The sequence below is a fragment of the Bombina bombina genome, chromosome 4 (genome assembly GCF_027579735.1).
Source record: "Bombina bombina isolate aBomBom1 chromosome 4, aBomBom1.pri, whole genome shotgun sequence".
Lineage (NCBI taxonomy): Eukaryota > Metazoa > Chordata > Amphibia > Anura > Bombinatoridae > Bombina > Bombina bombina.
Window position 1 is genome coordinate 796102162 of NC_069502.1, and position 263059 is coordinate 796365220.

Consider the following 263059-nt stretch of genomic DNA (forward strand, 5'->3'; position numbering starts at 1 on the left):
TATTTATTCATTAAAGTATATCTAAAGAATGAAGCAAATTAGGTAATAGAAGTAAATTGGAATGTTGTTTAAAATTCTATTCTCTACCTTAATCATGAAAGAAAATGTTTGGGTATAGTGTACCTTTAATACCTGACCTACTGCGCTTACCCTGTAAACCTGGATAATACCTCTGTAAGGGTAGTAGACATAACTGTAGCCATATCTTGCAGGGTAAAAGAATTAGACGCACTAGAAGTACTTGGCGTCGCTTGAGTGGGCGTTAAAGGTTGTGACACTTGGGGAGAATTAGATGGCATAACCTGATTTTCTTCAGACTGAGAATCATCCTTAGACATACTTTTATCACCTAAAATATGTTCTTTGCAGTGCAAGGCCCATTCAGTACAAGAGGGACACAATGTAAGTGGGGGTTCCACAATGGCTTCTAAACACATAGAGCATTGACTTTCCTCATGTCAGACATGTTGAACAGGCTAGTAATAACCACAAAAAGTCGTGAAAACACTTTATTTATTGAAAAAAAAACACCAATTTTGAAAAACGGTACTGCGCCTTTAAGAGTAAAAAAGCGCATACTTTTTTCAAATCTGCTTCAGAATGCTATTAAGCTTACAAATTTAGCATATATCCTTCTTATATTGTAGCCTAATATTGCACCACAAGTAAGGGACAAATTAACCTCTATAAGAATAAACTTTATACCTAAAACGTTATGAAAACAACTTAAAGAACCCCCTGCACCTCGCCACAGCTCTGCTGTGGCGCCTACCTGCCCTCAGGGGTCTCACAAAGGTCTCACTATGACTCTGGTAACCTATATCTTCAGTTTGGGCCCAACCGAAGTGGAAGTTTGCTGCCTTCTTGTGAAAATCAACTGCGCATCTAAGGCACAAAAATTAGGCCCCGCCCATCATATGCAATGTAATGTCAGCCTAAAAAAATGCAAGGAAGCGGTATAGAAACTAGCCATGTGGATTTAAGTATCTGAAATGTACAATAAAGCCATGTGAACCCCCAGCACAATGCCCAACACCAGTGATTATTAACCGTTTTAGCAAATAAAAATGTTATGCTGCCCCAGTGTCTAACCATGCTGCCATAATTTTCTTGCTGCATTTAGCCCATACTAATTCATACACAGGTCTCCAGTAATACCCCTTCTTATGTCTATAGGTTTACTGCTTACCCCTTCCCTCTTGGAAACTATGTCAGCCTGTTCTGAAATATCACAGTCTCTTCAGAAATAAATGACTGAACATACCTCAATGCTTGTAGCATGAAAACGTTCCCCACACTGAAGCTTCTCTAATACTCCTCAGCCATTCTGTGGGAACTACTCTGGATCTTAGTGACATCTGCTAAGATCATCAACCTCCAGGCAAAAATATTCTTCCATATGCTGCCTGAGGAAAAATAGTACTCACCAGTACCATTTAAAATAAAAAAGTCTATCATTTTAACACCTCTTTCACTTTACCTCTTCCTATTACTAGTATAGGCAAAGAGAATGACTGGGGCTGGAGAGAAGGGAGGAGCTATATAGACAGCTCTGCTGTGGTGCTCTTTGCCACTTTCTGTTAGCAGGAGGATAATATCCCACAAGGATGAATCCGTGGACTCGTCGTATCTAGTAGAAGAAATACTGTGCAGACATACAGTGGCATGCTAACAGAAACAAATAGCCCAATAGCAAATTTATCTGACATGAATTGTAAACATAAGAGGCATAAATAATAAATTACTGGTAATATTACTCCCTAATACCTCTAAACATTAGAACACATGAGCCAAATAATCAGGGAATACTATATCATAAAAGTATTATCCCCTAGTCTCCTGTCACAAGTGCCTGCATCCTGCTCTAAAATATCCTTCTAAAGAATATAAATGTCCCAGATAATGCTGCAGTTTAAATCATATAAGTGCAAGTCCCCAAATACCTAGAAGACAAAAGCACTTACCTGCAGTCTAGCTGTCCAGCAGGAGGACAGTATACAAAGGTGTGAGAGGACACATACTCCTCACAGAGACCAGTAGAGAAAAAGAAAGAACAGAGTAAACCTACTCTGGCTTTCTACAATAGGGCAGCAATATGTTAGGAAAACGCAGCAAGGCCCACCTTACAAGTTCCTAACTGCTTTAAAGCCACCACTACTCTACTGCAGAGATTGACCTGGACTACAGCTATACCCAAAAATATTGATTGTAGCGAAAGAAATCCAATTTTCTTCAGTCACCAATACTTCACCTCCTCCATTGACGAAGGCAAAGAGAATGAATGGGGATTATGGGTAGGGGAGTGAAATTTAACAGATTTGCTGTGGTGCTCCTTGCCTCCTCCTGCTGGCCAGGAGTGATATTCCCACTAGTAATTGATGTCGTTGTAGACTCTCCATATCTTAGGAAACAAAATTACAGATTATAATACTGAAAAACACATATCCTCCAGCTTGTTCAAAAACTTTATGAACTGAAAATTAACCTCCAGTTTCAGAGACTCTTTAGGGAGTGGAGATATACCAAAGCAACAAGAAAATCTAATTCAAATCTCCCCAAACTTGAGAACACCTTGAGGCACCTAAACAATTAAATAGGGATTGTTAAACATAAAGAGCCGAAATAGAAAACCACCTCTCTCGTTCCTTAATCAGGGACTGAGAATCTCAATCTTGAAGGTGAAGAGAAAAGAAACTTATGTAAGTAAAATCCTTGCCTGTGCACATAGGCAAGAATTATTGTTGCAACTGAAACACACACGCAGCTTGTGTGAAAAAAGGTCTGTTAATTACATTGGTTTAATAATGTATCTAGGAGAGAATGCCCTGCACCTTAAAGGGGCAGTATACACCAAATTTTATTTAACTGCATGTAATATACACTACTATAAAGAATAATATGCACAGATACTGATCTAAAAATCCAGTATAAAACAGTTAAAACTTGCTTAGAAGCTCCAAGTTTAGCACTGTTAAAAAGGTTAGCTGGAACACCGACTGAAAGTGGTTCTATAGCAAAAAAAAGAAGACCCTTCCCCTTCATAGGAAAAGACACTTTACACAAACATGAGCAAGCTGGAGTAGCTATACATCAGTATTCTAAAACTTTGGGGCTTGATTAGGAGTCTGAAAATCAGCGCAATGTTATTTAAAAATAAGGAAAACTATACATTTAAAAAAAAAAAAAAAAAATTATGCAAAGAAAAATCTAGTGTATAATGTCCCTTTATATTACAATAGGACAAAAGAAAAAGGTTTACTCTAGATCAGACCACAAACCAGGCGGTTACCATCAAATTTTATGTATTGCATTGTCACTGAGAAATATTCCTGATTTTTAACCATATAACAGTTTCTTTCTGAGACATAATCAGATTTAAAATACATCATAAGGCCCTACTTACCAGATCTGTTTTGAAAAATGGTATTAACTTCAAACCCAACAGTAATCAAGATCTCTCTTTTTTAAAAAGAGAACAAATGTGATCAACTTTAAACAAAAAAAGTGTAAATAACAGGTTCACCTTCAGATAAGGAATCCTCTTTCTCAGAGGAAAAACTTCACCATCTGAAGACACAATAGTATCCCTGAGTCCAGGACACAAAGTAGAATGTTAAATCTGAACTGACCTTATTTGAAGGCGGGAGAGCAGTCAAAGCCACAGATACTGCATGCTTGCTAAAGGTTGTCATCGTAGGAATAGGCTTTAAAACAACCTATAAATGAGAAAAGGTGTTCAGGAGACTCAGTATCTAGGGTATATTTAGAGATAAAATCACCTGCTGCTCCATTATAACATGCGGCAATTCAATGCGCACTATTTAACCAAGCTCTAGAGGAAATAATTTACCCTCACCTAAGTATTACTGCTGAGCTTAGGAAAAAAACATTACTCCCGAACGCGCGCTAAACAACAGTTAAATGGAAGTAAGGGCCAAAATCTTATATGTGCCGACAGCACATTAAAAGACTAAGGAACATGTGCTAACTCAACAAGCCTAAACCCAACTTGCCCAATATCAACAGGCAAAAAACAAAGCACGCCAAAACCAGCAGCACGCAAAGCAAGGGAAAGAGTGAAGGAAATATCACAGGTTCATATATAATTAAATATATAGAAACACTCAAACATTTAAAAGTGCCCATAAGTAGTTAAATGAGTGTCTATATAATAAAACATACTTACCCATAGACACTTGTCCACTATTAAAACAAGTAGTAGACAGCCAAACCAGTACTGAAACATATTAGCAGAGGTTATGGAATAGGAGTATAATATAGATCTATACAGGGAGGCAGAAGACATTTCCCTGCGATCTATTACAGAGAGCCTATAAAGGGTTTCCCATGAGGTGAAACCATTGTATCATAAACCATACATCCCTCTAACAAACACTATACTCTGATGGGAACTGGGCCTCAACATAGACTGAAAACCTCTTTCTATGAAGAACACATGCACATCTTCATTCTTCAACCACCTCCAGTAAAGGCAAAGTAAAAACTGAGGTATGTGTGAGGGGTTATATAGTTATTGGGGTTTGGGAATCTTTGCCTCCTCTTAGTGAAAGAGTAATTCCCATGAGTAATGGATCATGGGCTCTCACCAGCTGTATGAAGGAAAATATATATATATATATATATATATATATATATATATATATATATATATATTTGTTATATTTCGGAACAACACATTTTATGCTATCCTAAATGAGACAATGGCTTTTGGAAGGCTCTTGCACTTTTGAAATTAACATAGGGGTTTGCCCTATACAAAACATGACAATGCTTTTTCTCCCTTATGAATTTTCTGATGCGCAATAAGTTGTAACTTCTGAGCAAAACTTTTTCCACATTCAGAACATAGAAATCCTCTCCTGCATGAAATTTTTGACGCGTAACAAAATTTCCGTTGCTGGTAAAACATTTTCCATATTCAGAACATGAAAATGCTTTCTATCCGGTATGAGTTTTCTGATGTCTAATAAGAGTTGATTTCAAAGCAAAACATTTCCCACATTCAGAACATGAAAATGCTTTCTCACCTGTATGAATTTTCTGATGTGCAATAAGAGTTGATTTCTGAACAAAACATTTTCCACATTCAAAACATGAAAATGCTTTCTCTCCTGTATGAATTTTCTGATGTGTAGCAAGATTTGATTTCTCAGTAAAACACTTCCCACATTGAGAACATGAAAATTCTTTCTCTCCTGTATGCATTTTCTGATGTGTAATAATATATGATTTCCGAGTAAAACATTTTCCACATTCAGAACATGAAAATGCTTTCTCTCCTGTATGAGTTTTCTGATGTGCAATAAGAGTTGATTTCTGAACAAAACATTTTCCACATTCAAAACATGAAAATGCTTTCTCTCCTGTATGAATTTTCTGATGTGTAGCAAGATTTGATTTCTCAGTAAAACACTTCCCACATTGAGAACATGAAAATGCTTTCTCTCCTGTATGCATTTTCTGATGTGTAATAAGATATGATTTCCGAGTAAAACATTTTCCACATTCAGAACATGAAAATGCTTTCTCTCCTGTATGAATTTTCTGATGTCTTAAACGATTTGAATTCCGGGTAAACATTTTCCCACATTCAGAACATATATTTCCCATGTTGCGTTGTTGAATTTCAAGATGATTGAAACAAGTATCTGTATTTTCACCATGGCTAGGATTACTGCTGTTTGTAAATTCACCTGTTGATAAGAAATACAATGGTATTAATGTTAGTTATTAATGATATAATTATTATATTTTCAGGACATTTCAGCTGTTATGAATGAGTGTCTACCACAGGCGTAAGGGGCAGGCTATGACCCTACACCTTTCCCTAGCTTCATGCTAATGCTTAAAGAACCAGTAAATACAGTAGATTTGCATAATCAACAAATGTATGATAACAAAACAATATATGTCTTAGTATGAACTTCAAATGAGTAGTAGATTTTTGTTTGGACAAGGTTCAAAGTAATGTCTATTTCCACTCCTAAATCATGTGACAGCCATTAGCCAAGAAGAACAAGAAGCTAGATTGGCGGACTTCCGGGAAGAGGAGGAGCAAGCAAGACGCTTGTCGAGGAACTCCTCTCCATTGAGCCTCAACCACAGCTCACTACAGCGCAGCGATCCTTGACCGCAAGCCTATGCGGCCTGGATCATTTTGGGGTTTGTGCGCCATGGACGTTCGCAAAAATAGCAAGCTTCTGTGGCTGGAGCAGCTACGCATCCAAAGAATCTTGCAAGTATACAGTCCCTGTGGACAACATAACCACTGGACATAGCCGGTGAGACAACGTCAGTCAACATGCACGGAGGAGCACCGTAGAGCGATGGCTTTGCTGGTTTGCTTGCCCGAGACAACATCCGCCTGCTGAGGCATCCACGCAGCACACGGTGTATGGTACACATCCGAAAGTTAGGAGCCTGACCGCTTAAGGAGAGGAAAGTAGGTTTGATTGAGGGGCTCCCCACAGGTACTGCTTTTTATATCCTCTCCTTACAGCTGATAATATACAGATTTGTTTACTGTGGACGGTATGTGGACGGTATGTCTCCCCAGTTATTGTCTGCAAGTTTAATCTAAGGCAATTTAAGGCAACAGCAGGAGTTTGTATTTTATGCACTTAACACAGACGATTACAAACCACAGCATATTGGCATAATTGGTTAGATCGTCACTTGCCACAAAGTTTCTGTATTATTTTGGTTAATTTGCAGATATAACTCACTAGAAATGTGCCTATAAGTGCTGGAAACATCGGAATACTCCCATAACCCTCTGGGTTGGAGTACTACATAAAAGGCTATGTGATACCATTTTATTTTCTGCTGCTGTCTCAGTGAACTTTATCACCCTGTGCATGATATTCACACCTGGTTCCATTTTACCTTATTATCTCACTGTGGACATATTGCAAACACCTGGGCAGTACCCTTTTATGAACTTGGGCTTGATTTAAAGAACTTGCTCCCGTAACCTAAGGGTAGGAGCTTGACTTACTATATAAGAGCTTACTTACAGAAACAGGCGCAAGTGTTCTTCCTCTTTTTTTGTACAACTGTTGCTTCCATAACCTGTCTGGTAGAAGCTTAAGAACACGCTCCCATAACCTAAGGGTAGGAGCTAGAATTGTCATATAAATATATATTTAAGGAACAAGTCTAATTGCTATTAAAGAAAAGAGAAGATAAAAAAAGGAAAGGCCGTGTCAATCTCCTTATAGTCCTTGAAGCATTCTACGCAGGACACTATATATTACAAGGGGGCTAAAACAGTTTTTGTTATACGTGTTTTAATTACAGCAATGTATTATAAGCTTGTTTGTATCCCTCCAGTATCATATTTATCTATGTAAATAGGATTTATTGTCTATTTTTCGCTATTTCTAAATATGAATGTTCTGCATATGCCTGTTATAGTCATTATATATTATTAGAGAATAGTGGTTGATTATTAGTGCTTGTCGACACATTCATTCTATTACTGGTCAATTATACAAGTGAAATTAGAGGCTCTGTAATTAACTTTATAGACCCTTATAATATTCTAGACATAAGTGTTTAAATCTGGCTTTAATACACAATACTTATTATTTGGTATTTATTACTACAATTATATTAGCTCTAGTTCAAGAGTGTGACAAACTTCTTTGTTTAATATATTGGTATTGTTCATTGCTGGCTATAAATGGTTAGGTATTTGCCATATATATGATTACTTGAGGAACTAGTTCCTCATATTAAGGATAAAAAAGTCAATACAGATACTCGGTGTAATATTATATAAGATTCTGTGTAGATAGTTGTCTTTATACTACTAATAATATACTCTCTAACTGACCTAAGACTTAAGTTACAAGATGGAGCCTAGTTTTTCCCTTTAATTCTATACCTCTCATGGAGTCAGGCACTGCACTTCACTCTTTTTTTTTTTTTTTCACGCACTAGTGTTCACATTTCTGGTATTAGGTTTTGACGGTTCACTTGCATATGGAAAGGTTTATATCTGTGAGTAAAGGGAACTCTCCAGCCATGCCTCCAAGACATAAGGACAAAAAAAATGTTACTAAAAAACGGGATTCAATTTCAGATTCTACACAAGAACATACTGATACACCGACACCTCTGAAATTGTTACACAAATATCCAAGATGTTTTTCACTCAATTAGAGTCATTAAAACATGAGATTAAACAAGATTTAAATTGTCTATCAAACGAGGTTAGACAGTTTACAGCTAGATTAACTGAGATAGAAACAAGAACCTCAGACCTTGAAGATAGATTAATTGTACTAGAACAAACTATTACAATACAACAGAGTAAGATGGTTAATTTGCAAAAAAAGTTAGAAGATCGAGGATCGCGCACGTCGAAACAATATTAGAATTATTGGTCTTCCAGAGACTGTCGAATTTAATGATTTAGCTTATTTCATTACTGTGACGCTACCAAAACTATTAAATATGCAAATAAATTCACCAAATATTCAAATAGAGAGAATACATAGGACTGGGTCTAATCGTAGAAATCCTAATGGTTCATTACAACCCAGACCAATTATAGCTAAATTTCTTAAATATACAAATAAAATTGATATATTAAGGAATTATAGGAAGGCAAGTCCGTTATTCCTGGATCAAAATAAGATAATGATATTTCAGGATTTCTCATATGAAACCTCAGCCAAGAGACGCTTAATGGCACCCTTTTGTACAAAATTAATTAACGCAAATTATAATGTCCGATTAGTATATCCAGCTAAACTAATTCTATCAATAGATGGAGATTCTAAAACGTTTGACACCCCACAAGAGGCCAAAAAATTTTGTACAGACAATGGTATTGAATAAATACATATATTCTACAGGAAGTTAAATATGTTTTAAGGAGACTGGTATTGAATAAAATATGCATAGTAAAAAAAACATAATTTATGCTTACCTGATAAATTCCTTTCTTCTGTAGTGTAATCAGTCCACGGGTCATCATTACTTCTGGGATATTACTCCTCCCCAACAGGAAGTGCAAGAGGATTCACCCAGCAGAGCTGCATATAGCTCCTCCCCTCTACGTCACTCCCAGTCATTCGACCAAGGACCAACGAGAAAGGAAAAGCCAAGGGTGAAGTGGTGACTGGAGTATAAATTAAAAAATATTTACCTGCCTTAAAAACAGGGCGGGCCGTGGACTGATCACACTACAGAAGAAAGGAATTTATCAGGTAAGCATAAATTATGTTTTCTTCTGTTAAGTGTGATCAGTCCACGGGTCATCATTACTTCTGGGATACCAATACCAAAGCAAAAGTACACGGATGACGGGAGGGATAGGCAGGCTCTTTATACAGAAGGAACCACTGCCTGAAGAACCTTTCTCCCAAAAATAGCCTCCGATGAAGCAAAAGTGTCAAATTTGTAAAATTTGGAAAAAGTATGAAGCGAAGACCAAGTTGCAGCCTTGCAAATCTGTTCAACAGAGGCCTCATTCTTGAAGGCCCAAGTGGAAGCCACAGCTCTAGTAGAATGAGCTGTAATTCTTTCAGGAGGCTGCTGTCCAGCAGTCTCATAAGCTAAACGAATTATGCTACGAAGCCAAAAAGAAAGAGAGGTAGCGGAAGCTTTTTGACCTCTCCTCTGCCCAGAGTAAATGACAAACAGAGAAGACGTTTGTCGAAATTCCTTAGTTGCCTGTAAGTAAAATTTTAGAGCACGGACTACATCCAGGTTGTGCAGTAGACGTTCCTTCTTTGAAGAAGGATTTGGGCATAAAGAAGGAACAACAATCTCTTGATTGATATTCCTGTTAGTAACTACCTTAGGTAAGAACCCAGGTTTAGTACGCAGGACTACCTTATCCGAATGAAAAATCAAATAAGGAGAATCACAATGTAAGGCTGATGATTCAGAGACTCTTCGAGCCGAGGAAATAGCCATTAAAAATAGAACTTTCCGGGGGGGCGGAGCTTGACCGCTTAGAGAGATGGTCGTGTGATTGTGTAGCTCCTAGGCCCACACCTGTGATTCCCGATAAAAATAGCCATACACAAACTATTATAACGCTTCTGGCAGGGGGCATAACTTGCAAGAAGCTGCGGAGCGAAATATCGAGAGGAAAAAGAAAGCCGACACGGAACATTTGCACACCGGATCCCCTCCCGGTTCAGCCATACACGCGCGCTGCAGTATAGGAGTAGCGCCATATCAGCGACCTCCCTACACCCTTGACTCAGGGGCATATCAGAAGGACAGAGGAGCGTGCAACAGGAGCGGTAAGCCTGAAATAGCACAAGGCACTAAATATACAGCCATATAGAGACCGCAGGATCTTGGCAGCGCACACTTCTCACTGCTTTGCCTGACACTACCTCGTGGGCACACGCTGGGGGAGACAGACGCCATAACACATCGGTATACCTGTAATACAAGCATTGCACCCCACTTATAGAAGTGTTTGCCTAAAACATATAGCCAGAAAGACTTTTAATTTCAGCACAGTAAGCTCATACAAGGGGCAATAAGAAATACACACGCAGCTATATGAAACCAAAGTACCGCTCAAAGGCCCACACGTTTGTGCACTGTCTCTATACAGCCAAAAGAGAGCACAGCACCACATCAGACAGAGCTCCGGCAGGAGCAATTTACACAGGCTTCCTTTGGTGCCCAAATGAACATTTACAACATTTACTATATCACAAGTGGATGTCTTACAGAAGAGTAACACGCAAATAAAAATCGGAGAACAGAGGCCTTTTTATTGGAACTACAGTAGCAGAAACATTTGCAAGAAAGTGAGAGATCAGACAACCATTATATGAAGCATTTGACCACCCTATATTACTAAAGAGGGGGAACACCTCAGATACATACACGGGTCATGCCAGGGAAAAAATCGCATAAGACAGATAACCTACCTAACACTAGAACAATGCAAAACTACCTAAAGCAAAATGAGTCAAATCAGAACTCAGGAGAACTTCATCAACAAAGCGCCCACAAAGCTGAAATGCAGCATAAACCCAGCCAAACTATGAATACTGCTGACATTACTAGAGAAGACTTGAGATCTCTTTGCACTAAAGACGATGTGAAGGAAATGATGCATGAGGTCAAAAATTGGTATGGGGAACTAAAGAAAGACCTTACAAGGGTAGCACAAAGAGTCACAAACTTGGAAGAGAACCACAATACCACCTTCAATGACATCCAACATGTATCCCGCCTGGCATACGAACAAGAAGAAACAATCCACCACCTGCTTGAAAAAGTAGAGGACCTTGACAACCGGGGCAGAAGGAATAACCTCCGCATTAGAGGAATTCCAGAAAGCATACAACCAACAGCTCTGGAGGGATGCCTGCAAAGCCTTTTTAAGACCCTCAAAGGAAATGAAGGAGCCCCAGATATCAACATTGAAAGGGCGCACAGAGCTCTACGTGCTAAACCTCCACCAAAGGCCCCCCCAAGAGATGTCATCTTGAAACTTTTACACTTTAAAGACAAAGAAGAAATAATGAAATATGCCAGGCAGAAAAAAGACTTCACACATGCGGGATGCAGAATACAGATATTTGCAGACCTCAGCCCCACTACCTTACAGAAGAGGAGAGACCTTAGTCATATTACTACATCACTACGAGATCAAAACATCCAATACAGATGGGGATTTCCGGTGAGCATTATCGCCTCTAAAGGAGACACGACGGCTGTATACAGATCCAAGGAAGACTTATCAAATTTTTGTGAGGCTTTACAGATTGACATCAGAACTATGGAGTCACAAACCCGCAACACAGCGGTAGACCACTCGCCTATTAGGAGGAGTCATTCACTGTCAAGAGAAGGCCGCAGGGACATTGACACATCCACTACAGTCCCTACCAGCAGCGACCCAGGCATCAGGAAGGATACCAGATAATCCATAACTGCCCCCTGCTGGGTTATTAAACCCCTATATCTTTGAACTTGGCTACAGGTTGTAAGTTTTTACTTGTTTATATATGTTTATAATTCTGTGTGGGAACACAGTTGTGGGATATTACCCACCTTATTACTGTTAAAACTTTTTTGACTTGCTTTAAGAATTGTTGTGTTCTATCTATTTTATCAAAAATAATCTAACAATCTTCTTCTTTCAGACTAAACTCTGAATTGTATATCTACTAACTGCATGCAGTCCTGAATTGTGTGACATTTCCAACATCTTCAACACAATTGCTGGGGGTCCCAGCGCTTGGTAAGCATTTTTACACTCTACCTGCACACTCTCATTCGATAAGAATTGTACAAAATAACACGTGACACTGCTCACTCTCTATAGCAAACATATAGACAAATAAGCAACAGACTAAACATGGCAGACAACCCTGGCAATGGCGCTAGGCCTATTACATTAATCACTATTAACGCAAAAGGACTGAATAGCCCAGAGAAAAGATCAGTAGCTTTCAACCAACTCAATCATGCATTAGGGGATATAATCTTTATTCAGGAGACACATTTTCAAATAGGAAAGGAACCCACAACCCTCCACCATAGGTATAAATCAGCCTACTTGGCATCAGGCAGGGAGAAAAAGGGAGGAGTAGGAATTCTATTCAGAAACAATATCAACTTCCAGCCCAAACACACGATCAAAGACCCCAACGGCAGATACATAATTATCTCGGGCCTCCTTTACAACAACCCTGTGACATTTGCAAACATATATCTCCCAAATACTGGACAATCTATTATCTTTAAACAAATATCCCAGTTACTGCTTGAGCACACAAAAGGTACACTTTTTCTGGGAGGGGACTTCAATCTTCCACTAGATCCTACAATAGACACCTCCACCGGCATATCATGCACACCAAAACGAACTATTAAAGCGGTTAACACACAGATTCAACTCTTGAAAATGCACGACATATGGAGAACTATTAACCCAAGTACAAGAGACTACACCTTTTACTCCCACCCACACGGCTCATATTCTAGAATAGACTATATTCTCAGCGACCAAATGGGCTTATCCATGGTCGATAACTCTACGATACTACCTCTCACTTGGTCTGATCACGCCCCGGTGCAATGTAAAGTTCTTTGGCCATCTGCACCGGTAATACCCTTTATATGGAGACTAGATGAAACTATGCTGGAAAATCAGATAACTAGGTCTGACATTGACGCAGCCCTGGGACACTATTTTAGGGAAAACACAACAGACGACATCTCCCACACAACAGTATGGGAGGCCCACAAATGCGTAGTAAGAGGGGAGTTTATTAAAATTAAAGCTAAAGACAATAGAAATAACAGACAATTCTTAAACTCCACCCTAGCTCAGATCAGATATTGGGAACAAGAACATAAGCGACATCCTGACGCCTCTTCTACACTGTCATCCCTCACACAAGCTAGGAAAGATCTACATAGCCATCTCACCAAAATGTACCAGAGAAAGGCTGCCTTTTTGAAACAGAAATATTATGATCTTAACAATAAAGCAGGTTCATCACTGGCGAAAGCCATTAAAAGGAAACAGCTGAACACACATGTACACACCATAAAAGATAGAGGAGGAACAGTGCTCAAAGACAGCAAAAAGATAGCTGAGACCTTCAGACTATACTACGAATCACTATACAACTTAGATAACAACAGCAGCCAGGGGGACATAGACCACTATCTAGCTACCCTTCAACTTAATAAGCTGACAGAGGGGGATGTGGAATTTCTAGATGCACCAATCACCATGGAGGAAACCAAATTAGCCATAAAGAGTATGCCCAACGGAAAAAGCCCAGGCCCCGACGGACTGAGTATAAAATACTACAAGACATACCTACACCACATATTACAACCACTGACCTCCCTATTCAACTCAACCTTGAAAGAGGGAGGTTTTACAGAAAGTCTGCTGGAAGCACACATCACTGTCCTCCCTAAAGCAGGCAAATCCCCAGACAGCCCTGAAAATTTTAGGCCCATCTCACTACTGAATTCGGACGTCAAAATATACGCCAAAATCTTAGCTACTAGGATAAATAAAATCCTTCCCGCCCTGATCCATCCTGACCAAGTGGGCTTTGTACCCGGAAGAGAAGCCAGAGACAATACTTTAAAGATTCTACAACTCATGTCACACGCACAGGCCCAACAAATCCCATTAGCGCTAATTTCTACAGACGCGGAGAAGGCGTTTGACAGGGTGCGCTGGCAGTTTCTGGAAGCGACCCTGTCCAAGATGAATTTTAGCAAACACTTTATAGCCCTAATTTTCTCGCTCTATAGCAAACCAACTGCGCGAGTCAAAGTAAATGGCATCCTCTCCGATAAATTTAGTATCCAAAACGGTACGAGACAGGGCTGCCCACTCTCACCTGTACTATTTGCCATAACAATCGAGGCTTTGGCGCAAACTATTAGATCAAATAAGCAGATTAAGGGTATACACACTACCACACATGAACACAAACTGGCGCTATACGCCGACGATGTCATACTTACCCTTACTGACATAGGCTTATCAATACCCAAGGCGCTTGAAACATTCGCAGACTTTGGCAGGGTCTCCAACTTCCACCTTAATCTTAGCAAATCCGAGTTTTTAAACATCACGTACAAACCTGACGAGCTACCCAAGCTCCTTTTAAACTGCCCCCTGAAAAAACAACAGACAAAAATGAAGTACCTGGGGATCTACTTGTCCCCAGACCCACAGGTGATGTTTCAGGCTAATTACAAACAGCTGGAGCACAACCTGGTTGCTGACCTGTCCAGCTGGAGAAATAAATCTATCTCCTGGCTGGGACGCATCAATGTGGTGAAGATGAATATCTTGCCCAGGATACTCTATCTGCTTCAAACAACCCCTATACCCCTCCCAGCACACTATCTGGACAGGATACAAGGACTCATCGATCAGTACATTTGGAGGGAAATTAAACCAAGGGTAGCAAGATGCACATTATACTTACCCAGAGATAAGGGAGGGCTAGGGGTACCACACATAGCCACATACAAACAAGCAATAGTGTTACACAGACTACTGGACTGGTGCCAAAATGACCCAAACAAAAATTGGGTTCAATTAGACTGCGACATCATGAATACAAACAACGTAGGTTTGACAGCTTGGGTTAACAAGAAATATAGGCCAAAGATGGCGGCGGACTACCCTCTCCTGGTGGAGTTTTATCAGGCATGGGACAGGATTATTAACACTACAACACACGTATCCGGGATAACATCACCTCTCACCCCTATCTGCAATAATCCAGACCTGCCTTGGGACTTCAGGGAAACTAGATCGAACCAAATAGCGAGTCTAGACAAGAGAGTGTTCTCCGCACTAATAGAGAAGCACAAACTCAAGGAAATTGGGGACATTAAGGAGCAAATACCTGAACTACCTATGAATTGGTTCACACATGCTAAAATATCTCACTACCTGACTACACATCAGCATAGGCAACAACTCATAAGATCACACACCCCCTTTGAATCACTATGCTTGCAAAAAACAAAAACACGACACGCAATCTCGAAACTGTATAAAATCCTCCTCTTGGGAGAACCAGAAACACTACCCTCCTTTGTTAAGACGTGGGAAAAAGAGCTGAACACAGCCATAACATACCAAGAATGGCAGTCAGCCTTTCAAGCTACTAAAAAATCATCAATCTCGGCCAGAATTCAAGAGTCAAACTACAAGTTTCTCTCGAGATGGTACCTCACCCCAATTAGAATACAGCATATATATAGGTCATCTTCTGGGAAATGCTGGAGAAACTGTGGGGGAGAAGGTTCTTTGTTACACATCTGGTGGGAATGCCCCAGACTAGATACATACTGGGTGGAAGTCCTCTCTCACATTAAAAACGTATTAGGCTGTACCCTGCCTAATGACCCCAAAATCCTTCTGTATCTCTCGCTGCCAAGGATTGAGGGCAAAGATTACAGGGCATTAATGATGATCATGTTGAATAGTGCTAAAATATTAATCCCTAAGAACTGGAAAACACACACTGTCCCGACACTGTCAGACTGGAAAGCGCAGGTCACCTTGTTACTCCAACTCGAAAGGTACCACCACTTAGTGCAGAACACCACTGATATACACGAACTTATGCTGTCAGCCTGGGCAAATGGAGAAACACGCCCCACAGAATAAGACACTAGGCGACTATAGAGACGCATACACTCAAGCTTGCCGCTGGGACCCCCCTCTCTGCTCTTCTTTTCTTTCTTTTTCTCACCTTCTTCTTACATATAATTCTTATCAAGGAATAAGCAATGTACATACTCCTGGAACTTGTTGAACGCACTTTTGTACCCTAGACTATTGCTTGCATAGCATTTCAATACTGAGACAACGATATGGAACTAACTAAGCACCTCAGGAGATGATGATTGGATACTGGACACTACAGACATTTAATAGATACCTTTTGTGAAATCATCAGATCATATTGAAACACTTGCCATGATTGTTATGTTTATATTTTCAATAAAGCTTTTGAAACAAAAAAAAAAAAAAAAAAAAAAAAAAAAAAAAAAAAAAAAATAGAACTTTCCAAGATAACAACTTTATATCAATGGAATGAAGGGGTTCAAACGGAACGCCCTGTAAAACATTAAGAACAAGGTTTAAACTCCATGGTGGAGCAACAGTTTTAAACACAGGCTTAATCCTGGCCAAAGCCTGACAAAAAGCCTGGACGTCAGGAACTTCTGACAGACGTTTGTGTAACAGAATGGACAGAGCTGAGATCTGTCCCTTTAATGAACTAGCAGATAAACCCTTTTCTAAACCTTCTTGTAGAAAAGACAATATCCTAGGAATCCTAACCTTACTCCAAGAGTAACCTTTGGATTCACACCAATATAGGTATTTACGCCATATCTTATGGTAAATCTTTCTGGTAACAGGTTTCCTAGCCTGTATTAAGGTATCAATAACTGACTCAGAAAACCCACGTCTTGATAAAATCAAGCGTTCAATTTCCAAGCAGTCAGCTTCAGAGAAGTTAGATTTTGATGTTTGAAGGGACCCTGTATCAGAAGGTCCTGTTTCAGAGGTAGAGACCAAGGTGGACAGGATGACATGTCCACCAGGTCTGCATACCAAGTCCTGCGTGGCCACGCAGGTGCTATTAGAATCACTGATGCTCTCTCTTGTTTGATTCTGGCAATCAATCGAGGAAGCAACGGGAAGGGTGGAAACACGTAAGCCATCCTGAAATCCCAAGGTGCTGTCAGAGCATCTATCAGGACTGCTCCTGGATCCCTGGATCTGGACCCGTAACGAGGAAGCTTGGCGTTCTGTCGAGACGCCATGAGATCTATCTCTGGTTTGCCCCAACGTCGAAGTATTTGGGCAAAGACCTCCGGATGAAGTTCCCACTCCCCCGGATGAAAAGTCTGACGACTTAAGAAATCCGCCTCCCAGTTCTCCACTCCCGGGATGTGGATTGCTGACAGGTGGCAAGAGTGAGACTCTGCCCAGCGAATTATCTTTGATACTTCCATCATAGCTAGGGAGCTTCTTGTCCCTCCCTGATGGTTGATGTAAGCTACAGTCGTGATGTTGTCCGACTGAAACCTGATGAACCCCCGAGTTGTCAACTGGGGCCAAGCCAGGAGGGCATTGAGAACTGCTCTCAATTCCAGAATGTTTATTGGGAGGAGACTCTCCTCCTGACTCCATTGTCCCTGAGCCTTCAGAGAATTCCAGACGGCACCCCAACCTAGAAGGCTGGCGTCTGTTGTTACAATTGTCCAGTCTGGTCTGCTGAATGGCATCCCCCTGGACAGATGTGGCCGAGAAAGCCACCATAGAAGAGAATTTCTGGTCTCTTGATCCAGATACAGAGAAGGGGATAAGTCTGAGTAATCCCCATTCCACTGACTTAGCATGCACAGTTGCAGTGGTCTGAGGTGTAAGCGTGCAAAGGGTACTATGTCCATTGCCGCTACCATTAAGCCGATTACCTCCATGCATTGAGCCACTGACGGGTGTTGAATGGAATGAAGGGTGCGGCAAGCACTTTGAAGTCTTGTTAGCCTGTCCTCTGTCAGGTAAATCTTCATTTCTACAGAATCTATAAGAGTCCCCAGGAAGGGAACTCTTGTGAGTGGAACGAGTGAACTTTTCTTTTCGTTCACCTTCCATCCATGTGACCTTAGAAATGCCAGCACTAACTCTGTATGAGACTTGGCAGTTTGAAAGCTTGAAGCTTGTATCAGAATGTCGTCTAGGTATGGAGCTACCGAGATTCCCCGCGGTCTTAGTACCGCCAGAAGAGCACCCAGAACCTTTGTGAAGATTCTTGGAGCTGTAGCCAATCCGAATGGAAGAGCCACAAACTGGTAATGCCTGTCTAGGAAGGCAAACCTTAGGTACCGATAATGATCTTTGTGAATCGGTATGTGAAGGTAAGCATCTTTTAAATCTACAGTGGTCATGTACTGACCCTCTTGGATCATAGGTAAAATTGTCCGAATAGTCTCCATCTTGAACGATGGAACTCTTAGGAATTTGTTTAGGATCTTTAAGTCCAGGATTGGTCTGAAAGTTCCCTCTTTTTTGGGAACCACAAACAGATTTGAGTAAAACCCCTGTCCCTGTTCCGATCGTGGAACTGGATGGATTACTCCCATTAACAAGAGCTCTTGTACGCAGCGTAGAAACGCCTCTTTCTTTGTCTGGATTGTTGACAATCTTGACAGATGAAATCTCTCTCTTGGAGGAGAGTATTTGAAGTCCAGAAGGTATCCCTGAGATATTATCTCTAGCGCCCAGGGATCCTGAACATCTCTTGCCCAAGCCTGGGCGAAGAGAGAAAGTCTGCCCCCCACTAGATCCGATCCCGGATTGGGGGCCCTCAATTCATGCTGTTTTAGGGGCAGCAGCAGGTTTCCTAGTCTGCTTGCCCTTGTTCCAGGACTGGTTAGGTTTCCAGCCTTGTCTGTAGCGAGCAACAGCTCCTTCCTGTTTTGGTGCAGAGGAAGTTGATGCTGCTCCTGCTTTGAAATTACGAAAGGAACGAAAATTAGACTGTCTAGTCTTGGCTTTGGCTTTGTCCTGAGGCAGGGCATGGCCTTTACCTCCCGTAATGTCAGCGATAATCTCTTTCAACCCGGGCCCGAATAAGGTCTGCCCTTTGAAAGGTATATTAAGCAATTTAGACTTAGAAGTAACATCAGCTGACCAGGATTTTAGCCACAGCGCCCTGCGTGCCTGAATGGCGAATCCTGAATTCTTCGCCGTAAGTTTAGTAAGATGTACTACGGCCTCCGAAATGAATGAATTAGCTAGTTTAAGGACTCTAAGCCTGTCCGTAATGTCGTCCAGAGTAGCTGAACCAATGTTCTCTTCCAGAGACTCAATCCAGAATGCCGCTGCAGCCGTGATCGGCGCAATGCATGCAAGGGGTTGCAATATAAAACCTTGTTGAACAAACATTTTCTTAAGGTAACCCTCTAATTTTTTATCCATTGGATCTGAAAAAGCACAGCTATCCTCCACCGGGATAGTGGTACGCTTAGCTAAGGTAGAAACTGCTCCCTCCACCTTAGGGACCGTTTGCCATAAGTCCCTTGTGGTGGCGTCTATTGGAAACATTTTTCTAAATATCGGAGGGGGTGAGAACGGCACACCGGGTCTATCCCACTCCTTAGTAACAATTTCAGTAAGTCTCTTAGGTATAGGAAAAACCTCAGTACTCGTCGGTACCGCAAAATATTTATCCAACCTACACATTTTCTCTGGTATTGCAACTGTGTTACAATCATTCAGAGCCGCTAACACCTCCCCTAGTAATACACGGAGGTTTTCCAGTTTAAATTTAAAATTTGAAATATCTGAATCCAGTCTGTTTGGATCAGAACCGTCACCCACAGAATGAAGTTCTCCGTCCTCATGTTCTGCCACCTGTGACGCAGTGTCTGACATGGCCCTAATATTATCAGCGCACTCTGTTCTCACCCCAGAGTGATCACGCTTACCTCTTAGTTCTGGTAATTTAGCCAAAACCTCAGTCATAACAGTAGCCATATCCTGTAATGTGATTTGTAATGGCCGCCCAGATGTACTCGGCGCTACAATATCACGCACCTCCCTCTGAGCGGGAGATGTAGGTACTGACACGTGAGGCGAGTTAGTCGGCATAACTCTCCCCTCGTTGTTTGGTGAAATTTGTTCAATTTGTACAGATTGACTTTTATTTAAAGTAGCATCAATACAGTTAGTACATAAATTTCTATTGGGCTCCACTTTGGCATTGCAACAAATGACACAGGTATCATCCTCTGAATCAGACATGTTTAACACACTAGCAAATAAACTTGTAACTTGGAAATACAATTCAATTAGAATAATATTAAAACGTACTGTGCCTTTAAGAAGCACAGAAGATCTATGACAGTTGAAAATTAATAAATTGAAACAGTTATAGCCTCAATCCTTGTAAATAACACAACTTTAGCAAAGGTTTAATCCCATTAGCAAAGATAACAAATTCTGAAAGCAGGAAACAAATTACAGAATAAACGTTTTTTATCTCAGTCAAACTATAATTCTCACAGCTCTGCTGAGTGAAATTACCTCCCTCAAAATAAGTTTTGAAGACCCCTGAGCTCTGTAGAGATGAACCGGATCATGCAGGGAATACAATGAGTTGCTGACTGAAATATTTGATGCGTAGTAAAAGCGCCAAAAAACGGCCCCTCCCCCTCACACACAGCAGTGAGGGAGAACAGAAACTGTCAGAAAACAGATTAAGCAACTGCCAAGTGGAAAAATAGTGCCCAAACATTTATTCGATCAGTACCTCAGTAAATGAAAAAGATTTTACATTCCAGCAAAAACGTTAAACATAATCTCTAGTTATTAAACAGCTTTATGTATTTCTTACAGTGTAATTCTAGTGAAGTACCATTCCCCAGAATACTGAAGTGTAAAGTATACATACATGACATTATATCGGTATGGCAGGATTTTCTCATCAATTCCATTGTCAGAAAATAAAAACTGCTACATACCTCTATGCAGATTCATCTGCCCGCTGTCCCCTGATCTGAAGTTTACCTCTCCTCAGATGGCCGAGAAACAGCAATATGATCTTAACTACTCCGGCTAAAATCATAACAAAAACTCTGGTAGATTCTTCTTCAAACTCTGCCAGAGAGATAATAACACACTCCGGTGCTATTTTAAAATAACAAACTTTTGATTGAAGATATAAAACTAAGTATAATCACCATAGTCCTCTCACACATCCTATCTAGTCGTTGGGTGCAAGAGAATGACTGGGAGTGACGTAGAGGGGAGGAGCTATATGCAGCTCTGCTGGGTGAATCCTCTTGCACTTCCTGTTGGGGAGGAGTAATATCCCAGAAGTAATGATGACCCGTGGACTGATCACACTTAACAGAAGAAAGAAAACTTTTTTTTTCTGGTATTTCGCAGGAAGCTAAAAATTCACATAGAGATAATGGTAGAGAATAAAACATGTATACTACAGGGAACCAAATTTCTTTTTAAGATATTGACATTGAATTATAAATTCACAGTAAAATACTGTTAGATTGGATACGTAGGATTAGAATTTTTTTAATTTTAAAACTAGCTGTGGTAATTAAAATTTGGATGGCGATCCTATTTAAACTGTCTGAAAATGGAATTTCTGTTCATCAGTCAGGATCTATTAAGATAGATTGATTGCTTGGATTAAGATTATATACTTATGGAACAGAATATGACTATATATCTGTCAGAGAGGGGGGATGGTGGAGGAGAGGGGGAGATGGTGTTTTTTGTTTTTGTTTTTTTTTTCCTCTTCCTCTTTTTTTTCCTTCCTTATAAATGAGAAGTGACACACTTATATTTTGTCTTAGAATGTTGGGGGAATTACATCACCGATAAAACAGAAAAATATAATCAAGATGTTAGGGTCACATAAAGCAGACATTGCTTTAATACAGGAGACTCACTTAACAGAAAAAGAAGCCCTTAAATTAAAGATAAAATGGGTAGGCGAGATAATCTCCTCAGATTTTGATAACAGGAGGAATGGTGTAGCTATATTAATTAACAAACAATTGACTTATATTAAAAATAAAACTATTGACCCTTTAGGCAGATTCATGATTTTACATATTGAAATAGATAAAACTATCTTCACGATATGCAATGTATATGGCCCAAATGCGGTGGACACAGTGTTTTGGGACACATTGGCTGCTAAATTATTGGCCTTTAGAGATAATAACTTGATTGTCGCCGGAGACTTTAATCTTGTTTTTTCTGTGAATCTAGATGGAATGAAGAACAAATTTGGGATTAAAAGAGATAGAAAAGTTCGTATCTTACAAACATTTTGTAATAAGACAGGGATAAAGGATATCTGGAGATTACAAAATCCAGACACCAAAATGTTTACATGTCTTTCCAAAACCCATCAAACATGTTCCCGGATAGATATGTTCTTAATAGCTGATACGATGACAGGGAAACATGTTAAAACATCTATATATGATATAATTCTCTCTGACCACGCAATAATCTCATTGGAGCTAGGAATAAAATCATATAAAAAATTACCAACTAATGATATATTCTTTCCAAAATATTTAGCACAAAATAGCTCATTTCAGAATTGAATTAAGAATAGATGGCGAGAATATGCCAATTTTAACTCCATATATCGGAGTAAATATGAAATATTCTGGGAATGTGCTAAATCGGTACTCCGGGGAGAAATCAAGGCTTATCTCTGTAAAGCCAAACAAATAACTAAGCAGCAGAATGAACAATTTTCTAATGCAGTCAAAAATAGTTTCAATGCATATATGACACATCCTAATAAAAATTATTGGGATAAATATGTAAAATTGAAAGTGCAGAGAGACTTATTCCTGAAACAAAATATGGTAGAAGAGGAAGTCCGTCTCAAAGCGCTATATGGGGGTTTTAAAGGAAGGTCTGCACAAAATTCCTTGCCCATATAACAAAATTCAAAACTAACAATAATATTGCTGCGATTAAACAAGGTGTAGACAGATATACCACCAATAAGGAGATTCAAAAAATATTTTTAGAATTTTATAAAAAAAACTATATACAGCAGGCCCAATTGACCTGGAAGCAAAAAATAAATTTTGGGATAAAGTAACCCCACCTATATTGCCACAAGAGGCAGTGGAGAGTATCAATAGGCCAATTACAACAAAAGAAATAGAAGATGTGATTAAAAGCCTTAAGTCCAATAAAGCCCCTGGCCCTGATAGATTGCCCTCTGAATTTTATAAAATCCTGATAGAAGAAACTACATCTATTTTACTTGATTTATATAATGAGTATTTCCAACAATCCAAGGATTGCTCAATGGGATTTCCTGCATCCAACATTTCCCTTATTCTTAAAAGAGACAAAGATCCTGAAAACCCGACCTCATATCGTCCAATATCCCTACTTAACACCGACTATAAAATTTTAACCACTATTATTGCCAATCGATTGAAACCATATATATGAGATATTATACATGAAAATCAAACAGGGTTTATGCCTGGTAGAAATCCAGTTAAGAACATAAGGAAAACAATGTTGATAATGGAGTATATACGAGACCAATTAAAAAATAAGAAACAGGGTGAGATGTTGGGTGCAGCAATATTGTCCGTAAACGTTGAGAAAGCTTTCGATCTTATTAGTTGGGAGCATTTATTTACTGTACTGCATAGGTTTGGTTTAAAAGATAATATAGTGAATTTAATAAGAATATTGTATAAAAATCCAATTTCTGCAGTCAGCGTCAATGGTTCAATATCAGAAAGCTTTAACTTACGAGGTACCCATCAAGGCTGTCCTCTATCTCCGATACTCTTCAATCTATCGATAGAGCCTTTTGCAATTCTATTGAGAAATTCTTTACCTGGCATTCAAATAGCAGGGCAAAAGATGGTAATTTCATTATATGCAGATGATTTGCTAATTTATCTAAGTGATATTGACAGGACTTTACCACTACTATTAAAAGAAATAAGACAATTTGGGGATATGTCAGGATATTCTATAAATTTTGGCAAATCAGAATTTTTGTGGTTAAACAAACCTGTGGGCTGTAAATTAGATCATCTCTTTAAAGAAACACATCAGATTAAATACCTGGGAATTATAATGTCTAAAGACCCACATGAATGTTACAAGTTAAATTATCCCAAAATATTTACAGAATGTGAAAAGAAAATCGCAGATTGGGCCAATTTACCGATCTCCTTGATGTCCCGAATAATGCTTATTAAAACAATCTTATTCCCAAAGATTCTGTATTTACTCCAAAATATTCCCATGCTACTTACCAAAACTGATATATTGTTTTTCAAGAAAATATGTACTAGATTTATCTGGACTAGGAGACAACCTAGAATTGCATTAGATAAATTACAACGAGACGAGTTGGCCGCTGGTCTGGCTTTTCCAGATATTGCAACATATAATATCGCAACTTTAGTCAAATATGCATTAGACTGGATAACAACTCAAGAATATGTAACATTTAAGCAAATAGAAACGAAACTTATTGCTCCGTTCAATTTGGAAACTTTATTCCATATACAGTTAAATAAACTTCCAAAAAAAATTGTTAATATGATGACATTTAAAGATATAATTAAGGCATGGCAGTTAATGTGTCCCAAAATTTATGTTAATCCATACTGTACGGAACTGCTCTGTATCACTGGTAACCCTGAATTTAAACCGGGTTACACACAAGCAGTATTTCATAGTTGGAAAAGCAAAGGTTTAATAAAAATTAAACAATTAATGACACCGGATCTTATAATAGAATCATTTACAAATGTTGCTAAAAAATATGATCTATTCAAAAACGATCTCTATGCCTTTCTTCAGGTTAGACATTATGTTAATAGTTTACAAATAAAGCATAACTCTGACTGGTCCTTTGGAGCTCTTAATAATATATTAAATCTGTATATAGCAGGTAAAAAATCAATTTCAGTAAGCTATCATCTAATCAATTCCTTTCAAAACAAAGATCATTTGCTAGAGGTGAGAGACAGCTGGCGAAATGAGTTTCACGAATTAGAAGTAGAGGATCTAAAGCAATCTTTTAAACTTGGCAATAAACCCTGGGTTCCCACGAGCTGGAGATAATCTCATTTAAAATTAATTAGGAAAACCTACATAACTAATGCCAAACTGATTAAATGGTTTAGGATCAAACAGGGTTGCCCTAAATGTGGCTCAGAACAGGCTAATATCACACATTATTTATGGTCTTGTCCAAAAAATTTCCAATTATGGACTCAAATTAAATTTTGGTTGAAAAAGAAATTAGCCATAGATTTTGATATTCAAAAGTTTCATGTTTTTTTCTTAGTTAAATATACAGCAGAATCTAAGGAAAGTGAATTAATTAATACAATTATTTTTACTATTAGAAACCTGATTTTCACAGGTTGGAAATCAACTAAAGCTCCTAAACTTGTTACATGTAAAAATGCGCTAATAAAACAATGCATATCGGAACAATATATTTTACTGGATCTTTCGATCACACAGCTGGATAGATTTTTCAATAAATGGCAAAATTTAATTTTTTCACTGCCTGAAAATTTACAGATACAAATACTTTACCTATTTCGAAACACTGAATATGTTATAAATAATATAATAGCCGGCCAATTCCCACAAAGCTGGGCTGGAATCTAGATGTCACATCCCAGAAAGTAAAATGAAGACTTTTTTTTTTTTTTTTCTCCCCTCCTCCCTCCCACCCTCTCTTTCACAACATGATTTATATAATAGGATAATATGGGAACTTTTAGTCCTATAACTTTATTATTAACCTATGAATGGAATATATTATAATAGAGATTCCTTTTCTGAGTTTGTATAAACATGGTCGATGCAAGTTGATATGAGAAGACAGAACAATAAGATGATCTTACTATTTTTGTGTTTTCCCTTTTTTGTTATATAGATGTTCATCTGTATATTCTAATCATTGATGAATTGACTGTATTTATGGTGTTGGATTGTTTATAAACTGTATTTTGTTTAAAACTAATAAAAAAGACATTTAAAAAAAAAAAAAATTAGCCAATCACAAACGCATATACATATATTCTGTGAATCAGTAGGAGTTGGTGACTCAAAAGGTATAAATATAAAAAAAAAATAAAAGTAGATGGGAAAGCTATTTAAAATTGCATGATCTATCTGAATCATGAAAGTTTAATTTTAACTTGAGTGTCCTTTTTAAGGGCAGTTTACTACACATTAAAGAATATTTTTTATTCATTTTATAGCAAACATTAAAAATATTCCAAATATTGTACAGATGTAGCAAAACACACAAAAAAACCCACTATCCTAATATTAGCAACAGAAAAATAAACAAAACGCTATACAGCAATTAATTGATAAAAAAAAACAACTTTAATTTGCCACTACCTTAGTTTTAATAAATGTATTTAAAAATAATCTTTTTTTGTTTTGTTTATTTAAAATCTTAAATAGCTACTCCAACATAACAAAACAGTTTTCAAGTCTGTTTAAAGTAAAAGATTTCTTTTATCTATCGGAAACCTAAAAACAAAATTTATGCTTACCTGATCAATTATTTTCTTTCCTGGCATAGAGAGTCCATGATTCCATTCATTACTGTTGGGAAATTCACCAACTGGCCACCAGGAGGAGGCAAAGACACCCCAGCCAGAGTTTAAATATCATCCCACTACCCATACTCCCCCAGTCATTCAGCAAAGGGAATAATGGAAAGCTAGGTGAACACTAGGGTTATATAGGCACCTGAAAATAACTCAGGGCGGGTTGTGGACTCTTCATGCCAGGAAAGAAAAGAAGTTATCAGGTAAGCATAAATTTTGTTTTCTTTCCAATGGCATAGAGAGTCCAGGATTCCATTCATTACTGTTCATTACCCAAGCCAGATAGGACACAGAATGGACAGGGAGGGAGAAATGAAGACAGGTGGACCTAAACTGAAGGCACCACCACTTGAAAAACCTATCCCCCGTAGGAAACCTCAGCAGAAACCAGATTGAGGTTTCAAAGGGAAGGAACAAATTTAATCACAGGCCTGTATCCCGACCAGAGCTTGAACAAAAAAAAACTGAACGTCCGGAAGATTAGCTAACATCTTGTGTAGCAAAACGGAAAGGGCAGAAATCTGTCTCTTTAAGGAAAAGGCTAACCAACTTTTTTCCAAACCCTCTTAGAGAAACAACAGAATTCAAGGAACTCGCACCTTGTGCCAAGGAAAACCTTGAGATTCATACTAGGTGAGATAGGAGCGCCAGACCTTGATATATCTGACGAGTCACAGGCTTATGATCTGGATTAGAAAGTCAATGACCCTATCTGAGAACCACTTATAGACAGGACTAAGCATTCAGTCTCCACGCAGACAGCCTCAGATAATCTAGAATGAGGGTGGACCTTCTACTCAAGGTGTGTATTTTTCTGAGGTAACCTCCACGGAGAGAAGGATGACATCTTTAGCAGATCTAAAACCAAATCCTGTGAGGCCAAGCTGGAGAAATTAGATCACCAAGGCCCGCTTCTATTTGATGCGGGCTAGGGCCCTGGGGAGAAGGGTGACCGGAGAACAAAGGTATCAGATTGAACACCCAAAGAACTGCTAATTCGGCCACCAACAGTTCGTTTAGGACCCTGATCTGGACCCGTATTTAGGCAGATAGGCATTTGATGAGAGGCCATGAGGTCTATTTGAGGATTATCCCACCTGAAGGAAATATCAGAGAACACTTCCAGATGAAGGGCCCGCTACCCTGAAACATCTCTATGCTCAGGATCCCTCCCAAAAAAAGACAAAAGAGGGTCTCTGATTGCTAAAAGGAAACAATGATGTCTACCTGGGATATGATAAACCGGACAGACAGAAGAAGAGGCCCTGCCATCAGCATTGAAGATGACTCTCATTCCAGAATGTTGAAGGGAAGAGAAGATTCTTCCAGAAACCAGATTCCCTGAGCCTTCCGGGAACCCAAAACCAGAAGGGTGGAGTCCGTAAACACAATCTCCCAAAACAGTCTCAAAAGGCATGTACTGACAAAAAAAACCACTAGAGATACTCTCGTATGGTTGTCCCAGGCAATCTGTAGGAAAAGGTTTAGAATGCAGGCATCAATCCCACTACCTCTCGCACGCTAAGCAAGCACTCTACCATTTGAGCAAATTCCATGGTCGCTACCATGAGGTCCACCCTTCCATGCATAGTTCCACCGATTGGCCTGCAGAAGACTGGAGCACAAGGCTAGCCAAGAAGAGCTTTAATCTACTTAGATCTGCCAGGAAAATCTTCATGGATATCAAATGAACCAGGGAACACTTGCCTATGAAAATACTTCTGTAGTCTCGAAGAGACAAGAGAGTCCAACAACCCTTGAACAGCAAAAGACACAGGCCTAGATTTGGAGTTTGGCGGTAGCCGTGAAAACCAGCGTTAGAGGCTCCTAACGCTGGTTTTAGGCTACCTCCGGTATTTGGAGTTACTCAAAAAAGGGTCTAACGCTCACTTTTCAGCCACGACTTTTCCATACCGCAGATCCCCTTACGTAAATTGTGTATCCTATCTTTTCAATGGGATTTTTCTAACTCCGGTATTTAGAGTCGTGTCTGAAGTGAGCGTTAGAAATCGACAAACGACAAAACTCCAGCCGCAGAAAAATTCAGTAGTTAAGAGCTTTCTGGGCTAACGCCGGTTCATAAAGCTCTTAACTACTGTACTCTAAAGTACACTAACACCCATAAACTACCTATGTACCCCTAAACCGAGGCCCCCCCCCCACATCGCCGCCACTCGATTAAATTTTTTAACCCCTAATCTGCCGACCGCCACATACGTTATCCTTATGTACCCCTAATCTGCTGCCCCTAACACCGCCGACCCCTATATTATATTTATTAACCCCTACTCTGCCCCCCACAACGTCGCCGCCAGCTACCTACACTTATTAACCCCTAATCTGCCGTCCGCACGCCGCCGCCAGCTACATTATCCCTATGTACCCCTAATCTGCTGCCCCTAACACCGCCGACCCCTATATTATATTTATTAACCCCTAACCTGCCCTCCCTAACATCGCCAATCAGAATCAAGATCAATCCGATTGGCTGATCCAATCAGCCAATCAGATTGAGCTCGCATTCTATTGGCTGATCGGAACAGCCAATAGAATGCGAGCTCAATCTGATTGGCTGATTGGATCAGCCAATCAGATTGAACTTGATTCTGATTGGCTGATTCCATCAGCCAATCAGAATATTCCTACCTTAATTCCGATTGGCTGATAGAATCCTATCAGCCAATCGGAATTCGAGGGACGCCATCTTGGATGACGTCCCTTAAAGGAACCGTCATTCTTCAGTTGGACGTCGCCGGATGAAGATGGGTCCGCGGTGGAGGTCTTCAGGATGGAGCCGGTCCTCATCGGATGAAGATAGAAGATGCCGCTTGGAAGATGATGGTTGCCGGTCCGGATCTACTCTTCTTCCCGGATAGGATGAAGACTTTGGAGCCTCTTCTGGACCTCTTCAGCCGCCGGAAGATGGATCGCCAGCCCCCGCTTGGGTTGGATGAAGATTTTGGAGCCAGGACGGATCGGTGAACCTGGTATGGTGAAGACAAGGTAGGTTGATCTTCAGGGGCTTAGTGTTAGGATTATTTAAGGGGGGTTTGGGTTAAATTAGGGGTATGTGGGTGGTGGGTTGTAATGTTGGGGGGGGGGTATTGTATGTTTTTTTTTACAGGCAAAAGAGCTGAACTTCTTGGGGCATAATATGCAGGGGTCAGCGATAGCGGGGGCGGTAGATTAGGGGTTAATAAGTATAAGGTTAGGGGTGTTTAGACTCGGGGTACATGTTAGAGTGTTAGGTGCAGACGTAGGAAGTGTTTCCGCATAGCAAACAATGGGGCTGCGTTAGGAGCTGAACGCGTTTTTTTGCAGGTGTTAGGTTTTTTTTCAGCTCAAACAGCCCCATTGTTTCCTATGGGGGAATCGTGCACGAGCACGTTTTTGAGGCTGGCCGCGTCAGTAAGCAACTCTGGTATCGAGAATTTAAGCTGCGTTAAATATGCTCTACGCTCCTTTTTTGGAGCCTAACGCAGCCTTTATGTGGACTCTCAATACCAGAGTTATTTTTATGGTGCGGCCAGAAAAAAGCCGGCGTTAGCTACGCGGGTCCTTACAGACAAAACTCTAAATCTAGCCGACAAAGTTTAACGCTAGACTACATTGTCCGAGTTAGATCTTGACAAAGGAGACTTGAGACTAAGATATTGTCAAGATAAGCGATGCTGTGATTCCTCGCATTCCAGCTACCTTAGTAGCGTTTTTTTAACACATTTGAAGAAATCGTAGTAGCCAAGGCCAGACCCAATGGCAGGGTTACAAAAGGCAAAAGTATGTCTAAAAAGGACAAAATCTTATTTGGGAACGACCAAAGGCTTGAACAAAAGGACCCCTCTAATAAGAGTTAAACAGGATCTCATGATAGAGAATAACAAACCCACATTGATATGGGTTTACGGAACCAATTATTATAAAGCTGACAAAAACAGGGCCAAGGCCGAGAACTTTTCTAAACAATTATAATTACAGATTGGTAATAATAATACGCTTCAGATATGCACATATTCTAAATAAAACAGAAGAATTACAATATGTATAAAAAGACAGAGCCCTCTTAGACATAAATAATAGATAGAGCAAAACTGACAGGGTTTTTTAAACACCAAGGACACCAGATGTCAGCAAAGTACACATAAAGAACAGGAAATTACCACAAACTAAAAAACAGTGTAATAAAAGTTCATCGCTCTTAATAGATTAATGAACAATAAATTATAGCAGCAGCGAAAATGTAAACTACTGAATAAAGAATGATTATCCCCATCGAAGATAAATATGTACTATTGCCCAGCAATAAATACAACTCAAAAAATGGGTAACACTGATAGTGTTACTATATCAGCTTTATGAGAATAAGCACTATAAGTACAATAAATAGCTTTTATCACCGACAAGCAGAATTACTTGCTTAGAGTATTCTATAGATAACAGAAATCAATAAGCAGAGGAAGGACACAGTGTAAGGGACCATGCAAATTCTCATGCAAAAAAAACAAACCCTGATATAGGGTAGGTAAACCTCACCCACTGGGGCTGATCCAGATCAGATAAATGATTAAGCACACAACACTGCCAGAGGGATAATGATATAGTAATAAGTCCTCTATCCACACACTGCTTTTAAACCCGTTCTGTGTCACCACATGTCATAAAGATGACTAAAACACATAACTCCAGTGAATATCACTATAGGAATGGCGCTGTAGAGTAGGACATAAAAGAAAAACTAAATACTCTGCATGGCTTGGAGATTTAAAAATATAATGCTTCAAATCTATGGAGACTCATATATATATATATATATATATATATATATAAATATATAAATATATATAAATCTTCAAATAATAGGGAAGATAAAAAAAACACACACATATATATATATATATATATATAACATAATTTATGTAAGAACTTACCTGATAAATTCATTTCTTTCATATTAGCAAGAGTCCATGAGCTAGTGACGTATGGGATATACATTCCTACCAGGAGGGGCAAAGTTTCCCAAACCTCAAAATGCCTATAAATACACCCCTCACCACACCCACAATTCAGTTTAACGAATAGCCAAGAAGTGGGGTGATAAAAAAGTGCGAAAGCATATAAAATAAGGAATTGGAATAATTGTGCTTTATACAAAAATCATAACCACCCCAAAAAAAGGGCGGGCCTCATGGACTCTTGCTAATATGAAAGAAATGAATTTATCAGGTAAGTTCTTACATAAATTATGTTTTCTTTCATGTAATTAGCAAGACTCCATGAGCTAGTGATGTATGGGATAATGATTACCCAAGATGTGGATCTTTCCACGCAAGAGTCACTAGAGAGGGAGGGATAAAATAAAGACAGCCAATTCCTGCTGAAAATAATCCACACCCAAAATAAAGTTTAATGAAAAACATAAGCAGAAGATTCAAACTGAAACCGCTGCCTGAAGTACTTTTCTACCAAAAACTGCTTCAGAAGAAGAAAATACATCAAAATGGTAGAATTTAGTAAAAGTATGCAAAGAGGACCAAGTTGCTGCTTTGCAAATCTGATCAATCGAAGCTTCATTCCTAAACGCCCAGGAAGTAGAAACTGACCTAGTAGAATGAGCTGTAATCCTTTGAGGCGGAGTTTTACCCGACTCAACATAGGCAAGATGAATTAAAGATTTCAACCAAGATGCCAAAGAAATGGCAGAAGCTTTCTGGCCTTTTCTAGAACCGGAAAAGATAACAAATAAACTAGAAGTCTTTCGGAAAGACTTAGTAGCTTCAACATAATATTTCAAAGCTCTAACAACATCCAAAGAATGCAATGATTTCTCCTTAGAATTCTTAGGATTAGGACATAATGAAGGAACCACAATTTCACTACTAATGTTGTTAGAATTCACAACTTTAGGTAAAAATTCAAAAGAAGTTCGCAACACTGCCTTATCCTGATGAAAAATCAGAAAAGGAGACTCACAAGAAAGAGCAGATAATTCAGAAACTCTTCTGGCAGAAGAGATTGCCAAAAGGAACAAAACTTTCCAAGAAAGTAATTTAATGTCCAATGAATGCATAGGTTCAAACGGAGGAGCTTGAAGAGCCCCCAGAACCAAATTCAAACTCCAAGGAGGAGAAATTGACTTAATGACAGGTTTTATACGAACCAAAGCTTGTACAAAACAATGAATATCAGGAAGATTAGCAATCTTTCTGTGAAAAAGAACAGAAAGAGCAGAGATTTGTCCTTTCAAAGAACTTGCGGATAAACCTCTATCTAAACCATCCTGAAGAAACTGTAAAATTCTCGGAATTCTAAAAGAATGCCAAGAAAAATGATGAGAAAGACACCAAGAAATATAAGTCTTCCAGACTCTATAATATATCTCTCTGGATACAGATTTACGAGCCTGTAACATAGTATTAATCACAGAGTCAGAGAAACCTCTTTGACCAAGAATCAAGCGTTCAATCTCCATACCTTTAAATTTAAGGATTTGAGATCCTGATGGAAAAAAGGACCTTGCGACAGAAGGTCTGGTCGTAGCGGAAGAGTCCACGGATGGCAAGAGGCCATCCGGACAAGATCCGCATACCAAAACCTGTGAGGCCATGCCGGAGCTACCAGCAGAACAAACTAGCATTCCTTCAGAATCTTGGAGATTACTCTTGGAAGAAGAACTAGAGGCGGAAAGATATAAGCAGGATGATACTTCCAAGGAAGTGATAATGCATCCACTGCTTCCGCCTGAGGATCCCAGGATCTGGACAGATACCTGGGAAGTTTCTTGTTTAGATGAGACGCCATCAGATCTATTTCTGGAAGCTCCCACATTTGAACAATCTGAAGAAATACCTCTGGGTGAAGAGACCATTCGCCCGGATGCAACGTTTGGCGACTGAGATAATCCGCTTCCCAATTGTCTATACCTGGGATATGAACCGCAGATATTAGACAGGAGCTGGATTCCGCCCAAACCAGAATTCGAGATACTTCTTTCATAGCCAGAGGACTGTGAGTCCCTCCTTGATGATTGATGTATGCCACAGTAGTGACATTGTCTGTCTGAAAACAAATGAACGATTCTCTCTTCAGAAGAGGCCAAAACTGAAGAGCTCTGAAAATTGCACGGAGTTCCAAAATATTGATCGGTAATCTCACCTCCTGAGATTCCCAAACTCCTTGTGCTGTCAGAGATCCCCACACAGCTCCCCAACCTGTGAGACTTGCATCTGTTGAAATTTCAGTCCAGGTCGGAAGCACAAAAGAAGCCCCTTGAATCAAACGATGGTGATCTGTCCACCACATTAGAGAGTGTCGTACAATCGGTTTTAAAGATATTAATTGAGATATCTTTGTGTAATCCTTGCACCATTGATTCAGCATACAGAGCTGAAGAGGTCGCATGTGAAAACGAGCAAAGGGGATCGCGTCCGATGCAGCAGTCATAAGACCTAGAATTTCCATGCATAAGGCTACCGAAGGGAATGATTGTGACTGAAGGTTTCGACAAGCCGAAATCAATTTTAGACGTCTCTTGTCTGTTAAAGACAGAGTCATGGACACTGAATCTATCTGGAAACCCAGAAAGGTTACCCTTGTCTGAGGAATCAATGAACTTTTTGGTGAATTGATCCTCCAACCATGATCTTGAAGAAACAACACAAGTCGATTCGTATGAGATTCTGCTAAATGTAAAGACTGAGCAAGTACCAAGATATCGTCCAAATAAGGAAATACCACAATACCCTGTTCTCTGATTACAGACAGAAGGGCACCGAGAACCTTTGTAAAAATTCTTGGAGCTGTAGCTAGGCCAAACGGCAGAGCCACAAACTGGTAATGCTTGTCCAGAAAAGAGAATCTCAGGAACTGATAATGATCTGGATGAATCGGAATATGCAGATATGCATCCTGTAAATCTATTGTGGACATATAATGCCCTTGCTGAACAAAAGGCAGAATAGTCCTTACAGTTACCATTTTGAATGTTGGTATCCTTACATAACGATTCAATATTTTTAGATCCAGAACTGGTCTGAAGGAATTCTCCTTCTTTGGTACAATGAAGAGATTTGAATAAAACCCCATCCCCTGTTCCAGAACTGGAACTGGCATAATTACTCCAGTCAACTCTAGATCTGAAACACAATTCAGAAATGCTTGAGCTTTCACTGGATTTACTGGGACACGGGAAAGAAAAAATCTCTTTGCAGGAGGTCTCATCTTGAAACCAATTCTGTACCCTTCTGAAACAATGTTCTGAATCCAAAGATTGTGAACAGAATTGAACCAAATTTCTTTGAAAAAACGTAACCTGCCCCCTACCAGCTGAGCTGGAATGAGGGCCGCACCTTCATGTGGACTTAGAAGCAGGCTTTGCCTTTCTAGAAGGCTTGGATTTATTCCAGACTGGAGATGGTTTCCAAACTGAAACTGCTCCTGAGGATGAAGGATCAGGCTTTTGTTCTTTGTTGAAACGAAAGGAACGAAAACGATTATTAGCCCTGTTTTTACCCTTAGATTTTTTATCCTGTGGTAAAAAAGTTCCTTTCCCACCAGTAACAGTTGAGATAATAGAATCCAACTGAGAACCAAATAATTTGTTACCCTGGAAAGAAATGGAAAGTAGAGTTGATTTAGAAGCCATATCAGCATTCCAAGTTTTAAGCCATAAAGCTCTTCTAGCTAGAATAGCTAGAGACATAAACCTGACATCAACTCTGATAATATCAAAGATGGCATCACAGATAAAATTATTAGCATGCTGAAGAAGAATAATAATATTATGAGAATCATGATCTGTTACTTGTTGTGCTAAAGTCTCCAACCAAAAAGTTGAAGCTGCAGCAACATCAGCCAATGATATAGCAGGTCTAAAAAGAAGATTACCTGAACACAGATAAGCTTTTCTTAGAAAGGATTCAATTTTCCTATCTAAAGGATCTTTAAACGAAGTACCATCCGACGTAGGAATAGTAGTACGTTTAGCAAGGGTAGAAATAGCCCCATCGACTTTAGGGATTTTGTCCCAAAATTCTAATCTGTCAGACGGCACAGGATATAATTGCTTAAAACGTTTAGAAGGAGTAAATGAATTACCCAATTTATCCCATTCTCTGGAAATTACTTCAGAAATAGCATTAGGAACAGGAAAAACTTCTGGAATAACCACAGGAGATTTAAATACCTTATCTAAACGTTTAGAATTAGTATCAAGAGGACCAGAATCCTCTATTTCTAAAGCAATTAGTACTTCTTTAAGTAAAGAACGAATAAATTCCATTTTAAATAAATATGAAGATTTATCAGCATCAATCTCTGAGACAGAATCCTCTGAACCAGAAGAGTCATCAGAATCAGAATGATGATGTTCATTTAAAAATTCATCTGTAGAGAGAGAAGTTTTAAAAGATTTTTTATGTTTACTAGAAGGAGAAATAACAGACATAGCCTTCTTGATGGATTCAGAAACAAAATCTCTTATGTTATCAGGAACATTCTGCACCTTAGATGTTGAAGGAACTGCAACAGGCAATGGTACATTACTAAAGGAAATATTATCTGCTTTAACAAGTTTGTCATGACAATTAATACAAACAACAGCCGGAGGAATAGCTACCAAAAGTTTACAGCAGATACACTTAGCTTTGGTAGTTCCAGCACTAGACAGCGATTTTCCTGAAGTATCTTCTGACTCAGATGCAACGTGAGACATCTTGCAATATGCAAGAGAAAAAACAACATATAAAGGAAAATTGATCAAATTCCTTAAATGACAGTTTCAGGAATGGGAAAAAATGCCAATAAACAAGCTTCTAGTAACCAGAAGCAAAGAAAAAATGAGACTGAAATAATGTGGAGACAAAAGCGACGCCCATATTTTTAGCGCCAAATAAGACGCCCACATTATTTGGCGCCTAAATGCTTTTTGGCGCCAAAAATGACGCCACATCCGGAACGCCGACATTTTTGGCGCAAAAGGACGTCAAAAAAATGACGCAACTTCCGGCGACACGTATGACGCCGGAAACAGAAAAGATTTTTTGCGCCAAAAAAGTCCGCGCCAAGAATGACGCAATAAAATTAAGCATTTTCAGCCCCCGCGAGCCTAACAGCCCACAGGGAAAAAAAGTCAAATTTTTAAGGTAAGAAAAAATGATTGATATAAATGCATTATCCCAAATATGAAACTGACTGTCTGAAAATAAGGAATGTTGAACATCCTGAGTCAAGGCAAATAAATGTTTGAATACATATATTTAGAACTTTATAAATAAAGTGCCCAACCATAGCTTAGAGTGTCACAGAAAATAAGATTTACTTACCCCAGGACACTCATCTACATGTTTGTAGAAAGCCAAACCAGTACTGAAATGAAAATCAGCAGAGGTAATGGTATATAAATAAGAGTTTATCGTCGATCTGAAAAGGGAGGTAAGAGATGAATCTCTACGACCGATAACAGAGAACCTATGAAATAGACCCCGTAGAAGGAGATCACTGCATTCAAATAGGCAATACTCTCCTCACATCCCTCTGACATTCACTGCACGCTGAGAGGAAAACCGGGCTCCAACTTGCTGCGGAGCGCATATCAACGTAGAATCTAGCACAAACTTACTTCACCACCTCCATAGGAGGCAAAGTTTGCAAAACTGAATTGTGGGTGTGGTGAGGGGTGTATTTATAGGCATTTTGAGGTTTGGGAAACTTTGCCCCTCCTGGTAGGAATGTATATCCCATACGTCACTAGCTCATGGACTCTTGCTAATTACATGAAAGAAATATATATATATATATATATATATATATATATATATATACATATATATATATATATATATATATATATATATATATATATATATATATATATATATATATATATATATATATATATATATATATATATATATATATATAACATTTCTTATGACACTTAGTATAGGTCCCACAAAGGAAAAAACTGTATTATGAAAATCTCAGAGAAAGTTCAATATTTACCATATAAAATACTCTAGAGTAATTTTTTTAAGAATTAATGGACAAATATCATTAACCTCCACTAGATGACAGCTGACAACAGGGAATCCCTGAGTTTGTACCAATCAAAAATAATAACACATAAATGTGTACAAAAGCATATAGAAAGAAAATGTTAAAGCTTTCCATCCTACAGACCCAGACCTCATGAAAGGTCACAAACAGGGGGATAATCCTATAAATAAATACACTGCAAGTATATACAGGAGTGAATATATTCAGGGATAAATAAGGATTTTGCACACCACCCTGGAGCTGCTCTATAAATAAACACCTGCTCTGCTAGTGTGCTTGATGTCCGTGAGCCTTAAAAACACTTTATTGCAAAGTATAAACGTAGTGTGGAAGCCTCTGACTGTATGTTAGTTACATCTACACAGTGTTCTATGGGCTACGCAGGCTGCAAGAACCGGCTAAAATAAACTCTCAGGACCCAGAGCTAAATGCACTTGTCTATGAAAAAATTGGGAGCCGAAAAGAGTAGATCCCTTGAAGCTCACCCTTTATGTAGTGACATTTCAATACCACAAATGTATCAATTTTACAGACCACATAACATTATAGATATGAATTAAGGAAACAAGCTTTCTAAGTTCAGCTGTCCCAATCCGGGTTCTCCACTAGAGAGGTTGCAGCGCATTCACTGCAGAATGCCAGCAGCAGGAGACGCCATCACTGTGAAGAGTGCACCAAAAAAAACTGTCTCGCGGTGGGAAAGGGATAAACCCAATAACCATCGCAGGACAGTTAGACACCCGGCGTCCAAGGGATCCTGTCTGACTAGAACAGCACCTTGCTATCAAAGTTTAGGAATCGTACCTGAAGCCAAATGTAGAAATGCTCCCCGCTGTCTTAAGAGAACAGCACATCGACAGCTGATCTTAACAGGACTAGATGTTAACCCCTTAGGATAAGCAGAGCGCCTTTAATGACTGTAGAAATGTCCCTTACATAGGCAACCAGTCATGTGTATAGGAACAGTTTAAACACTGCTGTGTATACCTCATGTGTATAGCACAATAAGATGTAAGCCCTATGAATATCAAAATAGGGATGCGACAGTGCGGCCTAACAAAGTGAAAAAAAAAACTGCCCATACACATGAACAGGAGCTCCGGTGTAGAAGAGGAAGACACCGGAGGACCCTGATAAAAACCCCACATACAGCCAAATTAGGATGGGCTGTTCAAAGTAGAGAGATATCCTGAAAAAGGATATTATGTCCCCCGACCTTATTTGAGGGCTTAGAAGAGTCACACTGTGACTATATATATATATATATATATATATATATATATATATATATATATATATATATATATATATATATATATATATATATATATATATATATATATACACACATACACCCACACAGTATCTCACAAAAGTAAGTACACCCCTCACATTTTTGTAAATATTTTATTTTATCTTTTCATGTGACAACACTGAAGAAATGACACTTTGCTACAATGTAAAGTAGTGAATGTACAGCCTGTATAACAGTGTAAATTTGCTGTCCCTTCAAAATGACTCAACACACAGCAATTAATGTCTAAGCCGTTGGCAACAAAAGTGAGTACACCCCTAAGTGGAAATGTCCAAATTGGGCCCAGAGTGTCAATATTTTGTGTGGCCACCATTATTTTCCAGCACCGCCTTAACCCTCTTGGGCATGGAGTTCACCAGAGCTTCACAGGTTGCCACTGGAGTCCTCTTCCACTCCTCCATGACAACATCACAGAGCTGGTGGATGTTAAGAGACCTTGCGCTCCCCCAACTTCCATTTGAGGATGCCCCACAGATTCTCAATAGGATTTAGGTCTGGAGACATGCTTGGCTAGTCCATCACAAAGGCAGTGGTCATCTTGGAGGTGTGTTTGGGGTCATTATCATGTTGGAATACTGCTCTGCAGCGCAGTCTCCGAAGGGAGGGGATCATGCTCTGTTTCAGTATGTCACATTACATGTTGGCATTCATGGTTCCCTCAATTAACTGTAGCTCCCCAGTGCCGGCTGCACTCATGCAGGCCCAGACCATGACACTCTCACCACCATTCTTGACTGTAAGCAAGACACACTTGTCTTTGTACTCCTCACCTGGTTGCCGCCACACATGCTTGACACCATCTGAACCAAATAAGTGTCAAGGCATATGTGAACATTAATATATATATTATTATATATTTGGCTATCAGCACCAAATGATTGATTCATTTATAAGACATTAAATGCTTTGACTGACCAAAGTTCAATCCTCCCCCAGTTCTGTTGATTACACAGGATGGGTCACAAAGTCACTTAAAAAGAAATTGCTTTCAAAGTAATCTTAGAAGGGTCACTTCAAAGAAGGATAGATTGTCAGATAGATGACCCCATACAGTGAATAGAGACGTAAATGTCTAAAACTTTTCATTTAAAGCCTAATGAGATGCTTACAATTTCAAGGAAATGGAAATTAGCATGATGGAGCCTCAAAAGTACATGCCCATTTATGGGTTTCCTGACCAAGGTGTAGCCGCTCCGTCTGTGAGAATGTTTGAAAATACAAACATATTCAAGGAATTGTAGCTTTTAAAAACTACCTGTTAAATGATCCCCTGTGAGCTGTGTACACATCTTACACAACCATATGTCCAGGCTGTATTTGAATACATAAATTCTAGACAATGAAAGTGGCCAGGCAGAGACAAATAACATTCATATTTGCTGAGATTGATAAATATTGCAAATAGATATATGAATGCTTAACATTTCTAACAATTATCTCCTTGATTTCAGGCATCTAAGAAGTACACATATAATTGATATTTTAAATGATATCCTGTTTATTTTATCCTCTCAAAGAGAGATATAAAGATATGAAATATCAATCTGTGTGGAATAATAGTCCAATGTAGATATAATTGTGTGAGAACCACATATATCTATGTATGTGATGTTGAGCGGATGGCTGAAGAAGGAAATTTAATCCAGGATGAGGATATTATGGTTTTAAGTTATTTCAATAAGATATGGTTTTAAATGCATTTGATATATTATAAGTGGAATAAATTCATGTGTGGTCTTAAAATAATCAGAATAAATAATGTGACATAATACAGTACATTTGAACATGTAACTTATTAATGTAAAGAAATTATAACATTTTAAATTACACATTTTAAAGAAATGTTGTTAAATGTTAGAAATGATTAAATGAAACTGTCATGCTGTCCCCAATGGCCAAAATCCAGTAAAACAGTCAAAAGATTTGACTGATTAAAAGATACTTCCCAGATGAACCAATCCATGCTCAGCTCCGTAAGGGCCAATCACAAAGCAGATCCGGAGGGCCTATCCAATTAGCTAATGATTGTATAGAACAAAAAAGGGTGGAGTTATATCACATGATTTAACCCCAAGCAAAGAGAGAGAAAGGGGGCTAACTCTTGATAACTGTGGCTAACTCTTGCTAACTAGCTGGCTGTATGTGTGGTAAACGGTGACTGATGAAAATTTGGCTGCGTTACCTACAGTTACAAAGGGCATAATAGCTACCTTTCTTTTCCACATGCAAAAACTCATTTTTGGTATTCTGAGGCAAGTTGGATAAACAAATGTTTTTGGGAGATTGAACTACAAATTGGTTCAAACTGGTGATGTATGATTGTTCTAATTTTTAATATTTTAAACAAAGTTAATTGGTAAGACCATAGTCAAATTGTAGTTAATAGATTTAAAGGGGCACTCTGTATTTTAAACTGTGTTTCATAGTCCTGTATAGTGATAAGTTTGTCTTTTGTATGCTAAGTAATTTATCTTTGCAATATATATATATATATATATATATTTTAAAATTGGTTTTAATTATAAGTAACTAAGAATTTATTTCAGCTTAAATAAATGGACATTTAAAGTGACTGTTTACATTAAGAATATATGTACTTTTAGTGTCCTAATTAGAATTGTATTAGAATCAATTGTGGCTATATAGCTGATTGTACTGTTTGAATGTCAGTAGCTTATATCTTGGTCTCATTGTGATATTTTAAATGCAGCTCTGATTTGGGAGGTTATTGTGAATAAGGCTAGTTCTAAAGGTAAATTTTATGAGATTTGCATAGCATATTTTAATAGTTTTAAACGTGTATAGTATTGATTCATATTCTTGTTCCTACAAATATATTTTGATGTGTCTATAGATATTAACTAATAAAAAGAATTCAGGAATTTACATTAATTTTATGGTTTTTGGTATATGCATATTTTATTGGGGTTCAGTTTAAAGGATAATTATTAAATATATTGTGTTATAACCCGGCCATATACTGACATATTATTTGGAGGCATTGCACGAGATATTAATATTATTTGGAGGCACTTTGCTTTAGATATTATTAATATTTATCATATTTGTAGTAAATAGAAATTATTATTAAAAAAAAGAAAAAAATGTCATATTTCGAAATTAATATTTTTGAAAATATATTTTTTTTTTTTAAATTTAAATATTGATTTTCATATTTCAGGATTAATAATATTTTTGAAGGTATAATTTTTTTGAAAAATTTAAATATTAATTTTAATATTTCAAAATGGATATTTTGAAAATATAAATTTTTTTGAAATATTGAAATATTAATTTTCATATTTCAAGATTAATATTAATATTTTGAAATATAATTTTGTTTGAAAAAAATTGAAATATTAATTTTCATATTTCAAAATTGATATTAATATTTTTTGAAAACATATATATACATATTTTTTTTTTTCTCTTCTCTTATTGATAAAAATTGTATTAGCGTTTTAATTTAACTAAATACTAAGCCAATATGATGTCTGTAACCAGAAGTGAATCTTTAGAATCTGTACATAGCGCTGAAAATTGTTCCCTGACAATACCCCTTACTCGAGGTGAGGTTCTTAAGATGAACATTATAGGCCACATTAAAGAGAGGTTTAATATTGCGGGTGAATGAAATGATTACATGTATATGCTTGAAATTAAGGCTAAAAATATTGACATTGATGATGAAAGGAGGAATGAAAAAAGTGAATTATTCCAAGAATTATTAATAATTAATCAATGCAAGTTTCTCAAAAAGCGAGACAAACTAATACTAAAATCTTGGCCCCTTGTAATATACATTATTGACGAAATGTCGCTATATCTCATAGAGAAAGAATTGCAAATACAGAGGCTAGAAAATAGTATTCACTCCTCACGCAGATGCGAAGAGAATTTAAAAATAGCCGAAAATAAAATTGATGAGTTTGCCCAAGACATAGCCACCTTAGATAAGCATAACTTAGATTTACTAGCAAAGATACAAGAGTTAAATAAACAGCTCACACAAAGCCAGAAAGAATTAAGGGATTTAAAAAGGTCATATCGCCATAATGAAAACCCCTCTATTAACAGTGAGAATAATGCAGATAATTCGAACTCCCTTAGAGAATGCATCAGGGATGAAATGTAGAAATTTAGGGAAGAATGTAGACAATTGACCCCTGTTGGGTCAGAAATAGATTTCCCAAATAGGCAATCACCTCATGATGTAAATTTAGGGAGCTGCTGTAACTCAGCTGATGAGGGGGAGGGAAACTCTAATAGAGAGTCAGAGGGCAGAGCAAACTACCTAAATAGCCCACGTAGTACTAATGTATGTAGGGGGTCTCCCCATAATAAAAGGGAAAATTGGGAACACTCCAACCTCGAAAATTAAACTCCTAGGAAATCCCAAAATACGTATAATAAGGTATATGACGCCCATAAAATAATTACTTTCCTAAAGGATGCAGTACCTAAATTCTCCAACAAGGGAACAAACTCTGTAATTGATCACTTAGAGACCTTTGAAAATGCTTTAGCTATAATGAATGTTACAAGTGAGCAGTCAAAAATTGAATTTCTGCCCTGGGTATTTGAAGGTAAATATCACAAATTCTTTGCTTCACTAAAGGATATGAATATTCATTCCTGGAATGAAACAAAATGACAATGCAGAAAAGAATTCGGGCAACATCGCACTAAAACTGCAGCGAAAATAGCTGTATATGGTTTAAAATGTAGTGCAAATCAGAGCCCCATAGAATTCCTTTCTGTACTGAAATATGCGTACAGTATGGCTGAAGATAATCCCATATTTGAATGCTCAGAATTTGTGTATTTATTTTTTGAAGCACTGCCCGCACCCATCAAAATTAATTTAGCTAGAGATTTTGATGAGAACTGCTCATTGGAATGGCTGATCAAAGAGAGTACAAAGTTATACTCTATTCAGCAGTCTGGTGAACAGGGGGTTAAGAGGGAATCAAAGCCCAACCCCTAAATTGTGGCAAAAACTAGGGCGTCGCCTAGCCCCCTCAATTTGGAGTCTAAAAAGAAAACCTATGCAGAGGTGGCCAGAGGAAACAGGCCATCCCCACAAAGTTTTAATTCTGTCCCTCCCCCAACACGGGCTGAGGCGCAGAAAGACTATACCCAAAATGGGGGACATACTCAGGTAAATAATTATTCCCAAAGAGAAGAATACCCACAAGATAATAGGTCTCCCCGCAAAGTTAGATACAATAAGTGGCGAAAATACTCTCAGGGTAACCAGACACCACAAGTAAATAGTGCTCCCCAAAATACTAACACTGAACAAGTTGAACCCCAGGGGCAACCACGCCAAAGATAGGAACAGCGGCCCTGATTCTGAGGGAACCCAATGGCCCAGGAATCACTACTATGGTGCATCAAGAGATAGGCCCAGGGGTAGAGGTAACTTGTACGATCAAGTAGATCAGCTTTATAACCATGGTTGAGCGAACAATTCGCTAATTTGAGTCAACCTTTTACGGCTCAGCCACCGAACAATACTTTTTTAGGGGTACGGCCAGTGGTCAGCAGTGGGCCACAGGCACAGTCATAAATACTGCAGTATCACCTGAAAGGGAGGGGAGAGATATACAAAATAAAATGATAAATGTCAAAAAAGGTACTAATCATGTTCTCTCCCCACAGATCGGAAACGGACGATTTAGCTGTGATGACAAGCAACCTCAGCCTGGAAAATTTAACCAATCTCTTCCTTTGCACCTTTGCAGCATTCTCTTAACCTTATTTCCACAGATGCAGTACACAAAAACCCAGTCGACCCTATTATAGAGGACATGAGTGGTAAGAATGAAGTTTCTTCTGCATAAGGTAACACGGTGGATTCAGGTAACACGTGGCGAAGCCCACAGGTGTGTAATCATGCCAATTTTATGTGTGAAATGGTAGAAAATGTTGTGAGACATTATGTATTAGCTGAGCTGCAGGATTCAGTTTCCAACCCTATCATGGGATTAATTGATACTGGGTCTCAGGAAACTATTCTATCCCACGGGTACTACACACAGCTAAACGAGCTAATACCCCACAAACCTAAAATAAAATAATTTGATGGTTCACTAATAGGTGTTGGGGGCGACTCACTAAAAGTCTACGGTACAGCCTGGTTAACATTTAAACTGGGGAAAAGGGTCATAAGACACCCTGTCATTATAGTGGATCTGCCAACTGATCGTTTAATTATTGGTAGTGATCTCCTGAAGCGATTAAGCACCATAATTGATTGCATAAATAATGTAATTTGGTCACAAGTCAAAAGGCCTATTAATTATGAGAAATCTGGTATATCTTGCCCCTGACATAACTGTCACGTGGTGGAAGAGAAGCCAGATGCTGTGGAGATTCATTTCAGGAATAACTCTGTACCTGAAATCACTATCCTACAGATAGATGATCAGACTCCTTTAAGTGGCTCTGACGGTAATACTTTTAAAATTTTGCCTGGAAAGATAGCGAATATTTCCTTAGATGGCGATGTATTAACCATATCTCCCCACAAGGGGGATCATAGAATCCCTAAAGGGGAGGCCACGCTCAATACCTCGCAGGAATTGAGAAAGTTAAAGAGGATCTATTTATCCATATACAAGTGCATGACCTTGGTAAAACCAAGTATGCCAAATTGAACTTAAAACAGGAAGCTAGCTATATAAGCGAAGGCTTATTAGCACAGATAGCTGAACCTAAAGTGATTAAATATCTTTCTCCCCAAGACCACTGTGTCCACGGCCTGGATGACAGGTTTGAAAGCTATAACATCACAGCTAAGTGCTTATTATCTGTCTCTATAGGTAATAAGTCAGTGAAGCACCTGTTTTTAGTTTTAAATACTCCCCATAATCAAATATACATTGGCAATTATATCTTACATATATATGCCATACAAATAGATTTGATTAACTCTTGCCTCTGGAGCAGGTTAAAGGGGGACCCTGAAGTATTTCAGGATGAAAATGCAGCCCTGAAATCAAACCAGCAATTGCCATATGCTGTGAATATGCAGGTGGCTAGCGATGTTATAATTCCTGCAGGGGCTGATAAATTTCTTTTACCCTTACAGGTAAAAAGAGGTCAGAGATTAAAAACTTCTGAAACACTAATTTGCCTCTCCCATAGAATACAAAATCTGGGTATAACCATGGCCCATACTCCTTTCGTAAATATTGGAACTATTCCAATACATGTTATTGTACATAACATGACCGCACAGGATATAACTTTATCCAAGGGAACTACCATAGGATATGCGCTGGAATAAAGTTATTACACTTTTGGAATCCAGAATAATGTAATTGGGCTAATACCTGAAGGATACTTAACTGAAGAACAATTAATAGAACAATCCTTTGCCTCTATACCACAGAGTCTATTTACCATTCAATCTATTTATCCCTTCAGCTCAGAGGAAGGCATTTGTAAAATTGAAGAAGCCTTTCTAGTATTTGATCAGCCAATCAAACAGCAAGATTACCCCAATACCCAGAGTCATGGGGGCAATGTAAATTATAATCAAGGGGATCTCACCTCTAGGTTGGAAGAAGCCTATGAAATAGGACAGCCTGAAATCTTTCCAGAATTTCAGCAAATAGTCGAAGAGCAAATATGGCTGTTCCAGAGATGATGAACGCCAACTGCTGCGAGAACTCCTGATGGAGTACAAGGATATGTTTGCTAGGGATTCTTATAACTGTGGGACTACAGACTTGCACATTGCAAGAATACAAACAGATCCCTATGCGCCACCTGTCTTTGTTAAACAATACAGACTTCCTTTAGCCTCATATGATTCTCTTGCAGAAATCATAAGGAACTTGGAAGAAAGAGGTATTATCAGAAAGGTGCACAGCTATCCTATTCTAGGTGTTCTTAAGCCCAATGGACAATGGCATTTGTGTGCTGACTTAAGACAGCTAAACAACCGAGTGTACATGTCTGGCTGGCCTGTGCCATATATTGACCAGTGCCTAGCACAGATGCAGGGATCCAAAATAACAGAATTTATGCTTACCTGATAAATTACTTTCTCTTACAGGTGTATTCAGTCCACAGATTCATCCTTACTTGTGGGATAGTCTCAATCCCTACAGGAAGTGGCAAAGAGAGCACACAGCAAAGCTGTCCATATAGCTCCCCTCAGGCTCCGCCCCCCCCAGTCATTCGACCGACGGTTAGGAGAAAAAGGAGAACCATAGGGTGCAGTGGTGACTGTAGTTATTGTAAATTAAATTTGCACTGGACTTAAATATCAGGGCGGGCCGTGGACTGAATACACCTGTAAGAGAAAGTAATTTATCAGGTAAGCATAAATTCTGTTTTCTCTTACTTGGTGTATTCAGTCCACGGATTCATCCTTACTTGTGGGATACCAATACCAAAGCAATAGGACACGGATGAAGGGAGGGAACAAGTCAGGTAACCTAAATGGAAGGCACCACTGCTTGCAAAACCTTTCTCCCAAAAATAGCCTCTGAAGAAGCAAAAGTATCGAATTTGTAAAATTTGGCGAATGTATGCAGTGAAGACCAAGTCGCTGCCTTACAAATCTGTTCAACAGAAGCCTCATTCGTGAAAGCCCATGTGGAAGCCACAGCTCTGGTGGAATGAGCTGTAATTCGTTTGGGAGGCTGCTGTCCAGCAGTCTCATAAGCCAATCGGATGATGTTTTTCAGCCAAAAGGAAAGAGGTAGCAGTCGCTTTCTGACCTCTCCTCTTACCAGAATAGACGACAAACAAGGATGATGTTTGTCTGAAATCTTTAGTTGCTTTTAAATAGAATTTTAAAGCACGAACCACGTCACTATTGTGTAAAAGTCGTTCCTTCCTAGAAACTGGATTAGGACACAGAGAAGGAACAATAATTTCCTGGTTAATATTCTTATTAGAAACCACTTTTGGAAGAAAACCAGGTTTGGAACGCAAAATAACCTTATCTGCATGGAACAACAGATAGGGTGAATCACTCTGCAAAGCAGACAATTCAGAAACTCTTCGAGCAGAAGAAATGGCAACTAAAAACAAAACTTTCCAAGATAATAACTTAATATCTATGGAATGTAAAAGTTCAAACGGAACCCCTTGAAGAACTGAAAGAACTAAATTTAGGCTCCAAGGAGGAGCCACAGGCTTGTAAACAGGCTTGATTCTTCCATGCACTGAGCCACGGAAGGCCGAGGAATGGAATGAAGAACTCGGCAAGTATTCAACAGTTTTGACTTCCTGACCTCTGTCAGAAACATTTTCATTTCTACCGAGTCTATTAGTGTTCCCAGAAAGGGAACCCTTGTGAGCGGGGACAGAGAACTCTTTTCTTCGTTCACCTTCCACCCGTGAGACCTTAGAAAGGCCAGAACGATGTCCGTATGAGCCTTGGCTCTGTGAAAGGACGACGCCTGTATTAATATGTCGTCTAGGTAAGGTGCTACTGCAATGCCCCTCGGTCTTAGTACCGCCAGAAGGGACCCTAGCACCTTTATGAAAATTCTGGGAGCGGTGGCCAACCCGAAAGGGCCACAAACTGGTAATGTTTGTCCAGAAAGGCGAACCTTAGGAACTGATGGTGATCTTTGTGGATAGGAATATGTAGGTATGCATCATTTAGATCCACGGTAGTCATATATTGACCCTCCTGGATCATCGGCAAGATTGTCCGAATGGTTTCCATCTTGAAAGACGGAACTCTTAGGAATTTGTTTAAAATTTTTAGGTCCAGGATTGGCCTGAAAGTTCCCTCCTTTTTGGGAACTACGAACAGGTTTGAGTAAAAGCCCAGTCCTTGTTCTGCAATAGGAACTGGGTGTATCACTCCGATTTTTTGGAGATCTTCTACACAGCGTAAGAACGCCTGTTTCTTTATTTGGTCTGAAGACAAATGAGAAATGTGGAGCCTTCCCCTTGGGGGAGAATCCTTGAATTCTAGAAGGTACCCCATAGCAACTATTTCTAATGCCCAGGGATCTGGAACATCTCTTGCCCAAGCCTGAGCGAAGAGAGAAAGTCTGCCCCCTACTAGATCCGATCCCAGATCGGGGGCTACCCCTTCATGCTGTCTTGGTAGCAGGAGCAGGCTTCTTGGCCTGTTTACCCTTATTCCAGCACTGCAAGTGTTTCCAGGTTGCTTTGGGCTGGGAAGCGTTATCTTGCTTTGCGGCAGCAGAGGTTGTGGCAGGTCCGTTCCGGAAGTTGCGAAAGGAGCGAAAATTAGCCTTGTTTTTGGCCTTAAACGGCCTATCTTGTGGAAGGGCATGGCCCTTGCCCCCAGTGATATCTGAAATAATTTCTTTCAGCTCTGGGCCAAATAGGGTCTTCCCCTTGAAGGGAATATTTTACAGTTTCGTTTTGGACGACACATCGGCCGACCATGATTTGAGCCAAAGCGCTCTTCGCGCCATGATGGCAAAAACATAATTTATGTAAGAACCTGATAAATTCATTTCTTTCATATTAGCAAGAGTCCATGAGCTAGTGACGTATGGGATATACATTCCTACCAGGAGGGGCAAAGTTTCCCAAACCTCAAAATGCCTATAAATACACCCCTTACCACACCCACAAATCAGTTTAACGCATAGCCAAGAAGTGGGGTGATAAGACAAAAGTGCGAAAGCATAAAAAATAAGGAATTGGAATAATTGTGCTTTATACAAAAAATCATAACCACCACAAAAAAGGGTGGGCCTCATGGACTCTTGCTAATATGAAAGAAATTAATTTATCAGGTAAGTTCTTACATAAATTATGTTTTCTTTCATGTAATTAGCAAGAGTCCATGAGCTAGTGACGTATGGGATAATGACTACCAAGATGTGGATCTTCCACGCAAGAGTCACTAGAGAGGGAGGGATAAAATAAAGACAGCCAATTCCTCTAAAAAAAAATCCACACCCAAAATAAAGTTTAAATCTTATAATGAAAAAAACTGAAATTATAAGCAGAAGAATCAAACTGAAACAGCTGCCTGAAGTACTTTTCTACCAAAAACTGCTTCAGAAGAAGAAAACACATCAAAATGGTAGAATTTAGTAAAAGTATGCAAAGAAGACCAAGTTGCTGCTTTGCAAATCTGATCAACCGAAGCTTCATTCCTAAACGCCCAGGAAGTAGAAACTGACCTAGTAGAATGAGCTGTAATCCTTTGAGGCGGAGTTTTACCCGACTCAACATAAGCATGATGAATTAAAGATTTCAACCAAGATGCCAAAGAAATGTCAGAGGCCTTCTGACCTTTCCTAGAACCGGAAAAGATAACAAATAGACTAGAAGTCTTTCGGAAATTCTTAGTAGCTTCAACATAATATTTCAAAGCTCTAACTACATCCAAAGAATGCAATGATCTCTCCTTAGAATTCTTAGGATTAGGACACAATGAAGGAACCACAATTTCTCTACTAATGTTGTTAGAATTCACAACCTTAGGTAAAAATTTAAAAGAAGTTTGCAACACCGCCTTATCCTGATGAAATATCAGAAAAGGAGACTCACAAGAAAGAGCAGATAATTCAGAAACTCTTCTAGCAGAAGAGATGGCCAAAAGAAACAAAAAACTTTCCAAGAAAGTAATTTAATGTCCAATGAATGCATAGGTTCAAACGGAGGAGCTTGAAGAGCCCCCAGAACCAAATTCAAACTCCAAGGAGGAGAAATTGACTTAATAACAGGTTTTATACGAACCAAAGCTTGTACAAAACAATGAATATCAGGAAGATTAGCAATCTTTCTGTGAAAAAGAACAGAAAGAGCAGAGATTTGTCCTTTCAAGGAACTTGCAGACAAACCTTTATCCAAACCATCCTGAAGAAACTGTAAAATTCTCGGAATTCTAAAAGAATGCCAGGAAAAATGATGAGAAAGACACCAAGAAATATAAGTCTTCCAGACTCGATAATATATCTTCCTAGATACAGATTTACAAGCCTGTAACATAGTATTAATCACAGAGTCAGAGAAACCTCTTTGACTAAGAATCAAGCGTTCAATCTCCATACCTTTAAATTTAAGGATTTGAGATCCTGATGGTAAAAAGGACATTGCGACAGAAGGTCCGGTCTTAACGGAAGAGTCCACGGTTGGCAAGAGGCCACCCGGACAAGATCCGCATACCAAAACCTGTGAGGCCATGCTGGAGCCACCAGCAGAACAAACGAACTTTCCTTCAGAATCTTGGAGATTACTTTTGGAAGAAGAACTAGAGGCGGAAAGATATAGGCAGGATGATACTTCCAAGGAAGTGACAATGCATCCACTGCTTCCGCCTGAGGATCCCTGGATCTGGACAGATACCTGGGAAGTTTCTTGTTTAGATGAGAAGCCATCAGATCTATTTCTGGAAGCTCCCACATTTGAACAATCTGAAGAAATACCTCTGGGTGAAGAGACCATTCGCCCGGATGTAACGTTTGGCGACTGAGATAATCCGCTTCCCAATTGTCTATACCTGGGATATGAACCGCAGAAATTAGACAGGAGCTGGATTCCGCCCATACCAGTATTCGAGATACTTCTTTCATAGCCAGAGGACTGCGAGTCCCTCCTTGATGATTGATATATGCCACAGTTGTGACATTGTCTGTCTGAAAACAAATGAACGATTCTCTCTTTAGAAGAGGCCATGACTGAAGAGCTCTGAAAATTGCACGGAGTTCCAAAATATTTATTGGTAATCTCACCTCCTGAGATTCCCAAACCCCTTGTGCTGCCAGAAACCCCCAAAAAGCTCCCCAACCTGTCAGACTTGCATCTGTTGAAATTACAGTCCAGGTCGGAAGAACAAAAGAAGCCCCCTGAACTAAACGATGGTGATCTGTCCACCACGTCAGAGAGTGTCGTGCAATCGGTTTTAAAGATATTAATTGAGATATCTTTGTGTAATCCCTGCACCACTGATTCAGCATACAGAGCTGAAGAGGTCGCATGTGAAAACGAGCAAAGGGGATCGCGTCCGATGCAGCAGTCATAAGACCTAGAATTTCCATGCATAAGGCTACCGAAGGGAATGATTGAGACTAAAGGTTTCGACAAGCTGAAACCAATTTTAGACGTCTCTTGTCTGTCAGAGACAGAGTCATGGACACTGAATCTATCTGGAAACCTAAAAAGGTTACCCTTGTCTGAGGAATCAATGAACTTTTCGGTAAATTGATCCTCCAACCATGATCTCGAAGAAACAATACGAGTCGATTTGTATGAGATTCTGCTAAATGTGAAGACTGAGCATGTACCAAGATATCGTCCAAATAAGGAAATACCACAATACCCTGTTCTCTGATTACAGACAGAAGGGCACCGAGAACCTTTGTAAAAATCCTTGGAGCTGTTGCTAGGCCAAACGGCAGAGCCACAAATTGGTAATGCTTGTCTAGAAAAGAGAATCTCAGAAACGGATAGTGATCTGGATGAATCGGAATATGCAGATATGCATCCTGTAAATCTATTGTGGACATATAATGCCCTTGCTGAACAAAAGGCAGAATAGTCCTTATAGTTACCATTTTGAATGTTGGTATCCTTACATAACGATTCAATATTTTTAGATCCAGAACTGGTCTGAAGGAATTATCCTTCTTTGGTACAATGAAGAGATTTGAATAAAACCCCAGTCCCTGTTCCAGAACTGGAACTGGCATAATTACTCCAGCCAACTCTAGATCTGAAACACATTTCAGAAATGCTTGAGCCTTCGCTGGATTTACTGGGACACGGGAAAGAAAAAATCTCTTTGTAGGAGGCCTTATCTTGAAGCCAATTCTGTACCCGTCTGAAACAATCTTTTGAATCCAAAGATTGTGAATTGAATTGATCCAAATTTCTTTGAAAAACAGAATTTATGTTTACCTGATAAATTACTTTCTCCAACGGTGTGTCCGGTCCACGGCGTCATCCTTACTTGTGGGATATTCTCTTCCCCAACAGGAAATGGCAAAGAGCCCAGCAAAGCTGGTCACATGATCCCTCCTAGGCTCCGCCTACCCCAGTCATTCGACCGACGTTAAGGAGGAATATTTGCATAGGAGAAACCATATGATACCGTGGTGACTGTAGTTAAAGAAAATAAATTATCAGACCTGATTAAAAAACCAGGGCGGGCCGTGGACCGGACACACCGTTGGAGAAAGTAATTTATCAGGTAAACATAAATTCTGTTTTCTCCAACATAGGTGTGTCCGGTCCACGGCGTCATCCTTACTTGTGGGAACCAATACCAAAGCTTTAGGACACGGATGAAGGGAGGGAGCAAATCAGGTCACCTAAATGGAAGGCACCACGGCTTGCAAAACCTTTCTCCCAAAAATAGCCTCAGAAGAAGCAAAAGTATCAAACTTGTAAAATTTGGTAAAAGTGTGCAGTGAAGACCAAGTCGCTGCCCTACATATCTGATCAACAGAAGCCTCGTTCTTGAAGGCCCATGTGGAAGCCACAGCCCTAGTGGAATGAGCTGTGATTCTTTCAGGAGGCTGCCGTCCGGCAGTCACATAAGCCAATCTGATGATGCTTTTAATCCAAAAAGAGAGAGAGGTAGAAGTTGCTTTTTGACCTCTCCTTTTACCAGAATAAACAACAAACAAGGAAGATGTTTGTCTAAAATCCTTTGTAGCATCTAAATAGAATTTTAGAGCGCGGACAACATCCAAATTGTGCAACAAACGTTCCTTCTTCGAAACTGGTTTCGGACACAAAGAAGGTACGACTATCTCCTGGTTAATGTTTTTGTTAGAAACAACTTTTGGAAGAAAACCAGGTTTAGTACGTAAAACCACCTTATCTGCATGGAACACCAGATAAGGAGGAGAACACTGCAGAGCAGATAATTCTGAAACTCTTCTAGCAGAAGAAATTGCAACCAAAAACAAAACTTTCCAAGATAATAACTTAATATCAACGGAATGTAAGGGTTCAAACGGAACCCCCTGAAGAACTGAAAGAACTAAGTTGAGACTCCAAGGAGGAGTCAAAGGTTTGTAAACAGGCTTGATTCTAACCAGAGCCTGAACAAAGGCTTGAACATCTGGCACAGCTGCCAGCTTTTTGTGAAGTAACACAGACAAGGCAGAAATCTGTCCCTTCAAGGAACTTGCAGATAATCCTTTCTCCAATCCTTCTTGAAGAAAGGATAGAATCTTAGGAATCTTTACCTTGTCCCAAGGGAATCCTTTAGATTCACACCAACAGATATATTTTTTCCATATTTTGTGGTAAATTTTTCTAGTTACAGGCTTTCTGGCCTGAACAAGAGTATCAATAACAGAATCTGAGAACCCTCGTTTTGATAAGATCAAGCGTTCAATCTCCAAGCAGTCAGCTGGAGTGAGATCAGATTCGGATGTTCGAACGGACCTTGAACAAGAAGGTCTCGTCTCAAAGGTAGCTTCCATGGTGGAGCCGATGACATATTCACCAGATCTGCATACCAAGTCCTGCGTGGCCACGCAGGAGCTATCAAGATCACCGACGCCCTCTCTTGATTGATCCTGGCTACCAGCCTGGGGATGAGAGGAAACGGCGGGAATACATAAGCTAGTTTGAAGGTCCAAGGTGCTACTAGTGCATCTACTAGAGTCGCCTTGGGATCCCTGGATCTGGACCCGTAGCAAGGAACCTTGAAGTTCTGACGAGAGGCCATCAGATCCATGTCTGGAATGCCCCACAGTTGAGTAATTTGGGCAAAGATTTCCGGATGGAGTTCCCACTCCCCCGGATGTAATGTCTGACGACTCAGAAAATCCGCTTCCCAATTTTCCACTCCTGGGATGTGGATTGCAGATAGGTGGCAGGAGTGAGTCTCCGCCCATTGAATGATTTTGGTCACTTCTTCCATCGCCAGGGAACTCCTTGTTCCCCCCTGATGGTTGATGTACGCAACAGTCGTCATGTTGTCTGATTGAAACCGTATGAACTTGGCCTTTGCTAGCTGAGGCCAACCCTTGAGAGCATTGAATATCGCTCTCAGTTCCAGAATATTTATCGGTAGAAGAGATTCTTCCCGAGACCAAAGACCCTGAGCTTTCAGGGGTCCCCAGACCGCGCCCCAGCCCATCAGACTGGCGTCGGTCGTGACAATGACCCACTCTGGTCTGCGGAAGGTCATCCCTTGTGACAGGTTGTCCAGGGACAGCCACCAACGGAGTGAGTCTCTGGTCCTCTGATTTACTTGTATCTTCGGAGACAAGTCTGTATAGTCCCCATTCCACTGACTGAGCATGCACAGTTGTAATGGTCTTAGATGAATGCGCGCAAAAGGAACTATGTCCATTGCCGCTACCATCAAACCTATTACTTCCATGCACTGCGCTATGGAAGGAAGAGGAACGGAATGAAGTGTTTGACAAGAGTTTAGAAGTTTTGTTTTTCTGGCCTCTGTCAGAAAAATCCTCATTTCTAAGGAGTCTATTATTGTTCCCAAGAAGGGAACCCTTGTCGACGGAGATAGAGAACTCTTTTCCACGTTCACTTTCCATCCGTGAGATCTGAGAAAGGCCAGGACTATGTCCGTGTGAGCCTTTGCTTGAGGAAGGGACGACGCTTGAATCAGAATGTCGTCCAAGTAAGGAACTACTGCAATGCCCCTTGGTCTTAGTACAGCTAGAAGGGACCCTAGTACCTTTGTGAAAATCCTTGGAGCAGTGGCTAATCCGAAAGGAAGCGCCACGAACTGGTAATGCTTGTCCAGGAATGCGAACCTTAGGAACCGATGATGTTCCTTGTGGATAGGAATATGTAGATACGCATCCTTTAAATCCACCGTGGTCATGAATTGACCTTCCTGGATGGAAGGAAGAATTGTTCGAATGGTTTCCATTTTGAACGATGGAACCTTGAGAAACTTGTTTAAGATCTTGAGATCTAAGATTGGTCTGAACGTTCCCTCTTTTTTGGGAACTATGAACAGATTGGAGTAGAACCCCATCCCTTGTTCTCCTAATGGAACAGGATGAATCACTCCCATTTTTAACAGGTCTTCTACACAATGTAAGAATGCCTGTCTCTTTATATGGTCTGAAGACAATTGAGACCTGTGGAACCTCCCCCTTGGGGGAAGCCCCTTGAATTCCAGAAGATAACCTTGGGAGACTATTTCTAGTGCCCAAGGATCCAGAACATCTCTTGCCCAAGCCTGAGCAAATAGAGAGAGTCTGCCCCCCACCAGATCCGGTCCCGGATCGGGGGCCAACATTTCATGCTGTCTTGGTAGCAGTGGCAGGTTTCTTGGCCTGCTTTCCCTTGTTCCAGCCTTGCATTGGTCTCCAGGCTGGCTTGGCTTGAGAAGTATTACCCTCTTGCTTAGAGGACGTAGCACTTGGGGCTGGTCCGTTTCTACGAAAGGGACGAAAATTAGGTTTATTTTTGGCCTTGAAAGACCTATCCTGAGGAAGGGCGTGGCCCTTACCCCCAGTGATATCAGAGATAATCTCTTTCAAGTCAGGGCCAAACAGCGTTTTCCCCTTGAAAGGAATGTTAAGTAGTTTGTTCTTGGAAGACGCATCCGCTGACCAAGATTTCAACCAAAGCGCTCTGCGCGCCACAATAGCAAACCCAGAATTTTTCGCCGCTAACCTAGCCAATTGCAAAGTGGCGTCTAGGGTGAAAGAATTGGCCAATTTGAGAGCACGGATTCTGTCCATAATCTCCTCATAAGGAGGAGAATCACTATCGATCGCCTTTACTAGCTCATCGAACCAGAAACACGCGGCTGTAGTGACAGGGACAATGCATGAAATTGGTTGTAGAAGGTAACCTTGCTGAACAAACATCTTTTTAAGCAAACCTTCTAATTTTTTATCCATAGGATCTTTGAAAGCACAACTATCTTCTATGGGTATAGTGGTGCGTTTGTTTAAAGTAGAAACCGCTCCCTCGACCTTGGGGACTGTCTGCCATAAGTCCTTTCTGGGGTCGACCATAGGAAACAATTTTTTAAATATGGGGGGAGGGACGAAAGGTATACCGGGCCTTTCCCATTCTTTATTTACAATGTCCGCCACCCGCTTGGGTATAGGAAAAGCTTCTGGGAGCCCCGGGACCTCTAGGAACTTGTCCATTTTACATAGTTTCTCTGGGATGATCAAATTCTCACAATCATCCAGAGTGGATAATACCTCCTTAAGCAGAGCGCGGAGATGTTCCAACTTAAATTTAAATGTAATCACATCGGGTTCAGCTTGTTGAGAAATTTTCCCTGAATCTGAAATTTCTCCCTCAGACAAAACCTCCCTGGCCCCCTCAGACTGGTGTAGGGGCATTTCAGAACCATTATCATCAGCGTCCCCATGCTCTTCAGTATCTAAAACAGAGCAGTCGCGCTTGCGCTGATAAGTGGGCATTTTGGCTAAAATGTTTTTGATAGAATTATCCATTACAGCCGTTAATTGTTGCATAGTAAGGAGTATTGGCGCGCTAGATGTACTAGGGGCCTCCTGAGTGGGCAAGACTGGTGTAGACGAAGGAGGGAATGATGCAGTACCATGCTTACTCCCCTCACTTGAGGAATCATCTTGGGCATCATTTTCAGTGTCACATAAATCACATCTATTTAAATGAGAAGGAACCTTGGCTTCCCCACATTCAGAACACAGTCTATCTGGTAGTTCAGACATGTTAAACAGGCATAAACTTGATAACAAAGTACAAAAAACGTTTTAAAATAAAACCGTTACTGTCACTTTAAATTTTAAACTGAACACACTTTATTACTGCAATTGCGAAAAAGTATGAAGGAATTGTTCAAAATTCACCAAAATTTCACCACAGTGTCTTAAAGCCTTAAAAGTATTGCACACCAAATTTGGAAGCTTTAACCCTTAAAATAACGGAACCGGAGCCGTTTTTATCTTTAACCCCTTTACAGTCCCTGGTATCTGCTTTGCTGAGACCCAACCAAGCCCAAAGGGGAATACGATACCAAATGACGCCTTCAGAAAGTCTTTTCTATGTATCAGAGCTCCTCACACATGCGACTGCATGTCATGCTTCTCAAAAACAAGTGCGCAATACCGGCGCGAAAATGAGGCTCTGCCTATGATTAGGGAAAGCCCCTAGAGAATAAGGTGTCTAAAACAGTGCCTGCCAATATTATTTTACAAAAATACCCAGATTAAATGATTCCTCAAGGCTAAATATGTGTATTATGAATCGATTTAGCCCAGAAAATGTCTACAGTCTTAATAAGCCCTTGTGAAGCCCTTATTTACTGTCTGAATAAAAATGGCTTACCGGATCCCATAGGGAAAATGACAGCTTCCAGCATTACATCGTCTTGTTAGAATGTGTCATACCTCAAGCAGCAAAAGACTGCTCACTGTTCCCCCAACTGAAGTTAATTCCTCTCAACAGTCCTGTGTGGAACAGCCATGGATTTTAGTAACGGTTGCTAAAATCATTTTCCTCTTACAAACAGAAATCTTCATCTCTTTTCTGTTTCAGAGTAAATAGTACATACCAGCACTATTTTAAAATAACAAACTCTTGATTGAATAAAAAAACTACAGTTAAACACTAAAAAACTCTAAGCCATCTCCGTGGAGATGTTGCCTGTACAACGGCAAAGAGAATGACTGGGGTAGGCGGAGCCTAGGAGGGATCATGTGACCAGCTTTGCTGGGCTCTTTGCCATTTCCTGTTGGGGAAGAGAATATCCCACAAGTAAGGATGACGCCGTGGACCGGACACACCTATGTTGGAGAAAAACGTAATCTGCCCCCTACCAGCTGAGCTGGAATGAGGGCCGCACCTTCATGTGGACTTGGGAGCTGGCTTTGGTTTTCTAAAAGGCTTGGATTTATTCCAGACTGGAGATGGTTTCCAAACTGATACCGCTCCTGTGGATGAAGGATCAGGCTTTTGTTCCTTATTGTGACGAAAGGAACGAAAACGATTATTAGACCTAAATTTACCTTTAGATTTTTTATCCTGTGGGAAAAAAGTTCCTTTCCCTCCAGTAACAGTTGAAATAATAGAATCCAACTGAGAACCAAATAATTTATTACCCTGGAAAGAAAGGGAAAGCAAAGTTGACTTAGAAGACATATCAGCATTCCAAGTCTTAAGCCATAAAGCTCTTCTAGCTAAAATAGCTAGAGACATATACCTGACATCAACCCTAATGATATCAAAAATGGCATCACAAATAAAGTTATTAGCATGTTGAAGAAGATTAACAATGCTATGAGAATTATGATCTGTTACTTGTTGCGCTAAAGCTTCTAACCAAAAAGTTGAGGCTGCAGCAACATCCGCTAAAGATATAGCAGGTCTAAGAAGATTACCTGAACATAAGTAAGCTTTTCTTAGAAAGGATTCAATCTTCCTATCTAAAGGATCCTTAAAGGAAGTACTATCTGCCGTAGGAATAGTAGTACGTTTATCAAGAGTAGAGACAGCCCCATCAACCTTAGGGATTTTGTCCCAAAACTCTAATCTGTCAGATGGCACAGGATATAATTGCTTAAAACGTTTAGAAGGAGTAAATGAATTACCCAAATTATTCCATTTCCTGGAGATTACTTCAGAAATAGCATCAGGGACAGGAAAAACTTCTGGAATAACTACAGGAGATTTAAAAACCTTATTTAAACGTTTAGATTTAGTATCAAGAGGACCAGAATCCTCTATTTCTAATGCAATTAAGACTTCTTTAAATAAAGAACGAATAAATTCCATTTTAAATAAATATGAAGATTTATCAGCATCAACCTCTGAAACAGAATCCTCTGAACCAGAGGAATCATTATCAGAATCAGAATGATGATGTTCATTTAAAAATTCATCTTAAAAATGAGAAGTTTTAAAAGACCTTTTACGTTTACTAGAAGGAGGAATAACAGACATAGCCTTCTTAATGGATTTAGAAACAAAATCTCTGAGTATTAGATGTTGATGGAACAACAACAGGAAATGTAACATTACTAAAGGAAATATTATCTGCATTAACAAGTTTGTCATGACATTCATTGCAAACAACAGCTGGAGGAACAGATACCACAAGTTTACAGCAGATACACTTAACTTTGGTAGATCCAGCACCAGGCAGCGATTTTCCAGAAGTATCTTCTGACTCAAGGTCAATCTGGGACATCTTGCAAATATATAATAGAAAAAACAACATATAAAGCAAAATTGATCAAATTCCTTAAATGACAGTTTCAGGAATGGGAAAAATGCCAGTGAATAAGCTTCTAGCAACCAGAAGCAATAAACAATGAGACTTAAATAATGTGGAGACAATAGTGACGCCCATATTTTTTAGCGCCAAAAAAGACGCCCACATTATTTGGCGCCTAAATGCTTTTGGCGCCAAAAATGATGCCACATCCGGAACGCCGACACATTTGGAGCCAAAAAATTTCAAAAAATGACGCAACTTCCGGCGACACGTATGACGCCGGAAACAAGAAAACATTTTTTGCGCCAAAAAAGTCTGCGCCAAGAATGACGCAATAAAATGAAGCATTTTCAGCCCCCGCGAGCCTAACAGCCCACAGGGAAAAAAAGTCAAATTTTAAGGCAAGTAAAAAATTGATTTATTTATATGCATTATCCCAAATATGAAACTGACTGTCTGAAATAAGGAACGTTGAACATCCTGAGTCAAGGCAAATAAATGTTTGAACACATATATTTAGAACTTTATATAAAAGCGCCCAACCATAGCTTAGAGTGTCAAAGAAAATAAGACTTACTTACCCCAGGACACTCATCTACATGTAGTAGAAAGCCAAACCAGTACTGAAACGAGAATCAGTAGAGGTAATGGTATATATAAGAGTATATCGTCGATCTGCAAAGGGAGGTAAGAGATGAATCTCTACGAACGATAACAGAGAACCTATGAAATAGACCCCGTAGAAGGAGATCATTGAATTCAAATAGGCAATACTCTCCTCACATCCCTCTGACATTCACTGCACGCTGAGAGGAAAACCGGGCTCCAACCTGCTGCGGAGCGCATATCAACGTAGAATCTAGCACAAACTTACTTCACCACCTCCATAGGAGGCAAAGTTTGTAAAACCGATTTGTGGGTGTGGTGAGGGGTGCATTTATAGGCATTTTGAGGTTTGGGAAACTTTTTCCCTCCTGGTAGGAATGTATATCCCATACGTCACTAGCTCATGGACTCTTGCTAATTACATGAAAGAAAGGAAGAATTTTCCTTGAAATTTCGAAATTACTCTGTCGTCCCTTTTGTTTGTTTCTCTTATCCTGAGGGAGAAGATGACCCTTACCTCCCGTAATATCAGAGATCATTTCCGTCAAGCCAGGTTCAAACAAGGTCTTCCCCTTGTAAGGAATCACTAAAAGCTTAGACTTAGAGGATACATCCGCAGACCAAGGTTTTAACCATAAAGCTCTGCGAGCTAGAACAGAGAAACCTGAAATCTTTGCTCCCAGTTTGATAACTTGAAGGGAAGCATCCGTAATAAAGGAATTAGCCAATAGTAATTAAGATGATCCGTGGACTCGTCGTGTCATTAAAAAGAAAACATATAAGTAAGTAAATAATTAAACTTGACAAAATGCATCACAGGTTTTATAGAAGATTATTCTAGTGAATAATTGATTTTGAACAGATAATGTTCAATTGAAGCTCTGCAAGTATCAGTGGTATCACTAACAAAAACAAAGCCTTTCAAAAAATTATTATACTCTTTAGTCTTCTGTAGAAACATTTTTCTTTACAAATGTTAATTAGTAGCATGAATAAACTGGTGAGCCTTATGAAAATAATTTTGATACATTTAAAAATATACATAAATATATATTTTTTTGTTTTTAGTTTAAATATAAATATATACTATTATTAAAAATGCTTTGAAGTTTTGAGGTTTAAAAATGATGCCAGTATTATAGGAATATGTAATCAATATATTTAAAGCAATTATTTTAATTAAGTAAAAACAGAATTTATGCTTCCCTGATAAATTACTTTCTCCAACGGTGTGTCCGGTCCACGGCGTCATCCTTACTTGTGGGATATTCTCTTCCCCAACAGGAAATGGCAAAGAGCCCAGCAAAGCTGGTCACATGATCCCTCCTAGGCTCCGCCTACCCCAGTCATTCGACCGACGTAAAGGAGGAATATGCATAGGAGAAATCATATGATACCGTGGTGACTGTAGTTAGAGAAAATAATTCATCAGACCTGATTAAAAAAACCAGGGCGGGCCGTGGACCGGACACACCGTTGGAGAAAGTAATTTATCAGGTAAGCATAAATTCTGTTTTCTCCAACATAGGTGTGTCCGGTCCACGGCGTCATCCTTACTTGTGGGAACCAATACCAAAGCTTTAGGACACGGATGATGGGAGGGAGCAAATCAGGTCACCTAGATGGAAGGCACCACGGCTTGCAAAACCTTTCTCCCAAAAATAGCCTCCGAAGAAGCAAAAGTATCAAATTTGTAAAATTTAGTAAAAGTGTGCAGTGAAGACCAAGTCGCTGCCTTACATATCTGATCCACAGAAGCCTTGTTCTTGAAGGCCCATGTGGAAGCCACAGCCCTAGTGGAGTGAGCTGTGATTCTTTCAGGAGGCTGCCGTCCGGCAGTCTCATAAGCCAATCGGATGATGCTTTTAAGCCAAAAAGAGAGAGAGGTAGAAGTTGCTTTTTGACCTCTCCTTTTACCAGAATAAACAACAAACAAAGAAGATGTTTGTCTGAAATCCTTTGTAGCCTCTAAATAAAATTTTAGAGCACGAACTACATCCAGATTGTGCAACAAACGTTCCTTCTTTGAAACTGGTTTCGGACACAAAGAAGGCACAACTATCTCCTGGTTAATGTTTTTGTTAGAAACAACTTTCGGAAGAAAACCAGGTTTAGTACGCAAAACCACCTTGTCTGCATGGAACACCAGATAAGGAGGAGAACACTGCAGAGCAGATAACTCTGAAACTCTTCTAGCAGAAGAAATTGCAACCAAAAACAAAACTTTCCAAGATAGTAACTTAATATCTACGGAATGTAAGGGTTCAAACGGAACCCCTTGAAGAACTGAAAGAACTAAATTGAGACTCCAAGGAGGAGTCAAAGGTTTGTAGACAGGCTTAATTCTAACCAGAGCCCGAACAAAAGCTTGAACATCTGGCACAGCTGCCAGTTTTTTGTGAAGTAAAACAGATAAAGCAGAAATCTGTCCCTTCAAAGAACTTGCAGATAATCCTTTCTCCAAATCCTGCTGTAGAAAGGATAGAATCTTCGGAATTTTTATCTTGTTCCATGGGAATCCTTTAGATTCACACCAACAAATATACTTTTTCCATATTTTATGGTAAATTTTCCTAGTTACAGGCTTTCTAGCCTGAACAAGAGTATCAATGACAGAATCTGAAAACCCACGCTTTGATAAAATCAAGCGTTCAATCTCCAAGCAGTCAGTTGGAGTGAAGCCAGATTCGGATGTTCGAATGGACCTTGAACAAGAAGGTCCTGTCTCAAAGGTAGCTTCCATGGTGGAGCCGATGACATATTCACCAGGTCTGCATACCAAGTTCTGCGTGGCCACGCAGGAGCTATCAAGATCACTGAAGCCCTCTCCTGATTGATCCTGGCTACCAGCCTGGGAATGAGAGGGAACGGTGGGAATACATAAGCTAGGTTGAAGGTCCAAGGCGCTATCAGTGCATCTACTAGAGTCGCCCTGGGATCCCTGGATCTGGACCCGTAGCAAGGAACCTTGAAGTTCTGACGAGACGCCATCAGGTCCATGTCTGGAATGCCCCATAATTGAGTTATTTGGGCAAAGATTTCCGGATGGAGTTCCCACTCCCCCGGATGGAAAGTCTGACGACTCAGAAAATCCGCTTCCCAATTTTCCACTCCTGGGATGTGGATTGCAGACAAGTGGCAGGAGTGATTCTCCGCCCATTGAATTATTTTGGTTACTTCCTCCATCGCCAGGGAACTCCTTGTTCCCCCTTGATGGTTGATATATGCAACAGTCGTCATGTTGTCTGATTGAAACCTTATGAATTTGGCCTTTGCTAGTTGAGGCCAAGCTTTGAGAGCATTGAATATCGCTCGCAGTTCCAGAATGTTTATCGGGAGAAGAGATTCTTCCCGGGACCATAGCCCCTGAGCTTTCAGGGGTTCCCAGACCGCGCCCCAGCCCACCAGACTGGCGTCGGTCGTGACAATGACCCACTCTGGTCTGCGGAAGCTCATTCCCTGTGACAGGTTGTCCAGGTTCAGCCACCAACGGAGTGAATCTCTGGTTCTTTGATCTACTTGGATCGTCGGAGACAAGTCTGTATAATCCCCATTCCACTGTCTGAGCATGCACAGTTGTAATGGTCTTAGATGAATTCGTGCAAAAGGAACTATGTCCATTGCCGCAACCATCAAACCTATTACTTCCATGCACTGCGCTATGGAAGGAAGAAGAACAGAATGAAGTACTTGACAAGAGCTTAGAAGTTTTGATTTTCTGGCCTCTGTCAGAAAAATCTTCATTTCTAAGGAGTCTATTATTGTTCCCAAGAAGGGAACACTTGTTGACGGGGACAGAGAACTTTTTTCTATGTTCACTTTCCACCCGTGAGATCTGAGAAAGGCTAGGACAATGTCCGTATGAGCCTTTGCTTTTGACAGAGACGACGCTTGAATCAGTATGTCGTCCAAGTAAGGTACTACTGCAATGCCCCTTGGTCTTAGCACCGCTAGAAGGGACCCTAGTACCTTTGTGAAAATCCTTGGAGCAGTGGCTAATCCGAATGGAAGTGCCACAAACTGGTAATGCTTGTCCAGAAAGGCGAACCTTAGGAACCGATGATGTTCCTTGTGGATAGGAATATGTAGATACGCATCCTTTAAATCCACCGTGGTCATGAATTGACCTTCCTGGATGGTAGGAAGAATTGTTCGAATGGTTTCCATCTTGAACGATGGAACCCTGAGAAATTTGTTTAGAATCTAGAGATCTAAAATCGGTCTGAATGTTCCTTCTTTTTTGGGAACTATGAACAGATTGGAGTAAAACCCCATCCCTTGTTCTCCTAATGGAACAGGATTAATCACTCCCATTCTTAACAGGTCTTCTACACAATGTAAGAATGCCTGTCTTTTTATTTGGTCTGAAGACAATTGAGACCTGTGGAACCTCCCCCTTGGGGGTAGTTCCTTGAATTCCAGGAGATAACCTTGAGAAACTATTTCTAGCGCCCAAGGATCCTGAACATCTCTTGCCCAAGCCTGAGCAAAGAGAGAGAGTCTGCCCCCCACCAGATCCGGTCCCGGATCGGGGGCCAACACTTCATGCTGTTTTAGTAGCAGTGGCAGGTTTCTTGGCCTGCTTACCCTTGGTCCAGCCTTGCATCGGTCTCCAGGCTGGTTTGGTTTGAGAACTATTACCCTCTTGCTTAGAGGGTGTAGAATTTGAGGCTGGTCCGTTTCTGCGAAAGGGACGAAAATTTGGCTTATTTTTAGCCTTAAAAGACCTATCCTGAGGAAGGGCGTGGCCCTTTCCCCCAGTGATGTCTGAAATAATCTCTTTCAAGTCAGGGCCAAATAGCGTTTTACCTTTGAAAGGGATGTTAAGCAATTTGTTCTTGGAGGACACATCCGCTGACCAAGACTTTAGCCAAAGCGCTCTGCGCGCCACAATAGCAAAACCTGAATTTTTCGCCGCTAATCTAGCTAATTGCAAAGTGGCGTCTAAAATAAAAGAGTTAGCCAATTTAAGTGCTTGAACTCTGTCCATAACCTCCTCATACGAAGAGTCTTTATTGAGCGACTTTTCTAGTTCTTCGAACCAGAAACACGCTGCTGTAGTGACAGGAACAATGCATGAAATTGGTTGTAGAAGGTAACCTTGCTGAACAAACATCTTTTTAAGCAAACCCTCTATTTTTTTATCCATAGGATCTTTGAAAGCACAACTATCTTCTATAGGAATAGTAGTGCGTTTGTTTAGAGTAGAAACCGCCCCCTCGACCTTGGGGACTGTCTGCCATAAGTCCTTTCTGGGGTCGACCATAGGAAATAATTTTTTAAATATAGGGGGAGGAACAAAAGGTATGCCGGGCCTTTCCCATTCCTTATTTACAATGTCCGCCACCCGCTTGGGTATAGGAAAAGCATCGGGGGCACCAGGACCTCTAGGAACTTGTCCATCTTACATAATTTCTCTGGAATGACCAAATTGTCACAATCATCCAGAGTAGATAACACCTCCTTAAGCAGAGCGCGGAGATGTTCCAATTTAAATTTAAAAATAATAACATCAGGTTCAGCTTGTTGAGAAATTTTTCCTGAATCTGAAATTTCTCCCTCAGACAAAACCTCCCTCCTGGCCCCTTCAGATTGGCGTGAGGGTATGTCAGAACCATTATCATCAGCGTCCTCATGCTCTTCAGTATCTAAAACAGAGCAATCGCGCTTTCTCTGATAAGTAGGCATTTTGGACAAAATGTTTTTAATAGAATTATCCATTACAGCCGTTAATTGTTGCATAGTAAGAAGGATTGGCGCACTAGATGTACTAGGGGCCTCTTTTGTGGGCAAGACTGGTGTAGACACAGAAGGGGATGATGCAGTACCATGCTTACTCCCCTCGCTTGAGGAATCATTTTGGGCAACATCATTATCAGTGGCATCATTGTCCCTACTTTGTCTGGACACTATGTCACATTCATCACATATATTTAAATGGGGAGGAACCTTGGCTTCCAAACATACAGAACATCGTCTATCTGATGGTTCAGACATGTTAAACAGGCATAAACTTGATAACAAAGCACAAAAAACGTTTTAAAATAAAACCGTTACTGTCACTTTAAATTTTAAACTGAACACACTTTATTACTGAAAATGTGAAAAAGTATGAAGGAATTGTTCAAAATTCACCAAAATTTCACCACAGTGTCTTAAAGCCTTAAAAGTATTGCACACCAAATTTGAAAGCTTTAACTCTTAAAATAACGGAACCGGAGCCGTTTTTACATTTAACCCCTATACAGTCCCTGGTATCTGCTTTGCTGAGACCCAACCAAGCCCAGAGGGGAATACGATACCAAATGACGCCTTCAATAAGCTTTTTCAGTGGTTCTTAGCTCCTCACACATGCATCTGCATGCCTTGCTTTCCAAAAACAACTGCGCATTAGTGGCGCGAAAATGAGGCTCTGCCTATGACTAGAAAAGGCCCCCAGTGAAAAAGGTGTCCAATACAGTGCCTGCCGTTTTTTTAATACATCCCCAAGATTAAAAGAACTATTTATAGTTAACATCCATTAAATATACTTATAAAGTAATCGTTTTAGCCCAGAAAAATGTCTACCAGTCTTTAAAGCCCTTGTGAAGCCCTTTATTCTTATACTAAACTAAGAAAATGGCTTACCGGTTCCCATAGGGAAAATGACAGCTTCCAGCATTACCAAGTCTTGTTAGAAATGTGTCATACCTCAAGCAGCAAAAGTCTGCCCACTGTTTCCCCCAACTGAAGTTAATTCATCTCAACAGTCCTGTGTGGAAACAGCCATCGATTTTAGTAACGGTTGCTAAAATCATTTTCCTCTTACAAACAGAAATCTTCATCTCTTTTCTGTTTCAGAGTAAATAGTACATACCAGCACTATTTTAAAATAACAAACTCTTGATTGAAGAATAAAACTACATTTAAACACCAAAAAAACTCTTAGCCATCTCCGTGGAGATGTTGCCTGTGCAACGGCAAAGAGAATGACTGGGGTAGGCGGAGCCTAGGAGGGATCATGTGACCAGCTTTGCTGGGCTCTTTGCCATTTCCTGTTGGGGAAGAGAATATCCCACAAGTAAGGATGACGCCGTGGACCGGACACACCTATGTTGGAGAAATATATGCTATATAGTGCTATCTATTATTGCAATAATTAAAGAACATATATCATTTCCTATAATTCAACTTCATTATGATGTAAGTGAATATTAAAGGGCTAGTTTAACTTTAATCATACAATTAATTTAAATAAATAATCCAATACAGATGATTTTTTAAATAACCAAGCATTGAAAATTATTTAAACCATTGCAATAAAAACTGTTAAAATGTATCATAAATTTTCTATTTTATTAGTACAGCTAATAGCTTTCTGTACTAATATAATTGATACTTTACACACAGGATGAACAAACGATACTATCGAAAATACTTTTTTTATAACAGCGAGCTATATTATCTCTATAGTGATAATAAGTATTTCCAACATCAAATTTTCTTCTACCTCCCCCTCTCCAACCTAGGGATGCCCTCAAGGTTGTAAATGTAATAATTATCTACAGACAGACTGCCTGGAACACCAGTATATGAAAGCAACACTCTCTGCTCTGTTATTTTAACCCCATCTACTCTGCAGTTTTTTACAAAGCAGAGAGTGTTACTTTAATTTACCGGTGTTCCGTAAGTCTGTTTGTAGATAATTTATTATACCAACATTTACATAGAGATTGGCACAGATAGTTAGCCTGCTGCTATACAAAAGTATTTTCAATAGTATTGTTCGTTCATTCTGTATGGAAAGCATCAATAATGTTAGTAAAGAAAGCTATTAGCTGTAATAATAAAACATAAAAACGTTTTTACAAAATGTATAACTTTAATATGTTAAATAATAACATATTCCATTAAACAATATCGTTGTCACTACTTTTCTTCAGGCAATTTTTCAATTCTTGTGATCATTTTTAAATAATTTCAAAAAACTAAAATATATAACAGTTATTATGAATGAAACTTACCTTTAAATCAGTTGTTAAGGATGATGAGAAAAAAAAATACTTCGACAACGTACAAAAGTCAGAAGAATGTCACTTTTTGATTTCTCCAGTGACATGGCTTTGTGATGCTCTGATCTCCAAGGCAGAACAAAACAATTACATCAGCAGGAGGGAGGGTCTGAATCTGCTAGAAACATACCCCTTAGTAAAGCCACTCCTGCTGCCTGCTCGTACACAGTAATGCCCAGCATGGAACTACTTTAGCGTTACTGTGACGTAGCAGGTGTAGGCATGCACTGGTGGCCGTTTTTAACTAAACGGATATGTGCGTACGAGCACATTAATTGGAAGATATTTTTTGTTTTCAGGGGACTTGGGCTACATTAAAATATTTAGGTAAAGATATCTTCTAATGCAAACATTTTTATCAATAGATGTATATTGAAAAGTTTTTTATTATGTGACATTCTTTATGAATAGTTAGAGAAAAAGTACAACTTTTCTATCCCTTTAATACTTTCTGAGTGGGTCACATCCTGGATTTCTCTCAGTATGCTAGTGTGTATTACATTCACTCTAGCTATTTCTAGGTCTGGACTGATCTCAAACAGCTGACAGTCTGTATTGTGCTTGGAAAACGGTCACATGAAAAAAGTATCGGTAATTGGTATCAGCGAGTATTTTAAGAAAAGGATCGGTATATGTACTCTGTGGTATTGGTGCAACCCTAGTAACAAATGTAGCTAAATACTGTAATGTTTTAAAATGAGTCTGAAATAACTCTAGCAACACTTTTCTATGTTAATTCTTAGAAAATAGCAATTTCTTATTAGCAGCATGAAATATTAGCAAGGACAGCATAGGGGTGAGCACAAGCTTTTCAGTATTAAGCTCTCCAATCATTGCATTCACTCTTAACCCCTTCTATTGCCATTACTGCTTGAGAATCAGCTGCTTTATAGAAAATGTAAAAATCACGAGTTCCCATTCACTCCCCACAAGTCCATGTCTAGTGCAGGACTTGGGAGGAGGTTACCACTGACATCAATTGGGATAGGAACTAGCTTTATTTGTGCACAGTGCGGTATGAAATTGGCCTACTTTGGAAACAAACAGGGCGGCTGCAGTGTGGTGTCATTACACTACTAGCAGTGGTAACCTCCTCCTGAGTCCTTTGTGAAATAAAGCCATGGCTAGACAGGAGCCAGGAAAGAGTAAATGTATGCTAGGGCATGTATGAGCCATTCACAAATACACACAGCGCACTGACAGGAGAACTCACCTCTCATCATGCAGCTCCTCGATGCAACAACAAAGTTCATGTGAACAGCCCACAAATTTGCACCCCCTCTACCCACGCGGTATTCTGGGGCCTGTAGTTGACTTAATTGTGCCTGGAACTTAACCAGCTACATCGGGCTAAATTTAGGTGCAGGTAATGGCTAATAGTGGTCGGTGAGACAAGTGGGATGACACTTTGGGAGATCAAAATCTGGCTGCCAGGGGTTAAGTTCAAGGCACCCCTGGTGCCTAGATTTGTCAATCACTGCTGTAATCCATACTCAGAGCATGGATTTAAACAATGTTTGTAACATACATAGGTAATGAAGGAGATAATGAACTGATCACACAGTAGTTACTTGACCCGTAGGTTGCCTAGAATATCCAGGCACAGAGATCCAATCCCTGGTCACACTAACCCATAGCAGTGGAACATACAAAGGAATAAACTGACCTTAACCTCCGTGTAACTACCTGAGAAACATAACTGCTACAAGAGACAAAATATCACCATCACAGAATCTTCCCTTTACTTAATATGAGCTACTAACCTGTAGCCGTATTTATAGGAACTTCATCCCCCTCAGTCTTCACCTGATCACACTCATACGGTACTTCCCTGTGTTCAACCGCTGAGCCACCTGAAGGCGTCACATCCATATGACCTGTATAGCGAGAATACATGTATGTGTAAATAGTTTGTAGTATCCATGGGATGTATCAATATCTCACATATATAAATAAAATCATGTGGTCACCCAGAAACTATTCTGTGCACATAAGTTAATTTATCTGATTTTCACTTATTATGCACACTCATCTGTGAAACAGGCACTGCAGACACCACAAATATGTGCACACTTACTTGTGATTGATGTACTCTACATACAGACAGACTAATCTGTGATCCATGTAACACATGCGCAACATACATACACATTCCCCTGTAACCAGCTACTCAGACTGGACATATATGCACACTCACCTGTAGCCAGCGTCACTTGGACAAAACACCTGCCCTTAGACTTGACATATTTACTATATTTTTATTTTGACAATAAAGAATTTGTAAACTCTCTAGCATGCTGCTTGTGTATTGCACACTTGCCTGTAATCCAGGTATCTTAGCCACAACCTGCATGCACACTCATCTGTAACCCACGTCTCATTCATAACATACATGCACACTCACCTGTAACCCATGGGTCTCATTCATAACATTGCATGTACATTCACCTGTAACCCTCATCCTTTTGATACAACATACATGCACACTCACCAGTAAACTATGTCCCTCATGCACTCACCTGTAACCTTTATCTCTTACACAAAACAAATGTGCACACTTACCTGTAACCCTTTTCTCTCACGCACCACAAATGTGCACACTTACTGGTAACCCATGTCCCTCATGCACCACACACATATACACTCATCTGTAACTTGCATCCCTCAGACATGTCACATGTACACTAACCTGCGTTCCTCAGATACATCACACACGTGCACTCACCTGTACTGATATTGTCATAGATTTCCTGCTTCACAGCTTCCAGTTGACTCTTTACAAACAGATCAACTTTTTGTTCGGCAGTAAGTGTGACTTCAGTCTTAACATCACCTGCATAGATCATGTATAAATGGTCACATTTCAGTTTTTTAGAACTATACAAGGAAATTGTAAAATCTCACCCCTTAGAAATGTCACATATGTACACTCACCTGTGATTCTCAGATACATCACACAACTACACTCATCTGAGCCCCATAGACATGTACACTCACTTGTGTCCTACATCTCTTACACTGTGTCCCTCAGACATGTTGCACATACACTCACCTGCACACTGCGTCCCTCAGACATGTCGCACACGTACACTCACCTGCACACTGCGTCCCTCAGACATGTTGCACACGTACACTCACCTGCGCACTGCATCCCTCAGACATGTAACACACGTACACTCACCTGCGCACTGCATCCCTCAGACATGTAACACACGTACACTCACCTGCGCACAGCGTCCCTCAGACATGTAACACACGTACACTCACCTGCACACTGCGTCCCTCAGACATGTCGCACACGTACACTCACCTGCACACTGCGTCCCTCAGACATGTCGCACACGTACACTCACCTGCACACTGCGTCCCTCAGACATGTCGCACACGTACACTCACCTGCGCACTGCATCCCTCAGACATGTAACACACGTACACTCACCTGCGCACTGCATCCCTCAGACATGTAACACACGTACACTCACCTGCGCACTGCATCCCTCAGACATGTAACACACGTACACTCACCTGCGCACAGCGTCCCTCAGACATGTCGCACACGTACACTCACCTGCACACTGCGTCCCTCAGACATGTCGCACACGTACACTCACCTGCACACTGCGTCCCTCAGACATGTCGCACACGTACACTCACCTGCACACTGCCTCCCTCAGACATGTCGCACACGTACACTCACCTGCGCACTGCATCCCTCAGACATGTAACACACGTACACTCACCTGCGCACTGCATCCCTCAGACATGTAACACACGTACACTCACCTGCGCACAGCGTCCCTCAGACATGTAACACACGTACACTCACCTGCACACTGCGTCCCTCAGACATGTCGCACACGTACACTCACCTGCACACTGCGTCCCTCAGACATGTCGCACACGTACACTCACCTGCACACTGCGTCCCTCAGACATGTCGCACACGTACACTCACCTGCGCACTGCATCCCTCAGACATGTAACACACGTACACTCACCTGCGCACTGCATCCCTCAGACATGTAACACACGTACACTCACCTGCGCACTGCATCCCTCAGACATGTAACACACGTACACTCACCTGCGCACAGCGTCCCTCAGACATGTTGCACACATACACTCACCTGCGCTACTATTCAAATTATTCATGAGGGGCATTGCCACTTGAAATATGGGTTAGTTCTTCATCATTATTTTGTGGTTTAATAGTGCAATGTATAAACAATTAGGGCCAGAATAATAGTGGAGCGCAAAAACATAATTTATGCTTACCTGATAAATTCCTTTCTTCTGTTGTGTGATCAGTCCACGGGTCATCATTACTTCTGGGATATAACTCCTCCCCAACAGGAAATGCAAGAGGATTCACCCAGCAGAGCTGCATATAGCTCCTCCCCTCTACGTCAGTCCCAGTCATTCGACCAAGAATCAACGAGAAAGGAGTAACCAAGGGTGAAGTGGTGACTGGAGTATAATTTAAAAGATATTTACCTGCCTTAAAACAGGGCGGGCCGTGGACTGATCACACAACAGAAGAAAGGAATTTATCAGGTAAGCATAAATTATGTTTTCTTCTGTTATGTGTGATCAGTCCACGGGTCATCATTACTTCTGGGATACCAATACCAAAGCAAAAGTACACGGATGACGGGAGGGATAGGCAGGCTCATTATACAGAAGGAACCACTGCCTGAAGAACCTTTCTCCCAAAAATAGCCTCCGAAGAAGCAAAAGTGTCAAATTTGTAAAATTTGGAAAAAGTATGAAGCGAAGACCAAGTTGCAGCCTTGCAAATCTGTTCAACAGAGGCCTCATTCTTAAAGGCCCAAGTGGAAGCCACAGCTCTAGTGGAGTGAGCTGTAATTCTTTCAGGAGGCTGCTGTCCAGCAGTCTCATAGGCTAAACGTATTATGCTACGAAGCCAAAAAGAGAGAGAGGTAGCAGAAGCTTTTTGACCTCTCCTCTGTCCAGAATAAACGACAAACAGGGAAGAAGTTTGGCGAAAATCTTTAGTTGCCTGCAAGTAGAACTTGAGGGCACGAACTACATCCAGATTGTGTAGAAGACGTTCCTTCTTTGAAGAAGGATTTGGACACAAGGATGGAACAACAATCTCTTGATTGATATTCCTGTTAGTGACTACCTTAGGTAAGAACCCAGGTTTAGTACGCAGAACTACCTTGTCTGAGTGAAAAATCAGATAAGGAGAATCACAATGTAAGGCTGATAACTCAGAGACTCTTCGAGCCGAGGAAATAGCCATTAAAAACAGAACTTTCCAAGATAACAATTTTATATCAATGGAATGAAGGGGTTCAAACGGAACACCCTGTAAAACGTTAAGAACTAAGTTTAAACTCCATGGCGGAGCAACAGCTTTAAACACAGGCTTGATCCTAGCTAAAGCCTGACAAAAGGCCTGGACGTCTGGATTTTCTGACAGACGCCTGTGTAACAAGATGGACAGAGCTGAAATCTGTCCCTTTAATGAACTAGCTGATAAACCCTTTTCTAAACCTTCTTGTAGAAAGGACAATATCCTAGCGATCCTAACCTTACTCCAGGAGTAACCTTTGGATTCGCACCAGTATAGGTATTTACGCCATATTTTATGGTAAATCTTTCTGGTAACAGGCTTCCTAGCCTGTATCAGGGTATCAATAACCGACTCAGAAAAACCACGTTTTGATAAAATCAAGCGTTCAATTTCCAAGCAGTCAGCTTCAGAGAAGTTAGATTTTGATGTTTGAATGGACCCTGTATCAGAAGGTCCTGTCTTAGAGGTAGAGACCAAGGCGGACAGGATGACATGTCCACTAGATCTGCATACCAAGTCCTGCGTGGCCATGCAGGCGCTATTAGAATCACTGATGCTCTCTCCTGTTTGATTTTGGCAATCAATCGAGGAAGCAGCGGGAAGGGTGGAAACACATAAGCCATCCCGAAGTTCCAAGGTGCTGTCAAAGCATCTATCAGAACCGCTCCCGGATCCCTGGATCTGGACCCGTAGTGAGGAAGTTTGGCGTTCTGGCGAGACGCCATGAGATCTATCTCTGGTTTGCCCCAACGTCGAAGTATTTGGGCAAAGACCTCCGGATGAAGTTCCCACTCCCCCGGATGAAAAGTCTGGCGACTCAAAAAATCCGCCTCCCAGTTCTCCACTCCCGGGATGTGGATTGCTGACAGGTGGCAAGAGTGAGACTCTGCCCAGCGAATTATCTTTGATACTTCCATCATTGCTAGGGAGCTTCTTGTCCCTCCCTGATGGTTGATGTAAGCTACAGTCGTGATGTTGTCCGACTGAAACCTGATGAACCCCCGAGTTGTTAATTGGGGCCAAGCCAGAAGGGCATTGAGAACTGCTCTCAATTCCAGAATGTTTATTGGAAGGAGACTCTCCTCCTGATTCCATAGTCCCTGAGCCTTCAGAGAATTCCAGACAGCGCCCCAACCTAGTAGGCTGGCGTCTGTTGTTACAATTGTCCAGTCTGGCCTGCTGAATGGCATCCCCCTGGACAGGTGTGGCCGATAAAGCCACCATAGAAGAGAATTTCTGGTCTCTTGATTCAGATTCAGAGTAGGGGACAAATCTGAGTAATCCCCATTCCACTGACTTAGCATGCACAATTGCAGCGGTCTGAGGTGTAGGCGTGCAAAAGGTACTATGTCCATTGCCGCTACCATTAAGCCGATCACCTCCATGCATTGAGCTACTGACGGGTGTTGAATGGAATGAAGGACACGGCATGCATTTAGAAGCTTTGTTAACCTGTCTTCTGTTCATTTCTACAGAATCTATAAGAGTCCCCAAGAATGGAACTCTTGTGAGAGGAAAAAGAGAACTCTTCTTTTCGTTCACTTTCCATCCATGCGACCTTAGAAATGCCAGAACTAACTCTGTATGAGACTTGGCAGTTTGAAAGCTTGAAGCTTGTATTAGAATGTCGTCTAGATACGGAGCTACCGAAATCCCTCGCGGTCTTAGTACCGCCAGAAGGGCACCCAGAACCTTTGTGAAGATTCTTGGAGCCGTAGCCAATCCGAATGGAAGAGCTACAAACTGGTAGTGCCTGTCTAAGAAGGCAAACCTTAGGTACCGGTGATGATCTTTGTGAATCGGTATGTGAAGGTAAGCATCTTTTAAATCCACTGTGGTCATGTACTGACCCTTTTGGATCATGGGTAAGATTGTCCGAATAGTTTCCATTTTGAACGATGGAACTCTTAGGAATTTGTTTAGAATCTTTAAATCTAAGATTGGCCTGAAAGTTCCCTCTTTTTTGGGAACCACAAACAGGTTTGAGTAGAACCCTTGTCCTTGTTCCGACCGCGGAACCGGATGGATCACTCCCATTAATAACAGATCTTGTACACAGCGTAGAAACGCTTCTTTCTTTATCTGGTTTGTTGACAACCTTGACAGATGAAATCTCCCTCTTGGGGGAGATAATTTGAAGTCTAGAAGGTATCCCTGAGATATGATCTCTAGCGCCCAGGGATCCTGAACATCTCTTGCCCAGGCCTGGGCGAAGAGAGAAAGTCTGCCCCCCACTAGATCCGGTCCCGGATCGAGGGCTCTCGGTTCATGCTGTCTTTGGGGCAGCAGCAGGTTTCCTGGCCTGCTTGCCCTTGTTCCAGGACTGGTTAGGTTTCCAGCCTTGCCTGTAACGAGCAACAGCTCCCTCCTGTTTTGGTGCAGTGGAGGTTGATGCTGCTCCTGTTTTGAAATTCCGAAAGGGACGAAAATTAGACTGTCTAGCCTTAGCTTTGGCTTTGTCTTGAGGTAGGGCGTGGCCCTTACCTCCTGTAATGTCAGCGATAATTTCTTTCAAACCGGGCCCAAATAAAGACTGCCCCTTGAAAGGTATATTAAGTAATTTGGACTTAGAAGTAACATCAGCTGACCAGGATTTTAGCCACAGCGCCCTACGTGCCTGGATGGCGAATCCTGAGTTCTTAGCCGTAAGTTTGGTTAAATGTACTACGGCCTCCGAAATGAATGAATTAGCTAGTTTAAGGACTCTAAGCCTGTCCGTAATGTCGTCTATCGTAGATGAACTAAGGTTCTCTTCCAGAGACTCAATCCAAAATGCTGCCGCAGCCGTAATCGGCGCGATACATGCAAGGGGTTGCAATATAAAACCTTGTTGAACAAACATTTTCTTAAGGTAACCCTCTAATTTTTTATCCATTGGATCTGAAAAAGCACAGCTATCCTCCACCGGGATAGTGGTACGCTTAGCTAAAGTAGAAACTGCTCCCTCCACCTTAGGGACCGTTTGCCATAAGTCCCGAGTGGTGGCGTCTATTGGAAACATCTTTCTAAATATTGGAGGGGGTGAGAACGGCACACCGGGTCTATCCCACTCCTTAGTAACAATTTCAGTTAGTCTCTTAGGTATAGGAAAAACGTCAGTACTCGCCGGTACCGCAAAGTATTTATCCAACCTACACAATTTCTCTGGTATTGCAACGGTGTTACAATCATTGAGAGCTGCTAAAACCTCCCCTAGTAATACACGGAGGTTCTCCAATTTAAATTTAAAATTTGAAATATCTGAATCCAATCTGTTTGGATCAGAACCGTCACCCACAGAATGAAGCTCTCCGTCCTCATGCTCTGCAAGCTGTGACGCAGTATCAGACATGACCCTAGTATTGTCAGCGCACTCTGTTCTCACCCCAGAGTGATCACGCTTGCCTCTTAGTTCTGGTAATTTAGACAAAACTTCAGTCATAACAGTAGCCATATCTTGTAATGTTATCTGTAATGGTCGCCCAGATGTACTAGGCGCCATAATATCACGCACCTCCCGGGCGGGAGATGCAGGTACTGTCGCGTGAGGCGAGTTAGTCGGCATAACTCTCCCCTCGCTGTTTGGTGAAATTTGTTCAAATTGTACAGATTGACTTTTATTTAAAGTAGCATCAATACAGTTAGTACATAAATTTCTATTGGGCTCCACCTTGGCATTGGAACAAATGACACAGATATCTTCCTCTGAGTCAGACATGTTTAACACACTAGCAATAAACTTGCAACTTGGTTATAATCTTTTTTAGCAAAAACGTACTGTGCCTCAAAGAGGTACTAAACGATTAAATGACAGTTGAAATAATGAAACTGAAAAACAGTTATAGCATCAAACTTTAAAACAACACAACTTTTAGTAAAGGTTTGTTCCCATTAGTAAAATAACAATAATTAATTTTGACATAAAAAATTACAGAGCAACGTTTTTATTCACAGTCAATATAAAATTCTCACAGCTCTGCTGAGAGAATCTACCTCCCTCCAAAGAAGTTTGAAGACCCCTGAGATCTGTCAGAGATGAACCGGATCATGCAGGAAATATAAGAGTAGCTGACTGGAAATTTTTGATGCGTAGCAAAGAGCGCCAAAAACGGCCCCTCCCTCTCACACACAGCAGTGAAGAGAAACGAAACTGTCACAATTAAAAGCAAACAACTGCCAAGTGGAAAATAATGCCCAAATATTTATTCACTCAGTACCTCAGAAATGTAAACGATTCTACATTCCAGCAAAAACGTTTAACATGATAAATACTTATTAAAAGGATTAGTGACTTTTAACAGAGTAGTTCCGGTGAAATACCATCCCCAGAATACTGAAATGTATACATACATGTCATTATAACGGTATGGCAGGATTTTCTCATCAATTCCATTCAGAAAATAAAAACTGCTACATACCTCAATGCAGATTCATCTGCCCGCTGTCCCCTGATCTGAAGCTTTTACCTCCCTCAGATGGCCGAGAACAGCAATATGATCTTAACTACTCCGGTTAAAATCATAGTAAAAAACTCTGGTAGATTCTTCCTCAAACTCTGCCAGAGAAGTAATAACACGCTCCGGTGCTATTGTAAAATAACAAACTTTTGATTGAAGTCATAAAAACTAAGTATAATCACCATAGTCCTCTCACACATCCTATCTAGTCGTTGGGTGCAAGAGAATGACTGGGACTGACGTAGAGGGGAGGAGCTATATGCAGCTCTGCTGGGTGAATCCTCTTGCATTTCCTGTTGGGGAGGAGTTATATCCCAGAAGTAATGATGACCCGTGGACTGATCACACATAACAGAAGAAATACCGCTTTCGCTAAAACTATATTTACGCTCCACTTTATAATTCCAGCTCCTGCAAATGTGCACTGGTATTGCAAGTTGAGAGCTGGCATTGCGCTCAAGTGAGCAAGCTTACATAGGCTCCAGTGGGAGCCTCGTTCTAATGCCGGCAGGAACGGCATCAAAACCTCGCACAGCAATTAGTAAATATATGACTATATACATATATATTTATGTGTTAATGTGTATATACCAGGGGCGCATTATGGCCTAGGCATACAATAAAAATTACAATATTATTATTTTCCATATTAGATATCTGGATGGTGTTTAACTGTTATACCATGATGAGCTATTATTTAAAGCTTATAATATATAGTGCTACTGGGATTAATATCCAAATATTAGCCTTATTGTGTAACAAAACACCTACAGGTAAATTACGAGTTGTGTGTTCGACTTTTAACGCTGAAAAAATGGTAAATTCAGCGATATAGCTGTACCGCAAGCCTTTTAGCCTGTAACGTGTCAGTCCAACACACCAAAATTACGTATTTCTTGGGATTCCCATAGCGCAGTCTTGCGGTGAGGCTAAAAAGCTTGCGTTACACCCTAGAACGTCAAGATTCGTACTGCCATCTGAGAGCAGTAGTTATGAGTTTTATGCATCAAAACTGTTACAAAGTACACTTACATCCATAAACTATCTATCTATTAACCCCTAAACAGAGGCCCTCCCGCATCGCAAATACTATATTAAAGTTATTAACCCTAATCTGCAGCTCCTGACATCGCCGACACTAATAAAATGTATTAACCCCTATTAACCCCTGATTTGAATAGCCAATACAATTTCAGTAGCTCCAATCCCATTGGCTGATTTGAACAGCCAATAGGATTTCAGTAGCTCTCATCCTATAGGCTGATTTGAATTTCCAGACTCAAATCAGCCAATAGGAATGCAAGGGACGCCATTTTGAAAAGGCTCCCTTGCATTAAAGATTCAGTATACGGCGACGACCGTATGAAGAGGATGCTCTGCGCCGGTTGTCTTCAGGATGGAGCCGCTATGCGCCGCCGGGATGAAGATAGAAGATGCTGCCTGGATGAAGATGAACAATGCCGCCTGGATGAATGAAGATCTCGCCGCCTGGATGAAGACTTTGCTGCCTGGATGAGGATGGATGTCCGGACTTCAAACATTGTAAGAGGATCGTCTGGGTTTGTCTTAGGTTTTTTTAAACTTTTTTACGGGTGATTTTTGTTTTAGATTAGGGTTTTGGGCATTCTTTTTATAGGGCTATTAGATTAGGTGTAATTATTTTTTATTTTTCATAATTTCGTTTGTTATTTTTTGTAATTTAGTATTTTTTGTAATTTAGTATTTTTTTAAATTTAGTATTTTTTGTAATTAGATATTTATAATTTTTAGTAGTAGTAGTCTTAGATTTTTTTAAATGTGTATTTTAGTTTTCTTTAATTGGTAGTTAGTTTAATTGTTAGTTTAAACTTATTTTTTTTTTTCATTTTGACAGGTAAGTTTTAATTTATTTTAAGATAGGGAAATTGTAATTTTAATATAAAATTAGGGGGTGTTAGGTTTAGGGGTTACTAGTTTAATTTAGTATATTTCGCTGTGGAGGGCTTGCGGTTTAGGGGTTAATAGGTTTATTATAGTGGCGGCGATGTTGGGGCAGCAGATGAGGGGTTAAGAACTTTATGTAGGTGTCGGCGATGTTGTCGTCGGCATATTAGGGGTTAATAACATTATGTAGGTGTCGGCGATGTCGGGGGCGGCAGATTAGGGGTGAATAACATTATGTAGGTGTCGGCGATATAGGGGGCGTCAGATTAGGGGTTAATAACTTTATGTAGGTGTCAGCGATGTCGGGGGCGTCAGATTAGGGGTGTTAGAAGTGGTTTTTATGTTAGGGTGTTAGGTTTAAACGTAACTTTTTTCCCCCATAGACATCAATGGGGCTGAGTTACGGAGCTTTTCATTCAGCGATCGCAGGTGTTAGTTTTTTTCTAACACGCTCTCCTCATTAATGTCTATAGGGAAAGCATGCACGAGCACGTCAAAACAGCGCTTATATTTTGTGCGGTATGGGGCTTAAAGGGACATGAAACCCCAATTTTTTATTTCATAATTTAGAAAGTGTGCAATTTTAAACAACTTTCTAATTTACTTCTATTATCTAATTTGTTTCATTATCTTGATATTCTTTGCTGAAAAGCATATCTAGATAGGCTCAGTAGCTGCTAATTGGTGGGTGCACATAGATGCCTCGTATGATTGGCTCACTCATATGCATTGCTATTTCTTTAACAAAGGATATCTAAAAAATAAAACAAATTAGATAATAGAAGTAAATTTGAATGTCGTTTAAAATTGTATTCTCTAACTGAATCAAGAAAGAAAAATTTTGGGTTTAGTGTCCCTTTCACACAACCATATCGCACACACAAGGCAGCCGTTTGAAAACTTGTAATGGCAGCGCTATGGAGAGTGAAATAACGCAACTTTTATTGCGTTCATTAAATACCCTCTAAAGCGCATAACTTGTAATCTACCTGCTAGGTAGTAAAATATTCAATGTTGTATCTATGATTATGCTGCCTTATTATTAAGATAGGAGTTAAAACTGCAGTTGCAAAAAGTAGCAGTTTAATGTAACTCTACAATTATGTTACTATATAAAATAGGCCCTCTGCCCAGTATGTGATTTGCAGTATGGCCTCCCTCTGATTCTATTACAGAATATGATGTTATAATTGCTGAATTCTATTCACAATGTCACGTGACTCAATTGTTTTGTTATGGTTTTCTTAATATTTGCCACATTGCAGAGTAATTAAAGGGATACTAAACCCAAATGTTTTTATTAGTGATGCACCGAAATGAAAATTCTGGACCGAAACGAATCCGAAAATCCGGGATGCACTTGGCCGAAAACCGAAACTGATACCGAAAATGTATTTTTTCAAATTAATCATTTTTATTTTTTTGCATAATTAGAGCCAATAAAAAAGCCCACCCTTTTATTGAAAGTAACACACTAAAACTGGACAAAAATATCTTAACACAATAATATGCTACACAATAATTTTACCAAGAAAAAAAAAAAAACAGGCAAAAAATAATGCCATTTTTGGCCCATATGTTTCTGCAATGAAAATTTTGGTGCATCCCTACTTAAAACAATTTTAAATATTAATATACTGTATTATTCTTCATTTAGTTCTATGTAACAATCATATTTAACAGGTTTTTTTTTTACCAATTATCCAAATAAAGCTGGAAGCATTGGGTCCAGAGGGTATGAATCGCGACATTGACCTAGCAGCCTTTTTAGATGTGTAACTTGGTATTTTTTATATGGATTTATAGGAAGTATCTGGATTATATTTTAGGCTAAGTTATTAATATCAAATTTTATTTTTATTTTTTTTTTCCTTATTCTCTATATCTATATTTATATCTATTGTCCCCAAATATAGTGCTCCCAATGTATTAATGTCATCGGTCCCCAAACATACTGTTCCCAATGTATGGAATATTATTTGGAGATCACAATGTGTGTTTTTACTGCTATTTGCATTACATGCTTATGCAATATATTTTTTGCAATATCCCTCTTTGGAATTAATTCACTTTTTATCAAATGATAGATCCAGTGATGATGTATGGAATATATATATACTTTTTAGAATGTTAGGTTCTTTTATTATAACGTATGAATTATTTAAATATGGAATGTTTTTATGCTCATGTATTTTATTATGTGCATATAGGAAGTTTTTTAGCATAATTTTTTACTATATTATTATGTGTAACGTTACATTTATTGGTGAAGTTTAATTCGATTTATGAAGAAAACAATATGGATATTTAAGGTTCCCTAAATAACAAGGTATGTCAACCTATAATAGGGAAGAAGCAACAATGCGAACGATTTAAAAAGGGCTTTGATGAGCAATGTGGGCATTGCCTCTGACGAAGCGAGGAGGAGCCTCGCGAAACGCGTAAGGCCACGCCCACTTGATGATACGCTTGGACGTACTCTGACGCAATAGACAGCCTCTGCACTGGAGCCGGCATTTTTCAGAGCAGTGTGTGTCAAAACGGAACAGAGAGGGTCCTTAAGATTGATACAGAGACTCACCCACTGACTATTGAATACGTATTGGAGGAGAAAGGAGGAGATCAGTGAAGTGGAGTTGTGATTTACTTATATTCACCGCATGCACATACCTCATATGTTTGAGGGCACTTATGTGAGTGTTTGATCTGATGTTTTAAACCTGCTATGTGATGTTAACTAAATAAATCGTTTTTAATCTACACTTAGATCTTCCGTGTACTGTTTGGTGCATGGAGTTGCGCTCCTGTCTTTTCTTGTTTTTTACAGGGATTTGTCTATCCAAATAAAGTATAGTCCTAGAAAACTTATTATATGCAGAACAGTAAGTCAAGTAATAAACTTAAACAGCAGCTCTAGGCTAGCATCAAATATGAAACATGCTATACAATTATTTTACCGAAAATAACAGGCAAAAAAAAATGAAATAGCCAAAAATGCCATTTTCGGACAAAACTTTCTGCGGCATAAATTTCGGTGCATCCCTAGTTTTTATTTCATGGTTCAGATGGAGCACTCAATTTTAAGCAAATTTCTAATTTACTAATATTATCAATTTTTATTTCTTCTCTTGTTATCTTTATTGGAAAAGCAATAATGTAAGCTTACCAATTAGCAAGCACTATACAGGGTGCTGAACCAAAAAACATAATTTATGTAAGAACTTACCGGATAAATTAATTTATTTCATGGTGGCAAGAGTCCATGAGCTAGTGACGTATGGGATATACATTCCTACCAGGAGGAGGCAAAATTTCTCAAACCTCAAATGCCTATAAATCCACCTCCTACCTCACTCATACCTTATTTAACGTATAGCCAAGTTAGTGAGGTGTAAAAGAAGTAAAAGCATAAAAAAGAGGAACAGGATAAATAAAGTGCTATATATAAAAAAAAGTATAACCCAAAAAATTGGGTGGGTCTCATGGACTCTTGGCCCCATGAAAGAAATTAATTTATCAGGTAAGTTCTTAAATAAATTATGTTTTCATTCATATAGGTGGCAAGAGTCCAAGAGCTAGTGACGTATGGGATATAATACCCAAGATGTGGAAGTCTACGAGTCACTAGAGAGGGAGGGATAAAATAAAAACAACTATTTCCGCTAAAAAAAAAAATAAAAAAAAATTAAGTTATCTAAAAAATTCAAAAAAACTTTAATCATAGGCACTAGAATCAAACTGAGACAGCTACCTGAAGAACCTTTCTACCAAAGGCTGCTTCCAAAGAAGCAAACACATCAAAATGGTAAAATTTAGTAAATGTATGCAAAGAAGACCAAGTGGCTGCTTTGCAGATTTGATAAACTGAAGCTTCATTCTTGAAAGTCCAAGATGTGGCAATAGATCTTGTAGAATGAGCTGTAATTCTCTGAGGCAGAGATTGCCCCACCTCCAAATAAGCTTTGTGAATCAGAAGTTTCAATCAAGATGCCAAAAGAAATGGCAGAGGCTTTCTGACCTTTTCTGGAACAAGAAAAAATAACAGACTCTCAGGCCCATTTATCAAAGGGCTTGCGGACCTGATCCGACACTGCGGATCAGGTCCGCAATACCTCGCTAAATGCAGAGAGCAATACGCTCTCCGCATTTAACATTGCACCAGCAGCTCACAAGAGCTGCTGGTGCAACGCCGCCCCCTGCTGACTCGCAGCCAATCGGCCGCCAGCAGGGGGGTGTCAATCAACCCAATCGTATCCGATCGGGTTGATTTCCGGCGATTCCTGTCCGCCTGCTCTGAGCAGGTGGACAGGGTTATGGAGCAGCGGTCCGTACGGAGCTTGATAAATGGGCCTGTAAGTCTTTCTGAAATCTTTAGTAGCCTCAACATAATACTTCAAAGCTCTTACCTCATCCAAAGAATGTAAAGACCTTTCAAGAGTATTTTTAGAATTAGGACACAAGGAAGGAACAACAATTTCCCTATTGATGTTGTTAGAATTCACAACTTTAGGCAAAAATTTAAACGAAGTCCGCAAAACTGCTTTATCTTGATGGAAAATCAGATAATGAGACTCGCAAGAGAGAGCAAACAATTCAGAATCTCTTCTAGCAGAAGAGATAGCCAAGAGAAATAACACTTTCCAAGAAAGTAGTTTAATGTCCAAAGAATGGAGCTTGTGGGCGAGTCTTCAGACTCGTCAGAAACACAAGTCATGGAGCAGCGGTCTAAAGACCGCTGCTCCATAACCCTGTCCGCCTGCTCTGATGAGGCGGACAGGAATCGCCAAAATTTAACCCAATCGAGTACGATCGGGTTGATTGACACCTCCCTGCTGGCGGCCCATTGGCCGCGAGTCTGCAGGGGGTGACATTGCACCAGCAGCTCTTGTGAGCTGCTGTTGCAATGCTGAATACGGAGAGCGCATTACTCTCTGCATTCAGCGATGTCTGTCGGACCTGATCCGCAGTGTCGGATCAGGTCCGACAGACATTTGGTAAATCGGCCTCATAGGCTCAAAAGGAGGAGCCTGCAAAGTCTTTAGTACCAAATTTAGACTCCAAGGAGGACAGATACATTTAATAACAGGTTTGATACGAGTCAAAGCCTGTACGAAACAGTGAAACAGCTAACAGGAAAATTAGCAATCTTTCTGTGAAATAAAACAGAAAGAGCAGAGATTTGTCCTTTCAAAGTATTGGCAGACAAACGTTTATCCAAACCATCCTGAAGAAACTGTAGAATCCTAGGTATTCTAAAAAAATGCCAAAAATAATCATGAGTGGAACACCATGAAATAAAACCTTATGATATATTTTCATTGAAACAGGCTTATAAGTCTGTATCATAGTGTTAATCACAGTCAGAGAAACCTCTATGACTAAGTATTCATTTTCCATGCCTTCAAATTTAGAGATCCGGATGGAATAACGGGCCTTGAGACAGATGGTCTGGACTTAGAGGAAGTGACCAAGGTTTGCAACTGGACATTTGGACAAGGTCCGCATACCAGAACCTCTGAGGCCATGCTGGCGCTATCAGAAACACATGAGATTGTTCCATTATGATCTTTGAAATCACTCCCAAAAGGTGAAAAAAATGTAAGCAGGTTGGTAAAACCATGGATACCTGGAGAGGTATCTGGGAAGTTTCTTGTTTAGACGAGAGGCCATCAGATCTATGTCTGGAAGACCCCATATCTGCATAATCTGATAACACACATATGGATGGAGAAACCACTTCCCGGATGTAGAATCTGACGGATGAGATAATCTGCTTCCAAATGGTCTACACCTGGTATATGAATCTCAGTGATTAGACAAGAGTTGGATTCAACCCAAAAAAGTAAACCGATTAAAAAAATGCTGCATGAAAGCTCTCTAAATGTTTTGAGAACACTGAATAAGCTGGAGCGGAGCTTATAACAGCAATTTTGGCGGAAAATGTTTGGCGCCAATAAAATGGCACAAAATGATGACATGTCACCCTATGACAAAAATACCATCATCACATGCGCAACATGCAAAGCTGTAGTGGATTTGTAATACACCTATCACTCTAAAAAGCATGTATTTTGATTGTATATACCAAAAAACAAAATGTACCTAAATAAAGCCTAATGCAGTGGTTTTAAACTTCTTTTTGCCACGGCACATTTTTTTACATTACAAAATCCTGTGGCACACCACCAAAATCACACTGTAGCCTAATACAGTATATATATATATATATATATATATATATATATATATATATATATATATATAAAAATATACACACACACACACAATTTAGTCAATTTAATTCAATTAAGCTTTATTAGCATGACAGTCACTACAACTGTAGTGGAACTGTAAAACTGCGACTGTCGGAGTGTGTAGGCCACAATTGATCAAAAGACCTCCGCAGACACAGAAAAAAAATGGCAGCCGTTCCTGACACTTCGGCCCACTCTCCTCTATTCTTCAAACCGGACTCTGGTAAGGAAAACGTACCTCCTGGCTAGTTACCCTGTTTGGAAGCTTGAGAACAAGTGAATGTAGGCTCCTAGGCCTCAGAGTAGGCCGTGGTGATATGTGAGCCGTCGACCCCCGGCATTAACAGGCCTCCGCAACAGGGGGGGGGGGGGGGAGAAAAAAGGACTGCAGTTGTTTGCTTGACTTCCGGAGCGGAGCCCCGACCCTCCAGAGTGTCGTATATCTTTTTATTAGATCTCTCAGTAGTCCTCGTGGCTATCGTAGCAGATAGCAGATGCATTCAAATACATGTGCAGCCACCCAAATGTGCACTGGCTTGACGGGTCTTCTCTTGCTCAGATCTCCTTGACAGGAACTTTTGTAATGCACTTAAGGCGAGTGAAATCTCCGGAGCAGAGCTGCCTATATAGCTCCCCCCTTAGCTCCACCCTCCAGTCAATCGACCGAAGGCTAGGAAGAAAAAGGAGAAACTATAGGGTGCAGTGGTGACTGAAAGTTTAAAAATAAAATATATATATATATATATATATATATATATATATATATATATATGCCTGTCTTAATAAACAGGGCAAGCCGTCATCACAAAAGAAATAAATTTATCAGGTAAGCATAAATTATGTTTTCTCTTGTAAGCAAAAGTATCAAATTTGTAAAATTTGGAAAAAGTATGAAACGAAGAGCAAGTCGCCGCATTACAAATCTGTTTAACAGAAGCCTCATTTTTAAAAGCCATGTGGAAGCCACAGCTCTAGTAGAATGAGCAGTAATTCTTTCAGGAGACTGTTGGCCAGCAGTCTCATAAGCCAAAAAGATGATGCTTTTCAGCCAAAAGGAAAAAGAGAGGTAGCCGTAGCCTTCTGACCTCTCCGCTTATCAGAATAAACAACAAACAATGAAGATGTTTGACGGAAATCTTTAGTTGCTTGTAAGTAGAACTTTAAAGCACGAACCATATCCAGATTGTGCAACAGACGTTCCTTCTTTGAAGAAGGATTAGGACACAGTGAAGGAACAACAATCTCTTGATTGATATTCTTATAAGAAACAACCTTAGGAAGAAACCCAGGTTTGGTACGCAAAACCAACTTATCTGCATGAAAATAAGATAAGGGGAATCACACTGTAAAGCATATAGCTCAGAAACTCTTCGAGCCGAAGAGATAGCTACCAAAAACAAAACTTTCCAAGATAGAAGCTTAATATCTATGGAATGCATAGGTTCAAACGGAACCCCTTGAAGAACTTTAAGAACTAAATTTAGGCTCCATGGCGTAGCAACAGGTTTAAATACAGGCTTGATTCTGACCAAAGCCTGACTAAATGCTCGAACGTCTGGGACATCTGCCAGATGTTTGTGTAGAAGAATAGACAAAGCAGATATTTGTCCTTATAAAGGAACTAGCTGATAATCCCTTCTCCAAACCTTCTTGGAGAAAAGACAATATTCTAGGAATCCTAATCTTACTCCACGAGTAACCTTTGGATTCACACCAATAAAGATATTTGCGCCAAATCTTATGATAGATCTTTCTGGTGACAGGCTTTCTAGCCTGACCGACTCAGAGAAACCACGCTTTGATAGAATCAGGCGTTCAATCTCCAAGCAGTCAGACGCAGAGAAATTAAATTTGGATGCGTGAACAGACCATGGATTAGAAGGTCCTGCCTTATTGGCAGAGTCCATGGTAGAACCGAGGACATGTCCACTAGGTCTGCATACCGAGTCCTGTGTGGCCACACAGGTGCTATCAGAATCACCGAAGCTCTCTCCTGCTTTATTCTGGCAACCAGACGTAGAAGGAGATGAAATACATAGGCCAGATTGAAGGACCAAGGCACTGCTAGAGCATCTATCAGTACCGCCTTGGGATCCGGGGACCTGGACCCGTAACGAGAAAGTTTGGCATTCTGACGGGACGCCATCAGATCCAATTCTGGTGTGCCCCATAGCTGAATCAGCTGGTCAAATACCTCCGGATGGAGTTCCCAATCCCCCAGATGAAAAGTCTAACGACTTAGGAAATCCGCCTCCCAGTTCTCTACTCCTGGGATGTGGATTGCTGAGAGATGGCAAGAGTGATCCTCTGCCCATCGGATTATTTTGGTTACCTCCATCATCGCTAGAGAACTCCTTGTTCCTCCTTGATGATTGATATAAGCTACAGTCGTGATGTTGTCCGACTGAAACCTGATGAATTTGGCCGCAGCAAGCTGAGGCCACGCCTGAAGCGCATTGAATATTGTTCTCAGTTCTAGAATATTTATCGGGAGAAGAGATTCCTCCCGAGACCATAAGCCCTGTGCTTTCAGGGAGTTCCAGACTGCATCCCAGCCTAGCAGGCTGGTATCTGTCATTACAATGAGTCACTCTGGCCTGCGGAAACACATTCCCTGAGACAGGTGGTCCTGAGACAACCACCAGAGAAGAGAATCTCTGGTCTCCTGGTCCAGATGCAGTTGAGGAGACAAATCTGCATAATCCCCATTCCACTGTTTGAGCATGCATAGATGTAGTGGTCTGAGGTGTAGGCGGGCAAAAGGAACTATGTCCATTGCCGCTACCATGAGTCCGATTACCTCCATATACTGAGCCACTGATGGCCAAGGAATGGAATGAATAGCTCAGCAAGTGGGTAAGAGCTTTGATTTTCTGACCACCATCAGAAATATTTTCATTTCTACCGAGTCTATCAGAGTCCCTAGGAAGGAAACTCTTATAAGATGGAAGAGAGAACACTTTTTATGTTCACCAGCCACCCGTGAGATCTCAGAAAAGCCAACACAATGTCCTGGATCAGAGGTAGAATAGACCGAATAGTCTCCATCTTGAATGATGGAACTTTGAGGAACTTGTTTAGAATGTTGAGATCCAAGATTGATCTGAAAGTTTCCTCATTTTTGGAAACCACAAACAGGTTTGAGTAAAAACCTAGCCCCTGTTCCTCTTTTGGGACTGGGCGGATCACCCCCATGGTATGTAGGTCTTCTACACAGCGTAAGAACGCCTCTCTCTTTGTCTGTTTACAGACAATCGAGAAATGTGAAAAGTCCCCCTTGGAAGAGAGCCTTTGAATTCCAGAAAATATCCCTGGGACACAATTTCTAAAACCCAGGGATCGTGAACATCTCTTGCCCAAGCCTGAGCGAAAAGAGAGAGTCTGCCCCCTATTAGATCCGGTCCTGGATCGGGGACTACCCCTTCATGCTGTCTTAGAGACAGCTGCAGGCTTCTTGGCCTGTTTACCCTTGTTCCAAGCCTGGTTAGGTCTCCAGACTGACTTGGATTGGGCATAATTCCCCTCTTGCTTTGCAGCAGAGGAAGCTGAAGCGGGACCACTCTTGAAATTCCAAAAGGAACGAAAATTATTTTGTTTGGTCCTCATCTTATTTGATCTATCCTGAGGGAGGGCATGACCTTTCCCTCCAGTGATGTCTGAAATAATCTCTTTCAGTTCAGGCCCGAATAGGGTCTTTCCTTTGAAAGGGATATTCAAAAGTTTAGTTTTAGATGACACATCAGCAGACCAGGATTTAAGCCATAACGCCCTGCGTGCTAAAATGGCAAAACCTGAATTCTTTGCCACTAATTTAGCCAGTTGAAAAGCGGCATCTGTAATAAAAGAATTAGCCAATTTAAGGGCCTTAATTCTGTCCAAAATTTCTTCTAATGGAGTCTCCATCTGAAGAGCCTCTTCTACAGCCTCAAACCAGAAATCAGCTGCAGTTGTTACAGGAACAATGCACGCAATAGGTTGAAGAAGAAAACCTTGAAGAACAAAAAACAGAATTTATGTTTACCTGATAAATTACTTTCTCCAACGGTGTGTCCGGTCCACGGCGTCATCCTTACTTGTGGGATATTCTCTTCCCCAACAGGAAATGGCAAAGAGCCCAGCAAAGCTGGTCACATGATCCCTCCTAGGCTCCGCCTACCCCAGTCATTCGACCGACGTTAAGGAGGAATATTTGCATAGGAGAAACCATATGGTACCGTGGTGACTGTAGTTAAAGAAAATAAATTATCAGACCTGATTAAAAAAACCAGGGCGGGCCGTGGACCGGACACACCGTTGGAGAAAGTAATTTATCAGGTAAACATAAATTCTGTTTTCTCCAACATAGGTGTGTCCGGTCCACGGCGTCATCCTTACTTGTGGGAACCAATACCAAAGCTTTAGGACACGGATGAAGGGAGGGAGCAAATCAGGTCACCTAAATGGAAGGCACCACGGCTTGCAAAACCTTTCTCCCAAAAATAGCCTCAGAAGAAGCAAAAGTATCAAACTTGTAAAATTTGGTAAAAGTGTGCAGTGAAGACCAAGTCGCTGCCCTACATATCTGATCAACAGAAGCCTCGTTCTTGAAGGCCCATGTGGAAGCCACAGCCCTAGTGGAATGAGCTGTGATTCTTTCGGGAGGCTGCCGTCCGGCAGTCTCATAAGCCAATCTGATGATGCTTTTAATCCAAAAAGAGAGAGAGGTAGAAGTTGCTTTTTGCCCTCTCCTTTTACCGGAATAAACAACAAACAAGGAAGATGTTTGTCTAAAATCCTTTGTAGCATCTAAATAGAATTTTAGAGCGCGAACAACATCCAAATTGTGCAACAAACGTTCCTTCTTTGAAACTGGTTTCGGACACAGAGAAGGTACGATAATCTCCTGGTTAATGTTTTTATTAGAAACAACTTTTGGAAGAAAACCAGGTTTAGTACGTAAAACCACCTTATCTGCATGGAACACCAGATAAGGAGGAGAACACTGCAGAGCAGATAATTCTGAAACTCTTCTAGCAGAAGAAATTGCAACTAAAAACAAAACTTTCCAAGATAATATCTTAATATCAACGGAATGCAAGGGTTCAAACGGAACCCCCTGAAGAACTGAAAGAACTAAATTGAGACTCCAAGGAGGAGTCAAAGGTTTGTAAACAGGCTTAATTCTAACCAGAGCCTGAACAAAGGCTTGAACATCTGGCACAGCGGCCAGCTTTTTGTGAAGTAACACAGACAAGGCAGAAATCTGTCCCTTCAGGGAACTTGCAGATAGTCCTTTGTCCAATCCTTCTTGAAGGAAGGATAGAATCCTAGGAATCTTAACCTTGTCCCAAGGGAATCCTTTAGATTCACACCAACAGATATATTTTTTCCAAATTTTGTGGTAAATCTTTCTAGTTACAGGCTTTCTGGCCTGAACAAGAGTATCGATAACAGAATCTGAGAACCCTCGCTTCGATAAGATCAAGCGTTCAATCTCCAAGCAGTCAGCTGGAGTGAAACCAGATTCGGATGTTCGAACGGACCCTGAACAAGAAGGTCTCGTCTCAAAGGTAGCTTCCAAGGTGGAGCCGATGACATATTCACCAGATCTGCATACCAAGTCCTGCGTGGCCACGCAGGAGCTATCAAGATCACCGACGCCCTCTCCTGATTGATCCTGGCTACCAGCCTGGGGATGAGAGGAAACGGCGGGAACACATAAGCTAGTTTGAAGGTCCAAGGTGCTACTAGTGCATCCACTAGAGCCGCCTTGGGATCCCTGGATCTGGACCCGTAGCAAGGAACTTTGAAGTTCTGACGAGAGGCCATCAGATCCATGTCTGGAATGCCCCACAGCTGAGTGACTTGGGCAAAGATTTCCGGATGGAGTTCCCACTCCCCCGGATGCAATGTCTGACGACTCAGAAAATCCGCTTCCCAATTTTCCACTCCTGGGATGTGGATAGCAGACAGGTGGCAGGAGTGAGACTCCGCCCATAGAATGATTTTGGTCACTTCTTCCATCGCCAGGGAACTCCTTGTTCCCCCCTGATGGTTGATGTACGCAACAGTTGTCATGTTGTCTGATTGAAACCGTATGAACTTGGCCCTCGCTAGCTGAGGCCAAGCCTTGAGAGCATTGAATATCGCTCTCAGTTCCAGAATATTTATCGATAACAGAGATTCTTCCCGAGACCAAAGACCCTGAGCTTTCAGGGATCCCCAGACCGCGCCCCAGCCCATCAGACTGGCGTCGGTCGTGACAATGACCCACTCTGGTCTGCGGAATGTCATCCCTCGTGACAGGTTGTCCAGGGACAGCCACCAACGGAGTGAGTCTCTGGTCCTCTGATTTACTTGTATCTTCGGAGACAAGTCTGTATAGTCCCCATTCCACTGACTGAGCATGCACAGTTGTAATGGTCTTAGATGAATGCGCGCAAAAGGAACTATGTCCATTGCCGCTACCATCAACCCGATCACTTCCATGCACTGAGCTATGGAAGGAAGAGGAACGGAATGAAGTATCCGACAAGAGTCTAGAAGCTTCGTTTTTCTGGCCTCTGTCAGAAAAATCCTCATTTCTAAGGAGTCTATTATTGTTCCCAAGAAGGGAACCCTTGTTGACGGAGATAGAGAACTCTTTTCCACGTTCACTTTCCATCCGTGAGATCTGAGAAAGGCCAGGACAATGTCCGTGTGAGCCTTTGCTTGAGGAAGGGACGACGCTTGAATTAGAATGTCGTCCAAGTAAGGTACTACAGCAATGCCCCTTGGTCTTAGCACAGCTAGAAGGGACCCTAGTACCTTTGTGAAAATCCTTGGAGCAGTGGCTAATCCGAAAGGAAGCGCCACGAACTGGTAATGTTTGTCCAGGAATGCGAACCTCAGGAACCGATGATGTTCCTTGTGGATAGGAATATGTAGATACGCATCCTTTAAATCCACCGTGGTCATGAATTGACCTTCCTGGATGGAAGGAAGAATAGTTCGAATGGTTTCCATCTTGAACGATGGAACCTTGAGAAACTTGTTTAAGATCTTGAGATCTAAGATTGGTCTGAACGTTCCCTCTTTTTTGGGAACTATGAACAGATTGGAGTAGAACCCTATCCCTTGTTCTCTTAATGGAACAGGATGAATCACTCCCATTTTTAACAGGTCTTCTACACAATGTAAGAATGCCTGTCTTTTTATATGGTCTGAAGACAACTGAGACCTGTGGAACCTCCCCCTTGGGGGAAGTCCCTTGAATTCCAGAAGATAACCTTGGGAGACTATTTCTAGCGCCCAAGGATCCAGAACATCTCTTGCCCAAGCCTGAGCGAAGAGAGAGAGTCTGCCCCCCACCAGATCCGGTCCCGGATCGGGGGCCAACATTTCATGCTGTCTTGGTAGCAGTGGCAGGTTTCTTGGCCTGCTTACCCTTGTTCCAGCCTTGCATTGGTCTCCAAGCTGGCTTGGCTTGAGAAGTATTACCCTCTTGCTTAGAGGACGTAGCACTTTGGGCTGGTCCGTTTCTACGAAAGGGACGAAAATTAGGTTTATTTTTTGCCTTGAAAGGCCGATCCTGAGGAAGGGCGTGGCCCTTACCCCCAGTGATATCAGAGATAATCTCTTTCAAGTCAGGGCCAAACAGCGTTTTCCCCTTGAAAGGAATGTTAAGTAGCTTGTTCTTGGAAGACGCATCAGCCGACCAAGATTTCAACCAAAGCGCTCTGCGCGCCACAATAGCAAACCCAGAATTCTTAGCCGCTAACCTAGCCAATTGCAAAGTGGCGTCTAGGGTGAAAGAATTAGCCAATTTGAGAGCATTGATTCTGTCCATAATCTCCTCATAAGGAGGAGAATCACTATCGACCGCCTTTATCAGCTCATCGAACCAGAAACATGCGGCTGTAGCGACAGGGACAATGCATGAAATTGGTTGTAGAAGGTAACCCTGCTGAACAAACATCTTTTTAAGCAAACCTTCTAATTTTTTATCCATAGGATCTTTGAAAGCACAACTATCCTCTATGGGTATAGTGGTGCGTTTGTTTAAAGTGGAAACCGCTCCCTCGACCTTGGGGACTGTCTGCCATAAGTCCTTTCTGGGGTCGACCATAGGAAACAATTTTTTAAATATGGGGGGAGGGACGAAAGGAATACCGGGCCTTTCCCATTCTTTATTAACAATGTCCGCCACCCGCTTGGGTATAGGAAAAGCTTCTGGGAGCCCCGGCACCTCTAGGAACTTGTCCATTTTACATAGTTTCTCTGGGATGACCAACTTGTCACAATCATCCAGAGTGGATAATACCTCCTTAAGCAGAATGCGGAGATGTTCCAACTTAAATTTAAATGCAATCACATCAGGTTCAGCTTGTTGAGAAATGTTCCCTGAATCAGTAATTTCTCCCTCAGACAAAACCTCCCTGGCCCCATCAGACTGGGTTGGGGGCCCTTCAGAAATATTGTTATCAGCGTCGTCATGCTCTTCAGTATCTAAAACAGAGCAGTCGCGCTTACGCTGATAAGGGTTCATTTTGGCTAAAATGTTTTTGACAGAATTATCCATTACAGCCGTTAATTGTTGCATAGTAAGGAGTATTGGCGCGCTAGATGTACTAGGGGCCTCCTGAGTGGGCAAGACTCGTGTGGACGAAGGAGGGAATGATGCAGTACCATGCTTACTCCCCTCACTTGAGGAATCATCTTGGGCATCATTGTCATTATCACATAAATCACATTTATTTAAATGAATAGGAATTCTGGTTTCCCCACATTCAGAACACAGTCTATCTGGTAGTTCAGACATGTTAAACAGGCATAAACTTGATAACAAAGTACAAAAAACGTTTTAAAATAAAACCGTTACTGTCACTTTAAATTTTAAACTGAACACACTTTATTACTGCAATTGCGAAAAAACATGAAGGAATTGTTCAAAATTCACCAAATTTTCACCACAGTGTCTTAAAGCCTTAAAAGTATTGCACGCCAAATTTGGAAGCTTTAACCCTTAAAATAACGGAACCGGAGCCGTTTTGAACTTTAACCCCTTTACAGTCCCTGGTATCTGCTTTGCTGAGACCCAACCAAGCCCCAAGGGGAATACGATACCAAATGACGCCTTCAGAAAGTCTTTTCTAAGTATCAGAGCTCCTCTCACATGCGACTGCATGCAATGCCTCTCAAAAACAAGTGTGCAACACCGGCGCGAAAATGAGGCTCTGCCTATGCTTTGGGAAAGCCCCTAAAGAATAAGGTGTCTAAAACAGTGCCTGCCGATATTATTATATCAAAATACCCAGATAAAATGATTCCTCAAGGCTAAATATGTGTTAATAATGAATCGATTTAGCCCAGAAAAAGTCCACAGTCTTAATAAGCCCTTTTTGAAGCCCTTATTTACGATCGTAATAAACATGGCTTACCGGATCCCATAGGGAAAATCACAGCTTCCAGCATTACATCGTCTTGTTAGAATGTGTCATACCTCAAGCAGCAAAAGTCTGCACACTGTTCCCCCAACTGAAGTTAATTGCTCTCAACAGTCCTGTGTGGAACAGCCATGGATTTTAGTGACGGTTGCTAAAATCATTTTCCTCATACAAACAGAAATCTTCATCTCTTTTCTGTTTCTGAGTAAATAGTACATACCAGCACTATTTTAAAATAACAAACTCTTGATTGAATAATAAAAACTACAGTTAAACACTAAAAAACTCTAAGCCATCTCCGTGGAGATGTTGCCTGTACAACGGCAAAGAGAATGACTGGGGTAGGCGGAGCCTAGGAGGGATCATGTGACCAGCTTTGCTGGGCTCTTTGCCATTTCCTGTTGGGGAAGAGAATATCCCACAAGTAAGGATGACGCCGTGGACCGGACACACCTATGTTGGAGAAAAATTTTTAGCCACAGGATCTTTGAAAGCACTAATATTGCACAGGATCACAGTACCGGTAAAGAGTAAGGCAGGGAGAGAGAGCACCCATTAAAAAGTCAACTTTATTATACTTGCATAAAAATAGTACAAAGGCACAGCAGACTGTCAGAATCCACGGCTGACGTGTTTCCTGCCTCACGGGCAGTTCATCAGAGCACAGGATTGAGCGCTAAACACAGCTGTTAAATCTGGGATGTGTCCCATAAAAGAACCAATGAACAGGTACGATTAGAGACACACGCATTAACTCTATGGGCTCCATGTACTAAGCAGTCAGCGAGCTACCCGCAACAAATCTCGCGTCAAAATTCGCAAACTGATATGTACAAAGCCGTCAATTATGTTAAAACTCGCATCTTTAAAATTGCGAGCGCACTTATCCGCCAAACCTCGCTACCGCTCCATTTTTCACTGTAATTAGACACATTTGACCACCAACTCGCCAAAAACGAATGTACTAAAAAATCTATTTGTCCGCTCGCTACAATTTCCGCTCCCACCTCGTTATTTTTGCCTCGCCACCTTTTAGGTGGCGGGCAAGGTACAAAACAATAGGAAAGTCAATCTAGACGCCAGTCTAGACATATATAAAAGGCAGTAATATCAGCATTGTACTTACAGCATAACTGGCGTCTAATTTGTCTCTCATTTCCATGTACATAAATTGCGCCCAATTTGTCGACTGTAATTAAAGAGTAATCTATTTAAATTTGTATTGTATAGTTGTCAATCTTTATAATTATTTTTATATTAATATTTATATATTATCAGATCCAGATGAAGCCATATCCAAATTGTAAATAAATATTACAAAAATAACGCTCTGTTATCACTCTTCAAAAAATTTTGAACAATAATAAAGTTGTTTAGATAAGTTGAACTTTTATAGGAGCAAAATTCTATTCCTGCGACTACTATGATGTTCGTGACACCTTGCATGTCACGTGTTAATAATTGGCCAGACAATTCAACTGAAAGTTAAGTACATCAGCTTAGTCGCGGCGAGCGAGGCGTCAAATTTATCAACAATCCGCAACTGCTCGCGGCGGGCTAGACTTGTCTATTTATTGGGGGAATATTAGTACATAGCGACAGCGGACACCATTTCGCCCGTGGCGAGTAACGGCGAGTTTATCCGCGTCTACAATGACGGATGAATTGACTGCTTAGTACATGGAGCCCATGTTTACTTTACACCAGAAAATGTGTAGCAAATCAAAATAAAAATAGAAAGAGCTCACTTAATCTAAAAACAAAAGTAGTTTTCTTAAAAGTTAAGACATAACCGTTACTCAGGACCCTATCTCAAAATGTGGTGAATGAACAGTTACTTCGTTACACATAGCATATAGCCAGCATCGCTGCCCATGTCATCCGCAATATTTATACCTTTGTAAATATAAAAGTTGAATGCACACTAAATATATAATAGGATATTACAGATAACAAATAGCAGCGAAAAATACTGAGTATATTGCTATTAACTGTATAAGACACAACATACTATTAGCAAGAGTCCATGAGCTAGTGACGTATGGGATATACATTCCTACCAGGAGGGGCAAAGTTTCCCAAACCTTAAAATGCCTATAAATACACCCCTCACCACACCCACAATTCAGTTTAACGAATAGCCAAGAAGTGGGGTGATAAGAAAGGCGACAGCATCAAAAATAAGGAATTGGAATAATTGTGCTTTATACAAAAAATCATAACCACCACAAAAAGGGTGGGCCTCATGGACTCTTGCTTATATGAAAGAAATGTATTTATCAGGTAAGTTCTTACATAAATTATGTTTTCTTTCATGTAATTAGCAAGAGTCCATGAGCTAGTGACGTATGGGATAGTAGATACCCAAGATGTGGAACTTCCACGCAAGTCACTAGAGAGGGAGGGATAAAATAAAGACAGCCAATTCCACTGAAAAATTAATCCACTACCCAAATCAAAAAGTTTCAATTTTTATAATGAAAAAAACTGAAATTATAAGCAGAAGAATCAAACTGAAACAGCTGCCTGAAGTACCATTCTACCAAAACTGCTTCTAAAGAAGAGAAAACATCAAAATGGTAGAATTTAGTAAAAATTTGCAAAGAAGACCAAATCATTGCTTTGCAAATCTGATCAACAGAAGCTTCATTCTTAAAAGCCCAGGAAGTAGAAACTTACCTAGTAGAATGAGCCGTAATCCACTGAGGCGGGAATCAACCCGACTCCAAATAAGCATGATGAATCAAAAGTTTATCCAAGATGCCAAACAAATGGCAGAAGCCTTTTGACCTTCCTAAAACCAGAAAAGATAACAAATAGACTAGAAGTCTGTGTGAAATCTGAATAGCTTCAACATAGGATTTCAAAACTCTTACCATATCCAAAGAATGTAAGAATCTTACCAAAGAAGTCTTAGGAAAAGACAATAATTCCTCCCTACTGTTGATAGAAAACACAACTTTAGGTAAGAATTGAAATGAGGATAGCAAAAACCACCTTATCCTGATGAAAAAATCTGAAAAACATAATTTATGTAAGAACTTAACTGATAAATTAATTTCTTTCATACTGGCAAGAGTCCATGAGCTAGTGACATATGGGATATACAATCCTATCAGGAGAGGCAAAGTTTCCCAAACCTCAAAATGCCTATAAATACACCCCTCACCACACCCACAATTCAGTTTAACGAATAGCCAAGCAGTGGGATGATAAAGAAATGAGTAGAAAGCATCAACAAAGGAAATTTGGAAATAATTGTGCTTTATACAAAAAATCATAACCACCATAAAAAAGGGTGGGCCTCATGGACTCTTGCCAATATGAAAGAAATGAATTTATCAGGTAAGTTCTTACATAAATTATGTTTTCTTTCATGTAATTGGCAAGAGTCCATGAGCTAGTGACATATGGGATATCAATACCCAAGATGTGGAACTTCCACGCAAGTCACTAGAGAGGGAGGGATAAAATAAAGACAGCCAATTCCACTGAAAAATTAAGTCACAGAGTCACAGAGAGGGAGGGACTAAAACAGCCATATTCCGCTGAGAAAATAATCCACAACCCAAAAATAAGTTTATTTTCACTTTTGAAAGGAAAAAAACTTAAACAAAAAAGCAGAAGAATCAAACTGAAACAGCTGCCTGAAGAACTTTTCTACCAAAAACTGCTTCCGAAGAAGCAAATACATCAAAATGGTAGAATTTAGTAAATGTATGCAAAGAGGACCAAGTGGCTGCTTTGCAAATCTGATCGACTGAAGCTTCATTCTTAAAAGCCCATGAAGTAGAGACTGATCTAGTAGAATTACCTGTAATTCTCTGAGGCGGGGTTTGACCCGACTCCAAATAAGCTTGATGAATCAAAAGTTTCAACCAAGAAGCCAAGGAAACAGCAGAAGCTTTCTGACCTTTCCTAGGACCAGAAAATAAAACAAATAGACTAGAAGTCTTCCTGAAAATTTTAGTAGCTTCCACATAATATTTCAAAGCTCTTACCACATCCAAAAAATGGAAGGATCTCTCCAAAGAATTCTTAGGATTAGGACATAAAGAAGGGACAACAATTTCTCTACTAATGTTGTTAGAATTCACAACCTTAGGTAAAAATTGAAAAGAAGTCCGCAAAACTGCCTTATCCTGATGAAAAATCAGAAAAGGAGACTCACAAGAAAGAGCAGATATCTCAGAAACTCTTCTAGCAGAAGAGATAGCCAAAAGGAACAACACTTTCCAAGAAAGTAGTTTAATGTCCAAAGAATGCATGGGCTCAAATGGAGGAGCCTGTAACGCCTTCAAAACCAAATTAAGACTCCAAGGAGGAGAAATTGACTTAATGACAGGCTTAATACGAACTAAAGCCTGTACAAAACAGTGTATATCAGGAAGTATAGCAATTTTTCTGTGAAATAAAACAGAAAGAGCGGAGATTTGTCCTTTCAAGGAACTTGCAGACAAAACCTTATCCAGACCATCCTGAAGAAACTGCAAAATTCTAGGAATTCTAAAAGAATGCCAGGAGAATTTATGAGAAGAACACCATGAAATGTAAGCCTTCCAAACTCTATAATAAATCTTCCTAGAGACAGATTTACGAGCTTGTAACATAGTATTAATCACTGAATCAGAGAAACCTCTATGACTTAGAACTAAGCGTTCAATTTCAATACCTTCAAATTTAATGATTTGAGATCCTGATGGAAAAACGGACCTTGAGAAAGTAGGTCCGGCCGTAACGGAAGTGGCCAAGGCGGGCAACTGGACATCCGAACCAGATCCGCATACCAAAACCTGTGTGGCCATGCTGGAGCCACCAGCAACACAAAAGACTGTTCCATGATGATTTTGGAAATCACTCTTGGAAGAAGAACTAGAGGCGGGAAGATGTAAGCAGGTTGATAACACCATGGAAGTGTCAGCGCATCCACTGCTTCCGCCTGAACATCCCTGGACCTGGACAGGTATCTGGGAAGTTTCTTGTTTAGATGAGAGGCCATGAGATCTATCTCTGGAAGCCCCCACATCTGAAAAATCTGAGAAAACACATCTGGATGGAGAGACCACTCCCCTGGATGTAAAGTCTGGTGGCTGAGATAATCCGCCTCCCAATTGTCTACACCTGGGATATGCACCGCAGAGATTAGACAGGAGCTGGATTCCGCCCAAGCAAGTATCCGAGATACTTCTTTCATAGCTTGGGGACTGTGAGTCCCACCCTGATGATTGACATAAGCCACAGTTGTGATATTGTCTGTCTGAAAACAAATGAACGGTTCTCTCTTTAGTAGAGGCCAGAACTGAAGAGCCCAGAGAATTGCACAGAGTTCTAAAATATTTATTGGTAATCTCGCCTCTTGAGATTTCCAAACCCCTTGTGCTGTCAGAGACCCCCAAACAGCTCCCCAACCTGAAAGACTTGCATCTGTTGTGATCACAGTCCAGGTTGGGCGAACAAAAGAAGCCCCTTGAACCAAACGATGGTGATCTATCCACCATGGCAGAGAGTGTCGTACATTGGGATTCAAGGATATTAATTGTGATATCTTTGCATAATCCCTGCACCATTGATTCAGCATACAAAGCTGTAGAGGTCTCATGTGAAAACGAGCAAAGGGGATTGCGTCCGATGCTGCAGTCATGAGACCTAAAACTTCCATACACATAGCCACTGAAGGGAATGACTGAGACTGAAGGTGCCGGCAGGCTGCAACCAATTTTAAACGTCTCTTGTCTGTTAGAGACAGAGTCATGGACACTGAATCTATCTGGAAACCTAAAAAGGTGACCCTTGTCTGAGGAATAAAGAAACTTTTTGGTAAATTGATCCTCCAACCATGTTTCCGAAGAAACAACACTAGTTGATTCGTGTGAGATTCTGCAGTATGTAAAGACTGAGCTAGTACCAAGATATCGTCCAAATAAGGAAACACCGCAATACCCTGTTCTCTGATTACAGATAGTAGGGCACCCAGAACCTTCGAAAAGATTCTTGGAGCTGTTGCTAGGCCAAATGGAAGAGCAACAAATTGGTAATGCATGTCTAGAAAAGAGAATCTCAGAAACTGATAGTGTTCTGGATGAATCGGAATATGAAGGAATGCATCCTGCAAGTCTATTGTGGACATATAATGTCCTTGCTGAACAAAAGGCAGAATAGTCCTTATAGTCACCATCTTGAAAGTTGGTACTCTTACATAACGATTCAAAATTTTCAGATCCAGAACTGGTCTGAACAAATTTTCTTTCTTTGGTACAATGAATAGGTTTGAATAAAACCCCAAACCTTGTTCCTGAAGAGGAACTGGCCTGATTACCCCTGAAGACTCCAGGTCTGAAACACACTTCAGAAAAGCCTGAGCTTTTACTGGATTTACAGGAATGTGTGAGAGAAAACATAATTTATGTAAGAACTTACCTGATAAATTCATTTCTTTCATATTAGCAAGAGTCCATGAGCTAGTGACGTATGGGATATACATTCCTACTAGGAGGGGCAAAGTTTCCCAAACCTCAAAATGCCTATAAATACACCCCTCACCACACCCACAATTCAGTTTAACGAATAGCCAAGAAGTGGGGTGATAAAAAAGTGCGAAAGCATATAAAATAAGGAATTGGAATAATTGTGCTTTATACAAAAATCATAACCACCACAAAAAAAAGGGCGGGCCTCATGGACTCTTGCTAATATGAAAGAAATGAATTTATCAGGTAAGTTCTTACATAAATTATGTTTTCTTTCATGTAATTAGCAAGAGTCCATGAGCTAGTGACGTATGGGATAATGACTACCCAAGATGTGGATCTTTCCACGCATGAGTCACTAGAGAGGGAGGGATAAACTAAAGACAGCCAATTCCTGCTGAAAATAATCCACACCCAAAATAAAGTTTAAAGAAAAACATAAGCAGAAGATTCAAACTGAAACCGCTGCCTGAAGTACTTTTCTACCAAAAACTGCTTCAGAAGAAGAAAACACATCAAAATGGTAGAATTTAGTAAAAGTATGCAAAGAGGACCAAGTTGCTGCTTTGCAAATCTGATCAATCGAAGCTTCATTCCTAAACGCCCAGGAAGTAGAAACTGACCTAGTAGAATGAGCTGTAATCCTTTGAGGCGGAGTTTTACCCGACTCAACATAGGCAAGATGAATTAAAGATTTCAACCAAGATGACAAAGAAATGGCAGAAGCTTTCTGGCCTTTTCTAGAACCGGAAAAGAGAACAAATAAACTAGAAGTCTTTCGGAAAGACTTAGTAGCTTCAACATAATATTTCAAAGCTCTAACAACATCCAAAAAATGCAACGATTTCTCCTTAAAATTCTTAGGATTAGGACATAATGAAGGAACCACAATTTTTCTACTAATGTTGTTGGAATTCACAACTTTAGGTAAAAATTCAAAAGAAGTTCGCAACACCGCCTTATCCTGATGAAAAATCAGAAAAGGAGACTCACAAGAAAGAGCAGATAATTCAGAAACTCTTCTGGCAGAAGAGATTGCCAAAAGGAACAAAACTTTCCAAGAAAGTAATTTAATGTCCAATGAATGCATAGGTTCAAACGGAGGAGCTTGAAGAGCCCCCAGAACCAAATTCAAACTCCAAGGTGGAGAAATTGACTTAATGACAGGTTTTATACGAACCAAAGCTTGTACAAAACAATGAATATCAGGAAGATTAGCAATCTTTCTGTGAAAAAGAACAGAAAGAGCAGAGATTTGTCCTTTCAAAGAACTTGCGGATAAACCTTTATCTAAACCATCCTGAAGGAACTGTAAAATTCTCGGGATTCTAAAAGAATGCCAAGAAAAATGATGAGAAAGACACCAAGAAATACAAGTCCTCCAGACTCTATAATATATCTCTCTGGATACAGATTTACGAGCCTGTAACATAGTATTAATCACAGAGTCAGAGAAACCTCTTTGACCAAGAATCAAGCGTTCAATCTCCATACCTTTAAATTTAAGGATTTGAGATCCTGATGGAAAAAAGGACCTTGCGACAGAAGGTCTGGTCGTAGCGGAAGAGTCCACGGATGGCAAGAGGCCATCCGGACAAGATCCGCATACCAAAACATGTGAGGCCATGCCGGAGCTACCAGCAGAACAAACGAGCATTCCTTCAGAATCTTGGAGATTACTCTTGGAAGAAGAACTAGAGGCGGAAAGATATAAGCAGGATGATACTTCCAAGGAAGTGATAATGCATCCACTGCTTCCGCCTGAGGATCCCGGGATCTGGACAGATACCTGGGAAGTTTCTTGTTTAGATGAGACGCCATCAGATCTATTTCTGGAAGCTCCCACATTTGAACAATCTGAAGAAATACCTCTGGGTGAAGAGACCATTCGCCCGGATGCAACGTTTGGCGACTGAGATAATCCGCTTCCCAATTGTCTATACCTGGGATATGAACCGCAGAGATTAAACAGGAGCTGGATTCCGCCCAAACCAGAATTCGAGATACTTCTTTCATAGCCAGAGGACTGTGAGTCCCTCCTTGATGATTGATGTATGCCACAGTTGTGACATTGTCTGTCTGAAAGCAAATGAACGATTCTCTCTTCAGAAGAGGCCAAAACTGAAGAGCTCTGAAAATTGCACGGAGTTCCAAAATATTGATCGGTAATCTCACCTCCTGAGATTCCCAAACTCCTTGTGCCGTCAGAGATCCCCACACAGCTCCCCAACCTGTGAGACTTGCATCTGTTGAAATTACAGTCCAGGTCGGAAGCACAAAAGAAGCCCCCTGAATTAAACGATGGTGATCTGTCCACCACGTTAGAGAGTGTCGTACAATCGATTTTAAAGATATTAATTGAGATATCTTTGTGTAATCCTTGCACCATTGATTCAGCATACAGAGCTGAAGAGGTCGCATGTGAAAACGAGCAAAGGGGATCGCGTCCGATGCAGCAGTCATAAGACCTAGAATTTCCATGCATAAGGCTACCGAAGGGAATGATTGTGACTGAAGGTTTCGACAAGCTGAAATCAATTTTAGACGTCTCTTGTCTGTTAAAGACAGAGTCATGGACACTGAATCCATCTGGAAACCCAGAAAGGTTACCCTTGTCTGAGGAATCAATGAACTTTTTGGTGAATTGATCCTCCAACCATGATCTTGAAGAAACAACACAAGTCGATTCGTATGAGATTCTGCTAAATGTAAAGACTGAGCAAGTACCAAGATATCGTCCAAATAAGGAAATACCACAATACCCTGTTCTCTGATTACAGACAGAAGGGCACCGAGAACCTTTGTAAAAATTCTTGGAGCTGTAGCTAGGCCAAACGGCAGAGCCACAAACTGGTAATGCTTGTCCAGAAAAGAGAATCTCAGGAACTGATAATGATCTGGATGAATCGGAATATGCAGATATGCATCCTGTAAATCTATTGTGGACATATAATGCCCTTGCTGAACAAAAGGCAAGATAGTCCTTACAGTTACCATTTTGAACGTTGGTATCCTTACATAACGATTCAATATTTTTAGATCCAGAACTGGTCTGAAGGAATTCTCCTTCTTTGGTACAATGAAGAGATTTGAATAAAACCCCATCCCCTGTTCCAGAACTGGAACTGGCATAATTACTCCAGCCAACTCTAGATCTGAAACACAATTCAGAAATGCTTGAGCTTTCACTGGATTTACTGGGACACGGGAAAGAAAAAATCTCTTTGCAGGAGGTCTCATCTTGAAACCAATTCTGTACCCTTCTGAAACAATGTTCTGAATCCAAAGATTGTGAACAGATTTGATCCAAATTTCTTTGAAAAAACGTAACCTGCCCCCTACCAGCTGAGCTGGAATGAGGGCCGCACCTTCATGTGGACTTAGAAGCAGGCTTTGCCTTTCTAGAAGGCTTGGATTTATTCCAGACTGGAGATGGTTTCCAAACTGAAACTGCTCCTGAGGATGAAGGATCAGGCTTTTGTTCTTTGTTGAAACGAAAGGAACGAAAACGATTATTAGCCCTGTTTTTACCCTTAGATTTTTTATCCTGTGGTAAAAAAGTTCCTTTCCCACCAGTAACAGTTGAGATAATAGAATCCAACTGAGAACCAAATAATTTGTTACCCTGGAAAGAAATGGAAAGTAGAGTTGATTTAGAAGCCATATCAGCATTCCAAGTTTTAAGCCATAAAGCTCTTCTAGCTAAAATAGCTAGAGACATAAACCTGACATCAACTCTGATAATATCAAAAATGGCATCACAGATAAAATTATTAGCATGCTGAAGAAGAATAATAATATTATGAGAATCATGATCTGTTACTTGTTGCGCTAAAGTCTCCAACCAAAAAGTTGAAGCTGCAGCAACATCAGCCAATGATATAGCAGGTCTAAGAAGATTACCTGAACACAGATAAGCTTTTCTTAGAAAGGATTCAATTTTCCTATCTAAAGGATCCTTAAACGAAGTACCATCTGACGTAGGAATAGTAGTACGTTTAGCAAGGGTAGAAATAGCCCCATCAACTTTAGGGATTTTGTCCCAAAATTCTAATCTGTCAGACGGCACAGGATATAATTGCTTAAAACGTTTAGAAGGAGTAAATGAATTACCCAATTTATCCCATTCTCTGGAAATTACTTCAGAAATAGCATTAGGAACAGGAAAAACTTCTGGAATAACCACAGGAGATTTAAATACCTTATCTAAACGTTTACAATTAGTATCAAGAGGACCAGAATCCTCTATTTCTAAAGCAATTAGTACTTCTTTAAGTAAAGAACGAATAAATTCCATTTTAAATAAATATGAAGATTTATCAGCATCAATCTCTGAGACAGAATCCTCTGAACCAGAAGAGTCATCAGAATCAGAATGATGATGTTCATTTAAAAATTCATCTGTAGAGAGAGAAGTTTTAAAAGTTTTTTTATGTTTACTAGAAGGAGAAATAACAAACATAGCCTTCTTGATGGATTCAGAAACAAAATCTCTTATGTTATCAGGAACATTATGCACCTTAGATGTTGAAGGAACTGCAACAGGCAATGGTACATTACTAAAGGAAATATTATCTGCATTAACAAGTTTGTCATGACAATTAGTACAAACAACAGCCGGAGGAATAGCTACCAAAAGTTTACAGCAGATACACTTAGCTTTGGTAGTTCCAGCACTAGACAGCGATTTTCCTGAAGTATCTTCTGACTCAGATGCAACGCGAGACATCTTGCAATATGTAAGAGAAAAAACAACATATAAAGCAAAATTGATCAAATTCCTTAAATGACAGTTTCAGGAATGGGAAAAAATGCCAATAAACAAGCTTCTAGTAACCAGAAGCAAAGAAAAAATGAGACTGAAATAATGTGGAGACAAAAGCGACGCCCATATTTTTTTAGCGGCAAATAAGACGCTCACATTATTTGGCGCCTAAATGCTTTTTGGCGCCAAAAATGACGCCACACCCGGAACGCCGACATTTTTGGCGCAAAAGGACGTCAAAAAAAAAAAAATGACGTAACTTCCGGCGACACGTATGACGCCGGAAACAGAAAAGATTTTTTGCGCCAAAAAAGTCAGCGCCAAGAATCACGCAATAAAATGAAGCATTTTCAGCCCCCGCGAGCCTAACAGCCCACAGGGAAAAAGAGTCAAATTTTTTAAGGTAAGAAAAAATGATTGATTCAAATGCATTATCCCAAATATGAAACTGACTGTCTGAAAATAAGGAATGTTGAACATCCTGAGTCAAGGCAAATAAATGTTTGAATACATATATTTAGAACTTTATAAATAAAGTGCCCAACCATAGCTTAGAGTGTCACAGAAAAACATAATTTATGCTTACCTGATAAATTCCTTTCTCCTGTAGTGTAGTCAGTCCACGGGTCATCCATTACTTATGGGATATTAACTCCTCCCCAACAGGAAGTGCAAGAGGATCACCCAAGCAGAGCTGCTATATAGCTCCTCCCCTCTACGTCATACCCAGTCATTCGACCGAAACCAAACGAGAAAGGAGAAACTATAGGGTGCAGTGGTGACTGGAATTTAATTTAAATTTTAGACCTGCCATAAAAAACAGGGCGGGCCGTGGACTGACTACACTACAGGAGAAAGGAATTTATCAGGTAAGCATAAATTATGTTTTCTCCTGTTAAGTGTAGTCAGTCCACGGGTCATCCATTACTTATGGGATACCAATACCAAAGCTAGAAGTACACGGATGACGGGAGGGAAAGGCAGGATCTTTACACAGAAGGAACCACTGCCTGAAGAACCTTTCTCCGAAAAACAGCCTCAGAAGAAGCAAAAGTGTCAAATTTGTAAAATTTGGAAAAAGTATGAAGAGAAGACCAAGTTGCAGCCTTGCAAATCTGTTCAACAGAGGCCTCATTCTTAAAGGCCCACGTGGAAGCCACAGCTCTCGTAGAATGAGCTGTAATTCTTTCAGGAGGCTGCTGTCCAGCAGTCTCATAGGCTAAACGTATTATGCTACAAAGCCAAAAAGAGAGAGAGGTAGCAGATGCTTTTTGACCTCTCCTCTGACCAGAATTAACTACAAACAGGGAAGATGTTTGGCGAAAATCTTTAGTTGCCTGTAAATAAAATTTCAAGGCACGGACTACGTCTAGATTGTGCAGAAGTCGTTCCTTCTTTGAAGAAGGGTTAGGGCACAAAGATGGAACAACAATCTCTTGATTGATATTCTTGTTAGTGACTACCTTAGGTAAGAACCCAGGTTTAGTACGCAGAACTACCTTGTCTGAATGAAAAATCAGATAAGGAGAATCACAATGTAAAGCTGATAACTCAGAGACTCTACGAGCCGAGGAAATAGCCATTAGAAACAGAACTTTCCAAGATAACAGCTTGATATCAATGGAATGAAGGGGTTCAAACGGAACACCCTGTAAAACGTTAAGAACTAAGTTTAGGCTCCATGGTGGAGCAACAGTCTTAAACACAGGCTTAATCCTGGCCAAAGCCTGACAAAAAGCCTGAACGTCTGGAACTTCTGACAGACGTTTGTGTAAAAGGATGGACAGAGCTGAGATCTGTCCCTTTAAAGAACTTGCAGATAAACCCTTTTCTAAACCTTCTTGTAGAAAAGACAATATCCTAGGAATCCTAACCTTACTCCATGAGTAACACTTGGATTCGCACCAGTGTAAATATTTACGCCATATTTTATGGTAAATTTTCCTGGTAACAGGTTTCCTAGCCTGTATTAAGGTATCAATTACTGACTCCGAAAATCCACGCTTTGATAAAATCAAGCGTTCAATCTCCATGCAGTCAGCTTCAGAGAAATTAGATTTTGATGTTTGAAAGGACCCTGAATTAGAAGGTCCTGTCTCAGAGGCAGAGACCAAGGTGGACAGGATGACATGTCCACTAGATCTGCATACCAGGTCCTGCGTGGCCACGCAGGCGCTATTAGAATCACCGATGCTTTCTCCTGTTTGATCCTGGCAATCAATCGAGGAAGCATCGGGAAGGGTGGAAACACATAAGCCATCTTGAAGGTCCAAGGTGCTGTCAAAGCATCTATCAGGACCGCTCCCGGGTCCCTGGGCCTAGACCCGTAACAAGGAAGCTTGGCGTTCTGGCGAGACGCCATGAGATCCATATCTGGTTTGCCCCAACGTCGAAGTATTTGAGCAAAGACCTCCGGATGAAGTTCCCACTCCCCCGGATGAAATGTCTGGCGACTTAGGAAATCCGCCTCCCAGTTCTCCACGCCTGGGATGTGGATCGCTGACAGGTGGCAAGAGTGAGACTCTGCCCAGCGAATTATCTTTGAGACTTCCAACATCGCTAGGGAACTCCTTGTCCCTCCCTGGTGATTGATGTAAGCTACAGTCGTGATGTTGTCCGACTGAAACCTGATGAACCTCAGAGTTGCTAGCTGAGGCCAAGCCAGAAGAGCATTGAGAACTGCTCTTAATTCCAGAATGTTTATTGGAAGGAGACTCTCCTCCTGCGTCCATGATCCCAGAGCCTTCAGGGAATTCCAGACAGCGCCCCAACCTAGTAGGCTGGCGTCTGTTGTTACAATCGTCCAGTCTGGCCTGCTGAAGGGCATTCCCCTGGACAGATGTGGCCGAGAAAGCCACCATAGAAGATAATCTCTGGTCTCTTGATCTAGATTCAGCATAGGGGACAAATCTGAGTAATCCCCATTCCACTGACTTAGCATGCACAATTGTAGTGGTCTGAGATGCAGGCGTGCAAAAGGTACTATGTCCATTGCCGCTACCATTAAGCCGATTACCTCCATGCATTGAGCCACTGACGGGTGTTGAATGGAATGAAGGACACGGCAAGCATTTAGAAGTTTTGTTAACCTGTCTTCTGTCAGGTAAATTTTCATTTCTACAGAATCTATAAGAGTCCCCAAGAAGGGAACTCTTGTGAGTGGCAATAGAGAACTCTTTTCTACGTTCACCTTCCACCCATGCGACCTTAGAAATGCCAGAACCAACTCTGTATGAGACTTGGCAGTCTGGAAACTTGACGCTTGTATCAGAATGTCGTCTAGGTACGGAGCTACCGAAATTCCTCGCAGTCTTAGTACCGCCAGAAGAGAGCCCAGAACCTTTGTAAAGATTCTTGGAGCCGTGGCTAACCCGAAGGGAAGAGCTACAAATTGGTAATGCCTGTTTAGGAAGGCAAACCTTAGGTACCGATAATGATCCTTGTGAATCGGTATGTGAAGGTAGGCATCCTTTAAATCCACTGTGGTCATGTATTGACCCCTTTGGATCATAGGTAAGATTGTCCGAATAGTTTCCATTTTGAACGATGGAACTCTTAGGAATTTGTTTAGGATCTTTAAGTCCAAAATTGGTCTGAAGGTTCCCTCTTTTTTGGGAACCACAAACAGATTTGAGTAAAACCCTTGTCCGTGTTCTGACCGCGGAACTGGATGGATCACTCCCATTAATAAAAGGTCTTGTACACAGCGTAGAAACGCTTCTCTCTTTAACTGGTTTGCTGACAGCCTTGAAAGATGAAATCTCCCTTTTGGAGGAGAAGCTTTGAAGTCCAGAAGATATCCCTGAGATATGATCTCTAACGCCCAGGGATCCTGGACATCTCTTGCCCAAGCCTGGGCGAAGAGAGAAAGTCTGCCCCCCACTAGATCCGTTTCCGGATCGGGGGCCCTCACTTCATGCTGTCTTAGGGGCAGCAGCAGGTTTTCTGGCCTGCTTGCCCTTGTTCCAGGACTGGTTAGGTTTCCAGCCCTGTCTGTAGCGAGCAACAGTTCCTTCCTGCTTTGGAGCTGAGGAAGTTGATGCTGCTCCTGCCTTGAAGTTACGAAAGGCACGAAAATTAGACTGTCTAGCCCTTGGTTTGGCTCTGTCTTGAGGCAGGGCATGACCCTTACCTCCAGTAATGTCAGCGATAATTTCTTTCAAACCGGGCCCGAATAATGTCTGCCCTTTGAAAGGTATGTTAAGCAATTTAGATTTAGAAGTCACATCGGCTGACCAAGATTTAAGCCACAGCGCTCTGCGCGCTTGAATGGCGAATCCTGAATTCTTAGCCGTAAGTTTAATTAAGTGTACTACGGAATCGGAAATAAATGAATTAGCTAGCTTAAGGACTCTAAGCTTGTCTGTAATCTCATCCAATGTAACTGAGTTAATGGTCTCTTCCAGAGACTCAAACCAGAATGCCGCCGCAGCCGTGACAGGCGCAATGCATGCAAGGGGTTGTAATATAAAACCTTGTTGAACAAACATTTTCTTAAGGTAACCCTCTAACTTTTTATCCATTGGATCTGAAAAAGCACAGCTATCCTCCACCGGGATAGTGGTGCTTTTAGCCAGAGTAGAAACTGCTCCCTCCACCTTAGGGATCGTCTGCCATAAGTCCCGTGTGGTGGCGTCTATTGGAAACATTTTTCTAAATATAGGAGGGGGAGAAAAGGGGAGGCACCAGGTCTATCCCACTCCTTGTTAATAATTTCTGTAAGCCTTTTAGGAATAGGAAAAACGTCAGTACACGTCGGTACCGCAAAATATTTATCCAGCCTACACATTTTCTCTGGAATTGCAACCGTGTTACAATCATTCAGAGCCGCTAATACCTCCCCTAGCAATACACGGAGGTTCTCAAGCTTAAATTTAAAATTTGAAATGTCTGAGTCCAGTTTACTTGGATCAGATCCGTCACCCACAGAATGAAGCTCTCCGTCCTCATGTTCTGCAAATTGTGACGCAGTATCAGACATGGCTCTAATATTATCAGCGCCCTCTGTTATCACCCCAGAGTGGTCGCGTTTACCCCTAATTTCTGGCAATTTAGATAATACTTCAGTCATAACATTAGCCATGTCTTGCAAAGTGATTTGTATGGGCCGCCCTGATGTACTTGGCGCCACAATATCGCGCACCTCCTGAGCGGGAGACGAAGGTACTGACACGTGAGGAGAGTTAGTCGGCATAACTTCCCCCTCGTTGTCTGGTGAAATTTTCTTTACATGTACACTTTTATTTAAAGTAGCATCAATGCAATTAGTACACAAATTTCTATTGGGCTCCACATTGGCCTTTAAACATATTGCACAAAGAGTTTCCTCTGTGTCAGACATGTGTAACAGACAAGCAATGAAACTAGCAAGCTTGGAAAATACTTTTGAAATAAATTTACAAGCAATATAAAAAACGTTACTGTGCCTTTAAGAAGCACCAATAAACTGTCACAGTTGAAATTACAATGAACCAAATTTGTTATAGCAACCAAATTTTCACAGTAAATGCAATAAGTTAGCAAAGGATTGCACCCACCAGAAAATGGATGATTAACCCCTTAATACCCAAAAAAACGGATAACAGAATATAAACGTTTTATCACAGTCAAAAGCACAGTCTCACAGGTCTGCTGTGAGTGATTACCTCCCTCAAAACTAGTTTTGGAGACCCCTGGGCTCTGTAGAGACGTCCTGGATCATGGAGGAAGGAATAGGAAGACTGTGACTGAATTCTTACTGCGCAAGAAAGCGCCAAAATAGGCCCCTCCCACTCATATTATAACAGTGGGGAAGCTCAGTAAACTGAATTTATTCATAAATAAACGACAGCCATGTGGAAAAATAATGCCCAAATTTTTTTTTTCACCAAGTACCTCAGAAAAAAACGATTAACATGCCAGTAAAACGTTTTAAAATAAAATTATGAAATGATACTAATAAGCCTGCTGCTAGTCGCTTTCACTGCAGTGGGGGCTCAAATATAAGTTAAATGTATACAGTATTTTCTTAGTGAAGTTCCATTCCCCAGAAATACCTCAGTATAACATACATACATATCAGCCTGATACCAGTCGCTACTACTGCATTTAAGGCTGCACTTACATTATATGGGTATTAGCAGTATTTTCTCAGTCAATTCCATTCCTTAGAAAATAATATACTGCAACATACCTCCTTGCAGGTGAACCCTGCCCGCTGTCCCCTGTTCTGAAGTTACCTCACTCCTCAGAATGGCCGAGAACAGCAAATGGATCTTAGTTACGACCGCTAAGATCATACACAAACTCATTTAGATTCTTCTTCTAATGCTGCCTGAGAAAAAACAACACACTCCGGTGCTGTTTAAAATAACAAACTTTTGATTGAAGATATAAAAACTAATTTTAATAACCACAGTCCTCTCACACGTCCTATCTATTAGTTAGGTGCAAGAGAATGACTGGGTATGACGTAGAGGGGAGGAGCTATATAGCAGCTCTGCTTGGGTGATCCTCTTGCACTTCCTGTTAGGGAGGAGATATAATCCCATAAGTAATGGATGACCCGTGGACTGACTACACTTAACAGGAGAAATAGTTATTATATTATATATATTAACTATATTAACCCTAATTATATTAGGGTTCATATAGTTAATATCGTTATTATATTATATATATATTAAGTATAATAACCCTATCTAACTCTAACATCCTAACTAAACTCTTATTAAAATAAATCTTATATTAATATTATTAATTAAAATATTCCTATTTAAATCTAAATACTTACCTATAAAATAAACCCTAAGATAGCTACAATATAATTAATAATTACATTATAGCTATGTTAGGGTTTATATTTATTTTACAGGTAAATTGTTAAATATTTTAACTAGGTCTAATAGCTATTAAATAGTTATTACCTATTTAATAGCTACCTAGTTAAAATAATTACCCAATTACCTGTAAAATAAATCCTAACCTAAGTTACAAATACACCTACACTATCAATAAATTAAATAAACTACAAATATCTATCTAAAAATACAATTAAATAAACTAAACTAAATTACAAAAAATAAAAAAAAGATTACAAGATTTTTAAGCTAATTACACCTATTCTAAGCCCCCTAATAAAATAATAAAGCCCCCCAAAATAAAAAAAATTCCCTGCCCTATTCTAAATTAAAAAAAGTTCAAAGCTCTTTACCTTACCAGCCCTTAAAAGGGCCTTTTGTGGGGCATGCCCCAAAGAATTCAGCTCTTTTGCATTTAAAAACATATACAATACCCCCCCCCATTACAACCCACCACCCACATACCCCTATTCTAAACCCACCCAAACCCCCCTTAAAAAAGCCTAACACTACCCCCCTGAAGATCTCCCTACCTTGTCTTCACCACACCGGGCCGAACCCCTCATCCGATTCGGGGCGATGTCTTGCTCCAAGCGGCAAAGAAGAATTCTTCCTCCGGCGACGTCTTCCTCCAAGCGGCAAAGAAGAATTCTTCCTCCGGCGACGTCTTCCTCCAAGCGGCAGCAAAGTCTTCTTCCTTCCGGCAGGATCTTCCATGAAGCGGCATCTTCAATCTTCTTTCTTCGCTCCGCCACCGCGGAGCATCCATCCCGGCCGACGACTGAACGACGAATGAGGTACCTTTAAATGACGTCATCCAAGATGGCGTCCGCCGAATTCCGATTGGCTGATAGGATTCTATCAGCCAATCGGAATTAAGTTTGAAAAATCTGATTGGCTGATTGAATCAGCCAATCAGATTCAAGTTCAATCCGATTGGCTGAACCAATCAGCCAATCGGATTGAACTTGAATCTGATTGGCTGATTCAATCAGCCAATCAGATTTTTCAGATTTTTCTTACGGCTGCTTTTTGTGGCGAGGTGAAAATGGAGTAAGATTTCTCCATTTTCGCCACGTAAGTCCTTACGCTGCATATTGGATACCAAACTGCGCTGGTTTGGTATACCTGCCTATGGCCCAAAAAACTACGGGCGACGGCAGAAATATACGGGCGTAACTTCTAGGTTACGCCGTATATGTGATACCAAACCAGCGTAAATATTGGCGTCACCGGCTTTTGCGGGCGACGATTTTTATCGGATCGACCCCTTGGGGTTTATTTTACAGGTAAATATTTAGTTTTAAATAGAAATAATTTATTAAAGTATAGTGTAGTGTTAGGTGTAATTGTAACTTAGGTTAGTTTTTATTTTACAGGTTAATTTCTCTTTATTTTAACTAGGTAGCTATTAAATAGTTAATAACTATTTAATAGCTATTGTACCTAGTTAAAATAAATTGAAAGCTGCCTGTAAAATAAAAATAAATCCTAAGATAGCTACAATATAATTATTATTTATATTGTAGCTATATTCGGGTTTATTTTAAAGGTAAGTATTTAGTTTTAAATAGGATTAACTTAGTTAATAAGAGAAATATTATTTAGATTTATTTAATTAATATTTAAGTTAGGGGGGTGTTAGGGTTAGTGTTAGACTTAGGTTTAGGGGTTAATAATTTTATTACAGTGGCGGCGGTGTAGTGGGGGGCAGGATAGGGGTTAATAAATTTATTATAGGTGGCGACGGTGTAGGGGGGGCAGATTAGGGGTTAATAAGTTTAATATAGGTTGCGGCGGGGTCCGGGAGCGGCTGTTTAGGGGTTAAACTATTTAGTTGCGGCGAGGTCCGGGATCAGCAGGATAGGGGTTAATTACTTTATTATAGAGGGCGGCGGTATAGGGGGGGCAGGATAGAGGTTACTAGGCATAATGTAGGTGGCTGCGGTGTCTGGGAGCGGCGGTTTAGGGGTTAATACATTTATTATAGTTGCGGCGGGGTCTAGGAGCGGCAGTTTAGGAGTTAATAACTTTATTGAGATGCGGGGGGCTCCGGGAGCGCCAGTATAGGGGGTAGAACAGTGTAGTTAGTGTGGGTGCTTAGTGACAGGCTAGCAATAAAGTTGTCAAAAAGCCGAAGAGCAGCGAGATCAGATGAGTTATAACTCTCACAGTCCGCTGCTCATCGTCCCGTACTTGGTGCGCGGCTTTTTGACAGCTTTTTTTATAACTTAGGTGAAATTTTGCAGGTCCACGGCGGCGATGGTAGGCGAGCTTAGGCGGGCGTATTGAACCGGCGAAGGCAGGTAAAGTAGACGGCTTGATAACTACCCCCCTATGTGCTCAATGGCTGAGTATTTGTATAATCTGTTTTAAAATAGCTTCTCACTCACACATATAACAATGTTTAAAAATTACATCACATAAGCAACCACTTGTAAGCAGGCACTGCCGTGCAACAAATGATACGCTGATACTAGCCAAGTGGATATTACTGAAAGCTGTTTATTGCCGCAAAAAAAATGTAGAGCTCTCACCAGCCCAATCCCCTTTCCCTGACATGTTTCACCGGATTCCCTTGGCTTTATCAAAAGGTCCACAGCAGCTTTTTATGATGTCAGTAATAAAAAAAAGTCATGGGTATTAAACTGTAAAGATATAAATTTGAATCTCTTTTGGTAATCTGTAATTGTAAACATCACACGTACTCACCAGCACTCTGTGTACTTCAGACAAATGTGCATTCACATGCGCCCCTTAGACACAAAACAAATGTGCACTCACCTGTACTGATATTGCCGCCGATTTCCTTATTCATAGCTTCTAGTCCACTCTTTACATACAGATCATTTGTCTGTTCAGCATTTAGTGTAACATCAGTCTTATTATCACCTGCATAGATCATATAAATATGGTCACATTTCAGCTTTTTAGAACTACACAAGGAAATTGTAAAATCTGAATGCCACACATTTACACTCACCTGTATCCTGAATCCCTCAGATGAATCACACATATACACTCACCTGCACCCTGCTTTCCTCAAACACATCACACATTCACCAGTGCGCTGCATCCATCAGACACAACACACACGTACATTCACCTGTGTCCTGCATCCCTCTGGAACATCATACAAGTACACTCACATGTGCTCTGCTTCCCTCACACGTACTTTGCCCTGCATTCCTCTGACACATCACACATACACTCACATTTGTTTTGTATCCCTTCGATATGTCACACACACACTCACCTGCTCTCCTCAGACATGCCACACATGTACACTCACCTTACCCCCTCAGTCATATCACACATGTACACTCACTAGTGCCTTGTGTCCCTCAGACTGCTGTACACTAACTTGACCTCTTGTGACCCTCAGACATCTCACACATGTACACTCACCACCGCCATGCGCTCCTCAGACATGTCACACACGTACACTCACCTGTGTCTTGAGTCCCTCAGACAGGTAACACATACACCTGTGCCCCATGTCCCTCAGACATGTCACAAAAGTACACTCACCTGTACCCTGCTTCCCTCAAACATGTCACACGCATACACTCACCTGTGAACTACATCCCTCAGAGACGCCACACACATTCCCCTGTGCCCCCTGGGCACGTCACAAGTACATTCACCTCAGGCCTGTACCAGAGGTTTGAAAATCTGGAATTTTAGAAATTCTCTTATTAAACAAAACAGAAAGACAAAAACTGGCCCTACAGAGAACTGACCAACCCTAATTCAAACCGCTCCTGCCAGAACTCAATATCAATTACAGTGGTAGAATTTTCGAGTAAACCCAGCAAAAAAGATTTTCCAAACAGGTTCCTAGCCTAAACCAAGGCGTCAAAAACCTTGTCAGACAAACCCCTCTGAGACAGCACTAATCGGTAAATTGCGAGGCAGTGAAATTCAGAGTACTGATAAAAGAAATAACCTTTAGAAAGAAGATTCCCTTCTTAGAGGAAGCCTCCAAGGTGGGCACAAGAACATTTAAACTAGGTCTGCCAACCAAATCATGTCATGGTGGTGTAATCTGAATTGCTGAAGCTTGTTCCTACTTGATTCTGGCTATCGCTCTGACATATAGGGAGGAAAGATGTAAATCAGGTTGAATGACTAGGGAACCACTAGGTCTCTATTATGCCTGCCTGAGGGTCCCAAGATCAGGCCAATAATGGGGAAGTTTGTTATTTAAACGAGAATCCATGAGATCTATCTCTGGCAGACCCCAACGTCTCACAGTATGGCCAAAACTTCCTGATTTAGATACCACTCACATGGGTGAAGACACCAGCAACTTATAAAGTCTGCCTCCTAACTGTTCAAACTCAGAATGTGGATGACAGAAATCCTACACTGAAAATGTTTTGCTCAACTGATGATACGTGGACACTTCCCTCATTGCTAATGTCTCTCCCTGATGATTGATGTAAGCAATTGCTGTGACATTGACTGATTGGAATTGAAGAAAAGATTCCTGTCTGAGGGTGGGTCAAATCTGGTGATCCATGAAGATGGCTCAGAGTTTTACAATGTTTATAGGTAACCTCGCCTGCTGACAAGACCACACTCCCTTTGCTCTCCAACACCACCAGACTGCACCCAGCCTAAACATCAACCTGAAAGGATTGTCTATGAAAACCCTTGTTTTCTATACAAAGGATCCTTAAAGGGACACTCAAGTCAAAATTAAACTTTCATTATTCAGATAGAGCATGCAATTTTAAACAACTTTTCAATTTACTTCCATTAACAAAATGTGCACAGTCTTTTGAATCACCAGCTCCTATTGAGCATGTGCAAGAATTCACAGAATAAGTGTGTATGCATTTGTGATTGGCTGATAGCTGTCACATGGTACATGTATGCATTTGTCATTGGCTGATGGCTGTCACATGGTACTGGGGGAGTGGAAATAGACATAACTTAAAATTGTCAGAAAAAAAATCTACTCATTTGAAGTTCAGACTAAGTGCTATTGCATTGTATTGTTATCTTGTATTTGTTGATTATGCAAATCTACTGTGTTGACTGGTCCTTTAAAATGATGGTAAACTTTAGCTAATCAAGTGCCATATAAGTAATTTTTGCCATTAAAAAAGTATGTGTACTTAATCTATGCATGAAAAAAGGTTAAATCCATGCATATAGTAATGTTTCTATTACAATGTTATGCCGGCCCACTGGGATGAACTCTCTCTTATTTTATTATTTTCATGACAATTCAAATTAACATCCAATCAGTGTGTATGTCATATAACACTCTTGAAGTCCAGCCCTTTAAAAGCCCTCTTCATCCCGGTTCCTGGCTCAGGGGGCCATCTTAACGGTGGCGGACTTCTGAAGCCTTTTCTGCCACCTCCACAATCTTCTTCAACGTTGGGCCGTCTTCATCCCGTTTCTTGCTGCCGGGGGCCCATCTTCGTAGCAGCGGAAGCAGACCATGTCAACCTCTATCGCCGCCTCCACTCCGTAATCTTCTGTTCTTCAACTCTCTTCTCCGAGCTCTGGTCTTTATGCGGTTGCCGCTGCACACTGAAATTCCGGAAGCGCAAAACCCCAATATATAGGGGTACCACTTAATCCCTATTGGGTGATTTAAGAACGTTTCTAAATTTCATTTCTAATCATCCAATAGAAAAGGATAATTAGAATAAAAATTTTAAATCAGCGGCTAGGGATTCACTGATTTGAAATCAGTAAATCAGAATTAAGTGGTACCCCTATATATTGGAGTTCCGCACATCCAAAATTTCAGTGTGGGGCGGCAACCGCATGAAGACCAGGGCTCAAAGAGAGCCGACGAACAGAAGACACGGTGCAGAGGCGGCGGAAGAGGCTTCTGAAGTACGCCTCCTTAAAGATGGGCCCCCAGCGCCAGGAAAAGGAGCCGAATTACACAATGGTGAGTACCACTTTTGACATTAGTTAGGGCTTTTTTGGGATGCGTTTTTATTTTTAAGAAACAAAATTTATGCTTACCAGATAAATTCCTTTCCTTCCGGATAGGGAGAGTCCACGGCTTCATTCCTTACTGTTAGGAAATACAACACCTGGCCACCAGGAGGAGGCAAAGACACCCCAGCAAAGACTAAAATATCAGGATTACTGATGCGGGCCACCACTCGAGGAAGAACCGGTAATGGAGGAAAAACATAATTTATGCTTACCTGATAAATTTATTTCTCTTGTAGTGTATCCAGTCCACGGATCATCCATTACTTGTGGGATATTCTCCTTCCCAACAGGAAGTTGCAAGAGGATCACCCACAGCAGAGCTGCTATATAGCTCCTCCCCTCACTGCCATATCCAGTCATTCGACCGAAACAAGACGAGAAAGGAGAAACCATAGGGTGCAGTGGTGACTGTAGTTTAATTAAAATTTGAACCTGCCTTAAAATGACAGGGCGGGCCGTGGACTGGATACACTACAAGAGAAATAAATTTATCAGGTAAGCATAAATTATGTTTTCTCTTGTTAAGTGTATCCAGTCCACGAATCATCCATTACTTGTGGGATACCAATACCAAAGCTAAAGTACACGGATGATGGGAGGGACAAGGCAGGAACTTAAACGGAAGGAACCACTGCCTGTAGAACCTTTCTCCCAAAAACAGCCTCCGAAGAAGCAAAAGTGTCAAATTTTGAAAAAGTGTGAAGCGAAGACCAAGTCGCAGCCTTGCAAATCTGTTCAACAGAGGCCTCATTTTTAAAGGCCCAGGTGGAAGCCACAGCTCTAGTAGAATGAGCTGTAATCCTTTCAGTGGGCTGATGTCCAGCAGTCTCATAGGCTAAGCGTATTATGCTCCGAAGCCAAAAGGAGAGAGGTTGTCAAAGCTTTTTGACCTCTCCTCTGTCCAGAGTAAACGACAAACAGGGCAGATGTTTGACGAAAATCTTTAGTAGCCTGTAAGTAAAACTTCAAGGCACGGACTACGTCCAGATTATGCAGAAGACGTTCCTTCTTTGAAGAAGGATTAGGACACAATGATGGAACAACAATCTCTTGATTGATATTCCTGTTAGAAACCACCTTAGGTAAAAACCCAGGTTTGGTACGCAGAACTACCTAGTCTGAATGAAAAATCAGATAAGGAGAATCACAATGTAAGGCAGATAACTCAGACTCTTCGAGCCGAGGAAATAGCCCTCAAAAACAGAACTTTCCAAGATAAAAGTTTAATATCAATGGAATGAAGGGGTTCAAACGGAACTCCCTGAAGAACTTTAAGAACCAAGTTTAAGCTCCACGGGGGAGCAACAGTTTTAAACACAGGCTTAATCCTAACCAAAGCCTGACAAAATGCCTGGACGTCTGGAACTTCTTCCAGACGCTTGTGCAAAAGAATAGACAGAGCAGAGATCTGTCCTTTTAAAGAACTAGCTGATAAGCCTTTGTCCAAACCCTCTTGGAGAAAGGACAATATCCTAAGAATCCTAACCTTACTCCATGAGTAACTCTTGGATTCACACCAATAAAGATATTTACGCCATATCTTATGGTAGATTTTCCTGGTGACAGGCTTCCGAGCCTGTATTAAGGTATCAATGACTGACTCGGAGAAGCCACGCCCTGATAGAATCAAGCGTTCAATCTCCATGCACTCTCAGAGAAATTAGATTTGGATGATTGAAATGACCTTGTATTAGAAGGTCCTGCCTCAGAGGCAGAGTCCATGGTGGAAGAGATGACATGTCCACTAGGTCTGCATACCAGGTCCTGCGTGGCCACGCAGGCGCTATCAGAATCACCGATGCTCTCTCCTGTTTGATTTTGGCAATCAGTCGAGGGAGCAGAGGAAACGGTGGAAACACATAGGCCAGGTTGAAGAACCATGGAGCTGCTAGAGCATCTATCAGCATTGCTCCCGGGTCCCTGGACCTGGATCCGTAACAAGGAAGCTTGGCGTTCTGGCGAGACGCCATGAGATCCAGTTCTGGTTTGCCCCAACGATGGACCAGTTGAGAAAACACCTCCGGATGGAGTTACCACTCCCCCGGATGAAAAGTCTGACAACGTAGAAAATCCGCCTCCCAGTTCTCTACGCTTGGGATGTGGATCGCTGACAGGTGGCAAGAGTGAGACTCTGCCCAGCGAATTATCTTTGAGACTTCTAACATCGCTAGGGAACTCCTGGTTCCCCCTTGATGGTTGATGTAAGCCACAGTCGTGATGTTGTCCGACTGAAATCTGATGAACCTCAGTGTTGCTAACTGAGGCCAAGCTAGAAGAGCATTGAATATTGCTCTTAACTCCAGAATATTAATTGGGAGGAGTTTCTCCTCCTGAGTCCACGATCCCTGAGCCTTCAGTGAGTTCCAGACTGCGCCCCAACCTAGAAGGCTGGCATCTGTTGTTACAATCATCCAATCTGGCCTGCGAAAGGTCATACCCTTGGACAGATGGACCTGAGAAAGCCACCAGAGAAGAGAATCTCTGGTCTCTTGATCCAGATTTAGTAGAGGGGACAAATCTGAGTAATCCCCATTCCACTGACTTAGCATGCATAATTGCAGCGGTCTGAGATGCAGACGCGCAAATGGCACTATGTCCATTGCCGCTACCATTAAGCCGATTACTTCCATGCACTGAGCCACTGACGGGCGTGGAATGGAATGAAGGACACGGCAAGCATTTAGAAGTTTTGATAACCTGGACTCCGTCAGGTAAATTTTCATCTCTACAGAATCTATAAGAGTCCCTAGGAAGGAGACTCTTGTGAGTGGTGATAGAGAACTCTTTTCCACGTTCACTTTCCACCCATGCAACCTCAGAAATGCCAGAACTATCTCTGTATGAGACTTGGAAATTTGAAAGCTTGACGCCTGTATCAGGATGTCGTCTAGATACGGAGCCACCGCTATGCCTCGCGGTCTTAGAACCGCCAGAAGTGAGCCCAGAACCTTTGTAAAAATTCTCGGGGCAGTGGCCAACCCGAAGGGAAGAGCTACAAATTGATAATGCCTGTCTAGAAAGGCAAACCTTAGGAACCGATGATGATCTTTGTGAATCGGTATGTGAAGGTAGGCATCCTTTAAGTCCACTGTGGTCATGTACTGACCCTCTTGGATCATGGGTAGGATGGTCCGAATAGTTTCCATTTTGAATGATGGAACTCTGAGGAATTTGTTTAAGATCTTTAGATCCAAGATTGGTCTGAAGGTTCCCTCTTTCTTGGGAACCACAAACAGATTTGAATAAAATCCCTGTCCTTGTTCCGTCCGCGGAACTGGATGGATCACTCCCATTACTAGGAGGTCTTGCACACAGCTTAGGAATGCCTCTTTCTATATCTGGTTTGCTGATAACCTTGAAAGATGAAATCTCCCTTGTGGAGGAGAAGCTTTGAAGTCCAGAAGATATCCCTGAGATATGATCTCCAACGCCATGGGATCCTGAACATCTCTTGCCCACGCCTGGGCGAAGAGAGAAAGTCTGCCCCCCACTAGATCCGTTTCCGGATAGGGGGCCGTTCCTTCAAGCTGTCTTGGGGGCAGCAGCAAGCTTTCTGGCCTGCTTGCCCTTGTTCCAGGACTGGTTATGTTTCCAGGCCTGTCTGGAATGAGCAACAGTTCCCTCTTGTTTTGAAGCGGAGGAAGTTGATGCTGCTCCTGCCTTGAAATTTCGAAAGGCACGAAAATTAGACTGTTTGGCCTTTGATTTGACCCTGTCCTGAGGAATGGTATGACCCTTGCCTCCAGTAATGTCAGCAATAATTTCCTTCAAGCCAGGCCCGAATAAGGTCTGCCCCTTGAAAGGAATGTTGAGTAATTTAGACTTTGAAGTCACGTCAGCTGACCAGGATTTAAGCCATAGCGCCCTACGCGCCTGGATGGCGAATCCGGAATTCTTAGCCGTTAGTTTAGTCAAATGAACAATGGCATCAGAAACAAATGAGTTAGCTAGCTTAAGCGTTCTAAGCTTGTCAATAATTTCATTCAATGGAGCTGTCTGGATGGCCTCTTCCAGGGCCTCAAACCAGAATGCCGCCGCAGCAGTGACAGGCGCAATGCATGCAAGGGGCTGTAAAATAAAACCTTGTTGAATAAACATTTTCTTAAGGTAACCCTCCAATTTTTTAACCCTCCAATTTTTTATCCATTGGATCTGAAAAAGCACAACTGTCCTAAACCGGGATAGTGGTACGCTTTGCTAAAGTAGAAACTGCTCCCTCCACCTTAGGGACATTCAGAGCAGCTAATACCTCCCCAAGCAATACACGGAGGTTCTCAATCTTAAATTTAAAATTAGAAATCTCTGAATCAGGTTTCCCCGAGTCAGAGATGTCACCCACAGACTGAAGCTCTCCGTCCTCATGTTCTGCATACTGTGACGCAGTATCAGACATGGCTCTAACAGCATTTGCGCGCTCTGTATCTCTCCTAACCCCAGAGCTATCGCGCTTGCCTCTTAATTCAGGCAATCTAGATAATACCTCTGACAGGGTATTATTCATGATTGCAGCCCTGTCCTGCAAGGTAATCGCTATGGGCGTCCCTGATGTAATTGGCGCCATATTAGCGTGCATCCCCTGAGCGGGAGGCGAAGGGTCTGACACGTGGGGAGAGTTAGTTGGCATAACTTCCCCCTCGACAGAACCCTCTGGTGATAATTCTTTTATAGATAAAGACTGATCTTTACTGTTTAAGGTGAAATCAATACATTTAGTACACATTCTCCTATGGGGCTCCACCATGGCTTTCAAACATAATGAACAAGTAGGTTCCTCTGTGTCAGACATGTTTAAACAGACTAGCAATGAGACTAGCAAGCTTGGAAAACACTTTAAACAAGTTTACAAGCAATATAAAAAAACGTTACTGCGCCTTTAAGAAACACAAATTTTCCCAAATTTTGAAATAACAGTGAAAAAATGCAGTTACACTAACGAAATTTTTACAGTGTATGTAATAAGTTAGCAGAGCATTGCACCCACTTGCAAATGGATGATTAACCCCTTAATACCAAAAACGGAACAACATGACAAAAACGTTTTTTAAACAGTCACAACAACTGCCACAGCTCTACTGTGGCTTTTTACCTCCCTCAATACGACTTTTGAAGCCTTTTGAGCCCTTCAGAGAAGTCCTGGATCATGCAGGAAGAAGCTGGATGTCTGTGTCTGTAATTTTTGCTGTGCAAAAAAATGCCAAAATAGGCCCCTCCCACTCATATTACAACAGTGGGAAGCCTCAGGGAACTGTTTCTAGGCAAAATTCAAGCCAGCCATGTGGAAAAAACTAGGCCCCAATAAGTTTTATCACCAAACATATGTAAAATATAATTTATGCTTACCTGATAAATTCATTTCTCCTGTAGTGTAGTCAGTCCACGGGTCATCCATTACTTATGGGATTATATCTCCTCCCTAATAGGAAGTGCAAGAGGATCACCCAAGCAGAGCTGCTATATAGCTCCTCCCCTCTACGTCATACCCAGTCATTCGACCGAAACCAAACGAGAAAGGAGAAAACTATAGGGTGCAGTGGTGACTGGAGTTTTCTCCTGTTAAGTGTAGTCAGTCCACGGGTCATCCATTACTTATGGGATACCAATACCAAAGCTAAAAGTACACGGATGACGGGAGGGACAGGCAGGATCTTTACACGGAAGGAACCACTGCCTGTAGAACCTTTCTCCCAAAAACAGCCTCCGAAGAAGCAAAAGTGTCAAATTTGTAAAATTTTGAAAAAGTGTGAAGTGAAGACCAAGTTGCAGCCTTGCAAATCTGTTCAACAGAGGCCTCATTCTTAAAGGCCCAAGTGGAAGCCACAGCTCTAGTAGAATGAGCCGTAATCTTTTCAGGAGGCTGCTGTCCAGCAGTCTCATAGGCTAAACGTATTATGCTACGAAGCCAAAAAGAGAGAGAGGTAGCCGAAGCTTTTTGACCTCTCCTCTGTCCAGAATAATCGACAAACAGGGAAGAAGTTTGACGAAAATCTTTAGTTGCCTGCAAATAAAATTTCAGGGCACGGACGACGTCCAGATTGTGCAGAAGTCGTTCCGTCTTTGAAGAAGGGTTAGGGCACAATGATGGAACAACAATCTCTTGATTGATATTCTTGTTAGTGACTACCTTAGGTAAGAACCCAGGTTTAGTGCGCAGAACTACCTTGTCTGAATGAAAAATCAGATAAGGAGAATCACAATGTAAGGCCGATAACTCAGAGACTCTTCGAGCCGAGGAAAACAGAATTTATGTTTACCTGATAAATTTCTTTCTCCAACGGTGTGTCCGGTCCACGGCGTCATCCTTACTTGTGGGATATTCTCCTCCCCAACAGGAAATGGCAAAGAGCCCAGCAAAGCTGGTCACATGATCCCTCCTAGGCTCCGCCTACCCCAGTCATTCGACCGACGTTAAGGAGGAATAATAGCATAGGAGAAACCATATGGTACCGTGGTGACTGTAGTTAAAGAAAATAAATTATCAGACCTGATTAAAAGACCAGGGCGGGCCGTGGACCGGACACACCGTTGGAGAAAGAAATTTATCAGGTAAACATAAATTCTGTTTTCTCCAACATAGGTGTGTCCGGTCCACGGCGTCATCCTTACTTGTGGGAACCAATACCAAAGCTTTAGGACACGGATGAAGGGAGGGAGCAAATCAGGTCACCTAAATGGAAGGCACCACGGCTTGCAAAACCTTTCTCCCAAAAATAGCCTCAGAAGAAGCAAAAGTATCAAACTTGTAAAATTTGGTAAAAGTGTGCAGTGAAGACCAAGTCGCTGCCCTACATATCTGATCAACAGAAGCCTCGTTCTTGAAGGCCCATGTGGAAGCCACAGCCCTAGTGGAATGAGCTGTGATTCTTTCGGGAGGCTGCCGTCCGGCAGTCTCGTAAGCCAATCTGATGATGCTTTTAATCCAAAAAGAGAGAGAGGTAGAAGTTGCTTTTTGACCTCTCCTTTTACCTGAATAAACAACAAACAAGGAAGATGTTTGTCTAAAATCCTTTGTAGCATCTAAATAGAATTTTAGAGCGCGAACAACATCCAAATTGTGCAACAAGCGTTCCTTCTTTGAAACTGGTTTCGGACACAGAGAAGGTACGATAATCTCCTGGTTAATGTTTTTGTTAGAAACAACTTTTGGAAGAAAACCAGGTTTAGTACGTAAAACCACCTTATCTGCATGGAACACCAGATAAGGAGGAGAACACTGCAGAGCAGATAATTCTGAAACTCTTCTAGCAGAAGAAATTGCAACTAAAAACAAAACTTTCCAAGATAATAACTTAATATCAACGGAATGTAAGGGTTCAAACGGAACCCCCTGAAGAACTGAAAGAACTAAATTGAGACTCCAAGGAGGAGTCAAAGGTTTGTAAACAGGCTTGATTCTAACCAGAGCCTGAACAAAGGCTTGAACATCTGGCACAGCTGCCAGTTTTTTGTGAAGTAACACCGACAAGGCAGAAATCTGTCCCTTCAGGGAACTTGCCGATAATCCTTTTTCCAATCCTTCTTGAAGGAAGGATAGAATCCTAGGAATCTTAACCTTGTCCCAAGGGAATCCTTTAGATTCACACCAACAGATATATTTTTTCCAAATTTTGTGGTAAATCTTTCTAGTTACAGGCTTTCTGGCCTGAACAAGAGTATCGATAACAGAATCTGAGAAACCTCGCTTCGATAAAATCAAGCGTTCAATCTCCAAGCAGTCAGCTGGAGTGAAACCAGATTCGGATGTTCGAACGGACCCTGAACAAGAAGGTCTCGTCTCAAAGGTAGCTTCCAAGGTGGAGCCGATGACATATTCACCAGATCTGCATACCAAGTCCTGCGTGGCCACGCAGGAGCTATCAAGATCACCGACGCCCTCTCCTGATTGATCCTGGCTACCAGCCTGGGGATGAGAGGAAACGGCGGGAACACATAAGCTAGTTTGAAGGTCCAAGGTGCTACTAGTGCATCCACTAGAGCCGCCTTGGGATCCCTGGATCTGGACCCGTAGCAAGGAACTTTGAAGTTCTGACGAGAGGCCATCAGATCCATGTCTGGAATGCCCCATAGTTGAGTGACTTGGGCAAAGATTTCCGGATGGAGTTCCCACTCCCCCGGATGCAATGTCTGACGACTCAGAAAATCCGCTTCCCAATTTTCCACTCCCGGGATGTGGATAGCAGACAGGTGGCAGGAGTGAGACTCCGCCCATAGAATAATCTTGGTCACTTCTTCCATCGCTAGGGAACTCCTTGTTCCCCCCTGATGGTTGATGTACGCAACAGTCGTCATGTTGTCTGATTGAAACCGTATGAACTTGGTCCTCGCTAGCTGAGGCCAAGCCTTGAGAGCATTGAATATCGCTCTCAGTTCCAAAATATTTATCGGTAGAAGAGATTCTTCCCGAGACCAAAGACCCTGAGCTTTCAGGGATCCCCAGACCGCGCCCCAGCCCATCAGACTGGCGTCGGTCGTGACAATGACCCACTCTGGTCTGCGGAATGTCATCCCTCGTGACAGGTTGTCCAGGGACAGCCACCAACGGAGTGAGTCTCTGGTCCTCTGATTTACTTGTATCTTTGGAGACAAGTTTGTATAGTCCCCATTCCACTGACTGAGCATGCACAGTTGTAATGGTCTTAGATGAATGCGCGCAAAAGGAACTATGTCCATTGCCGCTACCATCAACCCGATCACTTCCATGCACTGAGCTACGGAAGGAAGAGGAACGGAATGAAGTATCCGACAAGAGTCCAGAAGTTTTGTCTTTCTGGCCTCTGTTAGAAAAATCCTCATTTCTGAGGAGTCTATAATTGTTCCCAAGAAGGGAACCCTTGTTGACGGGGATAGAGAACTCTTTTCCACGTTCACTTTCCAGCCGTGAGATCTGAGAAAGGCCAGGACGATGTCCGTGTGAGCCTTTGCTCGAGGGAGGGACGACGCTTGAATCAGAATGTCGTCCAGGTAAGGTACTACTGCAATGCCCCTTGGTCTTAGTACCGCTAGAAGGGACCCTAGTACCTTTGTGAAAATCCTTGGAGCAGTGGCTAATCCGAAAGGAAGCGCCACAAACTGGTAATGTTTGTCCAGGAATGCAAACCTTAGGAACCGATGATGTTCCTTGTGGATAGGAATATGTAGATACGCATCCTTTAAATCCACCGTGGTCATGAATTGACCTTCCTGGATGGAAGGAAGGATAGTTCGAATGGTTTCCATCTTGAACGATGGGACCTTGAGAAATTTGTTTAAGATCTTGAGATCTAAGATTGGTCTGAACGTTCCCTCTTTTTTGGGAACTATGAACAGATTGGAGTAGAACCCCATCCCTTGTTCTCTTAATGGAACAGGATGAATCACTCCCATTTTTAACAGGTCTTCTACACAATGTAAGAACGCCTGTCTTTTTATGTGGTCTGAAGACAACTGAGACCTGTGGAACCTCCCCCTTGGGGGAAGTCCCTTGAATTCTAGAAGATAACCCTGGGAGACTATTTCTAGCGCCCAAGGATCCAGAACATCTCTTGCCCAAGCCTGAGCGAAGAGAGAGAGTCTGCCCCCCACCAGATCCGGTCCCGGATCGGGGGCCAATATTTCATGCTGTCTTGGTAGCAGTGACAGGTTTCTTGGCCTGCTTTCCCTTGTTCCAGCCTTGCATTGGTCTCCAAGCTGGCTTGGCTTGAGAAGTATTACCCTCTTGCTTAGAGGACGTAGCACTTTGGGCTGGTCCGTTTTTACGAAAGGGACGAAAATTAGGTCTATTTTTTGCCTTGAAAGGCCTATCCTGAGGAAGGGCGTGGCCCTTACCCCCAGTGATATCAGAGATAATCTCTTTCAAGTCAGGGCCAAACAGCGTTTTCCCCTTGAAAGGAATGTTTAGTAACTTGTTCTTGGAAGACGCATCAGCCGACCAAGATTTCAACCAAAGCGCTCTGCGCGCCACAATAGCAAACCCAGAATTCTTAGCCGCTAACCTAGCCACTTGCAAAGTGGCGTCTAGAGTGAAAGAATTAGCCAATTTGAGAGCATTGATTCTGTCCATAATCTCCTCATAAGGAGGAGAATCACTATCGAGCACCTTTATCAGTTCATCAAACCAGAAATATGCAGCTGTAGTGACAGGGACAATGCATGAAATGGGTTGTAGAAGGTAACCCTGCTGAACAAACATCTTTTTAAGCAAACCTTCTAATTTTTTATCCATAGGATCTTTGAAAGCACAACTATCCTCTATGGGTATAGTGGTGCGTTTGTTTAAAGTAGAAACCGCTCCCTCGACCTTGGGGACTGACTGCCATAAGTCCTTTCTGGGGTCGACCATAGGAAACAATTTTTTAAATATGGGGGGAGGGACGAAAGGAATACCGGGCCTTTCCCATTCTTTATTAACAATGTCCGCCACCCGCTTGGGTATAGGAAAAGCTTCTGGGAGCCCCGGCACCTCTAGGAACTTGTCCATTTTACATAGTTTCTCTGGAATGACCAACTTTTCACAATCATCCAGAGTGGATAATACCTCCTTAAGCAAAATGCGGAGATGTTCCAACTTAAATTTAAATGTAATCACATCAGATTCAGCCTGATGAGAAATGTTCCCTGAATCAGTAATTTCTCCCTCAGACAAAACCTCCCTGGCCCCCTCAGATTGGATTAGGGGCCCTTCAGAGATATTAATATCAGCGTCGTCATGCTCTTCAGTAACTAAAACAGAGCAGCCACGCTTACGCTGACAAGGGTTCATTTTGGCTAAAATGTTTTTGACAGAATTATCCATTACAGCCGTTAATTGTTGCATAGTAAGGAGTATTGGCGCGCTAGATGTACTAGGGGCCTCCTGAGTGGGCAAGACTCGTGTAGACGAAGGAGGGAATGATGCAGTACCATGCTTACTCCCCTCACTTGAGGAATCATCTTGGGCATCATTGTCATTATCACATAAATCACATTTATTTAAATGAATAGGAATTCTGGCTTCCCCACATTCAGAACACAGTCTATCTGGTAGTTCAGACATGTTAAACAGGCATAAACTTGATAAGAAAGTACAAAAAACGTTTTAAAATAAAACCGTTACTGTCACTTTAAATTTTAAACTGAACACACTTTGTTACTGCAATTGCGAAAAAACATGAAGGAATTGTTCAAAAATCACCAAATTTTCACCACAGTGTCTTAAAGCCTTAAAAATATTGCACACCAAATTTGGAAGCTTTAACCCTTAAAATAACGGAACCGGAGCCGTTTTAAGCTTTAACCCCTTTACAGTCCCTGGTATCTGCTTTGCTGAGACCCAACCAAACCCAAAGGGGAATACGATACCAAATGACGCCTTCAGAAAGTCTTTTCTAAGTATCAGAGCTCCTCTCACATGCGACTGCATGCCATGCCTCTCAAAAACAAGTGCGCCACACCGGCGCGAAAATGAGACTCTGCTTATGCTTTGGGAAAGCCCCTAAGAAATAAGGTGTCTAATACAGTGCCTGCCGATATTATTATATCAAAATACCCAGATAAAATGATTCCTCAAGGCTAAATATGTGTTAATAATGAATCGATTTAGCCCAGAAAAGTCTACAGTCTAAATAAGCCCTTGTAAAGCCCTTATTTACGATCGTAATAAATATGGCTTACCGGATCCCATAGGGAAAATGACAGCTTCCAGCATTACATCGTCTTGTTAGAATGTGTCATACCTCAAGCAGCAAGAGACTGCACACTGTTCCCCCAACTGAAGTTAATTGCTCTCAACAGTCCTGTGTGGAACAGCCATGGATTTTAGTTACGGTTGCTAAAATCATTTTCCTCATACAAACAGAAATCTTCATCTCTTTTCTGTTTCTGAGTAAATAGTACATACCAGCACTATTTCAAAATAACAAACTCTTGATTGAATAATAAAAAACTACAGTTAAACACTAAAAAACTCTAAGCCATCTCCGTGGAGATGTTGCCTGTACAACGGCAAAGAGAATGACTGGGGTAGGCGGAGCCTAGGAGGGATCATGTGACCAGCTTTGCTGGGCTCTTTGCCATTTCCTGTTGGGGAGGAGAATATCCCACAAGTAAGGATGACGCCGTGGACCGGACACACCTATGTTGGAGAAATAGCCATTAAAAACAGAACTTTCCAAGATAACAGTTTGATATCAATGGAATGAAGGGGTTCAAACGGAACACCTTGCAGAACGTTAAGAACTAAGTTTAAGCTCCACGGCGGAGCAACAGTCTTAAACACAGGCTTAATCCTAGCCAAAGCCTGACAAAAAGCCTGAACGTCTGGAACTTCTGCCAGACGTTTGTGTAAAAGGATAGACAGAGCTGAAATCTGTCCCTTTAACAAACTAGCAGATAAACCCTTTTCTAAACCTTCTTGTAGAAAAGACAATATCCTAGGAATCCTAACCTTACTCCATGAGTAACTCTTGGATTCGCACCAATATAAGTATTTACGCCATATTTTATGGTAAATTTTCCTGGTAACAGGTTTCCTAGCCTGTATTAAGGTATCAATCACTGACTCCGAGAATCCCCGCTTTGATAGAATCAAGCGTTCAATCTCCATGCAGTCAGCCTCAGAGAAATTAGATTTGGATGTTTGAAAAGACCCTGAATCAGAAGGTCCTGTCTCAGAGGCAGAGACCATGGTGGACAGGATGACATGTCCACTAGATCTGCATACCAGGTCCTGCGTGGCCACGCAGGCACTATTAGAATCATCTATGCTCTCTCCTGTTTGATCCTGGCAATCAATCGAGGAAGCATCGGGAAGGGTGGAAACACATAAGCCATGTTGAAGACCCAAGGTGCTGTCAGAGCATCTATCAGTACCGCTCCCGGGTCCCTGGACCTGGATCCGTAACAAGGAAGCTTGGCGTTCTGGCGAGACGCCATGAGATCCAGATCTGGTTTGCCCCAATGATGAAGCAGTTGGGCAAACACCTCCGGATGAAGTTCCCACTCCCCCGGATGAAAGGTCTGGCGACTTAGAAAATCCACCTCCCAGTTCTCCACGCCTGGGATGTGGATCGCTGACAGGTGGCAAGAGTGAGACTCTGCCCAGCGAATTATCTTTGAGACTTCCATCATCGCTAGGGAACTCCGTGTTCCTCCTTGATGGTTGATGTAAGCCACAGTCGTGATGTTGTCCGACTGAAACCTGATGAACCTCAGAGTTGCTAACTGAGGCCAAGCCAGAAGAGCATTGAAAATTGCTCTTAATTCCAGAATGTTTATTGGAAGGAGTCTCTCCTCCTGAGTCCCTGATCCCTGAGCCTTCAGGGAATTCCAGACTGCGCCCCAACCTAGAAGGCTGGCGTCTGTTGTTACAATCGTCCAATCTGGCCTGCGGAAGGGCATCCCCTTGGACAGATGTGGCCGAGAAAGCCACCATAGAAGAGAATCTCTGGTCTCTTGATCCAGATTTAGCAGAGGGGACAAATCTGAGTAATCCCCATTCCACTGACTTAGCATGCACAATTGCAGCGGTCTGAGATGCAGGCGCGCAAAAGGTACTATGTCCATTGCCGCTACCATTAAGCCGATTACCTCCATGCACTGAGCCACTGACGGGTGTTGAATGGAATGAAGGACACGGCAAGCATTTAGAAGTTTTGATAACCTGTCCTCCGTCAGGTAAATTTTCATTTCTACAGAATCTATAAGAGTCCCTAAGAGAGCCCAGAACCTTTGTAAAGATTCTTGGAGCCGTAGCTAACCCGAAGGGAAGAGCTACAAACTGGTAATGCCTGTTTAGGAAGGCAAATCTTAGATACCGGTAATGATCCTTGTGAATCGGTATGTGAAGGTAGGCATCCTTTAGATCCACTGTGGTCATGTACTGACCCTCTTGGATCATGGGTAAGATGGTTCGAATAGTTTCCATTTTGAACGATGGAACTCTTAGGAATTTGTTTAGGATCTTTAAGTCCAAGATTGGTCTGAAGGTTCCCTCTTTTTTGGGAACCACAAACAGATTTGAATAGAACCCTTGTCCGTGTTCCGACCGCGGAACTGGGTGGATCACTCCCATTAGTAAGAGGTCTTGTACACAGCGTAGAAACGCCTCTTTCTTTATCTGCTTTGCTGATAACCTTGAAAGATGAAATCTCCCTTGTGGAGGAGAAGCTTTGAAGTCCAGAAGATATCCCTGAGATATGATCTCCAACGCCCAGGGATCCTGGACATCTCTTGCCCAAGCCTGGGCGAAGAGAGAAAGTCTGCCCCCCACTAGATCCGTTTCCGGATCGGGGGCCCTCACTTCATGCTGTCTTAGGGGCAGCAGCAGGTTTTCTGGCCTGCTTGCCCTTGTTCCAGGACTGGTTAGGTTTCCAGCCCTGTCTGTAGCGAGCAACAGTTCCTTCCTGTCTTGGAGCGGAGGAAGTTGATGCTGCTCCTGCCTTGAAGTTACGAAAGGCACGAAAATTAGACTGTTTAGCCCTTGGTTTGGCCCTGTCTTGAGGCAGGGCATGGCCCTTACCTCCAGTAATGTCAGCGATAATTTCTTTCAAACCGGGCCCGAATAATGTCTGCCCTTTGAAAGGAATATTAAGCAATTTAGATTTAGAAGTCACATCAGCTGACCAGGATTTAAGCCACAGCGCTCTACGCGCTTGAATGGCGAATCCGGAGTTCTTAGCCGTAAGTTTGGTTAAGTGTACTACGGCATCAGAAATAAATGAATTAGCTAGCTTAAGGGCTTTAAGCTTGTTTATAATCTCATCCAATGGAGCTGTGTCAAGGGTCTCTTCCAGAGACTCAAACCAGAATGCCGCCGCAGCAGTGACAGGCGCAATGCATGCAAGGGGTTGTAATATAAAACCTTGTTGAACAAACATTTTCTTAAGGTAACCCTCTAACTTTTTATCCATTGGATCTGAAAAAGCACAGCTATCCTCCACCGGGATAGTGGTGCGCTTAGCCAGAGTAGAAACTGCTCCCTCCACCTTAGGAACCGTCTGCCATAAGTCCCGTGTGGTGGCATCTATTGGAAACATTTTTCTAAATATAGCAGGGGGTGAAAAAGGCACACCGGGTCTATCCCACTCCTTGTTAACAATTTCTGTAAGCCTTTTAGGTATAGGAAAAACGTCAGTACACGCCGGTACCGCAAACTATTTATCCAGCCTACATACTTTCTCTGGAATTGCAACCGTGTTACAATCATTCAGAGCCGCTAAAACCTCCCCTAGTAATACACGGAGGTTCTCAAGCTTAAATTTAAAATTTGAAATGTCTGAATCCAGTTTACTTGGATCAGATCCATCACCCACAGAATGAAGCTCTCCGTCCTCATGTTCTGCAAATTGTGACGCAGTATCAGACATGGCTCTATTATTAGCAGCGCACTCTGTTCTTATTCCAGAGTGATCTTGTTTACCTCCAAATTCTGGCAGTTTAGATAGTACTTCAGTCATAACATTAGCCATGTCTTGCAAAGTGATTTGTATGGGCCGCCCTGATGTACTTGGCGCCACAATATCACGCACCTCCTGAGCGGGAGGCGAAGGTACTGACACGTGAGGAGAGTTAGTCGGCATAACTTCCCCCTCGTTGTCTGGTGATATATTTTTCACATATAAAGTTTGACTTTTATTCAAAGTAACATCTATACATTGAGTGCACAAATTTCTATTGGGCTCCACATTGGCCTTTAAACATATTGAACAAACAGCTTCATCTGTGTCAGACATGTTTAAACAGACTAGCAATAACACTAGCAAGCTTGGAAAAAAACTTTTAAATAAATTTACAAGCTATATAAACAACGCTACTGCGCCTTTAAGAAAACATAAAAATGTGACACAGTTGAATTAACGATGAACCAAATATGTTAAAACAACCAAATTTTAACAGAAAATGTATAAAGTTAGCAGAGAATTGCACCCACAAGCAAAAGGATGATTAACCCCTTAATACCCAAAACGGATAACAGTTGAAATAATAAACGTTTTTTATCACAGTCAAACACACTGTCACAGATCTGCTGTGACTGATTACCTCCCTCAAAACTAGTTTTGGAGACCCCTGGGCTCTGTAGAGACGTCCTGGATCATGGAGGAAGAAACAGGAAGACTGTGACTAAATTTTTACTGCGCAATAAAGCGCTAAAATAGGCCCCTCCCACTCATATTACAACAGTGGGGAAGCTCAGTAAACTGTTTTTATTCAGAAACAAACGACAGCCATGTGGTAAAAATCATGCCCATAAAGTTTTATCACCAAGTACCTCAGAAAAAACGATTAACATGCCAGTAAACGTTTTTTAAAAATGAAAATTATGAAGTGTTATTAATAAGCCTGCTGCTAGTCGCTTTCACTGCAGTGCAGGCTCAAATATTACTTTAATATAGACAGTATTTTCTTAGTGAATTCCATTCCCCAGAAATACCTCAGAGTATACATACATACATATCAGCCTGATACCAGTCGCTACTACTGCATTTAAGGCTGCACTTACATTACATCGGTATTAGCAGTATTTTCTCAGTCAATTCCATTCCTTAGAAAATAATATACTGCACATACCTCCTTGCAGGTGGGCCCTGCATGCTATCCCCTGTTCTGAAGTTACCTCACTCCTCAGAATGGCCGAGAACAGCAAGTGGATCTTAGTTACGACCGCTAAGATCATAGACAAACTCAGGTAGATTCTTCTTCTAATGCTGCCTGAGAAGAAACAACACCCTCCGGTGCCGTTTAAAATAACAAACTTTTGATTGAAGAATTAAAAAACTAAGTTTAACACACCACAGTCCTCTCACACGTCCTATCTATTAGTTAGATGCAAGAGAATGACTGGGTATGACGTAGAGGGGAGGAGCTATATAGCAGCTCTGCTTGGGTGATCCTCTTGCACTTCCTGTTAGGGAGGAGATATAATCCCATAAGTAATGGATGACCCGTGGACTGACTACACTTAACAGGAGAAAAAACGATTAAACATGCCAGCAAACGTTTTAAAATACACTTTTATAAGAGTATGTATCTCTATTAATAAGCCTGATACCAGTCGCTATCACTGCATTTAAGGCTTTACTTACATTACTTCGGTATCAGCAGCATTTTCTAGCAAATTCCATCCCTAGAAAAATATTAACTGCACATACCTTATTGCAGGAAAACCTGCACGCTATTCCCCCTCTGAAGTTACCTCACTCCTCAGAATATGTGAGAACAGCAAAGGATCTTAGTTACTTCTGCTAAGATCATAGAAAACGCAGGCAGATTCTTCTTCTAAATACTGCCTGAGAAAAACAGTACACTCCGGTACCATTTAAAAATAACAAACTTTTGATTGAAGAAATAAACTAAGTATAAAACACCACAGTCCTCTTACGACCTCCATCTTAGTTGAGAGTTGCAAGATAATGACTGGATATGGCAGTGAGGGGAGGAGCTATATAGCAGCTCTGCTGTGGGTGATCCTCTTGCAACTTCCTGTTGGGAAGGAGAATATCCCACAAGTAATGGATGATCCGTGGACTGGATACACTTAACAAGAGAAAAGATATATAAGTTTGAACCTCCAAGGAACTGCTAGTACATATATTAGATCCGCTTGGGGATCCCTCAACATCGACCCGTACCTGGGTAGCTTGGTATTAAGATGGGACGCAATGAGATCTATCTCCGGCGTCCCCCACTTGCTTCATATCTCTGCAAACATCTCAGTATGAAGAGATCATTCCCTTGGATGGAAGGATTGCCTGCTGAGAAAATCTGCCTCCCAGTTGTCCACACCCGGAATGTGGATCAGCAAACAGCTGTGGGCCTCTGCCCACTCCAGAATCTGAGATACTTCCTTCATTGCCAAGGAACTTCTCATTCCCCCTCTTGATTGTTGATGTAAGCCACAGAGGTTATATTGTCTGATTGGAATCTGATAAACTGGGACGAACCCAGAAGTGGCCAAGCCTTCAAGGCCTTAAAGATTGCCTGTAATTCCAAAATATTGATCGGGAGGAAGGACTTCTGAGTCCACAACAACTTTGCCTTCCTGGCACCCCAAACAGCTCCCCATCCAAATAGGCTTGCAATCTCCCAGGATGGTCTTAAGAAGCATGTCCCTCAGGACAGATGATCTGGATAAAGCCACCAAGAGAGCGATCCAATCTGGGATCGGGGGCTACCCCTTCATGCTGATCTGTTATTCTGCTTGGATTTATTCCAGGACTGAGCCGGCTTCCAATTACTCTTGGGATGCTCGGGCTTGGAGGAGGATTATTGTCGTTGGGATTTGTCAGAACGAAAGGAACAAAAATTAGAAGATTGTCGTCCCTTAGACTTGTTATCTTGCGGTAGGAAGGCACCCTTATCTCCGGTAACCGTAGAAATAATGGAGTACAGGCCTGGACCAAATAAAATCTCTCTTGAAGGGAAGAGAAAGGAGTATGGACTTAGAAGTCATATCCGCAGACCAAGACTTCAACCAGAGCACCCGGCGGGCTAGGACCGCAAAGCCAGAGGCCTTTGCATTTAGGCGAATAATTTGCATGTTCGCATCACAGATAAAAGAATTAGCAATTCTCAGAGCTTTAATTCTGTCTTGAATATCCTCAAGGGGAGACTCCACCTCAATAAATTCCGACAGAGTCGTACCAGTAGGTAGCCGCTCCAGAAACTGCGGCAACTGCAGCCACCGGTTGAAACAAAAATCCTGTATGTTGAAACATCTTTCTCAGAAAGGTTTCCATTTTCTTATTTATCTGCTCTCTGAACGAAGAACTATCCTCAAGAGGTATAGTAGTACGTTTATCAAGCATAGAGATAGCACCATTCACCTTAGGAATGGAGCACCACAAAATCCAGTTGAGAGTCCGGGATCAACTTTTTTTTTTTTTAAATAGGAAGAACCAATTCTTTCCCATTCGTTCTTAATAATGTTCGCCATCTTAACCGGCATAGGAAAAGTCAAAGGAACTTTTCTGTCTTTGTAAACTCTGTCTAATTTAGGTATCATATGTTCTTCAGGCAGCGCAGCTTCTGGAACCTCTAACGTAGACAGAACCTCCTTTAATAAGAGACACTCCGAACCAAAAGGTTCACCGTCGGAGGCTACAGAGGTTAACTCATCATCGGATAACTGGGACATAATAGCTAAATCCGATAAACTCCAGGTCAGGAGTGCTATGTTTAACCTTTCTCTTGCGTTTGTTAGAGCGAGGTAATGCACTGAGGGCTGCAGACACCGCCGTTTGTAACTGGGCGGCAAAGTCCGCAGGAAGAAGGCCCCCTCCGGACGGAGGATTAGATGTGCTACGGGGAACTGCATGTGTAGTGGATAATGTAGCAAGGGTAGTAATCTCACGGGACGCTGAGTCCTGAGAAGTAGACGGCTCAGAGGGACTAAGGGCCTTAGCAGGCTTGTCTCCCTTCTTAGACTTTATAACTGTGTTAAGGCATGTGGAAAATAATTGAGTGGGCGGGAAAACCATGGTCTCCTCATAATATAAACAGGTATGATTTAGTACAGAAGGAGTACCTTCTAACATGTCAGAGTCCTCCATAGCTAAGGTTATACCCACAGAAGACACAAATAAAAACGTTTTTTAATATAGAAAAATGCCCCTTTATACTCCCAATGGCTGGGGCACTCACCACCTCCTAGACCTAGACAGTTAACAGAAGAAATGCTCTCCTCAGGTTCAAGTCTCAGCTAGAATGGTGGAGATGAACATAGACCACCCCCGGTCACATGGAGTGCAAGACAGTACTTCCCCTGTTATTACAAGTACAGCAAGTAATAGGAGCTGTGCAACACTTTCAAAAGCAAAAGTGAAACCTGTTTGTTCGAGCCAAAAACACACAGTCTATAAGCCCAGGAAAAAAAAAATCACACAAAGCAGCATGTAAATAATGAATACACTGATTAATTAACACCAACTGTTCAATAAACCCTCTTCAGAGGATATTAAAGGACCAGTAAACACGGTAGATCTGCATAATCAACAAATGCAAGTTAACAAGACAATACAGTAGCTTTTACTCTGAATTTCAAATAAGTAGTAGGTTTTTTTTTTTAACAAATTTCAGTTATGTATATTTCTACTCCCTCTGTATCATGTGATAGCAATCAGCCAATCACAAATGCATACATGTATAGTCTGTGAATTCTTGCACATGCTCAATAGGAGCTGATGACTCAAAAAGTGTAAATATAAAAGACTGTGGACATTTTTTTTAAATGGTAGTAAATTGGAAAGTTGTATCTGAATCATGAAAAACAGAATTTATGTTTACCTGATAAATTTCTTTCTCCAACGGTGTGTCCGGTCCACGGCGTCATCCTTACTTGTGGGATATTCTCTTCCCCAACAGGAAATGGCAAAGAGCCCAGCAAAGCTGGTCACATGATCCCTCCTAGGCTCCGCCTACCCCAGTCATTCGACCGACGTTAAGGAGGAATATTTGCATAGGAGAAACCATATGTTACCGTGGTGACTGTAGTTAAAGAAAATAAATTATCAGACCTGATTAAAAAAAAACCAGGGCGGGCCGTGGACCGGACACACCGTTGGTGAAAGAAATTTATAAGGTAAACATAAATTCTGTTTTCTCCAACATAGGTGTGTCCGGTCCACGGCGTCATCCTTACTTGTGGGAACCAATACCAAAGCTTTAGGACACGGATGAAGGGAGGGAGCAAATCAGGTCACCTAAATGGAAGGCACCACGGCTTGCAAAACCTTTCTCCCAAAAATAGCCTCAGAAGAAGCAAAAGTATCAAATTTGTAAAATTTAGAAAAAGTGTGCAGTGAAGACCAAGTCGCTGCCTTACATATCTGATCAACAGAAGCCTCGTTCTTGAAGGCCCATGTGGAAGCCACAGCCCTAGTGGAGTGAGCTGTGATTCTTTCAGGAGGCTGCCGTCCGGCAGTCTCATAAGCCAATCGGATAATGCTTTTAATCCAGAAGGAGAGAGAGGTAGAAGTTGCTTTTTTACCTCTCCGTTTACCAGAATAAACAACAAACAAAGACAAAGTTTGTCTGAAATCCTTAGTAGCTGCTAAGTAAAATTTGAGAGCACGAACTACATCCAAGTTGTGCAACAAACGTTCCTTCTTTGAAACTGGATTAGGACACAAAGAAGGCACAACTATCTCCTGGTTAATGTTTTTGTTAGAAACAACCTTTGGAAGAAAACCAGGTTTAGTACGCAAAACCACCTTATCTGCATGGAACACCAGATAAGGAGAAGAACACTGCAGAGCAGATAATTCTGAAGCTCTTCTAGCAGAAGAAATTGCAACCAAAAACAAAACTTTCCAAGATAATAACTTAATATCAACGGAATGTAAGGGTTCAAACGGAACCCCCTAAAGAACTGAAAGAACTAGGTTGAGACTCCAAGGAGGAGTCAAAATTTTGTAAACAGGCTTGATTCTAACCAGAGCCTGAACAAAGGCTAGAACATCTGGCACAGCTGCCAGCTTTTTGTGAAGTAACACAGACAAGGCAGAAATCTGTTCCATCAAGGAACTTGCAGATAATCCTTTTTCCAATCCTTCTCGAAGGAAGGATAGACTCTTAGGAATCTTAACCTTGTCCCAAGGGAATCCTGCAGATTCACACCAACAGATATACCAAATTATGTGGTAATTTTTCTGGTTACAGGCTTTCAGGCCTGAACAAGAGTATTAATAACAGAAACTGAGAACCCTCGCTTTGATAAGATCAAGCGTTCAATCTCCAAGCAGTCAGCTGGAGTGGGTCGAACGGACCTAGAACAAGAAGGTCTCGTCTCAAAGGTAGCCTCCATGGTGGAGCCGATGACATATTCACCAGATCTGCATACCAAGTCCTGCGTGGCCACGCAGGAGCTATCAAAATCACCGACGCCCTCTCCTGATTGATCCTGGCTACCAGCCTGGGGATGAGAGGAAACGGCGGGAACACATAAGCTAGTTTGAAGGTCCAAGGTGCTACTAGTGCATCCACTAGAGCCGCCTTGGGATCCCTGGATCTGTACCCGTAGTAAGGAACTCTGAAGTTCTGACGAGAGGCCATCAGATCCATGTCTGGAATGCCCCACGGTTGAGTGACTTGGGCAAAGATTTCCGGATGGAGTTCCCACTCCCCCGGATGCAATGTCTGACGACTCAGAAAATCCGCTTCCCAATTTTCCACTCCTGGGATGTGGATAGCAGACAGGTGGCAGGAGTGAGACTCCGCCCATAGAATGATTTTGGTCACTTCTTCCATCGCTAGGGAACTCCTTGTTCCCCCCTGATGGTTGATGTATGAACTTGGCCCTCGCTAGCTGAGGCCAAGCTTTGAGAGCATTGAATATCGCTCTCAGTTCCAGAATAATTATCGGTAGAAGAGATTCTACCCGAGACCAAAGACCCAGAGCTTTCAGGGATCCCCAGACCGCGCCCCAGCCCATCAGACTGGCGTCGGTCGTGACAATGACCCACTCTGGTCTGCGGAAGGTCATCCCTTGTGACAGGTTGTCCAGGGACAGCCACCAACGGAATGAGTCTCTGGTCCTCTGATTTACTTGTATCTTCGGAGACAAGTCTGAATAGTCCCCATTCCACTGACTGAGCATGAACAGTTGTAATGGTCTTAGATGAATGCGCACAAAAGGAACTATGTCCATTGCCGCTACCATCAAACCTATCACTTCCATGCACTGCGCTATGGAAGGAAGAGGAACGGAGTGAAGTATCCAACAAGAGTCTAGAAGTTTTGTTTTTCTGGCTTCTGTCAGAAAAATCCTCATTTCTAAGGAGTCTATTATAGTTCCCAAGAAGGGAACCCTCGTTGACGGAGATAGAGAACTCTTTTCCACGTTCACTTTCCATCCGTGAGATCTGAGAAAGGCCAGGACAATGTCCGTGTGAGCCTTTACTTGAGGAAGGGACGACGCTCGAATCAGAATGTCGTCCAAGTAAGGTACTACAGCAATGCCCCTTGGTCTTAGCACCGCCAGAAGGGACCCTAGTACCTATGAGAAAATCCTAGGAGCAGTGGCTAATCCGAAAGAAAACGCCACGAACTGGAAATGCTTGTCCAGGAATTCAAACCTTAGGAACCGATGATGTTCCTTGTGGATAGGAATATGTAGATACGCATCCTTGAAATCCACCTTGGTCATGAATTGACCTTCCTGGATGGAAGGAAGGAGTGTTCGAATGGTTTCCATCTTGAACGATGGAACCTTGAGAAACTTGTTCAAGATCTTGAGATCTAAGATTGGTCTGAACGTTCCCTCTTTTTTGGGAACTATGAACAGATTGGAGTAGAACCCCATCCCCTGTTCTCCTAATGGAACAGGATGAATCACTCCCATCTTTAGCAGGTCTTCTACCCAATGCAAGAATGCCTGTCTTCTTATATGGTCTGAAGACAACTGAGACCTGTGGAACCTCCCCCTTGGAGGAAGCCCCTTGAACTCCAGAGAATAACCTTGGGAGACTATTTCTAGCGCCCAAGGATCCAGAACATCTCTTGCCCCAGCCTGAGCGAAGAGAGAGAGTCTGCCCCCCACCAGATCCGGTCCCGGATCGGGGGCCCGCATTTCGTGCTGTCTTGTAGCAGTGGCAGGTTTCCTGGCCTGCTTTCCTTTGTTCCAGCCTTGCATAGGTCTCCAGGCTGGATTGGCTTGAGAAGTATTACCTTCCTGCTTAGAGGACGTAGCCCTTGGGGCTGATCCGTTTCTGCGAAAGGGACGAAACTTAGGTTTATTTTTGGTCTTGAAAAGACCTATCCTGAGGAAGGGCGTGGCCCTTGCCCCCAGTGATATCAGAGATAATCTCTTTCAAGTCAGGGCTAAAGAGTGTTTTCCCCTTGAAAGGAATGTCAAGCAATTTGTTCTTGGAAGACGCATCCGCTGCCCAAGATTTTAACCAAAGCGCTCTGCGCCACAATAGCAAACCCAGAATTTTTTCGCCGCTAACCTAGCCAATTGCAAGGTGGCGTCTAGGGCGAAAGAATTAGCCAATTTAAGAGCACGAATTCTGTCCATAATCTCCTCATAAGAAGAAGAATTACTAATAATCGCCTTTCCTAGCTCATCAAACTAGAAACACGCGGCTGCAGTGACAGGGACAATGCATGCAATTGGTTGTAGAAGGGAACCTTGCTGAACAAACATCTTTAGCAGACCTTCTAATTTTTTATCCATAGGATCTTGGGAAGCACAACTATCTTCTATGGGTATAGTGGCGCGCTTGTGTAGAGTAGAAACCGCCCCCTCGACCTTGGGGACTGCTGCCATCAGTCCTTTCTGGGGTCGACTATAGGAAAACAATTTTATAAATATGGGGGGAGGTACTAAAGGTATACCGGGCCTGTCTCATTTTTTACTAACAATGTACGCCACCCGCTTGGATATAGGAAAAGCTTCGGGGGGCCCCGGGGCCTCTAAGAACTTTTCCATTTTACATAGTGGTTCTGGAATGACCAGATAATCACAATCATCCAAATTGGATAACACCTCCTTAAGCAGAGCGCGGAGATGTTCCAACTTAAATTTAAAAGTAATCACATCAGGTTCAGCTTGTTGAGAAATGTTTCCTGAATCTGAAATTTCTCCCTCAGACAAAACCTCCCTGGCCCCCTCAGACTGGTGTAGGGGCCCTTCAGAAACCATATCATCAGCGTTCTCATGCTCTACAGAATTTTCTAAAACAGAGCATTCGCGCTTTCACTGATAAGTGGGCATATTGGCTAAAATGTTTTTGATAGAATTATCCATTACAGCCGTTAAATGTTGCATAGTAAGGAGTATTGGCGCACTAGATGTACTAGGGGCCTCCTGTATGGGCAAGACTGGTGTAGACGAAGGAGGGGATGATGCAGTACCATGCTTACTCCCCTCACTTGAGGAATCATCTTGGGCATCATTTTTACTAAAAATTTTTTATGACATAAAATACATATAGTTAAATGAGAAGGAACCTTGGTTTCCCCACAGTCAGAACACAATCTATCTGGTAGTTCAGACATGTTAAACAGGCATAAACTTGATAACAAAGCACAAAAAACGTTTTAAAATAAAACCGTTACTGTCACTTTAAATTTTAAACTAAACACACTTTATTACTGCAATTGCGAAAAAGTATGAAGGAATTGTTCAAAATTCACCAAAATTTCACCACAGTGTCTTAAAGCCTTAAAAGTATTGCACACCAAATTTGGAAGCTTTAACCCTTAAAATAACGGAACCGGAGCCGTTTTTATATTTAACCCCTTTACAGTCCCTGGAATCTGCTTTGCTGAGACCCAACCAAGCCCAAAGGGGAATACGATACCAAATGATGCCTTCAGAAAGACTTTTCTATGTATCAGAGCTCCACACACATGCAGCTGCATGCCATGCTGTCCTCAAAAACAAGTGCGCCATACCGGCGCGAAAATGAGGCTCTGACTATGATTAGGGAAAGCCCCTAAAGAATAAGGTGTCAAAAACAGTGCCTGCCGATATAATCATATCAAAATACCCAGAATAAATGATTCCTCAAGGCTAAATATGTGTTAATAATGAATCGATTTAGCCCAGAAAAAGTCTACAGTCTTAATAAGCCCTTGTGAAGCCCTTATTTACTATCTTAATAAACATGGCTTACCGGATCCCATAGGGAAAATGACAGCTTCCAGCATTACATCGTCTTGTTAGAATGTGTCATACCTCAAGCAGTAAGAGACTGCACACTGTTCCCCCAACTGAAGTTAATTGCTCTCAACAGTCCTGTGTGGAACAGCCATGGATTTTAGTTACGGTGCTAAAATCATTTTCCTCATACAAACAGAAATCTTCATCTCTTTTCTGTTTCTGAGTAAATAGTACATACCAGCACTATTTTAAAATAACAAACTCTTGATTGAATAATAAAAACTACAGTTAAACACTAAAAAACTCTAAGCCATCTCCGTGGAGATGTTGCCTGTACAACGGCAAAGAGAATGACTGGGGTAGGCGGAGCCTAGGAGGGATCATGTGACCAGCTTTGCTGGGCTCTTTGCCATTTCCTGTTGGGGAAGAGAATATCCCACAAGTAAGGATGACGCCGTGGACCGGACACACCTATGTTGGAGAAATGTAATTTTGCCTGAGTGTCCCTTTATACCTTGATAGGATCCAGGATTAAAGTAGCCACATTGTGACCCTGTTATAGCGTTTTATGTGTAAAAATTGAAACAATCTTACCTCCAGGATCCATGCTGTGGAACAGAACACCGCCTCTCAAGTGTGACAGTCTTATAGCAGCGCTCCTGACATGGACTTGAGTGAGAGAAAGCAGGCAGTGAAACTCGTCAACACTGATTGCTTAGGAGCTGTTAGCAGTAGTCTGGATGGTTTCGCAGAAAAACTTTCCCTGCATCTCCAGACTCTAACTTTCATCAATACTCTCACTGAGAGGTTGACATAACTACTTAAAACTCCAGTCCTATCTTGAAGGGCAAATACCCTTTTTCAGGACTCTGCAAATCTTCTGACACTTCTCTGCCACCTCCTAATGTGATGAAAGGCAAAGAATGACTGGGGTAATGAAAAAGTGGTAGGGATATTTAAGCCTTTGGCTGGAGTGTCTTTGCCTCCTCCTGGTGGCCAGGTGTTGTATTTCCCAACAGTAAGGAATTAAGCCGTGGACTCTCCCTATCCGGAAGGAAAGGAATTTATCTGGTAAGCATAAATTAAGTTTCTTAAAAATAAAAAACGCACCCCAAAAAAGCCCTAACTAATGTCAAAAGTGGTACTCACTATTGGATAATTCGGCTCTTCTTCATCCCCAGTTCCTGGCGCTGGGGGCCCATCTTCAGGGAGGCGTACTTCGGCAGCCGCATCCGCACCGTATCTTCTGTTCTTTGAGCCCTAGTTTTCATGTAGATGGGGGGTTTGTAATTTTTTTTGCAAAAGAGCGGTTTACTTTAGAGCAATGCCCTACAAAGGCCCTTTTAAGGGATATTGTAATTTATGTTAGGTTAGTTTCCATTGGGGTATATGTCGGCATAGGGGTTAATAGTTTAGTACTTGAGGTGGTTATGTGGAGGCATAGGTGTCAATAGTTAGATACTTGGGGTTGGTATATGATGATATAGGGACTTAAAAGTTTAGTACTCATGGTGGGTATGTGCCGGATTAGATCTTATTAGTGTAGGGTTTGTTTGCGATCATGGGGTACTTTGGTTTAGGGGTATTAGGATTAGCAGTTAGGCACAACAGCTTTATTTAAGGGATCTCTTTACTTTTCATCTCCAATATGGTCGGCGATGCCGTTATGTCGGCAGTTTGGAATATTTTGACAAGCTTGCTCGGATGCCTTTAAATATTTCACACTTTTGATAAACAGACCAGACAAAAGAAGAAAAGAAGGGGGAGGGAGGAACAGAAGATACCAAGTAGGAGTATAAATCTTTAAATGTATATATATATATATATATATATATATATATATATATATATATATATATATAAATATATATATAAAAATTTATATATATATATATATATATATAAATGTATATATATATATATAAATGTATATATATAATATACAATAAGAAAGAAGGATTGAGAGAAAAATTATCTCAATCAAAGAGGGACACAGGCCGCACTTAGTTAACCAGAGTTTTATTACTATGTAATTCTGAACAACCGTAAATCAGAACGTCTACCCTCCACCCTATTCCTTTAAAGCGGAATACACACCAGTTAAAATACACAGGTATTTAGAACAGGCTGGCCAGCTATTCATTGAAATATATCTCAAAAACTTGCATGCACCATATACACAGTTTCCTATATAACCATAATATCAAATGATGCAAATGTAACTTGGTGTAACAAGATTTATGCTTGTGATTTCTTTTATGGTTAAACTTGTGAGTGATATACATGCGGTGTCTTTCTGAAGATTAACGCACAATGTACCTTGGCGGGACAGACCCGGCTGTCAGCTGCAAGACTTTAATGCCAATATAAAGGACTATTATTCAGTACCTGTTATAGCAATTTAGGCAATGCAAGAGTCTTTGTTGCTGCAATAGGGCTGCTTCACTTGCTTACCGCCATGTACCCTTCAGCGTTTCAGCGTTCCTCAGTAAGTTTCAAATGCTGCTGGCTCTGTTCTCTGCTGCTCACAGCTGTTCACCTGTCGTGCTTTGCTCAATCATGACGCGTTTCTCCTATCCCACATAGGGCTGAGTGTCGGGGCCTCATCAGATGTGTATCTAGGGGGGTGTGTCTCAGGCTTTATATTGCCATTGGTTATCAGTACCTCGCCCTCTCTTTCACGGTGCTATTTTAACTACACAGCTTCAAAGCAAAACCGTGTCATTCAATCGGTGTCAAACCGCACACAAAGGAACTGATCATTGATATTTACAATATATATACACAGAGATAGATTTGGCTGATGCATACTTAGGATTGGATTACAACATATTACGGATTATTACGATTTTATAGTGACGACTTTATGGATACACTTCCATTTCTAGATATATTGCTTTTTACCTACATTTACTTGTTTTAAATATAATTGAGTAGCTGTTATGTTCTTTTTAAGTTAAAGAAATTTGCAGTTAATGAACATTAAGGCCTGCATTATACTGTAGTAAAAAAGGTATATGGAGCTTCCTAAATGTCACTACCCTCTTTTAACCAAATACATGTTGATCGCAAGTTAACCCTTTGGCTTGTACATACTTTAGATAAGGAGTTTTTCACAAGAAATGTGCATACTCTATTTTCTCATTTAAACCAATTGGGCTTAAGGTATTTAACCTAAAAATCCATCTTGATTCATGCTGCAAAATGATTTTGTCTAAGTGACCACCCCTTCTATTCTGTTTTAACTGTTCAATGCCCATAATTTGCAACTTCGTGTGATCTGAATTATGGTAGAGTTTGAAGTGTCTTGCTACTGGGCTATCCATATCTTCATTCTTAATATCGTCTCTATGCTCTCGAATTCTACTTTTGAACTCTCTAGTAGTTTTCCCTACATAGAATCTGGGGCATGAACAGTTAAGCAGGTATATTACGTTTTTAGAGGTACATGATATCCTCTCTCTTACATAATACACCTTACCCCTAGTTGGGGTGCTGAATGTGGCAGATCTTTTAACAAATGGGCAGTATACACAGTGTCCACATGGTACACTGCCTGCTTTATGTTGTGACGCTGTTAACCAATTCTTGGTTTCCTCTTTTTTAAATTCGCTGTGTACTAGCATATCCTTTATGCTTGGGGCCCTTCTCGCCGTCAATAGTGGATACTCTGATATGCATCCCCTAAGTGACGCATCATCAGACAATATGTGCCAATGGTTATTGAGGATACCTTTTAGCTTCCTCCAGTGTGAATTATATTCCGTAATTAATCTTACTTCTGTGTCACTATTTGATTTCTTTTTGGAATATAGGAGGTCAGTTCTACAGGTTTTTCTTGCTCTCACCCATGCTTTTTCCACTATTTTTCGAGAGTAACCCCTTCGAGAGTAAATTGGCCTATAGGTACACCTCTTTTTTGATGCTCAGGGTGATGGCTATTCGCCTGCAGCAAACTATTTGTTGCTGTTTGTTTGCGATGAATATTAGTGTGCAGTATGTTGTCTTGTTTTGTTATTTTTAAATCAAGAAAAACTGCACTTTCTGTGCTGATGTTATATGTGAGGAATAGATTAAGATCATTTTTATTCAGGATATTGACAAATTCATGAACTGACTTTTCATCACCCTTCCAGAGAACAAGTATGTCGTCCACGAACCTCAACCAGAGTATGATATGTCTATCTACCCATTCTGAGAGTTCGCTGAAGACATACTTAGTTTCCCAAAAACCTAGGTGCAAACAAGCGTACGTTGGTGCGCATGTTGCACCCATGGCTGTTCCTCTCAGTTGCCTAAATAGTTTGCCATCAAAACAAGAGATATTGTTTTTCAAAACAAATTCTAGTAAGCTGAGTATCCATTCAGTGTTTTTCCTGTACTCCTCTCCCCTTAACTCCAAAAAATATCTGGATGCTCTTAAACCTGCTTGGTGGGGGATAGAGGAGTACAGGGACTCCACATCAAGAGTTACTAAGAGTAGATCTTGCTCTACTGTGATTTTATCCAATTTCTTCAGGACATCACTTGTGTCACTGATGTAGGAGGATAAGGACTCCAGAAAAGGTCTTAGGAAGAAGTCAACATTTCTGCTGATACCCTCGGTAGGTCCACCTATGCCCGAAATTATTGGGCGACCAGGTGGGCATTTGAAATTCTTATGCACTTTGGGTATACAATAGAAAGTTGGTAATACTGGGTAGGGGTTAATTAATGATTGATGCTCCTTTATATTAATTAAACCCTCACTTCTTGCTTGGTTAAGAAGGAAAATTAACTCATTACATGATTTGTCATAGTCTTGATGGGTAACCCTTTCATATTGCTTATTGTCAGACAATTGTCTGTTGACTTCTTGTATATAGGCATTCTGGTCCTGTATGACGATATTACCGCCCTTATCAGATGGTTTAAACACCAAATCTTTCTTTTTCATTAATTCTTGTAAAGATATTCTTTCATTTCTGCTCAAGTTGTCGTTAACAATGCCAGTGATCCCTATCTTACTTACATCTGCTTCTACACATTTTACAAAAGTTTGGATGCTAGGGGATAGGGATAGTTGAGGCATGAACTTTGATTATGGTTTAAATTTTGTTTTCATGGGATATTCATTCTGTATTTGTTCAGCATCTTGATCCTCTAGTAGGGAAACTAAGTCTTCTAATGCTGACATATCTGACTCAGAGATATTCGAACTTACAGTCCCTTTATGTTTCCACATCTTTTTAAGTAGAATTTTTCTTGCATATAAGTTAAGATCTTTAATAAACTTAAATTTGTCAATATCCTGAATAAAAAACATAATTTATGTAAGAACTTACCTGATAAATTCATTTCTTTCATATTAGCAAGAGTCCATGAGCTAGTGACGTATGGGATATACATTCCTACCAGTAGGGGCAAAATTTCCCAAACCTCAAAATGCCTATAAATACACCCCTCACCACACCCACAAATCAGTTTAACGAATAGCCAAGAAGTGGGGTGATAAGAAAAAAGTGCGAAAGCATAAAAAACAAGGAATTGGAATAATTGTGCTTTATACAAAAAAATCATAACCACCACAAAAAAGGGTGGGCCTCATGGACTCTTGCTAATATGAAAGAAATGAATTTATCAGGTAAGTTCTTACATAAATTATGTTTTCTTTCATGTAATTGGCAAGAGTCCATGAGCTATTGACGTATGGGATAATGACTACCCAAGATGTGGATCTTCCACGCAAGAGTCACTAGAGAGGGAGGGATAAAATAAAGACAGCCAATTCCGCTGAAAAATAATCCACACCCAAATAAAGTTTAAATCTTATAATGAAAAAAACTGAAATTATAAGCAGAAGAATCAAACTGAAACAGCTGCCTGAAGTATTTTTCTACCAAAAACTGCTTCAGAAGAAGAATACACACCAAAATGGTAGAATTTAGTAAAAGTATGCAAAGAAGACCAAGTTGCTGCTTTGCAAATCTGATCAATCGAAGCTTCATTCCTAAACGCCCAGGAAGTAGAAACTGACCTAGTAGAATGAGCTGTAATCCTTTGAGGCGGAGATTTACCCGACTCGACATAAGCATGATGAATTAAAGATTTCAACCAAGATGCCAAAGAAATGGCAGAGGCCTTCTGACCTTTCCTAGAACCGGAAAAGTTAACAAATAGACTAGAAGTCTTTCGGAAATTCTTAGTAGCTTCAACATAATATTTCAAAGCTCTAACTACACCCAAAGAATGCAATGATCTCTCCTTAGAATTCTTAGGATTAGGACATAATGAAGGAACCACAATTTCTCTACTAAAGTTGTTAGAATTCACAACCTTAGGTAAAAATTTAAGAGAAATTCGCAACACCACCTTATCCCGATGAAAAATCAGAAAAGGAGACTCACAAGAAAGAGCAGATAATTCAGAAACTCTTCTAACAGAAGAGATGGCCACAAGAAACAAAACTTTCCAAGAAAGTAATTTAATGTCCAGAGAAAGCATAGGTTCAAACAGAGGAGCTTGAAGAGCCCCCAGAACCAAATTCAAACTCCAAGGAGGAGAAATTGACTTAATAACAGGTTTTATACGAACCAAAGCTTGTACAAAACAATGAATATCAGGAAGAATAGCAATCCTTCCGTGAAAAAGAACAGAAAGAGCAGAGATTTGTCCTTTCAAGGAACTTGCAGACAAACCTTTATCCAAACCATCCTGAAGAAACTGTAAAATTCTCGGAATTCTAAAAGAATGTCAGGAAAAATGATGAGAAAGACACCAAGAAATGTAAGTCTTCCAGACTCGATAATATATCTTCCTAGATACAGATCTACGAGCCTGTAACATAGTATTAATCACAGAGTCAGAGAAACCTCTTTGACTAAGAATCAAGCGTTCAATCTCCATACCTTTAAATTTAAGGATTTGAGATCCTGATGGTAAAAAAGGACCTTGTGACAGAAGGTCTGGTCTTAACGGAAGAGTCCATGGCTGGCAAGAAGCCATGCGGACAAGATCCGCATACCAAAACCTGTGAGGCCATGCTGGAGCCACCAGCAGAAAAAACGAGCATTCCTTCAGAATCTTGGAGATTACTCTTGGAAGAAGAACTAGAGGCGGAAATATATAGGCAGGATGATACTTCCAAGGAAGTGACAATGCATCCACTGCTTCCGCCTGAGGATCCCTGGATCTGGACAGATACCTGGGAAGTTTCTTGTTTAGATGAGAAGCCATCAGATCTATTTCTGGAAGTCCCCACATTTGAACAATCTGAAGAAACACCTCTGGGTGAAGAGACCACTCGCCCGGATGTAACGTTTGGCGACTGAGATAATCCGCTTCCCAATTGTCTATACCTGGGATATGAACCGCAGAGATTAGACAGGAGCTGGATTCCGCCCATACCAGTATTCGAGATACTTCTTTCATAGCCAGAGGACTGTGAATCCCTCCTTGATGATTGACATATGCCACAGTTGTGACATTGTCCGTCTGGAAACAAATGAACGATTCTCTCTTTAGAAGAGGCCATGACTGAAGAGCGCTGAAAATTGCACGGAGTTCCAAAATATTGATTGGTAATCTCACCTCCTGAGATTTCCCAAACCCCTTGTGCTGTCAGAAACCCCCATACAGCTCCCCAACCTGTCAGACTTGCATCTGTTAAGATCACAGTCCAGGTTGGAAGAAAAAAAGAAGCCCCCTGAACTAAACGATGGTGGTCTGTACCACGTCAGAGGGTGTCGAACAATCGGATTTAAAGATATTAAATGAGATATCTTTGTATAATCCCGGCACCACTGGTTCAGCATACAGAGCTGAAGAGGTCGAATATGAAAATGAGCAAAGGGGAACACGTCCAATGCAGCAGTCATAAGAACCTAGAATTTCCATGCATAAGGCTACCGAAGGGAATGATTGAGACTGAAGGTTTCGATAAGCTGAAACCAATTTCAGACGTCTCTTGTCCAACAGAGACAGAGTCATGGACACTGAATCTATCCAGAAATCTAAAAAAGGTTTCTCTTGTCTGAGGAATCAACAAACTTTTTGGTTAATTGATCCTCCAACCATGTTCTTGAAGAAAACAACACTCATAAAAAGCTGGAAAGGATCTTTCCATTGAAAATGAGCAAAGGGAATTGAATCCAATGCTGTTAAAACTTCTATGCATATATAGCAACTGAAGGAAATAATAGAGACTAAAGGTACCGACAGACGGAACCCAATCCAAATTGTCCCTTGTCTGATAGAGACAAAGATAGGGACATAAACCATCTGGAAACCTAAAAAAAAAGGTGACCCTTGCGTGAGGAATGAAAAAAGATCCTCTAACGATGTCCTGAAGAGCAAGTGAAACATATGAGATTCCGCATCCTCAGGAAATAATCTGAATGAAAACAGAAAAATAAAGAATATGCATTTATTGTATCTAATGAAAACAAATAATGCTATCAATGACCATAAAAAGGCAGAATAGTTAAAAAATAAAAGAAAATTCTCAGCCTATTCCATTCCCTAGTATGGGGAATTGGAAAGAAAACCTCTGAAATCACAGAAGAAATAAAAAGGCAGAAATAGTGTCAGCTAGTCTTAAAGAACTAGTTACCTTAATATCCAAAATAATCAACACCTCTTCAACAAAGAACAAATGTACTTTAATAAAAAAATTATAAAAAAGTTGATTTGTTAGTGTCAATATCTGATGAAGAGAATTTCTGAAAGAGAAAAAATCATCATCAGAGAAGGATAAATCAGTATGTTGTTGGTCATTTGAAACTTCAATAATTAAAAAAGAAGTGAAAAAGACATAAAAATTGTATTAGAAGGCACGAAGTCAGACAAAGCCTTAATCAGAAAAAATATTTTTTATAAATCTTCTAAACATTTCTTGTACTTAAGAATGGAAATGTATAAAGCATAAATACTAATGGAATCTGCATGTAAAAGTATATCATAATAACTTATTACAAACCATAGCTAAAGATAAACATTTATAACATTAAAAATAAATGAACTTAGCTTTGGTAGAACTGAAACTCAGTTAAGCATTTTTCCAGAAGTGGCTTCTGACTCAGGGACAATCGGAGACATCTTGCAATATGTAATAGAAAAAACAACATATAAAGCAAAATTGATCAAATTCCTTAAATGACAGTTTCAGGAATGGGAAAAAAATGCCAGTGAACAAGCTTCTAGCAACCAGAAGCAATAAAAAATGAGACTAAAATAATGTGGAGACAATAGTGACGCCCATATTTTTTAGCGCCAAAAAAGACGCCCACATTATTTGGCGCCTAAATTGATGCCACATCCGGAACGCCGACACTTTTGGCGCAAAAAAAAACGTCAAAAAAATGACGCAACTTCCGGCGACACGTATGACGCCGGAAACAGAAAAAAAAAATTGCGCCAAAACAGTCCGCGCCAAGAATGACGCAATAAAATGCATTTTCAGCCCCCGCGAGCCTAATAGCCCACAGGGAAAAAGTCAAATTTTAAGGTAAGAAAAAAATTGATTAATTCATATGCATAATCCCAAATATGAAACTGACTGTCTGAAATAAGGAACTTTGAACATCCTGAGTCAAGGCAAATAAATGTTTGAACACATATATTTAGAACTTTATATAAAAGTGCCCAACCATAGCTTAGAGTGTCACAGAAAATAAGACTTACTTACCCCAGGACACTCGTCTACATGTAGTAGAAAGCCAAACCAGTACTGAAACGAGAATCAGTAGAGGTAATGGTATATATAAGAGTATATCGTCGATCTGAAAAGGGAGGTAAGAGATGAATCTCTACGACCGATAACAGAGAACCTATGAAATAGACCCCGTAGAAGGAGATCATTGAATTCAAATAGGCAATACTCTCCTCACATCCCTCTGACATTCACTGCACGCTGAGAGGAAAACCGGGCTCCAACCTGCTGCGGAGCGCATATCAACGTAGAATCTAGCACAAACTTACTTCACCACCTCCATAGGAGGCAAAGTTTGTAAAACTGATTTGTGGGTGTGGTGAGGGGTGTATTTATAGGCATTTTGAGGTTTGGGAAACTTTGCCCCTCCTGGTAGGAATGTATATCCCATACGTCACTAGCTCATGGACTCTTGCTAATTACATGAAAGAAATGATCTTAATCTATTCCTCACATATAACATCAGCACAGAAAGTGCAGTTTTTCTTGATTTAAAAAAAACAAAACAAGACAACATACTGCACACTAATATTCATCGCAAACAAACAGCAACAAATAGTTTGCTGCAGGCGAATAGCCATCACCCTGAGCATCAAAAAAGAGGTGTACCTATAGGCCAATTTTTGAGGCTCAAAAGATGTTGCTCTTCAATAAAAGTATTTGAAGAACAAGCCAAAATAATGGCAGACAGATTCCTAGCAAGGGGTTACTCTCGAAAAATAGTGGAAAAAGCATGGGTGAGAGCAAGAAAAACCTGTAGAACTGACCTCCTATATTCCAAAAAGAAATCAAATAGTGACACAGAAGTAAGATTAATTATGGAATATAATTCACACTGGAGGAAGCTAAAAGGTATCCTCAATAACCATTGGCACATATTGTCTGATGATGCGTCACTTAGGGGATGCATATCAGAGTATCCACTATTGACGGCGAGAAGGGCCCCAAGCATAAAGGATATGCTAGTACACAGCGAATTTAAAAAAGAGGAAACCAAGAATTGGTTAACAGCGTCACAACATAAAGCAGGCAGTGTACCATGTGGACACTGTGTATACTGCCCATTTGTTAAAAGATCTGCCACATTCAGCACCCCAACTAGGGGTAAGGTGTATTATGTAAGAGAGAGGATATCATGTACCTCTAAAAACGTAATATACCTGCTTAACTGTTCATGCCCCAGATTCTATGTAGGGAAAACTACTAGAGAGTTCAAAAGTAGAATTCGAGAGCATAGAGACGATATTAAGAATGAAGATATGGATAGCCCAGTAGCAAGACACTTCAAACTCTACCATAATTCAGATCACACGAAGTTGCAAATTATGGGCATTGAACAGTTAAAACAGAATAGAAGGGGTGGTCACTTAGACAAAATCATTTTGCAGCATGAATCAAGATGGATTTTTAGGTTAAATACCTTAAGCCCAATTGGTTTAAATGAGAAAATAGAGTATGCACATTTCTTGTGAAAAACTCCTTATCTAAAGTATGTACAAGCAAAAGGGTTAACTTGCGATCAACATGTATTTGGTTAAAAGAGGGTAGTGACATTTAGGAAGCTCCATATACCTTTTTTACTACAGTATAATGCAGGCCTTAATGTTCATTAACTGCAAATTTCTTTAACTTAAAAGAACATAACAGCTAGACAATTATATTTAAAACAAGTAAATGTAGGTAAAAAGCAATATATCTAGAAATGGAAGTGTATCCATAAAGTCGTCACTATAAAATCGTAATAATACGTAATATGTTGTAATCCAATCCTAAGTATGCATCAGCCAAATCTATCTCTGTGTATATATATTGTAAATATCAATGATCAGTTCCTTTGTGTGCGGTTTGACACCGATTGAATGACACGGTTTTGCTTTGAAGCTGTGTAGTTAAAATAGCACCGTGAAAGAGAGGGCGAGGTACTGATAACCAATGGCAATATAAAGCCTGAGACACACACCCCTAGATACACATCTGATGAGGTCCCGACACTCAGCCCTATGTGGGAGGGGAGAAACGCGTCATGATTGAGCAAAGCACGAGAGGTGAACAGCTGTGAGCAGCAGAGAACAGAGCCAGCAGCATTTGAAACTTACTGAGGAACGCTGAAACACTGAAGGGTACATGGCGGTAAGCAAGTGAAGCAGCCCTATTGCAGCAACAAAGACTCTTGCATTGCCTAAATTGCTATAACAGGTACTGAATAATAGTCCTTTATATTGGCTTTAAAGTCTTGCAGCTGACAGCCGGGTCTGTCCCGCCAAGGTACATTGTGCGTTAATCTTCAGAAAGACACCGCATGTATATCACTCACAAGTTTAACCATAAAAGAAATCACAAGCATAAATCTTGCAATCAAACTGTTATATTGTGCAAAAGGAAAGTAAAAGAAACTGTGTCCAGATCCAGAGAGCTTGGAAACTGAACAGTTACTTGTTAATAACAGCTGCAACATTGGGGCCCCGTAATAATTGATGGACTAGTTTTGATTACCAAGTTCCTTATTTACTTGTCTCCCAAGTTACATTTGCATCATTTGATATTATGGTTATATAGGAAACTGTGTATATGGTGCATGCAAGTTTTTGAGATATATTTCAATGAATAGCTGGCCAGCCTGTTCTAAATACCTGTGTATTTTAAACTGGTGTGTATTCCGCTTTAAAGGAATAGGGTGGAGGGTAGACGTTCTGATTTACGGTTGTTCAGAATTACATAGTAATAAAACTCTGGTTAACTAAGTGCGGCCTGTGTCCCTCTTTGATTGACTGATAATTTTTCGCTCAATCCTTCTTTCTTATTGTATTGTATATTATTTTGGGACTGCCAGCACAGTTTGTGAGTGTTGGAATTTGAGAGTTTAATTGTGCACTACCACACATCTTCATTTATTATACTATATATATATATATATATATATATATATATATATATATATATATATATATATATATATATATATATATATATATATATATATATATATTATGTAGCAAAAAAGCACTCACTGAACAGTTCCAACTGTGACAAAAAGTTTTAATTAAAAAATGTGACGTTTTGGGACAGCAACAGTCCCTTCCTCTGACAAATTAACAATGTGAAAATGCAGGCCTTAAATAGGCTCCAAACTACCCTCCCCTAGTGATTGACCAATCATGGCCAAAGATACATCACACACCTTACATAGTGACCAATAACTATCAATGATAAAAAACTACTAATGTATGTAGTGATTCAAGTGAATAGTAATAAAGCAATTTAAACTTGGACCCCCGTATTGTTAATAGAAAGGGGCAATCTCATTCCAACCAGACCTAAAAGTCAACAAAAAATTTGATAACTGTATAAACAAGAGCGTAGATAAACAGTAAGAATGGGGATCGTGATTCAACCAATCAGCTTCGCCCTGGCTCATGGAGATCGTAATTCCACCAACCAGCAGTGTTCTGACTCCTGGGGATCGTAATGTCACCAATCAGCGACGTTGTGGCACCCAGGGCTCAATACGTCATATTTATATGCTCACAAACTACGCCCACCTGTCACTAGGGACGCACACTGCCTCACAAAAAGTAAAATGTCACATTATTATAATCCCAAATAAAAACTCTCGCCCAGAGCGCTGCATATCTATGACCCAAATCACTATAAGGCCGCCCAAAGATCGCCAATGTTAAATATACATCAGTGGCCAAAACCGATCTGTGTTTGTATCAGATCAGCCATCTCAAGCGGCACCAAAAACGGACCATCAATGTCATATAGCCTCAGAGTCGTCAATCTGCACTAGAGAATTAACATAAATAAGTACGCCCTGTCAGTGCCGCACATGATTCTTCTGCTACAGCCTTCATAGTAAAGGTAAATAAAATGCCGAGAACTATCCAATCCTCAACTAGGACCGCCCTCATGTAGGCGTATCAAAACACTGCCAAGTGTGAACCGATTCTACGTGTTATACCAACACTGATAAGCGCACCCATCATCCTCATACTGTTAGCACTCAACTGTATATGGCTGTCGTCTCTCAAACAGCAGGCTCTCTACATAAACAGTATAAGTGCAAGTTGCACTATCGGACCGGCAATTGATTCCATCATGACACGATCCACCTCCAGTCTTCCAGAAACAAACAGACGTGCTAAATCAAATATTGAACCATACATGTCATTATTATCTATCTCATTGCGTGAACTAAATGTATGCAAGCTCGCCTATAGTACCCAAATCACAAAGCTAAATAAGAGAATAAAATAGAATAAAGCCGAGAAGTAGAGATCAAAATAGAGCAAAAAATAAAGCAAAAAATATGACAATTTAAAAACATCCATTATCAACACATAATGAATGACATCCCTAAGTGAGCAGTATATTGCTACCACCCCTGTGTGAAAATCAAAATATTGTCTAAACTAAATAAATGGAGTCTCAGCTCCTATAATGGATTCAAAAGACTAAATAGCCAAAAACATCAAAACAAATGTATCCATCATTACATTATTTGAATCCAGATATTTCTATCTGACAACAAAAACACATTATAGTGTTGAATGTCGGTATGGAATGAGACAAACCCCCCAGGTAAAAAGCAACACGGGGTGTCAAAAGAAGTGTATAAGTGAATAAATAAAGTTAAAATAAGGTAAAATTAAAAACAATAAGCCCATATAATGGACAAGGTAATTGCAACATGATGATCAGAGTGCCACCTATGAAACTCCCATAGAGGCAATATAGGACAGAGAATTAGACCTTATCAACAGTGGTAATGTGCTCATAATTCAATCATAATAGAAGTACCACATAGAGATATAAAGCATATATCAGAATAAAAGAAAAAGAAAGGAAAGAAGAAAAATAAAAAAAAGGGAATGTAGAAAAAGAAAAAAAAAAAAAAAGAGGAGGGTGAGAAACAGACCAAGAAAAAAGAGAAAAAGGAAAAAAGAAGAAACAAAGAAAGAAACAGGAGACGAAGAAAGAGAAAAGAAAGAAAAGAAGAATAGAGAAAATAGGGGAAGAAAGAGAAAAATAGAAGAATAAAAATAAAAAATAAAAAAATAAAAAATAATAAAAAAATAAATAAATAAAAAAAAGAAACATAGAAAAATAGAAAAAATAGAAAAAAATAGACAAAAAATATAGAAAAAAAACATAATTTATGTAAGAACTTACCTGATAAATTCATTTCTTTCATATTAGCAAGAGTCCATGAGCTAGTGACGTATGGGATATACATTCCTACCAGGAGGGGCAAAGTTTCCCAAACCTCAAAATGCCTATAAATACACCCCTCACCACACCCACAAATCAGTTTAACGAATAGCCAAGAAGTGGGGTGATAAGAAAAAAGTGCGAAAGCATAAAAAATAAGGAATTGGAATAATTGTGCTTTATACAAAAAAATCATAACCACCACAAAAAGGGTGGGCCTCATGGACTCTTGCTAATATGAAAGAAATGAATTTATCAGGTAAGTTCTTACATAAATTATGTTTTCTTTCATGTAATTAGCAAGAGTCCATGAGCTAGTGACGTATGGGATAATGACTGCCCAAGATGTGGATCTTTCCACGCAAGAGTCACTAGAGAGGGAGGGATAAAATAAAGACAGCCAATTCCGCTGAAAAATAATCCACACCCAAAATAAAGTTTAAATCTTATAATGAAAAAAACTGAAATTATAAGCAGAAGAATCAAACTGAAACAGCTGCCTGAAGTACTTTTCTACCAAAAACTGCTTCAGAAGAAGAAAACACATCAAAATGGTAGAATTTAGTAAAAGTATGCAAAGAAGACCAAGTTGCTGCTTTGCAAATCTGATCAACCGAAGCTTCATTCCTAAATGCCCAGGAAGTAGACACTGACCTAGTAGAATGAGCTGTAATCCTTTGAGGCAGAGTCTTACCCGACTCGACATAAGCATGATGAATTAACGATTTCAACCAAGATGAAAAGAAATGGCAGAGGCCTTCTGACCTTTCCTAGAACCGGAAAAGATAACAAATAGACTAGAAGTCTTTCGGAAATTCTTAGTAGCTTCAACATAATATTTCAAAGCTCTAACTACATCCAAAGAATGCAATGATCTCTCCTTAGAATTCTTAGGATTAGGACACAATGAAGGAACCACAATTTCTCTACTAATGTTGTTAGAATTCACAACCTTAGGTAAAAATTTAAAAGAGGTTCGCAACACCGCCTTATCCTGATGAAAAATCAGAAAAGGAGACTCACAAGAAAGAGCAGATAATTCAGAAACTCTTCTAGCAGAAGAGATGGCCAAAAGAAACAAAACTTTCCAAGAAAGTAATTTAATGTCCAATGAATGCATAGGTTCAAACGGAGGAGCTTGAAGAGCCCCCAGAACCAAATTCAAACTCCAAGGAGGAGAAATTGACTTAATGACAGGTTTTATACGAACCAAAGCTTGTACAAAACAATGAATATCAGGAAGATTAGCAATCTTTCTGTGAAAAAGAACAGAAAGAGCGGAGATTTGTCCTTTCAAGGAGCTTGCCGACAAACCTTTATCCAAACCATCCTGAAGAAACTGTAAAATTCTCGGAATTCTAAAAGAATGCCAGGAAAAATGATGAGAAAGACACCAAGAAATGTCAGTCTTCCAAACTCGATAATATATCTTTCTAGATACAAATTTACGAGCCTGTAACATAGTATTAATCACAGAGTCAGAGAAACCTCTTTGACTAAGAATCAAGCGTTCAATCTCCATACCTTTAAATTTAAGGATTTGAGATCCTGATGGAAAAAAGGACCTTGTGACAGAAGGTCTGGTCGTAATGGAAGAGTCCATGGTTGGCAAGAGGCCATCCGGACCAGATCCGCATACCAAAACCTGTGAGGCCATGCTGGAGCCACCAGCAGAACAAACAAGCATTCCTTCAGAATCTTGGAGATTACTCTTGGAAGAAGAACTAGAGGCGGAAAGATATAGGCAGGATGATACTTCCAAGGAAGTGACAATGCATCCACTGCTTCTGCTTGAAGATCCCTGGATCTGGACAGATACCTGGGAAGTTTCTTGTTTAGATGAGAAGCCATCAGATCTATTTCTGGAAGTCCCCACATTTGAACAATCTGAAGAAATACCTCTGGGTGAAGAGACCATTCGCCCGGATGTAACGTTTGACGACTGAGATAATCCGCTTCCCAATTGTCTATACCTGGGATATGAACCGCAGAAATTAGACAGGAGCTGGATTCCGCCCATACCTGTATTCGAGATACTTCTTTCATAGCCAGAGGACTGTGAGTCCCTCCTTGATGATTGATGTATGCCACAGTTGTGACATTGTCTGTCTGAAAACAAATGAACGATTCTCTCTTTAGAAGAGGCCATGACTGAAGAGCTCTGAAAATTGCACGGAGTTCCAAAATATTGATTGGTAATCTCACCTCCTGAGATTCCCAAACCCCTTGTGCTGTCAGAGACCCCCAAGCAGCACCCCAACCTGTCAGACTTGCATCTGTTGAAATTACAGTCCAGGTCGGAAGAACAAAAGAAGCCCCCTGAACTAAACGATGGAGATCTGTCCACCACGTCAGAGAATGTCGTACAATCGGTTTTAAGGATATCAATTGAGATATCTTTGTGTAATCCCTGCACCACTGGTTCAGCATACAGAGCTGAAGAGGTCGCATGTGAAAACGAGCAAAGGGGATCGCGTCCGATGCAGCAGTCATAAGACCTAGAATTTCCATGCATAAAGCTACCGAAGGGAATGATTGTGACTAAAGGTATCGACAAGCTGAGATCAATCTTAGACGTCTCTTGTCTGTCAGAGACAGAGTCATGGACACTGAATCTATCTGGAAACCTAAAAAGGTTACCCTTGTCTGAGGAATCAATGAACTTTTTGGTAAATTGATCCTCCAACCATGATCTTGAAGAAACAACACGAGTCGATTCGTATGAGATTCTGCTAAATGTGAAGACTGAACAAGTACCAAGATATAATCCAAATAAGGAAATACCACAATACCCTGTTCTCTGATTACAGACAGAAGGGCACCGAGAACCTTTGTAAAAATCCTTGGAGCTGTTGCTAGGCCAAAAGGCAGAGCCATAAACTGGTAATGCTTGTCTAGGAAAGAGGATCTCAGAAACTGACAGTGATCTGGATGAATCGGAATATGCAGATATGCATCCTGTAAATCTATTGTGGACATATAATGCCCTTGCTGAACAAAAGGCAGGATAGTCCTTATAGTTACCATTTTGAATGTTGGTATCCTTACATAACGATTCAATATTTTTAGATCCAGAACTGGTCTGAAGGAATTCTCCTTCTTTGGTACAATGAAGAGATTTGAATAAAACCCCAGCCCCTGTTCCAGAACTGGAACTGGCATGATTACTCCAGCCAACTCTAGATCTGAAACACATTTCAGAAATGCTCGAGGCTTCGCTGGATTTACTGGGACACGAGAACGAAAAAATCTCTTTGCAGGAGGCCTTATCTTGAAGCCAATTCTGTACCCTTCTGAAACAATGTTCTGAATCCAAAGATTGTGAATTGAATTGATCCAAATTTCTTTGAAAAAAAACGTAATCTGCCCCCTACCAGCTGAGCTGGAATGAGGGCCGCACCTTCATGTGGACTTGGGAGCTGGCTTTGGTTTGGTTTTTTGGATTTATTCCAGACTGGTGATGGTTTCCAAACTGATACCGCTCCTGTGGATGAAGGATCAGGCTTTTGTTCCTTATTGTGACGAAAGGAACGAAAACGACTATTAGACCTAAATTTACCTTTAGATTTTTTATCCTGTGGTAAAAAAGTTCCTTTCCCTCCAGTAACAGTTGAGATAATAGAATCCAACTGAGAAGCAAATAATTTATTACCCTGGAAAGAAAGGGAAAGCAATGTTGACTTGGAAGACATATCAGCATTCCAAGTTTTAAGCCATAAAGCTCTTCTAGCTAAAATAGCTAGAGACATATACCTGACATCAACTCTAATGATATCAAAGATGGCATCACAAATAAAGTTATTAGCATGTTGAAGAAGATTAACAATGCTATGAGAATTATGATCTGTTACTTGTTGCGCTAAAGCTTCTAACCAAAAGGTTGAAGCTGCAGCAACATCCGCTAAAGATATAGCAGGTCTAAGAATATTACCCGAACATAAGTAAGCTTTTCTTAGAAAGGATTCAATTTTCCTATCTAAAGGATCCTTAAAGGAAGTACTATCTGCCGTAGGAATAGTAGTAGGCTTAGCAAGAGTAGAGACAGCCCCATCAACCTTAGGGATTTTGTCCCAAAACTCTAATCTGTCAGATGGCACAGGATATAATTGCTTAAAACGTTTAGAAGGAGTAAAAGAATTACCCAAATTATTCCATTCCCTGGAGATTACTTCAGAAATAGCATCAGGGACAGGAAAAACTTCTGGAATAACTACAGGAGATTTAAAAACCTTATTTAAACGTTTAGATTTAGTATCAAGAGGACCAGAATCCTCTATTTCTAATGCAATTAATGCTTCTTTAAGTAAAGAACGAATAAATTCCATTTTGAATAAATATGAAGATTTATCAGCATCAACCTCTGAGACAGAATCCTCTCAACCAGAGGAACCATTATCAGAATCAGAATGATGATGTTCATTTAAAAATTCATCTGAAAAATGAGAAGTTTTAAAAGACCTTTTACGCTTACTAGAAGGAGGGATAACAGACATAGCCTTCTTAATGGATTTAGAAACAAAATCTCTTATATTAACAGGAACACTCTGAGTATTAGATGTTGACGGAACAGCAACAGGTAATGTAACATTACTAAAGGAAATATTATATGCATTAACAAGTTTGTCATGACATTCAATACAAACAACAGATGGAGGAACAGCTACCAAAAGTTTACAGCATATACACTTAGCTTTGGTAGATCCAGCACCAGGCAGTGATTTTCCAGTAGTATCTTCTGACTCAGTGTCAATCTGGGACATCTTGCAATATGTAATAGAAAAAACAACATATAAAGCAAAATTGATCAAATTCCTTAAATGACAGTTTCAGGAATGGGAAAAAATGCCAGTGAACAAGCTTCTAGCAACCAGAAGCAATAAATAATGAGACTTAAATAATGTGGAGACAATAGTGACGCCCATATTTTTTAGCGCCAAAAAAGACGCCCACATTATTTGGCGCCTAAATGCTTTAGCGCCAAAAAATGACGCCACATCCGGAACGCCGACACTTTTGGCGCAAAAAAACGTCAAAAATGACGCAACTTCCGGCGACACGTATGACGCCGGAAACAGAAAAAAAAAAATTGCGCCAAAAAAGTCCGCGCCAAGAATGACGCAATAAAATGAAGCATTTTCAGCCCCCGCGAGCCTAACAGCCCACAGGGAAAAAAGTCAAATTTTAAGGTAAGAAAAAAAATTGATTTATTCATATGCATTATCCCAAATATGAAACTGACTGTTTGAAATAAGGAACGTTGAACATCCTGAGTCAAGGCAAATAAATGTTTGAATACATATATTTAGAACTTTATATAAAAGTGCTTAACCATAGCTTAGAGTGTCACAGAAAATAAGACTTACTTACCCCAGGACACTCATCTACATGTAGTAGAAAGCCAAACCAGTACTGAAACGAGAATCAGTAGAGGTAATGGTATATATAAGAGTATATCGTCGATCTGAAAAGGGAGGTAAGAGATGAATCTCTACGACCGATAACAGAGAACCTATGAAATAGACCCCGTAGAAGGAGATCATTGAATTCAAATAGGCAATACTCTCCTCACATCCCTCTGACATTCACTGCACGCTGAGAGGAAAACCGGGTTCCAACCTGCTGCGGAGCGCATATCAACGTAGAATCTAGCACAAACTTACTTCACCACCTCCATAGGAGGCAAAGTTTGTAAAACGGATTTGTGGGTGTGGTGAGGGGTGTATTTATAGGCATTTTGAGGTTTGGGAAACTTTGCCCCTCCTGGTAGGAATGTATATCCCATACGTCACTAGCTCATGGACTCTTGCTAATTACATGAAAGAAAGTAGAAAAATAGAAGGGGAGGAGAGAGAGAGAGAAAGGAGTAATGGATCATGGACTCCCAATGGTGTAGAACATCAAACACCCCACTGGTGTATCATGGACCTCACAGTTCATAGATAACATTGCCATCCTGTGTGGGTATTGAGACCCCTGGGGCAGAGGGTACCCAGTTCATAGATCCATCTAGATTCTTTGCGTAGCAGCATGTTTCCTCTGTCTCCTCCCCTTCGTGGAATCGGTACGTGGTCGATCAGTCTAAACCTCAGGTCATTGACAGTGTGTCCTGCCTCCAAGAAATGTCTTGCCACAGGCTGGTCTGCCTTTCCATTTCTTATGGCTAAACGAATACTAGACCTATGGTTGGCCATCCTCGTTCTAGCATCGTCAGTCGTTTTGCCAATGTAAAATTTTCCGCAGGGGCAATTCAGGAGATAAATTACAAATTGAGTAGTGCAGGTTAGATAATACTTAATCTCATATGTTTTATTGCTTTCCGGATGACGAAAGTGAGAGCCAGTTATCATCCCACTGCAATAAAAACATATGAGATTAAGTATTATCTAACCTGCACTACTCAATTAGTAATTTATCTCCTGAATTGCCCCTGCGGAAAATTTTACATTGGCAAAACGACTGACGATGCTAGAACGAGGATGGCAAACCATAGGTCTAGTATTCGTTTAGCCATAAGAAATGGAAAGGCAGACCAGCCTGTGGCAAGACATTTCTTGGAGGCAGGGCACACTGTCAATGACCTGAGGTTTAGACTGATCGACCACGTACCGATTCCACGAAGGGGAGGAGACAGAGGAAACATGCTGCTACGCAAAGAATCTAGATGGATCTATGAACTGGGTACCCTCTGCCCCAGGGGTCTCAATACCCACACAGGATGGCAATGTTATCTATGAACTGTGAGGTCCATGAAACACCAGTGGGGTGTTTGATGTTCTACACCATTGGGAGTCCATGATCCATTACTCCTTTCTCTCTCTCTCTCCTCCCCTTCTATTTTTCTACTTTTTTTTCTATATTTTTTTTCTATTTTTTCTATTTTTCTATGTTTCTATTTTTTATTTATTTATTTTTTATTAATTTTTATTTTTTATTTTTTTTTATTTTTATTTTTATTCTTCTATTTTTCTATTTCTTCCCCTATTTTCTCTATTCTTCTTTTCTTTCTTTTCTCTTTCTTCGTCTCCTGTTTCTTTCTTTGTTCTTCTTTTTCTCTTTTTTCTTGGTCTGTTTCTCACCCTCCTCTTTTTTTTTTTCTTTTCTTTTTCTACATTCCCTTTTTTGATTTTTCTTCTTTCCTTTCTTTTTCTTTTATTCTGATATATGCTTTATATCTCTATGTGGTACTTCTATAACATTATGATTGAATTATGAGCACATTACCACTGTTGATAAGGTCTAATTCTCTGTCCTATATTGCCTCTATGGGAGATTCATAGGTGGCACTCTGATCATCATGTTGCAATTACCTTGTCCATTATATGGGCTTATTGTTTTTAATTTTACCTTATTTTAACTTTATTTATTCACTTATACACTTCTTTTGACACCCCCGTGTTGCTTTTTACCTGGGGGGTTTGTCTCATTCCATACCGACATTCAACACTATAATGTGTTTTTGTTGTCAGATAGAAATATCTGGATTCAAATTATGTAATGATGGATACATTTGTTTTGATGTTTTTGGCTATTTAGTCTTTTGAATCCATTATAGGAGCTGAGACTCCATTTATTTAGTTTAGACAATATTTTGATTTTCACACAGGGGTGGTAGCAATATACTGCTCACTTAGGGATGTCATTCATTATGTGTTGATAATGGATGTTTTTAAATTGTCATATTTTTTGCTTTATTTTTTGCTCTATTTTGAGCTCTACTTCTCGGCTTTATTCTATTTTATTCTCTTATTTAGCTTTGTGATTTGGGTACTATAGGCGAGCTTGCATACATTTAGTTCACGCAATGAGATAGATAATAATGACATGTATGGTTCAATATTTGATTTAGCACGTCTGTTTGTTTCTGGAAGACTGGAGGTGGATCGTGTCATGATGGAATCAATTGCCGGTCCGATAGTGCAACTTGCACTTATACTGTTTATGTAGAGAGCCTGCTGTTTGAGAGACGACAGCCATATACAGTTGAGTGCTAACAGTATGAGGATGATGGGTGCGCTTATCAGTGTTAGTATAACACGTAGAATCGGTTCACACTTGGCAGTGTTTTGATACGCCTACATGGGGGCGGTCCTAGTTGAGGATTGGATAGTTCTCGGCATTTTATTTACCTTTGCTATGAAGGCTGTAGCAGAAGAATCATGTGCGGCACTGACAGGGCGTACTTATTTATGTTAATTCTCTAGTGCAGATTGACGACTCTGAGGCAATATGACATTGATGGTCCGTTTTTGGTGCCGCTTGAGATGGCTGATCTGATACAAACACAGATCGGTTTTGGCCACTGATGTATATTTAACATTGGTGATCTTTGGGCGGCCTTATAGTGATTTGGGTCATAGATATGCAGCGCTCTGGGCGAGAGTTTTTATTTGGGATTATAATAATGTGACATTTTACTTTTTGTGAGGCAGTGTGCGTCCCTAGTGACAGTTGGGCGTAGTTTGTGAGCATATAAATATGACGTATTGAGCCCTGGGTGCCACAACGTCGCTGAATGGTGACATTACGATCCCCAGGAGTCAGAACACTGCTGGTTGGTGGAATTACGATCTCCATGAGCCAGGGCGAAGCTGATTGGTTGAATCACGATCCCCATTCTTACTGTTTATCTACGGTCTTGTTTATACAGTTATCAATTTTTTGTTGACTTTTAGGTCTGGTTGGAATGAGATTGCCCCTTTCTATTAACAATACGGGGGTCCAAGTTTAAATTGCTTTATTACTATTCACTTGAATCACTACATACATTAGTAGTTTTTTATCATTGATAGTTATTGGTCACTATGTAAGGTGTGTGATGTATCTTTGGCCATGATTGGTCAATCACTAGGGGAGGGTAGTTTGGAGCCTATTTAAGGCCTGCATTTTCACATTGTTAATTTGTCAGAGGAAGGGACTGTTGCTGTCCCAAAACGTCACATTTTTTAATTAAAACTTTTTGTCACAGTTGGAACTGTTCAGTGAGTGCTTTTTTGCTACATAATATTATTAACCTTATAGCACCCTGACAAGCTGCAAGAGTTGGTGAGAGTGCACTTACACCATTGTTTGGAATAATATATATATATAAATATATATATAGAGCAATAACAGTTATAGTGCACTCACTGTTCCAAGGATCATCTGCCGGGGTGCTGCGTGGAAAAATGTAGATTTACGTTCAACCCCAAGGAAGAAAACGCTTCACTCTCCGGTCTTTTCGTCAATATTTATTTATTATTCACAAGAGATGTATTACAGCATTCCAGACGTTTCGACACCTATTGGTGTCTTTTTCAATGGGTATTTGCCAAAATTATTTTGTCCCAAAAGGCTCCTAACAAACTATTCCTAACCGCTTACCTATAAACCCCCGTATGTGCTCACGTCACTTCCGGTGCCATGGAGGCCGCTCCCCCTTGCGCGTGTCACTGCTCCTTCTCTGCCGCGTGGCTAATTAACATAGCTCCACCTGCGTGTTGACATATATCAACACGTAGTACACCCAAATATGCGCATGTCAGGGGCCAGCAACTCCGATAGCATCGGACTGACGTGTATTATAAAAACTTATCTATCCCGTCTATTTAAAAAAGTGCTATGAAAGCACAAGATAAGACCCTTAATATTTCCTATTTACACAGTGAACCTCATAACCAATTTATTTTGTCAACTATATATCCATTAACTTCATCTCAAGCTTGTTTGTACTAACATAACGACTGTTCTATAGTTGATTATAGAAAATGGTATTGGAAGTGGAGTTACTTAGTTGGTGGAAAACTTATCATAATAACATTCATCCCTAATGGAATAAGGTAGAAAAAATGTTTTGGTCCTTAGACTTGCAGCTGTGTGTCCTGCCTGGAGAAAATGTCGAGCCACAGGTTGATCAGACTCACGTTTCTCAATCGCTTGCCTGATCGCATGGCGATGATTCGCCATCCTCTCACGAAAGGTGGTCGATGTTTTTCCCACATACATCAGGGAACACGGACACATCAGTACATAGATCACGTAGGTACTAAGGCATGACAGCCTATGCAGAATCTTATACTTCCTCCCAGCGTGTGGATGATGGAAGTGCATACCAGTCAGCATGCTATTACACGTAGTGCAGTCTGTACTAGCTGAAGGGTGGAGGGAACTGTTGGGCATATGTATCAAGCTCCGTATGGAGCTTGACGCCCCGTGTTTCTGGCGAGCCTGCAGGCTCGCCAGAAACAGCAGTTATGAAGCAGCGGTCACAAAGACTGCTGCTCCATAACCTGTCCGTCTGCTCTGAGCAGGCGGACAGACATCGCCGGAAATCAACCCGATCGAGTACGATCGGGTTGATGGACACCCCCCTGCTGGCGGCCCATTGGCCGCGAGTCTGCAGGGGGCGGCGTTGCACCAGCAGCTCATGTGAGCTGCTGGTGCAATGCTGAATACGGCGAGCGTATTGCTCGCCGTATTCAGCGAGGTCTAGCGGACCTGATTCGCAGTGTCGGATCAGGTCCGCCAGACCTTAATAACTATGGGCCATAGTCTGCAACTTAACAAATGGAGAAAAAGGAATGCCTGGCTTCTGCCATTCCTTAGAAATTAGTTCACAAACTCAATAAAAAATGGGGAAAAGAATTAGACTGTTTGAGAGTTACCTTAAAGAATGTATCAATCCGTTTAACTGTAGCAGGAAAATCCTCTACTTCTAAAGTATTTAAAAGGTCCACTAACAAAGCATGAATTTCCTTAAGCCTGATATTAAACACAAATTCTGACACAGCAGCAGCAGGCTCCTTAGACTCAGAAAGTCTGTCCTCAGAGAAGGAATCCTAGTCATAAACACCCATATCATGAATGGGTAACTTTTAGAGGTAAAGCCAAAGAGCGTTCAACGTCCAATACTAACATGCATATGCGCTTCACAGCTGGAGGCATAAAAGCTAACTTTTTTTTTTTTAATAGCAGAGTGAATATATTCCTTACATTTCTGAGAAAGATCAGAAGAAACCTCCGGGAAGCAACAATGATAAGAGGAAATTCCCACATGTGATGACTTGTGGATTCTCACCATCTGATAAAAGAAAACATAATTTATGCTTACACAATCAATGCATCTCTTTTATGAAGGTCAGAGCCCTCTGAATCATCACAAGTGGGATTATACTTCCTGCCCACCTCTACAATCCACAGCTTTATCCCACCTACCTTGAACCCCCCAGTGCCGCTGTATTATACATATAGACAAGTAAAGAAAGAAAATCTAGAAAAGCAGGAAACAACAAAGTGGGCAAATGAAGTACAAAAACAAGAGCTGCCACCAGCTGCACAGAACAAGTAGTACTGTTTAAAAGGAAAGATAATCCCATTGTTTCCCATTCCCCAGTTTTTGCATAACCAACAAGGTTATATTAATACATTACCTTGTATCTAAGCCTCTGCAGACTGCCCCCTTATTTCAGTTCTTTTGATAGACATGCATTTTAGCCAATCAGTGCTGATTCATAAATAACTCCCTGTGTGAGCACAATGTTATAAACAATCACCTGTAACCTGGGTGCATCAGACACAGCATGTGCACACTCACCTGAAACTTGGGTATCTCAAACACACCACACATGCAAACTCATCTGTAACTTGGGTGCCTCAGACACAACACCCGTGGACACTCATTTATAAATTTCTTGCATCAGACACAACACACATGGACACTCACCTGAGCTGATACTGTCATTGGTTTCCTGATTCTGGGCTCCAAACTGACGTGTCACACACAGATCTTCTGTTATCTCAAATTTAATTATATCAGCGTTATCTTCATCTGTACAAATAAAGCAGATTCAGTTTTTATATCACATCATCTATTTTTTGTGCCCTGTGTCCTACAGAAACACCACACACAAACTCACCTACATTGAACCCAAATGATTCAGATAGAGCATGCAATTTTATGCAACTTTCTAATTTACTCCTATTATCAATTTTTCTCTGTTCTCTTGGTATATTTATTTGAAAAAGCAGGAATGTAAGCTTACGAGCCAGCCCATTTTTTGGTTCAGCACGCTGGAAAGCACTTGCTGATTGATGGGTACATTTAGCATTTAATCAGCAAGCTGTACCCAGGTGCTGAACCAAAGATGTGCCAGCTCGTAAGCTAACATTCCTACCTGTTCAAAAAAAGATGCCAAGAGAACAAAGAAAATTGATAACCGGAGTAAATTAGAAAGTTGCTTAAAATTGCATGCTATATCTGAATCATGAAAGAAAAAAAAAATGGGTTCAGTATCCCTTTAATATTGTCAAATATTTCCTACTCTGACACATTTATTAGCCACTGATCTTCTGCTTGTATCATGTAACATGTAACATAAAATATTGGCATACTTACATTTTCCTGCATCCATGCTCTCTTTTTAAAATTAGATTAAAATAAAATTCCAACAGCCCCTATACCTGACATGGTGACAATACAGCACTAGTATTAAAACATCCCCTTTACCTGATATGGTGACAGTGCAGCACTAATATTCCAAAAGCCTCTATACCAGACATGGGGGCAATACAGCACAATTATTCTAACCGCCTATATATGACATGGGGACAATATATCACTAATATTCCAAAAGACCCTATACCTGACATAGGGAAACTACAGCACTAGAATTTCAACCTTCCCTATACCTGACATGGGGACAATACAGCACCAGTATTCTAAAAGTCCCTGTACCTGACATGGGAAAACATAGCACTAGTATTCCAAAAGCCTCTGTACCTGTCAAGGTTTTTCCCCTATTGTGTTTGCCATGTGCTGCTGGCAGCCATTTTACTCACCTCTCTTCCTGACTATGGTGCATTGTGGGGGGATGCTGCTCATTTCCTGCACTTCCTTTTATGGCTAGACTGGTGTGCATCATCCATGTGAGACAGGATGCAGTCTCAGAATTGTAATGTCATCAATTATTATTTAAAGGGCCTTTGTTCAGTATGCTTTGCCTTCGCGTTGTCTCAGACCTGTTTGTGAGAGTTCCTGTGTATTACCAGGCTGCCTGACGTCCTTCCTGGTTCCTGATCCCTGGCTTGTTCCTGACTCTGCTGTTTCCTTGTTCCCGATTCCGGCTCGTCTGACTATTCGCTTTGGCTCCTGACATCGGCTCGTCTGACTACCAGCTCTGGTTTTGACTCCTGGCTTGTTATTGACTTGTGGACTTTTTATTATTGTTTTGCTATTAATAAAGGTGTGATTATTTCTGCACTTCTCGTCTCTGTCTGATTCCTGGCACCCTGACATTACGCAAAGGTCATGAATCCTGATGCTGCTAAGTATCCACTTTTACTACCATCATTTCCAGGATGGATGTACAGGATCACCGCTTGGAATTTGTGGCCTCCTTTTAAAGGGTATTTGATGTTCCGGCTCGCTCCTCCTCTACTGCTAAACGACTCATGTCCATTCAGCAAGGTACAAGATCTGTTGCTCAGTATGCTTGCCGCAGAGGTAGGTTGGAACAATGAAGCCCTTGTTGCCGCCTTCTTTCATGGGCTCTCTGATGTGATTAAAGAAGAAGTTGCAGCCAGAGATTTACCAGAGGATCTCGAGGCATTGGTGTCTTTTTTGATCCTAATTGACATCAAACTCAGAGAGAGGCCATTTTTCAAGGAGCGCTTGCGGAAGCCTCCTGTTTCCGTTGTCTCCAACGTGTTCGTTCCCACCCATGCCTCCTCTCCTCCCATGCCTCCTGGTCCCGAGTCACCAGGTACTGCTGAGCCGATGCAGTTGGGATTCACGCGTCTCTCCGTGGTGGAGAGGGCCTTTAGGAAGAGGGAGGGGCTCTGCCTCTACTGTGGGTTACAGGGCCACCTTCTGAAGTCTTGTCCTACACGTATGGGGAAACGCTCACACTAAGGTCCTGTCGGGGGCAGACCTTGGGTGGTTTATCCTCGTCCCCGGAACCGCTTAAGGAGAAACTGTCGGGGGCAGACTTTGGGTGGTTTATCCTCGTCCCCGGAACTGCTTAAGGAGAAACCTTTGGTCACGGTAGTCCTTTCCTGAGTGGACTCCTCCATAGTAACTCAGGCTCTTGTCGACTCCGGTGCTGCGGGCTATTTCATTGACAGTGCTTTTGTATCAAAGCACTCCATCCTGTTTTGCCTCTGTCCGTTCCGCTTGCTATTGAGGTCATTGATGGCAGGCCCCTTCAGCTCGCACTCGTTGCTCACGAAACTGCTCCGTTGTCCATGACTAATGGGGCTCTCCATTTTGAAACCCTCCAGTTCCAGGTGATAAACTCTCCACATTTTCCAGTTGTTCTGGGTTATCCCTGGCTCCAAAAGCACAATCCCAGTCTCGACTGGCTCAGGTCCGAATTTTGTCGTGGTCCCCATAATGTATTTCCACCTGTCTTCGGAAACCAGTTAAAGTATTGTGCACTTCTTCAGTATCTCAATTGCCAGAGGAGTACCGAGAGTTACTAGACGTTTCTGACAAGGTGCGTGCCGGTACGTTGCCTCCTCACCAGTCTTACGATTGTGCCATAGGACCTGCAACCCGGAGCAATTCCTCCTCGGGGCCGGGTGTACCCTCTGTCTGTTGCAGAGAATTGTGATATGGAGGAGTATGTTGCCGATGCTCTGTCGCGGGGGATCATCCGCGAATCCTGCTCTCCTGCAGGGGCTGGCTTCTTCTTTCTGAAGAAAAAGGTGTGGCGAGTTAAGACCATGTATCGATTATAGGGGTCTTAATCGTCTTACCATTAAGAATACTTACTATATTCCGCTCATTACGGAACTCTTTGACCGCCTCAAGGGAGCTACGGTCTTTACTAAACTTGATTTGAGAGTAGCGTTCAATCTCGTTAGGCTCAAGGAGGGTCACGAATGGAAAACAGCATTTAACACCAGGAGCAGGCATTATGAGTATCTTGTAATGCCCTTTGGCCTATGTAATGCTCCTGCTGTTTTTTCAGGAATTTATTAATGATGTCCTACGAGATATGTTGCAACAGTGTGTTGTGGTGTACATAGACGACATCCTCATACACTCACCCACATTTGAGGCTCATCGTTCTGATGTTACACAGGTTCTTCAGAGACTACGTGAGAACGGCCTGTTTTGTAAACTCGAGAAATGCGAGTTCCATCAGACTCAAGTAACCTTCCTAGGTTATGTTATCTCCGTTGCAGGGTTATCCATGGATCCTGACAAGTTAACTGCAGTTCTGCAGTGGCCTCAGCCCAGTTGGTCTTCCGGTCTATTCAACATTTTTTTGGGGTCCGCCAATTACTATAGAAAGTTTATTCAAAACGTTTCTTCCTTGGTCAAACCTATCACAGACATGACCCATAAAGAGAATGATCCACTCCATTGGTCACCTACTGCCATTAAGGCCTTTGATAGTCTTAAGACTGCCTTTGCTGCCGCTCCAGTTCTGGCTCATCCTAACCCGGTCCCTGCCTTTCGTTCTTGAGGTTTGATGCGTCTGAGACTGGAGTTAGGTGCCCTCTTGTCTCAACGTCCTACGCCTGACGGTTCCTTGCATCCGTGTGGTTTCTTCTCTAAGAAATTGTCTCCAGCGGAGTGCAATTATGAAATTGGCAAAAGGGAATTACTGGCCATAATTTTGGCACTCAAGGAATGGAGGCACCTTCTCGAGGGTACTAGCGTGCCAGTGCACATTCTTACTGACCACAAGAATTTAACTTATCTATCTGAAGCAAAACGTTTGTCGCCCCGACAGGCCAGATGGGCACTATTTTTGTCTCGGTTTAATTATGTGGTCTCCTACCTGCCTGGTAGTAAGAATGTTAGGGTTGATGCCCTCTCTCGACAATTTTCGGCTCTGTCCAAGGAGGAGTCTGTACCTACTCCTGTTATACCTCCTGACCATATTTTGGCTACCATAAGTACTAATTTGACTTCTCCCTTGGGGGAGGAGATCCTGGCTGCACAAACCAATACACCTCCTGAGAAACCTAGTGGTAAGTGTTTTGTTCCGGAGAATCTTTAAACTAAACTTTTGCACACTTACCACTATCCTAAAGCCTCAGGTCACCCAGGCAAGAACCAAATGATTTGATCTGTCACTCGACAATTCTGGTGGCCAGGTCTTCATTCTGATGTTGCTGCGTATGTTTCCTCCTGCTCAGTTTGTGCACAGAATAAGACTCCTCAACGTCTTCCTGTGGGTCTTCTTCAACCTATTGCTAATGGTGAGCGTCCTTGGACACATCTTTCCATGGACTTCATTGTCGAGCTCCCTGTTTCCAATGGCAATACTGCTATCCTTATGGTGGTTGACCGTTTTTCTAAAATGTCACATTGCATTCCCTTGATGAAGCTGCCTACCGCTCAGGAACTTGCTTCAATTTTTGCCTGGGAGGTCTTCCGTTTACATGGGTTACCCAAGGAGATAGTGGTACCGGGGTAGCCAGTTTGTCTCCAGATTTTGGCGTTCCTTTTGTGCTCAAATGGGGATCCAGCTTTCCTTCTCCTCGGCATATCACCCTCAATCCAATGGGGCTGCGGAACGGTCTAATCAAGCTCTGGAACAGTTGCTATGTCTCAGATCACCCACAATAATTGGTCTGAACTGTTACCTTGGGCAGAGTTTTCTCGTAATAGTGCTATTAATGCTTCCTCCAAGTTATCCCATTCATGGCGAATTATGGGTTTCAACCATCCTTGTTGCCCGATTCATTCATGTCGCAGGGTATTCCGGCATCTCCTGATCGTAGGCGCCTGCCCGCACCTTCCTACCAGGTTGGTGAGAGAGTTTGGCTGTCGCCCGCAACTTGAACCTTCGTGTGCCTTCCAATAAATTGGCTCCCCGTTATGATGGTCCTTTTCAAATACTCCGACGGGTTAATCCTGTGGCCTACGCTCTTGACCTTCCTCCTGCTATGCGCATCTCCAATGTTTTTCATGTCTCCCTCTTGAAACCATGGGTTGTAATCGGTTTACCACTGTGTTGCCTCGTCCCCGTCCTATCTTTGTTGACAACCATGAGGAGTATGAGGTCAGCATCATTATTGACTCTCGTATGTCCAGGGGCCATGTACAGTATTTGGTTCACTGGAGGGGCTACGGTCCGGAGGAGCGTTCTTGGGTTCCCTCCTCTGATATTCATGCTCCAGCCCTCCTCCGTGCCTTCCATGCCCGTTTCCCCTATAAGCCTTTTGTACTCCTGCGGGGGAGGGGTCGTTGAGGGGAGGGTACTGTCAAGGTTTTTCCCCTGTTGTGTTTGCCATGTGCTGCTGGCAGCCATTTTACTCACCTCTCTTCCTGACTATGGTGCATTGTGGGGGATGCTGCTCAATTCCTGTACTTCCTTTTATGGCTAGACTGGTGTGCATCATCCATGTGAGACAGGATGCAGTCTCAGAATTGTGATGTCATCACTTATTATTTAAAGGGCCTCTGTTCAGTATGCTTTGCCTTTGCATTGTCTCACACCTGTTTGTGAGAGTTCCTGTGTATTACCTGGCTGCCTGACGTCCTTCCTGGTTCCTGATCCCTGGCTTGTTCCTGACTCTGCTGTTTTCCTTGTTCCTTATTCCGGCTTGTCTGACTATTCGCTTTGGCTCCTGACTCGGCTCGTCGGACTACCAGCTCTGGTTTTGACTCCTGGCTTGTTATTTGACTTGTGGACTTTTTATTATTTTTTGCTATTAATAAAGGTGTGATTATTTTTGCACTTCTCGTCTCAGTCTGATTCCTGGCACCCTGACAGTACCTGACATAGAGACAATACAACACTAGTATTCCAAAAGCCCATATAGACCTGACATAGAGACAATACAGCACTAGTATTCCAACAGCTCCAATACCTGGCATGGGGACAAAAAATGTTTGATTACATATCGAACACACTGATAACCCAAAATAACATGATGTGATATCATAAACACTCACCTGATATTTAATATTTAAATTGACAAGGAAGTAAAAATTAGAGAGACAGTAAAGTCAAAATTAAACATTCATTTACTTGTATTATTAATTTTGCTTTGTTGTTTTGGTATTCTTTGTTAAAGACCAAACCTAGGCTGGCAGTTATGATCTCGGAGCCTGGCACTATTTCTATGCCCATGGTGCTCCGTCTGGGAGGATATAAGGCTCCTTATTGCGGTGTACGCTCTGTGCATGTGCTTGACTGACAGATAAGTAGGCACATAGTGTGTACGTAACAATAAGATGCTTGATATGCCCTGAGACTGACACCCTATGTGTGTGCTCCTGCACAGATCTCTAAGAGATAAAAAAAAGTCTAAGCAGCCATTTAATAGTGAGTATATTGCAAACTTTCCTTTCAGTATATCTGGGGGGTAGAGAACTACAGGATAATTTGTTCTATAATATACCACTGTATGTAGTCCCCCTTCACAGCTCACTGAGCCCCACGTTATATGTTCTCCCTTTATACAGTGAGTATTTGTTCACTGTTCCCAATTAGTATAATTACAAAAGAACATTAAAGGGACATCAAATCTATATGCTAAATCACTTGAAAGTGATGCAGCATTACTACAAACATCTGACACATGAACATTTCTATGTATAGAGAATATTACACCTCAAAATGATTTCATCTCACAATACTAAGTGCTCTCTAATCCAGAGCAACTCTTATTACTGTTATTTGCAAATTTTATTAAAAAAAAACAGCCAATCAGGTTCATAAAAAATAGTGCTGAGTTCACAATTTGCTTTACTGTGATGTCATGGTATATAAACTTCCTTAAACCAAGGAGGAAATAACATGACTGTGCCTGCATATGTCAAATCCATGGTGGGCTGCTTTAAGGGACGTGAAACCCATTTTTTTCATGATTTAGATAGAGAATAACATTTTAAACAACTTTCCAATTTACTTATTTTATCTAGTCCTGCTGTCTCATAAGCCAGACGAATCATGCTCCTCAGCCAAAAGGATAGGGGAAAGTGGAAGAAGTCTTCTGCCCTTTGCGCTTCCCCGAATAGACAACAAACAATGTTGCAGTCTGTCTGAAATCCTTTGTAGCCTGAAGATAAAACTTCAAAGTTCGAACCACATCTAAGTTATGAAGAACCAATCCAAGTTATGAAGTAACCGTTCCTTTGAAAAAGAAGGGTTAGGACAGAGGGAAGGAACTACAATCTTCTGATTAATGTTGTGATCAGACATAACCTTAGGGAGAAACCCCCAACCCCAGTGGCGAAGGACAGCCTTTTCGGCTTGAAAAACCAAATAAGGAGGCTCACATTGCAAGGCTGCCAACTCAGAGACTCTGTGTGCCGAAGCAATAGCCAGTACAAAAAGAACCTTCCAAGACAGTCTCTTAATGTCAAGAGAATGCATAAGCTCAAACGGGGTCCTCTGCAAAACCCTAAGAACCAGATTCAAACTCCAAGGAGGAGCAGAATGTCTGAATACAGGCCTGATCCTGGATAGAGCCTCAACAAAAGACTGTATATCAGGAAGCTCAGCGAGCTTCTTGTGTAACAACACAGATAAGGCAGAAATCTGTCCCCTCAAGGAACTAGCCGCAAGTCCTTTCTCCAAACCACCTGGAGGAGGGAAAGTATCCTGAATACTCTGACCTTGTGCCAAGAATATCCATGAGTCTCACACCCGAGTAAGTAGGTCCTCCACACCTTATGATAGATGCAACGGGTGACCGGCTTCCTGGCTTAAATGAGAGTATCAATCACCCTCTCAGAAAAACTTCTCTTGGCTAAGACTAAGCATTCAATCTCCACACAGTCAGCCTCAGAGAATCTAGATTGTGATGCACAAAGGGGCCGTGTACTAGCAGATACCTGCGACAGGGCAACCTCCACTGAGGAGGCAATGACATCCCCACCAGATCCGCAAACCATATCTTCCTCGGCCACGACAGAGCAATTCAGAATAGTCGATGCTTGCACCTGCTTGATGCGGGCCCTACTCGAGGTAGAAGAGGTAACAGAGGAAATATGTAAATTATGTTGAATCCCCAAGGCACTGCCAAGGCATCTATCAGTTCTGCCCGGGGATCCCTGGACCACAACGCGTATCTGGGTAGCTTGAAGTCGAGTCTTGACACCATGAGATCCATCTCCAGAGTGCCCAATCTGTTGCAAATCTCCGTAAACACTTCAGGATGAAGAGACCATTCCACCGGATGAAACGATTGTCTGCTGAGAAAATCCTTTTCCCACTTGTCTACACCCGGGATGTGGATCGCTGACAGCGAGCAGTTGTGGGTCTCCGCCCAATCCAGAATCCGAGACACTTGCCTCATGGCTAGGGAGCTTCTCGTTCCCCCCTGGTTGTTGATGTAAGCCACTGAGGTAATGTCCACCTGGAATCTGATGAACTGGGACGAACCCAGAAGGGGCCAAGCCCTCAGAGCATTGAAGATCGCTCGAGGTTCCAGGATGTTGATCGGAAGAAGCTACTCCTGATTCCACCTGCTCTGTGCCTTCCTGGCACCCCAAACAGCTCCCCATCCTGAGAGGCTCGCGTCTGTAGTCACAATCTCCCAGGATGGTCTCAGAAAGGATGTCCCCTGGGACAGCTGATCTGGACGAATCCACCAAGAGAGGGATTCCTTCGACTGGTTTTCCAGAGAGATCTGTTGGGATAGATTCGAGTGATCGCCGTTCCATTGCCCTCAGCATGAACAACTGAAGAGGTCGGAGATGGAACCTGGTGAATGGAATGACATATATACTGGATACCATGAGCCAAATCACCTCCATACACCGGGCCACAGATGGCCTTGAGGAGGTTTGAAGGGCAAGACAGTCTCTGGTCTGTCAGGAATATCTTCATGGATATGGAGTCTATTATCGTGCCAAGGAACACTACTATGGTACTGGAAACCAGAAAACTCTTTCCTGAGTTTAACTTCCATCCATGAGATCAAAGAAGAAGTAGAAGAGCTCTCAAATGGTCCTCTGCTAGCCGGCAGGACGGAGCCCGGACCAGGATGTCATCCAGAAAGGGTGCTACTGCAATATCTCTGTATTTCGCCACCACGAGCAAAGCTCTCAGAACCTTTGTAAAGACTATTGGGGCAGAAGCCAGACTGAAGGGGAGAGCTACCAACTGGAAGAGCTGGTCCTGAAAAGCGAATCTTAGGAACTTGCAGTGATCCTTGTGTATAGGGACATGAAGGTAAGCGTCCTTCAAGTCTATTGTAGTCATGAACGGACCCTCTTGAACTAAGGGCAGATAGACCTTATCCTCTCCATCTTGAACAATGGGACCAACAGAAACTTGTTTAAGCACTTTAGGTCCAGAATCGGGCAAAACGTACCCTCCTTCTTTGGGACCACGAAAAGTTTTGAATAGTACCCTAGACCTCTTTCTGCTAAAGGTACCGGTACAATTACTCCTAGAGAGGAGAGATCCCTCACGCACTCTAGAAAGGCCTATCTCGTTTCTCTGGTTTTCACAATAGATTTAAAAAGAGGAATCTGCCCCTGGGAGGGTGAGTTTTGAAATCTATCTGGTAACCCTGGGCAACAACCTCCAGAACCCAAGGATCCTGCACGTCTCTCATCCAAGCCTCCACAAACAGAGATAGTCTGCCCCCTACAAGATCCAGGGACGGATCAGGGAACGCCCCCTTCATGTCGATTTTGTCTCGGCGGGCTTCTTGCTCTGCTTGGTCTTATTCCGAGACGGAGAATGTTTCCAAGATCCCTTGGATCTGCTCGGGCTTTGCAGCAGGCTGCTGTCATTGGAACTTGTCCGAACGAAAAGGGATGAAAATTAGGACCCTTAGGTTTATTCTTCTTATCCTGCAGTAGAAAGGCACCCTTGACCGTGGATATGATAGAGTCCAAGCCTGGACCAAAAACAGAATTTATGTTTACCTGATAAATTACTTTCTCCAACGGTGGTGTCCCGGTCCACGGCGTCATCCTTACTTGTGGGATATTCTCTTCCCCAACAGGAAATGGCAAAGAGCCCAGCAAAGCTGGTCACATGATCCCTCCTAGGCTCCGCCTACCCCAGTCATTCGACCGACGTTAAGGAGGAATATTTGCATAGGAGAAACCATATTGATACCGTGGTGACTGTAGTTAAAGAAAATAAATATCAGACCTGATTAAAAAACCAGGGCGGGCCGTGGACCGGACACACCGTTGGAGGAAAGTAAATTATCAGGTAAACATAAATTCTGTTTTCTCCAACATAGGTGTGTTCCGGTCCACGGCGTCATCCTTACTTGTGGGAACCATACCAAAGCTTAGGACACGGATGAAGGGAGGGAGCAAATCAGGTCACCTAAATGGAAGGCACCACGGCTTGCAAAACCTTTCTCCCAAAAATAGCCTCAGAAGAAGCAAAAGTATCAACTTGTAAAATTTGGTAAAAGTGTGCAGTGAAGACCAAGTCGCTGCCCTACATATCTGATCAACAGAAGCCTCGTTCTTGAAGGCCCATGTGGAAGCCACACCCTAGTGGAAGGAGCTTGTGATCCTTTTCAGGAGGCTGCCGTCCGGCAGTCTCGTAAGCCAATCTGATGATGCTTTTTAATCCAAAAAGAGAGAGAGGTAGAAGTTGCTTTTTGACCTCTCCTTTTACCAGAATAAACAACAAACAAGGAAGATGTTTGTCTAAAATCCTTTGTAGCATCTATAATAGATTTTAGAGCGCGAACAACATCCAAATTGTGCAACAAACGTTCCTTCTTCGAAACTGGTTTCGGCACAGAGAAGGCACGACTATCTCCTGGTTAATGTTTTTGTTAGAAACAACTTTTGGAAGAAAACCAGGTTTAGTACGTAAAACCACCTTATCTGCAATGGAACACCAGATAAGGAGGAGAACACTGCCGAGCAGATAATTCTGAAACTCTTCTAGCAGAAGAAATTGCAACCAAAAACAAAACTTTCCAAGATAATAACTTAATATCAACGGAATGTAAGGGTTCAAACGGAACCCCCTGAAGAACTGAAAGAACTAAGTTGAGACTCCAAGGAGGAGTCAAAGGTTTGTAAACAGGCTTGATTCTAACCAGAGCCTGAACAAAGGCTTGAACATCTGGCACAGCTGCCAGCTTTTTGTGAAGTAACACAGACAAGGCAGAAATCTGTCCCATCAAGGAACTTGCAGATAATCCTTTTTCCAATCCTTCTCGAAGGAAGGATAGAATCTTAGGAATCTTAACCTTGTCCCAAGGGAATCCTTTAGATTCACACCAACAGATATATTTTTTCCAAATTTTGTGGTAAATTTTTCTAGTTACAGGCTTTCTGGCCTGAACAAGAGTATCAATAACAGAAATCTGAAACTCTCGCTTTGATAAGATCAAGCGTTCAATCTCCAAGCAGTCAGCTGGAGTGGGACCAGATTCGGATGTTCGAACGGACCTTGAACAAGAAGGGTCCTCGTCCTCAAAGGTAGCTTCCATGGTGGAGCCGATGACATATTCACCAGATCTGCATACCCAAGTCCTGCGGTGGCCAAAGCAGAGCTATCAAGAACACCGACGACCCTCCTCCTGATTGATCCTGGCTACCAGCCTGGGATGAGAGGAAACGGCGGGAAATACATAAGCTAGTTTGAAGGTCCAAGGTTGCTACTAGTGCATCTACTAGAGTCGCCTTGGGATCCCTGGATCTGGACCCGTAGCAAGAACCTTGAAGTTCTGACGAGAGGCCATCAGATCCATGTCTGGAATGCCCCACAGTACCAAATCCGGGTCCCGGATCGGGGGCCCGCATCTCATGCTTGTCTTGGGAGCAGTGGCAGGTTTCTTGGCCTGCTTTCCTTTGTTCCAGCCTTGCATTGGTCTCCAGGCTGGATTGGCTTGAGAAGTATTACCCTCCTGCTTAGAGGACGTAGCACTTGGGGGCTGGTCCGTTCTGCGAAAGGGACGAAAATTAGGTTTATTTTTGGCCTTGAAAGACCTATCCTGAGGAAGGGCGTGGCCCTTGCCCCGAGTGATATCAGAGATAATCTCTTTCAAGTCAGGGCCAACAGTGTTTTCCCCTTGAAAGGAATGTCAAGCAACTTGTTCTTGGAAGACGCATCCGCTGACCAAGATTTTTAACCAAAGCGCTCTGCGCGCCACAATAGCAAAACCCAGAATTTTACGCCGCTAACCTAGCCAATTGCAAGGTGCGTCTAGGGTGAAAGAATTAGCCAATTTAAGAGCACGAATTCTGTCCATAATCTCCTCATAAGAAGAAGAATTACTAATAATCGCCTTTTCTAGCTCATCGAACCAGAAACACGCGGCTGTATTGACAAGGGACAATGCATGCAATTGGTTGTAGAAGGTAACCTTGCTGAACAAACATCTTTTTATCAAACTTCAAATTTTTATCCATAGATCTTGAAAGCACAAACTATCTTCTATGGGGTATAGTGGTGCGCTTGTTTAGAGTAGAAACCGCCGCCCCTCCGACCTTTTTTTTTTTTTTTTTTTTTTTTTTTTAAATATGGGGGGAGGTACGAAAGGTATACCGGGCCTGTCCCATTCTTTATGTAAACAATGTACGCCACCCGCTTGGGTATAGGAAAAAGCTTCGGGGGCCCCCGGGCCTCTAGGAACTTGTCCATTTTACATAGTGTTTCTGGAGATGACCAGATAATCACAATCATCCAAATTGTATAACACCTTCCTTAGCAGAGGCGCGGAGATGTTCCAACTATAAATTTAAAAGTAATCACATCAGGGTCAGCTTGTTGAGAAAATTTTTCCTGAATCTGAAATTTCTCCCTCAGACAAAACCTCCCTGGCCCCTCAGACTGGTGTAGGGCCCTTCAGAAACAATATCATCAGCGGTCCTCATGCTCTTCAGTATTTTCTAAAACAGAGCAGACAGTCGCGCTTTTCGCTGATAAGTGGGCATATTGGCTAAAACGTTTTTGATAGAATATCCTTTACAGCCTTAATTGTTGCATAGTAAGGAGTATTGGCGCGCTAGATGTACTAGGGGCCTCCTGTATGGGCAAGACTGGTGTAGACGAAGGAGGGGATGATCAGTACCATGCTTACCTCCCCTCACTGAGGAATCATCTTGGGCATCATTTTTTCTAAATCTTTTATGACATAAATCACATCTATTTAAATGAGAAGGAACCTTGGCTTCCCCACAGTCATGAACACAATCTATCTGGTAGTTGCAACATGTTAAACAGGCATAAACTTGATAACAAAGCACAAAAAACGGTTTTAAAATAAAATCGTTACTGTCACTTTAAAATTTTAAACTGAAACACACTTTATTACTGCAATTGCGAAAAAGTATGAAAGGAATTGTTCAAAATTCACCAAAATTTCACCACAGTGTCTTAAAGCCTTAAAAGTATTGCACACCAAATTGGAAGCTTTAACCCTTAAAATAACGGACGCTAGCTGAGGCCAAGCCTTGAGAGCATTGAATATCGCTCTCAGTTCCAGAATATTTATCGGTAGAAGAGATTTCTTCCCGAGACCAAAGACCCTGAGCTTTCAGGGATCCCCAGACCGCGCCCCAGCCCATCAGACTGGCGTCAGGTCGTGACAATGACCCACTCTGGTCTGCGGGAGGTCACCCCTTGTGACAGGTTGTCCGGGACAGCCAGCAACGGAAGTGAGTCTCTGGTCCTCTGATTTACTTGTATCTTCGGAGACAAGTCTGTATAGTCCCCCATTCCACTGACTGAGGCATACACAGTTGTAATGGTCTTAGATGAATGCGCGCAAAAGGAACTATGTCCATTGCCGCTACCATCAAACCTATCACTTCCATGCACTGCGCTATGGAAGAAGAGGAACGGAATGAAGTATCCGACAAGAGTTTAGAAGTTTTTTTTTCTGGTCTCTGTCAGAAAAATCCTCATTTCTAAGGAGTCTATTATTGTTCCCAAGAAGGGAACTCTTGTCGACGGAGATAGAGAACTCTTTTCCACGTTCACTTTCCATCCGTGAGATCTGAGAAAGGCCAGGACTATGTCCGTGTGAGCCTTTGCTTGAGGAAGGGACGACGCTTGAATCAGAATGTCGTCCAAGTAAGGTACTACAGCAATGCCCCTTGGTCTTAGCTTTCTATGTATCAGAGCTCCACACACATGCAGCTGCATGTCATGCTGTTCTCAAAAACAAGTGCGCCATACCGGCGCGAAAATGAGGCTCTGACTATGATTAGGGAAAGCCCCTATAGAATAAGGTGTCTAAAACAGTGCCTGCCGATATTATTTTACAAAAAATACCCAGATTAAATGATTCCTCAAGGCTAAATATGTGTAAATATGATCGATTTAGCCCAGAAAATGTCTACAGTCTTAATAAGCCCTTGTGAAGCCCTTATTTACTGTCTGAATAAAAATGGCTTACCGGATCCCATAGGGAAAATGACAGCTTCCAGCATTACATCGTCTTGTTAGAATGTGTCATACCTCAAGCAGCAAAAGACTGCTCACTGTTCCCCCAACTGAAGTTAATTCCTCTCAACAGTCCTGTGTGGAACAGCCATGGATTTTAGTAACGGTTGCTAAAATCATTTTCCTCATACAAACAGAAATCTTCATCTCTTTTCTGTTTCAGAGTAAATAGTACATACCAGCACTATTTTAAAATAACAAACTCTTGATTGAATAATAAAAACTACAGTTAAACACTAAAAAACTCTAAGCCATCTCCGTGGAGATGTTGCCTGTACAACGGCAAAGAGAATGACTGGGGTAGGCGGAGCCTAGGAGGGATCATGTGACCAGCTTTGCTGGGCTCTTTGCCATTTCCTGTTGGGGAAGAGAATATCCCACAAGTAAGGATGACGCCGTGGACCGGACACACCTATGTTGGAGAAAAGATCCTTTTCCTTTAAAGGAAGGTAAAGTAATCTAGATTTTGATGTCATGTCAGCATACCACGACTGCAACCACAGGGCCCTCCGGGCCAGAACAGAACAGCCTGATTTCTTGGCATTTAAGCGAATAATCTGCATATTTGCATCACAGATGAACAAATTAGCTACTCTCAGGGCCTTCATTCTTTCCTGTATCTCATCAAGGGGAGTCTCCACCACGATCAATTCTGACTGATAGTCACACCCATAGGTAGAAGTTCTTGCCACCGCAGCGACCGCAGCTGCCGGCTGAAATACGAACCCTGTGTGCTGAAACATTTTTCTTAACAGTGTCTCTAATTTCTTATCCATGGGTTCCTTAAACGATTAACTATCCTTGAGTGGGATAGTGGTGCGCTTAGCGAGCGTGAAGATAGCTCCATCCACCTTAGGGACAGATCCCCACAATTCTAGCTGAGAATCAGGAACCGGGAACAATTTCTTAAACGAAGAAGAAGGGGAGAAAGATGAGCCAAGTCTCTCCCATTCATTCATTATAATATTTGCCATCTTTACGGGAACCTAGAAAGTCTGGGACACCACCCTGTCCTCATAGACCTTATAAAAGCTTAGGAATAGAATGCTCCTCCGGCAAACTTCGGTTCCGGAACCTCTAGAGTTAGCTAACACCTTCCTTTAGTAAAAAGCGTAAGTGCTCCATCCTAAAATTAAAGTCTGGTTCCTCCGCAGTCGGAGGTTTGGAGGCCTCAGATTCCGACCCAGAGAAAGAGTCCCCTGAAGTATCTGAGTCCTCTGCATCGGCGGATAATCGTAGTCTCAGATACACCCAAAGGAGTAGATGACCCCTGGAAGGAAAGCAATGTTTAACCTTTCGCTTGCGCTTAACAGTGCGAGGGTAAAGCACTGAAGGCCACAGACACCGCCGTTTGCAACTGATCAACAAATCTGTCAGGCCACAGGGCTTCTCCCACAGGAGGATTAGTAGTGTACTGGTGAGCTGCATGTGTAATCGGAGATGATTGTAGGGAACGCACCTCAAGGACGGAGACACTCAGAGGGTGGACGGCTCAGTGGTACTAAACATCTTTGATCTTTTTAGATATCACTATTTTATCAAGGCATGTGGTACATAGTTGAGCAGGCGGATATACCGTAGCCTCCTCACAATAAATACAGGCATTAGATTTAGGTAGAGAGGGAGTACCCTCTAACGCATCAGAGTCCTTCATAACTTGCGCCTTTAATATGGGACTATAAGAAAAAAATAAATGGCACCTTTATACCCCAATGGCTGGAGCACTCAACCACCTCCTATGACCCAGGCCCACAGAGAAATCGCTTTTGTCTCCTGTAAACCGACGGTCAGGAAAAGGAAGAGAATGAGGCCACACCCGGGTCACATGGAGTGCCATGCAGGATCGCCCCTGCATGCTGAGAAAAAGCATGCAAAACTAAACAGGCTGCGCAGTAATCAAAATGAAGTAGAACCTGACTGTTCACACATTGCCAGAGCCACATCTCACACATGTTGCAGCAAAGAAATACAATAAAGCAAATCATGTATAATCCCCCCCCCTGTTCAATAATCACCTTCCGGAGATATTAACTTCCAGGCCAGCCTGGAGGCAACCGTAACAGGCTGCAACTAAACGATTATTTTCATAATCGATTAATCGGCCGATTGTTTTTTCGATTAATCGACTAATCGGATAAAAAGAGAAACAATAATAGTTTTCTATGTTTTAAATGAAATCCACATAATGAGTGTTACAAATATTATGCAGCAGAGCACAGTTTTATAATTAAACAAAACCAAACCACCAACTGTTTGAAAAGAAGTAGAACTAGAAAGAGTTAGACTATCCACTGTTAATAACATTCTGTTATTCACTCTTTCAGAAACTTTGCATTGAAATGCAAAAATCTCAACATGTCCACATGCTTCTGGCTAAGCTGGTTCTCTGTTTGCAGCTATATTTCCTGCAGCAGAGAAAAGGCTGTTGAGTGTAAAAGTAGGGTTTTGACAATTTCACCAAAGTGGGATATTTACTTGTGAGCTCTTCACCAATGCTAAGTGTTTTCTACCTTGGCAAGGGGCCTCTCAAAGTAACCCTTGACTTCATTCTAACATAAAAAATATTTTGAATGTCTATATGCAATGGTAAATAACCAGCTATAAGTTTATGGGAAATATCTAGTCGCTCTAAAAATAATGAATATAGACTTATAAAGGTTGAATCTGGTACATATCACAATTTATAAAAATATAAAAAAAACAAATAAAAAACAAAATCAAAAGGCGCTAAGGACTGTATATCACTAACAGGTGACAAAGCCTTACACATTTATTTATACAGTACATATAATCAGCAATAGCAAGCGATCTGCTAATAATTGTGCAAACAGATAATAGTGCACATCACTTTTAAATAACTCCCATCAATCTAGGGGGCAAGGTGTAAACAACAAGCTTGGCACTATATCATGAAAAGCATAGTTCCAAATCACCAGATTTAATATAAACAATCCAAATGACTATTATATCTGGGTTGCACAAAGCCAGGGGTAGTTGTAAACGTATACTGTCCCGAAAAAGTGAAAAGTATACGTCTGTAGACGTCCTTTAGGCTAAGGGACATAACCATAAACACAATACCATGTGCAGGAGCTTATTGTAGTGAAGCAGCTGGTTTTGTGCACAGACCAACTAATTGCAAACAAACTAATCGATTAATCGATTATGAGATTCGTTGACAACTATTTTAATAATCGATTATTATCGATTATGACGATTAGTTGTTGCAGCTCTAGACTTGAGTGATAGAAAGCAGGGCAGTGAAACTCGTCAACACTGATTGCTTAAGGAGTTGTTAATACGAGCCTGGATGGTTTCGCAGAAAGACTCTCTCTGCATCTCCAGACCCTAACATTCGTCAATGTTCTCACTGAGAGGCTGACAAGACTACTTAGTCCCATTCCAAAGAGTACTACCCTCCATAAGAGACTACTCTGAATCTTCCGACACTTCTCTGCCATCCTCCGGTGATGAAAGGCAAAGAATGACTGGGGGATGAAGGGACTGAGGGAGGTATTTAAGCCTTTGGCTGGGGTGCCTCCTCCTGGTGGCTAGGTTCTGTTTCCACAAGTAATGAATGAAGCCGTGGACTTCTTCGTATTAAGATGGGAAAATATCTTCCTTTTTTACATACAGATATTTATGTCAGCTTTTTACAGATTATGCTGCATCACTCAAATTTTGGTTACCATGTCTCTTTAACCCTTTCACTACCAGGACTTTCAGACAAAAACTTGCCCAAAATACCAGAGAATTTTTTGAATTTTTTGCTATCACTCCATTTTAAACAGAAATAGAGCCTTGGTTTTTTTTTATTTTTATTTACCTGTCAAAAACTATATAAATATTTTTTAAATTAGACAACCAAGGTATTGATCTATGACCATTTTGGTATTTTTAGGCCACCATTTTCACCTCCAAATGCGATCAAATAAAAAATTGGTACTTTTTTTCACAAACTTTGGGCTTCTCACAGAAATTATTTACTTACTGATTGTGCAATCATGGCACAAATAGTTTGTAAAAGTTTCTCTGGGATCCCTTTGTTCAGAAATAGCAGACATTATGGCTTTGCATTGGCTTTTTGGTAATTAGAAGGCAGCTAATTGCAGCTGCGTACCACACTTCTATTATCCCCCGGCAGTGAAGGGGTTAATTAGGCAGCTTAAAAAGGTTAATTTTAGCTTTGCTGTAGAGATAAGCCTCCCACCTGACACTTCCCACCCCCTGATCCCTCCCAAACAGCTCTCTTCCCTCCTCTACTGGAAACACCCATCTTAGGTACTGGCAGACAGTCTGCCAGTAGTGAAAATAAGCTTTTTATTTTTTTCAATACATTTTCTGCAGTGTAGGGTCCCCCCTTACCCCCAAACCTCCCTAAACCCCAACAACTCTATAAACCTCCCCCCCTCTATACTATTAGGCACCATCTTAGGTACTGCCAACTGTCTGCCAGTACCTATAAACCGCTCATTTAAAAAAAAAATAATAATAATAATAATATAATATATACAGTATATATATATAAATATTTTATTATTTGTTACTGGTTTCTGTAGCATAGTGTCTCCCCCCACCTACGATCTTTTAGTTAGGGGGTCCTCCACACCACAGATCCCTTTTCTGTAGGCATAACTGCCCCATCCCTCACTGGTCCCTTTATTTAATTTTTGCCGTAGCGTAGTGTCCCTCCACGTCCCCAGCTGGGCCTGCCACAATCGTTACAGAAGGTGATACACACAGTGCCACCGGTCTTTAATGATCAGCATCTGCCCTCATATGAAGCGGGAGCACCGTTCGCACTCCGGCTCCATATGAGGCAGATGCCAGGAGCTTCAGGAGATCCAGGCTCTTGGCTGTAACTTAACAGCCGAGAGTGCTGGAGCTTCCTGAATCTAGAACGTATATATATATATATATATATAAACCACACGTCTTGCTGTATGATATGGCAAAGTATTGCAAGATGTATATATACGTCCTTTTGGGTAAAGGGGTTAATAGTTTATAATTGCAATCCTGTCTGTCATGTGGTCCATCAGTTACATAATTAATAAAAACTAAAAAAGTAATTATCACAAAACAGAAAAATATAAAACAAAAAAATACAATATCACATAGACTATGTGTGAATATAATTCTGTGCACATAAATACAAAACTTAATTTTATGAGTCACACGCGATTCTATGTTCTTAATGAGGGTTAAGTATTTCTTTATAAGATTCACTCTGATATCCTCAAATAGAAGCCAGAAAACACCATAGTATGAAGCCAACAAACTCTCTTGCAGCTGAATGGATAGTTTATCACATGGTATAGAGGTTCAGCCCGCTGTAAGTAACAGCGCACCTGCAGTGAATTAACCGGGTCAAAGCAGAACTCTTCATTATATCAACGGTTTATAAGACAAACACAGTTTTAAAAACCTTAAAACACTGCAAGTCTAGAACAGTTACTCAGGGTAAGTGTATGAAACCCACATTTTTTATTCATGATACAGACAGAACTTACAATATTAAACTTCTGTTCAATTTACTATTATTAAACTTGCTTTGTTGTCTTTATATCCTTTGGTTTACAAAGCATACCTATGTAGGTGTTAAAAGCTAGGGAGCTAGCTTCTGATTTGGTGGCTGCCTCTTCATTGTTTACCAATGTATTCAGCTAGCTCCCATTAGTGCATTACGTTTTATTAAATAAAGGATACCAAGAGCATGAAGCAAAAAAGAAAAGTTATGCTTACCTGATAAATGTATTCTTTTTTTACACGATGAGGCCACGGATCATCTTAATTACTAATGGGGATATTCACCTCCTGGTCAGCAGGAGGAGGCAAAGAGCACCACAGCAGAGCTGTTAAATAGCTCCTCCCTTTCCCTCCCACTCCAGTCATTCGTACCGAAGTTTAGGGAAGAGAAAGGATAAGGCCAAGGTGCAGAGCAGTGTTCATTCGTCGACTAAAACTAGACTAAAATGATTATAAAACTAAAGAAATTCTAATGACTAAAATACGACTAAAAACTAAAAATGACATTTTAGTCAAAAGACTATGACTAAAACTAAATCAAAATTACATTTTAGTCAAAAGACTATGACTAAAACTAAATCAAAATTTGCTGACAAAAAACATTTTATGCAAGTTGTTATAATCAACTCCATATTCAATTACTGCTCTTTTGTAAAATTTACGAAACTTCATTTTATAAATTTTAAGATAAAGACATGTTATATACCACAACAGTTAATCTGTTAAATCTGTATTGCATGTTCAAACCTTAATACCATAAAAAGAAAACAGGTTAAGAAACCTTTACTTCCCAGGAGTTTATAATAAGTTTGGAAGTTCTAGAGCAGTGCTAATATTGTTGCCGAAACGTTTTTGAAATCTGTGAACAATCAATTGATTCTTCCTATAGAAATAAGCAAAACCACGAATATGGGTTTAAGTTATGCTGTGCCTGTGCTAGCTGCAGAAACTTTTTGTTGTGTTGTGATTTCTTGATATTTGTTTTAATTATTAACAGAGAACTGTTAACGTTTTTATATTGGGTAATATGGTTCAATACAGCCTATACAGTTTTTTTATATATATATTTTAAAGTTGCACTTCTGTTTGTTTATGAAACTTGGTTTTATTTAATTTTAAGTTTAATAAAGATGCTACATATCACAACGGCTAAATCTGTGTCTGTATTGCATGCTTAAACCTTAATACCATAAATATTAACAGGTGTTATGTTTACTCCTGGAGTATGTAATCAGTTTGCAAATGATAGAGAAATGCTTAAATAATGCATTACACTTTAACTAAACCCCTTAAATTTTAGTTGACTAAAATCTACTAGAGATTTAGTCGACTAAAATGTATTGGAGATTCAGTCGACTAAAACTAAAACAATTCAGATGACTAAAATATGACTAAACTAAAATGGCATTTTAGTCAAAAGACTAAAACTAAGACTAAATTGAAACTTACCGTCAAAATTAACACTGGTGCAGAGGTGTCTGAAGTTTACAATAACCCAAAACCTGTCTTACAAGAACAGGGCGGGTCGTGACTCATCGTGTCAAAAAAGAAATAAATACATTTATCAGGTAAGCTTTAATTTTCTTTTCTTTTTTATGACACAATGAGTCCACAGATCATTTTAATTACTAATGGGATTCAATACCCAAGCTAGAGTACACGGATGATACGGGAGGGACAAGACAGGGAACCTAAACTGAAGACACCACTGCTTGAAGAACCCTTTCTCCCAAAAACAGCCTCAGCCGAGGCAAAAGAGTCAAAGTTGTAAAACTTTGTAAAAGTGTGAAGAAAAGACCAAGTTGCAACCTTGCAAATCTGTTCTACAGAAGCTTCATTTTTGAATGCCCGTAAGGAAGCAACAGCTCTTGTGGAATAAGCCACAACTTTCTCAGGAGGCTGCTGTCCAGCAGTCTCATAAGCAAAACGTATGAATCTCTTCAGCCAAAAAGAAAGAGAAGTTGCCATAGCTCTCTGTCTCTTACCTTTTACTGAAAAAATCACAAACAAAGAAGAAGACTGACGAAAAGTCCTAGTTGACTGTAAGGAAAATTTTTAAAGCTTGGACTACGTCCAAAAAGAGCAGAAAACGGTCCTTTTGAGAAGAAGGATTAGGACACAAAGAAGGAACAACCATCTCCTGATTAATGTTCCAATCAGAAACAACCTTAGGAAGAAGTCCTAATTTAGTACGTAAAAACTACCTTATCTGAATGTTAAATAAGATAAGGAGACTCTTACAGCTATGCCGAAAGTTCTGACACTCTACGAGCGTAAGAAATAACAACAAGAAATAAAAACTTCAAGATAATAACTTAATATCTAAGGAATGCATAAGCTCAAACGGAGCCCCCTGATGAACCTTAGGAACTAAATTAAGACTCCATGGAGGAGTAACTGGTTTGAACACAGGCCTGATCCTAAGGCCTGACAAAAGAATTGTACATCTGGAACATCTGCCAGACGTTTGTGTATTATAAGGCCAAGATTTAACCCTTTAGGGAACTCGCCGACAAACCCTTCTCCAAACCTTCTTGGAGAAAGAACAAAATTCCAGGAATCCCAAACTCTACTCCAAGAGTAGCCCTTGGATTCATACTAATAAAAATAATTTTTCTAGTCACAGGATAACGAGTCTGGATCATGGTCTCTATGACCGATTCTGGAATATCCATTTGGACACGATTAAGCGTTCAATCTCCAAGCAGTCAGCTTCAGAGAAGCTAGATCTCGATGAAAGAAAGGCCCTTGAATTAAAAGGTCCATCCTCAACTGAAATCTCCAAGGTGGAAGAGATAACATGTCCACCAGATCTGCATACCAAATCCTGCGAGGTCCAGCCGGTGCAATGAAGATCACAGAGACCCTTTCCTGATTGACTCGAACAATAACACGAGGAAGGTCAAACGGAGGAAATAGGTATGCAAAACTGAAGGTCTAAGGTACCGCCAGGACGGTTATTAGTACCGCCTGAGGATCCCCTGACCGCAAACTGTACATCGTAACCCGACATTCTGACGAGATACCACGAGAAACAATTCCGGCTGACCCCATCTTAGAATCAGGCTGGGAAAACCTTCCTGATGGAGTGTCTAATCTCCCGGACGAGAAGTCTGCCTCCCAGTCCACCCCTGGAAGGAGGAACGTCGACAAACAGCAGGAATGGACTTCCGCCCACTGGACTATCTTGGAAACCTCTGACAGCACTAAGGAATTCCTTGTTCCTTCTTGATGGTTGAGGTTAACCACTGAAGTTATGTTCCAACTAAAACCGATAAACTGGACAGAGGCTAACTGGAGCCAGGCCAGAAGAGCATTGAAGATCGCTCTCAGATCCAAAATGTTTATATGAAGAGCAGACTCCGACAGATACCAAACTTCCTAAGCCCTTAGGGAACCCCAAACTGTTCCCCAACTTAGAGGTCTTGTGTCTGCTGTCACAATCCCCCCAGACGGTCTGCGAAAATAAGTCCCCTGGTGGAGATGATCCCGGGACAATCATCATTCAAGAGAATCCCTTGTCTCCTGCTCCAGTAAATATTCGAGGAGACAAATCGGCCTAATCTCCGTTCCATTATCTAAGCATTATTAATTGCAGTGGTCTGAGAAGGAACCGAGTAAATGGGATGAAGTCCAATGCTGCTACGATCAGTCCAGTTACCTCCATGGACTGAACCACTGAAGGCCGAGGAGTGGACTGAAAGACTAGATTTCCTGACTCCTGTTAGAAAAAACTACATAGATAGGGAATCTATTATGGTTCCCCAGAAGGATACCCTTGAATTAGAGACCAAGAAACTCTTTCCTTGTGATTGAAAGGATGGCGCCTGGACCAGGATGACGTCCAGAAAGGGCGCCAGTGTAATGCCCCATAACCGAAGCACCACCAACAGCGAACCCAGAAACTCTGAGAAAATTCTGGTAGCTGTGGAAAGACCAAACTGAAAGTGTCTGCCTAGAAAACAAACCTTAGGGACTTGTGATGATCCCTGTGAATGGGAACATGCAGATACGCGTCCTTTAAACCTTGTCATAAATTGACCCTCTTGGATCAAAGGAGAATGGAGTGAATAGCTTCCATCTCGAAGGACGGTACTGATTATACTCTTGAAATCTAAAATTGGTCTGAAGGGTCCCTCTATCTTGGGAACCACAAAACGATTAGAATAAATCTCAGACTCTGTTCCTGAATCTGAATAGGAATTATGACTCCCAGGTAGGAGAGGTCTCCTACCTAGTGAAAGGACCCCTTTCATCCATCTGGATCCAGATATTCTGGATTTCTTCAAGGGAAGTGTCTGTCCAAAGAGAACCAGACAACGAAGAACTACTATGCTGCCGCCAAAGGTAGCAATGCCAATCTGGGAAGCCATCTTGAGCAAACCCACTACCCAATAATCCATGGATCCTGAAAAGGAACAACTATCCTCTGTAGGGATAGAAGGTCTCCTGGCTAGTGTGGAAATTGTTCCTTCCACCTTGTGATGCCAAGACTCCTTGAGAGGTCCGCTAAGGGAACCTCTCTGTCAATATAGGAAATGTAGATAAAAGGGTATACCCGTTCTCTCTCATTTCTTAGCAACGCTCTCAAAAGCTCAATCTGAGTACCACATTAAATTAACAACGGCCGAGATGTTGTTCCAGAGTAGCTAAAACCTCCTTAAGTAATAGCCGGAGGTAAACTAGCTTAAACCTGAAGAAACTACTTCAGTATCAGCGGGAGGAATCATACCGTCAGAACCTGAGATTTTACCCTCAGATGCTACTGAAGTATCCCCTTCCTAAGACATCTGGGAGGGAACCTCTGAAATAGCAACTACTGTGGCAGAAAATTCGCTCACTGAATTTTTCGTTTTCCCCTTGCGCTCTCCCTGCAGCATGGCTAAGATTTTAGGACACTTGAGGAGAAGGCTGCGGAAAATATTGCACATTGTCAGAATGCTACTCGCAGCAACCGAGGCAATGTTGGCTCTGAAAAAGGATTTCTCTTAATACATGGGGAACAGAAAAATCCTTGAATGTTTCCACATTAGTATCAAGACATAACGTGTAAGTAGCATCCTATATTCGCTTTTTATCAAATAAAATTGAATACCATAACAAGATTACTGTGACTTTAAATGATATATTAAATAATATGGTGAATGTGCCTCTTGAACCATCTAGCATACCCATTTGAATATCAAAATGAGTGGTACTGGTGTCTTTAAATGATAAATGCACTGCTTTATTTAACGTATAATACAGAATCCACAGACTTCAGCTAATCCTAGAGGAGTCTGCCTGCCATCGGATGGGACACTAACAATTAGGTAGGCATCCGGATTACTATAAACACTCTTAAGTACTGCGTGCTTGCGAAGTCTCTCTGCTGTATGACCTAACGCAGCAGAGAAGGCTTCCTGACTACTAAAAATACTTTAAAGTGCTGCTTGCGAAGCCTCTCTTGCTGAATGACATAGCGCAGCAGAGAAGGCATCCTAATCACTGAAAACACTCTTTCATACAGCGTGAAAAAGCCTCTCTGCTGTATGCCATAACACAGCAGAGAAGGCATCTGGCGGTTCCGATTCAACTGTATTGTGGTTCAAAAGGCGTGCAAACAATGGAGCGTATCTTAGCTCCGCTCATCGTGGGGAGTATCAAGCTAAAGCTCCAAGGCGTCTAAATTTGTAACAAATGGAGCCGTCGGGAGAACTACCACCCATCATGGATATTTAAGAAAAACAAATAAAACCCCCCCAGTCGGCTCGTAAAGTAATATAAGCCGTTGGGAACGGTGAACTGTTGAGTAACACTTTCAAGTAAATCTCCCGGTCCGGCTGCTAATTTTAGGTAATATAAGCCGTAGGGAGCGAGAACATGCACCAATAACGTATAACACCTTCATGCTAAAGTAAGATAAACCTCCCTGTCGGCTAGTAATATAAGCCGTTGGGAGCAGGGACATGTAACAATCCTGCATAACACCTTCATGCTGAAGTAGTATAAACCTCCCTGTCAGCTGCTAATTTTAGTAATATAAGCCATTGGGGAGCAGGGACATGTAACATCATGTATAACACCTTCATGCTGAAGTAGAATAAACTTCCCTGTCTGCTGTTAATCTTAATAATATAAGCCTTTGGGAACAGGGACATGTAACATCATGTATAACACCTTCATGCTGAAGTAGGATAAACCTCCCTGTCAGCTGCTAATTTTAGTAATATAAGCCGTTGGGCGCAGGGACATATAATACCATGTATAACACATTCATGCTGAAGTAGAATAAACCTCCCTGTCGGCTGTTAATCTTAGTAATATAAGCCGTTGGGAGCAGGGACACGTAACAATCCTGCATAACACTTTCATACTGAAGTAGGATAAACCTCCCTATCGGCTAATGTATAGTAATATATGCCGTTGGAAGCCGGACCTTAGAAAATCTGCCCGGCAGTAAGGCAGCTCACCTGGCTTGCAAGGTCCTCCCCCCTCACATTGGCCTGTGGAAACAAAAAGTACTGCATATTTTCTCCGTCAGACTTTCACAAACAGTGCAGCATACAATCTATAGGAGGCGCAGTGAGAATTATGTCCCACACGTTCAGATTGCTTTAAAGCCACCAAAGCTCTACTGAAGAGACTGATTTGGACTATGGCTACACCCTAGGACAAAGCAGCACAATCTTGCACTACTTTAAAAATAATAAACTCTTGATTAAAGAATCGATACTAACACCTCACTTTACCACTTCCTATCACTAACATAGGCAAAGAGAATGACTGGAGTGGGAGGGAAGGGAGGAGCTATTTAACAGCTCTGCTGTGGTGCTCTTTGCCTCCTCCTGCTGACCAGGAGGTGAATATCCCATTAGAAATTAAGATGATCCGTGGACTCATCGTGTCATAAAAAAGAAATTGATCATGGAAGTAAACTGGAAAGTTGTTTAAAAATGTATATTATATCTGAATCAGAAAGAAAAATTTGGTTTCATGTCCCTTTAAGAACAAAAGAATCATGTAAGGACTCATAAAAACATAATTTATGCTTACCTGATAAATTTTTCTCTCTTGTAGTGTATCCAGTCCACGGATCATCCATTACTTGTGGGATACCAATACCAAAGCTAAAGTACACGGATGATGGGAGGGACAAGGCAGGAACTTTAAACTGAAGGAACCACTGCCTGTAGAACCTTTCTCCCAAAAACAGCCTCCGAAGAAGCAAAAGTATCAAATTTGTAAAATTTGTAAAAAGTATGAAGCGAAGACCAAGTTGCAGCCTTGCAAATCTGTTCAACAGAGGCCTCATTTTTAAAGGCCCAGGTGGAAGCCACAGCTCTAGAAGAATGAGCTGTAATCCTTTCAGGAGGCTGCTGTCCAGCAGTCTCATAGGCTAAACGGATTATACTCCGAAGCCAAAAAGAAAGAGAGGTTGCCGAGGCCTTTTGACCTCTCCTCTGTCCAGAGTAAACAACAAACAGGTTAGATGTTTGGCGAAAATCTTTAGTAGCCTGTAAGTAAAACTTCAAGGCACGGACTACATCTAGATTATGCAAAAGACGTTCCTTCTTTGAAGAAGGATTAGGACATAATGATGGAACAACAATCTCTTGATTGATATTCTTGTTAGAAACCACCTTGGGTAAAAACCCAGGTTTTGTACGCAGAACTACTTTATCTGAATGAAAGATCAGATAAGGAGAATCACAATGTAAGGCAGATAACTCCGAGACTCTTCGAGCCGAGGAAATAGCCATCAGAAAAAGAACTTTCCATGAAAGAAGTTTGATATCAATAGAATGAAGGGGTTCAAACGGAACCCCTTGAAGAACTTTAAGAACCAAGTTTAAGCTCGATGGAGGAGCAACAGGTTTAAACACAGGCTTAATTCTAACTAAAGCCTGACAAAATGCCTGAACGTCTGGAACTTCTGCCAGACGCTTGTGTAAAAGGACAGAGCAGAAATCTGTCCCTTTAAAGAACTAGCTGATAATCCTTTGTCCAAACCCTCTTGGAGGAAGGACAATATCCTAGGAATCCTAACCCTACTCCATGAGTAATTCTTGGATTCACACCAATGAAGATATTTACGCCATATCTTGTGGTAAATTTTCCTGGTGACAGGCTTTCATGCCTGTATTAAGGTATCAATTACTGACTCGGAGAAGCTATGCTTTGATAGGATCAAGCGTTCAATCTCCATGCAGTCAGTCTCAGAGAAAGTTGATTCGGATGATTGAAGGAACCTTGTATTAGAAGGTATTGTCTCAGAGGCAGAGTCCATGGTGGAAAGGATGACATGTCCACTAGGTCTGCATACCAGGTCCTGGCGTGGCCACGGCAGCACTATCAATATCACCGATGCTCTCTCCTGTTTGATTTTTGGCAATCAGACGAAGGAGCAGAGGAAATGGTGGAAACACATAAGCCAGGTTGAAGAACCAAGGCGCTGCTAGAGCATCTATCAGTGCCGCTTCTGGTCCCCTGGACCTGGATCCGGTAACAAGGAAGCTTGGCGTTCTGGCGAGACGCCATAAGATACAATTCTGGTTTGCCCCAACGGAGAACCAATTGAGCAAACACCTCCGGATGGAGTTCCACCTCCCCCGGAATGAAAAGTCTGACGACTTAGAAAATCCGCCTCACAGTTCTCTACACCTGGGATATGGATCGCTGACAAGTGGCAAGAGTGAGTCTCTGCCCAGTGAATTATCTTGGAGACTTCTGACTATCACTAGGGAACTCCTGGTTCCCCTTGATGGTTGATGTAATCCACAGTCGTGATGTTGTCCGACTAAAATCTGATGAACCTCAGTGTTGCTAACTGAGGCCAAGCTAGAAGAGCATTGAATATTGCTCTTAACTCAGAATATTTATTGGGAGGAGTTTCTCCTCCTGAGTCCATGAACCCTGAGCCTTCAGGGAGTTCCAGGACTGCGCCCCAACCTAGAAAGCTGGCATCGTGTTACAATTGTCCAATCTGGTCTGCGGAAAGGTCATACCCTTGGACAGATGGACCCGAGATAACCACCAGAGAAGAGAATCTCTGGTTTCCTGATCCGATTTAGTAGAGGGGACAAATCTGTGAAATTCCCCATTCCACTGACCTGAGGCATGTATAAAGGTGCAGCGGTCTGAGATGCAGGGCGCGCAAAATGGCACTATGGTCCATCGCGCTACCATTAAGCCGATTACTTCCATGCACTGAGCCACCGTGGGGCGCGGGGAATGGAGTTTTAGAACAACGCAAGCATTAGAAGTTTTGATAACCTGGACTCCGTCAGGTAAATTTCATTTCTACAGAATCTATTAGAGTCCCTAGGAAGGAAACCCTTGTGAGAGGAGATAGAGAACTCTTTTCTTCGTTCACTTTCCACCCATGCGACCTCAGAATGCCAGGAGACTATCTCTGTATGAGATTTGGCAATTTGAAAGCTTGACGCCTGTATCAGGATAGTCGTCCCAGGTAAGGAGCCACCGCTATGCCTCGCGGTCTTAGGACCGCCAGAAAGTGAGCCCAGAACCTTTGTAAAAATTCTTGGGGCTGTAGCCAACCCGAATGGAAGAGCTACAAATTGGTAATGCCTGTCTAGAAAGGCAAACCTCAAGGAACTGATGATGATTCTTGTGAATCGGAATGTGAAGGTAGGGCATCCTTTAAGTCCACTATGGTCATGTACTGACCCACTTGGATCATGGGTAAAAATGGTTCGAATAGTTTCCATCTGAACGCCGGAACTCTGAGGAATTTGTTTAGGATCTTATAAATCCAAAATTGGGTCTGAAGGGTCCCTCTTTTTTGGAACCACAAAAACAGATTTGAATAAAACCCTTGTCCTTGTTCCGTCCGCGGAACTGGATGGATCACTCCCATTACAAGGAGATCTTGTACGCAGCTTAGGAATGCCTCTTTCTTATCTGGTTGCAGATATTCTTGAAAGGCGAAATCTACCTTGTGGAGGAGAAGCTTTGAAGTTCCAGAAGATATCCCTGAGATATGATCTCCAACACCCCAGGGATCCTGAACATCTCTTTCCCACGCTGGGCGAATGGAGAGAGAGTCTACCCCCTACTAGATCCGTTGTCGGATAGGGGGCCGCTCCATCATGCTGTCTTAGAGGGCAGCAGCAGGCTTTCTGGCCTGCTTGCCCTTTTCCAGACTGGTTAGGTTTCCCAGGCCTGCTTGGATTGAGCAAAGTTTCCTCTTGTTTTTAAAGCATAGGAAGTTGATGCTGCACCTGCCTTGAAAATTTCGACAAATGCACGAAAATTAGGACTGTTTGGCCTTTGATTTGGCCCTGTCCTGAGGAAGGGTATGACCCTTGCCTCCAGTAATGTCAGCAATATTTCTTTCAAATCAGGCCCGAATAAGGTCTGCCCCTTGAAAGGAATGTTGAGTAATTTAGACTTTGAAGTCACATCAGCTGACCAGGATTTGAGCCATAGCGCCCTACACGCCTGGATGGCGAATCCGGAATTCTTAGCCGTTAGTTTAGTCAAATGAACAATGGCATCAGAAACAAATGAGTTAGCTAGCTTAAGAGTTCTAAGCTTGTCAACAATTTCAGTCAATGGAGCTGTATGGATGGCCTCTTCCAGGGCCTCAAACCAGAATGCCGCCGCAGCAGTGACAGGCGCAATGCATGCAAGGGGCTGTAAAATAAAACCTTGTTGAATAAACATTTTCTTAAGGTAACCCTCCAATTTTTTATCCATTGGATCTGAAAAAGCACAACTGTCCTCAACTGGGATAGTGGTACGCTTTGCTAAAGTAGAAACTGCTCCCTCCACCTTAGGGACTGTCTGCCATAAGTCCCGTGTAGTGGCATCTATTGGAAACATTTTTCTATATATAGGAGGTGGGGAAAAGGGCACACCGGGCCTATCCCACTCCTTACTAATAATTTCTGTAAGCCTTTTAGGTATTAGAAAAACATCAGTACTCACCGGCACTGCATAGTATTTATCCAGCCTACACAATTTCTCTGGCACTGCAATTGTGTCACAGTCATTCAGAGCAGCTAATACCTCCCCAAGCAATACACGGAGGTTCTCAAGCTTAAATTTAAAATTAGAAATCTCTGAATCAGGTCTCCCCGATTCAGAGACGTCACCAACAGACTGAAGCTCTCCGTCCTCAGGTTCTGCATATTGTGACACAGTATCAGACATGGCTCTTACAGCATCTACGCGCTCTGTATCTCGTCTAACCCCAGAGCTATCGCGCTTGCCTCTCAATTCAGGCAATCTGGATAATACCTCTGACAGGGTATTATTCATGATTGCAGCCATGTCCTGCAAAGTAATCGCTATGGGAGTCCCTGATGTACTTGGCGCCATATTAGCGTGCGTCCCTTGAGCGGGAGGCGAAGGGTCCGACACGTGGGGAGAGTTAGTCGGCATAACTTCCCCCTCGACAGACCCCTCTGGTGACAATTCTTTTATAGATAAAGACTGATCTTTACTGTTTAAGGTGAAATCAATACATTTAGTACACATTCTCCTATGGGGCTCCACCATGGCTTTTAAACATAATGAACAAGTATCCTCTGTTTCAGACATGTTTGTACAGACTAGCAATGAGACTAGCAAGCTTGGAAAACAAAATTTGAAATAACAGTGAAAAAAGGCAGTTACACTAACGAAATTTTTACAGTGTATGTAACAAGTCAGCAGAGCATTGCACCCACTTGCAAATGGATGATTAACCCCTTAATACCAAAAACTGAATAATAAATGACAAAAACGTTTTTAAACACAGTCACAACTGCCACAGTCTACTGTGGTTGTTACCCTCCTCAAACACGACTTTTGAAGCCTTTTGAGCCCTTCAGAGATGTCCTGTATCATGCAGAAGGAAGCTGAGTGTCTCAGTCTGTAATTCTAGCTGCGCAGAAAAGCGCTAAAATAGGCCCCTCCCACTCTTATTACAACAGTGGAAAGCCTCAGGAAACTGTTTCTAGGCAAAAATCAAGCCAGCCATGTGGAAAAAAACTAGGCCCCAATAAGTTTTGTCACCAAACATATATAAAAACGATTAACATGCCAGCAAACGTTTTATATTACATTTTTATAAGAGTATGTATCTCTGTTAATAAGCCTTATACCAGTCGCTATTAAATCACTGCATTTAGGCTTAACTTACATTAATCCGGTATCAGCAGCATTTTTCTAGCAAATTCCATCCCTAGAAATATGTTAACTGCACATACCTTATTGCGGGAAAACCTGCACGCCATTCCCCCTCTGAAGTTACCTCACTCCTCAGAATATGTGAGAACGGCAGTGGATCTTAGTTACTTCTGCTAAGATCATAGAAATCACAGGCAGATTCTTCTTCTAATGCTGCCTGAGATGAAACAGTACACTCCGGTACCATTTAAAAAACATAATTTATGCTTACCTGATAAATTCCTTTCTTCTGTTGTGGTGATCAGTCCACCGGGTCATCCATTACTTCTGGGATATAACTCCTCCCCAACAGGAAATGCAAGAGGATTCACCCAGCAGAGCTGGCATATAGCTCCTCCCCTCTACGTCAGTCCCAGTCATTCGACCAAGAATCAACGAGAAAGGAGTAACCAAGGGTGAATTGGTGACTGGAGTATAATTTAAAAGATATTTACCTGCCTTAAACAGGGCGGGGCCGAGTGGACTGATCACACAGGCAGAAGAAAGGAATTTATCAGGTAAGCATAAATTATGTTTTCTTCTGTTATGTGTGATCAGTCCACGGGTCATCATTACTTCTGGGATACCAATACCAAAGCAAAAGTACACGGATGACGGGAGGGATAGGCAGCGCTCATTATACAGAAGGATCCACTGCCTGAAGAACCTTTCTCCCAAAAATAGCCTCCGAAGAAGCAAAAGTGTCAAATTTGTAAAATTTGGAAAAAGTATGAAGCGAAGACCAAGTTGCAGCCTTGCAAATCTGTTCAACAGAGGCCTCATTCTTAAAGGCCCAAGTGGGAAGCCACAGCTCTAGTGGAGTGAAGCTGTAATTCTTTCAGGAGGCTGCTGTCCGCAGCAGTCTCATAGGCCTAAACGTATTATGCTACGAAGCCAAAAAGAGAGAGAGGTAGCAGAAGCTTTTTGACCTCTCCTCTGTCCAGAATAAATGACAAACAGGGAAGAAGTTTGGCGAAAATCTTTAGTTGCCTGCAAGTAGAACTTGAGGGCACGAACTACATCCAGATTGTGTAGAAGACGTTCCTTCTGTTGAAGAAGGATTTGGGGCACAAGGATGGAACAACAATCTCTTGATTGATGTTCCTGTTAGTGGTCTACCTTAGGTAAGAACCCAGGTTTTAGTACGCAGAACTACCTTGTCTGAGTGAAAAAATCAGATAAGGAGAATCACAATGTAAGGCTGATAACTCAGATGGACTCTTCGAGCCGAGGAAATAGGCCATTAAAAACAGAACTTTCCAAGTTAACGAATTTTATATCAATGGAATGAAGGGGTTCAATACGGAACACCCTGTAAAACGTTAAGAACTAAGTTTAAACTCCATGGCGGAGCAACAGCTTTAAACACAGGCTTGATCCTAGCTAAAGCCTGACAAAAGGCCTGGACGTCTGGATTTTCTGACAGACGCGCTGTTTTGTAACAAGATGGACAGAGCTGAAATCTGTCCCTTTAATGAACTAGCTGATAAACCCTTTTCTTAAAACCTTCTTGTAGAAAAGACAATATCCTGACGATCCTATCCTTACTCCAGGAGTAACCTTTGGATTCGCACCAGTATAGGTATTTTACGCCATATTTTATGGTAAATCCTTCTGGTAACAGGCTTCCTAGCCTGTATCAGGGTATCAATAACCGACTCAAGAAAAACCACGTTTTTATAAAATCCAAGCGTTCAATTTCCAAGCAGTCAGCTTCAGAGGAAGTTAGATGTTGATGTTTGAATGGACCCCTGTATCAGAAGTGTCCTGTCTTAGAGGTAGAGACCAAGGCGGACAGGATGACATGTCCACTAGATCTGCATACCAAGTCCTGCGTGGCCATGCAGGCGCTATTAGAATCACTGATGCCTCTTCCTGTTTGATTTTGGCAATCAATCGAGGAAGCAGCGGGAAGGGGTGGAAACACATAAGCCATCCGAAGTTCCAAGGTGCTGTCAAAGCATCTATCAGAACCGCTCCCGGATCCCTGGATCTGGACCCGTAGCGAGGGAAGTTTGGCGTTCTGGCGAGACGCCATTAGATCTATCTCTGGTTTGCCCAACGTCGGAAGTATTTGGGCAAAGACCTCCGGATGAAGTTCCCACTCCCCCGGTGAAAAGTCTGGCGACTCAAGAAATCGCCCTCCCAGTTCTCCACTCCCGGGATGTGGATTGCTGACAGGTGGCAATGAGTGAGACTCTGCCCAGCGAATTATCCTTGATACTTCCATCATTGCTAGGGAGCTTCTTGTCCCTCCCTGATGGTTGATGTAAGCTACAGTCGTGATGGTTGTCCGACGTGAAACCGATGAACCCCCGAGTTGTTAATTGGGGCCAAGCCAGAAGGGCATTGAGAACTGCTCTCAGTTCCAGAATGTTTATTTGGAAGGAGACTCTCCTCCTGATTCCATAGTCCCCTGAGCCTTCAGAGAATTCCAGACAGACGCCCCAACCTAGTAGGCTGGCGTCTGTTGTTTACAATTGTCCAGTCTGGCCTGCTGATTGGCATCCCCCCTGGACAGATGGGCCGATAAAGCCACCATAGAAGAGAATTTCTGGTCTCTTGATTCAGATTCAGAGTAGGGGACAAATCTGAGTAATCCCCATTCCACTGACCTTAGCATGCACAATTGCAGCGGTCTGAGGTGTAGGCGTGCAAAAGGTACTATGTCCATTGCCGCTACCATTAAGCCGATCACCACCATGCATTGAGCTACTGACGGGTGTTGAAGGAGATGAAGGACACGGCATGCATTTGAAGCTTTGTTAACCTGTCTTCTGTCAGGTAAATCTTCATTTCTACAGATTCTATAAGAGTCCCCAAGAATGGAAACTCTTGTGAGAGGAAAAAGAGAACTCTTCTTTTCGTTCACATTTCCATCCATGCGACCTTAGAAATGCCAGAACTAGCTCTGTATGAGACTTGGCAGTTTGAAAGCTTGAAGCTGTATTAGAATGTCGTCTAGGACGGAGCTACCGAAATCCCTCGCGGTCTTAGTACCTGCCAGGAAGGGCACCCAGAACCTTTGTGAAGATTCTTGGAGCCGTAGCCAATCCGAATGGAAAGAGCTACAAACTGTAGTGCCTGTCTAAGAAGGGCAAACCTTAGATACCGGTGATGATCTTTGTGGATCGGTATGTGAAGGTAAGCATCTTTTAAATCACACTGTGGTCATGTACTGACCCTTTTGGATCATGGGTAATGATTGTCCGAATAGTTTCCATTTTGAAACGATGGAACTCTTAGGAATTTGTTTAGAATCTTTAAATCTAAGATTGGCCTGAAAGTTCCCTCTTTTTTGGGAACCACAAACAGGTTTGAGTAGAACCCTTGTCCTTGTTCCGACCGCGGAACCGGATGGATCACACCCATTAATAACAGATCTTGTACACAGCGTAGAAACGCTTCTTTCTTTATCTGGTTTGTTGACAACCTTGACAGATGAAATCTCCCTCTTGGGGGAGATAATTTGAAGTCTAGAAGGTATCCCTGAGATATGATCTCTAGTGCCCAGGGATCCTGAACATCTCTTGCCCAGGCCTGGGCGAAGAGAGAAAGTCTGCCCCCCACTAGATCCGGTCCCGGATCGGGGGCTTTCGGTTCATGCTGTCTTTGGGGCAGCAGCAGGTTTCCTGGCCTGCTTGCTCTTGTTCCAGGACTGGTTAGGCTTCCAGCCTTGCCTGTAACGAGCAACAGCTCCTTCCTGTTTTGGTGCAGTGGAGGTTGATGCTGCTCCTGTTTTGAAATTCCTGAAAGGGGACGAAAATTAGACTGTCTAGCCTTAGCTTTGGCTTTGTCTTGAGGTAGGGGGCGTGGCCCTTACCTCCTGTATGTCAGCGATAATTTCTTTCAAACCGAGGCCCAAATAAAGGACTGCCCCTTGAAATGGTATATTAAGTAATTTGGACTTAGAAGTAACATCAGCTGACCAGGATTTTAGCCACAGCGTCCCTACGTGCCTGTATGGCGAATCCTGAGTTCTTAGCCGTAAGCTTGGTTAAATGTACTTACGGCCCTCCGAAATGAATGGATTAGCTAGTTTAAGGACTCTAAGCCTGTCCGTAATGTCGTCTAGCGTAGATGAACTAAGGTTCTCTTCCAGAGACTCAATCCTAAATGCTGCCGCAGCCGTATCGCGCGATACATGGCAAGGGGTTGCAATATAAAACCTTGTTGAACAAACATTTTCTTAAGGTAACCCTCTAATTTTTTATCCATTGGATCTGAAAAAGCACAGCTATCCTCCACCAGGGATAGTGGTTACGCTTAGCTAAAGTAGAAACTGCTCCCTCCACCTTAGGGACCGTTTGCCATAAGTCCCGAGTGGTGGCGTCTATTGGAAACATCTTTCTAAATATGGAGGGGGTGAGAACGGCACACCGGGTCTATCCCACTCCTTAGTAACAATTTCAGTTAGTCTCTTAGGTATAGGAAAAACGTCAGTACTCGCCGGGTAACGAACGCAAAGTATTTTATCCAACCTACATCGTTTCTCTGGTATTGCAACGGTGTTACAATCATTGAGAGCATGCTAAGACCTCCCCTAGAATACACGGAGGTTCTCCACTTTAAATTTAAAATTTGAAATATCTGAATCCAATCTGTTTGGATCAGAACCGACACCCACAGAATGAAGCTCTCCGTCCTCATGCTCTGCAAGCTGGTGACGGCAGTTTCAGACATGGCCCTAGTATTGTCAGCGCACTCGTTCTCACCCAGAGTGATCACGCTTGCCTCTTAGTTCTGGTAATTTTAGACAAATACTTCATGTCATAACAGTAGCCATATTCTTGTAATGTTATCTGTAATGGCCGCCCAGATTTACTAGGCGCCATAATATCACGCACCTCCCGGGCGGGAGATGCAGGTACTGCCGCGTGAGGCGAGTTAGTCGGCATAACTCTCCCCTCGCTGTTTGGTGAAATTTGTTCACATTTGTACAGATTGACTTTTATTTAAAGTAGCATCAATACAGTTTAGTACATAAATTTCTATGTGCTCCACCTTGGCATTGGAACAAATGACACAGATATCTTCCTTGAGTCAGACATGTTTAAACACACTGGCAATAAACTTGCATTGGTTATAATATTTTTTTAGCAAAAACGTACTGTGCCTCAAAGAGGTACTAAACGATTAAATGACAGTTGAAATAATGAACTGAAAAACAGTTATAGCATCAAACTTTAAAACTACAACAACTTTTAGCAAAGGTTTGTTCCCATTAGTAAAATAACAATAATTAAATTTGACATAAAAATTACAGAGCAATCGTTTTTATTCACAGTCAATATAAAATTCTCACAGCTTCTGCTGAGAGAATCTACCTCCCTCCAAAGAAGTTTGAAGACCCCTGAGATCTGTCAAGATGAACCGGATCATGCAGGAAATATAAGAGTAACTGACTGGAATTTTTGATGCGTAGCAAAGAGCGCCAAAAACGGCCCCTCCCCCTCACACACAGCAGTGAAGAGAAACGAAACTGTCACAATTAAAAGCAAACAACTGCCAAGTGGAAAATAATGCCCAAATATTTATTCACTCAGTACCTCAGCAATGTAAACGATTCTACATTTCCAGCAAAAACGTTTAACATGATAAATACTTATTAAAAGGATTAGTGACTTTTAACAGAGTAGTTCCGGTGAAATACCATCCCCAGAATACTGAAGTGTATACATACATGTCATTATAACGGTATGGCAGGATTTTCTCATCAATTCCATTCAGAAAATAAAAACTGCTACATACCTCAATGCAGATTCATCTGCCCGCTGTCCCCTGATCTGAAGCTTTTACCTCCCTCAGATGGCCGAGAACAGCAATATGATCTTAACTACTCCGGTAAAATCATAGTAAAAAAACTCTGGCAGATTCTTCCTCAAACTCGTGCCAGAGAAGTAATAACACGCTCCGGTGCTATTGTAAAATAACAAACTTTTGATTGAAGTCATAAAAACTAAGTATAATCACCATAGTCCTCTCACACATCCTATCTAGTCGTTGGGTGCAAGAGAATGACGGGGACTGACGTAGAGGGGAGGAGCTATATGCAGCTCTGCTGGGTGAATCCTCTTGCATTTCCTGTTGGGGAGGAGTTATATCCCAGAAGTAATGATGACCCGTGGAGCTGATCACACATAACAGAAGAAATAACAAACTTTTGATTGAAGTTAAAAAACTAACTATAATACACCACTCTCCTCTTACTACGTCCATCTTTGTTGAGAGTTGCAATAGAATGACTGGATATGGCAGTGAGGGGAGGAGCTATATAGCAGCTCTGCTGTGGGTGATCCTCTTGCAACTTCCTGTTGGGAAGGAGAATATCCCACAAGTAATTGATGATCTGTAGACTGGATACACTTAACAAGAGAAATTAAGTATATTTTTTTATTTATGAGCACAGAATTATATTCACACATTGTTAGTCACTAATTATTAACAGGAATTAAATCATTTCACGTTGCAAATAAATAAATAAATAACTGCAGCTTCTGCCATAGATCGCTCACCTGCAGAGACGTCTGATGGGGTCTCCACTGGCTGAATATTCTGTGCAAGTTCTGCATCTCCGTTGTCTAGATTGTCATCACTGTGACCTGTTAGTTCCAATAGAGAATAAAAAAATAAAAAAAAAGAAGAAGTATCTTTAAAGGGACCGTTAATTCCAAAAAAAAAAATGTAATTTTAAACAACTTTCCAATTTACTTTTATCACCAATTTTGCTTTGTTCTCTTGGTATTCTTAGCTAAAAGTTAAACCTAGGAGGTTCATATGTTAATTTCTTAGACCATGAAGGCCGCCTCTAATCTGAAAGCATTTTAACAATTTTTCACCACTAGGGGGCATTAGTTCATGTGTTTCACATAGATAACATTGAGCTTATGCACGTGAACTTAAAGAGTGAGCACTGATTGGCTAAAATGCAAGTCTGTCAAATGAACTGAAATAAGGGGGCAGTCTGCAGAGGAATAGATACAAGGTAATTACAGAAGTAAAACATGTATTATTATAACTGTGTTCGTTATGCAAAACTGGGGAATGGGTAATAAAGGGATTATCCATCTTTTTAAACAAAAAAAATGCTGGTGTTGATTGTCCCTTTAAAGTAATTGTAAAGTTTAACGAGAAAGTGCCAGTTTTTTAAAAAATACTTTTAAAAACAGGGGCACTTTCATTCATTAAACTTTACATTTAAAGGGATACTAAACCCATTTTTTTCTTTCATAAATTCTTGGTTCTCTTGGTATCTTGCTATTTATTTGAAAAGCAAGAATTTAAGCTTAGGAGCCGGCCCATTTTGGTTCAGAACATGGGTAGCAATTGCTTATTGGCCACCAATCAGAAAGCTCTATACAAAAATGGTCCAGCTCCTTATCTTAGATACCTGCTTTTTCAAATAACGTTAACAAGAGAACGAAGAGAATTAGATAATAGGAATAAATTAGAAAGTTCTTTAAAATTGCATGCCCTATCTGAATCATGAAAGTTTAGTTTTGACTTTACTGTCCCTTTAAGCATTTATTTTTTTAACACTTACCTTTCTCCTTATGACAGTAGACCGGCGATCTTCCTCCCACAGCTCGGCTGTACTTAGCACAGCAATGACAAATCCAGCTTCCTGCAATCGTTGCGTGCACCCCAAGGCGTACAGATCGTAAGGCCACGCAATGATTCGAGGAAGCCAGACTCTTCATCGATATACGAAGTACAGCAGGAGCTGCGGACGGAGGATTGCCGGTCTGCTGTCATAAGGAAAAAGTTAAGTATTTAAAAAAAAAAAATGCTTAAATGTAAAGTTTAATTAAAGGGACATTCAACACTTAGTGTAACAGGTTTTTATATAGTAAATTAAGAAACGGAGGTCCGCCTACACTATACCCCTCCTCCCTTGCCGCCTTGCTTCTGTCCTAATCAGCGGCGCTAACTACTCTAATACCCGGTCAATATGGATGCCGAACTCCCCCCACTATTACGTAGCTGCCTTCTTCTTAAACTGATAAGCAAATCAGAATCCAGTCCTCGGACTGAAATTACACGCGCGTGCAATTTCAGTCCAAGGACTGGATTCTGATTTGCTGATTAGGACAGAAGCAAGGCGGCAAGGGAGGAGGGGTATAGTGTAGGCGGACCTCCGTTTCTTAATTTACTATATAAAAACCTGTTACACTAAGTGTTGAATGTCCCTTTAATAAAAGTGCCCCTGTTTTTACGAGTATTTTTTTATGAGCACTTTCTCATTAAACTTTACATTCAATTTAAACATATTTTTTCTTTTCAACAGAACAGATGATCTGCATAAACCTAATATTTCCTATCAGCCTTGTAGAGTCCAATATAGCATTAAATCCTGTATGTTTCCTATTAGTCTGTTATGTAAATGTTTTTGCATATGAAAATATTAATAAATAATTGCTTTAATATTCCTGACAAAATGTCTCTCACACCCCTTTAAAAAAATTCTTGTATTTATATTATATACAAAGCTTGTTTATAATTAGACAGCTCATTAGATCACACATGACGGATTCACTGTAGATTTACTCTCTGTCAGTCACGTCAGTCGTGTTTGTGCACTTACAGCATTACCTGAGCTCTCGTTTCCTGGGATCTCCATTGTCCTTAGTGCTTTGTGAGTCTCCATCATCGCGTCCTTATAAAGCTCCTTGTGTCCCTCCATATACTCCCACTCCTCCTTAGAGAAATACACAACAACACAGATTGGATAAAAGTCAATCACCTAGATTTAGATTTCTGCGTTAGCATTAAAAAGCAGCATTAAGGGGTCCTAACGCTGCTTTTTAACGCCCGCTGGTATTTAGAGTTTGGCAGGTACAGGTGTACCGCTCACTTTTTTTCCGCGACTCGAGGCTACTGCAAATCCCCTTACGTCAATTGCGTATCCTATCTTTTTAATGGGATTTACCTAACGCTGGTATTACGAGTCTTGGAGAAAAGTGAGTGGTACAGCTTCTACCTCCAAAACTCCTACCGCATAAAAAAGTCAGTAGTTAAGAGTTTTATGGGCTAACGCCGGAACATAAAGCTCTTAACTACAGTGCTACAAAGTACACTAACACCCATAAACTACCTATGAACCTCTAAACCGAGGCCCCCCACATCGCAAACCCTATAATAAAATTATTTGACCCCTAATCTGCCGACCGGACACCGCCGCCACCTACATTATAGCTATGAACCCCTAATCTGCTGTCCCTAACATCGCCGACACCTACATTATATTTATTAACCCCTAATCTGCCCCCCCCCAACGTCGCCGCAACCTAACTACACTTATTAACCCCTACTCTGCCGACCGGACATCGCTGCCACTTTAATAAATGTATTAACCCTTAAACCGCCGCACTCCCACCTCGCAAACACTATAATAAATTTTATTAACCCCTAATCTGCCCTCCCTAACATCGCTACCACCTACCTACAATTATTAACCCCTAATCTCCCGCCCCAACGTCAACGCTACTATAATAAAGTTATTAACCCCTAAACCTAAGTCTAACCCTAACACCCCCCTAACTTAAATATAATTTAAATAAAACGAACTAAAATTACTATAATTAAATAAATTAATCCTATTTAAAACTAATACTTACCTATAAAATAAACCCTTATATAGCTACAATATAACTAATAGTTACATTGTAGCTATTTTAGGATTTATATTTATTTTACAGGCAACTTTGTATTTAATTAACTAGGTACAATAGCTATTAAATAGTTATTAACTATTTAATAGCTACCTAGTTAAAATAATTACAAAATTACCTGTCAAATAAATCCTAACCTAAGTTACAAATACACCTAACACTACACTATCAATAAATTAAATAAATTAACTACAATTATCTAAACTAAAATACAATTAAATAAACTAAACTATAATACAAAAAAAAAACACTAAATTACAAAAAATATTACAAGAATTTTAATCTAATTACACCTAATATAAACCCCCTAATAAAATAAAAAAGCACCCCAAAATAATAAAATTCCCTACCCTAAACTAAATTACAAAGTAATCAGCTCTTTTACCAGCCCTTAAAAGGGCTTTTTGCTGGCAGTGCCCCAAAGTAATCAGCTCTTTTACCTGTAAAAAAAAAAAAAAAATACAATCCCCCCCCCCAACATTACAACCCACCACCCACACACCCCTACTCTAAAACCCAACCGATCCCGCCTTAAAAAAAACCTAACACTACCCCATTGAAGATCACCCAATCTTGAGCCGTCTTCAGCCAGCCGGCCACCGATGGGACAGAAGAGGACTTCCGGACCGGCAGAAGTCTTCATCCTATCCGGGCAGAAGAGGACATCCGGACTGGCAGACATCTTCTATCTTCATCCTTCCGGAGCAGAGCCATCTTCTATCCAGCCGACGCGGAGCCATCCTCTTCATCCGACGGACTAACGATGAATGAAGGTTCCTTTAAATGACGTCATCCAAGATGGCGTCCCTCGAATTCCGATTGGCTGATAGGATTCTATCAGCCAATCGGAATTAAGGTAGGAAAAATCTGATTGGTTGATTTAATCAGCCAATCGGATTGAAGTTCAATCAGATTGGCTGATTGGATCAGCCAATAAAATGCGAGGTCAATTCTATTGGCTCATCCAATCAGATTGAACTTCAACCAATCAGATTTTTCCTACCTTAATTCTGATAGGATTCTATCAGCCAACCGGAATTCGATGGACGCCATCTTGGATGACGTCATTTAAAAGAACCTTCATTCGTCGTTAGTCAGTCGGAAGAAGAGGATGGCTCCGCGTCGGCTGGATAGAAGATGGCTCCGCTCCGGAAGGATGAAGATAGAAGATGCAACCTGGATGAAGACGTCTGCCGGTCCAGATGTCCTCTTCTGCCCGGATAGGATGAAGATTTCTGCCGGTCCGGATGTCCTCTTCTGTCCCAGTCGGCTGGCTGAAGACGGCTCAAGGTAGGGTGATCTTCAATGAGGTAGTGTTAGGTTTTTCTAAGGGGGGGGGATCGGGTGGGTTTTAGAGTAGGGGTGTGTGGGTGGTGGGTTGTAATGTTGGGGGGGAGGGATTGTATTTTTTTTTTACAGGTAAAAGAGCTGATTACTTTGGGGCAATGCCCCGCAAAAAAGCCCTTTTAAGGGCTGGTAAAAGAGCCGATTACTTTGTAATTTAGTTTAGGGTAGGGAATTTTATTATTTTGGGGGGCTTTTTTATTTTATTAGGTGTCATTAGATTAGGTGTCATTAGATTAAAATTCTTGTAATTTTTTTAATTTTTTTGTCATTTAGTGTTTGTTTTTTTGTATTATAGTTTAGTTTATTTAATTGTATTTTAGTTTAGATAATTGTAGTTAATTTATTTAATTAATTTATTGATAGTGTAGTGTTAGGTGTATGATGTGTATGTAGGATTTATTTTACAGGTAATTTTGTAATTATTTTAACTAGGTAGCTATTAAATAGTTAACTATTTAATAGCTATTGTACCTAGTTAAAATAAATACAAAGTTGCCTGTAAAATAAATATAAATCCTAAAATAGCTACAATGTAACTATTAGTTATATTGTAGCTATATTAGGGTTTATTTTATAGGTAAGTATTTAGTTTTAAATAGGATTAATTTATTTAATTATAGTAATTTTAGTTCGTTTAAATTATATTTATGTTAGGGGGGTGTTAGGGTTAGACTTAGGTTTAGGGGTTAATAACTTTATTATAGTAGCAGTGACGTTGGGGGCGGGAGATTAGGGGTTAATAATTGTAGGTAGGTGGCAGCGATGTTAGGGAGGGCAGATTAGGGGTTAATACAATTTATTATAGTGTTTGCGAGGCGGGAGTGCGGTGGTTTAGGGGTTAATACATTTATTATAGTGTCGGCGATGTCCGGTCGGCAGATTAGGGGTTAATAAGTGTAGGTAGGTGGCGGCGACGTTGGGGGGGACAGATTAGGGGTTAATAAATATAATATAGGTGTCGGCAATGTTAAAGACAGCAGATTAGTGGTTCATAGCTATAATGTAGGTTGTGGCGGTGTCTGGAGCGGCAGATTAGGGGTTAATAGTAAAATGCAGGTGTCAGCGATAGCGGGGGCGGCAGATTAGGGGTTAATAAGTGTAAGGTTAGGGGTGTTTAGACTCGGGGTTCATGTTAGGTGTAGACTTAGAAAGTGTTTCCCCATAGGAAACAATGGGGCTGCGTTAGGAACTGAACGCTGCATTTTTGCAGGTGTTAGGTTTTTTTTCAGCCAGCTCAGCCCCATTGTTTCCTATGGGGAAATCGTGCATGAGCACGTTTTTCCAGCTTACCGCAACCGTAAGCAACGCTAGTATTGAGGGTTGAAGTGGAGCTAAATTTGGCTAAACGCTCACTTTTCTGAGGCTAACGCAGCCATTCAGAAAACTCGTAATACCAGCGTTGTCTTAAGGGTGCACTGGAAAAAAAAAGGCTTGTTAGCACTGCAGGTCTTTACCGACAAAACTCCAAATCTAGGTGAATGGGGTTTTTTTTGTTTGTTTTTTTAAGAAGTATATTTTTTATTTTAATCGTATTCTTTTGCTTTAAATCAGATTTTTTTTTATTTAAATATTTTTTTTTAAATAAAAAGATGGTTTCTATTTAAAGGACCACTCATGCAGTAGAATTGCATAATTAACATGTGCATACAAAAAAGACAATGATTTAACACTTTGGGGCCGATTTATTAACGGAATGTCTGACATGATCCGCTCAGCGAATCATGTCCGACAGACATCGCCGAATGCCGAGAGCATACGCTGTCGGCATTTAGCACTGTGCAAGCAGTTCTGGTGAACTGCTTGTGCAATGCCGCCCTCTGCAGATTCACAGATTGGCCACTAGCAGGGGGTGTCAATCAACTCGATCGTATCTGATCGGGTTGATTGCTTTCCGTGGCTCAGAGGCAGCGGACAAGTTAAAGAGCAGCGGTCTTAAGAACGCTGTTTCCGGCGAGCGCACGAAAACAGGGGGATCCGGGGCCATTCAGACCTTGATAATTTGTCAGTCTGAATTTCAAATAAGCAGTAGATTTTTTTTCTAACAAATGTATTTTTTCTACCATTTTCCGGACCTCTGTATCATGTGACAGGTATCAGCCAATAAAAGACTAGTATACGTATACGCTGTAAGCTTCAGCACATTGTCAGTAGGAGCATGTTCCCCAGAAAGTGTATATAAAAATACTGCACAAAATTTGTTAATGGAAGTAAATTGGAAAGTGTCATAAAACTGCTGCTTTATCTGAATCATAAAAGTTTATTTTGACAAATGTGTCCATTAAAATACATTATAATGTAAAGGTTAGTCAGCCTAAAATATAGATTCCTTTTTAATTATATAGCAAAATGCTGTATATTCATGACAATAAGGTTTAAGTTTTTTGGTTAATTATTTCCATTAATCCATTTACGTCATGTTCTCCCAGAGGTTTCTGTCAGATTATTTTGGGCAATTTTTCTATCTTGAAGATATCACATATTGCTGGTTTTCTAGTTCTCAAAACTGTGAATCTGTGTCTGCAAAAATAAAATGCCTCTTTCTTTCATGTAATTGGCAAGAGTCCATGAGCTAGTGACGTATGGGATATACAATCCTACCAGAAGGGGCAAAGTTTCCCAAACCTCAAAATGCCTATAAATACACCCCTCACCACACCCACAATTCAGTTTTACAAACTTTGCCTCCTATGGAGGTGGTGAAATAAGCTTGTGCTTGATTTCTACATTGATATGCGCTTCTCAGCATTTTGAAGCCCGATTCCTCTCAGAGTACAGTGAATGTCAGAGGGATGTGAAGGGAGTATCACCTATTGAAAGTAATGGTTTTCCTCACGGGAGATCTATTTCATAGGTTCTCTGTTATCGGTCGTAGAGATTCATCTCCTACCTCCCTTTTCAGTTCGACAATATACTCTCATATTCCATTACCTCTACTGATAACTGTTTCAATACTGGTTTGGCTATCTGCTATATGTGGATGGGTGTCTTTCGGTAAGTATGTTTTTTATTACTTAAGACACCTCAGCTATGGTTTGGCACTTTATGCATTAATATAAAATTCTAAATATATGTATTGTACTTATATTTGCCATGAGTCAGGTTCATGTATTTCCTTTTGCAGACTGTCAGTTTCATATTTGGGGAAGATTATCATATTAAGAAATATTTTTTCTTACCTGGGGTTTAGTCTTTTTTCAAATTGACTACATTTTTCTTGCAAATTGCGCGCAGGATTAGGTCCGCGGGTACGCCAAATGCTAGACTTTATTGCGTCATTTTTGGCGCGAAAGTACGTCCGTTGACGCAAGTTCGTCATTTCCGTCGTCGTAGTTGATGCCAAGTTCCTTACACAGGGTTGTGTCGTTAGTGACACGAGTGTGTCATTCCGGATGTTGCTGGCGCCAAAAAAATTTCAGTCACGTTGTGCGTCATACTTGCCGCCACATTTTTTCTTTAATTTAATACCCCATTGCCATTTGCCTCTTGCCTTTTTCTATATCAGAGGGCTATGCTATTTGCATTTTTTTTTCCCATTCCTGAAACTGTCATATAAGGAAATTGACACATTTTGCTTTATATGTTGTTTATTTTACATTTTGCAAGATGTCTCAATCTGATCCCGTCTCAGAAGAATCTGTTGGAACTTTGCTGCCCGAAAGCTAAGTGTATTATATTTCCGAATGTCATTTGTATTGGTTATCATGATAAACTTTTACATGCAGATATTGTGTCCATCAGTAAATAGTACATTGCCTGTTGTTGTTCCTTCAACTTTTAATGTACATGTTATACCTATGAAATTTAAAGAATTTGTTACAGATTCTATTTAGAAGGCTTTTGTCTGCTATTCCGCCATCTAATTAATATAAGGTCTTTTAAAACTTCTCATAAGATTGATGAAATTTCTAATGACCGACAACATAATGAATTATCCTCCTCTGATGAGGATCTATCGGATTCAGAAGATCCTTCCTCAAATATTGACACTAACAAATCTACTTATTTATTTAAAATGAAGTATTTTCGTTCTTTGTTAAAGAAGTGTTAATTATTTTGGATATTGTGGAAACTAGTCCTCTTATTATTAGAACTAGTACATTTTGTTTTTAAACCTCCTGTGGTTACTCCAGAGGTTTTTCCTGTTCCTGATGCTATTTCTAATACGATTTCTAAGGAATGGAATAAGCCGGGTACTTCTTTTATTCCTTCTTCAAGGTTTAAAAATTGTATTCATTACCAGCAATTTCTATAGAGTTTTGGGAAAAGATCCTCAAAGTTGATGGGGCTATTTCTATTCTTGCTGAACGTACCTCTATTCCTACGGAAGATAGTACTTAAAGGGCCACTAAACCCAAAATCTTTCTTTCATGATTCAGGTAGAGAATAAAAATTTAAACAACATTACAATTTACTTCTATTATTTATTTTGCTTCATTTTTTAGATATCCTTAGTTGAAGAAAAAGCAATACACATGGGTGAGCCAATCACGCGAGGCTTCTATGTGCAGCAACCAATCAGCAGCTACTGAGCATATCTGGATATGCTTTTCAGCAAAGAATATCAAGAGAATAAAACAAATTAGATAATAGAAGTAAATTAGAAAGATGTTTAACCCCTTAATGACCGCAGCACTTTTCCATTTTCTGTCCGTTTGGGACCAAGGCTATTTTTACATTTTTGCGGTGTTTGTGTTTAGCTGTAATTTTCCTCTTACTCATTTACTGTACCCACACATATTATATACCGTTTTTCTCGCCATTAAATGGGCTTTCTAAAGATACCATTATTTTTATCATATCTTATAATTTACTCTAATTTTTTTTATAAAATATGAGGAAAAAATGGAAGAAAACACACTTTTTCTAACTTTGACCCCCAAAATCTGTTACACATCTACAACCACCAAAAAAATCCCATGCTAAATAGTTTCTAAATTTTGTTCTGAGTTTAGAAATACCCAATGTTTACATGTTCTTTGCTTTTTTTGCAAGTTATAGGTCCATAAATACAAGTAGCACTTTGCTATTTCCAAACCACTTTTTTTCAAAATGAGTGCTAGTTACATTGGGACACTGATATCTTTCAGGAATCCCTGAATATCCATTGACATGTATATATTTTTTTTTAGAAGACATCCCAAAGTATTGATCTAGGCCCATTTTGGTATATTTCATGCCACCATTTCACCGCCAAATGCGATCAAATAAAAAAAATTGTTCACTTTTTCACAAATTTTTTCACAAACTTTAGGTTTCTCACTGAAATTATTTACAAACAACTTGTGCAATTATGGCATAAATGGTTGTAAATTCTTCTCTGGGATCCCCTTTGTTCATAAATAGCAGACATATATGGCTTTGGTGTTGCTTTTTGGTAATTAGAAGGCTGCTAAATGCCACTGCGCACCACACGTGTTTTATGCCCAGCAGTGAAGGGGTTAATTAGGGAGCATGTAGGGAGCTTGTATGGTTAATTTTAGCTTTAGTGTAGTGTAGTAGACAACCCCAAGTATTGATCTAGGCCCATTTTGGTATATTTCATGCCACCATTTCACCACCATATGCGATCAAATTTAAAAAAACGTTAAATTTTTCAAAATTTTAGGTTTCTCACTGAAATTATTTACAAACAGCTTATGCAATTATGCACAAATGGTTGTAAATGCTTTTCTGGGATCCCCTTTGTTCAGAAATAGCAGACATATATGACTTCGGCGTTGCTTTTTGGTAATTAGAAGGCCGCTAAATGCTGCTGCGCATCACACGTATATTATGGCTAGCAGTGAAGGGGTTAATTAGGTAGTTTGTAGGGAGCTTGCAGGGTTAATTTTAGCTTTAGTGTAGAGATCAGCCTCCCACCTGACACATCAGACCCCCTGATCCCTCCCAAACCGCTCCCTTCCCTCCCCCACCCCACAATTGTCCCCGCCATCTTAAGTACTGGCAGAAACTCTGCCAGTACTAAAATAAAAGGTTTTTTTAATTTGTTCTTTTTTTTTTTTTAGCATATTTACATATGCTACTTTGTAGAATCCCCCCTTAGCCCCCAACCTCCCTGATCCACCCCCAAAACAGCTCTCTTACCCTCCCCCTCTGCATTATTGGGGGCCATCTTGGGTACTGGCAGCTGTCTGCCAGTACCCAGTTTCAAGAAAAAAACGTGTTTTTTTAAAACAAAAATATAAATTCTGTAGTGTAGATTCACCCCCCCTAACAGACAAACCCCAACACCTTAATTGATTTATAAATAAAAAAACTTGTATTCCCTTTTGTATGCTTTTTTTTTTTACTTTATTCTGTAGTGTAGCGGTTCCCACCCGCTCCCTCCCCGTGCACGCGCCAGTGCGCGCCCCCGACCGCCCACGCCCACGATCCCGCCCCTCCTGCAAGTCGCCAAGGCCATCGATGGCCACCACCCGCCTCCCACCAGCCTCCCACCCACCAACGCCGGTAAGCCAACAATCTCCGGTGCAGAGAGGGCAACAGAGTGGCTCTCTCTGCACCGGATGGCTTAAAAATGTTATTGCAGGATGCCTCGATATCGAGGCATCACTGCAATAACCGGAAAGCAGCTGGAAGCGAGCAGGATCGCTTCCAGCTGCTTTCCAGACTGAGGACGTGCAGGGTACGTTCTCAGGCATTAACTGCCTTTTTTCTGAGGACGTACCCTGCACGTCCTCAGTCATTAAGGGGTTAAAATTGCATTCTCTTTCTAAATCATGAAAGAAAAAATGTGGATTTCATGTCCCTTTAAGTTCCTTTAGATAGGAAACTTGAATCTTATCTAAGGAAAGCTTATTTATATTCAGGTCGTCTCAGGCCTGCAATTTCTTTGGCTGATGTTGCAGCTGCATCAACATTTTTGTTGGAGAATTAGCACAACAAGAATTGGATTCTGATTTATCTAGCATTGTTCGCTTACTGCAACATACTAATCATTTTTTATGTCATTTTTTTATATCATGAAGATTGATGTTTGATCTATGTCTTTAGCTATTTTTAGCTAGAAGAGCTTTGTGGCTTAAATCTTGGAATGCTGATATGACTTTTTAAGTCTAGATTGCTATCTCTTTCTTTCCAAGGTAATAAGAGACCTAAGGGTAAATATAGAGCTTCTAATCGTTTTCGCTCTTTTTGTCAAATAAGGAACAAAAACCTAATCCTTCCCTATGGAATCTGTTTCCAAATGGAAACCTTTATTAAATTGAATAAATCCAAGCCATTTAAGAAACCAAAAGCCAGCCTCTAAGTCTGCATGAAGGTGCGACTCTCATTCCAGCTCAGCTGGTAGGGGGCAGATTAAGTTTTTTTTCAAGGATGTTTGGATAAATCTGTCCAAAATCAATGGTTTCAGGGTATTGTCTCTCAGGGGTATCGAATAGGATTCTGAGTAAATCCTCCTGTGAGGAGATTTTGTTCTCTCACGTATCCCAGCAAATCCAGTTAAAGGGACAGTATACACTCATTTTCATATAACTGCATGTAATACATGACACTACTATAAAAATCCAGTATAAAACTGTTTAAAAAAACTTACTTAGAAGTTCTAAGTTTAGCTCTGTTGAAAATGCGGCTGGAAAGCCCACTGCAAGTGGAAAATAAGACACTCCCCCCTCCCCCTTCTTTTGCATATGAAAAGACCCTTTACACAAACAGGAGCAAGCTGGAGAAGGTAGCTGACGGTATTCACATAAAACTTTGGGGCTTGGGGGGCGTGTCCAAGCAGCGTTCTGGATAAGACGCACATCCTGAGAGCTCCAGGCAGAAGTTTAGTAATCCGCCGATTATTACCTTTTACACGGCAAGACTAAACACAAAACACATAAAGGGATCATAGTATTGTAAACTGTGACCCATATTACCTTTCTTAGCCGTGTGGATGACGCTGGAGATCCAGTTTGGAAGATAAGGGCCTAAGGCGGCGGCCTATTGATAGGTAACCACCTCCCCCCGGGAAGAGCCGGGTACTCAGTGCTGCTAGGTAAACTAGCTTACTGAATCTCTTCAACACCCAATATTTATCAGTTATCAAGCTATATGGACGCATTCTAAACCTGAACAGTTCTTTAATCCCCGAAGTGGGGGAGTCAGCTTTTCCCAACGGAGCATGCTAAACATGGCGGAGGGGAGAACCATGACGCGACCAGAGGAACTATTCGCGCAACTTGAACTTTCCATGCTCAGATTAATAGAGAGAGCACCATATGATCACTTGTTACAACGCTTAAGCCACGATAACGAGACCGCTCACCTAACGGATTCACAAGAAGAAATGGTGACAGAGAAAGTCAGAGCCGATACTACTCTACACAAAATGGAGGATTTGACCAGCTGGGGGAGCAACCTTCCGACCACTGCCACGCAGAGTGATATATGTGAGGCGGACCAGCAACCGAGTCCGCAGGAGCTCTTTTTATTTTGGTGGCAGAAAATACCAGGGTCGGCAGAGCTGGCTATAATCGCTTTGGGGGAATCCCAACCTACAAACGTTGAGAAGGGGAACCGAATGATGGCTAATGCCCGATCTAAAGAGCCACAACCATTACTGATCAAGCCTCTCATTTGCAATCACAGCGGGGTTGACCCCCGAAAAATCACTGCAATATCAGTCTCGTCACAGGTCAGCTGTGTTTGTTACAGATTTAACCTCCCTGGTGGCGCCCATGTACCGAAAAGAGGGGAGGGGTAGCTCCCAGAGACATCTTTCTGATAAGGAGCGGCCGGACGTGAATCTAGGGCCGATGGTAACCTCCAGCTAATGTTATACCCCTAGGACTCTGGTAACCTAGCAAGGACTCAATTTATTTTCATAATGTGTGCTTTTGATTTGTTTGAAACTCATTTTTCAGTTGAGTAACCACACTGTATATACATCTCATTGCATATTGTGATCCGTTGACCAGTCTGAAGTTTGCCCCTAATTTAAGTAATCACTTTTTATCCCTCCCTCACTAATCCTTTCAACTGACGATATTATTATAGATATAGCACATTCACTTTTGAGCAAGGCAATGCAAAGTTCCTTGCCCATAACCCTCCCTCTCACCCTTTGGTACCCCCAATAACGAGTACCAGTGTACCTGTCACAGACCCAAGAGAGGCCTGAATAGCTAGAACAGGGGGATCAAGGTATTATACTGAAACTGTAATATTCATTGCTGCCTGCTTTCCTAGCCCAATTTTCTCTACCTACCTCCATGCAGAAGTATACTAAATCTACTTCTGGGCATTGCATAGCATAAGTCTTCTGACTATACCAGCATCATATATTGTGTTGCATAGTGGACAGATTGATCCCATACTAATAATTATGCTAATATAACCCACATAAAGTATACTTATCCTACAGTAAGCTTCTTCTATTGCTAAAATGGCTGTTTTAAGATTTATAGGCCCAATATTACATGAATATGCATATGTACAAGGTTCCTTGCTATACCAGATTCGTCTTGTTTGTGTTGTTTGTCTCTCCCGCCCATAACTCTCTCCCCCACTTCCATATGTCAACAGTATTGATTACCAGAGTATCTATTACAGAACCAAGAGTGGTCTATATAGTTTTGTTATGCTAAAAATGTTTTTTTTTTCCTGTCCCTTGTTCCCCCCCCCCCCTTACTTCTATAAATTTCCAATACTGCTCAAATGTTTATCTGTCACAGACCCAAGAGTGGTCTATATAAATAGAAAATTGGAATTAATTCTATACCCTGAAAATGCTCAAACAGTATGTTTTCAGCATCCCTAGTTCTCCCCCTTACTAGTATATATTCCCATTATTGTTCATATATATATCCGCCAGAGACCCAAGAGTGGTCTACATAATGAGAAAAATGGGATCAATTATGGCATACGCTGCAATTAATAGGTGTCTTCAAGTCCTGAAATGACTGTTCATAAGCATGTCCCACACCTTTAAACAGTTTATCCAATGGTCTATTGTGATGAAGCATAATACTGTAATAGCCTGGATATGTTGTGTACGCAATTGATTTATGCCGTGTATGTCTTGTTTATCAAAATAAAACTCTTTTGAAAACTAAAAAAAAACAAAAAAAAAAAAAAAAAAAAAAAAACTTTGGGGCTTGGTTAGGAGTCTGAAAATCAGCAAAACTATACATTTAAAAAAAAAAAAAACTTTATGGGCTTTATAAATAGATCATCTACAAAACATTTATGCAAAGAAAAAATGAGTGTATAATGTCCCTTTAAAGCTCAGGCTTTCCTGAAGTGTGTCCAGACTTGGAGTTTCAGGGGTAGTCATGCCAGTTCCTTTTCATGGACAGGGTCTGGGGTTTTATTCAAATCTATTCATTGTTCCAAAGAAGGAAATTTCATTCAGACCAATTCTGGATCTGAAAATTTTGAATCGTTATGTAAGAGTACCAACTTTCAAATGGTAACTATAAGGACTATTCTGCCTTTGTTCAGCAAGGACTTTTTATGTCCACAATAGACTTGCAGGATGCATACCTTCATATTCCGATTCATTTAGGTCATTATCAGTTCCTGAGATTCTCTTTTCTAGACAAGCATTACCATTTCATTGCACTTCCATTTGGACTAGCAACCGCTCAAAGAATCTTTTTAAAGGTTCTAGGTGCCCTGCTTTATGGAAACCAGAGAGCAGGGTATTGCAGTGTTTCCTTATTTGGACGATATCTTGGTACTAGCTCAGTCGTTACGTTCTGTAGAATCTCACACAAATCTAATAGTGTTGTTTCTTTGTAAACATGGTTGGAGAATCAATTTACCAAAAAGTTTCTTGATTCCTCAGACAAGGGTCACCTTTTTAGGTTTCCAGATAGATTCATTGTCCATGACTCTGTCTCTAACAAACAAGAGAATTTTGAAATTGGTTGCAGCCTGTCGGCACCTTCAGTCTCAGTCATTCCCTTCAGTGGCTATGTGCATGGATATTTTAGGTCTCATGATTGCCGCATCGGACGCGATTCCCTTTGCTCGTTTTCACATGAGACCTCTCCAGTTTTGTTTGCTGAATCCATGGTGCAGGGATTATACAAATATATCACAATTAATATCCTTAAATCCCAATGTTTGACACTCTCTGACATGGTGGTTAAATCACCAGCGTTTAGTTCAAGGGGCTTCTTTTGTTCGGCCAACCTGGACTGTGATCACTACAGATGCAAGTCTTTCAGGTTGGGGAGCTGTTTGGGGATCTCTGACAGCACAAGGGGTTTGGAAATCTCAAGAGGCGAGATTACCAATCAAGGGCTCGATCCGATATAAATCGTCGCCCGCAAAAGCCGGCGACGCCAAAATCTGCGCGGGTTTGGTATCCTATATACGGCGTAACCTAGAAGTTACGCTCGTATATTTCTGCCGTCAGCCGTAGTTTTTTTGGCCATAGACAGGTATACCAAACCAGCACAGTTTGGTATCCAATATACAGCGTAAGGACTTACGTGGCGAAAATGGAGAAATCTTACTCCATTTTCACCTCGCCACTAAAACCTAACGCATGCGCAATGTCTATCTACCTGTCAACCGCGATCCCCCGCCGCAATCCCTAATAAAGTATTTAACCCCTAAACCGCCGCTCCCGGACCCCGCCGCCTTCTACATAAACTAACCCCCTACTGTGAGCCCCTAAAACTGCCTCCATCTAACTGATCTATCCCCTAATCTGACCCCTTACACCGCCGCCATCTATATAAAAATTATTAACCCCTAATCTAATCCCCCTATACCGTCGCCAGCTATATTAATATTATTAACCCCTAATCTAATATCCCTAAAGTAATAAGCTCTATTACCAGCCCTTAAAAGGGCCTTTTGCGGGGCTTTGCCCCAAAGTAAACAGCTCTTTTGCCCTATAACCTGCCCTCCCTACACCGCCGCCACCTATATTAATAGTATTAACCCCTAATGTAAGCCCCTTATACCGCCGCCATCTATATTAAAATTATTAACCCCTAATTTAATCTACCTACCCCGCCGCCAGCTATATTATCTATATTAATGCGCAAGGAGAGTGTTTTACAATGGCACTATAAAGGCTAGCCCCACTATTAATATCAAATACCTAGTATTGTTTGGGTTAGTATTGTGGGTTGGTGCTTGTGCGAATTTTATTCTAAACTAACAAAAAGAGAAACAAGACGTTTCACTCCAAAGTACGCACTTGTAGCACTCTATAGCCCAGACTAGGGGTTGGACTTCTCAGTTTAATTTAAAATATAACTTTTATTGAAATAACAATTAAAATAGAATGGTACTTACAAAACAACACTCAAATGGTTAAAAGCCCAATGCTAGATAGAATTCTATAAATAATTCTGTACTGTGATGTCTAATTTACAGACATCTATTACATTACCAGTGTAATTATTATAATGGATATAGCCAAATAATATGATTGATAGAGCGGGTGCCAAAAGGGTACCTTATTTCCAATTATTTGTTATATTGGTAAGTCCCCTGTAGCTAATATACAGGAAGTATGTACCAGATAAACTGTCATGTGTTCAGTGACAATTAATGTTAACAGTTGTTAGTAATAGTATAAGTAGTCAGTGTCATTGACTTTAATATTTATAATAAGTGTTATGTTAAACCTGTGATTCTCAGATCTTATGTCATCTGGTTGCCAAAGTATTTGATTATCGTTCTACAGTCAAATAGAGGGTACTAAATGTAGAGTAACTAAATTGTCCAAAATGACATAGGTATCATAGACAGACTAGCGCTACTAGTATATATATATATCCATTTTGCTGTGAGATTCCCTCAAATATAATGGGGGTAAATTGAATGTGGGAGCTCCACTTATTATATTCAAGTTGTATATATGAATCTATTTTTACCCACTAAGTAATATCATATGTTTAGTGACACTATGCCACTGGGATACTAGTGAATGCGTTCGTTCCCTACTAATCCTGGGTTAGTTATTTTCCACATTAGCTGTGTTGTTTATATAAAGTGGTTCAGGTTTGTTAGCTAATGCTGAGTCTGTCTTATAGTAAATTCTCTTAATACAGTGTTAATATGTCTGACAGTTATAACTTGTATATTTATGTTCAGTTTGAATGCTTGTCACTTTAGTATTATCCACCCTTATAGTAATATTAATAAAAGGGTAACTAAGCATTGGTATATAGGTTCTTATGCACATTGTTCTTCATTTCTGATTAGCTAGCTTGTTTCTTATGTTGGTGTTTTTAATATACTTGTCTATAATGTTACAATATCATGAGTTAATGTGTATCCACTTCTCTCTTAATTTTCAGGCACATTGGAGCCTCATAAGGCACAGAGTATATAAATATTTGTTCTCTGTTATTCACAATATTTTGTAGTATAGTAATGTCCGGATTAGTACATATCACAGTGTTTTATTTAATAAAAATAATCTAATCAATATAACACAATATTGATTATTATTCTGTCTCATGACAGCATAACATAAGAGTATCAATTTTAAGTCTCCTACGAGTTAGCTAAAGTTATTGGAAACAATAATTTCTTGCATTCGCTGTGTATCTAATCATGCGCATATCGGTATGATATAATCTCCTCTTAGTCTGTGGAAATTATCTGTTATAAATCTTAACCAGTTGTTGTGATTCCCCAAACTTTAGTGACCGCAATTCAAATTAGGTCATTTTTGTATGTAACAAAGGACAATTTAGGTTGAAAAAGATTCCCGCTATTATATCCTGTTCAAATTTTACTGGTTTTCCATTTTAGTCAGTTCGACTGATACCTTCTAATTATAACCTTATCGGTGCTTGCAGTGTAATCTGCTCTATTATCCTATAGACCGGTACCAGTAAAGACTGACAAATGGCCACCACAATTATACCATTAACTATAAATTCGTTGGCTAATCCTAGAAACTATCTAGACATTGAAATTAAAATAAGCTTTCCTGTTCACTACTCTGACATGTTTCGCCCGTTCCGGGCTTTCTCAAAGGCAGCGAGCGGCCCAATGTTTGCATATTTACGTGTCGGTCAACCGGAAGTCCCGCCTCCTCATATTCCGGATTGGATAGAATCGCTGTCACTCATTTCTAGTATTCGGAACAAAAGGTGGTATATACCTTATATTCGTTCCTATAGTGTATATATAGAGAAGACATACAGATCAATTTATTATTATATATGCTACTGATCTATTTATTTTGACGATAGTCTCATTGCCTTATAAATATAATTTTGTTATCTTCTGTTTGTCTCCTTATGTCTCAATTATGGATATTATGTTATTATTTATTTATTCAGTTTTAATGTTATTTAATAGTGAAAGAACAACACTAAATCTGATGTCATTATATCAATGGTCTAACTAGTCCTATCTCAATTATATCGTCCTGCCTGTTATTGTATTTTTGTCTTGATAATCATTCATAATATTAAAGGATAACAGGTGGTGGACTGGTATAGTTTATATTTTATCTTGGAATTCATGGATGATTTCTATTAATAAGATGATCCTATGTCTGTCATCTAATTCTCCAAAATATTTTGGATCTTAATGGGAGATCATTTATTCTTCTCTCATGGATCAACTGGATTAAATAATGGATTGATCTATTAGTAATATACATTGTATCTGAGTTTGATGTGTATTTTCTTCTATATTGTCCTAAGATCTACATTGTATTATTCTAGTTTAACGTGGATAGTTGTCACCCTGAGTGTATAATTCAAACATGTGATGATTGTCATTAGTTGTAGCGGCTGAGATAATATGATGTGTTACAAAATGAGAGTGAAGAATAAAAAATAATAAAATTAAAATACAATTACAAATTAAATAATATGGTTGAGATTAATTGGAAAATAATACTTCAAAGTGGTCTTATTCTAAAATAGCCAATCTATAAAAGTGAGTGAATGTCAAGTTAAAATATTGTGATAGTGTGTTTCTGCAATATTCATGTTATTGAATATCTATTCGGTGGTTGGTGCTTACTTATTTTCCTGTTATGGTGCTATATCTTTCAATGTTATTTTTTAAAAAAATAATAAAGTGGCCTTGGCTGTGATGAGTGTTAGTTGGTGTGCTATTGGTGAGAATCTGTGATTATGTGATGTGAATAATATTAGTAAATTTCTAGATTATGTATATATAATTTGTGATATATACTAGATATATTTGTTTATTAATTGAGATGTGATCTTAGGTTGAAGTTGTTTCAGGATGTACATAGGTAGTTTGTAATTCATGTTCTACTTCTGCTATCTTTACTCATAAGTTGATTGAATGATGTACATACTTTTTTCTGTTTTATAGGAAGATATAAAAGTTGTTCTGCTCATTTAGACCTTTGGGGGAAACTGTGTCAAGTAGATAGATCCATCTACTTTCAGCCTTGAGCAGTGCTGATTCTAGATCGCCTCCTCTTATTCCTAAACTGATTTTTTCTATACCCCAACATTTTAATTCTTCCTGATTTGACTGATGGTATTGTAAGAAATGCATAGCCACACTTGTCAATGTCTTGCCATTTTCCAGGTCTTTGGACGCATTCTTGATATTTCTGAGATGTTCCATTAATCTTGTTCTTAATTTTCGTGTCGTCATACCAATGTAAATTAAATCACAGCTACAGCGCAAAGCATAAATGACTCCTTCAGTATTACAACTGATATATCTTTTAATGGTGTGTCTTTTTCCAAATCTATCAGTTGTTTCAGTCATAGGTAACATATGTTTGCATGTACTGCAATTTTCACATCTATGTGACCCTGGTCTGAAAGCTGATCGGGTTTTCTTAGTTTGAAAGTGGCTGTGACTAACTATATCTTTTATATTCTTTGATCGTCTGAAGCTTATAGCTGGTCGTTCTCCTAATTGAGATTTTAATACTGGATCAGTCATTAGTATCTTCCAGTGTTTGTTTATGATTCTCATTATTTCTGGAGTTTGGTCACAGTAAGTGAGGATTAATCTCGGAGTTTGTGGTTCTGTTTTCTTTTTCTTGTATAGCAGTTCTCTCCGGTTGGTGTGTAATACTCTGTATCTGGCTTCTTTGATTTTTCTTTTACTATACCCTCGTTGGATCAATCTGTCCGTGAGTTCCTCTGCTCTCAGTTTAAATGTTTGTTCGTCTGAGCAATTCCTTCTAATCCTGAGGAATTCTCCAACAGGTAGGCTTTTGATGGTTCCCGGTGCGTGTCCACTCGTCTTATGTAACAGACTATTTGTTGCTGTCTCCTTTCTGTAGAGGTCAGTTTTGATATTGCCTTGACTATCTTTGTAAATTGTGACATCCAAAAAGTTTATTTTCATCTGGTTTGCTTCATGCGTGAGTCTGATATTCAGGTTGTTGTTATTTAATCGGTTCAGAAATTGTTCAAGTTTATCATGGTCACCCTCCCAGATGAAGAGGATGTCATCAATGTAGCGCAGCCATAACGGGATGTTATTAGTATATTCTGTATTTTCATCTGTAAAGACATGTTCTGCCTCCCACCAGCCTAAAAATAAATTGGCATAGGTGGGGGCACATGCTGTTCCCATGGCTGTCCCACGTGTTTGTAGGAAGAATCTGCCATCAAAGATAAAATAATTGTAGTTTAATATGAAATTTAATAGTTTCATTATGAAATTATTATGTTCCTGATCTTCTTCTGATTTCATGTCAAGGTAATATTTTACTGCTTGCATTCCATTTGTGTGATTTATTGACGTGTAGAGTGATTCTACGTCTGTAGTAACAAGCCAAGTTGATTCATTGAGGTTTAGATCTTCTAATTTTTGTAACAGATGCATTGTGTCTTGAACATATGACGGTAATTCATACACAAATTGCCTTAAACGATAATCTACATATTGGCTGGCTTTTTCACTTAAACATCCTATCCCAGACACTATCGGTCTTCCTGGTGGATTCTTTGGATTTTTATGAATCTTAGGTATCAGATAGAATGTTGGTATTTAACCCCTAAACCGCCGCTCCCGGACCCCGCCGCCTTCTACATAAACTAACCCCCTACTGTGAGCCCCTAAAACTGCCTCCATCTAACTGATCTATCCCCTAATCTGACCCCTTACACCGCCGCCATCTATATAAAAATTATTAACCCCTAATCTAATCCCCCTATACCGTCGCCAGCTATATTAATATTATTAACCCCTAATCTAATATCCCTAAAGTAATAAGCTCTATTACCAGCCCTTAAAAGGGCCTTTTGCGGGGCTTTGCCCCAAAGTAAACAGCTCTTTTGCCCTATAACCTGCCCTCCCTACACCGCCGCCACCTATATTAATAGTATTAACCCCTAATGTAAGCCCCTTATACCGCCGCCATCTATATTAAAATTATTAACCCCTAATTTAATCTACCTACCCCGCCGCCAGCTATATTATCTATATTAACCCTAAGTATATTATAGTTAATATAGTTATTACATTACATATATTAACTATATTAACCCTAATTATATTAGGGTTAATATAGTTAATATAGTTACTATAGGATTTATATTAACTATATTAACTCTATCTAACCCTAACACCCCTAACTAAATTCTTATTAAATAAATCTAATTCATATTATAAACTAAAATATTCCTATTTAAATCTAAATACTTACCTATAAAATAAACCCTAAGATAGCTACAATATAATTAATAATTACATTGTAGCTATGTTAGGGTTTATATTTATTTTACGGGTAAATTGTTAATTATTTTAACTAGGTATAATAGCTATTAAATAGTTATTAACTATTTAATAGCTACCTAGTTAAAATAATTACCCAATTACCTGTAAAATAAATCCTAACCTAAGTTCCAAATACACCTACACTATCAATAAATTGTACTTCTTTTATTCCTTCTTCAAGGTTTAAAAATTGTATCCATTACCAGCAATTTCTATAGAGTTTTGGGAAAAGATCCTCAAAGTTGATGGGGCTATTTCTATTCTATTCTTGCTGAACGTACCTCTATTCCTACGGAAGATAGTACTTAAAGGGCCACTAAACCCAAAATCTTTCTTTCATGATTCAGGTAGAGAATAAAAATTTAAACAACATTACAATTTACTTCTATTATTTATTTTGCTTCATTTTTTAGATATCCTTAGTTGAAGAAAAAGCAATACACATGGGTGAGCCAATCACGCGAGGCTTCTATGTGCAGCAACCAATCAGCAGCTACTGAGCATATCTGGATATGCTTTTCAGCAAAGAATATCAAGAGAATAAAACAAATTAGATAATAGAAGTAAATTAGAAAGATGTTTAAAATTGCATTCTCTTTCTAAATCATGAAAGAAAAAATGTGGATTTCATGTCCCTTTAAGTTCCTTTAGATAGGAAACTTGAATCTTATCTAAGGAAAGCTTATTTATATTCAGGTCGTCTCAGGCCTGCAATTTCTTTGGCTGATGTTGCAGCTGCATCAACATTTTTGTTGGAGAATTAGCACAACAATAATTGGATTCTGATTTATCTAGCATTGTTCGCTTACTGCAACATACTAATCATTTTTTATGTCATTTTTTTATATCATGAAGATTGATGTTTGATCTATGTCTTTAGCTATTTTTAGCTAGAAGAGCTTTGTGGCTTAAATCTTGGAATGCTGATATGACTTTTTAAGTCTAGATTGCTATCTCTTTCTTTCCAAGGTAATAAGAGACCTAAGGGTAAATATAGAGCTTCTAATAGTTTTCGCTCTTTTTGTCAAATAAGGAACAAAAACCTAATCCTTCCCTATGGAATCTGTTTCCAAATGGAAACCTTTATTAAATTGAATAAATCCAAGCCATTTAAGAAACCAAAAGCCAGCCTCTAAGTCTGCATGAAGGTGCGACTCTCATTCCAGCTCAGCTGGTAGGGGGCAGATTAAGTTTTTTTTCAAGGATGTTTGGATAAATCTGTCCAAAATCAATGGTTTCAGGGTATTGTCTCTCAGGGGTATCGAATAGGATTCTGAGTAAATCCTCCTGTGAGGAGATTTTGTTCTCTCACGTATCCCAGCAAATCCAGTTAAAGGGACAGTATACACTCATTTTCATATAACTGCATGTAATACATGACACTACTATAAAAATCCAGTATAAAACTGTTTAAAAAAAACTTACTTAGAAGTTCTAAGTTTAGCTCTGTTGAAAATGCGGCTGGAAAACCCACTGCAAGTGGAAAATAAGACACTCCCCCCTCCCCCTTCTTTTGCATATGAAAAGACCCTTTACACAAACAGGAGCAAGCTGGAGAAGGTAGCTGACGGTATTCACATAAAACTTTGGGCTTGGGGGGGGGTGTCCAAGCAGCGTTCTGGATAAGACGCACATCCTGAGAGCTCCAGGCAGAAGTTTAGTAATCCGCCGATTATTACCTTTTACACGGCAAGACTAAACACAAAACACTTAAAGGGATCATAGTATTGTAAACTGTGACCCATATTACCTTTCTTAGCCGTGTGGATGACGCTGGAGATCCAGTTTGGAAGATAAGGGCCTAAGGCGGCGGCCTATTGATAGGTAACCACCTCCCCCCAGGAAGAGCCGGGTACTCAGTGCTGCTAGGTAAACTAGCTTACTGAATCTCTTCAACACCCAATATTTATCAGTTATCAAGCTATATGGACGCATTCTAAACCTGAACAGTTCTTTAATCCCCGAAGTGGGGGAGTCAGCTTTTCCCAACGGAGCATGCTAAACATGGCGGAGGGGAGAACCATGACGAGACCAGAGGAACTATTCGCGCAACTTGAACTTTCCATGCTCAGATTAATAGAGAGAGCACCATATGATCACTTGTTACAACGCTTAAGCCACGATAACGAGACCGCTCACCTAACAGATTCACAAGAAGAAATGGTGACAGAGAAAATGGAGGATTTGACCAGCTGGGGGAGCAACCTTCCGACCACTGCCACGCAGAGTGATATATGTGAGGCGGACCAGCAACCGAGTCCGCAGGAGCTCTTTTTATTTTGGTGGCAGAAAATACCAGGGTCGGCAGAGCTGGCTATAATCGCTTTGGGGGAATCCCAACCTACAAACGTTGAGAAGGGGAACCGAATGATGGCTAATGCCCGATCTAAAGAGCCACAACCATTACTGATCAAGCCTCTCATTTGCAATCACAGCGGGGTTGACCCCCGAAAAATCACTGCAATATCAGTCTTGTCACAGGTCAGCTGTGTTTGTTACAGATTTAACCTCCCTGGTGGCGCCCATGTACCGAAAAGAGGGGAGGGGTAGCTCCCAGAGACATCTTTCTGATAAGGAGCGGCCGGACGTGAATCTAGGGCCGATGGTAACCTCCAGCTAATGTTATACCCCTAGAACTCTGGTAACCTAGCAAGGACTAAATTTATTTTCATAATGTGTGCTTTTGATTTGTTTGAAACTCATTTTTCAGTTGAGTAACCACACTGTATATACATCTCATTGCATATTGTGATCCGTTGACCAGTCTGAAGTTTGCCCCTAATTTAAGTAATCACTTTTTATCCCTCCCTCACTAATCCTTTCAACTGACGATATTATTATAGATATAGCACATTCACTTTTGAGCAAGGCAATGCAAAGTTCCTTGCCCATAACCCTCCCTCTCACCCTTTGGTACCCCCAATAACGAGTACCAGTGTACCTGTCACAGACCCAAGAGAGGCCTGAATAGCTAGAACAGGGGGATCAAGGTATTATACTGAAACTGTAATATTCATTGCTGCCTGCTTTCCTAGCCCAATTTTCTCTACCTACCTCCATGCAGAAGTATACTAAATCTACTTCTGGGCATTGCATAGCATAAGTCTTCTGACTATACCAGCATCATATATTGTGTTGCATAGTGGACAGATTGATCCCATACTAATAATTATGCTAATATAACCCACATAAAGTATACTTATCCTACAGTAAGCTTCTTCTATTGCTAAAATGGCTGTTTTAAGATTTATAGGCCCAATATTACATGAATATGCATATGTACAAGGTTCCTTGCTATACCAGATTCGTCTTGTTTGTGTTGTTTGTCTCTCCCGCCCATAACTCTCTCCCCCACTTCCATATGTCAACAGTATTGATTACCAGAGTATCTATTACAGAACCAAGAGTGGTCTATATAGTTTTGTTATGCTAAAAATGTTTGTTTTTCCTGTCCCTTGTTCCCCCCCCCCCCTTACTTCTATAAATTTCCAATACTGCTCAAATGTTTATCTGTCACAGACCCAAGAGTGGTCTATATAAATAGAAAATTGGAATTCATTCTATACACTGAAAATGCTCAAACTGTATGTTTTCATCTTCCCTAGTTCTCCCCCTTACTAGTATATATTCCCATTATTGTTCATATATATATCCGCCAGAGACCCAAGAGTGGTCTACATAATGAGAAAAATGGGATCAATTATGGCATACGCTGCAATTAATAGGTGTCTTCAAGTCCTGAAATGACTGTTCATAAGCATGTCCCACACCTTTAAACAGTTTATCCAATGGTCTATTGTGATGAAGCATAATACTGTAATAGCCTGGATATGTTGTGTACGCAATTGATTTATGCCGTGTATGTCTTGTTTATCAAAATAAAACTCTTTTGAAAACTAAAAAAAAAAAAAAAAAAAAAAAAAAAAAAAAAAAACTTTGGGGCTTGGTTAGGAGTCTGAAAATCAGCAAAACTATACATTTAAAAAAAAAAAAAAAAAAAAAAAAACTTTATGGGCTTTATAAATAGATCATCTACAAAACATTTATGCAAAGAAAAAATGAGTGTATAATGTCCCTTTAAAGCTCAGGCTTTCCTGAAGTGTGTCCAGACTTGGAGTTTCAGGGGTAGTCATGCCAGTTCCTTTTCAGGGACAGGGTCTGGGGTTTTATTCAAATCTATTCATTGTTCCAAAGAAGGAAATTTCATTCAGACCAATTCTGGATCTGAAAATTTTGAATCGTTATGTAAGAGTACCAACTTTCAAATGGTAACTATAAGGACTATTCTGCCTTTGTTCAGCAAGGACTTTTTATGTCCACAATAGACTTGCAGGATGCATACCTTCATATTCCGATTCATTTAGGTCATTATCAGTTCCTGAGATTCTCTTTTCTAGACAAGCATTACCATTTCATTGCACTTCCATTTGGACTAGCAACCGCTCAAAGAATCTTTTTAAAGGTTCTAGGTGCCCTGCTTTATGGAAACCAGAGAGCAGGGTATTGCAGTGTTTCCTTATTTGGACGATATCTTGGTACTAGCTCAGTCGTTACGTTCTGTAGAATCTCACACAAATCTAATAGTGTTGTTTCTTTGTAAACATGGTTGGAGAATCAATTTACCAAAAAGTTTCTTGATTCCTCAGACAAGGGTCACCTTTTTAGGTTTCCAGATAGATTCATTGTCCATGACTCTGTCTCTAACAAACAAGAGACGTTTGAAATTGGTTGCAGCCTGTCGGCACCTTCAGTCTCAGTCATTCCCTTCAGTGGCTATGTGCATGGAAATTTTAGGTCTCATGATTGCCGCATCGGACGCGATTCCCTTTGCTCGTTTTCACATGAGACCTCTCCAGTTTTGTTTGCTGAATCCATGGTGCAGGGATTATACAAATATATCACAATTAATATCCATAAATCCCAATGTTTGACACTCTCTGACATGGTGGTTAAATCACCAGCATTTAGTTCAAGGGGCTTCTTTTGTTCGGCCAACCTGGACTGTGATCACTACAGATGCAAGTCTTTCAGGTTGGGGAGCTGTTTGGGGATCTCTGACTGCACAAGGGGTTTGGAAATCTCAAGAGGCGAGATTACCAATCAAGGGCTTGATCCGATATAAATCGTCGCCCGCAAAAGCCGGCGACGCCAAAATCTGCGCGGGTTTGGTATCCTATATACGGCGTAACCTAGAAGTTACGCTCGTATATTTCTGCTGTCAGCCGTAGTTTTTTTGGCCATAGACAGGTATACCAAACCAGCACAGTTTGGTATCCAATATACAGCGTAAGGACATTTTCACCTCGCCACAAAAAGCAGCCGTAGGAAACCTTACGCTGACTATTGGAGCCCCGTAACTACCTAAACTACATGCAAAATAAAACCTAAAACCTAACGCATGCGCAATGTCTATCTACCTGTCAACCGCGATCCCCCGCCGCAATCCCTAATAAAGTAGTTAACCCCTAAACCGCCGCTCCCGGACCCCGCCGCCTTCTACATAAACTAACCCCCTACTGTGAGCCCCTAAAACTGCCTCCATCTAACTGATCTATCCCCTAATCTTACCCCTTACACCGCCGCCATCTATATAAAAATTATTAACCCCTAATCTAATCCCCCTATACCGTCGCCAGCTATATTAATATTATTAACCCCTAATCTAATATCCCTAAAGTAATAAGCTCTATTACCAGCCCTTAAAAGGGCCTTTTGCGCGGCTTTGCCCCAAAGTAAACAGCTCTTTTGCCCTATAACCTGCCCTCCCTACACCGCCGCCACCTATATTAATAGTATTAACCCCTAATGTAAGCCCCTTACACCGCCGCCATCTATATTAAAATTATTAACCCCTAATTTAATCTACCTACCCCGCCGCCAGCTATATTATCTATATTAACCCTAAGTATATTATAGTTAATATAGTTATTACATTATATATATTAACTATATTAACCCGAATTATATTAGGGTTAATATAGTTACTATAGTATTTATATTAACTATATTAACTCTATCTAACCCTAACACCCCTAACTAAATTCTTATTAAATAAATCTAATTCATATTATAAACTAAAATATTCCTATTTAAATCTAAATACTTACCTATAAAATAAACCCTAAGATAGCTACAATATAATTAATAATTACATTGTAGCTATGTTAGGGTTTATATTTATTTTACGGGTAAATTGTTAATTATTTTAACTAGGTATAATAGCTATTAAATAGTTATTAACTATTTAATAGCTATCTAGTTAAAATAATTACCCAATTACCTGTAAAATAAATCCTAACCTAAGTTCCAAATACACCTACACTATCAATAAATTAAATAAACTACAAATATCTATCTAAAAATACAATTAAATAAACTAAACTACAAAAAAAAAAAAAAAAAAAAAAAAAAAAAAGGATTACAGCAATTTTAAGCTAATTACACCTATTCTAAGCCCCCTAATAAAATAATAAAGCCCCCCAAAATAAAAAATTCCCTACCCTATTCTAAATTATAAAATACCCAGCTCTGTACCAGCCCTTAAAAGGGCTTTTTGCGGGGTATTTACCCCAAGTTAACAGCTCTTTTGCCTGTAAAAAAAAAAGAACACAACACCCCCCCCCCCCCAACATTACAACCCACCACCTACCTAGTCTTCGCCCAACCGGGCCGAACTCCTCATCCGATCCGGGCGATGTCTTTATCCAAGCGGCAAAGAAGAAGTCTTCATCCCGGCGATGTCTTTATCCAAGCGGCAGCAAAGTCTTCTTCCATCCGGCAGCATCTTCCATAAAGCGGCATCTTCAATCTTCTTTCTTCGCTCCTCCGACGCGGAGCATCCATCCCGGCCGACAACGGAACGACGAATGAGGTACCTTTAAATGACGTCATCCAAGATGGCGTCCGTCGAATTCCGATTGGCTGATAGGATTCTATCAGTCAATCGGAATTAAGGTAGGAAAAATCTGATTGGCTGATTCAATCAGATTGAGCTCGCATTCTATTGGCTGATCAGAACAGCCAATAGAATGCAAGCTCAATCTGATTGGCTGATTCAATCAGCCAATCAGATGTTTCCTACCTTAATTCCGATTGGCTGATAGAATCCTAATTAAGGTAGGAAAAATCTGATTGGCTGATTGAATCAGCCAATCAGATTGAGCTTGCATTCTATTGGCTGATCGGAACAGCCAATAGAATGCAAGCTCAATCTGATTGGCTGATTGGTTCAGCCAATCGGATTGAACTGGAATCTGATTGGCTGATTTAATCAGCCAATCAGATTTTTCCTACCTTAATTCCGATTGGCTGATAGAATCCTATCAGCCAATCGGATTTCGACGGACGCCATCTTGGATGACGTCATTTAAAGGTACCTCATTCGTCGTTCAGTCGTCGGCCGGGATGGATGCTCCGCGTCGGAGGAGCGAAGAAAGAAGATTGAAGATGCCGCTTGATGGAAGATGCCGCCGGATGGAAGAAGACTTTGCTGCCGCTTGGATAAAGACATCGCCGGGATGAAGACTACTTCTTTGCCGCTTGGATAAAGACATCGCCCGGATCGGATGAGGAGTTCGGCCCGGATGGGTGAAGACAAGGTAGGGAGATCTTCAGGGGGGTAGTGTTAGGTTTTTTTTAAGGCGGGTTTGGGTGGGTTTAGAATAGGGGTATGTGGGTGGTGGGTTGTAATGTTGGGGGGGGGGGTGTTGTGTTCTTTTTTTTTTTTACAGGCAAAAGAGCTGTTAACTTGGGGTAAATACCCCGCAAAAAGCCCTTTTAAGGGCTGGTACAGAGCTGGGTATTTTATAATTTAGAATATGGTAGGGAATTTTTTATTTTGGGGGGCTTTATTATTTTATTAGGGGGCTTAGAATAGGTGTAATTAGCTTAAAATTGCTGTAATCTTTTTTTTTTTTGTAATTTAGTTTAGTTTATTTAATTGTATTTTTAGATAGATATTTGTAGTTTATTTAATTTATTGATAGTGTAGGTGTATTTGTAACTTAGGTTAGGATTTATTTTACAGGTAATTGGGTAATTATTTTAACTAGGTAGCTATTAAATAGTTAATAACTATTTAATAGCGATTATACCTAGTTAAAATAATTAATAATTTACCCGTAAAATAAATATAAACCCTAACATAGCTACAATGTAATTATTAATTATATTGTAGCTATCTTAGGGTTTATTTTATAGGTAAGTATTTAGATTTAAATAGGAATATTTTAGTTTATAATATGAATTAGATTTATTTAATAAGAATTTAGTTAGGGTTGTTAGGGTTAGATAGAGTTAATATAGTTAATATAAATACTATAGTAACTATATTAACCCTAATATAATTAGGGTTAATATAGTTAATATATATAATGTAATAACTATATTAACTATAATATACTTAGGGTTAATATAGATAATATAGCTGGCGGCAGGGTAGGTAGATTAAATTAGGGGTTAATAATTTTAATATAGATGGTGGCGGTGTAAGGGGCTTACATTAGGGGTTAATACTATTAATATAGGTGGCGGCGGTGTAGGGAGGGCAGGTTATAGGGCAAAAGAGCTGTTTACTTTGGGGCAAAGCCGCGCAAAAGGCCCTTTTAAGGGCTGGTAATAGAGAAAATTATTTTAGGGGGATTAGATTAGGGGTTAATATAGATAATATAGCTGGCGGCAGGGTAGGGGGATTAGATACTGGTTAATATAGTTTAATAAAGCTGGCGGCGGGGTAGGAGCTCACATTAGGGGGTAGGTAACATAGATGGCGGCGGTGTTAGGGCTCACTTTAGGGGGTTATAGATTTAATATAGCTGGCGGCGGGGTCTGGGAGCGGCGGTTTAGGGGTTAATAACTTTATTAGGTGGCAGCGGGGTCCGGGAGCGGCGGTTTAGGGGTTAATAAATTTTTTATTGTTAGGATAGTGAGGGGGGATAGCGGATAGAGGGTTAGACGTGTCGGGCTTACTTGGGGGGAGGCGTGTTAGACAGTACGGGAGATTTAGACTTTAGTCAGGTTTTGTAGGCGCCGGCAGTTTCTAAAGTGCCGTAAGTCACTGGCGACTCCAGAAATTTGTACTTACGCAGATTTCTGGACATCGCTGGTTTATCCGACTTACGGCACTTTAGCAACTGCCGGCGGAGTTTATAGGATAGCTCGAGTTGCGAGCTGAAACTACGGGCGGCGAGGGTTCTCTCGCTTGCGCCGCAAACTACGCCGTATATCGGATCGCGCCCCAATATTTTAGTACTTCGTGCAATTCTCAGAGCTCTTCAGTTTTGGCCTCTGTTGAAGAGAGAACCGTTCATTTGTTTTCAGCCAGACAATATCACAAACAGTGGCATATGTCAATCATCAGGGTGGGACACACAGTCCCCAAGCTATGAAGAAGTATCTCGGATACTTGCATGGGCGGAATCCAGCTCCCATCTAATTTCTGCGATGCATATCCCAGGTGTGAACAATTGGGAGGCAGATTATCTCAGCCGTCAGACTTCACATCCGGGGGAGTAGTCCCTCCATCCAGATGTGTTTTCTCAGATTGTTCAGATATGGGGTCTTCCAGAGGTAGATCTGATGGCCTCTGATCTAAACAAGAGACTTCCCAGATGCCTGTCCAGGTCCAGCGATTTTCAGGCAGAAGCAGTGGGTACGCTGACACTTCCTTGGTGTTATCAATCTGCTTATATTTTCCCAACTCTAGTTCTTCTTCCAAGAGTGATCTCCAAAATCATCATGGAACAATTGTTTGTGTTGCTGGTGGCTCCAGCATGGCCTCACAGGTTTTGGTATGCGGATCTTGTTTGGATGTCCAGTTGCCAACCTTGGCCACTTCCGTTAAGGCCGGACCTACTGTTTCAAGGTCCGTTTTTCCATCAGGATCTCAAATCATTAAATTTGAAAGTATGGAAATTGATCGCTTAGTGCCAAGTCATAGAGGTTTCTCTGACTCAGTGATTAATACTATGTTACAAGCTCGTAAATCTGTCTCTAGAAAGATTATAGAGTTTGGAAGACTTACATTTCATGGTGTTCTTCTCATAAATTCTCTTGGCATTCTTTTAGAATTCCTAGATTTTTACAGTTTCTTCAGGATGGTTTGGATAAGGTTTTGTCTGCAAGTTCCTTGAAGGGACAAATCTCTGCTCTTTCTGTTTTATTTCACAGAAAGATTGCTAAACTTCCTGATATTCACTGTTTTGAACAGGCTTTAGTTCGTATTAAGCCTGTCATTAAATTAATTTCTCCTCCTTGGAGTCTTAATTTGGTTTTGAGGGCTTTACAGGCTTCTCCATTTGAGCCTATGCATTCTTTGGACATTAAACTACTTTCTTGGAAAGTATTGTTCCTTTTGACCATCTCTTCTGCTATTAGAGTTTCTGAGCTATCTGCTCTTTCTTGTGAATCTACTTCTTTGATTTTTCATCAGGATAAGGCGGTTTTGCGGACTTCATTTATATTTTCTCCTAAGGTTGTGTTTTCTAACATTAGTAGAGAAATTGTTGTCCCTTCCTTGTGTCCTAATCCTAAGAATTCTTTGGAAAAATCCTTACATTCTTTGGATGTGGTGAGAGCTTTGAAATATGTTGAAGCTACTAAAGATTTCAGGAAGACTTTTAGTCTATTTGTTATATTTTCTGGTCCTAGGAAAGGTCAGAATGCTTCTGCTATTTCCTTGGCTTCTTTGTTAAAGCTTTTGATTCTTCAAGCTTATTGGAGTCAGGTTAGGCCCGCCTCTGAGAATTACAGCTCATTCTACTAGATCAGTCTCCACTTTGTGGGCTTTTAAGAATGAAGCTTCAGTTGATCAAATTTGCAAAGCGGCAACTTGGTCTTCTTTACATAGATTTACTAAATTCTACCGTTTTGATGTATTTGCTTCTTCAGAAGCAGTTTTTGGTAGAAAAGGTCTTCAGGCAGCTGTTTTAGTTTGATTCTTCTGCTTATGTTTTAAGTTTTTCTTGTCATTTTAAGAATAAACTTATATTTTGGGTTGTGGATTATTTTTTCAGCGGAAAATGGCTGTTTACTTTTATCCTTCCCTCTCTAGTGACTCGTGTGTGGAGTTCCACATCTTGGGTATTGATATCCCATACGTCACTAGCTCATGAACTCTTGCCAATATGAAAGAAATGAATTTATCAGGTAAATTCTTACATAAATTATGTTTCTTCACAGCAAAAGGTTATAAACATACAGTTAAGAAATAGACCTTAAAGGGACATAATCATAGCGCATACAATTTTCAGATTTACTCCTTGTTGAAGGAGAGCAATGCTCTACTGGGGCCTAGCTGAATACACTGGGTGACCGTGACAAGTAGCTAGCTCACAGTAGTGCATTGCTTCTGAGCCTACCCATGTATGCCTTTCAACAATGGATACCAAGAGAACTAAGCAAATTAGATACGTGAAGTAAATTGGAAATTTTTTAAAAATTGCATGTTCTATAAATCATTAAAGTTTAATTTTTACTTTACTGTCCCTTTGATTCCATTGCTCCGCTGCAAACCTACGTACACAAAACCAACCCATACTAAGTTTCAAGAAGCTCAATAAATAGAAGATTGTTTGGAGTGAAATAGATCTGCACAAGGACCTAAGTGTGAGGAGGGAGGGGCAAGCAGTAAAAATAAAATGTTATTGTTTTAGTTAAATAAAACTATTTCAATTGTTATTAAGGTAATCATTTTTCTCCTTCCAATAAAAGTATAGCTGAAAGTTGATAAAATATGAATGATTAACCTATTAAACTGGAGACAGTTTACCTCCTAATAATTTCAATGTTCGATCTATGCATAATTTAATGATATATTACCAATCTAGTAACTGTTTAATATAACTGGAAAATTAAATCCATGATTTAAATCAAATCAACATCATCGCACTTTATTGGCACCTGAAACACATAACTCATTCAGCGCTGACACGGGGATAATGTTACTGACAACATGCAGAGACACAGACCGAAGGTAGGAAATACACACAGGGCCAGATGGGTCAGTACAGGGAGTCACTGTGCCCTGACACTGGTATAATGTTATTCACTAGTACTGCTCACCTCTATGATCAGTCAGTGAATGCTGTGGAGGGGGGGGTTCTTGTAATTGTGCATTTCTAAAGACCTTTTCACTCATATCTATGCCACCACTTATCTGAACTAAATTACTAAGATCTATATTACAAATCAAGAGATACTTTGGTCTGCGCTTCAGGCAATCAGTATTGCTCGATCTGGTACTAAAAGTCACCAATTAAAATACAGGTGGCCCTCGGTTTACGACGGTTCAATTTGCGCCGTTTCAGAATAACGCTCTTTTTTTTTGCTATTGAAAAGCATTGACTGCTATTGAAAGCATTAGCACATGCATAGTACAATAAAATAGCCAGTAGGTGGAGCTGTCCGCTTGTGTTGCAGCAAACACATGCAAAGAAAAGCAAGCCAGACATGATCAATGGATCAGCTTTCAAAGAAACAAGATCTAGCAGCCACTTCCCTTAGCTGCAGACTCAATGCAGAGAACTGTTTGCAGAAAAAGGCAAGTAAAAAACGTTTTTGTTCATTAAACTTAGTTTGATGATGATACAGTCTGTTGTGTGATTAAACACAGGCAGGCTGAAATCAGTGTATAACCAGACCTGAGCAATGCGCTGTTTTTAAAGGAACAAGATCTAGCAGCCACTTCCCTTAGCTGCAGAAAAATGCAAGTAAAAAAACGTTTTTCTACATTAAACTTAGTTTGATGATACAGTCTGTTGTGTGATTATTTTGTTTGTGTTCATTAAACTTAGATTGATGATGATACAGTCTGTGTTTGTGTGATAATTTTATTAGGTGCAGTTTAGCAAATGTTTTTGTTCATTAAACTTAGTTTGATGATGATACAATCTATTTTATTAGGTTTATCATGCTGTTTCGCATTTAAAAGTCTTAATTTCAAAGCTTTAAAAATAATGTATTAGGTGTTACTTATGTCAATTTTGAGAGGGGCCTGGAACCTAACTCCCTCACTTCCCATTGACTTACATTATAAACTGGGTTTCAATTTACAACGGTTTCGATTTACAACCATTCCTTCTGGAACCTAACCCCGGCGTAAACTGAGGGCTAATTGTATTTAACTACAAGACTTGTGTTTGTTGTGTGTGGCTGAATCACGTTTTTAAATGAGTTGTTCTAATTAGCGCTCGACAAATTTACCATAATATTACCAGCTGATTATGAACAATGCACACAGTGATAAACTGTTAATACAGTTTTCTAAAAGCTGATGTAAATTGCTAACGTGAGCAGTAATTAGAGGTTCCCTAACCCCACCCCAATTAACACTTAAACCTTTAAACGTCATACCCTTCATAGCATTTAACACCTAAACTGCCAGGACCCCAAAACATTAACCACCACTAAGACCCCCTAAATCATCTAACCCTGATTTTCAGTTGCTTATAACTTTTGTTTGAATACACAAATTAATTGTTTTTATTATTATTATCAGGTATTTGTAGAGCGCCAACAAATTCCGCAGCGCTTTTAAATGTGACAGCTTTGGGGGCCTCCTCAGGGATAAGAAATGCTGACAATTTTAAGTAATTTTTTTAAATACTTTTGAACTAATATAATTTAGTATATTCTTGGATGGGGTTACATTCAGATTGCACATGCTTTTAAAAGTATATACAGAAATATAATACAAAATTAATAGGGGGTGCCCAAAGTCAAAATTGACAAATGCTATAGTCTAATGATAAAATATTTAAACAATCAAATTATCAATATATAAAATCACATATATTGGAAAAAAAATTCATATAGAAGTAATGTCCAATGGAATTGAATATCCAGGCCCAGGCAGCTGTCTGCTGATCTTGGGATTTGGACCACAGATCCTTTCACAATCTGCAGATATTAAACATAAACATGGCCCAGTATTGCCAAGAATGCAGTGTGATGAATGTGAAGAAGTCTAATTGCACTCACGTGTAAAGTAGCTCCCCTGTTAGTTGGTGCAAACTAAGCAGGCTGGAATCTCTGTCACCCAGCAGACTGGTCTCCCGTAGTAACCGGCAACAGGAAAGGAATTCTTTAAACTTTCTCTCCACACAGGCCTGATTAAACAGCTTAACAGCTGAGAATAGCGTTGCTTGTTTTACCATTTTTAATAAATGTAAGTTTTATCTTACAACGTGCTATTTGCCAATTATTTTATATCTCCTGGGTGGATAGAAATTTTAACAAAGATTTCCTTTCCTGTTGCAGGTTACCACGGGAGACCAGTCTGCTCGGTGACAGAGATTCCAGTCTGCTTTGTTTGCACCATCTAACATGGGTGCTACTTTAACGTGCGTGCAATTTGATTTCTTCACTTTCATCACACTGCATTCTTGGCAATACTGGGCCATGTGGCACTTCTGTTTATGTTTAATATATACAAAAATATACATATTTTCAGCCCTCCATGAAAAAAAAAAATGTATTGTGACCTTTACGGCTAGATTAGGAGTGGAGCAGAAACATATAGGAGCGTAAATGCAATCGAAAGATCGCAGTTTTCTTTAAGCTCAAATCCATATTGCAAATTAATTTGTGCACATTTTGGGTAATTTATGCGCTTGTATAACAAGTTGAAAATAAATGCTATTGCACAAATGCAATCGCATTTACCACTTACACTTTTTTACGCAACCTGACTAAAAAGTTGAGTAAAGAGTTTGTCCGGAGGAAACAGTGGCACTAAACTACACTATAAAACTCTAGACTGTCACCCCCTCACATTGCAAACTACCTCTTTACACTATTAACTCCAAAACCACCAGCCCCCCCACATCGCAAACTACCTCTTTAGTAAAAAAGTAGGAGTTTTGCCCATTCTAACCCCTCCCCCAAAAAACACTTCAAAATAAAAAAAATAATTATTCTAAAACTAGACTACAAATAGCTCTTTTTCTGCCCAGAGGGGAAAAAAATCAAAAAAAAAAAAATCAGCCAATAGAAAAAGCTTTTTTTCTCCATTGACTTATTACCATTGAGGTTATCGCGCACGCGATAGTGTAGCTTCGACTTTTCACACTTGTTAGATTAGCCCTGGAACGATAACTTTTTACTTTCAACTCATAATACCAGCACAACCTGACGAGCGCAAAAGGTTTACTTCTAGTGCAGTTAGCGCTCTAGCGAAAGCGCAAATTAGTGCTTCACTTGCAATCTCTAGACCTTAGTGTGAAAAGGTAGTATACCCCATGTACAGAAAGAGCGAGGGTATGTCAGGCTTCAATCAGCCTATCCTATTCTAATGTTTTAAAGCACTTTTAATGCATTTACATTAAACATATATGTAAATATAAGCAGCTGTTATTAAGACATATATTGCATCAGCTCTCACCTCCCCTGTCAGCAGGTACATGATCTGCAGGGTGTGGGTCAGTATCCTCTCTGTTGTCGTCTTGTCCACAGTCATGTGACTCACGGTCAGTGAGTTAGTCACACGCTGCAAGAGTGAAACATGAAAACATTACTGACCCCGCTCACATCACCTGTGTGTATCCCGTTATCATATTCCCCATCTCATCATGGTCACATGACAAGACAATCAACTTGTGTAGCCAATCTAAGCACTTGTGTAACACTTAATGAGTCTGGTATGATGGAAGGCTAAAGTGATTGCTGAAACACTCTAGTTAAAGGGGCATTAAAGTAATTGTTGTATGTGCAAGGTATATTTCGGAAATTAAGGACAGCATTACAAAATATCTGTGTACACAATAAATGTTTTACATATGCAAAGTATTTGTCAGCAATTAAGAGCTGCATTGCAATTTTCTGAATGCAAAATTCAAGCATTTAAACAGTCATGTTTTAAGCAATATTCACATTGTTTTGCAGTACAGGGAAACATATAAATAAGCTTCTGCAATGATCAAGCAATCACTGTGTAACATGATGCAAGGTCAATTTCTGTATACTGCAGGATACATTCCTGTACTTTTAGAGACAGTAAAAATAATACAGTGTACAGAGATAAATTACCAGACAAAATAAACAGTATAAGTACCTTTATTACACATAACTAACTTTTTTAGGGAGCTGAATTTTGAGTTTAGTTTGCCTGTGATTGTTGGTAACACTAATTGATTAAACGTATTGGGGCAAATGGAAATAAAGGTAACTGAGTCACTAAGTAATAAGTAAAAATGCACCAAGTGATACAGAAATAACAAGAAATATAAAATATCATCTTTACATAAACCAGAACATATGGAATCACATTTTCAGGCACAGGATGTGAGCAGACTAACCAAGTAGCCAGTGTACGTGCATATATTATCTATATGCGACATATGTACAAATGCTTATGGCCATTCTATACAATAGAACTTCCTCTTCTGCACAAATGACTACTTGTTTATACCATATACATACCAGTTTATTATTTATTAGCCCAAGCCTGCCGTCACTTCATAATCTGCCTATTACTTGGCCTGTGTATGGGGATGATGGAACAAATAACAAAAGACTGCTGGGAAATATCTGTCTCCTTGGGTGAATTTCTACAACAGAATATTCCCAGAACAACTCTACACTTTTGTAATTGCACAAACACCTTAAACACCAGCTTTCTTTTCCTATGAGCATCTGTCACCTCTTGTTGCTAAGCAACTAATACACATATTCCCTGCAGGAGGTTACCATGGTGTCGTTATGATGTTTTCTCACCTCTCCCGTCAGCAGGTAGAGAATCTCCAGGATGTGATTCAGGATCATCTCAGGCAGCTTCTTCATCTTGTTCATGGTCAGTGACGTTGTGCAACACTGAGACCTGCAGCAGTGGCACATACAAGACAGAAATTAGACACATGGGAATAATGGCCACCCCCCCCCCCCCCCATAAATACATATACATCTCACACAGTGACATATGTACACAAAGGGGTCGATTTATCAAAGGTATCCCATACGACTGCAAGTTCTCACATGAGAACCTGCATGCCGTATTTAACATGCAGTGGTCATTAGACCGCTGCTTTCCTAACCTTTCGCCACCTCTAAAGTGGTGAAATTCAATCTCCGTGGTCTAGTCAGACCGGGGAAAATGACAGCTCCTGCCCACGAGTGATTGGCTGTGTGCGGGCAGGGGGAGGGACTGCACGCAAGCGCAAAATAGCGCTCGTGTGCAATGCTGAATTCCGCCAAGGGAATTCAGCACGCCAGAACCTCAGCTTAATAAATCGCCCCCAAACTCACATCACATACATGTATACATAGACCACACACACACTCACAACTGATGCTAAAGGTTCTTTAGTTTAACCCTGGTAAGAGCAAGAATAGAAGAGACTAAGAAGTTATTATTATTATTATTATCATTTATTTGTATAGCGCCGCCAAATTCCGTAGCAAGAGGCTGTGTTTGAGTGAAGGAGAGGGTGGCTGAGAGGGTCATACAAAGAGATACATATGTAAATTACCTTAATTATATAGCACTAGCTGCCCTTCTCTCCCCAGGGCCTATTAAAGGGGAATTATGCACTGAATATTTTTTTTTAGCTTAATAGTTAGTTAAGGATATGTTTACATAGTTATCTCTTTGTCAAAAAGCTGAAATGTTTGCATGTATTTTAATTTTAAATCTAATGTTGCAGTTTTTGCCAGTTCTTACCAAGCCCTTTAGACTCTACCACAGACGATCGTCTCCAGCTCTACACCATCCCCTGCTCCCTCCCTTCCTGCTTATCTGAATAGAGCGTGTGGGATCCCTGATACATCAGCCTATTGTGAGAAGTGCAATAAAAAGCTCATTCACAATAGAGCTGTCAGATGCCTCTAATAAGCGCAGTGTTTTTAGCTTTAGTTTTTAGATTTATAACATCCTCCCCCACCACTCTACTGTGCCTGACGTTCTCTCCCCTGCACATATGGACACATGGACTTGCAGCAGTGAAGGAGAAAGTGAAAGCAAACATCTAAAATCCTTTCCCGTCAGTCCCCCTATTGATGAAGCCGAAGGAAACTTCTCTCTAGCAGAGAATAGATTTATTAGAAGATTTCTACGGAGACAATGGCGCTTCAGGAATGCAAGTCTCAGTCTCCTGCGGCTCTGAAGCAGGGTGTCAGGATTTCAGCTGTTAGGATTTAATTTATTGCGTTCAGGATCTCATAAGATATAGTCTTTTGAAGGACCACTCAATGCAGTATAATTGTATAATTAACAAGTGCACAATAAAAAAGACAAGGCTATATATAACACCTACTCTGAATTTCAAATAAGCAGTAGATTTCTTTTCTGACAAATGATTTTTTCTCTCCCATTTTCCGACCCTCTATCATGTGACAGCCATAAGCCAATCACAGACTAGTATACGTATACCCTGTGAGCTTGTGCACATGCTCACAAGAGCTGCTGGTGCAACACCGCCCCCTACAGACTCGCGGCCAATAGGCTGCCAGCAGGGGGGTGTCAATCAACCCGATCGTGCTCGATCGGGTTGATTTCCGGCGATGTCTGTCCGCCTGCTCAGAGCAGACGGACAGGTTATGGAGCAGCGGTCTTTGTGACCGCTGCTTCATAAATGCTGTTTCTGGCGAGCCTGCAGGCTCACCAGAAACACAGGGCATCAAGCTCCATTCGGAGCTTGATAGATAGGCCCCCATGTGTCCATATTTGCATAAAAGATATGATTGGAGGGTAGACGGGCAAATTTCAAGCACAACTCAGCCCTTTCCTTGGGGAGTGCCAGCATTGTGGGGAATAAACACAGGAGCCAGAAATATAATGGTACATTTCTCATAATTTACGGTTTGCAAATTTTATTGCATGTGTGTCAATTTTCTCTTTCCATCATTTGCTATCTGTATATAGAAACTTGTAAGCAGACTATACTGGTCCTTTAAAGGCCACTGAAAACAGTAGGCTAACATAAACAGTAAAAGCATAATACAAGAAAACTCAAATTTTAATTTCTATTTTTCCTCCCACTGCATCATGTGACAGCCATCAGCCAATCACATAATACATATATGTATATTCTTTAAATTCCTGCATTTGCTTATTATGAGCTGGTCCCTGGGAAAGTGTGTAAATAAATATATTATGCACATTTAGATAATGGTAATTAATTGAAACGTTGTTTACAATTGTGTCCACTATCTGAATCAGTTGAATTTTGACTTTAGTGTCCCTTTAATGGGCACACTATCCAGCAGATTTTTATAACTACCAGGCTAAAATTTAAGCCAATAATTGTTTAAAATTAGCTAATGTCTTTTTTTAAATGTTTGTTGCACAATTTATAATTAGATAAATTTATGTTAAAATTATGAAAGTATTTTTTGCTTTCGCTAGATTAAATAACATTTAGAAATAACAGTAAAATGTTATCACATTGCAATGTAATTACACGGCCCCCATCCTGCTAATTCCTAACGCTTCCTGGCTGGCAAACATTTCTGTGAACACTGTATACAGATATACAAATTATAGAAATGTTCCCTCCGTCCCACACACACATGCATCCCCTCCCTAGTATGTTATACACATGCATCCCCTCTGCCTCACACACACAGCTCCCACCCCAGAACATTATATATAGGGTTCCCTCTGTCCCGCGCACACACACACACACCCTCCCAGTATCTTATATAGGTATATAATATTATACAAATGTTCCCTCTGCCCCAGCTATAGGTAAATTTGAGTATTCTTAGACCTCATTTGAACCCCCATACCAATTTCTGAAGTACTACCCCTCCCCAGTAGCTTATATACAGATATATAATATTATAGAGAAGTCCCTTTTATTTCACATGCACACAGCTCCTCCCCAGTATGTTATATGCAGGTATATAATATTAGAGGGAGATTTCATATGTCTCACACACACAGATATCACCACAGTACTTTATTAACCCAGTGTTCTCCCCAAGGTCAATTTAGTGGGAACAACACCCGGCTGATTTTACTGACCAACTGGTTAACATTTATGCCAATTTTTAAATTAACATTTAAGTGGAGTGCTAAATTATCGCACTCCCGCAAACGGGCAAATTTTGCCCACTTGCTGGAGTGTGATAAATAACCAGCCATTTTAAATGTCTGGATAATGCTACCGCAAGCTTGTGGTAGCAATTAGCACTTAGAAAATTAACCAGAGATCTGATTTTTTTTCTAAAATTGCCCCAAATGCCCTCAAAAATACAAGCGATATTTAGTGCTCAACTTGTAATCTTGCCCTAAATGTTTTTGATCTCTTTTGCTGAATTTATTGTTTAACTAATTTATGTTAAATTACACAATTAATTTGTGCTTTGTATTTACTGGAGCTATCATCAGCTGTTGAAGAGGATTTATCGAATGGAACATATGTATGATCAGCCTGGTCTACATATATTTGCTTGTCTTATCTGAATCATGGAAATCCCAGAAACATTGGTATTGCTTCCCACTTCCTTATTTTCAACTTGCCTTGTAATGGTGCTAGGGACTGATGATGTTCGAGGGTCACTTGTTTGCGATGCACTTGTACAGGTTGGTTGAATATCTGTAACTTTCAAAGGACTGTTTATTATATTGCATGTTTTCTCCTGTGTTGTAGTGTTATAATGCTTTATTGTCTGTAATTCCATGGACAACTCTTCAAAAACTTCTGATATGAGACCGGTCCAGGTGCCTATAGACCTTGTTGTTATTAGTCCATGTGTAGTAGTGTGTCTACTTTTGTGTGACCATTCCCTTTTCTTTTTGGGTGGAGGTTGAATGCTTTCTGTACATTGTGGTACATTTATATTTGAAATGTTTGGATTTGTTAAGGAACTGTCAAACCGGGTTGGTATTGCATCTTTTTTTAGGGATTTGCGTACTCCAATCATTTCATAATCCTTTTCCCTGAAATGCCTTGAGCACATTCGGAATATACCGTTTTTCTTTGTTTCAATTATTTTTTCAACCAGATGATCCATGTCCGCCACAGCTTGTCCAGTGCTCTGTATCCATGCCCTTATTCTGTTAGGCGATGTCGGAAAGCAATGCAGAGAGGTATCACTTGTTTTTTTCCCCCTCATTTGTTTTGTAGGGCAACCAATTACAAAACAACGTGGCATCTTTGAAGAGTAGAAAACAAGAATGTGATAACTATAAATAGTACATGAAAAGTATCAAAGAACCATGAGAAACATTGTTCATACTTACTCTCAATAATATGTCTTTGTTCCGCTTGAAATAAATTAGATTTTCCACCAAGGTAAACAAACTCAAAAGTATCTATTAAAAATAAAAAATAAATAACAAAAAGGACTTAGTGATCTTTGGCACCATTATACATAAATAAATGTAAATGAAAGTTCACTGAAGGATTAGTGTATAGATAGATACAGTGGGGCAAAAAAGTATTTAGTCAGCCACGAATTGTGCAAGTTCTCCCACTTAAGAAGATGAGAGAGGCCTGTAATTTTCATCATAGGTATACCTCAATTATAAGAGACAAAATGTGGAAACAAATTTATTTGCATATTATGGTGGAAATAATTTATTTGCATATTATGGTGGAAATAAAGTATTTGGTCACCTACAAACAAGCAAGATTTCTGTCTCTCACAGACCTGCATCTTCTTCTTTAAGAGGCTCCTCTGTCCTCCACTCATTACCTGTATTAATGGCACCTGTTTGAACTTGTTATCAGTATAAAAGACACCTGTCCACAACCTCAAACAGTCACACTCAAAACTCCACTATGGTGAAGACCAAAGAGCTGTTGAAGGATACCAGGAACAAAATTGTAGACCTGCACCAGGCTGGGAAGACTGAATCTGCAATAGGCAAGCAGCTTGGTGTGAAGAAATCAACTGTGGGAGCAATAATTAGAAAATGGAAGAAATACAAGACCACTGATAATCTCCCTCGATCTGGGGGCTCCACGCAAGATCTCACCCTGTGGGGTCAAAATGATCACAAGAACGGTGAGCAAACATCCCAGAACCACACGGGGGGACCTAGTGAATGACCTGCAGATAGCTGGGACCAACGTAACAAAGGCTACCATCAGTAACACACTACACCGCCAGGGACTCAGATCCTGCAGTGCCAGATGTGTCCCCCTGCTTAAGCCAGTACATGTCTGGGCCCGCCTGAAGTATGCTAGAGAGCATTTGGATGATCCAGAAGTGGATTGGGAGAATGTCATATGAAACCAAAGTAGAACTGTTTGGTAGAAACTCAACTCGTCGTGTTTGGAGGAGAGAGAATGCTGAGTTGCAAACAAAGAACACCATACCTACTGTGAAGCATGGGGGTGGCAACATCATGCTTTGGGGCTGTTTCTCTGCAAAGGGAACAGGACGACTGATCTGTGTACATGAAAGAATGAATGGGGCCATGTATCGTGAGATTTTGAGTGCAAACCTCCTTCCATCAGCAAGGGCATTAAAGGTGAAACGTGGCTGGGTCCTTCAGCATGACAATGATCCCAAACACACCGCCCGGGCAATGACAGAGTGGCTTCGTAAGAAGTAGTTCAAGGTCCTGGAGTGGCCTAGCAAGTCTCCAGATCTCAACCCCATAGAAAACCTTTGGAGGGAGTTGAAAGTCTGTGTTGCCCAGCGACAGCCCCAAAACATCACTGCTCTAGAGGAGATCTGCATGCAGGAATGGGCCAACATACCAGCAACAGTGTGTGACAACCTTGTGAAGACTTACAGAAAACGTTTGACCTCTGTCATTGCCAACAAAGGATATATAACAAAGTATTGAGATGAACTTTTGATATTGACCAAATACTTATTTTCCACCATAATTTGCAAATACATTCTTTCAAAATTAGACAATGTGATTGTCTGGATTTGTTTCCACATTTTGTCTCTCATAGTTGAGGTATACCTATGATGAAAATTACAGGCCTCACTCATCTTCTTAAGTGAGAGAGCTTGCACAATTTGTGGCTGACTAAATACTTTTTTGCCCCACTGTATATACAAATACTGATTTAAAAACAACAATATTAGAAATCTATAAGTTATAATATACTATAATAGCAACATCCAATATAAAGGGAAGGTTCAGGTATCTAGCATTCAGGGGGTACTCCCCATAGCATACCACAAATCAGCACTGCAGTAACAAAACCCCATATACAGCGTGCATTGTTATTCACCATATATTGTCTAAATAGCAACATAATTCATATGTTTCACAGGGATGCACAATTCCTATCGCTCGACGCCCGGAACATGCAGTTCTGAGCACAGGGCATGTTTTTTTTTTTTTACATTTAGCCCTGTTGCGGGCAAGTAGACCGCAGCAGGGCAAAAGCTTTTTTTTATATATTTTTATTTTAATAGTGGCTAGCGGGGGTGCGGCGGTAGTGTGAGAACTTGAGGGCAGAGAGGGAAAAGAAGCCTGCGCACAGCAAATGTTTACAGCCTGCGCGCGGGCTTCTGTAGAAAGAGGGCCCATAATTATTATTATCGGTTATTTGTAGAGCGCCAACAGATTCCGCAGCGCTATAAACAAAGGGGGAGTACAACAAAACAATTATGGGGATCAAATGGGTAGAGGGCCCTGCCAAGAGTTGCACTGTTGTAGTCAGATTTTAAGAAGGTTATCTACAAACAGCTGGACTCTTAGGCTTACATGCCAAGGGGGGTCAGGGGATAGCAATGGAGGAGTGGAACTGGTATAAAGTAAGGTTAGCATAGGTTGTATGCATCCCTGAACAGTAGAGTCTAGGGAGCGCTTGAAGCTTTCAAAACTGGGGCAGAGTCTTGTGGGGCGAGGCAGAGAGTTCCACAAGATGGGAGCCAGTCTGGAGAAGTACTGTAAACGGGAGTGCGATGAGGTAACCAGAGAGGAGGAGAGTAGGAGGTCATGAGCAGAGCGGAGGGGACGGGAGGGAGAGTATCTGGAGACAAGGTCTGAGATATAGGGGGGGAGCAGTGCAGTTGAGGGCTTTGTATGTCAGAGTGAGAATTTTGTGTTTGATCCTAGAGGAAGCCAGTGAAGGGATTGGCAGAGAGGAGCAGCAGATGAAGAGTGACGTGTAAGGAAGATGAGTCTGGCAGAGGCATTCATTATGGATTGTAAAGGAGCTAGGCGGAAGGTGGGGAGACCAGAGAGGATAGAGTTGCAGTAATCGAGGCAGGAAAGAATGAGAGAGTGGATTAAAATTTTAGTTGTGTCTTGTGTAAGGAAGTGTCTAATTTTGGAGATATTTTTAAGGTGGAAGCAGCAGGCTTTAGCCAAGGACTGAATGTGAGGAGTGAAAGAAAGATCTGAGTCAAATGTGACCCTGATACATCGTATGTGGGGTAGGGGTAATGATGGAGTTGTCGACAGTTATAGAGATATTGGGGGTGGAGATTTTTGAAAAAGGGGGGGAAATGAGGAGCTCAGTTTTGGAGAGATTTAGCTTGAGGTAGTGAGAGGACATCCAGGAAGAGATGTGAGAAAGACAGTTAGTGACACGGGTTAGCAAGGAAGGAGATAGGTCTGGTGCAGAGAAGTAAGATTTTGGTGTCGTCGGCATACAAAAGATATTGGAAACCGTGGGACTTTATTAGGGAACCTAGTGATGACGTGTAGATTGAGAAGAGAAGGGGACCGAGGACAGAGCCTTGCGGTACTCGGACAGAAAGTAATGACGGGGCAGAGGAGGTCCCAGAGAAGGCTACACTAAAGGTACGGTTTGACAGGTAGGAAGAGAGCCACGAAAGCACTGTGTCACAGATGCCGAAGGATTGGAGGGTTTGGAGCAAAAGAGGGTGGTCAACAGTGTCAAAGGCTGCAGACAGATCAAGGAGGATAAGCAGAGAAAAGTGGCCTTTTGATTTTGCTGTAAGTAGGTCGTTGGTAACCTTAATAACAATAGCCGTCTCTGTGGAGTGATGGGGGAGAAATTTAGATTGCAGTGGGTAAAGAAGGGAGTTTAACGTAAGGAAATGGGATAGGCGTGCATATACTAGCTTTTCGAGAAGCTTTGAGGCAAGAGGGAGGAGGGAAATAGGGCGGTAGTTGGATGGGGAGGTAGGATCAAGGGAACGTTTTTTGAGGATAGGTGTGACAAGTGTATGTTTCAGCGATGAGGGAAATATACCGGTGCTGAGGGAAGTGGTTGAAAATGTGTGTTAAAATAGGGGTAAGGATAGCAGAGAGGGAGGGGAGTAGCTGTGAGGGGATAGGGTCAAGGGGACAGGTAGTGAGGTGAGAATGCAGTATAAGTGCCAAAACTTCTTCCTCAGTAACAGGGGAGAATGAGCTAAGTTTCAGGTTATGTGGGTTGTGGTTGAGTGAGAGTATTTGAGGGTGGAGGGAGAATGGAATTATGTTGAGAGTTGATTTCATTTCTGATGGAGTCAATTTTGTTATTGAAGTGGCTAGCAAAGTCTTGAGCTGACAGAGAAGTTGTATTAGGAGGTGGGGGAGGACGGAGGAGAGTATTGAAAGTGGAGAACAGACGTTTTGGGTTTGAAGAAAGATTAGAGATAAGAGTAGAGAAGTAGTGTTGCTTATGGAGATAAAGGGCAGAATAGTAGGAGTTCAAGATGAATTTGTAATGAAGAAAATCAGATGAACTCAGAGATTTTCTCCAGTGCGGTTCAGCAGTACGGGAACATCTGCGTAGGTACTGTGTCAGAGTAGTATGCCAGGGCTGAGGATGAGTGTGTGATTTCCGAGCAATGGTAAGAGGGGACAGATTGTCAAGGACGGACGTATGGGTGGAATTATAGTGGCAGATAGATTGTTCAGGGCAGGAAAAGGATGAGAGGAGAGGTTCGAGGGAATTAGTAAGCTGTTGCTGATCTAATGACATAATGCTTCTGTGAAGTTTGGTGTGAGGAGTAGGAGGGAGAGTTGTAGGAAGGGATGATATGTTGCAAGTAAGGAGATGGTGGTCAGAAAGAGGGAGTTTGTGAAGTTTGAGAGAGTGCATCGATAGCTAAAGATCAGGTCAAGAGAGTGACCGTCTTTGTGAGTGGGAGAATCAGTCCATTGTGACAGACCGAAAGAGCAAGTGAGTTGCAGAAGTTGTTTTGCAGATGAGGCAGTGGGGTTGTCATGGTGGGTGTTGAAGTCGACAAGAATGAGGGCAGGGGTGTCTGAGGAAAGGAAATAAGGTAGCCAGGCAGCCAAGTGATCTAGAAATTGAGATTAGGAGCCAGGGGGTCAGTATATGACTGCAACACGTACAGAGAGAGGGGAGAAAAAGCGAATCATGTGGGTTTCGAATGAGGGAAATGTGAGGGAAGAGATGGGATGTATTTGTTGAAAGGTGCAACGAGAGGAAAGTAAAATACCTACACCACATCCTTGTCTATTATCAGACCTAGGAGTTTGTCTGAAGTGGAAACCCCCATGTAACAGAGCAGCAGTGGATGCTGTGTCTAGGGGAGAGAGCCAGGTTTCTGTTAGGGCCAGAAGGTTGAGGGAGCGGGAGATGAAGAGGTCATGTATAGAAGTGAGCTTGTTGCAAACAGAGCAAGAGTTCCAGAATGTGCAAGTGAAAGGGGTAGTGGCTTTTGATGCAAGAGGAATGTGAGTAAGGTTTGCAGTTTTGTTTTCTGAGTCTATGGGATGGTACACATGGATGTGCACGGCTTGGCAGTGGTTGTGGACCAGGATTAGGGGAGATGTCACCAGCAGTAAGTAAAAGCAAGAGGGAGAGTGACATGAGATGAGATACAGATTTGCAGTAGTGAGACTGCTTTTGAGACGAGCTGCAGGGGGGGAGAGAGTGTTTAGGAATAGGTAAAGTTCATGAGTACAAAAGTAAGGTGAGTTTAAGAGAGATGGGTTAATGAACAGTGCAGGTGGAGAGGGAGAAGGAGTAATTGAATAATGTAGTTTGTTGTAGAGACAAAGGGTAGCAAAAAGGAATATGAAAATATTGAGCATTTTTACTAAATTGGGAACCAGTTAAACACATAAGACACAGAATTACAGTAGCAATTGCATAAGAAAACAAAAAGGTATATGAAACATAATATTACAAAAGTACTTGCCTTGTGTCTTGCCCCTTGCCCAATCCTTGTTCAATTCTTGTATAATTCTAATGTTAATGCCTCACTTATAAAATGCTCACTTAATTCTTGTATAATTCTAATGTTAATGCCTCACTTATAAAATGTTCACTTAATTCTTGTATAATTCAAATGTTAATGCCTCACTTATAAAATGCTCACTTAATTCTTGTATAATTCTAATGTTAAATGCCTCACTTAAAAAATGTTCACTTTGAAAATGTGAACATATGTTGTTATAGCAATGCACAGCCCAAACTAGTGTGAAATATATGCAGGCAGGGCAGTCAGCTGAGTACACAAAATTTAGTTGATTGCTAATCAAAGACAATTGGAAAGGCCAATTGGAAAGTTAGATTCTGGTCTGGTCAGGGTGAGATGTTAAGTAAACAGACAATAAAATTTGCAGGGGGTTAAAACTGTGGCATAAGACAGCTGTACATTTTAGAATAATAGCAAGTATTGATAAGGATTGAGCATCCCATGGCAATTAACAAAACATTAGAAGTAAGACATTGGATAACAGTACAACAAATGTAGGACTAAATTAACAAACTAAAATCATTTGCTCTCTGTAAATATTCACATGCCAAAAATAGAGAGTTACAGGAGAGGGAAAACCAGAGTGCAGTGAATGCTTTGCAGATTGAAACGGAATATATTCATTCACATACCAAAAATAGAATTACAGGAGAGGGAAAACCAGAGTGCAGTGAATCTCAGTTTTAAGCACTACATCAAAAAATATATATTTATAGTTGCTGCCTGACCCATAAGGCTGGAGAAAGACAGGGAGAGGATGCAGATGGAAACCAAGCTGGTTTGCAAAGTTCAGGCAGCAAAGCCAACAAGCAGATGGGAGAACGACCCAAAGCTACTTGAGGGATACACTATACACAGCCTCATAGCATCCAGTTGAATGGAATGCTGCAACCTGGCACTCTTCTCCAGCTAGCTGAACTCCAGCTTCCGAGACCCCAGCCAGCCGAAACAGATCCTCGTTATGTGATGTCATACCCGGGTATAGCCAAGGGACCGTGACATATAGAACATAACCCAGGGGATTCCTCTGGCAAAATGCAAATACATGTTCTAAATGCGCCCTAAGACACTGTTAGTGTTGATTAGGGATAGAGCTTGGCGGTATTTAGGTCATAGTGGTGGTCAGTTTGTCAGAAGGGGCTAAATGATATGCATATTCCACTTTTACAAACAAGGGGTTATGTTAGCTATTCACATTAGCGGTAATTTAGATCAGTGACACATCAGTTATTTATTATCACCTTCGCTCACTAAATATTGGAATAGGATTTTAACAATAAAACAGTCAAAGGGGCATATTTATCAAGCTCCATAACCTGCTCGCCTGCTCTGAGGCAGCGGACACCCCCTGCTAGCGGCCGACTGGCCGTGAATCTGCAGGGGGCGGCATTGCACCAACAGTTCACTAGAACTGATGGTACTATGATAAATGCCAACAGCATATGCAGTCAGCATTTATCGATGTGCAACGGACATGATCCGCAATATTGGATCATGCCCACTCGCACATTAAAAAATATGCTTTTTTATTTGTAAATTGTTAATAATAGCAATCATAAATATCATTAGTAGTAGAATTTTATTAGAGTAAGTTTCTCTGATGAAAGTCTACTTTTGCCTACTAGAGCAGTGGTTTATAAACATTTTGTTCTGTTAACATTTAAAATGTATATAAAAACCCTGGTTTTATTTTTAATTGTCTTGGAAAAGAAGGAATGAATGGTAACTCTATTGTGGTTCTTTAAACATATATGCACAAAAGGTAGATAGGGACCTACTAGAAGTAAATCTAGATAGCGGAGTTTATATTTGTCAGCTGGTAATGATAGAATTGGGTCACATTAAAATAAATGTATACATTTGCTTGGCACAAGAATATTCTATATAGGTCTAGGTCTGTCTATATTTTGCATGATAAAATTAGGTTTTTCAATGCCATATTTTTCTTTACATTGATTTTATGGAGCCGACTTATCAAGCTTCAGGCTCACCGGAAACAGTAGTTATAAAGCAGCGGTCTAAATTGCCTCCGATGCTGCGGTCTTCAATCTGCCTGATCCTATATGATCGGGCTGATTGACACCGATTGGCCACGAATCTGCAGGGGGGGCATTGCACAAGCAGTTCACAAAAAAATGCTTGTGTAATGATAAATGCAGACAGCGTATGCTGTCGACATTTAACAATGTGCGGCGAACATGATACGCTACATCATATCATGTCCGCTCGCACATTAATAAATAGGCCCTTATGTGTGAATTTTCCATACCCAATTATAAATTACAGTAAATTGTATCCAAATAATTTATTATTTTGCAAATCAGGACAAGTAGATTGCCACAAGGGCTCCAACTTTAGTCCCTTGGACAAGTAGTTTGTTTTTTTTATATTTCACACCCCTGCTTTTATATATAACACCAAAAAAAATTCTTATTCTTTTATTGCTACTAAACTAGATAAAAGTGAGTATTAGTATTTTATAGGCTACACAAACTATACAATACTCAGATTATCCTTAACCATATAATCAACATATTGATTACCCTGTATGGAGTATAAATTTCAACAATATAGAATATGCAAGGCAGTGTGATGTTTTTTTTATATATATATTTTCAATCACCAGCAACAAAGATTGCTTCACTGAAAGATGACACTGGTGCACAGCTC

General features: G+C 40.7%; 1 protein-coding gene and 1 long non-coding RNA gene across 2 annotated transcripts; both read right to left on the bottom strand.

Moving 5' to 3' along the window:
• Positions 1-5217: 5217 nt before the first annotated feature.
• LOC128657869 (oocyte zinc finger protein XlCOF26-like) lies at positions 5218-173122 on the bottom strand (the record flags this gene model as incomplete). The annotated part of the gene is made up of 6 exons (XM_053712298.1): positions 173116-173122; positions 172379-172483; positions 117041-117148; positions 71574-71681; positions 70612-70725; positions 5218-5714 (listed from the first exon to the last, which is right to left on the bottom strand). Coding segments are annotated over exons 1-6 (939 nt in total), but the record flags the coding sequence as incomplete, so codon positions are not given.
• Positions 173123-213342: 40220 nt separating this feature from the next.
• Positions 213343-250165, bottom strand: LOC128657006 (uncharacterized). Its single transcript, XR_008402076.1, has 3 exons — positions 250061-250165; positions 248730-248834; positions 213343-213390 (listed from the first exon to the last, which is right to left on the bottom strand). It is a non-coding gene; the product is annotated as an uncharacterized LOC128657006 (long non-coding RNA).
• Between the last annotated feature and the right edge of the window lie 12894 nt (positions 250166-263059).